Source organism: Mytilus galloprovincialis, chromosome 3, assembly GCF_965363235.1.
Source record: "Mytilus galloprovincialis chromosome 3, xbMytGall1.hap1.1, whole genome shotgun sequence".
Lineage (NCBI taxonomy): Eukaryota > Metazoa > Mollusca > Bivalvia > Mytilida > Mytilidae > Mytilus > Mytilus galloprovincialis.
In genome coordinates this window covers 37305146-37544551 of record NC_134840.1, presented here as the reverse complement: position 1 = coordinate 37544551, position 239406 = coordinate 37305146, and the positions used below count along the sequence as shown (strand labels likewise).

Sequence of the window (239406 nt, the reverse complement as noted above, 5' to 3'; positions counted from 1 at the left end):
CCCTACACTTGATTAAGATACAGTCTAGGTCAATCTGATGATTCACAATACAATTGCTATTAACAGTTTATCTGTATCTATAATAATATTCAAGAAAATAACCAAACACTGCAAAATTTCTTTAAAATCATCAATTCAGGGGCATTATACCTGAAAAACAAGTTACCCAATTCGGCTGAAAATTTCAGGACAGGTAGACCTTGACCTAATAAATACTTTAACTTCTTGTCTTATTTGCTCTAAATGCTGGAGTTTTTGAGATATAAGCCAAAAACTGCATTTTACCCTGTGTTCTATTTTTAGCCATGACGGCCATGTTTTTTGACGAAATAGAAAATAAAACACAAACTTTATTTTATACACCCTACTGATCATTCAGTTGAAGTTTGGTTGAATTTGGTTGAGTAGTTTTAGAGGAGAAGAATTTTTAAAGTTAGCAAATATGATGAATAAATTGTGAAAAATTGTCATTAAAGGACAATAACCCCTTAAGGGATCAATTGACAATTTCGGTCATATTAACTTATTTGTAGATCTTACTTTGCTGATCATTTTTGATGTTTACAGTTTATCTTTATCTATAATAATATTGAAGGTAATGACCAAAAACTGCAAAATTTCCTTAAAATTACCAATTAAGTGGCAGCAACCCAACAATGGGTTGTTTTATTCATCTGATTCATCTTGACCTAATGAACCATTTTACCTCATGTCAGATTTGCTCTAGATGCTTTCGTTTTTGAGATATAAGCCAAAAACTGCATTTGACCCCTATGTTCTATTTTTAGCAATGGCGACCATGTTTGTTGATAGATCAAAACTTCGGATACAATTTATAAACTAGATACCCTAAGGAACATTCAGTTTAAGTTTGGAAGTATTTGGCCTACTAGTTTCAGAGGAGAAGATTCTTGAAATAGTTTACGACGACAGACGACGACGGACGACGACAGACGACGACAGACGACGACGGACGACGACAGACGACGACGGACGACGGACGCCAAGTGATGGCATAAGCTCACTTTGGCCCTCCGGGCCACGTGAGCTAAAAAACGAGAAACACATCAACAAACAACAACTACTAAAGATCGGATTCCTGACTTAGAACAGGTGCATACAAATGCAGTTTTTAATAGGTACCAACCTTCACCCCTATCTGAAACAATAGTGTAACATCACATGCATTGATATTTACTGGATATTAAGCAAACCATGGATAAATTCCAAAATATTTCAGAAGTTCCTTCAATAAGCTGTTATTTACGGATACCTTAATCAAATGATTCCTTATGGTTTTCTAAAAACAATAAAAGAGCGGACGAAAGATACCAGAGGGACAGCCAAACTCAGATCGAAAATAAACTGACAACGCCATGGCTAAAAATTAAAAAAAAAAACAGATAAATACTAGTAATAGTACAGAAGACCCAACATAGAAAACTAAAGACTAAGCAACACGAACCCCACCAAAATCTGGGGGTGATCTCAGGTGCTCCGGAAGGGTAAGATCCTGCTCCACATGCGACACCCGTCGTGTTGCTTATGTACAATTGGATCTGTCCTTGGGGCAACATTAAACTTAATTATAAATGCGTTGTTAATAGCTTGCTTTGAGTGTTGTGAAACATCTTATCGCTGATTTAGTATTATACAAGGTGGCAATGTTCTTATACTTAGTGTAAGCATCTTGCTCCAACAAACTTGATTTAAGTCTGTTTTGTAGCCTTTTTGGTACTTTGGATTTTAGATTATTTTATGTTTTGTGCTTTCTTAATCTATGGGTTTGAGGTACATTTTTGTTGTATACATAATAATATACCAATACTTATAAAACAAATGTTTTTGAGAGTGAAGAAAAAAACTATTTCATTTATGTCCATCATAATTAAATTCAAAAACAGATTACAAACCAGGTTTATAACACAACTTTCATATGTGGTAGCTACTTCATGAATTAAAGAGTCAAATTATACAACAAGTTTCACATGTGTTTTCATTGTTCTTTGTGGCTGAGATTCAAACTAAATGAAAAACCCAGATGTGTATATGTGTATACACCTCAGTTTGTAATGTATTTTCATAGATTCCTGCTAGAAAATGTACTTTTCTAGTAGGAATTTATGAAAAAAATCCTACCAGAAATATTCAAATTAGAAGGAAAATTGACAAATATCCAGGTAGGAATTTTACTTTCCTACAAAATTATTCCTGCTAATTTGAATATTCCTGGTAAAAATCACATTACTTCTACTAAAAAATTCTGCTAAATTTTTCGGCTGTTTTTCCTTGCAGATTCCTGCTACAATCAAGCAGGAATATGCGCACTTTCCTGGTAGGAATTCTTAACAAATTCTTACTAGATTCCTTGTTCATTCCTGTAGGACTGGTTCATACGAGATGCCCTGTGAATATCTTCAGGGTGATATTTTTAAAAAATTGGCAAAGCTTAAAATTCTATTATAATTTAAAAAAAACCATTGAAACAAATGTGACAGTAATTAAAAGAGGGGCGAAAGATACCAGAGGAACAGTCATACTCCTAGATCGAAAATAAACTGACAATGCCTTGGCTAATAGAGACAAATAATAGTACAAAAGACACAACATAGTGAATATTTGAGTTAGGCAAGCAGGAATTATCATTTATTTTTTTGCTGGAAGATAAAAGGGTACATAACATCTAAGGGAAAAGGTAAATTGCAAAAATACCGAACTCCAAGCAGTGCAAGGAAAATTCAAATAGGCAAATGCCTTTTCAAATGACAAATTTAAAAACTCAAACACATAAAAAAAAATGGATAACAACTGTCATATTTCTGTCTTGATACAGGCTTTGCCTTATGCAGAAAATGGTGGCTGAAACCTGATTTCATAGCTAGCAAACCATCTCACTTGTATGACAGTCACAAAAAATTCAATTATATTGACAATTCGTGGAAAAGAACCAGACATAATTGGTAAAAATGTCAAAAATAGGGGTACAGCAGTCAGCATTGTGCTACAATTTTAGTCAGTATAAAGACCAACAAATATGCTAACAAAGAAAAATTAAATGGCATACTGACAAAAAACATAAGCAAAAGTTAAAAACTAGTATACAAAAAAAACCAACAGCACATCAATACAGGGCTTCAGGATGCACAAGTGCCTAGCTACACCAAAAGAATATAACAAAAAATGGACTAAACAGCAAAGATTAATAATTTACAAGGGCAAAAAAACACATTATAACACATAATAAAGATGATGAACAAAGTAAGTACCTAGAATCTATATATCAAGACTATCATGTATTAGTCTTGAAGTTGATATCGAATGTCTTTGTATCTTCCTATGAACTTTTTTTTTTTAGAAAAAGGACTAGATTTTATTTGATATAACTCAGGTGTATCAACTTTCTACTGAGACACTGGTGACTTTTCATAAAACTGCAAGCTCTTAAATAACGAATGAGTTGGAAAATGTATATCCCTATGCAGTTGACGTTGGTATATTGCTACTAAGATGGGGGAAGTTTACAATTTAAAAAAAAACTCCTGCATACTGATCACTTGTTCTTCTGTGTAGCTCTATATTTTACCTTGTCAAACTGATATATGTTTCCGATGAATCAATTCTGGGAAATTGAATCGTTCCAATTTCTTGAATTTTGTCAATAGGTCAAAGATAATATTCTTTGTGGAAACGAAACGAGCCAAGTCTTTTTTTCGCCAAAGTTTTTAGTTCCCCCATAAAAAAGAATTAAAGGAGGGCATTCAGGAATTAATGAATGTAATTTGATAGCAATAAAATTGAGAAAGGAAATGGGGAATGTGTCTAAGCAAGTATACTTTTATACAAAATGCTTTCTATCAATGGCTGTACAAAATGAAAGATAGTTATATTTCTTTCATCGGATATGTGTGTATTGGTTTGGAAGTGAAGGAATATATATATACCAAACTATGATGGGAAAGATGAGATAGACTATGAATTGGTATTCAAACAACCACATACACATCAATTAAAACATTAAAACAATATCATGAAAACAACAATTTAGTTACTTCTACCATTTAAATGTGGTCGTTATAACTGGGACTAATACATTATTTATTGGTCCGTACAAATACGAAATTTCAATCCTGGTATCTATGATGAGTTTATTAGTCCCCTACCGACAAAGTAGAAGGGGACTTGATGTTTGCACTCTGTCCGTCTGTCTGTCTATCTGTCCATCCGTCAGTCCAAAAATCAGTTTTCCAGACTTTTTTTCTTCATGTTTGAAGATCTTGATTTGGTATTTGATGTATTGTTTTATCATGACAAGTTACAGGTCAAGTTCGATTTTCCCGGTTTTAGCTTTTCGAATTTCGTTCCATTACAATGATTTTTTAACCGGTAGGGGACTATGAATTGCAATGCAATACTCACAGAATGCTTGTTTATTGTACTGTTGCATATAATTTGTATTAACAAAGTACTCGTCTCTACATACACTTGTCTTGTTGCATTCGATTTGTCTTTATAGCGTACTTATTTTTCCTTCCGCGTGTCTTTTATTGTTACCTTATCTTTTATTTTTGGTTTAGTCAGTTTCATTGTTAATAGTCATTGTTAATGCCCGCGTCACACTGTCCCGATTTTTACGCCGATGGCAACACGATAATGGAAATTTTCAAAATCGGGACTGACCGTATCCAGATCTGCCTATTCGTAGTGCCATCTTTAACCATCTTTAACCATCGGCCACTTTTTCTAGCCTTCGGGGACAACTTCGGGAAGTGTTCTAAATTTTTTAACATGTTAAAAAATCCCCGAAGGTGCGTCCGATGTTGAGGGTTCGTATTGAGTTCGGTTCACCATCCTCACCATCGTAATTTCACCGGGAATACATCTTTGCACATCGTATTGCATTCGTGTTTCCATCGTTTCCATCGGGCAGTTTTGACGTTACGATGTCTACACGAATGAATCACGAAGATACCCGAAGGTCTTATGATGGCAACACGACTTCGTGAAGACCTCGTAATCCAGTCGTGTTGCCATCGAATAAAAGTACGAAGGCGACAAGATGGAACTACGACGGCAATAAATCCAGCTAAATGTAAGTTGATTTTCGCGCTAAAATACATTTAAAGTGCCATGCGCGATATGCACTGGTCAGTCTAATACGACAGTTAAGAAAGACGTTCACAAAACATGGAGCTCATATCATATGATTCTATGAGAACAAGAAAGGCGACAGCGTTGTTTCTATTAATTCAAATGGAACAAGAAGAGCAGCTATTACAGGCTCAGGATTTACTTTTACAAGAAAAATATTATTTTTTGGCAATTTTTCATATCAAGTAACATAATGAAAATCATAAACGCGCCTCGTACACCAACACTGCAGGTACACGTATATAGGGAAACCAACTTTTTCTTCATTATTCTAATTTTTTAGGTATCGTCTGAGTTGTTGTCACACGAATGTTTACTCCATAACCATTTTGTTTTCTATATGTCATATTTTGCCGCATTTGTTGCTTTCCCCACATCCTTCCGTTTGTCTATATTATTATGATATTCTCCTGGAAAGAGCTCTTTTTTAATAAAAGGGATCAACGAACCCATTACCTTACCTCTAAGATAGATCAGTAAACGTGGGCATAATTATGGGTGATTATTCAGACTAGTGCACACATTTTACAGTTCAAACAAGGCAATGCCGAGCGTGGCATCCCCTCGTATGTAACATATTGGGGACAAATATGGACACTATATTTGTATATGACACATGCAGAAAATGGTAAATTGAATATGCATATATACATAAACTATTTTTTTAAAAATCAACCAAAACATTCAGTAACTGGAAATACCTTTAATATTGTCTTTAGAACCAGCAGGTAAAAAATGAGCAACCAATTTCCTGTGTATTATGCTATTTCAAGGAGAAAAAACAAGTCCATCTGCATGACCTTGACATTTGGCCTTGAACGTAAAAAATGTCAGATCATTACAAGGAGGAACAATATACCAAATGTGGTTAAAATCTTTTGAAGCATATTGGTTTTAGAGTGTCCACAAGGGTGATATTGCCTTGTATTACAACTGCCATTGTGACCTTGACCTTTGAACTTTAAAGTCAATAGCGCTTAAGATATTCTTAACGAGTAACACCATACAAAGTTTTGATCATTTTGGTTCTAGAGTGTCCATAACAATTTCATCTACACGCAACTTACACGTAGAAGCCGAGGGGATAATAAACTAAGTTTTATAAGAATTAGACAAAAAGATTGATTTCCCGCCATGCATGGCAGACTTGTACAGAAACGATATGTTGTCGAAATTTTGTTCGTATCTTTTAGATATCGTATGGCCATCGCACCATCATCGTAATCCATCGTTTAGCCTTCGTAATCCATCGTTTAGCCTTCGTGATCCATCATGTAGGCTTCGGCTGAGATATGAATCTTAAATACCCGTCTTCGGTGAACCTTCGTATGTCCATCTTTTGCTATCGTATATAATTTCGGCACCATCGTATAGACTTCGTTATTCATCGTACTTGCTTCGGTCACTTTTTGGTATTTTAACGAGATCGGGACCAACTTCGTACGAACTTACTATTTTCGCATTCGGATGTCCATCGTTTATAAAAATCGGGACAGTGTGACGCGGGCATAAGGGTAATTTTGCTTAGTCTTATTTGCAAGTACTACAAGCAATACGTCAACTTTATTAGGAAGTTATTAAATCAAGAGTTCCAAATGGTGAAGTTGAAATCATCTATTCGTACATTTTACGGACGCCATCACGAGTTGGTTAACCGTTATGGAATAACCGTTTCCTAAATGATATCGGATATGTTCCTTACGTCGTAACTACAATCCCCTTCCCTTTCATGAATGTGATCTACCGAATTAGACTATTTACCGGATTTGTTATCTTATAAACATCACGACGGGTGCCACATGTGGAGCAGGATCTGCTTACCCTTCCGGAGCACCTGAGATTATCCCTAGATTTTGGTAGGGTTCGTGTTGTTTATTCTTTAGTTTTCTATGTTGTGTCATGTGTACTATTGTTTATCTGTTTGTCCTTTTCATTTTTAGCCATGGCGTTGTCAGTTTATTTTCGAGTTTGACTGTCCCTCTGGTATCTTTCGTCCCTCTTTTATTAATGAATCGAAAGATTGCAAAGTTTACAGTGTCTGTATGTCAGTCATTTTTCTCATTCAAAATTATTTGCAAGGATTATTGTTCAATTTTAAGATAAAATGATGGGATTAAAGGAATAATTCAGCAATATAATCAATTTGGAAGAAAGGCTGATTAAAGAAAAATACCAAGACTTTTTTATTTAGTGTAAAAGATTCAGCAATGTACATTTGTTTTGATTTGTACTGATGGTTTACATAAAGCAACAAATGAAACAGCTTTATTGCAAATTTATGATGATAAAATATGAAATAGGTATCATATTAGAGTTGTTTTGCAACTTATATCAACGAGGTTGGTATTTGGCTATTTCCTGCCCTTTTAATTCTTTTGATTTTATAAATCTTGTACGTTTGGTTTTAAGTGCACCAGTCAAAGCTTATAGATACGTACAATATAAATAAACATCAGTATCATATATTTCAATAACTAGCACTAGATCGGGTACCTCTGCCGTTATACTTAAAACCTGATGGAACCATGGCCCCGTTACCATTTAAATTGTCTAGAAAATTAATCATAGAGTGGTTTTTAATGGTTTATTTTTTTTTTCCACAGAAATAAAGTATAATAAGTGCAATTTGTGCGCGCGTCCGGCGTACTAAATTATAATCCTGGTACCTTTGATAACTATTGTACAGGAAAAGAATAACTCTACTTGAACCATAATGATTCTCACATAACATCACTCGGATGAAAATATTGTAATAAAGTAAAGACAACAATTAAATATAGTTACACATTAATATGCCTTCAGCAAGTTATTCTATGAATTTTTAATGGCGTATAACTTGCTTTCTTCTAAAAATGAATGTATGAAATACAATGGAACAATACTTGTAACTTGCTTCAAAAAGTAAAATCACAAAAATACCGAACGCCGATGAAAATTTAAAGTTCCTTATTAAAGGACAAAATCAAAAGCTCAAACACGCCAAAGAATGGATAACAACTATAATATTTCTGACTTGGTACATGCAATTATGTGTGAACAAAACAAACTGACGTCAAAGGTTAAAATGTAAAAAAAAAGGATACAGCAGTCAATATTGTGTTATAATCTTAATTATTATTAAAACAAATGAATATGTAACAGAGAAACAAAAAAGGATATTTGAACAAAGTACATTAGTAAAAATGACAGACAAGAAAACCAGAATTTACCATCGCACATTACCACAAAGACGTAGTGTATAAGTACAAAGCCACGACAAATATATATAATAGAAAAACAGACTAAAAAGTAAAAGTAATATCCATAAAGACAAATAAAAGAATACTATAACACGTTATTAAGATGATAAACAACATCAGTACCCAGAATCTAGTATACTTCAAGACCATTGTGTATTATTTGTGAAGTTGATACGGAATACTTACCAACAAGGTGAAGTTGATATATTGCTACTACGGTTTGGGAAAATGATAATTTCAAAATTTAAATCGTCTCGTTTGTCATAGACTTTGATACTGAGATGAACGCATATATGTCAAATTCGTGGTATAAGTCTAAAAATGAGGCGGAGGAAGCGATATTTGTTGTTTGTTTAATTTCTAGTTCTGAGGATATTTTAATTGAACCCAATCTGAAAAATTTGGATTGTTAATGGAAAAAACATATTCAATATATCTGAATGTGAAATTAAATGGTCTTCTTGTTTTTGACAAGTGTCTGAAGGAACTCCGACTAATATGAAAAACTGAGGAATGCCAACAATTTATTGAAAAAGTCCAAATTCAACAATAACGTTTTCATTTTTATGTTGAATAGCATTGTGGATTATTTCTTTTAGACAATTTTTCATTAAACTGATTTAAAAAAGATCGAGATTTAAAATATTAGAAGTTTTTTAGAGTTTTTTCGAATCAATATGTGTTAATAGAGAATTCTCGATATCTGACTTCACTAACATCATACATAAAGTATACTTAAGAAATCACAATTAAGACTATATTTGAGATTGAATTGTCTCCCTTTTTAAAAAAACAAAAACCAAACCATATCAAAATGCATTCAGCTATAATTTCGCCATTATCTTCATATTTTTCTTAATCTAATTAGGATATTTGAATTAAGACAACATTGTTGTACATAGGGAAAACGTTTATTTTCAGTTAGGGAATCATGAATACATTGAACTTTTACCACAATTAAAACAATCTTAATTGATACTGTACGTGAAAGTCTTTTTGTTTATAAGAAACAAACCGATCAAAAACCAGATACAGCCCAATGCCATTAATGGATAGTTTTATGCTTTATGGTCTGGTGTGGTCTTTTTGGAATGTTTTCGTCTTTCATTTTTTTTCATACTTCTTCATCCCGGGCTTTAATATCTCAGATCGTTAATCTATGTCCTAGCTTAGACTATTTCTTACGAGTTATTTAGTGTGAATTGTTGCAACTGTCTTTTTAAATTGATTTTTACCGACTGCTGTTGCATCACTTTCTAAACTTAGGAGAGCATTTTGAGTCGGTAAACATGTTTGTCCACCACCATAATTTATGCTCGGTCATATGCTACTCAGTGCTTGACTTTGTTGCTGTTTATAATATTTGTGTTTGGTTCGCACATGTTTGCTTTCTCGTTTTAATTCCCTTGCCTTTCTCTTTCCAAAATAGAGATTTTGTCAGTACATAATTAATCGACCTTTAAGCGTGCATGCACGTCTTCAAATTGAAAAGCAGTTTCGATATTTTAGTATTTATAGTGATTCTGGTAACTTAAAATTATTGACCATTAAACCTTAAGAAAAATAATCGTAATTAATGGAAGCAAAGGAAGGTGTAAAGAGCTGATATCCAGTTTAGGATTCAATAACTGGAGACACTGCTATACATCTGTTGTACTTTGTTTAAAATGCCAAGGGTTAATTATTAAGTCAAAGCACATTATCATTAAACTATTATAATTGAAATAAAAAATCTCAAAATACAAATATCATCTCACTTTGTTGACCGTCAATCAACAATTTTCAAACCAAAATAGGTTGTATCTCTAATTTAAAGTTGTGTTTAACGTACAGTTATCATAACTAGTATTTTGAAGGGGTTTTTCAGATATACTTTATAGTCAAGTCAGAATCAACATATGTGTGAAATTATAAAAAATCAAAAGATAAATGTTTATGGTTGATACAAAACTTCACGCCAACATATAAATGTGTCGTATATCTTGTATCAAGATAGTTCTTGTTTGTTTATTGTCGTCAGTACATAATTAAGGCAATCTGAAATTGAGCCCTGGCTCTGGACTAAAGCTAAAAAACGAAGGCCATACGGTAACCAATAGTTGCTTAAAATCAACATTATTTCCCCTGATAGTTAGCCATCTGATTGTTAATACTGTTAGATATCGACGATTCATCTTTCGTGTCGAACAAAGGATTTTTTTAAAAGTTTATTTTTGTTGGCTTCATATATATACTTCATCAAATTGTCTGTACGAATTAAAATGCCACTCCGCACCAATTATTTAAACACATAAAAAGATAGTTCGTTCCTTCTATGATGTTAACATTAGAAAGAAAAATAACGGAACATCTGAGTTGCTATCTCCTTGCCATATTCTACCAAACAACTCTTTAAACGAGTATCCACAGTAAGGTTGAACATATAAATAACGAAGGTATTTTTTGGGAAGAATTTCTTGCAAATACGTTTATGAAATATCGAACGAAACAAGTGTGGACACAGACTAGCGTGGACAGTATCCAGCATATAAGAGAATTACTCGGTCAAACCAGACATAAGACCCAAACAAATTCGAACTTGATCTGGATTTTATCATGGACATTTGCCAGCCAGACGATACCACCAGATAGACCACCAGAAAGACAGATAAACAGACAGATCAGACCACCAGAAAGACAGATATACAGACAAATAGGACCACCACACCGACAAGACCATCAGACAGACAGGCTGACAGGCAAGATCCCCAAACAGTCACACAAACAAGACCACAAGACAGACACACAAAAAAGACCACCAGACAGACACACAAACAAGACTACCAAACAGGCACAGACAGACAAGACAATCAGACAGACAGCAAGCCAGACAAGACAAGACAACCAGACAGACAGACAGCCAGACCAGACCAGACCACCAGATAGACAGAAAAGACCATCATACAGACAGACAGACAGACATACAAGATAAACAGACAGACAGACAAGAACACCAGATAAACAGACAGACAGACAAGAACACCAGACAGACAGACATACAAGACAACTAGACTAGACTACCAAACAGACAGACAGACAAGACCACCACACAGATATACAGAGAAGACCACCAGACAGACAAGACAAACAAGACCACCAGACAGACAGACAAAAAAGACTACAAGACAGACAAACAAATATAATAAAGTCTCCTACAGTACAGCTCCACTTCACAGTTCAGGGACTTATATATCTAGTTAACACTACATGATTAACGATCTATATCAATCAACAAAATGTTTTATAGCTAATTAGGCACAAGTCCCATACAAATCAATTTATGTTTAATTACGAATTAAACTTAACCAAACTTAAACTAAATTAGCATATCTTTGCGTCTTGGCTTTAAAAGCCATATATGAATATGTAACATAACGTTGCTATGAAATAAAGAGAAGAGCAAATATATTTGCGGGTTTCTACAATGTACATGAAATACTGTTGAGACCGAATATCTACAGATAAGCCTTTTTCAAATGATTTTTACAGTTCGTTCTTATGTTGTACCATAAAACCACTGTTCCAGGTTAGGGGAGGGTTGGGATTCCGCCACATTACGTACATATGTGCCTGCCCCAAGTCTAGATCCTGTAATTCAGTGGTTGTCGTTTGGTGCCGTGTTACATATTTGTTGGCAATCACACCTCATCTTTTTTTTTTTAAATTATTTTAAACGAGAAAAATTTATCAAACATACCAACAAACGACAAGCACTGTTCCTGACTTAAATTTGACTTAGGACAGGTGCATATAATGTATGCTGCGGGTTTGGACGTTTTAACAGGCGCCAACCTTCATCCTAAAACTGATACAGCAGTATAACATTACAATTGAAAAGACGCACTATAAAATATTAATTGAAAATGGCTTTACTCTTAGACTATAAAAAAATGAATGTAATATGAAATCTTGTACCAGTGTTTGACTGAAATTTCTGCAAATTTACTTTTCATATAGTTGTAATGGCTCTTGCTCGTTCTGCATGAAAGAGAATAAACTTTCAGAAAGCAAAAAAAACTAATAATTTTGAAACCATCAGCTACATTATCTTTTATTTGTTTTGACTCCTTATAACTATGAAATCTTGATTTATTTCCTTGCAAAAACTTCTAAGCTTGTTCGATTTCATGTAGTATGTGCTGCAACGCATTTAAAAAGATTGGAATTGATGACAGGGACTCTACAAAGATCCTTTAGTAATCTAAATAAATGTTCATCGGTTGACAAATGACATTGCACATTAACGGAACAACTGTAAAAATACAAATTTCGTCTTCACCGAAAACTTAAATAATCAATTTGGAAAAAAATGTATAACAGATGTCAACTTAAATTAAAAGATACTGATAAGGGCCGTTTCTGGCTCCCCTTTTTCCAGAATTTTTAAACTTTGAAGTTGAAACCCATCACGCCTGTGTAATGAATTGCAGTATCTGACCGTCCATGTAGAACCTTATTTTTAGGTGTTATGTACTCAAATATGTTCAAACTGAGACCTTGAAAAGCCCTAAACGACGGAAAGTGTAAAAAATCTACAATTTCGTCATGTTCGGAGACAAAATTTGACATCAGCGCCAACGTAGACCATCTTGAAATTTTCAACCATCAACTGTACTCTTATATATCTTTCACATAATAAAATATCATAGTGGTCTACGTTGGCGCTCATGTCTAAAAATTTGAAAAATAATCCGATTGTATAGGGAAAACGGTAGTATTTAATTTTCCCAGCATTAGGTTGGCCTTTTGTGTACCCAAGGCAGGTGAAGGAAGTCAAATTAGGAGCGTTGTGATTGGATGTAAGGGTACAATATATTTTTTATTTATCTATGAATAACTGCAGTGTGTATATTTACAATATAAATTTTGAAACCTATTGAAATATTTTCTAGAGAATTATTTGAAAAGACTTGCAAAATTTCATAAATTTGGTGCAAAATGACGGTGGGCATGGATAACGTTACATATATTTATTAACAAGCTCCGTTGGAAGTTGGTCATGATACTATTTGGCTTCAATTTTTAAAACACAATAATAAAGTACAAACACAACATATAACTGTTTTATCCAGGTTTTTATCTTAAAAAGTGGTAAATTTAGAAAATGTTAATATTGTCGCCTATGGCAGAATAAATAGTACCGTTTTCCCTTTACATATTTTGACAAGTCATTATAATACGTCAAAGTGAACGGGTACGAAATTATTCCGGGATCAATAATTGATCAAAATATCACGTATGGGTTGTTTTATGTCGTATCCAGTCATCAAGACATGTCACTCTCTTAAAGAAATATGTTGTACGTGAAATTGGACCCATAATGATCAAAATAGTCTAACACTGTGCAGCCAAATACAGAGTTGTGTCCCTTGAAATATGGTTAATTAATTTTTATTCATTATAATTTTCAAATATTCAACGAAATCTTACAAATTAATTTTATAATACATTCCCAATATATTAAAACTCTTTTTGTAGTTCTGAAGAAAATCATGTCATCAAAACGTATATATTTTGCACTTTGAAGTTTTCTATTTAACCATCTAAAGAAAAATAGATTTATGTATCATATTCATTTCGTGCACAGTGTGGTATGCTTCACATGGGCATTGTCCATAACGGAAAAGAATGTTAAAAAATCGTTAGTAGATAGACAAAAATCTGCATACAGTACTTAACTAATACTTTATGCTTGTGCAGTCAGTATTAAATCCAAAGTATGAAATGTAATTATAAACATAATTCCAGGTAAAGAGCAGTTGATACTGAAATTAAGTTAACTACACTTATACTATACTGTAAATTATGTATTTCCAGCCTATTCATATATCGGTACACTATAAATGATTTTTCTAATGTGTCAGAGCACTCTTTTCACAAGATGTAAATCATAAAATAAAAGTACAAATGTAGCATTCAATTGACTCAGATCCTCCAATATGGATTATCAAATAAAACATGCTATAGCAAAATTACTTTGAACAGATTTTACTTGCATAAATACAAATTGGATAAGACCCATGGCAAACAAACTTATGAAGTATGCGCGAAAAAAAACAACATGTTATTGTTTGCCATTTCTAATGTGTATTTTATTTTGTCTGGAGTTCTATGTAAGTGACAAAATTTCATGCCAAACCTTTATAACCGGGCGTTTTCCGTGTTATAGTAATTCAAAGACGGTATACCAATACTTTAAACTTCATTAGCAAGGTCCGGACAGTACCAGACCTAAGACCTAAACTGACTACAAAATAACATACAAAAGTATGTATAAAATTAAAACAGTTACTATAGAAAAGGATTACTATCCAACGGATTAACCTGTCATGGTCAGAGTGATTTCCATCACGACAAACATATGTTTAACAATAGAATTAATTTAACACAAAGGAAACTTTACCACTTAAAATGTATTATCTGAACTTGATTTATTTCTAAGTCCCAATTGTCCAAATCCTCCTGGTTATACCTATACCGGTTCCTGGAATGCACTGGTGCTTCTTACCAAGCTGTTTAATGTACATGTAAACTATGTCCTCTTAATTCTAGTTCATATCCCCCTCCCCTCACGGGACAAAATGTCGAGCACGTTCGTTAATTTAGATCTGTCCATCCATCCATCCATCCATCCATCCGTCCGTCCGTTCGTCTGTTTCTGTCCGGACATATGCGTCTAGCTATCTCCTTCAGTTTTTGACCTATAAAAAAGCTTTTTATTTATTATAGAGGTGTGTATGTCTACAGTGTTTTGGTTTTTTTTTTAAAGATTTTCTTTAAATGCCCGGTATTTTTGGTACAAGCTATATATATAAAGAGTAGGTTATCCTCCTACAGTTTTTGAGATACAACTTTAATACCTAATAGGTTTATTGTACACATAATTGAAGCATGTATTGCCATCAGATTTTTATTATTCTTCAAATATTCTAAAAATGTCAGATTTTTGGACTTAGTCAATATTTTTTGCTACTTAAAAAACAATTAGGATAGTTGTTGAATATTCACCAAAAACGGAAGTTGAACTTTTTTCCCCTCTCACTTGCTATTGAAGGCACAACTTGTTCTACTAGTACTACAGTTTCATGTCACTAATGCAATAAATAAGATTTTTTTAGTAACTTCAAATATTTATTCATTACCGGAAAGGTTGAACTTGGTGAATACTACAGCCGATTTCATCGAGTGTGAAGTCAAAGGTAATAGTTTTAGTTAGCTTGCTTGTTAGATGAACCATAAAGTCATTGTAAGGTCAGGTTAACTACCCTCCTTTAAGGATATACTAGTCCATCAGATTACCAATCTATCTGTCTGATGGACTATGTTACTTCGAAAGGAGGGTAGTAAACCTGACATAATTATGACTTCACGGTTCAGCTAACAAGCAAGCTTACCAAAGATTTTACCTTTGGCTTCACACTCAATGAAATCGGCTGTAAATCTTGAAAGTTGAAACCTTTAGGCTGGACATTCAGTTCTACAAGTGAAGACATTCAGAATGAAATAATAAATAGATCAACATTGAAAGGAGACAATAAGGTTGAAAACGAGTGCACCTGCACGAGAGGGGATCGAACTCACAACCTCAGTGTTGACTGGCTAGTGATTACAGAAGAGTAACTTCTTAGACGACTCGGCCACCGAGACCCTTTAATGAAGTATGTCTACGTTCTAATCAAATTCGAATGTTTTTGGGTTTCACGACAACTTACCAACAACTTTTTCATTTAAAAAAAAGCATATTAACATTTTGGATAAGATAGAGAGATGTGGTATGACTGCACATGATACTATACACCGGCGATCAATGTGCTAATTTCAGGATATATATAGTAGAAATAATGATTTTTTAGAGAAGTTTTTTTATGCCCCAGTTATGGGCATTATGTTTTCTGGTCTGTGCGTCCGCCTGTTCGTTCGTCCGTTAATCCGTCCTTCCGTCCGTCCGTTCGTCCATCTGTCCATCTTCGTGCTAAAGTTTTTGGTCGAGGTAGTTTTTGATGAAGTTGAAGTTCAATCAACTTGAAATTTAGTACACATGTTCCCTATGATATGATATTTCTAATTTTAATGCCAAATTAGAGATGTTGCCCCATTTTCACGGTATACTTTACCGGGGACACATCTTGTTTATTTTACCTATTGACTTGTTAATGTTTATACTTACTAATTATTATGTGACAATATGATTTGTATTTATCTTTTTTTGTTATAAACCGACCATTTCCTTGATAGCTATCTTTTATTTAATACTAAAATTGAGAATGAAATGGGGAATGTGACAACCCGACCATAGAGCAGACAACAACCGAACACCACCAATGGGTCTTCAATGCTGCGAGAAACTTCCGCACCCTGAGGCATCTTTCAGCTGGCCCCCAAACAAATATATATACTAGTTCAGTAATAATTGACGTCATACTAAACTCTGAATTATACACAAGAAACTAAAATCAAAAATCATACAACACTTACAAAGGTCAGAGGCTATTGTCTTGGGACATGCGCAAAAATGCGGCGGAGTTAAACAATTTTTTTTAAATCTCAACCCTGTTTTTGGTAACAGCAGATGATTTGATATTTACATCATGAAGAAATAATAAGAATGCCAAAAACCTACTTCGGTTTACAAAAAAAAAACAAAAAAACAACATTATTTTACAGTTGCTAAGCACTATTTTGGTTGCTAATATTTTTTATCAGCATGATATACAATTCTTTCTGCTAGTTATTCTTTCATGTAATAACCAATCTAACCTGATTTGTTTTTTTTTAAATCAAAAGTTTTTTTTTTTGTAGTTCAATTTAATTTCAATCTTTTTCGTCTGTTGTTAAGCAACATTTAGGTTGTTATGGTCAATTTCATTTTCTTGAAAAAAAATAATGATGACTCAGACATCATATATATGAAAGAAAAATCATTTAGCATAGCTAAATCTTTAAATATTGCTATATTTATACCTCATATGGCCGAAATTACAAATTTTTGAACCGTTGCTAGGCAAAATTTTTGTTGCTAGGTTGTTGCTAAGCATTTTTTCAACTGAAATTGAAGTGACTTTTCATTTGCAAACTCAAGTTAGTGTTAAACAAACAATATTATTTTGAATTATGCTAATGTGTAATGAGAAAGCAATGCATATGTGATAATTAGGTTATTTATTTAAACCGTTGGTAGGCAACCTTCCTTTCACCTGAACATAAAAAAAATCATAGTTTTGAATAGTGTCTATACAAAGGCTATCAATGATGTATACATAAACTTATTTGGGAAGGGGGCCAAAAACGCCTCTTATCATACCTTGTCCTTTCATTTTATCAATAAAAATCGTATTTTTTTTAGCTTACTGTCAAAAAATATCTTTATCTGTAAAAACAATCACCGACTTAACATCTTACGTATGCAGTCAGTGATTAAGTTCGTAATATATATGTTTTCACCTTTTTAACGGTCTAAAAATGATTTTGGGAAAAGAAAGACAATCCAAATTTATAATTTTCACTTTCATACGTACAATGTATGTTACAATGACACTTGAAAGGTAAAAATAACATGAAGTTGACGCTTCATACGTACAAATACCATTGTTAAGTTACATTTAATGTATAAAGTAGATACTTATGTCGCTTGTGTTGTTTTCTCTAATACCACTACGCGAGTAAACAGTTTAACAGTATTTCTGAAGACCCTCTTTCACTGCGGACAGATTTTTTGTTAATCTAATGGACAATTATTTAGCTGAATATGCAGATGAGCCGGCAATGTAATGTTGTTGCACGGAATTCTGTAAAGCTTAGGTATCAAAAACAAAAACAAATCAGCCCTCGGATTTGTTGTTTAATGTAATACATATTCATTGAAGCTATGAAGGACTTATGGTTCGCTAAAATGTCATCCTTGTCAAATGATATGTTTTTGTATGTGGGATTACCTGAGTGCTCATTTATTCCGATTTTTCTACTAGTCACTCGTAGTAGTACGATTTACATACAAAGACAATATATTTGAAGCTTTGTCCGTAGGAACAACAACATACTTATCGTGAGGAGATGATAGATGACATTTCACAGCATCTTTGTCTCTGAAAAAGGACTTTGGTCGATCATTCTTTTGCCCTTTTAACTTTTTCGACCGTCACCGATGAAGACAAAACGGGCGTCTAGTGCAAATGCCAAATTTCAATTCTGGTATCGATGTAAAGTTTATTCACACGAGCCCATGCTTTGACGTAGTCCTCAATGGAATCCATAATTATTTAAAGTTGTGGTTTCAAATGAAGTGTTGGATATTCTCTAAACTTAGGACCATGCGATATCACATTTCGGAGATGTTCATTCTGAATTATGATTATATTCCTAGTGATAACATGGCAAGAGGGGCTGTTGATATAAGGTTAGTGGGAACAGTCACATATCAGAGGGTTGTTTGTAGGTTGTCAGAGGTTTTTTTAAGTATCATTTTAAATCAAAGTCTTGCAATGCTTGTTACTTACGTTAGGTGCAATAGTTGTTAATGTAACTGTAGGATACAATAGGAACATATTGATTTTGAAAATAAAGTGATAGTAGGATGTTACCTCCTTGTGATGTAGAACGTGGATGTTGATTGCATCAATTCCTCTATTGGTAAAACTGAACAGGAAGCAAATTTACTTTGATTTCCTTACATTTCGTGTGTGCTTCATTATAATACGTTATTCTGATTGGCTAACAGCTATCTGGCGTCATTCTGGCATTAACCTACATTTCAAAATGAAATGTAACATATATTATCACATGAGTTTCCACAATAAAGTGAACATGTAGATAAAAGAAGAAAACTTAACAGAAAGACACATGATCCTAGCAAAAAATGTAATTATAAGTATTGAATTCTTCTTTTAGTAATTTTCTAAGGTTGCAAAAGCGCTAAACGTGCGCACATTTTTATAACGAAGCACTTCCGCGATTCATACAAAAAGTACTTCGGTCAACGTTTGTACAACCCAATAATTTTACAAGAAGAAGCATTCAATTTTAAAATAGATGATTATTTTTTCCATGACTTTACAGAAATGAAATATGGTTATCTATCTTTCAACGAGTATTCGCGTATTTTTTTAATTATTTTTGGTAAATTTAGGGAAAACACTTCAAACTAAGACTGGATATGGAGACATTTTTAAAAAGAAGGATCGTGGCATGCTTACGATCACGAACAGATAAAATAAACAAATAAACCGATATCATGAACAACAAATTTAGATACTTCTGCAGGGAATAATGTTATGTGTTTAACTAGGACTGATACATTTAATATTGGTCGTGTTTCGTTTATTTTGACTTTACAAAGTACTTGGCTATACGTACACATGTCTTGTTGCATGTGGCAAATATATTGCTTGGCAAATTTTTATAGCACAATATCCGTGTCTTTATACCAAAAACCAAAGCTTCTCTCAATCGATGTACGGCCTTTCAACACCGCTAAACTACTGTTGCCTTTATTCATAACAAAACATCCCAAATTGCCCTTTAATAAATTTTGAAATTATACAGAAACTCCCTAATGCAAAGTTGGCCTTATGTAGATTTGGCTATGATTTTATATGTCCTTTTTGGTTTAAAGCTTTTCAACGTTTTCGATCCTTATAAATTATTGGCTTTCAAATATCAAATATTCGGTTTTGAGCGTTCCTGATGAAATTATAACGTGTTGTTTTCATTTTTTTTTTTAACATAAACCTAAATTATCATCAGTAAAACATGTGGTACGTATTAGTGTGTGCATTCGTATTTATTGTGTGTTTTAGTTATATAACAAATAAAATTGAGAATGAAAACGGGGAATGTGTCAAAGAGACAACAACCCGATCATAGAGCATACAACAGCCGATGGCCACCAATAGGTCTTCAATGCAGGGAGAAATTTCCGCACCCGGAGGCGTCCTTTAGCTGGCCTCTAAACAAATAGATATAATAGTTAAGTGATAATGAACGTCATACCATGGAAGTAATATTGAAATTTAAATATTACTTCCTCATACTAAACCCTGAATTATACACAAGAAACTAAAATTAAAAATGACTAGATTGGCAAAGTTGGATGTTAGTGCTCATATAATACTGGAGTAACAAACCACCAAGGTTTGCTTATTCACAGTTAGTTTAACTAACCAATAAAAGATCTGATGACAGGTTCGAGAGAAAAATATGGGATTCTAACATACTGATGTCAGTATCATTCTACAGATAACATCACATAGTTATTATATAGGATTTAAGAGTTTGCTGAACAGGGTGATACGTGTTAAGGGAACCGATCGAAAATATCAAGACTTTCATGAAGTGTGACTCCAGCACTGTGCAGTTTAATTTTATACTGATGGTGTCTAACCAAAAAGAAAAATAAGATTAATCGGCATGTAACAACTGTATCGGTCCTTATTGACATTTTTTATCTGAATACCAGTTGTCGGTAAGCACTTGATTGGTGTCTGTCAAACATTTTCATTCCTGCTAGCCTTTGAGCTTATAAAGTGCTCTAATGTTGAAGTGTTTGGGGAACTTGCTCAAACAACGTTAATGTAATGCTGTTCCCAGACCCCTTGTGGTATTTTTGATTATAGATATTTGATATTTTTGTTTTCATTTTATCACAGCCAATGTAAGTCAGTGCCATATATTTATATAACTACCGCTTGGTCGCTTGGTCGGTACCTGTGTTGATAGAATTAGTACATTTGAAACATTGGTCATGTAGCCATTAATATCGTCCTCAAACTTCGTAAAATTAATTGTCTACCCTATGAATACATTACCTGGGCTGTATTTGGCAACACATGTTCAATCCTCTTCAACTTTGAACTTTATGTGGCCTTTTTAACTTGTTTTATTCGAATGTCAATGATGAGTCTTGTGAATAAACTCATTATAGATACCAGGATTGAAATGTTGAAATGTTCGTCTACAAAAGACTCATGAGTGACGCTCGAATAAAAAAGAGTTTAAAAAGCCAAAAAAATACGTAGTTGAAGAGCAATGAAGACCAAAAATTCCTAAAAGTTTTGTTAAGGTAGATGGGGTGTTTAAATTATAATCCATAGAATTTTTTAATAATTTGCCAAAATGTAGTTTATATCATGCTTTTTATAAAAAAAAAAAAAAAAAAAAAAGAAAGGGTCACTGGGCTTATTTCCACGCTACACAGTGTTCAAAATTGGCAGATTTTGTATAGATTATGCATGGAAAACCCAATTTTCTGCAATAAAGCATAAACTACACCATAGAATTTTGAGATAACATATGAGAAGATAGCTTTAATAGTATGCTTTCAGTTAAGAAAAAGAAAAAAATAGGGTCACCGGACCCGTTTTCTTGCTACATTATAAAATAGGCAAATTCCTAACACATTCTATTGTAAAAGTACCTTTATCTGAATTATCTGAACTTGCATTTGAGTTGCCTCCCCTTATGTGGTAAAGTTGGAAAAAATTTAATTTAACAAAAGTTTTCTGTTTTTTTGTAAAATACTACCATAAATATGATAAAACATGTCATTTTCTTTATTGAAACAAAAGTACTTACACATGAATTTCCTACTACTCTCAAAATTTGCACATTCTATTAAAGGTCTAGACCTTGTTTTCTAGTCTTTAAAAATCCAAGATGGAGGAAGACACCTTATCTACCTTAAACCGAAACGTGCGTCTGGCGTAAAAAAGAAATTGGTTCTGGTGTCTATGAAGAGTTTATTTTATTTTTTGTTCTTATGAAGCTGGTGTTTTTTATTGTTTTATTGTTTTTCATTTTTGCTGGGTTGTTTTATGAATGTAGGTATAAACGCATTATTAAAAAGAAGAGAAAGGTCTTCGTCGGGAATCATAGTGATTCAAACATAAACCTTCAGGAGAAAATATTTTAGAAAACCCGTGAATATAATAATGCTAAATATGCCTTGTGAGCTTTTCATTTATTTAATAAATTTGTAATAACCTAAAAACGTGACCTTATTATTTGCAAAGTATGGATTTTTCTATGTAGCAAATGAAGGATCATCATTTTACCTTTTTCGAGTTGCAGTTTGAATCAGCAATTACCGGGAAATGCCATCGAACAATTTATATAACACATTAAAACAGAAAAACTTTACCTCAATTGATTAATGAAATTTGGTTATCTTTCTTTTAACGGATATTTGTGTTTGTTTTGATATTTAAGGAAAAAAACTATTCCAAACTCTTTCTAAAAAGAAGTTCATCGGATGATACCAAGACCTTGTTGATAAATAATCCGTATCAACTTCAAAAATAATACTCGATTGTCTTTAAGTATAGATTATAGGTACTGACGTTGCTTATAATCTTAATTACGTGTTATGGTGTTCTATTATGTGTCTTTATGAATAGTACTTTTATTGTTTAGGCTATTTTTGGTGAGATCCATTTGACATGGCTCTGCACTTATACATCCCGTTATTGTGTTATTGTACTATGGTAAATTATCATCTTATAAACGTGTTATAATATTCTTTAATGTGTCTTTATGAATATTACTTTTACTGTTTGGTCTATTTTTAGTGATATCCATTTGACGTGGCTCTGTACTTATACATCCCGTCATTGTGTTGTGCTATGGTAAATTTTTGTATTCTTGTCTTTTATTTTTGCAAAAGTGCATTGTGTATACCTTTTGAGTTTCTCTGTAACATTTTTGCTTGTTATAGAGTGATTAAGATTATAACACAATGTTGACTGCTCTTCCCCTATTTTTGACAAAAGAAAATGCCTGTACCAAGTCAGGAATATGGCAGTTGCTATCTATTCGTTTGATGTGTTCGCCATTTTATTTCGGACTTTCCGTTTTGGATTTTCCTGGGAGTTCGGTATTTTTTGTTATTTTACTTTTTATTTGTGTTTGTTAATTATAACTTTTACTGTTTATTCTATTTTTGTTGATATCCATTGAACGTGGCTCGGTAATTTACATCCCGTCATTATGTTTTTGTGATATGGTAAATTTTGATGTTTTGTCTTTCGATTTTGCTAATGTGCTTTGTGTACATGCCTTGTTTTTTCTTTTTTTACATATTTGTTAGTTTTTATAGTGAATAAGATTAAAACAAAACGTTGACTGCTGTACCCTTTTTTGACATGTTTACCTATTACCTATGTTTGTTTTGTTCACACATTGTTGTCAGTATAGTTGAAGTTTATGCGACTGTCATACAAGTGAGAGGTTTAGCTAGCTATAAAATTAGATTTAATCCACAATTTTCTACACAAGAAAATGCCAGTTAAAAGTCAGAAATATGACAGTTGTTATCCATTCGTTTGATGTGTTTGAGCCTTTGATTTTGCCGTTTAATTATGGATTTTGCGTTTCGAATTTTCTTCGGAGTTCAGTATTTTTGTTATTTTACTTTTAGATTGGAAATTTGGAAATTTGACGAAGATTGATTTTGAACTTAGATAGAAAATGGAGACATTCAACGAAGATTAATCCTGGCATGCAAACAACACAGGCACATCGAGTAAAACCATTACTTTAGCTACTTCTGTGAACAAGAATATGATTGTTGTAATTGGGAGTAACACATTATCAATCAGTTCTAGGTTATAACGAGTAACATCCAATAAGTCAGTCATGAACCCATGCAAGCAACCGAGAAATTTGATTTCTTCATCGGAACAATAAGAACGATTGGAATTCATAGTAATTAAGACTCCAAGTATTACCATACACCTTCTTTACCTTATGGAGGATAAAGGTAACCAGTTATAATGCTGCATCCGGTAACCATCAGTTCGCCTTTATAAAAAATATTAAGAACTAACATAATAAGGCAAGCATATATGCTTTCAACACGGCGGCTGAGCCTTGGCACACACAGAAGAGTGTATTAATGCCCTTTAACGTCAGGCGTCAAACAGTCATTTTCGACTACCGTTAGCATCAACTAAGCTAATATTTTACCGTGATTCGTCAAAATATCCTTATTGTGATTCGTCAGAGTTCTCAAATAATTATCGTTATCGTCATTTTTGGAAAAAATTTACGCGATTAGTCAAAATCAGTATATGTTTTTATCGAGAAAGTGTTCATTTTATCGTCATACACCAAAAATTACCGTTAACGTTATTTGACAAGAATTTTACCGTTATTCGTCATGATGGTACCGTCATACACCAAAAATTACCGTTAACGTTATTTGGCAAGAATTTTACCGTTATTCGTCATGATGGTACCCCCATAACGACCTTCACAGAACTATTAAGTAGCAAAAGAAGAATCATCATTTTACTTTTTTTTCGTGATGCAGTTTGGATTAGCAAACAACGAGAATTGCCACTGAACAACTTGCAGCATGACTACTGTAATGCAGAAAAACGTTACCTCAATTGCTGAATGAAATTTGGTTTTCTATCTTTTAACGGATATTTGTGTTTGCTTTTAAATTTTAGGAGAAAATCTATTCCAAACTCTTTCTAAAAAAAGTTAATCGAATGATCTTGTTGATAAATATTCCGACGTATCAACTTCACAAATAATACACGATGGTCTTGAAATATAGATTGTAGGTACTGTCGTTGTTTATCATATTAATGACGTGTTATAGTGTTCTTTTGTTTGTCTTTATGAATATTACTTTTACTGTTTAGTCTATATTGCCATTATTGGTGATATCCATTTGGCGTGGCTCTGTATGCATCCCGTCATTGTGTATTGTGCTGTGGTAAACTATCATCTTAATAACGTGTTATAATATATTTTTTATGTGTCTTTATGATTATTACTTTAACTGTTTGGTCTTTTTCTTTTGGTAATATCGATTGGATATGGCACTGTTCTTATATATTCGGCCATTGTATTGAGATATGGTAATTATTTGTATTCTTGTCTTCCATGCATTATTGCTTATGTGCTCTGTATATATGCCTTTTTCTGTTTCTTTGTTACATAATTTTTTGTTTTATAGTGATTACGATAATAACACACTGTTGACTGCTGTACCCCTATTATGGACATTTTTACCTATTATGTCTTTTTGTTTAGTCAACACATCGATGTCAAGATAATGGAATTTTATGCAACTGTTATATAATTGAGAGGTTTAGCTAGACTTTAAACCAGATTTAACCTACCATTTTCTACATAAGAAAATGCCTGCACCAAGTCAGGAATATGGCAGCTGTTATCCATTCGTTTGATGTGTATGCCATTTCAAACTGACTTTCCGTTTGTGATTTCTCTAGGAATAAGGCATTTTTGTTATATTACTTTTTATTTGTCTATGTAAATTAGTTCTTTTAATGTTCAGTCTATTTTTTATTGATATCCATTTGATGTGGCTCGGTACTTATGCATCCCGTCATTCTGTATTGTGCTGTGGTAAACTATCATCTTAATAACGCGTTATAATATATTTTTTTATGTGTCTTTATGATTATTACTTTGACTGTTTGGTCTTTTTTGGTGATATCCATTGGACGTGGCACTGTACTATACATCAGGTCATTGAGTTGTGATATGGTAATTTTTTGTATTCTTGTCTTTCACCTTTCCTAATGTGCTCTGTATATATGCCTTTTTGTGTTTCTTTGTTACATATTTTTTTTTTGTTTTATAGTGATAATGATAATAACGAACTTGACTGCTGTACCCCTATTATGGACATTCTTACCTTTTATGTCTTTTTGTTTCGTCCACACATCGATGTCAATATAATGGAATTTTATGCAACTGTCATATTATTGAGAGGTTTAGCTAGATCTTAAACCTACCATTTTCTACTTAAGAAAATTTCTGTACCAAGTCATGAATATGGCAGCTGTTATCCATTCGTTTGATGTGTTTGCCATTTGATAACAGACTTTTCGTTTGGGATTATTCTTTTTATTTGTCTATGTAAATTATTTCTTTTAATGTTCAGTCTATTTTTATTGATATCCATTTTACGTGGCTCGATACTTTTACATCCCGTCATTGTGTTATTGTGCTATGGTAATTTCTGTGTTCTTATTTTTCGTTTTTGCTAATGTGGTTTGTGTTCATGCCTTTTTGTTGATCATTTTGACATATGTGTTTGTTTTTGTAGTGAATAAGATTAAAACACAATGTCGACTGTTGTACACCTATTTTTGACATTTTACCTTTTACGTCTGTTTGTTTTTTACACATTGTTGTCAATATAATTAGTTTGTATGCGACTGTTATAAGAGTTCAGCTAGCTATAAAACCAGGTTTGATCCTCTCTTTTTCTACAAATGAAAATGCCTGTACAAAGTCAGGAATATGACATTTGTTAACCATCCGTTTGATGCGTTTGAGCTTTTGATTTTGCCATTTGATTATTGACTTTTCGTTTTGAATTTTCCTCAGAGTTCGGTATTTTTGTGATTTTACTTTCAGACTGGAAAGGAAGGAAATTTGAGAAAGGTTGATCTTGGAATGCAAACAACACAGACACATCAAGAAAAACCATTTATTTCGCTACTTCTGTGAGCAAGAGTGTGATTGATATAACTGGGAGTAACACATTATCTATTGGTTCTAGGTTATATCGAGTAAAATCCAGTAAATCAGTCATGAACTCATAAATGCAACAGAGAAATTTGATTTCTTCAACAGAAAAATAATAACAATTGGGATACATAGTATTTTTAAAAGACTCCAAGTATTACCATACACCTTCTTTTATACCTTATGGGGGATAATGGAAGTCAGTCAAAATGCTGCATCTGGTAACCACCACTTCGACTAAATAATAATTAAAATACGAATATGATAAGGTGAGTCCTACATGTACATGAAAATCAAACATATTCTCTGCTGACCAAAATTTGTTGTCGCATGTGTCAAAACGTCAGACATATATGTTTATTCAAAGAGATCAAAACCATAAAAAAATAGTTCTGCGTGTTTAGTTTTAATATTGATTTCAGTTAGAACTGCAATAATGTAGTAAAGCTCCTGTATAGTACTACATGGTTGGGTGCAGCAAGATATTGAAATTCAAATAAAGATTCCATTTTTTTGTCTTTTAAACCTTACATCTAATAGAGATACCTAAACTAGGACGGTATCAAAAAATAAATCGAGGTGAAGAAATATTGTTTACATGACTATACCGCAACCTAAATTGGTCTTAATGAACTGTTTACATGACTATACCGCAACCTAAATTGGTCTTGATGAACTGTTTACATGACTATGCCGCAACCTAAATTGGTCTTGATAAACTGTTTACATGACTATGCCGCAACCTAAATTGGTCTTGATGAATTGTTCATTAAGGCTTCAATTGCCTAAAATGGGATCCACTGATCAACCATTTCAATCATCCCATCCTTAGTACTTCATATTTAGTAAGAAATTGCTTTTCATGTATATCTTATAGTGGTTGTGTTTCTTTGGTGTCAATTGGATATTCAAAATACTTTAACTAAGGAATAGTTCCTTCGTTCAAATGCGATAACAATACACGAAGGAACCATTCAATTGGACAAAAATTTTATTTTATTTGCAAAATATTCACACATTAGGTTCAATGATATATGCCCAACAAAATCGTAAAATATGAAATTATAATGTTCTAATTGTCCAGGAAAATATGAACTAGTAACTGTATGATCATCTATTGTAACTTTCGGTTTCTGTGTTTGATTGTGGTTGTCTTCTTTTATATGGAACTTATTTAATTTTTCTGTTAATACGGCTTGCCGTTTCTGCCGATTCACAGTCCTCACAGAAAGAGAGCATGATTATATAGTTGACGAATATACCTCAAGCAACAATCTATTTACTCAACCTTTTATAAAATATTTGTGTACATGATGCTCTTTACGTGTAGATAGTTACAAGAAAGTTTGATGGAGGCACTTTTACATGTTGTGTTGCATATTGGTTTTTTTCAGAACGGTTACTTTTTGTGCCGTGCCGTGTTTTTTTTGTTGGTTTTTTTTTTTTCTTATTATTCATGGTTATTGTATGTTAATATTTTACATTGTGTGAAAAATTATATACTTTTATACCATGGACGTAAAATAGATTCTTAAATATTGCTTTTTAGAACAAGTATGTCTTTGTCAAAATGCTTTGTAATTGTGTGAATTTTTGTACTGAATACAGTATATAATTGACAATATCTGATTGATTTTACCAATATATATAAAACATATTTCATTTAAATTAAGGGAGTTACAGACATGAAGAAACATTGAACTAACCCAAGGAACAATTAAAGTGTCGATATTGAGATCGATCGAAGGACGTGCAGAGTTCGGGGGATATTTCCAATTTTGTTTACTTTTTCTATCCTGTTTCAATCTCCCTACAGATTGCAGTACATATAAATTGAATTTATGTCAAAAACTCTTTTGTTGTCGAAATTCTATGGCGAGAAATGTAAACATGGTATCGATGATTCTGCGCTCCTTGAAATTGTATACATTCATAAATATATGAAAACGACAAAGGCATAGATAGGGGCTCTTGAAATTAAACAGATTTTCATAATATTCTCTTTACAGTTATTTAATAATTGCATTTTATGTTCACAATAGGACATTCGTTCATACGTTTTGTACAAATTCCATCTGTTTGTTACAGAAAAAAGTATTAATATAAAAAGTTTGCTTGTTAATTCGATACAATCAATGCTGCAATAATGTAGTATATATAGTAATAATGTTTAATCTTTTCTTCCTTTTAATTGTGTATACATAGGAAGTTTGTTGAAATTTATGAATGTATGAATTGTAATTTATATTTCATTTGTTGTTTTTTTTTATTCGGGGAAAGGGAATAAGTTCAATTTCAACCGGGGTCTTCGATATTTAACTCCCAGTATTTTTTTTATTTTAATTATTCCTTTCTTTGTTCTGTTCTCTTTAGATTTATCATTAAACATTCGATTTTCTTCATTTTAAGTTTGGATTGGTGTGTTATACATATAACAGGTCTTCCGTATACTGTAATATGTTTCGTTTCTGAAAAAAGGACCCGAAAATTATCAAACGACCTAATGATATATTTTTTTCTTTAACTGATGGTGTGTGTATATGTTTCTTTAAATCAAATTTTATCAAATTTTAAATTTCTATAGAAAATTCAAGAATTGTTTACTAATATACAAAAATTGATTTAACGATTTTGTTTCTCGTTCCTATTCTGTTCCTTTTGTTTGTTTGTGTATTTTTTTCTTCAATTTGGTAAGCCTTCAATGGAAACCTCAAACAATGCTTTGATTGGTAGAAGCATAAATTTATTTTATTAATCCGACCATGGTAGAAGGTCTATAAGTCTTACCATCTTTTATTAAGATAATTCACTGTTTCAGGTCTCATTCACACAGTGATCTAGAATGTCATACCAGGACAAAATAATTGAACATTTCAAACCAGTTTAAAAGTATATAAATGTATTAGATTTAGGTTGGAACTGCATCTGGTAAAATGTTGCCATAGTACAATTTTGACGGTTATTTATGTCCTTTTTTGTTTTATGCTCTTGCTATTTAAAAGTTTTATCATACTTTATTTGTCCCTTTAACTTTTTTTATTCGAGCGTCGCTGGTAAGTCTTTTGTAAACTAAACGTGCGTCTGGCGATAATACAAAATTTCAATCCTAGCTGGTATTTATGATGAGTTAACTTCATACACTTTTGGTCTCGAGTGTCCTTGTTGAAACTTATTCCTGTTGTTCTTACTGAAATCGGTGCCATTTATATTTGTAAGAAGATATGTGCTGTACCATTTTTCTTGATTGTTGAAAATGTACTAGAATGCACACGATTTGATTTTAGGATGACCCTCAGTTTTAACTTGAGTAATAAATATATCTCACGAAATATTGTGTATGAATATAGAGTACACAATGAAAATTCAAGTTATATAATGTTAGTCTTTTAAGGACGGTATATTCTATTGGACTATAGTTCATATGACAACAATTTAATAAATATCCTCTTAGCAAGAATTATTCAAACGAAATCACTTGTTTCAAGAGTTTGGATGACTGTATACACTTCTACTTGGAACTATTCCACGGCAACTTCAAACCCAAATTTAGCACAACTTAAAGCATTAAGTGGTATTGAACAGAGCTTTTATTTGCTAATTGAGAAAAGAAATAAGTGAGAGTATTAACAACAAGGGTAACAGTATGTACATTTCACACCTTGTTAAAGAAACCAGTATGACCATACAAAGATGATGGTTACCTGCTGCTATATATTGTTAGCAGGTGCGCGAATCTGAATAAAGATACCTTTGAGCACATTGTGCAATCTTTAAACAAAATTCTTTTCTATTTTTGGGTGTGTGTTTTGGCATATACTCATCTATTATTCCAACATGTGAAAATTGCTTTATTTATGATATTTTTTTTACAATTGATATAATAATAAGCATTTGAAGCACAAAACATTTTTTCCGATGACAAACATTATGTGGTTTTAGTATCGGGGAAAAAAACAGCTTCTCAATTCCAAATTATTATAGATTATTATTGTTCAAAAATTACAAAGAATTTTAATATGAGATGTGTAAAGGGATAGAAACTGAATGGAATCCGCCAGATTACAGTTTTGTGTGAAAGGGTAATGACCAGACAGAGAAACTTCCGAGTGTTGATATGTTGTTAACATAAGAAATCGTTTCTTAATTTACTGCAAAAAAAAATCAAATTTTATATATGCCACTGAATACGTGTTTTATATACTTTATTGTTTTGATACCAACGGTTTATTTTTACCTTTAAAATTCGGGTGGTTTAAAGTAAAAACTTCTGTTTGCAAAGAAATAAAAAAAAAAAACTTTCTTGATTCATAGTAAATTAATTTTTATTTTTTTACCGTTCAAAACAGAATATGTTTCTTAAATTGAATTATTTTTGTTGTAATCCACTGAAGCTGTTCAGTACAAACTTTGGCTGTATTTATTTGTATCAACTATAATTTTGAGTAAATATTGGCCTTATTCGAAAAAAGTATTCCATTAACTGTATTCGTGACTTTATTGAAATAGCTACTTCACGGGTCCATCCTTTCGTCAGATATATCAAAAAAGACTTAATAATGTGACGATATGGTAGGAGGAGTCGAATAATCCCCAGCAATTAAAATTCAATATTTACACGTCCAGATTGTCTTCGTGGTTTCATTATATCATTTACTTTTAACATAGCACCAAAGAGATTTTATATTAAAAAGAAACCCACTGAAAACCAGCAGTTATATTTTATACAGATTTAAATAGTCCTTGAATATAAAGAAATTAGAAACATTATACATACAAAAGTGGGTAAAGACTCAACTATTGGGTACAGGGTTTCATTGTAATTGCAGGTGTATTTACCTGGGTGTCATCAAATGATTATTTTATTTACAGGTGACAAACTTACTTATAATTAAAGATATTTCAGATTGTCACTGCTTAAACATCATTAGAAGTAAGAACACCTGTGATTAAACAACAGAGTCAGATCATTAGAGGTATCTACAGGGCAAGAAGGTCTATATTATTTATTCTCCCTAAAATACAAACACCAAACAATTACACCTTGCTGTTATATTTCACCACATTCCAACTTTGAGGTTTCTAAGAAATTTCTTTTAATTGTAGCAAAGCAAGAGCGCAGAAATAAAAGTATAATTATCTCTCACTGTACAGAAGTGTTTGCAAAATGTAGAAATTCGTAAGCTGCCTGTCTTTTGTTTTGATACTTCGTGCAATATATTATAAATTTGCGACAACTTTATGATAAACGTTTCCCATCGAATAAGCTATGGTTAAACAGTGATGACACTATAATTTATAAATGCTTTATCTCGAATTTAGCCTAACAAAGTTACATCTGTAAATTTGCGTTTGCCAATTGTTGTTCTTCCTTTAACACTTGACTATATGAATGTTATTTGTTAATATAGCCGAGTTGCTCGAGTTGTTTGAGGCGCTGAACACAGTGCATGCAAAGGTTCAACGGTGTCACAGAGGCAGGGTTTACCAACACAGAGGTTTTGAAATCCAAAATTGCAGCCACAGTGGAACACTATTAAAAAGAGGTTCATTTGGTTAAAAAAGTTTAGACTGCTTCTTATTGGAAACCATTCCCCTAATTGTATTCATATTACACGTGATCTCAACAGTTCAATGTTAATTTGAAATTAAATATATGAGACGCCAGTGCGAACATAGTTTTGTCTCTGGCAGTAAATCGTGAGATTTTTCCGGGAATACAGACTGGAGTATTATTATACTGTTTGTTCATTTTAAAATAAGCGACTGTGGCGACGATCTGGAGTTAAACGTGATCTTCTTTACAGAATAATGTTAACAAATGACCATGATGCATATGTGTTCAGTCCATTTCTTCCGATAAAAACTGTATCTGTGACAGACTGGTGTTGTCATACAAAGTAACATGAATGATACATACGATGGTCCCCTTAACAATATAGATTATGGTTCTGATGTGATACTCCTTATTTTTAAAGCTGGTCTTTTTGTATTTTACAATCGAAAAGGTATATGATAATGAATACTAACTATTTGACAATAAATATATGTCTTGTTAAATAATTTTAGATAACAAAAAAACAATGTCCGTTACGTGTGCCGCATTCGGATAATTTTCCAAATAAAAATACTTTTTTTTCTTTTCAATTTCATCTCTATATATTCAAACGCATCATTCAAGAATACTATAGTATTAAAAAATTCACGATAGCTTTACATGCTTTTCCATATTCAATTTAATATCGAGGCCTTTCATAACCGACTATACGGTATGGGTTTTTATCATTGTTGGAGACCGCAAGGTTGCCTTTAATTGCTTTCAGCAACCACATTTGATTTTTGGTGGATAGCTGTCTCATCGCCTTATATTTGCATATTTAGTATAATTTTCTGATATTTGGTTTTCTATGTTTTCTAATATTATTCGTTATTGTTTGTTTGTGTGTACTTATTTTCGGGCATTTGGTGTTGTTGATGAAGTGTTACACCATTGTCCCAGGTTATGTGGAGGGTTGGGATACCGCTAACTTCTAACCCAGCCACAGTCTGTATGTACGGGCCTGTCCAAAGTCAGGAGCCTGTAATTCAGTGGTTGTCGTTTGTTGTGTTACATATTTGTTTTTCGCTTATTGTTTGTACATTAATTAGGCCATTATTTTTATCGTTTGAATTGTTTTACATTTGTGATTTCGGTGCCTTTTATAGCTGATTATACGGTTTAGGCTTTGCATATTGTTGAAGGCCGTACGCTGACCTATAGCTTTTAATTTCTGTGCGAGTCATTTGGTCTCTTGTTGAGAGTTGTCTCATTGGCAATCAAACCACATCTTTTTTAAATTGCATGTAGTAAATTTTGCCCAAGGGGGTTATATAACCTCTGATTTCATCGTATTTCCGAAAATATCAAAATATAGATAACGGACCTAAAATATATAAATGTTCATAATGTATCTATATATATGATCTTGAAAAATACAAATGTGTCATAATTATATTTATGATATGAAAGCTTCTTTATTTACAGTCGTTGTTAAGGCACGCATTCATCTGAAAGTTATAGAAAAATTCTATTTGTTTTGCCACAGTCGAGTTCGGTATACGCGTGGTTTTCCATGCATGTTTTGTTTTTGTAAGTAATGTTCTTGAAACCTAAAACTGTTGACTTTTGAAAATATTAGAATTGAAATATGTTTTATTGACAATTTACATATATTATTTTCAATGGTCAAATGATGACTAAAATTTATATCATATACAATACCGCAATGGTAGTCTAAAATTTGCTATAATTAAAATTTCATTTTTTCCCCTATCAGAGTCATTTTGCAACTCAAGCCTGTACTTTTGGACCTAAAGGGATTTTCCTCCCTGCGCTGTATGTTTTCTTATTAATAATTCATTATTAGGTTTATTATTTAATAATCTGTAGCTGTGATGATGGAAGTGTTTAACGACCTTGACTGGCTTTTCAGTCCTCGCGCGGTCGGTTATAAGCTGTGTATTGCCATTTTAGACAAGTAAGTCAGGTGTCTGTGCCATTACCATCAAACCTACCTTTGGGGGTTCTGTTTACATAGAATACATCAACACTTTTTAAATGTGTGTTTGCACTCTGTCCGTTATTATATTAACATATTACACATTAAAAGTACAAACATGACACTTTTAGTGGTCCTGTTCTAGAATTTAGCTTTAGTAATTGAATTAAACAAATATATACATATTTGTACTTTATGGATTTTTTTTTTTGCAGTAATTCTTTGCGAGCTCATTCTGTTTTAAAATCCTTATCTTTTTTATATCTACAGGATCACTTTCTCCCTTATATCTACAGGATGACTTTCTCCCTTATATCTACAGGATGACTTTCTCACTTATATCTACATTATGACTTTCTCCCTTATATCTACATTATGACTTTCTCCCTTATATCTACATTATGACTTTCTCCCTTATATCTACAGGATGACTTTCTCCCTTATATCTACATTATGACTTTCTCCCAAATCACACTTTTCCTTCTCTTTTTTAATTAGGTAAACGGACAGAAAGTCACAGGACAAAAAGTCACAGGACATAAAGTCACAAATTTGGTAGGACAAAAAGTCACAAATAATTTGTTGACAATTGTTTGAATATATAAGAGAAATATCTTGAAATATTTACTTTTTAATACATATATTCATATTAAAGTTTAGGAAATGTGTCATTATACTTGAAAAATCAAGATTTATTTAATTTTAATCATGCAAAAGATATATTTCTTGGCACCATGAAGCCATTTAAGTGCCAAGCCATTTTGACATTTTGTTTTTTTTAACAATTATTTGATCATCTTTGATATTTTTTGGATAAATTTTGTTAACAAAGTTGGTTTATATACAATAGTGCAAGAAAAATACAAAAATATTTTTCTAGAAATAAGCAGTTTTTATTCAAAGAAAATAATCAGAAAAAATGAATTGTGACTTTTTGTCCTGTGACTTTTTGTCCGTGACTTTTTGTCTGTGACTTTTTGTCCTGTGACTTTCTGTCCTTCATTCCTTAATTACACTTGTTTTTGTCTAAGTGAGTTCTCCCATCCTGTGTTTGTGTATTTCTTTTTCGAGAAATCTATAAGTATTTTTTTATTTATCTGAGCAAATTAAGAACAGACCCTTCATAGGCAATTCATATACAACAATTCATTAAATAGGATGTCTCCATCCGAATAAAAGTAAATGCATATATGAACTTAAACACTTAAGTATGACAACGTTAATTTAGAATAAGAATGGTATATAAAACAATCCTCAAAATTTTGTCATTTAGAAATATGCCTGTAATAGAGAATTTAGCAACTGTTTTCAAAGTGCTTTCTGGTAGACTATCTTCCCTTAAATATGGTTCTTCATTTGTCTCAATATCTTATAAAATTACAAAGGTATTGCCACTATTATTTATACACCCCTTTTTTCGGTTATAGACTGTTGTGCTACCTTAATTAATGACAGGATTTTTGTGTATATTTTTATCCCGAGGATGATCATTTCTAGAAAACAGTTTCGGATTAAATAGTTCTCTCAAAAGTGAAATTCAGATTTAGTTTTTGTTCGTCTTTGGTTTTCTTTCTGCGTCTATTTTTGTTGTAATGGAGTTAATTGCTGATAACTTCTGCTTACCTTATAATAATTAGGTTTTCCTGTTGTCCTTTATGTGTAGTGTTATTTGTTATTATTTTCTGCCTACTTTGTTTGCTTTTGTTTTGTTTTGTTTAGGTAGTGCAAAATGTAATTGTCATTATTTAATTTCTAATGGTGTTAAGTTCAGTAATTTTTCTACATTTCTCTGAAACCATCAGTGAGCCCATTGATCGGTTAACGCACGAAGTTATTTACTATAGAAGGCTTTTTTTTCCTTCGACGTTTCTGGGTAATTTTCATCTTTAAATTTTTTAATTATTTTTACTTTATTTTGTCTTTATTTCATTTCTTGTTTTATTCGAGTCTTTTCTGTTCTTTTTTGCTCTTTTTTTTTCTTATTTTATTTTCGTTTCTTTTCTATTTTTTTAGTTTTGCTTATTCTGTTTGGTTAGAGCTTTTTTTTTTTTTTTTTGGTTAAGAGTCGCTAATCTCATTGTCTATTATCATAGAAGTAAAATGAAACAGAATACTTTCATGCTATAAGTCTATATTCAGACTTTTGACACGCTTCCTATTCTACCTCTTCCTTACTTCAACATTCGCATTTCATCAACAGAAAGAAAAAAATCCCGAAATATATACATAAATAATACCATATTCCCAAAAATTGGATACAATCTACAATATGCCGTTGCAGATGCTTCAGAACACGTAAATATATAAACGCTTTACTGCTCAGTTGATATCAGTGTGTTTTTATCTTGGAATGCTAAAAGTATTATTATTATTTTGTGTTACACGTATAGTTCTTGAAGAAGAATCCCGACAGACGACATGAGATGTAAACAAATATGCAAATATCAGTCGTTCGGAATGAAAAATTCAAACTTAAAGAATTGTTTTATATTTTGGAATACCATATACTATACTATAGTCGTTTGCACTCTCGAAATTTGGTCTTTGGTGGGTAAATATCTCCTTGTCAATTCACATCCTCTTTATTTTATCAAGAGACATTATTATATTTCTCTAATTTCATATTAGTATATGTGTCTCCTTCGCGTAAGCAACGCTAGCCAATCAAAACCAGTCACTAATTCATTTTTTCAACTAAATAAAATTTATCAAAATGTAAAATTTATATAATTTAAAAGTAAGTATCTAATTTTGTTATGATGATGAAAATTCAACAACATTAAAAGGAGATAGTAAAACAATACATTGCTTTTTAAGCATGGGTTATTTTTTGTTACCGGTAAGTCGTGTATGTAAATTTGACAAAGTAGGAGCTTTACACAAAATTTTCCACCATCGTCATTAAACACTAAAATGCTTGGGTTTTTTTTTAGTTGCCCTTCAAATATTCGACTTTCGGTCTATTTCTACATTACGAATTGCTATTTACATGTTAAAAACTCATTTGTACTGTGGTGTGAAATATATAAAGATTTTTTTTTAAATAAAGCATATATAAAAAAAAAAAATGTTAAATGAAATCGTAAACGGAGGAGAGAAAGAAGGAGGTAAAATTCTGATCTGAAAGAAAGAATTCTGTAGGGATAAAAACAATAAAGACCATGAATTAAGCATTCATAGTATTAAAGCGTCAGTCCTTTTTCATAAATGTATACTATTATATTGACTCGTGTACACACAACACAATGTTTATTTTAAAAATCGGAAATATTTTACTGTTTTTTATTTATAAAATGAAATTAAGTTTTAGGTAACACGTTACTCTGCTGATAATTATTACTATATATCTATATTTATGAAAATAATTATATAAGTAATAATTAAACCCATAATATTAAAAAATTATTATAATAAAATTGCTAGTGCTAATGTTATATTTTTTGTCATATTAGTTTAAATTTGAAGCCAAATTTTGCTCGTAATAATCTTTATTATTATTATTATTAAGTATTATTATTATTATTATTATTATTATTATTAAAAGGACATGCGTTGAAAGGTTAACTGAATAAGCAATTAAACAACACAGAAATACTAAAAGACACCGAGTTTAAGAGTTTAACGAGACTTTTCTTTAACTTTTTTAATTTCATTATTTTGCCATTTAAATATTACAACTTTTCGCAAATAGAATGAAAAAAAGAATCATATAAAAAGTTAAATCACAAAAATACTGAACTCGGAGAAAAATTCAAAACGGAAAGTCCCTTATCAAATAGCAAAATAAAAAGCTCAAAAACATCAATCGAATGGATAAAAACAAATTATTGTTAATAAAATACAAACGCTCAAATATTAAAGCTTATCCTATGTTCTTCAGATGTAAAATCTTAATTTACTTTAAAGTCTGCAAGTAAAGACTTTACAGACAAAATAAAATATCAACTTTTTTAACACTCAGAGTTTAGCCTAGTAATTGACGAGAGGTATCAACCACTTTTATTTTGTTGTAGTCGAGTTTTCTTTTAGAATTGAAAAAAACAATTTTCTGAAAAAATGGCAAAGTTTTAAAATGACAACATTTTTCATTCGAAAAAACTCCAGAAGTAATACAATTCCCTACTGACAAAATTTTATCGTTGAAAAATTGCCTGTCATTGAGGAAATACAACTACTAAACGGGTACTATACTTCTTGGCGGTTTACAGTTGAAACCACATTTTAAATGATTTTGACCAGTATATATATTACCCAAACGAAACAACGTTATATATGTTAGATAATACAACACAAATAATAGCACTGAAATTGAATATTTTAATACTCAGTTAAAACTGTCACAGTAAACATTTTGGGCGCGATGACGGCGCCAGCATGTAGTGGGTCACTTCACACTTCCGGTAAAAATTTGAAATGTTGAAATATGTCCCATTCTCACCGAACCATCGGTCAATATTTACAACTGTATTTACAATGTTTATAAAATCCTTTATAATTTATGGCGGTAAGATAAATTTGTTTTAAGAGAGACAGGTTCGTTATATTGTTTTATGACTGTAGTTTTATTGCAGATGACGGCACTCCAAAACTTCCAGATCTAGGTCCCATACTGTATGCACTATGTATGATTATGGATTTTATGTCTGAACTAACTCTGATCATGTCTTTTTCAGAACAATAAATGCAAATTAAATGTAATTTTGGTATTTTATTACCATGTTCTGCCATTTAACATATAAGGTGATGACGTCATGCTGTTCCCATTAATGGAAGATGGATAATGAATTCCCTGACTAAGTCCACTATGGCTACTAGAATAAGAGTTTGTAACACAGTGCGTAGGCATCGTCCCAGAGCCTAAAGAGTTCGGTTGAGACAATATTTTAGAATTTGGAACCTGTGGTGAAACGTGTGATCCCGAGGAACCGGCGTGACCAGCACTCATTCTTGATTGAGAATTGTGTTGCACGTGGGAAGTTTGCGTATCTCCAGAATTAGAACATGGTTTCCCATCTTTTACAAGCACAGGTACAGCAACTCGCCTCGGAGAGTGTTGGCTTTGTTGAGAACTTTGACTAGGTGATGAATGTTCCGAGGGCGCAGAATCTTCCTGAGAACTTTCTGGAGAACCGGGTTCACTTTTAATTTTGTCTTTTGATGCTCTTTTGTACTTGTAACGATGATTCTGGAACCATATCTTCACTTGAGTTGGCGTAAGATTTATCATACTAGCTAAATGTTCCCTTTCAGGTGCGGACAGGTATTTTTGTTGTTTAAAACGCCTTTCTAGTTCATAAACCTGCGCTTGAGAAAATAGAACTCTACGTTTCCTCCTCTGTGTAATGGGAAACTGCATTCCAGCTTTTGTGTGATCATATCCGCCTAAAGCTGACATATTCATATGATTCATTCCTGAAGACATTGGTGACATAGCACATGAACTTGGTCCTCCCATTAGTCTTGAAACTAAAAAATACAAACATAAAAAGTTTAAGTATAAAACAAGACTAACAATAAAGAATGGTTTATTTAGCTACAAATACATCATCATGCTGTCAAAATTAGGAAGGTTCGGTTACATTTTTGCCTTGAAAACTATTAAATATGATGCAGCGTCCGGCAGATTACGTTTATATCTTTTAGAGGACAACGCAGTATTCTTCAAGGGTATTTGTTTAGTAGTCAAACAAGATAACCTTATGTATTTGGGGCAATCTGAAATATGACACTAGATAAATCTATTTTAGAACTAGAATAAAAAGTTCCTCAATAAGTGTTTTCAAACTATAACACGCATATTTATTCCATAAGTGAATAAAAGGTAGTCATGCTATTTGAATCATTTTCCCCTTTCATGAATATTTGTTGAATAATTTTAATTACATTTAAACTTTGTTAATTGTCCTTTAAAAATGTGTCAAATATATCAATAAATTTCCTAGTATATTTTTTTATTTACAAGTTGTACAATGACATCTGTAATTTGATCTTAAACAGCATTCTGGCACGTTTTTTTATGAAGACAATATATTGTCAATTAGAGTCTGCGCTGATTCGACAAAACACTTTTGTCTGTAATCCGATTAATTAATCGAAATGAACCCATGAGAATTTAAATTGATGTTAAAACCGACAATAAATAGAGCAACTGATTCAGCCACTACTAATTAGGTATTGCATTCCACTAACGGTTTAAATACTGTTATATTCCCCTGTTATTATCGCCTTAATAGGTAGCAATTTTGTTCGTTAGTTCAACAATAGAACCATCAATTACATTATAAACTGTGTCAATAAATAACCCTGATAATTCTCTACCTCACAGCCACGAATATAATCTAATAAAACTCGTCATACAAATACTGTCAGGAAATTTGTCACACTTATTTAATCATACAATATTTATTGATTATAATGAAATATCATATTTTTACAAATAATTATTTTAAAAGGTTATGCTGGTGTGCATTATTTATCATGCTTCCAAATTTACAGAAAGTTATTTGTCATATCATTTGTTAAGCGTAAATTTAAATCTTGTAATGTGAAAATTTGGTTCGTTTCTAACGTTTTTAATGTCTGAAATATTGTAAATATAATTTATAGTTATCTTAGCTAGTATGTAAATTCTGCAAGTGTTTTCAAATATTATTTTTTTTCCTTTTTCTTCAATGATATTTACGTTTATTCAAGAATGTCAGCAAACTTTGATTATGTTGATTTTTTAAAAATAAAGTCGGGTAGATATTTCATAGGTGTGCGAAATTACAGTAACTTTTTATGATGCTTGACAATTATAATAATAAAAAATATATATATTTGTGTTACATCCCATACTTGACCGTGTTGATACGATGTTGACCATAGCGAACATTTTTCTGTTTTATCTGCCTTTTAAATAATCTCCATAGCATAAGTTCTTACTTCGGAAAACGTGTTTTATAATTTGCATTTTATTTTAATTCATTTGTACCGCTTTCTTCGGATAAAGAACATTGTCATAAATAATATTTCAGACACAGAAGTATAAAATATAATGATGTCTGTTTTCACGAAAGTTTGAACATATCATAATAATGCATATATGTATTGGTCCCATGAAATATAAGATGTTCATAATTTTAAACCACAATGCGAACATATGTGTTTTTAAAAATATATAGTAAATTGTTCATAATAAATTATGGAAAACATATAAAGAATAAAAGATAGAGGGAATATTAATAAAAAGATATTTGTTCCTTGCACATTTTACAACTTTAATCACTGCAATCATTGCTGAAAAATGCTGCAAATAATTGAGAACGAATATCGTCATAAACCATTCATAATCAAATAATAAAATGTTTCTAGAATTTTTAATGAATGTTTAGCATTTTTTATTTCTTTCTTTAATTACAAAAATCATTGCATGCAGCTACAGACAACTCAAGCAAAAAGCAGTAACTTAATTTTGACAATTTACCAAATGACTGTATTGCTAACTCATATATTTCCAGTACCGTTTTAAGTGTCTTGTTTTATGGATTAGTTTCAAAAGGGAAGGTTTATTTGATATATAATGCCATGGTTTCAAGTTCTACTCTTTTCAGGGTGAACATGCTAAAAGAATATTCTAATAGTCTCCAATATATTACTTTCCCCCAAAAAAAATTGTTTATCATATTACCGAAGTAAAATAAAGAGCATAGAATTATATAACTCTTTTTATAAATATCAGAAAACAAGATCATGCGCGTTTCTTACAATAACTGAATCCTACAGATCCGATTACGACTGTCAAAGTAGTTGTTGTTACTTCAAATTATAATCTTGTCAAAACAGTCCATTTATATCAATTTCATGTACAATTTTCTTTCATTTTAACTGTGAATGAACTGTGCTTTGTGACTGTTTAAGTCAATGTAGTTTATTTAGATTTCCTCTGAACGTAAATGAGGTGTATATACTCGAATAATATTATTGTTACTAAATTAACTAACTGGAAGAAATGAAAGACCGTGGTTTTCTTACTTAGAATAGTCCAAACTTATGATAACAGTTATAGTCTACATGTTTGTATATGTTGTGAAGCAATATTTCAAATTTTCAAATGAAGAATTATTTGTTTCAACTTTTATATCTAAAATAAATGATCACTAAAAAATAAAATAAAGTTAAAATGTTCAATCTCGTTTTTCATTTATACCGTTTTGAAACGTTCATGTTGCAATTAGCTGACCCCGGTTTAAGATGAATACACAAGTCAATCTTTTTCCATTTATCATTTCAACAAGAGTGTAAATAAAACTTGAAAACATTTCTTAAAACCGATTAAGTATCTAATGAATTATCAGTAAAAATAAAAACATTTGATAAGTTTTGTCGCAATCTTATCATAAGGAACAAACTTTGTCTGTACTTAATATGAAATCATATTTGATATATATTTATAAATAGTATTTTGCGGCCAAAAATTGTTATAGAATGATTAAAAGCACTAAAAAAAATCGAAAATCAATTTTGGGAAAGCCGATTGAGATTGAAGATTCTTCAGACCATAATGGTTTAAGTTGGTATTCTTTCTAACATTGGAAAGTTATCCAGCAGGATACAATATTTTGAACCATCATATTGAGAATCTTAGTTCCACTTCACTTGCCCAAGAGTGTTCTTAAATGTATTTTAAGTACTCAACAAGACTTTCACTGAAGAAAAAGAAAAGCTCTTGATATACAAACTTACTTGCAATGCGATCAGGATTACTGCTGTACCAGTTTGGAGTACTTCTAGGGTCTCCATAGTGTCCGAAGTCTGTCCCATTACAATATTGTGATGCAAAGGACGGAGTGTGATGAGATAGCGGCGGAACATATCCAGTATGGTAAGGATTCGACACAGGAACACTCATGCTTGCCATCTGTGATGAAGAATGTTGTGAATGGTGGTTCCTATACGGAGCCAGGGGTGGTATTGCAGCCTCAATGGTGGTTCTTCTGTAGGTATCTTCAATTGGAGACAATATATCGGTTACTGAAAACGGTGTGGTGTGTTTTGGACTGAGGGACATCACCGTTCGAATTCAGAGTGATTCCTTTGCGTCAGCTTGATGTTTTTAGGTCCTTCAGATATACTTTGTTACGTGAAGGGCCAATCTCGACGGTCAAAAGCATCATCTACAATGCGGACCCTTCAATCTTGACAAATTATGACTGAAAAAGTTAGAACGCATGCGTATACAATATACTGTTATTGACAAAAAGTGTTTAAAGCCCGCCTCTTTATTGAAGGGGTGGTCTACGATTATATGCTGTCACGTGATCCCTACCTGAGAAAGCAGAATCTGAATTCTCGATTAAATTTCAATTATTACATTTTTTCACTGTTTTTATCGTTAATCGCTAATTTTGGGTATCTTAACATAAAATATAAAACATTTTCAAACCTTAAATATCTTTGATGGATATCTAAATAAAAATGTGAAATAATTATTTATAACAGGAATAACTCTTAATCTTTTGGAATTAAGATAATCCGTTGTTCTTTGATTAACAAGATTTGGAGGCGTGGCAGATTTTTGTCAAGTAGCATTTTGACACAGGTAAATCTACACCTTAGATAGAATAAGAGAGAGAAAAGCATTTGTTAAGTGGTAAACAAGTACCAATCTTATTTTATTTCATTTAATAAAGTTAAAACATTCTTATTTAAATCAATGATGACAATGCTATTCTTGTCAAAGTATTTTTTATATCCAATTAAAAATTAAGGAAATCTTTTGAAAGTGGACCTTTTGTCATGTGTGGTAAGACCGCAATTCTATCAATACTGTTTAAACTGGAAAAAGGTATTTAGTTTGATATTTTTCTGTAATAATTTTCAGAGTAAAATAATAATGTCCATACTGAAACGATTATTTTTCAAAAATTGTAATTTTTATGCCAGCTGAAAGACCGTCTATAATCTAGTCACGACTCATTTAAAAAACTTATTTTCAAAGTAAGATTATTTCAAATAGGATTTATTTTTCTGTTAAAACACGTGTAAAAGTTTTCATTTCTAAATAAAGATTTAACACATATCTTAATACCTTTATCACATTAATGAAGTAGATTTCAATAGAAAACGGTATGATCCGAGAAAATAAACAAGCTAATCATTGGTCTATTCTTAAAAGTGAGAAACTAACACTGCGACAATTAAAAGCTTTTAATGGTGTCAGAACTGTCAATTGGTACGTAAGAAGTATAATATAATAGTAATATTGATCACGTACTAATCTCTTCCCTGAGCAGTTTTTTATCTTGTCATTATATTAGAATCTTAACAAAAAGTAGAATTGAATATATTTCTTTTTTTTATTCAAACACACACTAATACAACATTTCACAGTCCTCTTTTCTATTTTATACAACTTCTACTGCGTTTCTGAAATTGTCCGTTTTCCCCTTTCTTCCTTAAGTATATTTTAAAGTTCTTAGATGTTTTCATTCACAAATACATGCAATACTTTTGAACGGACTTTTTGGTTGGAATTTGCGTTAAAATACTTTGATTAAAATGAAAAATTTGATATTGTTTTATTTATAAATGTATCATATATATAGTCTATCTTTTTACTTAAACATAATATATTAAACAAACAGCAAAATGAAAATTATTATCTGGAGAACATTTGCATTTTCTTTAATAATAAATATGTAGAATTAAGAATGCAAAACAGATTTCGCAATATTTAAAAGAGGCTTTTTGCTTTAAGTTAAATCATATTCACTGATAAGAACCGCAATCGTCGAGAATTCGCTCAAGATGTAAATATTCAAGAAAAAAATGATGATTTTTGTCGAGCCTTCGACTTTAGTCGAAAAAGCGAGACATAGCGATCCCTACATTCCGTCGTCGTCGTCGGCGGCGGCGTCCACAAATATTCACTCTGTGGTTCAAGTTTTTGAAATTTTAATAACTTTCTTAAACTACACTGGATTTCTACCAAACTTGGACAGAATCTTGTTTATGATCATAAGATAGTATCCAGAAGTAAGTTTTGTAAAAATGAAATTCCATTTTTGCCGTATTTTACTTATAAATGGACTTAGTTTTTCTGCGGGAAATCATAACTTTCTTAAACTATCCTGGGTTTGTACCAAACTTGGACAGAAGCTTGTTTATGATCATAAGATAGTATCCAGAACTAAGTTTTGTAAAAAATTAAATCCATTTTTTCGGTATTTTACTTTTAAATGGACTTAGATTTTCTGCCAGGAAACAACACATTCACTCTGTGGTTAAAGTTTTTAAAACTTTAATAGCTTTCTTATACTAATTTTAATTTGTACCAAACCTGGACAGAAGCTTGTTTATGATCAAAAGCTAGTATCTAGAAGGAAATTTTGTTCAAATTTTGTACCTGTGTATTTTTCTTATAAATGGACTTAGGTTTTCTTCTAGTTAACATTACATACAGTCTGCAGTTAAAATTTGAATAACATTTATTAGATTCATAAACTATCCTGGATTTTTACCAAACTTTGGATAGAAGCTTCTTACAATCAAAAGGAAAATTTTTATTGATTTTATTCCTTTTTTTTGTTCAGCCTGCGATTTACAGCAAAAGTAGGCGAGACACTGGGTTCCGCGGAACCCTTACGAATTTTATAGATATTCAGCCAAAGTTCAATTTCAATTTTAAAGTTGCTTTGAAATTTCAGAATATTTACAACAGTATGCAGTAAAGTGTCTGTTCTATTTCATGTAATATATGCCGATCTTCTCTCTTTTTTGCCTTCCAGGGGCAACAAGACTGACATATTTGTTTTGTATGAATATATTTATTTGCTGATCCCTTGCATGCGAAGCTTTTGATGTGTCAAGTTTAAGATCTGCCCTACTCCCAATTGAAGATCTCAAAATTCAATTTTTATAAGTTTCCAAATTAAGACTATGTTCTTGTAATATGGGGTATTCTTCCAGAATCATGAGCTTAATTTTCGGTTAACTTTTTGAAATGTTTCGTTTTCACTGTAAAGTTCAAATCTGTTAATCTGGGGGAAACATAATATAAGATACGATAAAAATTATCTGATTGTTTTTATGGATGGCAAATGGTTTTTAATTTTATCCCTTATAAAATTGATTGATTGAATTTTTCATGCTTAACCGGCTAAACAGATTTAAACGAAATATATTCTAGTCACAACACAGACGATGCTTAACCAGACAAAATTACAGCTATATATATTGTATGTCGAAGCAGGCTCAATAGTTTAAATTTTTTTTTTTTTTAAATTATGAAGACTTAGTTTCTATATATTTTTAATTATTTGTTATTAAATAATATTTAGGTATCGACTTCTTAGTTGTCAGAAACCAATTAAAGACATGTTGTATCCCAAATGTATTCCCATTTTTTTTAAATTCCGTAAGAAAAATAAATAAGTAATTTAGCTTTTTCATCAGTGCCTTAAAACTCGGGGTGAAATAATAAGAGGGACTAAAGTAATCATTGCATTTCAGCATGGTCGGTGCTTTGTTAATTGTGCTGTAAATGACTTATTTTTTAAAATTTCATTTACATAGTTACAATCAAACCAAACAGAAAAAAAAGACGAACAAACAAAACCAAACAGAAAAAAAGGCAAACAAACAAGCAAGCAAGCAAAAACGTGTATGAAAAATAAATACAGAAATATGCGGAAAACAAAACTAATTAAGGTATCTTCAAAGATATTAATTTGCATTCCGAGGCAGCAAGGTTACCTATGTAAACTGTGTGGTAATTTGTGTATTGTCGTAGGAAATAGGACCTGATCTTTCTATTTACATAATTCTTTTACTTAGAGTAAATTGAAATATAAACCGGACATATTACCTAATTACGTTTACTACATTTTAAGTTGCTTCTATTGAATTGATACCCGAGTTGGATCTGCCGTCACGAAGACGTTTTGTTAACGGACTACTGTGTAAACTGGGAATTATTGGCACAGTACAGCATTAGTACAAATCTTGTTTGAGTAAGTTATTCAAGTAAATGGTGGGGTGGGCTAGTCATCAGTACAAATCAGAACCTCTACAAACAAGAAGAAATACTAAAACTTACGGCAAATATTGCCTTTGTTTCGTTTTGTTATTTTTGTCCGTTTCTAGTTAATCTGTTTGTTCACCTTCTGTGACACTTTGGTCAGTTTAGTAAACATTACGGACAGGTATTTAATTTCCAACCAAGGTATTCTTTAGCCACATACTGAATTAAGAGTTTTATTTATATAGATTTACAACTACCTTGAAAATACGAAGTTGTCAAAAGTAAATTATTCTTTTGAATTTCCAATATTTATCCGTGTTACAATATTCCGTTATAAAATAACCCGTTCATTTTCCCGCCTATATTTACTTACTATAATGACACTAATAAGGGATGAAATACCTACCTTTTAACAATTAAACCTGGTAAAACTTTATGATCATATAAATAGAGTATATAAACATTTACTTTGATTGTGTATTTCCTTAATAAGTTGGCCAATGTTCGATTATTTACCAGCACTTTAAAGATCAACAGCAGATAAACTTAAGTTCTGACGGCAATGCTAACCCAAAAGTTGTTATGAAAAAGCATAACGGTCAAGATAATGAAAAGCAATGTATTCCTAATTTTAATAACATCTTGCATCTCTGGATGAGAATATTTTACGTATTTTGAGTTGCTGTCTCATTTCTTGTAACTATTGTTCTACATAGAGCATGATGACCTTATATCAAACTTAGATTTGGCCAATTTTTTATGAAGGATATGAAGTATCTGTTGTATTTTTAATAAATTTAAATATCAAGCACTTAATTATTTCTAGGACAGATATTTCGGGACTAGGATATTTTCTTTAAACATGGCATCGCAGATATTAAGTGGTTATTTCATGCATATGCATATATATATTCTGCCCAATATTAACTGCAGTTCCTTTCTGATGCTTTCTTGAATGTCAATGATATATATAAATATATGTTTATTCATATTAGTATCATTTTTGCTAAATTATTTTAAATGTTCCTTTTTATGAAAATACCCAAATATTTCTACATTTCATTAAAATTTTATGTGATGCTTTTATGACATTATGACTGACACAAATTTGAGCGTTGATGGTTGATTTTATGATCGTCTGCGAGTTTGACATCCTGTTTAAACTTCCTAGTGTTTACAAACGTGTATTTATTGGTAGGGTATAACGGTAGCACACACCTGTTTGTTACTTTATTGTGGGGGTCCGGGAAACTCATATTTACTTTCCTAAAATATTTTATTTTTATGATACGTTCACACACTATGGTCTGTAATCTTCCTGTGTTTTTGCCTCCATCACAGGATATCAAATATATTACATCTTATTAGTAACTAAAACATATATCTAATATTGAAAAGGAAATTATATCAACTCGAAGGTTTAGAGTAAAAGATATAATTTGAAATAACTGAATGCCTCTTTTTATAAATATTGTGTAAAAAATGTTGACCGATGCACCTTTTGTATGAAGCGCCTCATACCAAAATGTGCTCAAGGTATACACAGTAAAAGCGTATCCAATCTTTGGATAACTTCTGTAATCTGTACTACTTCACTTGCTCTCCTCCAGTCTGTATGATAGTTGAAATTAATGTATGTACGCAATCCATAAATTATTTTCACTTTCCATTCGTGAATCCCTACAAAGTTAGCTTGAATAACAGTACTATACCGATCTTTGAAAGTCATTAATCTATTGAGAGAAAACAAATCCGGGTTACAAACTAAAACCGAGTGAAACACATCAACTATCAGAGCGAAACAACAAAACAACAGAAACACTGAAGTAAACAAAAAACAAACAACACTGCAACACACACAGAAACTATAAGATAACAACTGACATTTTCCTTACTTGATACATGACATTTTAAGAAAAAGTGTTGGGTTGAACCTGGTTGAACCTGGTTTCATGGCTAGCCAAACCTCGCGTTTTAATGGCAATGTTAAAAATAAATCTTACAAATATCCCGAATTGCCCCCTGTGATTCTATTAACATGTTCTATGGTTAACCGTTTCTCGGTATATTTTACAATGATAATGCGTGTATAGTCATTGTCCATTGTAGTATATAATTTGTTGATAATATTCTGCATTTTGGATATTGCCCTAACCCTTTTTCTTCAATTCTGGTCTAAATATAATAACTTTGCAAGTAAAGAAGAATCGCCACCAAATATTGTAAATGTTTGGCAGAAGTGCAAATCGGAAACTGAAATTTACAACACATACAAGTATAGTGACAAAATAACAGACCAATTTTACTTAATTAACACCCAATTAACATACAGGTACACATTTTAAGATAACTATTTTATTGTTTGTTATCTTCAGCTATTTCATAAACTGACATCCAGCCATAGAGCATGTCACATTTCGGAACCCTTCTCATGTTTCCATTGTAAATCACTCCGAAAGTTTGTACACCTGAGGTTAATGAAAACGTTTTTATGCACGATCAACAAACTATGGTACAAAAAAGAGAAAAGAAAATTTTGAATAAAAATTAATGTTTACGATGTTATTTATTACTTTATTACAATAAATGAAATATCATTACATTGTGGTATATGATTATAATATTTACATGTGGTATTAAGATCTATTTGAATTTACTGTATATTCGTGCTAGAGCGTTTGTTTTACATAATTATGTGTGGAAAGATGTAATAATATTGTTTCCATTTGTAGTCTTTGAAGTAAACCGCTTCTTGCAGGTGCGAATGAAATCAAGATATCTCTATAATGAAAATAGTTTAAATAATGTTAATATTTTCTTTAATTTTCGTTTGTTCCAAGTTCGCTTCCCCATAGGCTGACACAGGTGTAACACCTTTTAATGAATTACTAGTTTCTTGTGTAACTTTATTATAATCAGTAACAAACATATTAGGGGCAACAGGTATACTGCTTAGTTGGCCATTAACTTACTATTTTACTGAAATGTACTGTTATATTGTAAAGTTATCTTTTCTAGAGTTTACAAGGGGTTTTCTTCAACTAAATACTTTAGATTGTGTTCAGAACTAATTTATCTGACATGCTGTTAACATTCTTTATTAAAAATCTTGCAAATGAAATTATTATAACACTATACTCATATCCCAATTCTTAACTATACTAGTTTGTAAATTATATGATAAAAATGAAAATGGTATATTGGTAATTTCAAAGCAATACGAACGTAACGAAAAGTTCCGGTTAAAAGGAGTCATAAATGTTTTGCATTTTTTGGTTTAAATCTGTACTTTTAAAACTCGTGCCTTTACACTAACACAAACACGCATTCTTAAAAAAAAGATATGTATTCTCATTGAATTCTTTCGAGTATAACATATTTGACTGTTATGTTTTGCCCGAGATACCATACCAGACAGAACGGATTGTCGATATAGGTCAATGAAGAAGTCGCTCCTTGTATATATCTGTCAAAGATTAAACTGAAAAAGATTAGCTTAGATATTTACTTTGATTTCACTTAATCGAGTAAAGTGCGAAAAAAATATTTAATTTATTATCATATGTCACCAACGCTTACAAAATCTACACGAACGTGTCCAATATTTATACAGATTAGGTTTATACATAAAATATATATTTTGATAAAGGTGTATTTATGTATCGTAGGTTTATAAGGCCATTGTCCAGAGAAAGGTTATAACGCATGAAAACTAAACATGCTCGTCTAACTAAAGTGTCTCATGATGGTTAAATGATATATCTTAGTCGTGTTAACTAGGGTTCTCTGAAAATGTCCTTATTTTCGAATATAAAAAAAAAAAATCATTATTTTTGGAAAACCGAAAAGCATTTTTAGCTGTTTAATTCATTCAAACAAATAATGATACTTGTGAAATTACGGATAAGATTGTGAAAATGAAAAAAATAGAAATGAAAGAAAATTAATAATAACATTGATTCAATCAACATTAGACCAACTTCTAACTGTTCAAGTTGTCCTTCATAGACAATCAACATCAGACCAAATTCTAACTGTTCAAGTTGTCCTTCATAGACAAATTCTAACTGTTCAATTTGTCCTTCATAGACAAGCTATAACTGTTCAAGCTGTCCTTCATAGACAAATTCTAACTGTTCAAGTTGTCCTTCATAGACAATCAACATCAGACCAAATTCTAACTGTTCAAGTTGTCCTTCATAGACAAATTCTAACTGTTTAATTTGTCCTTCATAGACAAGCTATAACTGTTCAAGCTGTCCTTCATAGACAAATTCTAACTGTTCAAGTTGTCCTTCATAGACAATCAACATCAGACCAAATTCTAACTGTTCAAGTTGTCCTTCATAGACAAATTCTAACTGTTCAAGTTGTCCTTCATAGACAAATTCTAACTGTTCAAGTTGTCCTTCATAGCCAAGCTATAAAAACTGAGGCAAGGATATCTTAGCTACAGACCAAATTCTAACTGTTCAAGTTGTCCTTCATAGACAAGCTACAAAAACTGAGGCAAGGATATCTTAGCTACAGACCAAATTCTAACTGTTCAAGTTGTCCTTCATAGACAAATTCTAACTGTTTAATTTGTCCTTCATAGACAAGCTATAACTGTTCAAGCTGTCCTTCATAGACAAATTCTAACTGTTCAAGTTGTCCTTCATAGACAATCAACATCAGACCAAATTCTAACTGTTCAAGTTGTCCTTCATAGACAAATTCTAACTGTTCAAGTTGTCCTTCATAGACAAATTCTAACTGTTCAAGTTGTCCTTCATAGACAAGCTATAAAAACTATAAAAACTGAGGCAAGGATATCTTAGCTACAGACCAAATTCTAACTGTTCAAGTTGTCCTTCATAGACAAGCTACAAAAACTGAGGCAAGGATATCTTAGCTAGACAGTCCAATAGTTCCTATTGATGTTTTTTCTTTGTTTGAATGCTTTCGTTGTTTATGAGTATCTGTGAATGAGCATTAAGCTGTTTATGTTTTATTTGTAAGTAATGCTGTTACCAAATGGCATTTTTTCTTTGTCTTCTTGCCTGTCTCTTGAAGACACAGTTTGGCAGTTAGATGCAAACTGAAAATGCTCAAAATTTTAGAAGGAGGTTAAGAACATTTTACCTATGAAAGCTAGTATGATATTCTATAAACTGTTTGCTTTATATGCATGTCCATTATATTATACTATTATTGTTATTTGATATTGTATTATGGAGTAGACTTCATGTGTTTAATTATAGTCAATTGTGTAAAGATGTTAATATCAGTAAAAATACACCTACTTCATGTAATTGCAGTAATTCCGAATATATTTATGGACCCATTTCCCATGTTATAACAGGAGATCTTAACATCGTTCAAGACCGAGAGTTAAAATCATTCCTCAGTAAAGGACCAAATATCGTCCCCGTCAATTATTAATTGGAATGAGTGTCGTAATATCATCCACGACTCACTCCATACTTACTGTATGAAATGGATAAAACGGGAAAAAGCTGACAAAAAATCTTTGGACTCTTTTTTTAATTCAGTAATGAAGATAGTTGATATACGTATTCAACATTTTAAAGAACATTTTACTATTAACAATAACCACAATAAACCTATTTCTCGTATCAAACATAAACTAAAAGAACTAGCCAAGGAATTTGTTTTTGTCCCGGCCGATAAAGCTGCTAATAATATTATTATTGTTTGACGTAAATTTTACATTGAGGTTCTGAAAAAGGAAATCACCAATTCACCAACATTCCAACTGACTCCATTTTCAGAAAACGAAATCTGTAACAAACATAAACTTTTAGCCACCGCTTTACAAGCAGAGCCAAATACAATGAAAGTCCCAACTATGTATTGGCTTCCGAAGCTACACAAAACCCCTTACAAATGTAGATTTATTTCGTCTTCAAGTCATTGTTCAACTACTAAATTGTCTATTCTTCTTACCAGCACACTTGGCACAATTAAAAACCTGATAATAAATTGTTCAAATAAGGCCTTCGAAAATAGTGGAATAAATTACTTTTGGAGTGTCAAGAACTCGTTGGAAGTACTTGATAAATTGCATGCTTATATTGGTGATTTTGAATCTGTTCAAAGTTTTGATTTTTCTACCCTGTATACCACATTGCCCCACATTCTCATTAAGAAAAAAATCACACACCTAATTAAATGGGCATTCAAAAAATCAGAATGTGAATATATATGTTCAAACTCTTTTAGGTCATTTTTTAGTAGCAATAAACAAAAAAACTATGTTAATTGGACATGCTTTGATACTATATATGCCCTTGAATTTTTACTAGATAACATTTTTGTTCGCTTTGGGGATTCCGTATATCGTCAGATTATCGGAATTCCAATGGGGACTAACTGTGCACCACTTATTGCGGACCTGTTTTTTTGTATTGTTATGAGTTACAATTTATGACAAAAATAAGCAAAGACCCATCGAAACAACATCTGATAAACAAATTTAATAATACTTTTAGATATTTGGATGATATTTTGGCTCTCAATAATGACGACTTCAGTATGTATATTAATGAAATTTATCCTGTTGAACTTACTTTAAATAAAGCTAATACTAACAATGACCACTGCCCTTTTCTCGATCTTGATATCTATATCACTAATGGAAAGCTGAATACTAAAATTTATGATAAAAGGGATGATTTTTCATTTCCTATCGTTAAATATCCGTTTTTAGATGGTGACGTTCCCTTGTCACCATCTTACGGTGTTTATATATCTCAACTTGTACGATTCTCTCGTGTATGTAACAATGTTTTAGATTTTAACGAGAGAAATTTATGTATTACTGAAAAATTATTACACCAGGGTTTTCGATATCACAAACTAGTCAAAACATTTACTAAATTTTATCATCGATATAAAGACATCATTCGTAAATATAGCTCAACATGCAGACTTCTAATACGTTCAGGTATTTCACATCCATTTTTTTATGGAAATATTCTTTATAAAGCACAAAGGTGTCAGTATTTACCTCAGAAACTTACAAAACCTTTGAATAGACTTATTAAGAAGGGATATAATTACGATACTGTTGTCAAGTCATTAAAGATTGCATATTTTGGCGTTAATATTGAGTCACTGATAAGGTCTTTGCATCGGAACTAAACACATTTATTCTAAAAACAGTTGTTGGCATGACACGGGTTATGTTCTTCTCATATATGTTATGATGGTATGATACTAAACCCCTAACGGGAAGGATTGTGCCTGATGTTCATATGATGAAATCATAATCTTTCAGTCAGTTTAATTGAAGTCTGGAGCTGGCATGTCAGTTAACTGCTAGTAAGTAGTCTGTTGCTATTTATGTATTATTGTCATTTTGTTTATTTTCTTTGGTTACATCTTCTGACATCAGACTCGGACTTCTCTAGAACTGAATTTTAATGTGAATATTGTTATGCGTTTACTTTTCTTCATTGGTTAGAGGTATAGGGGGAGGGTTGAGATCACACAAACATGTTTAACCCCGCCGCATTTTTGCGCCTGTCCAAAGTCAGGAGCCTCAGGCCTTTGTTAGTCTTGTATTATTTTAATTTTAGTTTCTTGTGTACAATTTGGAAATTAGTATGGTGTTCATTATCACTGGACTAGTATATATTTGTTTAGGGGCCAGCTGAAGGACGCCTCCGGGTGCGGGAATTTCTCGCTACATTGAAGATCTGTTGGTGACCCTCTGCTGTTGTTTTTTATTTGGTCGGGTTGTTGTCTCTTTGACACATTCCCCATTTCCATTCTCAATTTTATTCATAAGTATGATTTACTTGTGTCTAATCCATTTTGCTTTAATTCAGCAAATAAAATATGTTTAAACTAAACATTTTAATGAATTTGGATCATTTCTCCCAAATTTAGTATATACTAGTATTTTACTTCCCATACCTTTGGCACCAAGCGACGAAGGTTATTGTCTTTTTTTCATTTGTCAAATTACGTTTTTACCAAAATGGACTTAAGGTGGTACCTAACACTACAGGGAGATAACTCTGTAAAGTCAGCTAAACGTTTTTTTAAATTACGTTGTGTTGTAAAAGGAATATTAAGCTTTTTAATCATCAAAATTGGTGTTTGTCAAATTGCTATATAACCAGTGTAATTTTTCTGAGAAAACGGTTGGTTCAAATTTTTAATGAATTTTTAAATTTTTGTTAAAGAAATATTTTTTGTTGACAAAATTTTATGAAAATTAAACGAGCCATATTTATTTTAGTGAAAGTGTTGGGTACCACCTTAACTAAAACTTGTTGTTGAAGGTAATTAATGTCGCAAATTCTACCTTTTCGCAATCCTTACATTAGTTTCTAAAAATTGCTTAAAATATTTTTTTTAAAGCTTGAATGAAAAGAGAAATTATAAAGATACTGCACATCAACGAAGAAGAGGCACGATGATAACAATAGAACAACCAAACAGTGTTTTTATGGAATCATTGTAATAAATCATTTACAAAACAAACTGAAATTTTGTTCATTTACAATTTACATTTACAACTCTTACAGGTTATGTTCTTTTATATTGATTCATGATATATCTATATGTCTTTCGTGGGACAAATAATATTTAGCAAGGGCGTTAATTTATCAATGAGGTGTCGAGGTCGGATGCTGATATAAATTTTGTGTTGCTTGACGTACAGCCTGTACAAACCCCTTCGAACAGACCTGTAAGAATTGTATGATATTCAAGATGTATTTGATTGTTTTTGTTTAGACCACCAGGTTACTGATGCTGCATGGTTACGACACTACACTAATAGGAGAACATTGACTGGAGATGTGTCCAACGATTTTGATAAAAGCTGATTTTTCTGCGAATAAAATGAAATAAGATATGTTTTGAAAAATATTTTCCCACAACAAGTGGCCTTCAATATAATACTTCCATGGTCAGTGTCAATCTTTTTTCCCAAAATTGTCATATGAATACAAATGTGTGTTTTATAACGACTTTGACTACCCCAGAGGATTTGCACGGTCGGTATTTTAACCCGAAAATTTTTAGTGTTTTAGTCAGTATAATCTTGATAGTTATACCAGGAAAATATATATGTTAGATATACTGTTCCCAGGTTATACAATAAACAAAACTCAATAGTGGATGCGTAGGTGCGTAGTTATCAAGCACACTCTACTATATATATCTCAACAAATAAATACTGAACGCATGAGTGCGTAAGCACATTATCTATGTTTATATAAAAGTGCGTAGAAAAAAAGCCTAGCAATGTTAGAGTAGATTTGATTCTTTACTTTCTCCCCAAGCGGGACTGGAACCTCTACTTTTCAATTGTAACTTCTGCCACATATGATATATATATATGGAATCCATGCCATTTTTTTTTTTTTATTAAAGGTACAGTTGGTAGGAATCTCATTCTGTACGTTGTTGTTTTTTTTAATTTTACTTGTGACGATATATTAAAAATCATGAAGTCGGAAAATCAATTATACTAGTTACCAGTATATTCTAGATATTTAAAAAAAACAACATATTTTTCTCACAAAATGTCCATAGTCAAACCATTCATCATCTTCAAACCCTGTTCAATAACAGATATAAGAGACTCTCCTTAAAAATTCTTATACTGTATTATATATATTATGTAAGTGGATGTTAAGTTAGCATTGCCAAGTGGTTTTATTTTACCAAGTCTCAGGTGAATGATGGAAACAAATCATATAGACCGTTCACTTTAAGTACTTAAATACCTATATTTAGTACTAGTGAATGTGTGTGGTTTCAATGAACTTCTCTAAATAAAAAACCGGATAAAACACACAATAAGGATCTTTACACAAATTGTTCTCTTCTTCTCACCTAAATATAATATGATCAAATCATTAATTATCAACCATTTATAGTGTCAATTACCATCAAGGAGTTAATAGATCTATTTAGTACACTTCTTAACAACAAGTATATGATACACCCTTCACTACAACTTTTCAAGCACACTTGCTGTTGCGACAATATTTAAACAAATTCCTTACTCAAGTTACCTCACATTTCTATTACTTCTCTCTCGGGATTGTTTTCCCGTTCTTATCAACTCTGGTGGTCGGAAAGGTACTATGGCTGTCGGATGGTGCAATTTTAAATTAAGTTTGACATCTCTGTACGTATCAAATAAAAACGAAATTATTTAAGTAATCAACAGTTTGCAAAGAACACCCCTAGGAAATAGAGTTTTCACAATAAGAAACTTTTCAAAAAGCCTTTTTTCATAAGTGTACAAAGGAAACACTGACAAGGGTCAAATAAACGTATACAAAACGCCCTAACACGACCTTTCCAATCTACGTTTTGAAATTTGATTTCTGAGATGAAAGAAATTGTACCTTAGTTTAGACATGAACAATAGGAGAAAAGCTCCGGGTTATGCTCAAGAAATAATATACGGAAAAAAATCAAGAGGGAAATCTTTGTTCATTAATATTTTTATAATTAAACTGAGACGTAATTAAAAGGAGGATAAAATATCAAACGATATTTAATCTGAAAGTTTAAGTTTTAAATTTAGAACAGTTCAAATGTATAGGAAAAAAGAAGTTACGAGCTCGTAAGAAGTTATAAAAAAAGGTTAAAACACAGTCTCTCTCTGACACAACACTACACAAATTTTGTAAAAGTTGAGGGAAATAATAGACAGCAACACACCACATGTGAAAGGCAGGTTTTTTTATTACTATATCACACATCAAATATGAATTTACAGAGGAAAACATAAAAAAATATCGTTCATCGCTATTCATCGCTACTAAATTACGATTCTATAACAGTCAATTACTATGGACAGGGAAGTAACAAAAACTATACTGGACATCTTTATTTTATAACTAACAGATGTTATATTTAACATACAAGTTTAATGTTTAACAAAAAAGTTTTTTTCCACCATTCTACGCAATTCACAAATCTATCCCAAAACACCCACATCTTACTACTTCAATTTTTAACAGAAAAGTTTTTTTCACCATTCTACGCAATTCACAAATCTGTCCCAAAACACCCAAATCTTACCACTTAAAGTCTGAAGCATTTCGTTGCAGGTCTTCTATGCATTTGGCTTTGAAGATTGCGAGCCATTTTGCACATCTGATTCAATCTACTCCACACAGGTAACATTTTAATTACAAAATTATATTTTAGAAATAATTACAGTTTACGGACAGATAGATATGTTTACATATCATTTACCTCAGAACACTTAACAATATCATTGATTATAGCATGAGAGTTCTTGTATTCTCAAGTAAGTGTACTAGAAGTATACTTCTGGTACAGTCTGTGACCCGTGACATGAAGAATACAAGCAGTACACGCCCACTTTAAGATCGCACACATCACCTCTCAATAAGCATTAAATACTTTATTATGATGTATAAAAGAAAGCTTCTTCTTGAAGTTTTGTTACGTTTAAATTGTTTAAATTGCCACAACCTACTTCAAAGAGAACTTGATGGTTGTCTGATAGAAGTTTTGGCAGTTTTTAAGGGTTTTCGAATAAAAGCGATATTTTCCTGATTTCTTTTTGTCCCCAGTGGTTATAATCAGTCAACTATTCCTATTTTTCGGTTTTTATATTTAAACAGTAATTTTAAAAAAGGTGTTCGAACAATTTATTTTCCAAATTTGCAGGAAGCATATATGCTTGTAGCTAACTATATTCCGAGAGAGAAAAATCGATATTTGTCGAGATCTGTCGTTATCGACTTACAGGAGATCATTATCGGGTACTTGTACAGCGAAGTTTGTGGCCATGATGTCAGTTTGTGTCATTAAAATGTTTTGTTATATGGATGAAGTTAGTATGAAGACTAATTGCTTCCTGTGGATATGTCAGTCAAATGCTTTTTGTACAGACTAATCAATGCTATCATAGTTGTCTCACCAAGACATTTATAAGATATTGATTGGTCAGTTCGATTAAAAAATCTAACATCAAATTATGGTCATTTCAAATTTTACATTTTCAATCATTTAACAGAACTGTAATTCAAAATTGGAAAAGGGAATACAAAGCATGCTTGGAAGGATTTTGACAGTTAAAATTTCAATAGAGCCGAGGTTGTGTCTTTTTTAAATAACCATGTCTGTCGTAAGCATAATTGTTTAATTATTTATTTTTTTAATTGCAGAAATAATTTTCACCTACAACTTTATAACCATAGAGACATAAACTGATGTTCAATGATTTCTCCCATCCGACTGTGAAAATGGAACCGGGATGTAAAAAAACAAACCCACCTCAGGTCGGAATTAAAACATTAAATCGATGCCTCGTGAAGGTAGAGTTTTGCGCTCTCCGCACTTCTGATCAAAGTACTCTTTGTGTGTTATATGCAATCTGTATCAAGGCTAAATTTCTACCGCTATTACTTCAGGTTTTTTCTTCAAAATCACGATTTAACACTTTACTTATAGTTGCTGATTATTAAGAAGAAAAATTTACAGAGGGTTTTGTGACTTGGTTTATCCTAATTTAATATATATGTCTGTCAAGTTTTTCGCGTTAATAATTGAACCGAATATACATGTACGTCTTATTACTTGTTTTTTCTATTGTCATGACCTACATGCTACAGCTGAGTTCGCCTCTTAACATTTTGTGACGTGCGTGTTGCCAAATCTTTATTGTCATGACCTACATGCTACAGCTGAGTTCATCTCTTTTAACATTTTGTGACGTTAGTATTGCTAAATCTTATATAGGTTTTTTGTGTAGTGTTTTGTACATTGTACTCAGTTTCTTCGTTGTTCTTTTCTTTTGATCATTGTGTTGTCTGCTTTTTAGTTTGACTTTTGGTTTTAATCCTAATTTTTGTATTATTTTTTGTTTACGTAGACTTTTATCTTACACGGGATATTTTCATAAGTTCAATATTCCTGTCATGTAATGTTTAATTTTTAGTGGTATATTTAACATTGCAATAAAAGCGCGAGGTTTGGCTAGCCACAACACTAGATTCAACCCACATTTTTTCTTAAATTGTCATGTACCAAGTCAGGAAAATGACAGTTGTTATCTTATGTAGTTCGTTTCTGTTTGTGTTTCATTGTCGTTTGTTTTTTCGTTGCACTTCAGTGCGTCTGTTTCGTTGTTTTCCTCTTATAGTTCATGTGTTTCCCTTGGTTTTAGTTTGTAACCCGGATTTGTTTTCTCTGAATCGATTTTTGACTTTTAAACAGTGGTATTCTGCTGTTGCCTTTATTTAGCTTGCGATTGAAAAAAAAAAGAATGTAAAAAACAATTATAAACATCTGGTTCCTATATCACGAATTCACGATTGGGATATTATAATGAGGCAGCTTTCTTATTTTATAGTTGCAAAGATTCAGTGCTCTATTTTTCTGTCGTTGGTTTTAATAACTATTCAATGGTCATAGCCAATTTTCCCTTAGTATTCAAATTTTTGGGACAACATGTACCTGATCAAAATAAAAACCATAAAAAGTGACCTATAAAGTAGCATTAAAACATATACAAAAAATGTACCGTTACTTGTATTTTAAAAGAGACCGGAAAATCATCTTGTTTACAGAAACTTGAGCTTCTTCAAGTATTGACATGAAAATTACCTGCTGGGATAATGAAAATTTTAAATGATTTTAAATTTATATTAGTTTGCATATTCAGGAACTCCGTAACGTGATATAACAATTGAAAAATTTAACAAACAAGAAACAGTAAAACGTAAACAAAACAATAACATTAAGCAGCCACCGACAGATGCCACTTCCTTATTAACTTCTGAACATCACAAACTGTCAACATTCTGACACACATATATGCAAAATTAAAAGACACGTGAAATGACTAAATAACACTTCTAAATCACAATTAATTTCTTCTTTGTTAACTCTCAATATTTTATTCTTCTCCTCTTGAGGAAAAATTGCCACTTATTATTTTGCTAAAACTTGAAAGTATGATAAACAAAAAATACACTGACAAGCACCTTATTTGAATAAACCTATTTCTTGTGTTAAAACACGTGTAAAATTATCAAAATTAAGATACAGCATTTTCTATTACACATATTTCTAAATACACTTCATGTCGACCTGGAGATTTGCTTTCAAACAGAAAATGAAGTTACAAAAATGAAATGTTTTGTTTGTTTGTTTACAACACCATTATATGCACCAGCAGAATGCAATGAATGTTACATCATTCTAAGCACCGTGCATTAATCTTAGACGAGTAACAAAATGTTTTTATCTATTTTCCCGACAATTTAAGCTAAATAGCATAAATATATTAAACTTGCTCAAGGACTTTCCCCAACTGCTTAAATGTCAGCATTTTATTTTCTGTCTTTTTACTAAGATTTCAAATTTTAAATATGAGATAACTGCTTAGATTTCTAAAATTAAAACGCGCGAATGTTCGTTAATTTTTTAATATTTGGTTTTTGTGGATGCAGGTGATACACGAAACACGTCCGGTGATACTTGTTGTTATAATAAGGCGCATGCCTTGAGTGTTTTCAACTTTTATAAATTAAGTTAGTATATTAGCTTAATTTCACTCTTTATAAACTCAAATATGGAAACTGATATTCTGTCATACGAATGAAATCGGTAGAGATAATGCCAACCGCAAAACAGTAGTTACAAATTGGCCAAATCAGGTGATTTTCATCCTTTACCCAGCATGAATAACGTATGGTTCTAGCATTGCTTAATCATGCGTGTTTATGATTTTGTAGTTATATGGGAAAATATGAAGCCTTGTTTAGTCTCGATAATTTAAGATAATTTTTAATAAGACAATAAAGATTCCTCGAGATGTGTTACTTTTTTCATTGATAATGTATACATTAAAAATTGTGAATGAATGTTTTGATTTTAATTGGCATTGAGATAGTGGATTAATCATTTTAATATTTCTGTTTTGAAATTAAAATTGAAGAAATAATTTAAAATCGGACACATTTTACGAAATATTGAAACACCTATACGAACAGTCCTAAACGGAGTTTTAATATGTCCTTTATATAGAATCAAGGCAAGAATAACGGCTTAATGTTTCTAGTTAATTGCGTCTACTACCGGCACTATTGGAGATCACTATTGCATTTTTTTTTATCATTCTTGTTCAGCTTGATGCACTGGCAAAAGTCGATCTCTAGCCATATTTAATTCAATTCAATACTTACAGCTAAAAAAAATTAGTAACAAGTATTTATTCATTTATTCCAATAAAAGGTTACTAGTAGTCATGTAGTTGTATACTTAACTTTAACTTAAACATTTTAACCAATACTTTCGTTTCATTCACATAATGCTATGTACACGCTGCAATACACTAGAAAAATGTTGTATCATCCATGTCTCTCCTTAAAAAAGATTAAATATCTGACACAAAAATTGTTACCATAGTTAATAATTTCGAAAGATCTTTGACATTTCCTATTTTCTCGTATTTTGTTAGTGAACACTCGCCTGCAAAGTAGCTTTCGGAGTAAATACTGTTTGCATTATCTCTCTCGTCATTGTTATATTTCGTTGTTTCATCCTCTATTTGAACAGCGTGGCAATTAAATTCGGGAAATTCACAGGAAATATTCCACTCAAAACTTTATGACAAATGTCAATAATTTGTGTAATATTTCGTTATCTAGGTAACATTAGATAAGCCGTTGTCAGAAGTAAATTTGCTTGCAAACGTCATTTTCTGCTGCAGACGAGAGTTTACAGCATTATGTCTGCCACGTGTTTTAGCAGATGTTCAAATGTGATTAACTGAATGCTCTGATAAGACAAATTCTTGACCAAATATGAACATAACTATGACCTTTTGAACACATTGCACAAACTGTAAGTTTTAAATGCATTGTATTTTAAAACTGCAAATTATGACCATTTTATTCTCAGTAATTAATCAGCAGTTTATGACCTTCATTTTCTTTGTACATGTATAATGACTCATTCAGTATCAAATAAAGTACAGAGCCGGGTAGGACAGTTTCCTCCTGTTTCCAACCCTTTCCCGAGTTTTGACGGTTTCAGCGTAATATTGCTAAGATTCGCTACATGGAAGTATTAAACTCGAATTCGTAACGCCGTTATATTTTATTTTTTACTCTTTCAAGTTATATTTTTTTTTTTATTGACAACCAAAGGCGCACATGAATATATTATTCGTCTTTCACATTCAATTGAAATCATTTTCAGTAAAAGTATATCCTTTTAGGCAAATGTTTGCAATATTGTAAAACATTGTCTGGTATTCATATATTTACATATAATATAGTAGCACTGAAAAGCATTCTTATTTTATATATATGTTGACCAAATTTTGTAAAAATCTTTACTGTTACTTAAATTTTTGTATACCCTTTAACACCAAGGCGTGACATGAATATAGGAAGATTCCAAATTGTCTATACATCTGACCGGCAGATGTGGTGTGTCCGTTCTGGTGTGCTGGATGTACAAATACGCGGCCACATACAACATGTGGACGTAAAATCATTTGCTCTCTGTACGTTAAGAACCCTAGTAAGAACGCTTTGAGAGGTCCATAGGTGGTCTATTGTCCCTATTCCAAAATACCATCAATGTTCAGTAGCAGTCAAAATTTCTCACCCTCCATCCCGGTTAAACATTTTACTTGACCCCTAACTACATTGAATTTGATATTTATTTATTTTTGTACTGTACATTCATGCACAATTTGCCACCGGACGTAAGCAATCTTATACGTACATGTATTTCACATCCAATCTTTTATGGTAATATTCTTTACAAAACACAAAAATGTCAGTATTCACCTCAAAAGCTTACAAAACCTTTAAACAGACTTATTAAGAAGGGATATAGGTACGATACTGTTGTTAGGTCATTAAAGATTGCATATTTTGGCTTTAATATTGATTCACTTATAGGGTCTTTGCATCGGAACTAAACACATTTATTTAAAAAAAAAACAGTTGTTGGCATGACACGGGTTATGTTCTTCTCATATATTTTATGATAGTATGATACTAAACCCCTAACGGGAGGGATTGTGCCTGATATTCAGATGATGAAGACATAATCTTTCAATCAGTTTAATTGAGGTCTAGTGCTGGCATGTCAGTCAACTGTTAGTAGTCTGTTGTTATTTATGTAGTATTATCATTTTGTTTATTTTCTTTATCTTCTGACATCGGACTCGGACTTCTCTTGAACTGAATTGTAATGTGCGTATTGTTATGCGTTTACTTTTCTACATTGGCTAGAGGTATAGGGGGAAGGTTGAGATATCATAAACATGTTTAACCCCGCCGCAATTTTGCGACTGTCCCAAGGCAGGAGCCCCTGGCCTTTGTTAGTCTTGTATGATTTTTTATTTTAGTTTCTTGTGTATAATTCGGAGTTTAGTATGACGTCCATTATCACTGTACTAGTATACATATTTTTTTAAGGGGCCAGCTGAAGGACGCCACCGGGTGCGGGAGTTTCTCGCTACATTGAAAACCCATTGGTGGCCTTCGGCTGTTGTCTGCTCTATGGTCGGGATGTTGTCGCTTTGACACATTCCCCATTTCCTTTCTCAATTTTATTTTATCAATCAATCAATATTTAGACTAACAAATATTCAGATTCATCTTTATTGCATTGATTGTTTATCCTGTGGGTGAAGATAATTCAAAGTAAATTGGGCCATTCTTGTATGGTTTGTTTTTAAAAGAAATTTAATAATTCGCAAATATTTATAGCTAATGAAATCTCTTTATACCTCCTAAAGATTGAAGGCATTATCATCGGTATCATCTTTTATAAACATTTAACGAATACTGCGACAAAAATATCTTCTTTATAATTTCTAAAAGCTTAAGTTGGTTTGTCTCATTAGTTCATGTCGTCCTAATTCAGCCATTTAAATGATATACCAAACAAAGACATGACCCTATCCAGGTCACCTTTACTACCCAAAACACAGTATACATCGGTATGCATCTCGGATCAGACTAGTAAATCCGATAATTTGATCTTTATCTTGAAGGACCATCAAAAAGATAAATCGTAAATATCTCTATTGTCTCCTACAGTCTAATTTTCTGCTGTTCTTCATGCTGTGAATCGTCTCTCGAGAATCTAAATTGAATGGATAGTATTGTAATATTTGTAAAAGATAATGTTCAAAACATCTTAATTCTAATTTTAATACTGTAATTTCGTTTGTTTCCAGTCTACTTGATGTTTTGAACAAAGATTTTAATTTTGGCTTACATAGTTGTAGACATGTAACATAGTCAGTATGTAAGTTGTTCATAATGGTGTGTCTACAAAATGTTATATAAACCAACCAGAAATTAAGATTGTTATCTGTTTTATACTGAATCATCCCATATTTAAGTCTGAACATTTTACATGCTTGCATAGAATAAACATTGAAAGGTCATTTATTTACTACCGTGAATATGTATTTCTATGATCAATAAACTTTTATGACACACACAATTCAAAAAAGTTGTCCACGACATTTGTTCTTTAATATTCTACATCATTTTAGATGTTAGCTTATGATATATTCGAAACAAGATTTCAACAAAGGAACAAAATGAGCGTCGGAACTCCAATTTTCATTGTTCGCTCTATCCCTTGACAAAGACTATTAGACTTTTAACTTTGATTATTTATGGTATAGTACAACATGGTAAGATGTAATAGTTTTACTTTCTTGTACAGTTGGTACTGACATGATAAAAAGTTCGTTTTATGATGTTTTTGGAACAGTTTCATTTTTGCTCTCTTTGATTTCCAGTACACCGAGTAACAGAGTAAAGGATTCCAGTGAAATATGTGCCGACAGAACATGTGGATTTAATAGGTGTAAGAACAAAGAGACGACACACAAATCCCTTTCTCGCAACAATTAAATGAACCCTAAAGAAATGGACACAATGTTTGGACTCAATTTGTCGTCTGTAAAGCAATGTTGCACCTATACCGGGGGAGGGTTAGAGCCAATTTCCCTTGAATATATTTCACACTAGATGGGGTCATTAAAAACTGTTTTCAGTACTTAAGCTATAACTGAATACTTTTTACATTACTAAGGCTAACTGATTTTTTTACAGTACTAAAGCTATATATAACTGCACAACAGCTTCATTTGTGTCATGTGCGTTTTCTTCTTCTTAAAAAAAAACCTCAACATTTCCGAATATTTAATCAAATGATAAACGTTTAAAGGTTTTCAAAACTCCGATTTTCAATGGAATGTGACAAACTTTGCTTTAACTTTGAATTTAAAAATCAAAATTAAATCGAAAATATAGTTATATATATTTGCATATTTGTTTTTCATATAGACAACTTAATTCATTTGGATTGAAACAATCGTTGATTTTTTTTTACAAAAATTGAGTAGCGCTTCATAACTTTTTTGTGCTTATGGCTATACAAAAATTGAGAAGCGCTTCATAACTTTTTTGTACTTATGGATATACATTAAATTGATGAAAAAAGAGTATCATTTAGACACAGTTATATTCAAATTTTAGTATGTTCCACATACAAATTTTCGATTTTCGACCATTTGAGTGAAACAAATACATTTTTAAAGTTATTTGACCATTACTTGTAGGATTCTTATTAAGATCTGTTCATACAACAAGAACATGCCGAAATTGAAATCAAGGGAAGTATATTGTAATTTACCTCGGAGTTCAGTATAATTGTGATTTAACTTTTTGCGTCATAACAACTGTTTGGAAAATGCAGATCATCCGTTTTTAAAATTTCATTGAAACCCAAGAGTTTAATTTTATTTAAACGATTTAATACCACATGTAAATATGTCAGAATTATTATTATTAGATTAAATTTCTTTCGAGGACCACTATTGTAAATACATGTCGACAAAATCACAATAAATTACATGTTTTCGGCAGATTTGCAACATTTATATATATAAATTGAAGTGTGATTTAAAGCTGCCGTTGTATATGAAATATTGATGTTGAGCAATAAAGAGGTTTATATTTCAAGTTTGTTTCGAAGGTGTCAATGGTTCTTTACTTACCTCTTGAAGACTGAAGATGATATAAATCTGGTTTGAATTATTATATTTGCTGAATGCCATGTAATTTATTTCTTGTTGATAGCATTAACATAGTCATTCATATTTCGGTGGAATGTGCACTATTATAAAAGCAGTTTTAAAAATGTGTTAACGGCCTATTTTTTGTAGACAAATTCTGGAGGTAAAGTTGAAAGAGCATTGTTATACATACAAATAAACAGTTCGCATTTTGAATTGTTATTCTTTAATACATATTGTGTTCACATATTTTTCTATCTGTGACAAGACAAAAATTATTTCGACAAAATTTGGAATAAATATTTCTCTTATATCCTTTCAATCCTTCTACAGACAGCGTCCCCATGAATGGTCTTATAAACCCAAATATAAGATGATAAAAATTAAAGAAAATGTATGCTCATTTTATATATGTGCTTAATAAATTTTTTTTATAAAACTGATAATTGTTGTTTTTAGTAATCGAATACTTTCATACTTGTAACGTTAATAATATTTTAAGAACAAAAGCATACCACATAAATGTGAAGTATCCACATAAGGTATATAGTTTATACTGGGCATAGTTATAACTGCAAAATCAGGGTTGGGAATACGTGAATGAGACAATAACCTAACAACGCAATATAACAAATGAAATGTCTGCAATTCGGTAAAGTTATACTTATAATTAATTATTAGGTCGATGTAAAACAAATTATAATAATCATTTTCACAAGTAACAAGAATCATTCTAAATAATTGTTCAATAAGGAAAACGATCAGAGCAAATAAAAACAATGCATTCAACAAAAACATAAAGCGTGTTGATATATTATTGTTGTTCCTTTTTTTTTTTTAATTCGGTGGCTTTGTTGGAACAGACAACGTGTTAATCAAATGCTGATAAAGAACAAAATGCAACATGAATTATAAACCCGTGTATCACATCCAATATGATACTTTTGTTATCATCGCCATATTGCAATAATCTGGTAAAATTTTTCTCTATCTATTTAATATAAATAATTTGCTTATTGTTTTCCTTTAAAATATTGTCTGTATTTGTTTAAAAAATGGATTTAGAACAGTAATTATGACAAGCATATTAAATATCGCAGTTGCACAACGAAGTATTGATAACTTTATAAGTACTTAAGGAATAATATAAGTTCCAGCTGTTACCAGTAGATAATGTATTAGTCCCAGGATCCAGATTTAGTAAATTCACCAACTAAAATATGTTTGGAGGTATGATGTTATCTTTTATCAATTATTTGCTTTTATTGTAATATGCACACGTAAATGTCATGCAATCAGACAGACTCTGTGTTAACAGTATCACCTTTAATGCATATGAAAAGTCTCTGAAAAGGTTATTGACATTTCTGACCTTTGCAGTGAGGTAAGACCAACAGCCGATTCAAACGATTTTCAACCACTATTGTTTGTTATCTAATTAAAAATTTAGTAATAATGCATGAATTTAATCTTAACACTGGCCAGTTTCACTAAAAGAATATTTTCCTAAATGTCTACTAAACAGCCTCGTGATTATATTCAAACGGGGCGCCAGACGTACTTTATTAAGTAAGGATGATGTATCTACAATAGAGCAACAAAGTATATACCGACAAAAATTTAATTATCCCTCTATAATCTGAAAAAATCACCCTCGATAGTAACTTTTGTCTTGTAAACACCTGCGCTTTACTATTGCGCTTTGTGGATGTTCTAGGACAAAAATTGAATAGTACGATATTTCCTCTGGCATATATACAGAGATTTGGACATTCTAGTGGATATTGAGAGTCTCTTGAGTTCTCCAGCTGCCATTCGACATTTTCAAGTGGGATTTAGATTTCTTTAGGGGCCTGTTAATGAAGATTTTTGGTCAGAAAATATTAATTGATTTTATTGTTCTGATTGGACTATGCCAGTTGGCAACAAACTATAATTGGTCTTCTCAGATTTTGCTTCATTCACATGTTAATTTTATTATTTTATCCTCGCAACCTTTCAACATATCTATATTAAAAGCATCGAACTGGTTTCATTTTGATATAAGGTTTTATTACGAAGTATTATTCTACATTTTTGTGTATATAATATATCATAAATAATAATGTACATAATTGAGATTACATGTGCATTTGCAGGTTATAACATCTAGGAAAAGATATAGTTTTGAAATCAGTAATCGAGTCTGACATGGAATTACAATAATACTGTTTGGTAAATTGGTATAATTTTGAACATTATTTTTTCGAATGTTGTAACAAATAATAATGATTGACGTGTGTCATTCAAACGTTAAGCTTCATGAATTACAGTTTAAATTGTCCAGCTAGTTTGTTAAACTAAATACTAAACGACAATTAAATACAAATTACTAAATGGATTTTGTTTCGTCACCACTGCTTTTTGTCGATCTGCTTAAAATGTATTATGTACAGGTGTGAGGGCTTTACAAACTTTCACACCTGCAAACAACCTTGTCCCACCACTACTATTGTCAGTAGAATTACTTCACAGTAGGTGTAAGTCTTGCAGGATTACTACAACAATATTTCGGAATTTCCTCGTGGCCATTCATGGAAAAAGCCAAGAAACAGGACATGCTGTTTATTGTTGTCATAACGGGTGTAATGTTGCTAATTATGATGCAGATGTCAAAAAGATGCAACAGATCTGATTGTAAACAACTGTGCAATTCTGACTTTTCAATTAACATCTCCTCCTATCAACAAATGTTGTTTTCGTCGGTACCTCCCTTTTCTACCCTCTCCTCTGACTAATCGCTTTCCCTTTGTAGTATCTAGAAGACACACATTTGTATAATAAGTACACAATGATAATCTCTAGATTATTTCAGAAGAAAACGATTTTTGACGTTTTTTCAAAATCAAAACATGTGGTCATAAACTACCATTTGAGAGAGAGAAAAAAGGGTCCAATATAGAACATAAAAATAGAAAGTGTATTTCAAATGGGTGGTGTATGATCTAGTTATCCTTCCGAAGCACATACGATCTGTGTTTAGAGTGGGATGAAAGTTGATGCATCATTAAGTAGTGTTTAGAGTACTTATTTGTCATTTAGTTGTCTTTTGGTTTTTACCATGTCGTTGTCAGTTTCCCTTTGACTTTTGAGTTTTAGTTTCCGTCTGTTTTTTATATAATCATATAAAGACATTGCATTAATATGTCTTCTAAAAACAGAACAGATATCTTTCAATGTAAAATTATAAGAATATAAAACAAGCGAGTGTCCTCCTGAATAATTTTATATGGCTGTTTTTGTACATTTTCATCTATATTTAATATGATGTTATACATCTCTTCTCAGTACCTATGTATTTGGTAATGGACATATAAAGTGTTTTTCTAATGGTTCTAATGTATACAAATAGGAGACTAGTATTAAAAAATTCCTCGTATTTCAAAAGACTGCATTTAACGATCGGTATACATGCATAAATAAAAATCTTATTCAGTACACGTTTATTTTTATAATCTCACGGATTTTAGTACCGAATGCATGGAGAAAACAGGCTTTAATTTCGGGAATATGTTGCGCTTAAATTTCGTAAATAAACGACATCTAACAAAATTAAAGAATTTGAATAAAGACAAGTTATAAGATTTATGTAAAAAAATTATCCGATTTGTTTGTCGTTCGGATTGATTGTTTTCCGTTCGGAATAAAAGCACATCCTCATCCCGAAGATTGTACTTTTGGGACAGAAAAATATCATAACGAAATACCGGTTTATGTTTCCTTTTGAGCTGCTGTTCTAAATGACTAGACCAAACTGGATCAACGTTGTCCATTTTTTATGTAGCCGAGCCATTATAGGTAGGCTAAATATAAAACTATTTAAAACATCAGAACTTCATCTTAATTAGCCTGAAAGGTAAAGAACACTATTAAATTATAATTATAAGAATGAAAGTGGTAAAGCCTTGTTTATTTAACACCGACTTTCACGTCTCTTTATTTAACAAACATACCCAATGAAGTAAAAAATCTTTTTTAAATAAGATTTTGTAAGATACTACACATTATTATACCTTTGTTTGTTGATTCCTTCATTAACCGACGTGTCAAAATTACCCTTAACATGGATTAAGGACCCAGCTTTTAAGTAGTTGGCTGGTACTCAAGTGTGTATAAGTACTAGTTGTATTGTTGAAGGATTTTCATTTGCTCTAGTCTTCTGTATATATGTAAAAGTTTTTTGTTGACTGTTTGGTAAAGCAAATCACTTATGTGTCATTAGTAATGTAAGTGCAGGTGCAAGACTAGAATAATGGAATGTATTAAAAGGAATAAGAAAACAAGGCTTGAGGGCGTATTAAATAACCCTCTATAGTTTAATCAGGCGTTTTAAATTCGTCAACTTTTCAAACATTGAAGGAACGAATTAATACGTTCAATTATTTCAAATACCTATTCTGATATTGAGCTCATTTAGATTTTGAAAGTCAACAGCATTTACTTAAAATATTTATTAAGTAATAACAATTTTATTGAAATAGATTTTACGATGAGGGTGGCCGGTGATCGTCTGGTTAAAGTTAGCGTTCCAGTTATGCATATTACATGAATTTAAAACATATATAGGTGTACTACAAGAAGATTTTGGTATACACTTTATTTAGCTTCTAGAATGTTGTTAAGAAATGTCTGATAAAGTTTGTTGGTCGAGTTTGTTATCATTTTACCCTAGCAAAGAATAGCATACAGATAAAACTTTATTTCATTCGCATTTCTTATATTGTGTATTAAAAAATGAAAGACATGCGCAATAACTGAAATAATTTTGTCTTATAAACGGTTATAAACGGGATAAACGCTTATGGTTACTCCACTAGATTTAAGAAATTCATAAAAAAAAAAAAAGAATGAGAACCACCTGAAATGCTTGAGTGCATGTTCAATAAGTCACACACTTTAAATTATAAGTATACATATACTTTTCTGGTTTACTGCACTAAAAAAAATCAAATACCTGTACAGTCGGTCATCATTTTATTTTTTAAGAACTATATTGGATGGAGAAAATATTGCATAAATTGTAATCACTGTTTACTCGTTAGTTCTAATACGAGAGCACTAAAAGGCATATAATACCTCAACATACGGTTTAAACTTAAGCATTTTGTTAATAGCATGTCTGCAGTTATTTGCACAATAATCTCAGACTATTCTTAAGTCATTTGTTAATTTGTCTACCGGATCAGTTAGAATTACCATCAAATACCAGGAAGATTAATTTTAATGAAAAATGCTTCAGTATATTTTTTCTCCCATCAGAACTTAATAGGATGAAATTGAGATCACAGTATTCTTCAATTAAAACGAAACAGTTATCAGATATCGCTAGAGGACTTATTGATAATATATTAATTCATCGATGTTTGCAATTTTAATTGATAGCAGTCGGATTCGTGAGCAAACCTTTACCAAAGTTGATACCTAAGCGTCTATAAGGAGCTTATTATAATACATCAACTGGCCAGGATAACTGTCCAAACAAACATCAAAACAACCGACCATAATTAGAATATTAACTTTATAAATTTATAAATGCTAATCCGATTAAAGAAAATTTCACCATATGATTTTGTTTGTCAGGTAAAGAAATACCTGTCAATTATACTCATCTGCTGCAGATAAAGAAATGAAAATGTTAGTATAACGGATCTACTTCCGGAATGGAGTACTTCGGAGTACCTCTTACAATAGCCGAAGAGTCACTAGATGGCCTTTCATTGCTTACAGAGTATGCAGAAATCTCATTTATTCTTAAAAGTCAACATAGCATGAAATATCACTATACTCAGCCATTTACTGCTTTCTGAACGAGATATTTTAAATATTAAGAGTGATGCTTGTATTGGCTATAAGAGTCTAGAGAAAGTTGTTTAACCAAAAGATTTGTAACATTAGGACAATATGGCCACTAGTAAGATTTGAGATGTACTGGAGTGTTTTTCAACATTGCCATTTCCACTTCTCTTACTGTTAAGGATATAAATATTTATCCCATTGAAGCAATGGAGTACATTGAATAGGTACGCCACCAAATTTATTCCAAATTAAACACCTATGAGGAATGAAGACCCTTTAGAATTAAAATCTGTTTTATCGGTAAAATAAAACATTTATTATAGTATAAACATAGAAGGGGTTACAACAATGATATTAATATACTAACTGAAGTAATATGGAAAGATTGATAAAAAGTTATGGTCACGGTACAGGAAGAAGACCAAGGGGGACTTGAGTATAGGTATATGGTTGTTCCCATGGATGTATAAATATAGACCCAGTCACGTTCGGTTGGAATTGGTCCGGTAAACCGATCGATACCTATAGTGTAGTGAGAGCGCAATGCAGGCTTTAGTAGTATGCATTTCAAACAAACTTTCAACAACCATTTTACAGGCCCGTAGGTGGCATGTTGTAATGCAAAATGTCTACTCTAAACAGAAGTGTCTCGTTTTAAAGTATCATTCAATGAAAATCCAGCTCCCTATCTCAATAAAAAAAATCTCGTCCTGAATTTACATGAAATATTTGTCACTGGGCATAAAGAAAATAAAAAGGTAATCATTCATATATCAGAAAAACTACCAATGAACTTCCGGATCTCTGAACAAACACAGAAAGGAGGGATGTACAAATTATATATTTTCCCAGATTCTTCAGGATGCCGGCAATGAAGAATGATCTTTTTTTTGTATTATTCTTTTTCAGTTTTAAACCAGACAGAGATTTAAAAAATAAAACGCTGTTTGATAACTATGCCATCCCTAGTTGGTATTTTGAAAACATTATTAATACATCGTGGCACTATCATTGTTATTGCGGAGAGTGAAATATTGAAATATTAAAGATAATAACAGATGCTTTGTTGTGGTAAATATGTAACTCTTCCTACGTTTGGTACTATAAAAAATCGGAAATCTTCCGAAACCTCGATTCTTGTTTGACATTTAGTGATATGTACTCTACATATTTTGTTTTGATAATTCATCATTTTGTCATTATTTATCACTTGGATACACTGGCCTCAATCTACAATCTCATTTACACTTCTAAACAAACAGTAGTAGCATCTGTGTGTATATGAGAAGTATGCATGGACCCTTCAAAATGTCAAAAACAATCAGTTTCCGGAAATATTTCGTTACTGCAAATGGACTTTGAAACAGATCAGGATATCACATCATAGTCTTTTATACTTGACAGATAACATAAATTCTTTTTTAATCGTCAAATTATTACCAAGATCTTTGTTACCTGAGTGTTGTTCACGTACTTATTTTTCAGGACCATAACTGGGTTATTAATCAGTTCTTTCCCGTGAAGAATCGGACGTTATCGATTTCCAAATATTGACTAACTCCCTGAGTGTAAGATATGGTCTGAATCTGTTCTGATAACGTAATGACCCAAGCTACATAAAAACCCTACCCTCAAGTTGAGAAAAACACTCTCAAGTGTAGTATAAAAGTATTCATATTATCAGTGATGACGGGTTATGAATTTTAACGACTATGAAAGCACCCTTATATGCTTGATTACTGAATGTCCAGATCTATGAACAATATTTGTATGCATTAAGTATATCGCATTTTAATGTATCGTATTTTAAAGTGACCGACGCGTGTGACCAGATACAGCATGTTCCGGAAGACCACTTACTCTTAAAATACTAAATATGATTTGTCGTCTCTTAAAGTTTTTAAAAGAAAATTGGAATTATGTTGGTGATTATATTAAATGCATATAATGTTTTGAATATCTCGATCAGTTTGATGAGCTATAAAGAAACAGTCGCATTTAAATTACACAGACATATATATATTACTCATATAACAAGTGTGGACACAGATGAGTGTGGATAGTATGTTTGGATGTTTGACAGTGTCTTATGACAAAAGGAGTTCTATGTTTTTCCTATATGGTGTTATTAACTGTGTTGCACGATGACAACCAATCTGAGTATTAGGAGTGTTATTTATTAAAACAAAATTATGTTCAAGGCATGTAGGAGACAGTAATTACATTAGTTACCAAATTATTATGATATAATATGTTCTACATCTTTGATTTGGGATACATTTTGTAGCTAGGAGAGCAACACATAATAGCTAGGTTCTTTTTTCACGTGTTTTTTTCTAAATGGGACATGATATCTAGTTTTGAGAACATGATATAAGGAGCCTGTAATTCAGTGGTTGTCGTTTGTTTATGTGTTACATATTTGTTTTTTGTATATTTTTTTGATAAAAAATAAGGCCATTAGTTTTCTCGCTTGAATTGTTTTACATTGTCATTTCAGGGCCTTTTATAGCTGATTATGCGGTATTGACTTTGCTGGTACTCATATAAATATATTAAACTTTGAAAATATTACAAGGGAAAGCAGAGAAAGTAACCAACAGGCATTTCCATGTAAAAAAATCAATCCATCGATAAAAACTAAAATAAAACGAATTAATAAATTGCAATGATAAATAAAACAACGAAAATAAAACAGACACCAAGGATACCATAGGGACATTCAAACGCTTACGACGAAAATAATCTGACAACAGCATGGCGAAAAAAGAAAAAGACCAACTGACATAAAACAGTATACAAAACAACATAGAAAACTAGAAACTGAGCAGCACGAACCCCACCAAAGCTAGGGGTGATATCAGCTTGGTGCTTCAGAAAGATATGCAGATCCAGATGGTACCCATCGTGTTGTTCATGTACATGTAAGTACTAACCCGGTGATACTAGTATGCCTAATTCTGTAGGTCACATTCAGGGAAAGGAGACGAGATTGTAGCATATCCATCGTCATCTGCGAAACAGGTATTTCATAACGGTCAAACAACTCGTGATGGCTTCCGTAATATTTACCAAGGGATGATTTCAGCTTCACCACTTGGTTTAACTCTAGGTTTAACAGAAGATCCTTGTGAGCAGTAATCTTCTATCGATGAAATCATGATCTGAAACACGCGCACTGGAATATCGTATCGACTGGGATATATATACTCCGTATACAGGTGCTGCTGGAATGTTGCTACACATGATGGAAAGTTCACAATTGGGTAGCTGAAATCATATCGTTTGTTTTGCATCCACTTAGATGTTTTGCATCTGAATAGAATTTGAAAAAAGGTAGTACGGAAACAGTTAAATAATAAAATACAGAACTCCAAGGAAAATTGAAAACGAAAAGTCCTAATAACAAATGGCAAATTCAAAAGCTCGAACTCATTAACCGAATGGAAAACATCTAAGTGGATGTTGTTCAGACAATAAGCCCATGCGTTACTTGAAAATAATCAATATATTTAAACGGAGCAAAGTCTTTTTACCCTTTTTATCATACTTAATTTTCAAAAGTGAAAATGAAATTATAACTGGTTGAAGACAAAATATATATATATATATATATGACGACTTAATCTGTTCTCTTTAGTATTCACCAACAACCATTGAGTATTATGTATTTGAAGGATGCCATATATATAGGAGTTGCATATAAATCCAGGCCTGTTTTCAGCATTCGTCTTCGTTGATCAACAAAGACTTTTAAATCTTCACGTTTACAAACTAACAGAAATTATAGGCATCATTTAGACATTTTTTTTAGGATAACATTAAAAAGAAAAGTGAAGTAAGCACGAGAGAGAACGTATCAATGGACAATACAAAAACTTTTATCAAAGAAAAGGACATTCCCGTAATTGGCGAAACGAACACGACGAAATGACAAACCACGGTCTACAAAGGACTGAGCAATGTAAACGATATTATTCAACAAATGGGTTTTAAATTATCAATACTCCAGATTATGTATGACTTATAGAAGTAATTGCTATGAAGAAAGTATTTTGTCATTTAATTGGCTAATGGTAAAAAGCATATACAGTTTGTAACTCAAACCATAAAACATGTTTGTTTTCTGCATCAACACAGCAATAGAGCTAACACAACCGTTGAAAGAAGAGACCATGATTTCCCCCATATAATTTATAACAATTACCGGATTTTTAAAAACAACACACAAATCATAATTTTAATGTAACACAAGTTAAACTAATAACTTTAATGAAAGCTTTAACACAAAGATTGATATTTAAAAGGTGTTACAAATACCGCATGGATAAAATTGTTGCAGCAGTATAGTATATCAAGTTTCCATTCAAAGATTCGTGAAAAAGTGGACCATTAAAACAAACAAAAAAGTTATTAGACCGAGGAAAAAGGGAAGATATATATACAAATAACCTTTGTAAATAATTTGGAAATTGGCATGGGTCATCAAATAGTTTTGTTTGTCTCAATGAGATACTTAAATTTTCCAACTCTTGTCTAGTTTAGTTTGTCTCAGTTGTCTCTTATTCTTATTCATTGTACTCAAAAGAATGTCTGCATTTTATGAATATAAATAAAAGTACGAGTAAAATTCAGAATTTGTTTAAAATGTTGTGACTTTTGAGTAACAGTCATATAGACCTAGTTAAGCTGTAAATATGTCACGATTGGTGTTACTTTTAGTATTTGACAATGTTATTATACGGTAAGTGTCAATTCTATTATTAATGTGTAAATATTAGATTTCTGTACTGTCTGTGAAAAAAGAAGAGTATTCCATCTAACTTCAGCAATGACACCATTGAGCGAAAATATGTGTTAACAGATTGGTGCTTTAGTAGCAATATATACCAAATTCACATGCATATTGGATATCATGGCCATTTTCCAGCTTTTTGATGTGGTTCATAAGTGTTTCCCGTTTTTTTTTTTTATAAATGAGACCGTTGGTTTTCCCATTTGAATGGGTTTACACTAGTCATTTTGGGGCCCTTTATAGCTTTCTGTTCGGTGTCACTGTGAGCTAAGGCTCCGTGTTGAAGACCATACTATACCTATAATGGTGTACTTTTGGACTTGGATGGAGAATTGTCTCATTTTCACTCATACAACATCTTTCTGATATCTATATATTCGGTATTCAAGAGCTTGCAGCCTCTACTCAGACTTTGTAAAACGTCATCAGTGTCTGAGTAGAAAGTTGATGAACTAGGGTATGTCAAGGAACGTCTCGTCCTTTTTCTACAAAAAATAATCGGAAGGTACCAAGACTCTTGTTGATATATATTTTGTACCAACTTCACAAAAATACATGATGGTCGTAATGTATAGACATGTCGTGATGGTGACATTATGCTATTGTAAAATTTTGGTAAACTTGTCCTATGTTTTATATTTATTTGATACTTATGACGTGGCTCTGTACTTATACATCCAGTCATTGTGCTATTGTACTATGGTATATACATTTTTGTATTCTTGTCTTTAATTTTTGCTTGCTAATGTGCTTTGTGTATATGCCTTTTTTGTGCTTTTTTGTTTAACATTTTTTTTGTTTTTAAAGTGAATAAGATTATAACACGGTGTTGACTGCCATTTTAGTGACTTTACCTTTTAGAAATTGGTATGAAATGAGATGAAACAGGAATCATTTTTTTTAAACGAGGGTTGTCTCTTCAAACATACAAAAGGCAGATTGCTCATCAAAATATCAGAAAAAATAAATTCCGAAAGACGTGCTTAGTCCTGTATCTCGAGTGCGATGGAATAGATATATTTCAGAAAATAAAAAGAAAAAAAAATAGACCAGTGTGTCTTGCCTCGTACTAGTAATAAAAAAAATGCTCTCAATCAACATGTTTTGTAAAAAAAGATTATCTGGGCCGATCATTGACTGTTATCTGCGAACTTAATAAGTGAAAGAAAAGAAAATGGCACAAAACAATATAATTATTTGTTTGGATGAGATTGCGGAAGCATAATTGACGTATAAGTCAAATGGTGAATTAGTTGCGAAATTAGAACGAAGTAATAGTTTTTGACCACACCAAAAAATCCGTAGAATATTTGAGAACGTCAGGTAACACGAGCCAAATCGCAGTAACCATCACCACGACGACAGATCATGCAGTCTACATTCAGTGCTGGATTTTGAGAGTTGACACTCAATTCATTTTTTTATACATGTAATAGCAATATATTTAATTGTTCGCAGTCATAGTCAAAATGAGCTAAAAAAAATGAATGGATGGCGTTTCGCTTACTATTTAGCAGATGAATTTGATAGGAAAATTACTATCGAACGACACCATAAATGCCGTTATCTAGTGATAAATAAAGAATTATACATGTCAAAATCTCAATCAGATACTGTATCAACCCTCAAAATCACCTTCAGCAACCGACGACTCCGAGTTTGATACTAATTAAGGATTTTATCCCTATTACCATGTATTATTATTTCTTTTTTTTAATATTTTCAATCTTCCATTTAATTCACGTATTGACATTCCAGTAATTACCTCGTTAAAATCACATTTCATGTTTGTAGGTTTTTTTGTATCGTTTTTCGGGTAGGCATCGAAATTTGTTTAAAAACGCCTATACATTTCATTTATTTTTAACATTAATTTTAAAAGTACTTTTTCACAAAGATAACCATTAAGGTGACATATATGTATATCTTAACATGTTGTATTTTTATTCATAAACCTCCCTCTCAAAAAGCGCCCGTATTGTCTTTAGGTATGGGTGACATAAGGTTAGTCAGCCTAAGTCGTATCAAAATGTTTGGCTAGTCAACCACTTAGCCCTGTCAATTAGTCAATCAAATTTATAAACATTGAAATTTCAGCATTTCTTCACTGGTCTTTGTTTTGACAGATAGAATGAATGTTTGTGGTATTGCGGTGTTGAATCCGGGTCTGATTGACACAAACTGTCATCGTAGATTTAATTTATCTGACATTGTTAATGAAAAGTTAAACACGTTCTTGTCTTTGCTACTATCTACACCCATGTCTCAATTTTAATCCACACGAACTACATAAAATTAATACGTTCTCGTAAAAACAAATCTTAGTTGCCCGCCGATGTCTAGATTTAATCAGACGGAGGGTCATTATTCATAAAATGGCAGAAAAAGGGTTATTGTAAAAACTATCTTGACATCTTCAAAGTTGTAGACCAGGGTTCATTATGGAAATAAAGGATATTAAGTACATATAGTTCTCCGAAGAATCAAACGTAACTTATATTGACATCACTATTGATAGCTTTAGAATTATTAATGTTATATAAGATTTTGGAGAGGAAAAAAAGCATGACATACGAAGACTATACTAATTTCCTGTTTTTCAAAAAAAAAAAAAAGAGTGGTTGCTGCTACGGCAACAAAATACAGTACATACCTATATTTTAATCAATTTCTAATTGAATACCTGACGCATAACTAGTCCCTGCGATTGTAACAATGTGAAAAACAGTAACTTGCAGTATTAGCAAACAGTCATAAAATATATTAAAATGTGGTTAAGACAGTCGATAGGAGAAATTTAATCCGCTTTAAAACAACCACAAACACACCAAATAAATAAAAATAAATAATACCGTCCAGAAAACAAAACTTTATGACAAAAGAGATGATTTCAGCTTCTAAATTATGAACTTTCCATTTCTAAGTAACAACATTCCAGCAGCGCCTGCATACGGAGTATATATCTTCCAATTGTTACGATATTCCCAGGATGATATTCCCTATCATGATTTCTTCGAAAGAAGGTTGCTGCTCACAAGGAAGCTTTTAAACCAAGAGTTCCAAATGGTGAAGTTGAAATCATCCCTTCGTAAATTTCGTCTCGAGTAGATTTACCGTTTTGGAATATCCGTTCCACAGATGATAGCGGATATGTTCCTTTTGTCGCAACTATACAATCCTGTTCTTTTAACACGACTGTGACCTTCCGAATTACACTTATTACCGAGTGTTTCCTAACATGAGCAACACGACGTGTGCCACATGTGGAGCAAAATCGACGTACCCTTTCGGAGCATATGAGTGTACCCCCAGTTTTTGGTGGAACCCGCGTTGCTTAGTCTTAATTTTTCTATTGTGTTTTGTATTCTATTGTTTGTCTGTTTGTCTTTTCTGTTTTAGCCCTGGCTTTGACAGGTTATTTTTGATTTATGAGTTTGAATGTTTCCTGCATAGTATCTTTTACTTCTCTTTTATACAAGATTGCGTTGAATGCATTTCATCATTTTCCTTGATGGGACATTGTAACCGGAAAGCAAAGGTTCTTTTAAACATGTCCATGCATTTCTTGTGGTTATTTTAACTTAATAAAAAAGACTTGATAATCGTAGGGGAATTACTAGTAGTTGCACAACAACGATGTGTTGATTTGTTTTATCTAAAATGCTTAACTAGAATACTGATCTTGGAATATCGACAGCAGCTTCAAATTTTTACAGTTTACACGAAATACATAGAATAGAACGATGCAAATTGTATCGTTTGAGTATACAAGAAGTTACTTGATTGTTATAGTATTTGCATCTGTAAAAGAGATAATGAAGATACCAAAAGGGTGTTAGTTTTCTCAATTAAATTGTTTCATATTTTTCATGTCGGGACCTTTTTTTTTTTATAGCCGTCTATACGGTATGGTTTTTTTTCTCATTTTGTTACTGGTGGTATCTGAAGCCCAGTAGTCACTGAGCACATCTGGGTTGGAATGAAATATCAATAATTTGGTGATTTATAGTTAATGTTATTTATAAAATTTGGAATTATTTGAATTACTTGAAAATATTATAATACCTTTACAGCGTCATATTACAGTGTTGCAGAAAGAATCGTGAGATTTTGACGACATTGTCTACGCCGTATTTGACTGATTTCTTCTTCTTTTGTATATATAAAAATAAGAAGAAAGACAACTCACTACCAGAGACTAAATGACACATTTGAACAATATGTCCCCGTACGGCCATTAACAATAAGCAGAACCCATACCGCATTATCAGCCCCCGAAACAATAAACAAAAAACAATTCAAAGAAGAAAACTATCGGACTGATTTATGCACAAAACATTGAACGACAAACAAATATGTACAGCAACATACGACAACCAATAAATTACAGACAATTGACTTGGGACAACCACATACAGAATGTGGTGACGTTTAATTAGTTCGTGAAAGCAGAAAAAAAAAAAAAAAAAATCACAGATCGCTCGTAGCGAGTATGTTTGGTTCTCAGTGCTCACTATGTCTACACTTTTCACTGAATGCAGAAACTGGAATAAAAAGTTTAATGGAAGTCCAAACACTAGACCAGTCGATATGTATAAAACTACTAAAGTAGACATTTTCCCCATTCATGTCCAGTGCACGATGATTAATCAATATTGTAGACATCGCAATATCTACAATGTTAACACGATATTGTGTCAACATTGTTTACATTGTTTGAACCCTTATATATTGTTTACATCGTTCACATTGTTAACATCGCTACAATCTAGAAAACATATTGTGTTTATATTGTTTACATCGCGATATATACAATGTTAACACGATGTTGTGTCAACATCGTATACATTGTTTCAACCCTTATATATTGTTTACATCGTTGACATCGTTAACATCGCGATGTATACAATGTTAACACGATGTTGTGTCAACATCGTATAAATTATTTGAACTCTTATATATTGTTTACATCGTCGACATCGTTAACATCGCAATGTATACAATGTTAACACGATGTTGTGATACAACATCGTATACATTGTTTGAACTCTTATATATTGTTTACATCGTTGACATCGTTATCATCGCGATGTATACAATGTTCACACGATATTGTTTGTACATCGTTTACATTGTCTTAACTCTTATATATTGTTTACATCGTTGACATCGTTAACATCGTTATGTATACAATGTTAAAACGATTTTGTGTTTACATCGCCATATAAACTATGTTGACACTATTTTGTGTCAAATTAGAGCTATAACATCACATTTAATTAAAATATTTGTTGTTAAAAAAAACATAAAAATTCAAACTGTATATATGTAGTCGACAAACTTCATTGAATAATTATTATATAAATAAATAAAAAAACTTTTTATTGATATTGTCAACATCACAATGTATACGATGTGAACGATGTAAATACAAAGGTATAGACTTGGTACACATTATGTATACGATGTTGACGATGTAAATGATGTATAAACAATATTCAAACATCACGATATAAACGATGTTAACGATGTAAACAGAAAGTTATAGAGTCGATATACAACATAAACACAATGTTGACCCGATATTGTCAACATTGCGATGTATACGATGTGAACGATGTAAACACAAAGGTAAAAACTTGGTTCACAACGTCAATACGATGTTGACGATGTAAAAACGATATTGTCAACATCACGATGTATACGATGTGAACGATGTAAACAGAAAGGTATGGACTCTATATTCAACATAAACATGATGTTGACACGATATTGTAAACATTGCGATGTATACGATATGAACTATGTAAACACAAAGGTAAAGACTTGGTTCACAACATCTATACGATGTTGACGATGTAAAAACTATATTGTCAACATCACGATGTATACGATGTGAACGATGTAAACAGAAAGGTATGGACTCTATATTCAACATAAACACGATGTTGACACGATATTGTTAACATCACGATGTATACGATGTGAACGATGTAAACAAAAAGATTAAGACTTGGTTCACAACATTTATACAACGTTGACAATGTCAAAACGATATTGTCAACATCACGATGTATACGATGTCAACGATGCACACAGAAAGTTATAGAGTCGATATACAACATAAACACGATGTTGACACGAATTGTTAACATCACGAATATACGATGTGACAAAGGTACAGAACATAAAGATAGGATACAATGTTAACACAATAACGACACTATAAAGTTGACATTACGATGTTGACAATATCGACAAAACATCGTGCACTGGACATACTTCATTTTCCCCCAAACGAACGAATGTCTCTACATGTCCAACGATAAATTCATACTAAAGACTGGATATTCTATCAATGTTTTGTGTTTAATGCATTCCAGTCCAGATCACTCATTAAGCTTTGAATAAAAAGTTAAACTAGGTAAATATGAACCGGGAAAAACCTGATTACGAAACAGTTCAAATTACAAGTATACAAAAGAAGTCAAATTTAGAATACACAGATAATTAAAGGTATTCTTAAAGATAAAAGTCGAAGATGTGTGTGTCTTATGCTGCTCTACAAACACAGATGGCTAAATGTAGTCTATGTATCATAAGGCTTGGTCTAGTATAAACTCAATCACATTTTGAATATTTATAGCAACACTAACCACAAACCACAAAATTATCTGGAAAAGAAGTATAAGGATTGTAGACTACTAGTTATGATAAGTTCCTTGTTATGCTATCGGTACATCAAACCATGGAAGAGAAATATCAATACAATAATTCCGTGATCCAACACAATAAGGACAGAAATAAGACAGAAAGGCAAGCACTCTTTTAAGCGTTTGTCGATTTCAGTTGTGTTGACTTATTTGTAGATCTTATTTCGCTGAAAATAATTGCTAACTCACTTTCTCTCGATCTATTTCAGGTTTCGTAAAAATACACAAAAAAAAAGGAAATAAATCTACCAAGAGCAATCACACCTATAAAGAATCTAATGACGATTTTTTTTCCTTGCAGACTTATTTGTAAATCTTATTATTACTTCTAGTATATATACGACAGTTTCCACCAAAAAGTATTATAATGGTAAACTCATGATTCACATGAATCAATTCCTATAAGGGGTCAACTAACGATTTCTGCCAAGTTAACGGATGAAATACTCTGATACCATTTTCAAACTAGATCCCCTAAGGAACATTCATATAAAGTTTAGTTACGTTTGGTCCAGTGTAATTCCTGAGAGGATTAAACAAAACTGTTACAACGACGTACGTACAAAGGATGACGGGGACAAAGTGATGACAAAAGCGCACGGTGCCTTTTAGGCCACGTGAGCTTAACCCACATGCAAGAAAATCACCAAATACCAGGTATGAACTCATCTAGTCCAGAATGGTGAGCAGTTCAATGGAAACCATCAGAACGACAGCGAATATTATGTTTATTGGTATACATATTGATTGTGTAATTAGTAAAATAAAATCAGTATACCCATATGCACTGGTATTCACGGTACTAATTTCTATCGATTCCTATATTGGGCATTGCACACTCATATGTTTTTCTATTCATGACGTCTAACGGTCTTACACTAAATCCTTTAGATTGCGGATGGGTACTGAGTGATATTTCAGGCTAACATACATGCGTTTTTAATAGTTGTTGTTGACGAGTACTCTCAGATCTGTGCATTGTGTTTTAGTTTTTAGGGATGTATAAACACCCTGCCACGATCAGTCTGTGTAATTTGTTAGATGGTTTTCTGCTTTATATCGATCTGATGAGTTAATCTCTTTTCAACAAACACTATATCCATACTCAGAATCACTTTTGGTTGATAAAATAATCGCTCTTGGATCGGAGGGTTACCTCTTTGACACATTCCCCGTTTCCAATCTCATACCTAAGTTTCTGGAAACAGACGACGGATAATGAATGTTTATAACAACCGTGCGTTTGTAATTATACCTTTTTGGTTTTATTTGATATTAACGTGTGTATAATTTGTTTAGTTATTTGGGTGGTAAAGTAAAGCCTACATTTGATTTTAAACATTTTCCGGTTTGTCTAAAGAGTAGGAGCTTTAATCGTTTGCAATAGGCAAAGTGTTCATATATACTATTAACTCAAGTATTATGCTTTAATAGATTAACTTAAAAATGTATAAATTGAAGGCCAATTGTTGGGAGTTTAAGCTTACTTCTGATTTTAAAAGTTTTTAATTTCTCATTAATACATTCAGAGTTAAGGGACTTTTACCAAACAAATACTATGCATTTGTTACAATTCCAGCTTCAGCTGGGGTATGCTTATATTAATTACCTTGAAACTTCATATTTTCTTATTTCGATTGGTAGAAGTAATCTTCTTTACATTTTTGAAAATTTCCCCCTTTATCCTTCCAGAGTTATGGGACTTTATCCATTAAATTTCAGGCAGTTTTTTTATTGGGACTTCTTTTTGAATACCTTCTTCAATATTCTATCTAATTCTTACAACGATCTTAATATACATATGATGGTTTATATTGTGGTTCTATGTAGCTAATTATAACCATGTTTTTCATTTAGCTATTGCAGTTGTTTTGGTTACTTAGTAGCAGTGATAAAACAAGCACTTCATTCGAGTGGATCGATAGAAATGAGTACAAAGTAAGACGAACCTTTCCAGATAGACATGTTCACCTTAAAATCATGCTGAATACAAAACACATTTTACCTACTGTTTTCAGTGACAACAAACACCTGAACATGGACCATCAGTGAACCGATGAAATTGAGGTCAAGGTCAAGATGAACGCTGCCAGATAGACATGTTATCCTTGCAATGATTTCTAACACAAAGAGAAGTTTCACATAAAACTTCACAGAAAACAGATCAAACAATGAAACTTTTAAAGTAACAAATGAACAATGAATGGGCCATTTGCAAATGTCAAACAGAATATACATGTAAATGCAAGACAGTTGACCTCTTGTTCCTTATATTGGAGGGAAAGACCAATACACACAAATCTAACTGTGAACTGTGAGAATGGATACAAGGTCACACAGAATCTGCCAGATGAACTAGTACACCTTTCAGTCATTCCATATACCAAATTTATTTAACCTTTTTCTCATAGTATCTCAAATACAGACTTGACCACAAAAATTTCTTCTTATCACTTTTCTTAGAAATGAGGCCAAGGTCAGGTAAACCCTGTCTGATGTCATAGATGTGCACTCTTATGATGAAATTTTTTTGACTTAGATCTAATTTGGCTATTTTTGCTACAGGTTGCATTTTGTAAATGTAGCTATTTCACAAACCTCAACTCTTTTGGGGAGATATACAAATTCATAATAGTTTTTTTTTGTTTACCTTCTACTACATGTGTTTTATATCACTCACAATAGTCTCATAGGCAATCATACCACATCATCTTTTTTATGCAACTTAGGAAAGTTACCAGTAAAAATACACATGGACAGTTGCCAAATTCTCAAGAAGACCTTAAACAAAAGCAGGTGCAGTACAGAATCTTAAAATAATTTAAACTCTTGGAAGTATAAGGAGTATAAATATTGAAAATAGACCACACAGTCCTGTTTTGACCTTTGGAAAAAATATGGATATGAACTTTGAATTTCTAGAACATCCCTTTTGATGAAACTTCATAGTAAAAGTGGCAGTTTTAGCTGTAAAATGAGAACCTATGGGTTATTGCATTGTCTTTATTTACATATTGCAGCCTACAGACAACATTCTGTTTGGCTGGAATGTATATCACACCCATATACATCTTTTTACAACAATGTTTTGTCAAAGGGCATTATCAATCTTTTACAGACGCCTTTAGAAACGAAGGTTACAAATAGTCTGGATTGAAGGAAATTGCAAAGTAAACATTGACCGGTGTAAATTGTAGTGACAACACTAATTAACCCAATATATTTTCTAGATCATATCAGTAGTCAAACCTACATGGGAATCTTTTCATGTCTTGATTTGAACAATGGTTGTTTTAGTTTTATTTCGTTGTTTATTTCATCCACGAAATCATCCATGAAAACCATGAAAATTGGAACCCCACGAATAAAGGTACTTTCACAGTAAAATGTCCTTCAATTTGCCCAAATTACAGTTTTGAAAAGGTATCAATAGCACCACTCTCTATTTTTTAGATGGTATTAATTACACCAATGAATAGAATCAAATTGCACCACATTAACCTGAATATTTTTTTGACTATATCAAACATGTAACCGTTAACCTATCCACTTTAAATTTAAACTAAACATCAAAATTAAGAAAACTCACCAATACATGTACATAAATTGTTCAGTAATAAAATAGTTTTTCACATGGAAAGATGTCTAATACATGTATATCGTTTAAGAAAATAGAATCTGATAAAGGGAACCTATCATCGTTGTAGAGGATTACAAATTTTGTAAGGCAACTTATTATAAAGAAAAAAGAAGTAATCCAATAGAGAATGATAAAAAAAGATAGAGAGAAGAAAAGTGGGCAGAAAGGAATATATTTCTATTTTAAGTTATAAATAACAGCCTTTAATTTAATGTTGAACAGACATGTAACAGTGTTAACTGTATATGAGTGTGCATTTCAATTCAGCATATTTTTTTGTACCCAAGTCGGTAAACTAAGCCTGTATACAAGAGGTGGGAAGTGAATCATTAAGTTGATATATGTAAGTACATTTTAAATGTTAATAAGTTCATAAAATTGGTGCAATTAGATAATTTTTTAAATTGGCGCAAATAAATTGTGCGCAAATAAGTTGTGGCGCAAATGAGATAATATTTGGCATAAAATGATATCGCCTATATTTTTTTGGCCATATGCCCCAACACGTTGTTAGCCACTCAATATTTAAAACAATCTGAAACAAGTCAAAATTTTGTTTCATACGAAAGAAAAAACACCAGACTATGAATAATGATAATAATTTTAATTGTTCATCATGATATTTACAAGGTTTTGATCATATAAATTAATTAAAATATCATCAAGGACCATGATATAAAATATATACAATTCAAATTTTAGTAATCACTGTTTCTAAAGATCAAAGAAATAATTACTTTGAGACATTGCTTTATAAGCATGATGAGTGGTATGTGTTCTGAACTTATGATTAAAATATCAAGATTTTAAAAAATATGTGTACTCCAAAAACCTTTATGTTTTATTTCTATCAATTTCAAAATTAATTTCTGACCATTTTAAAAGTATATTTTAATTGAATGAATTCTTCTTTGCATTATTATAAAGTTTTAACAGAAATGTTCTCTTAAACTAAAGTTGATAAATCAAACATTAATAATTGCAAAAATTAAAAATCTAAAGTGTTTACTTTCAATCAGTTTTTTAAATCAATAAATGACTTATGAACAATCATGAAAATATTGACATCACATTAAGTGATGCTTTTTGAATGCAATCCAGAAATATTACTATTCTGTGTGGTACTGTAACATCAGTCACTAATATGAAATTCACATACATTGCAATACATTCGTTTTGTATTATAACCAAACTCAAAACGAGATTTGACAAATCAAATTAAACCACTATATATATTGTTGTTGGTTTGACAAATCAAATTAAACCACTATATATCTTATTGTTGGTTTGACAAATCAAATTAAACCACTATATATCTTGTTTTTGGTTTGACAAATCAAATTAAACCACTATATATATTGTTGTTGGTTTGACAAATCAAATTAAACCACTATATATCTTGTTGTTGGTTTCAGATGTATTATGTCTGTTATCATGCTCTAAATGTCAAGGAAAAATATTCACATTCAAAACTACTTTTTCATATCATGACATAAAGGAAATTTATAAATTCCCTTGTATTCTCATGTATGTACTTTTTATGAGCAATATTCTTCACATCAGTATGGTCTGTATCTATCTTGTCCTCTGTTATTCTACAAGTATAAATAAAGCACTTATAAGAATGGGATATATTTAATGAGAAAATATATGAAAATGTGCAATGCATTGCCCTTGCTGAACTTCTAAACTTCAAACTATTTCTTAAAGCTTATTTTTATAATTCTAACTGTTATCATATTTAATTTTACATATTTAGTGTATATTTGTAATATCTTTCTAATAATTCAAATTCCTTCAAAATAAGGGAAATGTTATTGTTTGTAAAGTTTAACCATAATGTTAAACTAGTTGCAAAAGAATTATTTAAGATTTTTCTGAATACTGTTGATTCATTAACTTTTGTGGGTACCAATTTTCAAAGTTTGAGAAAAACTTGTATTTTCGTGGATATTTAATTTCGTTGTTTTTGCCAAAGTCTACATGCTTTCCTTTAGAAAATTTGTTTTTGGTGAACATTTAGATTTGTGGTTTGCCTGTACCCACGAAATCCATGAAAATTCACATCCATCGAAAATCAATGAATCCACAGTATTGATCAAACAAGAAGCAAGCTTACTCATATATCTATGCCTATAAGTAACATTAATTTCACTTAACTCATTTAAAAGTTCATAGGAAAATACACAGTTTCTTATATGCATCACATTATATACTTACACTATTATAATTCCCTCCTCCTCCTCCACCTCCTCTATACTGCTGTTGGTTTCTGTTACCGCCTCTTTGGTTGCCTCCCCAGTTACTGCCACCCTGTTGATTGCCACCCCAGTTGCCTCCTCCTTGATTGCCACCCCAGTTACCTCCTCCTTGATTTCCACCACGGTTACCTCCCCCTTGATTATATCCTCCTCCTCCTCCTTGATAGCCTCCGTATCCTCCTTGCTGCTGATTTCTGTTGTAAGCATTTCCTTGATTTTTCATGTTGCCTTGCCAACCTTGGTTACCTTGGTTACCATATCTGAAAAGTTCCATACGCATTTAATATTCCTTAGGTAAAAGTAAGACATTTCTAGATCCAACCAGCTTTCATGTTTTCAATCATGGTTTTTGACACATTACACAAATATATGGGAAATTCTTTAATAACACAGCAATCCAATGATACAACGTCATTAAGTGAAAACACCGGTGTCCAAAAAAGCTGTCTACCTCTATATTGGTTCCAGCCTAGTAATAATATGAATAAATCTATAAATGAGACAATCGTAGATCTAGTATCGAGAATACATGTCAGGAAAATCCATCCTGTTATATGTAGCATTGCAATAAACAATTTTTTTGCTCAAGAATACTTGAGTAAAATAAAACAATCTTCCATTTTTTCTTCATTTTCCACATTATTTAGAGTTATAACTTGAGAACCACAAATCCCATGTGTATCAATTCACCCATTCCTTCACTGATCAATTATTTAAATTTTTAAAGTATATTCCAGTTATTTCAAAAGATGACATCTTATTTGTCTATTTTTTTTTTTTTACATTTATTCAAGACATTTTTGAAAAAATTGAAAAAAAATCTGGAGTTTTATTTCAAATTACTGTGGATTCATCATTATTTGTTGGTTACCAATTTTCGTGGATTTCATGGGTACAAGTAAACCATGAATTTAAATATTCAGTGAATTACAATTTTTTTTAAAAGTCATAATAAACGAGTGACAGGTGAAAAATAATGTTATTCCAATTCTTGAACCAATGCATACAAACATCATGAACTAAGTCTTCTGTAGATGATTTTATCATTTTTTTCGCATAAATTTCGTATAATCGTCAATTTTTTTCCAATCGGTCAGTGTTGTTGTGAAAATATGGCAGGTAATTAAAGTTCGTGTTTTGAAGCCGAAGTTTAACGATTGTCACCTGTTTGTCAACAATCAACAAAAAGCATGGATATTGAGCACGTGTTTAACATGTACAATCAGAAAATAGTTTATTTTAAGGACATTCATGCTTATTGAGATCACCGGATTTTTACCAGATGGGTCACACTGAGGTCACTTTGCATACAGAAAATATGTCAGGGAATTGCAATGAAAATAAAGTAAACTTAAATATGAATAAATTAAAGAATTTTCTTAAGAAAAAAGTATATGTACATAAGCTGTATAATGAAAACTATCCATTGAGTTACAAAAAAACATATGCATTTTTTTTTTAATTTGAGGTTTCTTATGACTTTAAAGATTGTATGCAGAATTTTTAAAAACCATGAAATAAAGTATCCACTACGATGCAAGTTTTCTTCAATCAAGAAAAATTGATACCCACAAAAATAAATGAATTGACAGTTCCTAAAATAATTGGAACAAGAATGTGTCCAAAGTACACGGATGCCCCACTCGCACTATCATTTTCCATGTTCAATGGACCGTGAAAATGGGTTAAAAATATAATTAGGCATTAAAATTAAAAAGATCATATCATAGGGAACATTTGTACTAAGTTTCAAGTTGATTGGACTTCAACTTCATCAAAAACTACCTTGACCAAAAACTTTAACCTGAAACTCGCACTTTCATTTTCTATGTTCAGTGGACCGTGAAATAGGGGTCAAAAGTTTAATTTGTCTTTAAAATTAGAAAGATCATATCATAAGGAACATATGTACTAAGTTTCAAGATGATTGGACTTCAGCTTCATCAAAAACTACCTTGACCAAAAACTTTAACCTGAAGCGGGACAGGCGGACGAACGAACAAACGGATGGACAGACGAACGAACAGACAGACGGACGGACGAATGGACGAACGGACGCACAGCCCAGAAAACATAATGCCCCTCTACTATCGTAGGTGGGGCATAACAAAATATGTTTTTTTACCATATAAAGGGAGACAAAATTAAAAATTAATACTTCCAACATTTTTAGTCAAAGGAATAGAAAAGTAGTTGAAAGAGATACAAGAACATGCGTTGAACGCATAGCAGGGCTACCATGCCCTGATTACACAATCACAATTCCATGTTCAGTAAACTTTGACATCTAATTGAAAACCCTCATACAATGTATTGACATTTTTTTTAAAGTTCACAGCATTAAGAACATTTTTAAGTTTCAAACTGATGTGACTCAAATTTTCTGGTGAACTACTTTAAACAGAAACTGTTACCCAAGAGAGAATGTCCATTAGAGGTATGGTTGGTTAGATACAGAGATAAAAAAAAAAAGCCCCTTCTGTCTTAGGCCAATAATATATCTTTTCATTACCTTTGGATAATTTTAAGTTCAAAAGTCCTATAAAATTTTTCAATCATGATGAAGAAATCATGTATTGAATAAAACATTCTCTTTTCTCAAAATCTATTTTAAAATTTCATTTTTCACCTTCATCTTAATCAAATATCTAAAAAATTCTAATAATTATTAAGGACAAAGATAATAATAATAATACCATGCTAAACCTAACCTTCAATGGCAGCAAGAAACTAAATTGACCTATGACTTTTTCTAGCCATTTTACTACCACACAGATAGTGTCAGTTGAAATGACAAAAAGTAAAAATAAAATGATAAATTGGTGAGTACAGAAAGTCAAGTATTTAGATAAATTCCCGTACTATTAGAACAATGACAGGGGATAAGAGTAAGTCATAAGTTTACGTAACCTTTGACATCATGATTGACATATTTTTCTATCTTAATGAAAAAATCCTGCAAATAATCAAAATATTAAACCTTGCAGTCAGAGAATTAAGAACTCAAGTATACCTAACAAAACACTGTAGTCAATTTAAAAATCTTACCAGAGTACAATATTATTAAATCAGATCAATAATTGTAAGGAGATATTTACTGAGTAAAAACACTAGTGCAGAAGTAAGATATCAAACAGATTGAAATTTACGTTCAAATGTATATACAGCATGCGTCAAGTACTTTTGTATTGTTTCCAATAAAGGAAAAAATGACACCTCAATTAATAATCATCAATGATATCTATTCAAAGTTCAAGTTCTATTCAAACCCTCATTTTTTTGTTTGTTACATTTGAAAGTAGCGGGGAGCAATTCTTTGATAGCGGCACAGGTGTGCAGACTTCTATCTTTAACAATCCTATCAATCTCAACAACCCCACTCCAAAATTAATTGCTACAAGTTTTTGTGAGTCCATTGTGAGTCCTGTGTTCTAATTTCCTTTGGCTTACATCTAATGAGATCGTTTACTAGACCAATATCGTCTTCTATGTTTTCATTTGGTTGGCTATGATGAATCTGTGTCTAAATGTTCTGTCCTGTGATACTGGGAAAGATACTTCAAGGCACTTGAAGGGCCCTGATTTGATTCAACATCCCCACTGACATCAGACTTTTACCATGCACATCTGTCAGCTTTTTATCAGGGATGTTCAATCATTAAATTAGTAATAGTTTTTCTATAGAACTATTTTAAGAGGTAAAAGATATTAAATCTCAACAATTATATAATTTCATTACTATTTAATGGAAAAAACTAAATTATAAGTTGTTTCAAAACAGACAACGAATAAAAGGAAGATGTCAATAGTACATCTTAATTGAAATTGTATAAATAAAATAACTTAAATAATTATTTTGGACATGAAACACTCCCATATGCAACATAAAGTTATGCAAGTTTCAAATGAAAAAACAACCATATTTGAATAACGAAATTCAAAATTTTGGAAACTACTGCATTGATATTGTTACTTAATTTCTTTCATGAAAATTTTAAGTTTAAAAAGCAAATAATTGTCAAAATATCTCACTTAAAAATGATTAAAAATTATATCATCAAAGATTTGATACCTATTGTCAAATAATTTTCTGAAGGTCATACTTCTTTAAACTTCTACTTATATACTACTCAATGAAACAAGAAAATTAATTGTCTTTGAAAATTTAATTATTCGAATATTTACCTACTTACTACACTATGGAATATACAATCAAAGAATGGGCAAGATAAAAGAAATTTTTTTTAATAAAATATAGAGAGCTAGAGGTCTCTAAGTGAAAAACTTCTATAGTTTTTTTCTGTATATTTTTTATATGTGAAATAAGAAGTATATCTTTTACAATACTGTTCAAACCAATAGACACAATTTCAGATTAAAATTCAATATCTAGCAATTATGATTTGGCCAACTGGGAATTTAACTTGTTCGTCCTTATATGTTAATCTAATTCATTTACAATTATTTGGTAATGTTACATTGTGATAATAAATATATTTTTTTCTGTATAAAACTACCTTAAATCTAAATTTTCAGAATAATCTCTTTACCGTGAACATCTTTACTTCAACCTATTTTAACTCTACAACCTAATGCTATGAGTTCCCTGTTCCAATATGTTCAGGGTTATAAAATTCATTCCTCCCATTCTAACAGAGTTTGGCTAATTGGTTACACATATTACACCAAAAATGTTTTCATTTTAAGATTGGATTGAGTCAAAATAAGCATACTGCAAGCACTTGACAGTCTGACGGTCTCAATAAAAAAAATCCAGACATTTATTTTGTTCATGCTTGCCCTGATACACTGAAATACATTAAGTGCACCCGATTAAAACATGCAGGGACAAAGTGAAGAAAAAAACCTGCAGCTTATTAACCAAATTAAACAATAACTGTCAAACGACCAAAAGTCTAAGTCTGTATCTTTATATCCTACAATTATGATTAAAAGGTCAACCATAATTATAATAAAATTGTAATTCACAAAAAAACAACAGGAACAAAATTTAATCTGTTATTACATTATGAATTATATTCAAAATAATTTGTTCCATATTCCAATGAATAAGTTAAAAATAAAAAAAAATATTCATTTGCAGAAAATTTCTGTTGTTAATAATTAGTTTAAAGATTATTTCAAGAAACAAAAACAAACTTCTGCTTGATATTTTATTACAAATTGAACAATTGTAAACCAAATATCAGAACAATATAATTTTACTGAAAACCAGAACAATATAATATTATCCAACTAATTTATTGGCACTATTTATTTACTTGACAACTTTCTAGAATTACATGCTATATACATTTATCAGTTTAAATATATCGTCAAGTTAGGCTGACCATGGAAGTATTATATTGACAGGAACACCAACAAGCGGACTTCAAACGTTTATAGTGCGATGCCGCAAAATCGTTAAGTATCTGTTAATTAACTCGACATGTCTTATGGATGCATGGGTTCCGATCAAATTTTTGGAACCTCGTGAATGATCGTAATTACGGAACATACCGAAATAACCGGATGTGTACTTAATTGTCAAGGGAATGACATTTACCGACCATGTGAATGACAAATATGTCAGTTTTTACGGGTTTTGCTGCTTAAAAACAAATAAAAAGAAAAGAAACGAAATCCCCGCGACTGTTTTCATCAAATAATAAAAAAAAAAAAATAAATAAATAAAGAGTAAAATACTCACAAGCCATAAACATTTCAGTTTAAGTTGCAATCAATTTTAAAATAGTAAGATTTTTATTCATGAGAGAGCCGTTGGCTAAACACGCATAACTGTTATATACATAATTATATGTGTGTTAGGCTTGAAAATCATAAAATTCTCATGTAAAGTAAACGGAAAAGTTTTTATCAGTAATTATTATCACGTTTTACTGCTAACTTTGACAAATATTTTAATGAAGTGTTTAATGAAAGAATTTCCAAAAAAAATTTAATCCAAAAGTTGGCCGGGGGGACGGGGTTAAAGAGCTTTGATCTGAAAAAAATATCATATATTTTGATTTATTGTTTACTGAAAGTCCGATGGCAAATATTTCATGCAATTAAACAAGAAACAGAAACATAAATTGCTTAGCATACGGTGTAAGATGTTTCAGAACTGTTAAGCTTTTAAACACATAAAATAAATTCTAATTTGGTTTCCATGATAAAAAAAAAAAAAACTTCTTAGGGCCCATCATGGTGATCGTTCTTTAAATGCATCCAGAAATATTAAAAGCCATCCGTAAAAAATAAATCTGTCAGATGTCAGATTGAGTAATCTCGGACTAGGTTGAATGTTTAAGGTTGTTTACAACTTTGGAATTATCATAAAAGGTGTAACAATTCATCTGCATGTCTCGTAACCTGATATTGCTATGTAGAGGTCATCACATGCGTGTAATTATTAACCTCTTTTAGTCTTTAAAATATATTTGATAAATAAGTTAACAACATTTTACGATAGAGAAAACCATAAATATTTGTGTAACACTCGATAAAAGTTTACAATCTTTAACTTAAAATTTGAGTTATCTGGCACCATCTGGCACACTACAAGCGCATCACATTATTTTCTGCAAATTTCTACTTCAGAATCATGTAATTTTCATAATCGGATATTTCCCGATTTCCAAGTTCCAATGATTAAAACATACTTAACAAAACTAAAAATAAGCTTGCCCTCTTTCCGAATGTAGTTAATTTTCTTATGTCATTCTGTTAAATATGGACCGATTTTTTTCGATCTTTTCAGCGTTGTTCTTCATTTATTGAACGGAAACAGGTGTTGTTATTCATGTGGCGATTCACAAATAACCACGGGAGTTTCCGTGTTAATTTAAATTGGTAGGTAGATAAGACAATCGATATCAAATCACGTGATAAGACCAGCTTCAGTTAAAAGAACAGGCGAAGGCGGCATCGCAGATACCCCACAAAGGAGTTATCACGTACTTGACAAACTGAGTCGGAACCTTTTATTTTCTTAAAGAAATCAGTGGGATGGGAATGTGCTAATTTTTCGTTGGAGTTCCTGTCAATATAATACTTCCATGGGCTGACAATAAAGGAAACAAAACTGATTTCCATGGAATTTATTATTGCTTAAAAATAAATAGGAGTAAACGGTCAAATCAGTAGGAAAATAAGCAATAGTCTTATACAGATAATCTTTATACTTATAACTGATCTCAAGTTTTGGATTTGAGAAATTTAAGTCATAGAAAAAAAGTCCACGACTGTAATTTAGTCAAAAGATTGATAGGCTGGAGTTTGCTTTAAAAGTAATGAATGTTACAAGTAATCTGTTATTACGTCTTATACAATTATCAATTATACTACGTTAGTCATAAATTGGTAGTAAATGGAAAAACAAGTTTTGGATATAGATTTTTTTAGAGGGGTGGAGGCAAATATAGAGCACATGGTAGAGCCATTTTAATAATTTATCAAGGCTGCTTTGTCTATATTCACAAGACATCTGTCATTAATATTTACCTTATGTTTTCCTACATTAATAAATTTAGTGGAAATTAGGCAAAATTTGTCATTATTCTAAAGAAATGTAAGTTATGCAATTTTTTGTGCTTAAAAACTTTGTTAACATTTTTATTGCTATTCTATTCAATTTTCAGTATATTTGACAGATTCTTTAGATTGGAATACTGTTTACAATTTTCTGCCTATTGATGTGTGCGTTATAAGTTTTGGTAGTGTTACACCTCTATTTCAAAGACCTCTGTTACCTGTAAGTAAAATTCTTATGTTAAGTGCAATAACTGATGAACACTGGATAAGTTAGAGTAAATTACTAACCTTTGACCTCCTCCTCTGTTATTGCCACTGTTGTAGCCACCACCACCACCACCACCTCCGTAACCTTGAGCACCACCGTAACCACCACCATAGCCACCTCCTATAAAAACAAAAATTTACAAAAAATTATAAGTTAAAAAAACAAATCATTAAAGGTATTAATTCAATGGCAAAAAACAAACTCTAAGTAAAAATGTTTAATGATCATACTTTTTGCTGTAATAAAAAAAAAATGACTTGTGCAGATAATAAATGCACAGGACCTATTATTATTTTTTTCATTTTTTTAGAACTTACAAGTAGAACACCATTCTAAGTCCCTGAGTATAATTACATACTGTGTAAAAGAGAAAACAATTTATTTATTTCTTTACAAATATAGTGTTCAATAGCCTTTTCTATCTACTAGATCATATTCTAAGAACTTTGTTGATGATATATGGAAAGTAATAAGGAGGTCTTAAACGCTGTTAATCAAAGACAAAAACTTTTGATTAAATAAGAAATTTTACTCAATGGGTTTCAATGGTTGTGCGAAAAAATAATACTAAGGCCACACAGCAAATCAGGTGTAAGTTATTGAATTAACAAGCTCTGTCTGTCGTAAGCCTGGGGCATCACATCTTTAACACATATCAATGCCTCATTAAAGAATCAAGCGAGTCAAACGCACCATCATGGTACAATTTGTCAAATGATAACTCATGCACAATGATTTGTCTATTTTGTTGAAAAGTCCTGAAGTAAAATCATTAAATGTGATCAGAAAAAGATGTTTGGGAAAAGATGGGTGTTATTTTACCCTAGTAGCAGCTGCAGACTTCTGGGGTGGAAAATATGGCAAGGCCACAAGCTTAATTGATGCTATAATTACTGACATGATAAACATATAATTATCTGCTGGGAAAATGGAAGGTTTTTCTACTAAATAATTCATTTCTTAAGCTAAAATTATATGTAAACTTAAAGAATTAATCGTGTTAAACTGTGCATGGTATTTAAATACTCAAAGAATTGATATATTCAAAAGAAACATTGATAATAAAGAGACTGTAAATATTAATAATGTATCGATTATACTCATAATTATCAAAGAAAGAATTAATTCTATCTTTAATCTGATTGAAGTTCTCACTAAAATTTGATAAATAATGAAATTGTGTAAAATTTTGACATTTTGTAACCTTATTTTCTGTGATCATATAAAATCAAAGACTGCAATTAAAGATATTAAAAAATCAAAATCTATATTAACTATGTGTTCACATGTGAGCGCAGACTGTTATAACAAACAGGTTCAGATTTATTTACTAAAAATAATTTCTCTTACATTCTCAAACATTCAAATTGCGAGTACTTTATTCATAATTTGAACATTTCTCGAGACACCTATATGATTAATGAAGTTTTTACTACTAACCAAAGATTTGTAATTTTGTATATCATAATTTTAAAATTGTGATTGATAGGAAAAGACCTTATATAACCTCATACCGTGCTTGCACAATTAACATTTACATGTTCAGTGCAGAGCAAATTCTTGGTAAAAAAACCATAATTTGTCATACATCTTTCATGGTGAACTACCTCAAACAAAAACTTTAAACTGATTTGTGAAGCATGGAATCTTGGACCAAACCCTGATTTTGTATATATTCTTAAAAGATCACATCAATATATGTATAAACAAATATTTGCATTATTTTTCAATTTTATGTGAAAACAATTACTTGATAAAGCAACCTTAAAACTATACATCAATTTGATACAGGATGAAGATATGGAGACTGGAAAACATGACACAAGGACCAATAATTAAAAACAATCTAAGATATCCAAAAGCAACAAAATATGTAGAGATAATTTGATATATTATATTGTAGTTCAAGTTTTCTTTATAAAGAACCTAAGTTTAAATAATATCCTGATCAATGAAGTTTTTGAAAAAATTGAAAAGAAAAGAATAAAATGTTTAACTATTTGTCAATAAAATTGTATTGTTTTAAGCTAAATACTGTGGGTAAATGTAATTCCGATTCTCTCAATAAATAATATATTAGTGGAAGACATCAAACATAAATCCCACAATAGATTAGATATTGAAGTACTTTTCAAGTTATTTGGTCTTCTATTTTTTAAATGTTCATCTGTGGCATCAATATTTGCTATAAAAAAGCAATAACCTTAAAAACTGCATAAAATTTTCAATCACTGAAAGAAACCTTGTTATAAAAATGACATAAAGAGTAGAACTTGCGATAAAGCTTCATCGTGATTAAATATAACGGTAAGATTCCTGCGTAATTATTCTCAAGTGCTGGCCAATACACATCAAGTTCTTCGCCAACCAAATTTCTTCCTATTTACACAGTTGGAATATTAGAAAGAGATAGAGTCATTAGAAACCAAAGATTACTTCTTTGAAAAAATTGACAAGTTTTGACGAGAGTTATGAGGCAAGAAATCCAATTTATTTGTGAGAAGTAAATCTTTTTCGAAGTCAACAATTGACTTAGTATGCCTATGAGGTCGCAAAGACTGGCCAATAACAATTAATTAGACATGATTGAGAAAAGAATTACATTGTCATGAATAAATTTACATATTTAATTAATCATCTAGATTCATTGCCAATCTTATAACTAGATAATGTTTATAAAAATTGGCATTTATAATAATGCGTTGTGAATGTACCTTTTATTTTGATGCACATGGCATACTCTATGAGATTAGATGTTGATTGACTTACGTCAAAAACGTTTGTTGTAGTTGTGAACGTAATGACCAACTGGGACTGACAATATGACAATTAAAATGTTCCACTCCAACACTATCACCATAGAAAAGTATCACATTAACTAATTCACTTAATTATATAGTCACTTTTAAAATGTGATTAACGAAATAAAATTTATCAATCTTCATTAGACATCTTATTTCACTGTATAAGTACAGTCTTTTATCACATGCCCTATAAAATTGTTTCAGTGAACTAAACCTTGCCCCACCACCTCTTTTGATTGCAATGTGTGAAAAGAAATGACTTCAATTTTTTTTTTTTTTTTTTTTTTTTTTAAACATTTATGGTTAGAGGTCACAAGTCAAAGTTATATGTGAGTCATGAAGGGTGCACCATCCATATTTTAAGGGTACAAGACAAGTGAGACTGTATTCATAAAGACAGCTCTGAACATCTATTCAGGTTAATGAAAAAGTCCATGAAAAACAGTCAAATTCTCTTGATAATGATAAAATTCAACCTTCATTATGTCAATTAGATATTCTTTCAATTTATAATGTGTAAAATTGCACATACCAAAAATTATTTCTCAAAAATATCAATGCTTTACATCGATTGATAAATCTTTTTACAGGATATGCAAGAACAAGTTGTCTTTATGAAAGTGAAATCTATGACACAATTATAATAAGGGATTTTATTTCTAGAGGGATAAAATTGTGTAAGAGAGATAACCACAAATATGGGGAACCTTATTATACATGTACAACCAACAATCTACCCAGTGGTCTCATTCATTTGTATTCAGTTATTTGTTGTAGACAGAGGATATATTTTTTTGGGGGTGGATATTGTATATCTTGGTAATTGCAAAGTCTGCATACAAGCCTTCACAAAATTTGTACTATAATCATGAAATTCACAAAAATTGGTATTTCAAAAATAACAATGCATCAACAGTAAATGTTATCTTGTATCTTGAGATAATGACCTTTACCAAGAAATTAAATCATAATTGATCGACATCAATACTTCTACAAAAATAATAAGCACATAAAATGTTTCTCTTCAAACACTTTTCCCTGATGGGAATATTAGAATATTACTGTGCAACATTTTTAAACATACTAAGCAAACAAATTCTATTTTCACTTTGCCTATCATATTTAAAAGTCAATACATTGTATATCTAAAACAAGGTTATTGCTATCATATTCTATCAGAAATACAAATTTCCAATGATCAGATACAGAATAGAAATAATATAATAGTCTGAATAGACCATGTACTGGAACATGCATTGTTTTATTTTAAATTAATACTCTTAATTTTTAATTTTACATACAATAAAAGAATCAACTTAGATCAGAGGTTAAATGTCTCAGAACTCTTCCAAAACAAACCAATAATATTTCAAAATCAAAAGAGATTTTTCTTTTATTTATCCCCAAACAGTGTTAATTTCAAGTAAATTAATTCAAAAATACAAAACTTTAGGAATTAGTGTTTACCAGGGATATAATCTTTAAATAAGGAGCATTTGATATAGAATTCGTACACCTATGTGACTTATCCTCATCAGTTAATTTGAAGCTCTATTTTTAGAACGAAAGCAGTTTCCTAAATTACAAAATTAGATAAATTACCAACAACAATTTATCCATTAATAGGGTAAATAAAGCACTTTACAGCAACTAAAGGGATTAGAATGCACGGTTTTGACATATAATTGGGTTATTTTGTATTAATTTGGTTCTTGAACACTGAAATAAACAAATGGATCGACTTTTTTACTGTTTTTTTTTGCATAATCAAGCAAATTCATAGTTTATCTGTAGCTCTAAATGTTGTTTCAGTATACCTTGTATTGTATTACATTTTTGTGTGTAACCAACATACTGAATCTGATTCATAAATTACATTTAAATTTGGTGTCTGTTCACTTTTATTTAACATCTTTTCTGTATTCAGATAGCCTTTGAACTGATTGCTAATGTAAACAAACTGCAAAGCTTAACATTACAGTAATACTTTTGAAAAATGAACCAGTCCGTTTTTTTAGTTTTCAGATAGTTTTTGAACTAGTAACTACAGTAATTTGATTTTTGTAGCATAGGTCAAAATTACTGCAATACTTTTGAAAAATAGCCAGTTGTTACAGTCATGATGGCCCATTTCATTCAGAGAGGGGACTAAACCCAGTGTTAAACTAAAAAGTGTGCAAACAACAGATAATGACAAAGAAGTAAAAAAAAAAGTTAAACCAAAAGGTTATAAACATATTGATAGGCCAAAAAGAATGTTCCAAAACAAATGGAAAGCTATTCATAAAATGGCTTTTCTATGAGGAGAAAAATAAATGTTTTGCCAAATATGCAAGTCTAAGGCACACAAAGAAGCTATTGCTATTACTTATGATAAACAAAATCCTGATAAAAGTACAGGACATAAATCTCTCATGGCTTTAAATGAAAACCAGAGAAAGCAATTATAAAATATATTCTTAAACATACAGGTAGTGATTAAATACGACCTACTTCTATCAGACTTTAACTGGTTGAATATGCTAGAGAAGGCCAAGGGATTAGACACTGGGGAAATATACAACAATGCTGCTGCAGTAACCTGGTTCCTGGAAGCCAAAGCAGCTTTAGAAAGTGAAAAGTAGTACATATATGACAGTGTGTACAAATGTGTGGGCTTTTGGTCTGATGGTGCTTCAAATATGACAGGGGAAAAAAATGGGTTGATTGCCAAACTTAAAGATGATTATCCATCCATGATTGGAGTTCATTGCCTTGCCCATAGACTTGAGCTGTCCTTTGAAGACACAATCTAGAAGTGTTTCGTGTATGACAGATATGTATTTGTATTATTGGGCATATAGTAGATGAAACAAAAGATGCTGATGATGGAACATCAAGTGGAGAGAAGCAAGAAGAAGATGAACCAGAGGATTTTTTATTTGAACAGAGACTGAAACTCTTGAAATTTTTTCTGTATTATCATTTATTATTCAAAATCAGCCGGAAAACAAGTTCCTTTGAAAAAAAGATTCTGGCTTTTAAAGTCATCTTCAATGACTAAAATCATGTGAAAACATTTTCAGAAGAGATTATCATGTAAAAAAAAATAATAAAAAAAAATCCATCATACATTAGTTTTTATTTCATTTGTAGATAACCTAAATATTAATTATTAAAGATAAAAAAAAACCTAAAAAACATGGAAATTATAACCACAACTGTGACAAGGGAGAAAACTCCAAACAATTAAATAGAAGTGATGAACAACTTACTCAATTGTGACAAGGGAGATCACTCCAATTAATTAATACTCCAATTAATTAATAGCATTGATGTGCCACAACTGAAAAATTGTGACAAGGGAGATAATATTTTGAAAAAGCTCTACTGTTAGCAAACTTGTATCAGATAAAAGTGAGATCTTCATAGAATAATAACAAGAAATGAAGCAGATTATCAATGATAATACATTTTTTTCATTTCACTCCAAAAGTCGTAACTCAATCAAATTTTGCAAGTACATGTTGATTATTTCAGTGTAAATAGATAACTTTGGAAATAAACCTATATGATTTCTGTTCAACATTGTATCAGAACTGGTTGTGTTAAAATATGCAGTACACTATCTAAAATACTAAAAGATGCGATATTAATCAACAATTGAACTTTTATTAAGAAGTGTGGAATTGATGAACAAGTGAGAAAGTGATAAACAGTTTAGATAATAGTAAAAGTAATACAGTATCAATAAAACAAAAAAATCAAAAGAAAATCAGTGTAGAAGAATAAAATTTGCGGATTTGCTTTTACTATGTACATGTATTCATAAATATTTCTTTAAAACCTTGAGTAATTTTTTTGAACCGTTTTATATAAATGTACTAATGTCAGAATTGATTACAGAAATACATTTAAATATTTTATGTGAAATTTTAATTGTAACGATCCATCCAAAAATGTATGTGAAGGTGTAGATATTTGCCAAAAAAATATCAAATTGGGATAAGTGAAAATTGTAGCCTTGAATACCTCACCTACAGATCCTACAAAGAGTAGTTAATACTATTACAACCAGGTGCTCTGCAGGGCGCAGCTTTATACGACCGCAGAGGTCGAATCCTGAACAGTTGGGGCAAGTATGGACAAAACATTCAAGCGTGATACAGCTCTGAATTTGGATTGTGATCAAATTTTTGACATTACATGGGTTTTTTTTACACAAAACAAATGTCAAGATTTTACAAATCAATTAAAGATTTCTTCTTCAAACTTTTTAAATCTAAAATTAAAAAGTTGACACAGCATAGGTTTCTGACACAGAATGAATGTGGTCTAATGAACTTAAAAAGGTTTTTTTTTGCCTTTGAGCAATTCACTATGCTGTTGAATATTAATCCTCTCAAAAAAATGTTTGAAGAAATTTTCTTTTTATTTATGAAATCTGAAATGAGAAAAATTTAACCCCCCCCCTTTTTTTTTCACATCCCCGTTTCCCTTTTTCCAAAACCGATATCAATTCAAATTTCTAATGGAGTTTGCAACAATAACTACTCTTTTAAATACATCATAAAATATTAAAATGTAAAATAAAGTGCTTGTTATCACTGAATGGTAAAGATTGGTTGGTAGTAAAAGTGAATATACATTGTTTATTGTATAAAACAATAAAAAAAAACTTCATCAGCAACATTTTATATTGGCAAATTTCCAATGAAGTTATTTACATAAAGTTATTGGCAAATAAAAATAGAAAATGACATCACAGTCATGTCTGGCAAATGTCCAACATACATTATCTAAAAACATTTTAGATAAGATAAGGAAAAAAAGCTTCATCAGCAACATTTTATATTGGCAAATTTCCAATGAAGTTATTTACATAAAGTTATTGGCAAATAAAAATAGAAAATGACATCACAGTCATGTCTGGCAAATGTCCAACATACATTATCTAAAAACATTTTAGATAAGATAAGGAAAAAAAGCTTCATCAGCAACATTTTATATTGGCAAATTTCCAATGAAGTTATTTACATAAAGTTATTGGCAAATGAAAATAGAAAATGACATCATAGTCATGTCTGGCAAATTTCCAACATATATTATCAACTACTATTCTATACAAAGAAAGATAACTCCAATTGAAAATTAATTGCTATTGCACAATATTGTGCAATTAGATATTTCTTGCTATTGTGCAATACTGTGCAATTGAAAATTTCTTGCTATTGCACAATACTTGATATGGAATCCTGATTTGGACCAACTTGAAAACTGGGCCCATAATCAAAAATCAAAGTACATATTTAGATAAAGCATATCAAATAAGCCCAAGAATTTAATTTTTGTTAAAATCAAACTTAGTTTAATTTTGGACCCTTTGGACCTTAATGTAGACCAATTTGAAAACTGGACCAAAAATTAAGAATCTACATACACAGTTAGATTTGGCATATCAAAGAACCCATTTATTCAATTTTTGATGAAATCAAACAAAGTTTAATTTTGGACCCCCATTTGGACCAACTTGAAAACTAGGCCAATAATTAAAAATCTAAGTACATTTTTAAATTCAGCATATCAAAGAACCCCAAGGATTCAATTTTTGTTAAAATCAAACTAAGTTTAATTTTGGACCCTTTGGACCTTAATGTAGACCAATTTGAAAACGGGACCAAAAATTAAGAATCTACATACATAGTTAGATTCGGCATATCAAAGAACCCCAATTATTCAATTTTTGATGAAATCACACAAAGTTCAATTTTGGACCCTTTGGGCCCCTTATTCCTAAACTGTTAGGACCAAAACTCCCAAAATCAAACCCAACCTTCCTTTTATGGTCATAAACCTTGTGTTTAAATTTCATAGATTTCTATTTACTTATACTAAAGTTATGGTGCAAAAACCAAAAATAATGCTTATTTGGGCCCCTTTTTGGCCCCTAATTCATAAACTGTTGTGACCTCAACTCCAAAAATCAATCCCAACCTTCCTTTTGTGGTCATAAACCTTGTCTTAAAATTTCATTGATTTCTATTTACTTATACTAAAGTTATTGTGCGAAAACCAAGAATAATGCTTATTTGGGCCCTTTTTTGGCCCTTAATTCCTAAACTGTTGGAACCAAAACTCCCAAAATCAATCCCAACCTTCCTTTTGTGGTCATAAACCTTGTGTCAAAATTTCATAGATTTCTATTCACTTAAACTAAAGTTATAGTGCGAAAACCAAGAAAATGCTTATTTGGGCCCTTTTTGGCCCCTAATTACTAAAATGTTGGGACCAAAACTCCCAAAATCAATCCCAACCTTCCTTTTGTGGTCATTAACCTTGTGTTAAAATTTCATTGATTTCTATTCACTTTTACTAAAGTTAGAGTGCGAAAACTAAAAGTATTCGGACGACGACGACGACGACGACGACGCCAACGTGATAGCAATATACGACCAAAAAATTAAAATTTTTGCGGTCGTATAAAAAGGGGCATTGAAATAAACAAACCTATTTAAACACGACATAACACTCCGTTTTAAAAAATTTCTTTTATACACAAAAATAAGACACAAAGTTTGAAAAATTGTTTTTAATACTGTATTATCAAAAAGTATTGTGTACCATCAATTTGTAAATAAAATAACAATAAAACATGCTAAACAACGAACAGTTATCTGACAAAGTATTATGACAGAATTACTTCCCTTCTTATCATTTTTGCTGTTATAGAAGCAGTTTGACTGTGATTTGCAAAATATAAACAGTATAATTCTTCATATCTCTATGTATTAATATTTGATAACTTAGTGGAAAAACATAGAATGTATCTGAGGACATGAATGTCCCTCCTCAAGCTTTGCAATTTTCCAAGTTAAATTGGGGCAAGTCTCTAAATTCGTAAATGATATGAAGCCCAAATTCAAACTCTGTTTCATAAAATTTGCATGAAGCAAACCTAAGAAAGAGAGTGCAAAAGAACAAATTTGTTGTTTTCAAAGTTATAATGGGCATAACTCCAGAATGGTAAGTAACTCGCTGCCCAAATTCGAGGATAGGTAGTGTTCAAATGATAAATAATTGTAAACACACACATGGTGCAATGTTTACAGAAACCATAATTGATATTTTCAGATCATGATTTCTAAGATTTTGTTGTCAGAAAACTGTTTGTGATTGCCTTAACCCCATGCCTAAACTGAGAGGAAAGTATTACCAACCTCTTGGATACCTAAGTGAGGGAGCACTATGAGATTTGTACATACTTTGTCTATTCCAACCTCCGCCTCCTTGGTTGTTACCTCGTCCCATACTTCCTCTGTAAAAATACAAAATGAACTGTAAAAATTTCAATATTCTACAAAACAACATGTTTTTTTAAAGTCCCAAGACACAGCATATGTTTTATCTGACCATGGCTTATTATTGTTTTCCATTTGAAGTGCATAGATCATCTGGTATACAAGACATTCTCATATGAACCTATGATATAATTTTCACAAAAATGTGAAAGGAAAAGACTGCATAAGACCACTTACAACACAATATCCAATATAATTAACGTTTACAACAAGAACCTGTCCTGGCATCAATGTTGTGTCATGCAGGAGTTAAAACAGACACTTGTAAGTAGCTTATCACTGTGGATTCATTATTATTTGTTGGATATCAATGTTTGTGGGTTTTGTTTACAGATGAACCACAAATTCAAATGTTCCAACATGTTACAAATTTTCTATAGGCTTTGTATGCATAGAATGAATGGCCACATAATCAAATATCCACAAAAATGCAAATGTTCCTCCATCCATGAAAATTGATACCCTCGATAATAAATGAATACACAAAATTGGTATACATGATTTTTTGAAGTCTGGCTACATACAATAATAACTTTATTAAGAATATGAGCTGAAAGTGAAGGTTACCAAGTTTAAGAACAAACCTCAACATTCTATTGGCTGCTGAACTGTCTTTTCTGTCTCCTCTATAACCACTGTGTTTCTGGAAACCTAACTGTGGCATCCAACTCTTTCCTCTATTTCTCTGATCAAAATCTTCTGGTTTTAATACTCTTTCTGGCATTCTGAAATAAGCAGCAAAAATTAATGTCCAATATTGTTTCAAAATACTCATAACTTTAATTCCAAACCAACAGATATTATGTTTCTTTTTTCTAATCAATGTTTGCACTAAGACTTCCCCTAATAATTAACAGCAATTGTGTTATAACAGAAATACGTATCACCTCAAATCTGCAAATAAAATAAATTCTCTTTCAAATGATGATAAATAGTTTGAAATAATTATAGAAAAATTCCAAGCCCTTTTCGTAAAACAACCAGTATTATATAATAGTTTAAAATTTCAGATTAACATTAGTAATGTTTCCACTGTAGTCAGAACTTCCTGTGTGAAGGCATTTAAGTCTGACAACATTAATCTAGTCTGTGAGGACTCGATACAGTGGAGAAAGAGATCAGAAAGTGGCAATATTTAATGTAGTATGTAAACACCTCATCCTTGACTCAATACAGTGGAGGAAGAGATCAGAAAGTGGCAATATTTAATGTAGTATGTAAACACCTCATCCTTGACTCAATACATTTTTTAACATTGCAGACTAAGAAGTGCAAAGAAATTATCTGAAAACAACCAAATCAGACCAGTATGTTTTCCTGAATATCAATCCACATTCATGTTAGAACAAATGCAGGTTTGAGAATAATGTGACAAGCATTCCTGTAGACAAACATCTTTTGGGCTAATACAATTAAAATTGGACTCAACATGATAGCCTAGTACAAAGCAGATGTTAAAATATAATCCCCCTAAATAGACAAAAAATTCTTGAAACTGGAAGAATGCATAATTCCCAATATTATCATATTTTTTGGTCCTTTACATAGAGATGTTATATATCAGTTTTAAAGAAAACAGTAGGTCACAAGGGAATATATATGTTTTGCACTTTAATCTCCTTTTTTTTTTATCTGGAAAGATATTCAGTACAGTTAATTTAAAACTCAGGGTATAAAAAGCTATAATTGGAGTTCTTTTTCAATTGAAAACAATCATGGATGCCTCTTTCTTGTCCCTTTTTCCTGTTTTTCAATTTCGTCTTTCTAAAAACCTTTCACAGGAAAAAAAGAAGATTTTTTAGGATACCTTTACTAATCCAGCTGGATTCTTAATATCACTGTCAACTTTAAATAGAATTTTGAAGATGCAATGCGGTATCAATGAATGTTAACCATATCATACCAAAGTGCTATTTCACATTATATAAGGGGTTAATAATCTTATTCTTTGAATATGTTATATAATCATATTATCATCATTGAAATAATATTTATGGTCCTTAAACTTCAAAGGGTCCTACAGTGCATAACTATTTATTTTACTTATAAAGAGAAAGAAATACTACTGCTAAGATGACACATATTTTCCATTTATCTATCTTTTAAATGATTTAGCATTCTTTCCTATTGTTACTTACTCATTAGAGCAATTAAACATGTGAATACTTCTTTGTTAGGATACTAATTGAAAACAGCAAAACAAATGAAATCCACCATCTTTGCAGAAGCGATATGCAATAAAATTGTATGGATAAATAATTTTCATGCAAAGTAAAAAGCAAATGAACTGAAAGAAAAATTCAACAAATACAACTATAACTAAACAAATTGTCATTATAAAAGTTCACATGGTTGGCAAATATCCCTATTTTACCTCTCAGCAATTCTGTTCAAACATAATTAACTATTCCACATATATTACTTGAATAAAGCTTTTTTTCTAAAAAGATATAGAGTGCAACACAGCAGAGAAGCTTTACTTTATCTAATTTTGTAATCGATTTCAAGGAACTTTCACATCAATAGTGAATACCACATGTTTCCCTGATTACTGAAATGTAACAGATTTTTAATACAGGAAATGTCTTAACATTAGTTGTTAATCATTGAAAGCTCCTATAGAACAATTAACAAATTCAAGTTTGAAAAGTTGTAACCTATAAAACTTGAAATAAGAATATTTGCCAACCACTATTTCTACAAAACATGATCTACTACATTTAACTAGCTATGAAACATGCCTTCTTTAAAGCAATATGGGTTAATCAGCAGGACAAGTTAGTAAAGGGTTTATGGATCTGCAAGGTAACATGTCACCTTGAGGTCAGTCTAAAACCATAGGTTTCTAATATGTGTAATTCTCTAGGAAATCTACAAATGACAGCTCATGACTTATTAAATAAGAACAATGATATAGATTACATTTGAACGATGTGCCATAAAATGACTATACATGCATGATGATAACATTTTGTGATGGTTAGAGTGGGGCGCTTATATTCGCCGTGGACACAATTTCGCCGTTTTAAGATTTTGATGTGTAAAAACTTCATAGGATGGTTAAATGGAAGAAATATGACAGTAAATTATATTTTTATAACAAATGATTATTTTTGAAAATGAGACCAAATTTCGGCACTTACCGCAAAGGACCGATTAAAGGACAACGATTTTCCTGAATGAAAAAAAACAATTTCAAAGAAGTATTTCTTAATAATTTTTTGACTGATTGCCCTAAATTTCATTTTTTTACACCTTTCAAATGTCTGCTATTCATCTATAATGAAATTTATTTGATAAATATTGTTTAACTTTAAAGCTGCAGTTATTTGGTTTTAAATAGATATGTAAAAACGGCGAATATGTGTCCCCCTTTGACAAAACATCAGGAAATTTCAAACACCCTTTAATCCAACTTTTTAGATAATTTTTCTCAAAACAAACACGTTTTAAAGCTAAGAATATTTTGCATTTTAAGTAATCTTCATATTGAAATATCAGTATACTTCAAAAACATAAAGACCTACACATAAACTGAAGAAAACATGGAAAGATATGGTGAAAATGAGCACCCCACTCTAGAGTAAATTTTTTATTTTATAATGAAATTAATTCAATTCTTGTTTAGAAATTCATAAATATGCATGATATTGCCATAGTTTCAAACGTTTTAAAAATAAAATTGTATAATTTCAGTTAAATGTAAAATTTGAGACTAAAATCCACACAAAAAGAACGTAAGAATTACTACATCATGTGACCCTTATGACAGGCAAATAAATACTATCAGCGAAGTAATAGAAGTAATGTAGTTGACCTATGAACTTTGTTTAAGATTTCATCAAATTAATAAAATTCAATGAAGGTTTGACAAAGTTATTGATGACTGAAAAACTATGTAAAATAGTCTGTTTGTCAGTAAACTATATATAAAAAGCGAAAATAAATAATTTTGTTGTTGATACTATCTTTTGGCCACCAAAGATCATCTGTTCAAATTCCATGAAGGTTTGACAAAGTTATTGATTTCTAAAATAAAATTAACCACAGACCTAACTTAAATGTGGACATCACCGACAACAGAATCCAGCATTGATATAGCTCACTTATGTGACATAAGTGTTGCAAGTTCTACAAAAGCATCCTAAATCAAGTGACAATGCAAATCAATTTAAGGCTATGTGATACTATCACAAGGAAATAAATAAAAAATATGAAGTAATTTAAGATTTGACTGCATACTCGGATAGTGAACACTGTAACAAGAGGCAGATATACATAATATAAAGAATAGACCTATAATCACACACATGAAAATAATCTGAAGGTTATGTTTAATGCTCAGACTCTCAATGACCCTCATTTAAGCAGATCTATAGATTGACCATTTTCTTAGAAAATAACCTTGTTGTGGGAAGTTATCATCATTAAAATCTGCCAATAGGAAAATTCAAAGCAAAAGCCATCTTTGTACATTCTTTTAGGGGAGGAGGGAGGGAGGCTTTTGTCTACTATGAGAAAAAAAACATTCACAAATTTTTAAAATGTTCAAAAGGTATGTATCTATTAAAAAATAACTTAATGGTAAATATTTGTTTAAAAAGTTAAAGACTTAAATATTAATGAATTTAAAAGACAGTATTCACTGCACAAAATCCAAGTCATTAAGGCAAAAATTATTTATAACTGAAAGTATATCAAAAGCATGGTCAGGCAGGTAATATATTTTGGGCATATACAATATCATATGGGTATATATTGACATTATAAGCTGTACAATGCAGTGTGCACACTTACTTAGCATTAGGGAGTACTTTGGAGGGAAACAAATGGTCATCATCATATACTGGATCTTTGTACAGAATACTGAAAAATATTATACTTATTTAGTAAATAAATCTTGAAAGATGCAATTTATTAGAAATGCATAGTAACTGTATGGAAATAAACACATATTTTGCTGAGGTTTGAAAGTTGTTAAAAGGAGACAAGTTAAAAAATGTGAGTATATTACCAAACAGTTTTAAAATAAGTGTAATTGTGTTCTAGTAATGATTAATTCTAGTTCAATACTTCTACAAAAATCTTTTTTTGTGTCTGTCATTTACTGAATTATTAAAAACGTCATCTTTCAATTTCCTTATAGACAGGTCTCTCTACTTGTTACTTTGTTAACATGTATCTTCCATTAACTGGTTTCAGTGATCTTAAAGTAATGAGTTTGTTTTATATCTCGAATTTGTGGGTTTGTTCGCTATGTTAAATCAGATATATATATATTTAAAATTTTAGACACTAAGTCACCAAATTTGATAGGTTAAATATTTCCTATTTCAATATTTATTTAAATTTGGCCCTTTTAATAGTTGAGCAATTGATTTTCTATACTGAAGTGATACAAACCATAAACACTGATTATCAAGGATGTCTTTCATTTCTGGTTGTGGTAAGGGGGATTTAATTGTTCTGAAACATAGAAATTGTATAATTCATTAAAATACTTGATAAACATCTCATTAAAAACTCCAGTTCATATTTCAACGAAACATGAGTTCTTGGATGGTTAACAGCTTGACTTCGTCAGAAACTTTATTTCTAAAAATGTTCTTTAAATCTCTGACACCATAAAAGAAAAATAAACAGCTGCGCCACAAGCACATGACAGGCCCGTCATCTTGTGTGTGAAGTTTTAAGCAATAATCATAAATAGTTTCTGAGAAACGGGGCAACATGTGAAAAACCACCCATTTTTTTTACAAAAAAACTGAATAACTCTAATATAATATTTTGAATCATCACTAAAAAGTATACAGATCTCTATTTTAATATAAATAAGAAGTGTGTAAAGTTTTAAGCAATTGTCATAAATGCTTTTGAGATACTGTGCCACATGTGACACCCCCCCCTTTTTTTTTTAACAAGAACTCTATAACTCTAAATCAAATTATGAATCATCACAAAAAAGTATACAAATCTTTAGATATGTGTGTAAAGTTTTAAGCAATAATCATAAATTTTTTTGAGATACTGCCTGACAAGTGATACCCCCCTTCTGTTAAGTTACAAAGTCAAGCGTTTTGGAAAAAAATAAATAATTTCCCTACCTACCTACCCACACCTTGCTTGGCAGGGTCGGGATTTGGGAAACAAACAAAATATTAATTTAGACCCAAAAAGTATACATATTGTTTGACCATCATAAGAAACAAGTATTTTAATTTTCATGAAATTTGGATAAGTTGTTCTCAAGTTACGGTGTGACATGTTTACGCTAGTTAGACAGACACACAGATGGACACCAGACATTTGTATATCATAATACCTCCCGTCAAAATTTTGACGGCTGTATAAAAACCATACAATTTTTTTTTACAAAATATCAATAGCTAGCTGATTTTGTATATAGGTTGCTTTAAAAACTTACTCTCCTGACATTGTAGCTTTATCATCACACCAGACACGACCTGCCATACCATGTGTCAAAGAGGGATTTACTTCTACACCCTGTAAGGAAATAATTCAGATTTGTTATGATAATGTTCATGAGATTATTTTCTGTTGAAAGCTACTGCAACCTTCAAAACTGAGCACATAGTCTTGTTGAGGCTTGCTCACATCTAGTCTGCAATTGTATTTGAATCAATCAACAATAGAAATCCATTCCAGCACAGAAACAAAACATTCAGATCAAAATAAATAATTGTTGCTAAGAGGAAAGGAAAAGGGTACGAACACTTAATCTATAGCCAATATAAAATATACATTACTTTTCATTTCATATATTTGAAAAGAATTCTATATACATTACTTTTCATTTCATATATTTGAAAAGAATTCTATATACATTACTTTTCATTTCATATATTTGAAAAGAATTGTAAGCATATAAGAACTATTTGTTTCAAGCCACGCTATTGGAACAACAGATCATATAGGAGCCTTTGTACAATATAAGACATGAATGCTTCTTTTTGTAATTTCATTACGAGTGTAAAAGTATTGACCAAAGCACATTTTGTATGAAGCGTGGAAGTTAATACTTCATTTTCAAATTCTGTCTTATCGATCTTAAAAGCAGTTCCATAAATTAACAATATTGAATATGATTATCTCCTCACCTCTTCTGACCTGTCACCTTCATACAGACCCTCAAAGAAGGAGTAAGCTGGGTGTCTTTTACCTACAAACAGCCTGTCTTTACCTCTACCATTTCTAAAAACTAACAAATCAGAAAAGTTTGAATTTAGTGAGTATATGAAACAATAAAGTTAATTGTGTTTGTTTGCTTGCTTGACCATAAAATAAAGTACACAAATAATTTATCAATCATCACAATGAATTATTAATAAATTTTATGTAGCTAAAGAGAGATGGCAGATCAAAATCAAAATTGATGGATCTTTTTTAATAAATTACCAACTTATAGATTATATCATGTTTTTTTTCCCCAAAATTATATCGAAAAGTATGAGTCACAGAGCATTTTTTCAAACTAACAGTTGAGTAAATTATCAGATTTTGTAAGGATTATAGAAAGATGATTAAAGAAACCTTACAACAAAATTGTTTGATAAAAAATGACAGGAAGATTACATAATGAATAATAAGCAGTACCTTCCTCTGGAGTCAGATCTGAATAAACAGTCTCTAAACCCTTCAGTAACCTCTTCTCGTCTACAAAAGGTAGTAAAGCTACTCCCTGCCAGGCATACTTCTTCCCATTTAGATCTATCCTAAAGTCTGTAGGGTAAAAGTCTATGATAGGAGATTCCTGTTTACATCAAAAAAGTAAAAGCATAAATAAATAAAAAATACTAATCAGCATAGTTCTTACTTTTAATAAATAACAACGTATTTTGCCATTTTTATTTCAAGGTTCATTATTCACTGTGTTTCGTGAAATCGATAAAAAGATCAAACATGCAAGACATTTTTAATTGTTCGTTCATCGTGAAAATGGCAATTTTTATTTTGTGTTCTTCCGTGCAGATACCCCCCCCCCCCCCCCTTTACGCCCCTCTTTAATCATTTGCCATATTGTTTTATCCAATTTATATAACAATACCAATAAAGTATTCAGAAAGTATTTTTGGGTGAAAAGCCATGTTTAAACTTTTTATCTTGCATTTTAAAAGAACTAAAAGAATGTGTTGGATTGTGCAATAATACTGCATAGGGCATTTTGATTGGAATATTTACATTCTCATCTTTGGATTGCCATTTTGTCATTGTCTCCTTCACTTTTTCTTCAGTATTTATAAAGGTAGAGATAGTATAAAATGTCTTGATTGTTATTTGCTTTATGTCTACCATGGTGTATGTAATACTTACAGGGTCAAACATTAATGTCTGCCAGGTCAGAGGCAGATGTTTCTTACTGCCTGCAGGAAATACACCCATTAACTGTTCCAATGGCTTAAACTATAAATATAGAAAACAACTTACAAAAAAAAAATAACCAATAAAAATCTTTGGAAAACAATATATAGGAAAAAATAACAAAAATTAAAATCTTCTGAACATAATTTTTCAGTGTGTTACAGTTAACGATGAAATTAGCTTTTTCAAAGAACACACTACAACTAAGTTTTTATAATCATTATTCAACCCTAATAAATGTCGGACAATTATAAAATGATTATCACAAACTAAAAATCACTTGTCAGCTCTTTCAACCCTGAACAAATCATTCAGACACTAATTAAGGTTTCATTTTACTATTTTTTTCTTCAAAGCTAACCCAAACTTGGCCTAGATATATTAAACGCTACTGTAAAGCAGCAATAATTTGTAACAAGATCCACATAATGTATTCTTACTTACTGGATTTGTATGTTTTTCAAAATCATTGGGTAGATCACTGATATTTACAAAATCTGATGCAAATGGTGCATAATGATATGGAAAATACCACTTCCAAGAGGCGCAACCCTGTAAATACATGTATAATGATAAAGCATTAGAAAGAAAATACCACTTCCAAGAGGCACAACCCTGTAAATACATGTATAATGATAAAGCATTACAAAAAATACAGAAAACAGGCAAGATGGCTAAGAGACATAATCAATTCACATACAAGGATTAAATTTATTGGGAGACCATAAATGCAATATTTGCACCTTAATTCTCAAGTCTAATGAGACATGTTTTATCATGCCACATTCTTATTGTGCCAGTCCGAAGTCAGGAGCCTGTAGTTTAGTGGTTGTCCCTGGTCATGCCAGTCATATTTGTTTTTTTGTGTAAATAATATCATCATAAATCTTCCCTTTTTCTCAATTAAATTATTTTATATTTTACAAGTCAGGGCCTTTAAAATCTGATTATAGATTTTTTTGGTCATTGTTGAAAGGCTGCATGGTTGGCTATAATTGTTTCCATCCTTTCATTTGAACTTTGGTGGATAGTTGTCTCAATTGTAACCATACTAAATCTCTTCATTCTTATATAACTGTACTTGCTGCTTTGCAGGTGTCATTTTGTAGAATCACAAAGGCTCAGACTAACGATCTTGCAATGATTCAACACTTGAAGGTTACAGTTTTTATCGGGAGCAATGGATGGGCAAAATATAGTGTTCTTTTATCACACTTTTAAACTCAATTTGCAAATTAGTAATTGTATTTTTTGGAGTCTAAATTATTATTAAAAGTACATACCTGATAATAGTATCTTAAAACCCAAGATAAACCAGTAACATAATGTCTGGCCTACAATGAAAAATTAAATTTTAGTCATCAATATCTTGATTTTTCTTACATATATTTTTATCACATTAAATATATCAATTTTTCTTTTAAATATTTTTTTACCACATTAATATTTCAATTTTTCATCACAATCTATCATAACAGACAAAGGTTGTTGTTGTCTCATTAACAAATACCCCACATTCATATAACTTTTCTGTTCATTTGCTATCAGAAAAAAATCCTCAAACTATTTTTATAATTGACAAATTTGGCCTTTTTCAGTACATAAATCATATAAACAAAAGAAATATATTTGGCAAGATTAAAGAACAGTTTATATTCCATCCTACATCAAACTTTGACTGAAAAGAGATGAACTTACAACGTTATGTCTAAATTCTATGTCATCTTTATCTACATCAAACTTGGACTTATAATATCTGTCCTTCCATCCATCTTCCCATAACCTGTAATTAAAATCAAATTTCTGTCAAGTTTTTTGTGTAATCTGCAGAAAGAGCATTATTCCTGCCATCTTTTTTTATTTTTTTATTTTCATATTATCTAAAATACGCTTTTTTGCTTTTGCATAATTGAATTTTTACAGAAAAGCTTTCAAAACAGAAATAACCAATGATAAATTTGTTCCATATATTTCCTGTTTTGACTTTTTGTTACATTCTATCTATTGGTACTTAGCATTTTGTTGTATTGTTGATGGGTACATGGCTAGAATATGTAATTAAGTGTTTAACAGATACAGGAGTACACAAATATTGAATAATCTAAATAGTGGTCTATAAATAGATAACAAAATTGTACATAGGAACTATAAAAGAAATGGATATTGCCTAGATGACAATCAAAAGTAATGATATGATTTGGTCTAACAGTTACAATTTTATCTGTATACACTGAGTACAATAAAAAATCCTCACAAAGTTATTAGAAATTTTAGAATGTATATATAAGTCAAAACATTGAGCAAATCACATCTAGACCATCTAATTCCTATAGATTCAAACTTTTTCTAACAAATATTACATCACATGTAATTTATTTAAACAATAAAAATAAAATCCATTTTTTTTTTATAACATATTTCCTGTGTACTTACTTGACTTCATCTTCTGGTTCTTTCTCTTCTTCTTCTTCTTTTTCTTTCTCCTTCTCTGTCTTCTCTGTATCATCACTATCAGGAACACTCCTCTTTGTACCTTTACCTGGCTCGTCTTTTGTCTGTAAAATCCAAATTTATTTATGCCAATATCTGCATTGATAAGCTGCTATGAAAAAAATTATTTGCTATACATTCAAATTCAATAACTTTTCTTGGTTATAATTCATTCTATATGCAATTATCAAGTTTTTTTATAATAAGAAATCACAAAAAAAAAGGCTTTCAATAATATATAAAAATAACATAAAAAATGGTTTTCAAATATTTGAAATTTTAGTCTTTGCATGACTCTTCAATACTTTCTTCCGTTATATAATTTCTCCAAAGCCATGCACTAGTACATGACCTGAATATACCATCATTGACTGCATGGCATCCACACGACCCTTGTAGGCCTCTTGTCTTGGATTTGATACTGATGAGCTGTGGGACTGGCCTAATGCCTGTGGTGCAAACTGTCCACCTGGTGTCCAGCGAGGTCCTTGAGAAAACTGAAATAAAATTTCTTCTTTTAGCAAAACAGATTTTCAAAAATTTCAATTCAAATAAACAATATTATTTGCCTTTTTCTATATTTTACTGTGGATTCATTATTATTTCTTGGATACAAATTTTCATGTTTGGTGAATACAGGTGAACCACGAATTCAAATGTTCAACGAATAACATATTTTCAATAGGCTTTAAATACAAAGATTGGCAAAACCACGAAATCAAATATCCATGAATATGAAAGTTTTCAGCAATCCACGAAAATTGATACCCACGAAAATAAATGAATCCACAGTATATTGAAATAGTATGTTTTGCTGTTTCTACTGAAAATATTATTTTCCTTGTATCAAAAATGTTGTGTACAATGCCTTGATGAAAATAATTCTAGGGTAAAACTATTTTCCATATCTTATTATCAATTGGAAGATTGTTAGCATGATGGTTATGTGATGTTATATTTCTAGAGTGTGATGCTATAATTTCTTAAAACAAGATAGTACATATACACTAAAAATTCCCTGCATTCTTGGATACAATATACGTAATTTGTGGGGAAAAACTGTTTCTAATTGAATTTTTTTTACTACTTTTGTAGTGTTCCTTAAATGCAAGATGTTATAAAGCTTGAAGCAAATGTGTAAGTCAAAATTGACAGGAATTATAACTGATAAATTATGTCAGAAAAGAACAACTTAAGAATATTTGATATTTTTTTTTTAATTTGATTCAAGGTCATCAATGAGATATTTCATACTAGTTCTAGTCTTCTTTTAAGACCATTGTTTTTGTTTTCAAACTTTTTCAGTATAATTTCAAAAGTCAGAAATTATATTAAATTAACCTATAATGTTAGCATTTCTAGATTCATATACAACATACTCTTTTTTCTCTTGCTTTCCTTTCTTTATTTCTTCGCTGGAATTCTAACTGAAAATATAAAAAAGAAAAACAGTTTTAGATCACTGCTGTTCTGTCCAAATAGGTCATTAAAATGTTAACAACATATGAATAATACACTAACCAATTGACATATTATCTGTCAATTGAAACTATTAACCTTTTTATCAAAACAATTTGCTATTCCTATTCTTTATTTTGTTAATCTTTTAATAAAACCATTTTGCAACTGATGATGTCCAAATAAATCAAGTATATAAAATGTTAAGACTTACCTCATTATTTCTCCTCTTCTTGAAAATTTCATCTTCTACCTCACCAAGCTCTGAAAATGTATTTTAGTATTGAAAAGCAAAACAATACATAAATCTACAATATTAGTAATAAGGCTACACCATCAGGGAACTGATTTTTCTAAATAAAAAAAAACATCACTCTCAGCAACAACAAAAAATAAAATTGTGAAATATTCTTTTGAAGTTGAATGCACTAATGAATTATTTGCACTTGTGACATTTTTCAATTTTTATCTCTTCTCAATAGAATAAGTACTAGGTGCAAATATTGTATATCTTACCTTGCATTATTATCTGTACACGACTTAAGTTTACTACTCCACTATCTGTCAAATACCCCTAAAATAAAGTGGCTCAAAAAGTCAAATATAATACATTTTGTATTCACATTATATCATATATCTTGAACTTTTAATAATGATGAGGTATAGTGGTTTATCAATAATTCTAAACAGTCAATAGCTTATCACCATCTTGGCCCAATTCATTTACTAAAGTATCATTAAAGCTTAAACACCATTTGTAATAAAAATATAATTTTATCATGAAAATTAAATTTTATCATGAAAATTATAACAATAATAATAAATTCTTTATTTAAAGAGGGTAAACTCAGTTAGTTACAATAAACTAATCTTCCCTGAGGCCCTCACATACAAATTACAATACAATCAAAACAGATATTTACACATAGTTATAGCGGATTCCATTGAGTGTGTAACCAAAGGTAATATCTTTGGATTGTTAGAACCGTGAAGTCTTGTTAGGTTACGTAAATTCCCTACTTTAAGAATTGACTTCACAGTTCAGTTAAGAAGCAAGCTAACCAAAAATATTACCTTTGGCTGCACACTCAATGGAATCCGCTGTAATTTACAGTCATGTAATTCAATGTATTGTTATTAACATAAGATATAATGCTGTTTAAGATGTACATGTAGTCAAAAAATCAAATGAAAATAAAAAATATACGAATACATTGTAGTAAACATTTCTTATCAGGATTGTGTTAGGTACTTCTTGATACTTTGCTTAAAAGTAAAAGTGTTTTGAGCTTTACGCATTTTGTGTGGTAGTCCATTCCTTAATACTGATCTAGAATAAACAAAGGATTTCTTGAGTAGCTCAGCTTTTGACTTTGGAACTATCAGATTACCTTGAGTGACACCTCTTAAGGAGTAAAGATTATTATCTGATTTCAGTTTAAACTTTTGAACTAGGTACATTGATGCTTCCATTTGCATATATTTATATAGAAGTAAATATTTGTGGTATTTCATTCTATTGTCAACTGTCATCCACCCAAGTTTTTTAAATAAGGGGGCTGAGGGGGATAAAGGATCTGCATCTAGAATTAATCTTGCTGCCCTTTTTTGGAGTTATAAAATTCTTGTTTCCCTTCATTTTTACATTCACCCCAAATAATACAGCAGTAGTCAATTAAGGGAAGAATATACCCATTGTAATATGTTTTCCTTGCATTTATATCTAAAAAAATTCTTTATTTTAGAAAGAAGGTATATTCTGGATGATATATTAGCACAAACTTGGTCAATTTGATTTTTCCAGTTTAATTCTGCTGTCAATTTTAACACCTAATAATTTTTCACATGAAGAATTTTGTAATACTTTTGAATTTATTATCAAGTTTGGTTGATAAGTCTGAATTGATAGTTTCTGTTTTGTTCCAGTAACCAAGCATTTTGTTTTATTTGCATTAATGAACATGTTATTCATTTTACACCACTCTTCAACCCTGCATAAATCTTCTTGAACATCATCATGTATATTTTCTATGTTTTTCCCAGATTTATGAAGAGTGGTGTCATCAGCATATAGGTCTGTTTCGCAATTTTCAATGCATAAGGGAAGGTCGTTTATAAATAGTACAAACAATAGGGGACCAAGTATAGAACCTTGGGGGGACACCAAATTTTACATGTTGTTATTCAGAATAAACATTACAAATGTTTACCTGCTATTTTCTGTTATTGAGGTATGACTTGAAAAAACTAACAGTAGCCTCACTAAATTCATAAATTTCAAGCTTTAAACAAAGAATATCATGATCTACCAAATCAAAAGCTTTTTTAAAATCTAATAAAATTGCTAGATTTAAATTGTCTTTTTTGTTTTCATGAAATCCTATCATGAATAAATTAATGTGTTTGTAGCAATAGTTAGAATCAAAAACTGCAGCTACAGCAAAATTCTATTCATTTTCTGTTACTATGAGCAGTAAAAACAGGAGTTAGGATAAATTTGAGCACTTACCCCAGTCCTTCTTACACAATTTTTGTACAATTTTATAAGTCTGTCAATAGCATTTTCCCTGTAAAAAGAAAGTATAGAAAGATATAAAATCAACCTTTAATCTTTTTATTATTATAAAATATTTAAAACCTCCATCCAAATTGTAGCCACTCAGTGGAACACTGTAATAACAATTGATTACACAAAATAGGTATCATTGATCAAAATGGTTCAGAAAATTAGATTATATTTCAGCTTCTTTTAAAAAAGCTTACAAAAATTATCAAAATGGGTACAGGTATATCTATCTTGTCCCATTTAAGTTCCTGTAATCCAATTCTTGTCAATGGTTGATGTGTGTCATTTTAGTTTTATCAGAAATCTTTGATTTTCTCATATGTCACATTTTGTCATGCATAGGTACTTTCTATAGTTTAATGTACAGTATTGGTTTTACTCATTGTTGAAGGTTGTATGATGACCAGTAAGTGTTTATATCCTTATTCTTCAGTTTCTGGTTGATAGTTGATTGGCAAATCATGCAACTTTTTCATATTTCTATACAAGCAGATTGCATGTCTAATATGTATGAAAACTATGTATGAAAAAAGATTCATATTTCCAGTTTTGAAACAAAACTTCTGGTAGTTTTGAAGACAAAAAAAACTGATGGTTGCTAAAAAAAAACAAACCTTTGGTTTTCTAATAGAAACATCAATTACTTTCTAATGAAGACCTTAAGTAACAGTTACTCACCTGATTTCTAATGATGGTAAATGAGGAAGGAAATCATTACCCACAAAAAAACACATAAAAACCCAATCATCTAAAGATCGCTGAAAAAAACAACACACATATAAAAACTTTTCATCTGAACATCTCTAAAATATTAAAAAGCCAATACAATGCAATTAAAAATACTATTGAGCCAGAATTAATTTAATATTCATGGAATAGATTATTAACATGGTTAAGAGTTCGTACCAGCACTTATTTCAGACATCAATCAGGCCAAACACTACTGTCCTCACTACAAAAAGCCGTGGTGTAGTGGTTAGTGCATCGGACTACTAACACAAAGGTTCCTTGTTTGATTCCCAACTGGGATGAAAATTTCAGGGACCGAATTTTCAGCGCTCCTGTTACACCATTTGCGAGTATGGTCTTGAGGAAACGATGATAGTCCGTCGGAAGGGGACGATAAATGGCTCACCCGTGCTAAGAGAGAGCCATATCTCTTGCACGTTAAAGACACCTTTGTAGATTTAGAAAAAGAGCAGTCTAGTGCCACTACAAGGCAGCACTAGCATCCGCAAAGTGGAAAGGGATTAATATAAGTTGCAAAACGTGTTTCCCAATCCACTATAATTAAATATGTTTAAAACTCATATAAAAAAATCCATTTTTATAATCTTTAGTATATGAACACCTAATGTTTTTTTTAAAACCCCTCAACAAAATTCAGCATAGAAAATTTATTCATTTTCCGGAATTGGAATTTAATATATCAGTCTATCTGTGTCTTAAATACCAGCGTGACAGTTAGCCTTAAATTAGATGTAAAATAATGTCTGTGTTTCATACTTGTTTTGCATTTATTTTGTACATAAATTAGGCATTTAGTTTTCTCAAAAAAATGTTTTACATTTGTCCTTTTGAAACATTTTATAGCTGACTAGGCATTATGGGTTTGGCTGATAATTGAAGGTCATACAGCGAGATTTAGTTGTTAATCTATGGGTCATTTGGTCTCTTGTGGAGAGTTGACTTATTGGCAAACATACCACATCTTCTTATTTTCATATTGAAGCCAAAAACCAGACTTAATAATTTTTTTCTAATATGCTTGGTGTCCCACAGAATTGATACAAATTAAAAAGGCTTTACTTTTTTCTTTAGTTGCTTTCAGGTAGGCTGATTCAAATAATTTCAAACATGGTCATTATTATTTACCTCAAAATCATATTTAAATGGGAGGTTGGTCATCAGTAACTCTCTTTCTAGATACTCTCGTAATATATTTAATCTTAAAAATATAAACTGTTGTTCTGAGTCAAACATCACTGGTCCATCATCATGCTGAAAAAGAAATTATTTGTGAAATCAAAACTAAGTTCATACACCATAGGTGTACACAATATTTTGTTTTATATATAAATACAAGACTTGTAATTAATCCAAAAGTAGTCCATTAGCATCAAAATAGCAGTTCAATTATTAACAGCAAATCATATGACTAATAACATACCTCTCCTACTTTTTCCTTAGGTAAACCTGTACAATCTTTCATTTCATGGCCCATCTGACCACACATATCACAACTTCTTGGTTTATTTGGTTTGAACTCCTCTCTAATAATGGTGAAGTGAGGCTCATGTGTAGCTAAACCTGAGATTATAGGTCAAATGTCAAAACATTGTACATAAATATAGGAAGAGATTTTTTAATTTCATGTTTAAACAAATTTAAATAATGAAACATGAAAACTAAGACTGAAATTTATTTCAAAGAATCGGGAATAAAGAAGACGTGGGATATACATCAAATAGAAAGCAACCCAATAACATAAATATCTAAAAGACATTTAGAAGGCAACATACTGTCTTCAATCAATATAGGGTCTTTACCATGTAAAGCTTTAATTAGTCACCGGCTCATAAAAGTTCTAATTAAAATAAACTCAGAGACAATCTAAGATCAGTCATCAACACCACATTCACCAAATAACCAATGACAAACACAACTCCTGACAAGCTATGTTTTACTAAAGTGAGTATTGTGTATTACTTACCCAACATAATCAGATCAGCTGAAAAAAAGAGAATCAATGATGAATTTTGGTTTTAATCTTACAGCTTTTCATACTTAATAAAATAAACATCATTTGTACAAAAGAATGAAAGTAACCAAATATAAGAAGGCAATTTGTCCAAGTCAGTTTTAAATAAATGGGGAATAGATTGCATATCATATAAAGTTATCAGATTATTAAAATTATCTAGATTTAAAAACATCAGTAGTTCTGCAAATATTGTTAATCTCCAACATGGAAGAGGCTATCTTCTAGATTTCTAAAGTTGGTATACAGTTAGAATGTAAATACATGATGCATTGGTTTTTTGTCATCAGATTTTCTTTGATTTTAGATCTAATTGACTATTAATCATGATTCGACATCTATTATTCGATTTTACATCTATTTCAGTTAATTATATTGGCAGGACAGGATTGAATGTAGTTTTTTATGTTATCCTAATCTCTCTTCTAACTGAACATTAACTTACCATCAGCACCATTCAAACAATGTTTTGTGTTAGGATCATGGTCAGGTTGATCTGTAATATATAAAGTTTAGTTTATCATACATTATCATTGTTTGCCTCCATTAAAAAGATTTTAAATATGTTTAGATTATCTGTTTTTTTGTTCAGTGATCTTTGTTCAATATCAGCAGTGAGTCAAAATATGAATCTTTTTGTTGAATGAGTGCAGAAAATGAATGTACTAGATTGGACTCATCAAAAACTAGCTTGATAAAAAATTAAACCTAGAGCAGGACAGACAGACGGACAAACTGACGGACAAAGCAGACCAACAAACGATTGGATGCACAGACTGAAAAAAAAACTTAAGAGCCCCTAGGTGGGGCAAAAAAAAAAAAGGAGTCCATTGGGCAATATCACTTTGATATACTAGATATCTTCTAGTAATTCACATTCATTTACTTTCATACACATTCACTCCATATAATTTGGTCTATCTCCCAATTTATCATATTAGACATATTAGACAAGATTGAAGTGCACATACAGTACCATTCAAACGGATCGATTCGATATCGTTTTTATCCGATTTCTGTGTTTCTCGGAATCACACCGAGTACCGCGGATTTCACTCCCAAAGTCCTCCAAAAATTCTCTCCCAACACCGCGTGGCTGTTAATTGGTTTATTGCCCATCGGATGTACTAAAAATTAACGACGCGTGACAACGTAATCGGATTACCCAGATAATTTACCTATGTACATTTAATCGATCTTGATTGCACAGGTGTGCTTTAAAATCACGGTATTAAAAATTGAACAAATGTTTTCCTTTCTTTGACAGATAAAGATGTGACATTATCATTTAGAAGAAGATAATTATTATCTTATATGTTTTTGTCCTATGCCATTATCTTTGAAATAAAACGTACATACGAAAAAGTATGAAGAAAAAACTTGTTATTTTGTGTTTCTATTACAGTCCGGTAAGGACATACATTGCGTTCTTTCAACAAAGACGATTCTGACACAATTAGAATCTTTTATTACTTACTCAATCAGCAATATCGGTGCATTAATTGTTCATTATTTAAAAATCAACTGGCTAATAAAATCATGTTGTTTTTACGGTAACACGATTCATCGGATCAACAAGTAAACTTAATTTATTGACCAATGTAAAATATTATGTTTCACCACCTCGGTACATTTATACATACTTGAATAATTTAATTTACGAAAAGAAACTGTAAAGTGACAACTCTGTTGGACAAAGGAAATAACTTAAAGTGATATTGTTAGCGCTCGTCATTTTGCTATTTTACGAAACAGTTTTCAAATTGACGAAAGTATTTGTATCAATTTCGTCATTTAAATTTGGAAAGTGTAAAAATTAAAATATACTATAATTCTACCTGTCTTCATGTTTTTGACAAGTTTATGACGCTCAATCATTTTACGTTTACAAAAGATGTTAAAAGTTGTGATGATAAGTAATTCGCTTATCGCTATCCTATAGGTCACTAATCCTTTAATTTTTATCAAACCTCACTATTGCCCATCATAATATTCTATTCCAGTTAAATCAGTCATCATTTTATTTTCAAAATTTCCCAACCGCCTACAATTGGCAGTTCTTTATCGTATTGTTGTCATTGAACACAATTGATCACCCGGGACAATTTCCATCATAACTTCAATATTTCATCAACCATAAATTTATATTATTGACCATGGACGTATAACTAATGTTCAGGTCTACGTCCTTTTTTGAAAGATAAAAACATTAAAATTCAAATAGTCAAAGATGTGTTCTCGTTTATTCGGAAAAGAATTATATTTTAGATTCCGATTAATCAATTGTAAAAGGACCTTCGGGAGCCTCAATACGATCGCACAAAAATGATGTTCACCTTGAATGAATTTTTCCCACGGTCGTCTAGAAAGGTCACCTGAGTTTACTGGTACGCGATATTATTTCCCCCCCTTTAAAAAACTCGTGCTGTGGATAAAATTAATGTTAACTATTTTTAGCATTTAACATTGTTAAGTAAGTCAAGTTCAAGTTCAACCCAAACTACTGATAACTGAGATGTGTATCGTGGAATTTTCTTCGCACGGCAAATAATTGTTTTTAAAATCTTTTAAGATCACTGTTCAAAATACATAAATTTACATTCACTATGCGAAAATAAATATTATACAAAGACGAAATTAATGCAGCTGTGGAAGTATTCCTGTTGTAACCGAAATGTATTATTATCCTACAGTACTGCCAATAATTCGTAAAACGAAAATGCCGGAATTATTAAGCATAACGAATGGTGAATAATATTTTCCCTTTTACTTGCATATACAAAACTTTGAGACGTGTAATTTTTATGATTTTCTTTAAACTGCTCTCATTAATTTAGCGGAAGTTTCCGGTTCTTTTTACACAAGTATGTCCATTTCATAAATAAAATATTAATTTACTGATAAAGACATCGAGGTCAAAATTAAGTAGTTTATATTTTCTATAAAACTTAAAAACAATTGAAAGAATTAATAATAACATTTTGCTTTAAATATCTTATTCATTCCAGCAATTAGATAATCGTAAAAAGAAAATGCCGTAGACTTACACAATTATTACGGGGCCATTATTATGCCTAATGAATGGTGAATAAATTTTCCGTTTTACTTGCATATACAAAACTTTTAGACACATAATTTTCAAATAAAGACTTTAACTTTGAAGTAGAATATTGGATTTTTCACATATTCCACTATATTTTATAATCCTTTTTTTTTTTAAAGCAAGTACATTAAGGTAAAGATATTTTTAGATAAGCAAACGAAAAATACGAAAATATTTTGACTTATTATTACCACAAATTAAACTTAATTAATATTAAAAGACATTTAAAATTATATACCTGTTTGACACTTAAACTGATACAGTAGACCTGAAATATAATTCTTTATTACTTCAACCTTTACCTGTCAGGTAATCCAATTACCCTATCAGTCGTATGCCGGTAGAGATCAAAGGAGGATAAGGGCAATTAATTCCTCGGTGTAGAGAGTGAGCTCGCTATCACAATAAACATTTACCTGATTTTGGGAGAGATTACTCCCAAATTCCTCCCAACATTTTGGGAGGAATATCGGAGTTTTTCGGAGTGACTCCGACATTTTCCTTGGTGTAGGGTGTGGGAGAGTTGGTACTTTTGAACGGTACTGTACTGTAGATTCATTTATTTTTGTGGATTTAGGAAAACCTCCTTTTTCCTGGATATTAAATTTTATGGTTTTCTTTTAGTCAAAGTATATTTATATGGAACATTTGTATGTCCTTGAACACTTAGATTTGTGGATTCCCTGTACCCACAAAATCCACAAAAATTGATATCCAATGCATAATAATGAATTCACAGTAGTGCCATCACTGCTTTTAATGTCCAAGTCCATCAAATTCATGTTTTTTAATGTAATATATTATGTGGAATGATTTTTATGCAAAGCTTATTTCCATTGTTTCAAAATGTGTAACCATAAATTTTTGCTTACCTCTCTGTCTTCTGATGTAGTCCATAATTTTATGTTCCCCTTCTCCGGGTACATTAGCATCAGATAATATAACTTTAATATTTTGCCATCCTGGATCAGTATTTATTCTGTCATGAATGTAATATCTTAAACAGTCTGCTAATCTGAACATGAATGGTGTTCCCTATAATAGATATTTTATCTTTTACAACTCTATTTCACTATAATTTTTGAGGAAACAAATGTCATCTGACAGAACAAACATTCAATCTTTGCCTTCCATTGTGTTGCAATCTCTATTTTCATTGTTTGAGGTCTAAATCCAAATAGTCTGAAAACTACTTCAATACAATTGACTCTTTTATTATGTTTTTAAATTTGAAAATATTTGATTGTTTGATGTTTTTTGTATCATTATTGTCTAAGGTCTATTCCACTGAATGAATGTGGAAGGATGAGAGGAGACTTCCAAAATCCTTCAAAAGCCAAACTTTAATTAATTCTTGTAAATATCTGATGGACATACATCCTTCATAAACCATAACCCAATTTCAAAATCACAAATGCATAGTTTAACGTCTTTCAAACTATTATACCAATTGCACTTCATTTAGTAGGTTCATGAAATCAGTATTTTTTTAGATTATTACTTCCCTAGGTCTTTAGATAAAAAAGTTTATCAAAATGAAGACTAGTAGATGATGAATGTCACTTTAGACATCATGAAAACAAAATAAAATTCATACTTCAGAATATCTATTATTTCATTTTTTTTTTTAGGTATTTGAAATAAGTAACATCCCTTACAGGTGTTATACAGTTACTGTCAAAATGTTCTCCTTTTTCTTTCTCTGGTGGTAAATCACAACCTTTCTGAGTAAGTTCGCTCCTCAATCTGGCCATTTCTTCTATTTTTTCTGTGATTTCTTTGGAGGCTCTAAATCTTCTAGATCTCTGCTGATTCATCTTAGCTCTAGGTGCCTGAAGTTACATATCATAAACTCTTAACTGCATCAGTACATGAATTATAAAACCTTCAATTAATTATTGGGCAAACTAGTTAAGGGGAGGCAAACCAATGCAGTCTTTCAAATAAAAAGAAACAATTTAAATAATTAATATAAAACTAAAGTATTTATATTTTTAGAAGAAAAGGTAATAATTTATAAACTGAATTATTTCAACTTACAACTCCATCTATTGCCATGTATAACACCTTCCTAGGTCTTACAATGGAGAATATTCTATCAATGTATTCAAAAATCAGAACCATCATCTCATTTTCATTCTTTGGAGCTGGTCTGAAAAAGAGAGCCATATTGATATACTTTCATCAAAGTTTATACCAAATTAACATGGTACATTTATGTATTTGGTAGTGATAAGTGTTCATCTAATTATATTTATGATAATAAAAAGCTTACTGTGCTATAATATAAATCTACATACATGTGTATGCTATTCATATTTGTATGACAAATAAACAATGGTCAACAACTTAAAATTAGTTGATTATTCATATTTGGAACTGCTGTGAATCTGATGATTGTGAAATTGATCTCTCACGATTTTTGTTTTTTGTGTCTCATAAACATCTACATACCATGCCTACATCTCTTTTCATTCATATCAAAACCTGATATTTATATTGTATACAGTTCTAAATTCTAAATATGCATTCTCTTACACAGCTCACTGCTACTGTTTTTGAAACGTTACAATGTACTTACTTGTCTTCTGGGTGACAACATGGATGGATAATACCATTCATGTCCAGGTACAAATTGTCAAACTCATAATCATTGGGGTTAGGTTGACTTGTGTCCACAGGAATTGTTTCATCTCCAACTTCTTTTGGCTTAAATGATAATAATAAAGAATAACTTTCTAATTACATGTATTATAGTAGAATTCAAGCTATAAGATTGACTATCCAGTTGCAAGGTTTATATCAATAATAGAAGATCTGGTATGATAGTAAATGAAACAACCCTTTACCACAAATGATGTTGAAGGTCAGCAACTACATGTATGTCTCCATACAGAAAACACGAAATAAATTTGCACCAAATATCCTTCTAGATGCAAGCTTGTGATCTTAAACAAGATTTCTATCCAAGTTTGGTACAAATCAATGATAGTTTAAGAAAGTTATTAAAATTTCAAAAACTTTAAACACAGAAATAATAATATTTGTGGATTACGCCAACACTAAAGAAATGTAAGATAGCTATGTCTCGCTTTTGCAAAAGTCTTAACAGACATCTTTCGATTCTGAATGTAAACTGGAAAAACAGATGTATCAAATTTATTGTAAACTACAAAATAAATTCTGAATTACACCAAGAATTATCTTCAACTGCAGTTAATACTCCATGAATTTACTTTAAAACTTGTTAAGTAATTCAATATTATCGATAATTGATGTACTCATGTTGTTGGCATGATATTATGTTCTCTTTATGTCTTATTTTGAACTCGTTTAAAAAGGCTGATGCCAGTCAATAATAAAGCATGTGTTCGCCTTCTCAATTTTTTTCTTTGTAACTGGATTTAAATTATTTTTTTAATTCTAAATTTATATAAGCAATCCCTGAAACATATTTAGATAATGCAATCAATTTTCTATCTTGATCAAACGTTCTCCTGTCAGGTGAGTAGATCTAAATGTATCTGTGTAAATGATTATCGGTCTTATGCCGGGTATCCCTCAGGGCTTTAAAACTGTTATCAGGCGGACCCTCTTGATTATACTTCAAAAAGCCTTGTGCAAATTACATGCAATTGATTATAATTGCTAACAAAAATGACAGCGGCTAGAGAAATGAAATAAAATTTTGACAATGGCAGATTTCATTTGGAGAATGGTCATGATGGTAGATGATGATTTAACGATGGGGGAATCATTTGACAGTGACAGAAGATATTTCAACAATGCCCGTGCACCAGGGTATATATGGTATCAGGTCCGTTCGCACCCTACACGTTCGCACCTGGCACGTTCACGCCCAATTTTAATTCAAATTCCAGTTGAATAATTGGAAAATCATGATTGTTGTTTTAAATTGCTTTGGTGTAAATACTGAATGTATTTACATGTATAGGTTGGTATGAGTAAAACATTGAAGATTTTAAATGAAAAACACAAAAGATAATTGTTTTTAACAGCTTGGTCCCTTTGATCTGAAACAATGAAACAATAAAATTAATATAGCAATACACTATGATAACCATTATTATTCAACACAAAAAAAAATCAAAGAGCTGATAGCGCTTAGGTGGAAGAAGGTGAATAAAAGGTAACTTGAATTACCATAACAGCAGCCCCACTAACCCAGCCTGCTTTGTTCCATTATCGTTGTGACATATTTTTTTTCTTCAAACAAGAATGTGTCATAAGTACATGGATTTCCCATCCGTACAATCATTTTCTGTTCAGTGGACCATGAAAATTAGGTAAAATCTTTAATTTGGCAGAAAAATTAGAAAGATCATATCATATATATGTCAAATCAGCACCTAGTCAAATTGGCACCTGGTTAAACATGTTAAATCAGCACCTGATGTAGTAATTTTGGCACCCATGTTAAATATGTCTAATATATATATTATATATCAATTAACATATATTTGTTGGCAATATTCTAAGCAAAACGATTAAAATAAAGAAGGGGGTGTGCCAAAATATTGACGAATTTACATTTTAAGGCAGTTTTTGTATGCCATTTTTTCGGTCTAATTAATGTGAGTGTATTAAAAGTGTAAGATATTTTTTATGCATGTTTCATCCAGTTGAGCATCCTGCATGATTGTTGGTTTCATGCTGTTTAAACTTTCCTGCAAAACGACCTTAGAATTGCGTATAATTTTTCGATAATTAGTGATACTAATGAAAAGTGTTCATGGTTTTCCCTATCACTACTTCTAACTTTCTGATAAAACAACATCTTGTGTAATGGCTTCATTGTTTTTTGAAGAAAAAAACCATCAATAACTACTTGTATATATATAGAGTTACAGCTCTTTTAATAATGCTAGCAAGACATTGACTCTTTAATCAACAAAGATTTGTATAGGTACTCATGAAATTATTCTTAAAATTTATTAATTGAAAAGAAAACTTATCAAAACAACAGTCTGAGTCATAAATAGAATGTTGAGAAAACCCTAAGAATAATAAACGTATTTACACTTTTGGTATTTAGATGTATTTTGCCATCGAATGACCTTAAATCACCTCTGAATAACCCTTTGACATCAAGCAACAATCACTTTTTAGTTATGACGTCAAATGTGTTGAATTATGATGTCAAAGTTTACGGGAACCTGTGTGATTATATGTAATGGCGGACAAATTTGCATACAAGTGTAAATACATCTATTAGAATTAGAAAGATCATTTAGACATTTTTCGAATAGTTTATATATACAAATAAGTAGGGTGCCCAATCAACAAATTTTATCGATTTGCCTTAACGGAATAACACACGGCTATATGTTATATTACTGGAAAGAGGAGAACAAACTTCATCGAAATATCATTGTCGTCGTTGTCTGTCGTGGTCAGGTTTTTTTAAATCATGGTCAAAGGTCAAAGCAAAAATTTCAGAAAAATGCAGTCACTTTGAGATAGCTGGTTTCTCATACATATATGCGTTTAGAGCAAAATAAAAACAACTAATTTATAGAAATATATCTTTTGTATCTACATTCATTTGACATTTAAAACTTATTTTATATTTTTATCCCCAAAAATGACTTTAGATTGACTTTTTTGCATATAGGGTGCAAATTTGAAATTTTCAAAGAACTGTTAAATAACAGTAACCTTGACCTATTTCAAATTCTAAATTTGAAATTTTTGTATTTAATTCATTACAAGTAACATCTAAAGATGTTTTTTAGATCTTAACTTTAATAATTTGTCGAAAACAAAATGTGTTTTCCACGTCTTTTGATAGTCAGGTGTTCGTCAATATCTAGGTAAATACCAAACTTTTGTTATTGGTTGTGAAAGAGTATATATATATATAAATGATTTTTTTTTTAAATTTGTGTAACATTAACGTCAAACTTTGTTGAATATGAAGCTCTGTGTATAGCTTTGCTTTCCAGAAGTAAAAATTAATGCAAACGGAGAAAAAGGGGGGTTAAAGTTAGAAAAACAAAACGTCTATTATAAATAGGTAAAACATCCCATACAGATGACTAAATGAGCAACAATTGGCTATGCTGTTTACAAGTATTCCAAAAATAAAATAAGGGAGAGGGTTATGTACAGCACAGATGTATTTTACAAACAATTGTAAACAAACAAGGCGTGAGAAACCATAGAGACATTATAAAATAAAGACAAGCTGACAACACCATTGCAAACACACGAAAAAAAGAACAAATGCCAATAGAAAATTTTGATCGAAGCTGGTATTACCTACTACTTTGAATGGTTTCCTGTGGTTTAAGCCCACCAACCACGGCAAGGTCAGAGAAAATACGGCAGGTTTTTTTTTACATATCTTTCTCCACTAGATAGATTATTACTATATTTCCAACGATTTCAAAATTGAGTAGATGTTATATTTATTGTTTAGAAAAGATTATTGACTGCTTAATTTTCATTCAATAGCTAGCAATGATTCATAAGGTACAAACAGAAAAATGAAATCTTATACATCTACATCTTCGTAGTCATCAATGTTTCTAACTGCAACCAGACGAGTATTTGCATTTTGACAAATGTTATTTGCCTGACATGGGCATAAATCTGTACATGATAGATTTTGTTCGAAACAAATGCAAACTTAATCTTGCAGAAATTCATATGACATCTGACCTTCGAGATAGAAAGAAACAAGTCATTCTTCTTTTCCCATCCTAACTTAAGAGGAGAATGTAGTATAGTTTTGCTATATGGGAAGACATCAAATTTATGTCTGGATTGAAGCTCTTATTACATATTGTTTAAAAGTAAATTTGCAAGGATGAAGTTTGATAAGGGAGAAATTATAAATTGTAAAATTGACAATGGAAATGGGGAATGTACCAAAGAGACCACAACCCACCCATAGAACAGACAATTTTAGCCAATATTACGCTCAATTTGTTTAGGTCACAATTATCTATTTTGATTTTTGACTTGAGATCATTCAGTGTAACAACAAGAACTCGAGCTGCGTCCATAGATTCATAGATGTCACAATAAGAAAGGTTTGACAAATTGGAAAAATCATCTGGGTTTTCCTTTAGGACTAAAAAACAGCGCGCTTACCGATCCTAAACAGGGATGACGTTATATCGCATCATGTTAAAACATGTGCGCCTGGTAGAATGTTACAGATGGCAAACCCGTGACTTTTACATATTTCGTGGACAGGCATATTGCGGCGAAAATCTTGTGTGCAAGTTATGCCTGTTTGAAAACATAGCTCATGCGTATGCTGCATGGAGGGGAAGTAATGAACGCATAAGATGAGAACATCTGTATCTTGTGACTTTATTATTATCCTACCCTATATGCCTTTTACACCGAACTCTTAATCTACACGAATAGCATGTAAAATCATGCGGTTATCTACTAATCGGGCGTACAAAATGATTCTTAAAACCCGAATACTCCTTCTGAGCAGAATTGGGGTCCTTGGAAGTGCTAGCTAGATAAATGACGCTTGAAATATACTAAAATATACACGATCTTTCCGTGTTCCCAGACCCTCTATAAAGCTGTTGTTTGTGCTAATTTCTCGCATACTAATAAGCAATTCAGTTATTAAGAACCATGACATATAACACACGTATTTCATTCCTACTTTGTTTAGGGCTTGATGGGCATAGTTTTAATAGGACTGTGTGCCATATTCCGGGTCTGAAACGTGACTGAAGGATTTGATTTGTATATTACAATTATAACAAAAAATCAATTCAAAAAAACAATTAAAAATATAAAAACCAAAAAAAAAAAAATATTTCCTAAAACAAAACAACGATCTTCAAAATAACTCGACTATTCAAAACATACATATCGACCATACAACAAATAAAAAGAGAAATGAAGTAAGTGAAAATTGTCCTAGTTAACGACCTGATAGTGTAAGCTACAAAACGATTAACGGCACGAGAAAAGGTGTGTTTGAATCAAGGCAGAATTATCACTAAATTTGTGTTTAAAATTGCTATTTTCTTCTCATCGATTAACATTACACGAAATATATTTGGCACACATATGAACCATGTCTTATTGATGAAATCAGAGTAAAAATCTTGCGAAAGTTACACGCAATAAATTTTCTTTCGTTAAAATGTGACAAATTTCAGCTAAAAAAATAGTCTTACTAAAATCATGAAATACTTACACTTTATAAATTATATAAATCTTTTCAGCTTTTGTTATATGATAAATTTAATTTTTAAGCTAAATGATCAGTATCATTTGAACAAATAACACAGAAAGCAATAATTTTATTTTTCGTGTTGAAGATGGCCTGTATGAGTAGGTATTTTTGGGTACCCTTAGAAAGCACAAAATTTTGAAAAACGTGACCACGGTAGCTTACGACGACATTCATGATTGGAAAATATAATGATTTTCCAATAGTTTGCATATAAATTTAGCTGTGTGTTATCCGTTAACTTAAACTCGTTAACTAGACGTCTTTTTCGATACCGGGCACCCTACTACATGTAGTTTATATCAAATATAATTGGATGCCGAATTGACTTTAAATAGGTGTCAATTTGACTAGATGCTGATTTAACCAGATGCCGATTTGACTTTTTCTATGGGTGCCGAATTGACCGGGTGCCGATTTGACTTGCACCCCCTCCTCCCCCCCGGATTCCTGCACCATCATTAAAAATGGTAATTATGACTAATGGGGGTCCCTGAATATGTAATATGCAATGCTATTTTTGTGCAATGTAAATTGGTACCGAAATTAAGAGATACATATATGAATCCGACTCTGTATTGAAAGAAAATGAGATAATTTAGTTTTTTTCCAGTCAGACAAAAAATACCATGCCCATGGAGATTTTTTTAAAAAGAATGCACCCAAATTGAAAATCTGTGTTACCTTTTCTTCTACACAATGGAGTAGAATTGATGGATACTTTTTACTTAACCAGCGAAAAAATGCCGGTACTCCCATTTTTTCGGCTGAATTTAAATTTCCACGCTGGTTTGTTATTTATCGGCCTTGACCTTTCAATATTTCCGCAATTATTTTAAGAAAGACCTTTTCTGATTAGTCATTACACAAAATTATATCCAATAAAAACGTCTGTTTCAATATTTACGATTTTGTTTACAAAATGTCGAATGCAATCTTGAAAGAACTGTGTAGTTCTTTAAAATTAGAGCGGGACAGGGGATATCAAAATCTTGTCGCTCATCTTCAATCTCTCGACGAAGAAGGAATTTATAATCTTCAGTTCGATCTGTCAAAATTACTAAATGACAATGAATTATCTTGGGAATCTAAACATGGAGGTCTTATGGGTGCAAAAGCAGTTTTGGAAAACGGAAACGTTTCAGATGATTTTGAAATTGAAATTAAAAGAAAATGCATGGACCACCTAGATGACAATGAATTCCGAGTTAGAATTGCTGCAGGTATGATCATGATGATGACATAAAATCAGTGACAATGTATCATATGACTTTTGATAAATGTCTTGTGGTGTACAGGTGGTAAACGGAAAAAGTCGCAGGAAAAAAAGTCACAGAAAAAAAAGTCACAATATAATTTTGAGTAAAATTATCAGAAATTTATGTTGAAATGCACATGAAATAGTCACTATGTACATGTATGCGATAAATAATTAAACTGGAGTTTTTATATGCATAGTAAAAAGTCTTTAGTCTTTAGTAAGTGTCCCAAATGACACTGTAAACACTTGTGTAAGTTTCCTCTTTTGTAGTTTCTTCACATATGTAATGTTCACTCATGTACTTAATTGAAATTGTGGCTGCTGCTTAAAAAATTTTGACTTAATTTTGATATAGATTTATAGTGTTTTTTGCTGTATAGTGTTTTTGAATCTACCAGACTCCGTTAAATAATTTTCCAGATGGCACAATATCTCATTTCGATTGTCTCTATTAATGTCTTCTTCATCGATTCCTAATAAGGTGTCTAAATCCATGTGTATATTTCCTGTAATAAAGTAAATAGATGTTCTCATTCTCTCTCTAGCCTCCTCATAGTTAGAACAATGTAAAAGATATACTAATATACTACATTTTTGTACTTGTATGAGATCAATTATCTATATTTTTTAAACGGACTTTTTAACAAACACGAAAAGGTCATTTTTTCCCTTTATTTAATAATGGTCCCAAGTTGTATTTCATTGGTATGGCTTCCTAACTATACAGGAATTGAAAGGACTACAAAAAGGGAAAGGTGACACAAGAAGTCACTAATCAATATCAGCAGTCCCTATCAATAAATGTTGTAAATACTAAACTATTGGTAAACTGTATTAGTAATGACTATTCTTGTACAACACAGCTTGACCTCCAAAACCATGTCTCAGATTTCCAAAAACATCAATAGAACAAATTTTATACCCTATTGAATTAAGTGATCTCTTATAATGAATTGATATTGCAAACTTATGAGAGAATGAAATACAATAGGAAAAATCTGAGACACCGTTTTTGAGGTCAAACTGTGTTGTGCAAGAATCTATAAAATATTTTGGGATGCTATGAATAACAAATAAGTTAAATTCATTCAAGTATGGACATCACAATATAGCAACTAACTACATAACCAGGGATCTCCATGGATGAAAATTGAACGACGGAGGAACTTTCACCATCATAAACCGTATCTACGTTGTACAGTGTAGGGCGATCGAAAGTATTTCATCCCTCCACATAAGGATAGGTGAACATGCTAATTCATTGCTTATTTACATGTAAATTATATATCTATTTGAATTTTCTTTATAAATACTATATAGAAGTATATATATTTTCAATAATTGCGGAATTTGCCGTTTGTAACCCTTCAAAGGCCAAGCCCTCATGCCCCCTTCATTTCCCTTAGTCAAGAACGACCAATAGCTATCACGAAGGTCCCCATGTAGTTTTCTTGCTATTTTTGGTAATTGTTATGGGAGTTAAAAATCATGTGGAGCTTATTTTTGACCAGAGACATATTATATGTCTCTGTTTTGACGGACACTGTCAAATTCAGAAGTCATGAACCCATTATCGGTATGGCTGGTTTGCAGCAACGACAAAACGAGTCGATACGGGTTATGTAAAAGGTTAAAAAGATTTGTAAAGCAAACGTTGTCAAATGAAAAGGTTTTTAATGACTTTATCTAGCAAATCGATGCTATGCAACATGCATCTTTCGAGTCTGAAGAAACCGGAAACGTGGATGTATCAATTTGATTGTAAACTACGAAATGAATTCTGAATTACGATACGATATTTCTTTACAGGAAATATTAAAAGTTTTTACTTTTTAACTTTTAAAGTAATTCTATATTATCGTTACAATACAGCAGTACTCGAATTATTTGCGATGAAATAATAATTACTGTTTTACGTCTTATTTTATACTTCTTAAAAAGGGGGATGCTGATTGCGTACAAAATGTAAGTCAAAATAAAAGCACGTGTTCGACTTGTTAAACTTTGTAACTGGATTATTAATTTATTTATTTAATCTGAATTATCATAAGCATTTGCGGAAACTTAGTTAAATAATTCGACAAATGAATCGTCTATCTTCAGATAATATTCTCCTGTCTGGTTTGTTGATCTACCTGTACAAGCTCAGGTACAAGTGATTAGCGATCTTAATCCGGATATCCCTCAGGTGATAGAACTGTATTGGATTACACTATAGAAAAGACTGAGGGTTATGCAATTACATGCATTTAATTATAATTGCTAAAAAAATGGTGTCAGGCTATAAAAACAATCACAGTTTTGAACGATGGCAGAAGACAATTGAATGATGTCGCGAGTCATTTGACGATGGCGCAAGACATTTGAACGATGGCGGGGCGCCATCGTTAAACAGGCCATGGAGATCCCTGCATAACAATTAATTATGTAATAATTATGTCAGAATAAAATTATCACATTTTGAAAGATTAATCCTTCTTCTTTCTTTTGGTACAAATGTACCTCATTTATAAAATTTAAAGAAGGGAGAGTGGAATTACATCAGTTTAAAGATGTCGTATTGGGGATGAAAAATCTTTGTTTTGTGCTACATTAAAGGGCCCACAAAGAGCAAAGTAAAATATTGCAATGATTTGATAATTGACAAATATGTTTTTATAAATCATATATAAATGTAAATATAATCATCTCAATTTTAAGATGTTAAACCACAGCCAGATCAGATCAGAGCCACACACTTATAAGTAAAAAGCCATGACAATTATATTTAAAATTAACAGGCAGTTATTCTCATATACAGTATATATGTACATTGCCGGAAAAATATAAAATTTATTTGTATGAGCTTTAGAAACAGGACAAAAATTTTATATTTTCCGACAATGTACTTATATTGTTTCTATCCTCAAACTTACTCCCAACACTTGAAGCTTTAGTTATTAAAATATAAATCGTGGTCTCTAATTTTTCAAAGAAATCGACATAGTGTAAACGGGGACAGTGAAGAGGGCCCCAAAATGAACTGGTATGGAAAATGAAATATCCACATTACCACTTGCTCAACATGGAAGTTGGGTAACAGGAGACTTTATTTGTACAACCTGTTTGTCTACCTGTTATTTGTACAATACAAGGCTGATTGCAGGATAAAGCAGGTTACATAAAAACATAATTTGTACTACATGTACATGTATATTGAAAGAAGCAAAGATGCAAAAAGATATAAACCCTGACCAAAACATATCTGCTTGGTCTTGTCCCTACTTGCAAGATAAAGGCTTTTTTTTCTTGGTATTAATTTTCTCATGGGTATTGGGTATTGGCAGTGTCTGACACTGTATATATATCATTTTGTGAAATCTACCACGTCAAGACAGATCATACACATGAAGGTTAACTCCGTTCGCCAGAAGACTTTAGGAAACAAGATAAGGTGTCACATATGCTGGGCTAGGGTAGCTAATTGTACACTGGAAAAAAGGTTTCAAAATATGGTTGTGTTGAATGTAGAAAACACCTTTGTCTACATGTACCTCATTGCTTCACTGTCTTTCACTCAGACAAAAATTACACTTCTTTAAATTGACAGTTACTTGGTTAAATTTTTATACGACCGCAAAAATTGAAAATTTTTTGGTCGTATATTGGTATCACGTTGGCGTAGTCGTCTGCGTCGTCGTCGTCCAAATACTTTTAGTTTTCGCACTCTAACTATAGTAAAAGTAAATAGAAATCTGTGAAATTTTAACACAAGGTTTATGACCACAAAAGGAAGGTTGGGATTGATTTTGGGAGTTTTGGTCCCAACATTTTAGGAATAAGGGGCCGAAAAGGGCCCAAATAAGCATTTTCTTTTGACAATGTTTGACACAAGGTTTATGACCACAAAAGTAAGGTTAATGTTAAGTTTATGTGACAGTTGTATAAAGCTTTATATTTAGGATTATCAACATTATATCAATGATTAGTAAAGAAGGCAAGACATTTCAGTGTGTGCACTCTTGTTTGTAAAAAAGAGGGGAGTTTTCACATGTTGCATCATATCTTACAAACCATTAATGACTATCGCTTTAAACTTTACACACTTCTTTGTTATACTAATCTTTAAATCTGTATATTTTTTAGTGATGATTCGAAATATTTTTTTACAGTTATTGAGTTTTTTGTAAAAAAAGTTTTTTTTGTACATGTTGCACCATATTTCAGAAACTATTTATGATTATTGCATAACACTTCTCACACAAGATAAAGTATGTATCATGCGCTCATGGCGCAGCTGTTAATTACAAATTGTGACATTGATGAAGAGTTGTCCCATTGGCAGTCATACATGTACCTCCTTTTCTAAAATCTATTTGAATAGATCCCCTTGGTTAAATACATATTACCGGTAATACAATATAAATTCATTGTTTCTATTTATTGTTTTAAGTTCTTTATTGAAATAGTCTTGTCAACTGTGTTATGAAAATGATTCTATATATCTTACACATGTACATGTTGTTTTCATGATCGATATATTTGTTATTATTTATTTAAGGTGAAGTACTTGGTGCTTTATGTAAAAAGATCGGTCCAGAAATTTATGGAGATGTAAAAGATCAAATTTTGAATGGAATTCGCTCTAATTTAGAACGAGAAATGCCAACTGGCAATGAACATCAAAATGATGATGATGTGGAAAAACTTGTGGAAAAACTGAGTAGTTCACCTGGAGGGGAAAAGGTGAAATATTTACCTCAACTTTCAATCTAACATGTATATTTTGACCTTTGAGTATATTTTATACTTTATGACTGGTCTATGATCATAGGAGGGCATTATGTTTTAAAGTGTGTGCATCTTTTTATCTGTCAGTCCTGTATAAGGTTAAGTTTTTGTTTAACACGTTTAATGCAGTATACATAAAGTTCTGGTCCTATCATCTTGAAAGTTTGTACCGGTACCCATGTTTTATAGATGTGAACTTTTGGAAATATATATATGCCAAATTAGATTTTTTACTCTGATTCTGAGGTTCACTGAACATCTAAATTTGATGTGGATGCAAAACATAGTTTCTGATTGACACATACAGTTCTGTATCATTTGTTATTTGTTTATCTTAAGGATGTACTTACATTGTAGGTGAGGTTTTGGAATAAGTGTCAAATGTTCGAACTTCTTGGTGTTTTTCCATACAATAGAAGCTAAAATATTTTGCCCCATAACACCTATTTATCTTTTAAGATAAGACTTAGTAGCTCATAAAAAAGTCATTTGACAAAATTTAAGCAGATTCCTGATTTTCATTATTTTGATTTGAGACCCAAATAATACCGATGCAAATATAAAGTAAAACTCAGAGTCAGCCTTTTCCCGCCTTATTTTATAAATCAAATATCTCGAAAAGGAGCTCCATCACCTATCAATATTTTTAGCTTGTTTTGATTCTTAACTTATACTCTTCCAGCTTAAAGTATCAATTTTGATTTCTTAATTTATCTAATTTTACCTAAGATCAACTAAGTACATCCTTAAAAATCTTAACAATGTCTTCATCAGGTATCAATATGTTGTATACATAAAAAAAATACTATTTGATTTTCTACATGTCTCACAATCAGCATGATCAGTTTGCTTAAACCAAATTTCATTATAATTTTTAGATAATTGGGGTTGAATTTTTAATGATATTTATCATTTGAATGATGTGTGTTTTTTTTTTAAATTGTTAAAAAAAAATAATATTATTATCAAAGTTTATGACATCTCATTGAATATTGTAGGTGAAAAGGGCAATTTTGTGTTAGCTTTGTGTTGAGGTGCACCATGCAGTGTTTATTCAGTTGTTATAATAAGCATACAAATAAATTACAAAATTTATTTAAGGGTCATGCTATTTATTACAATAGTTCAATCTTTCTGGTTGTACACCAATCTATATCTATATGGTTTTCATATACATGGTTTCAGGACATACTTACATTTGTAAGTAAAATTCCCTGCTTTTATCTATGTTTATCGGTGGAGATCACATGAACTTGCCGTGGTCCTAAAATCTTTTATACCGTTGATAGAACATAAAGCCAAGCAATCAGTTCAGTTCAGTTTCTTGTATATTCCTCCATTAGTTGTGGAGCACTACCCAAAGGGTATATTTTTAGCAACTATATACACCTTAAAACATAAGGAAATATTTAATTATATACAGATGACTGAATTTGGTTATAATAATCACTAAATAATGAGTATCATAATTAATTCATAGGATTGACATCATAAATTGAAAAAATAAAATAATAATAAAAGTTCAAAATGTGCTGAGGTGTAAGAGATTGTTAAGTAACAACTGCATTTAAAAATAAGAGTTTAAGTGGTCTCAAATTAATCTTTCTTATAATTATTAGTTAAAAGTGCTAAAAATGAAGGCTGACTAAGCTGATTTAACATATTGCTAGAATTGAAGCAAGAAATATGTTTACAGACAATGTTTTGCATATGTTATACATTGTGTATGTATTTTTCAACTACAAATATAACATTTTGTTTAATATTAATTTGCATTACATTGAATATATTCTATATAGTACATACAAAAACATAATTAAATCATCAATCATTTATCATTAGAAATGTTTAAATGTTAAAATTGTGTGTTGAATATTCAATGGCATAAATTACGATCAATTTAAACCTTTTTTATAGAGAATAAATGTAGATGCAGCACAGATTTTTCACGACACTGCAGGATGGAAGTCTTTAGAGACATGGATGAAGTAAGTGTTTGTGTACAATTAAACCTGGTTAAACCAAACACCATAGGTATGAAGATTTCTTCCCAATTGAATCATATGTTAATATATATATACTTGTAATCTGTTTGTTGCAGACCACCCTTATGTATTCAATTAATATAAAAACCTTACAACCTGGTACTGCAAAAATCTTATCTGTTAAATATTTATATTTGGCTTTAGTGTTAAAAGATTAATCTGGTTTTTGTCGAGCCTGCAACTTTTGTTGCAGAAAGCTAGACATAGGGATAGTGATCCGGCGGCGGCGTTAGCTCACTTCTTAAAAGCTTTATATTTTAGAAGGTGGAAGACCTGGATGCTTCAAACTTTGTATATAGATGCTTCATGTTACGAAGTTTCCGTCAGTCACATGTCCAATGTCCTTGACCTCATTTTCATGGTTCAGTGACCACTTGAAAAAAAAGTTCAAATTTTTTGTAATGTTGAATTCTCTCTTATTATAAGTAATAGGATAACTATATTTGATATGTGCGTACCTTGCAAGGTCCTCATGTCTGTCAGACAGTTTTCACTTGACCTCGACCTTATTTCATGGATCAGTGAACAAGGTTAAGTTTTGGTGGTCAAGTCCATATCTCAGATACTATAAGCAATAGGGCTAGTATATTCGGTGTATGGAAGGACTGTAAGGTGTACATGTCCAACTGGCAGGTGTCATCTGACCTTGATCTCATTTTCATGGTTCAGTGGTTATAGTTAAATTTTTGTGTTTTGGTCTGTTTTTCTCATACTATATGCAATAGGTCTACTATATTTGTTGTATGGAATGATTGTAAGGTGTACATGTCTAGCAGGCAGATGTCATGTGACCTTGACCTCATTTTCATGGTTCAGTGGTCAAAGTTAAGTTTTTGAGTTTTGGTCTTTTTATCTAATACTATATGCCATAGGTCAACTATATTTGGTATATGGAAATATTTTATGATCTTTATGTCAGTTGTGCAGGTTTTATTTGACCGTGACCTCATTTTCACGGTTCATTACACAGTGTTAAGTTTTTGTGTTTTGGTCTATTTTTCTTAAACTATAAGTTATGGGTCAACTATATATGTTGTATAGAAGCAAGCAGTGTTAGCTGTACATGTCTGCCTGGCATGGTTCATCTGACCTTGACCTCATTTTCAAGGTTCATTGGTCTTTGTTTAGTTATCTTGGTTAATGTTAAGTTTATGTGACAGTTGTAATAAAACTTAGCTTTATACTTAGGACTATCAACATAATATCAATGATTAGTATAGAAGGCGAGACATTTCAGCGTGTGCACTGTTGTTAGTCTACCAATACTACCATTGGAACTACCAATATTATGTATTTGATTGTTGCATCTAAAACAAATGACACATTGGAATTTCCAATCTTTTTAGCACTGAAGGCTGTTCCTCAAAACATTGTGCAAAACAGGTTCAGACACAATATTGGTATAGTTATGATAGAAATGGAGAAAGTTACAGTATCTCTCCTTGTAATATACTTACATATAAAAATAAGGAGATGTGGTATGATTGCCAATGAGACAACTATCCACCAGAGTTCAAATGATGAATACTACATTTGATTGGGTCAGAAACCTTCTTGTGGAAGTTTTCTTACTGAAAAAAAAAGTTATGGATATCTTATTTTACCAGAGACATTTATCCTTTATAATTTACATGTAGAATCACAATAAGCTATCAGCATATGAACACTACAGAGATCTATTCATCCTAAACTTATAGTTTATCATTCTTTAAATAAGAAAGGGGTTTATTGGCTTCAAGAATTCTCTACATGGTCTTTCAACTTATGTTTTTTTTTTTTATCAAAAAACCTTATATCTTCTAACTGTCTTCTTATTGAGGGGAATGTTAAAATGTTTTTTTCAATCTATATGAGAAAATGGGTAACATTTGGAAACGATGCTTATTTACCTTCTTGATCTTTTGTAAACATGTTGATTTCAAATTTTACAATTTTCATTTGCTAAGCAGATATCCTACATACATTGCATATTTTAAGACCCATTGCATTTTTTTTCTCAGATGTTTAGAATGTGTTGTGCATTCTTGTGGTCATCTGTTCAATAAGTATGTAGACCAGGAATTACTGGACCTAATATTTATGGCATTGTTACACACAAACAGATTTGTACGAGAGACAGGATTTTATGTGTGTGCTGCAATAGTTTCTATTGGTGTTACTGGTGATGGTAAGAAAACTTATCTTTAAAAATATTTTGGGTTATTTTGTTATCATATTAATTCACCATTTGATGAACAAGTATCCTTCAAAATCAGAGCAAGTATACATAGTTAATGATGAAATAAATATAACTTTATTCATTTCAACCTTTTCCTGAATTCAAATCTATAGATATAAGAAGATGTGATATGCGTGCCAATGAGACAACTCTCCATCCAAGTCACAAGCGTGGATGAGAATTCATACGCATGTTTTCAATAATGTAATAGTATGCTGTTTTACTCAAGATCTAAAAGGTAATATTTACTACAATATATAAATAAAGGTATGATCATGAAAAATAGATAATAGGATCTCCTCCCTTGACAGATTTCTTACGTACTTAGTGAAGAGCACATGCATATTTTAAGTAAATAAATAAGTATGATTGCCAATACATTTATTTCTTATCTTCAGTCGGGTTATCTCTTTGACACATTCCCCATTAAAGGCATTTCCATTCTTAATTTTATTAAAAGATAATGTTCACAACTTAATTTAAATGACCAAAACAATTCAGTCATATCTTAACAATTTTATTTCATAGGAAAATCAACTTTAAAATTAAAAGAAGAAAATTCTGTGTATAGACATGGAACGCAATTGTCAGAATACCTTGGAAAAGGATTATCTGATAATTGGAGTCAGGTAAGTTAATGATATGTGAATGTTTTGACTTAATTAAGTGAATGACTACAGACATACTTCATCTTTGATTATGATTATTTTGCTTCAAGATGACGGAAACTAAATAAAAGGCTGGTGTTCTTTAATTCAGAAAAGGATTATATTTTAGATTCCGGTCAATCAATTGTAAAAGGACCTTCTAGAGCTCACAAATGTCAATCTTTCCAAAGCAAATTCAAACCCTGAATGAATTTTCCCACGGTCAACCAGAAAGGTCACCTGAGTTTACTGTTACTTGATAATACTTCCTGCCAAATAAAAATCTTGTAGACAAAATTGATGTCACTATTTTTAGCATTCAATATTTTGAGCAAAGTCAAGTTCAAAGTTCAACCACGCACTGTTGATCACTGAGATGTGTATCGTCTTTCCACGGCAATTAATTTCGTTTAAAAAATTTAAAAATCACTGTCCTTTATACAACACACAAGTTTATATTCATTGTGTGTAAATGAATATTATGCAATGACGAATTGATGCAGCTCTAGAAGTATTCCTGTTGTAGCCTAAATGTATTATTTATCCTAAAGTAATGCCAACAAATTGTAAAGAGAAAATGCTGTAGACTTATTACGCATAACAAATGGTGAATAGTATTTTCTTTTTTACTTACATATACAAATTTTGAGACACGTAATTTTCTTTAATCTGCTCACATTTTATATTCAGCGTTAGTTTCCGTTTATTTTTACGCAAGTATGTCTCTTTTCGTAAATAAAATAATTTACAGATGAACTTAATCAAGGTCGAAATCAAGTATAGTTTTTGTTATAAAACTTTAATGCAACTGAAAGAATTAACAACAACATTCTGCTTTTAAATCTTTTATTTGTTTCAAGCAATTATGTAATCGTAAAATGAAAATGGCGTGGACTTATTTATAGCATAACGAATAGTGAATAATATTTTCTTTTTTACTTGTATACAAAACTTTGAGACAAGAAATTTTCTTTAAACTGCCCACATTTATTCAGTGTACGTCTCTGTTTATTTTTACACAAGTATATCTCTTTTGTAAATTAGATATTTATTTACTGACAAGAAAAAAAAAAAGTTTTTTAATAAAACTATTTTTAAATGTACAGTGTAATTGAAAGAACTTACAATAACGTTTTGCTTTTAAATCTTTTATTTGTTTCAAGCAATCAGAAATATAACCTGATTATCAATAGACAGGAAATACGATTGTTTAATTATATAAGTAATCTCACATACCTTGACTGTCGCATGCCGGCATAGATCAGAAGGATTAGGGCAATTAATTACCTGGTGTGACACCGCGTCACACCGGACTGGGAGAGATGTCGCTAATGCAATAAACAAAAGGTAACAAATTTACGCAGAAGTCGGAGGGACTACTCCCAAATTTCTCTGAGAATTTAGGGAAGGATGTCTGAGTTTCCTGGTGTCACACCAAGAAAAAACTTGGTGTTTGGAGTTTGGGAAGCCTTTCGCGAAATTTGTACTGTACCCTCAAATACTATTACAGCAAAATGACTTGAGTGTTTAGGTGCACGTTATATATTTGGCTAGCTTGCTTGCTAGCTGAATTGTGAAATCATTATTACATTAGGTATTCTACCCTCCTTTAAGGGTAGTCTAGTTATGCAGACAGGTGATTAGTTATCAGTCGTACTAGTCTACTCTTTTAAAGTTCAAAGCTTACCTGTTTGTGTTTTCTATTCCAGATCCTGGATTTTGTTAAATATGAGTTTGAAGAGGGTATTTTGACTTGATCGTAAAAAAAGTGTAATTCATTAGGTTTACAGGTACAGATACTGTAAATTTCAATACAAACTCAAGTTTTTGGATACACCTAATTTAATAGCATTGCTTATAATAAAAACCGAGTGATTTTAAGATGATATTTTCACAAATGAAACATATTTATAATTTATAACCAAGTAAGTTATTGAACGTTATAACATGTCTGTATTTAGTAGACATTGGTTTACAATTACCATTATATCATCTATAGTATGAATATGTATTTGTTGTAGGTACGTCTAGCAGCATCTGTAGCCACAAGGAAGTTTCTACATAGTTTACCATCAGAGGAGGTTAAGGATCAATTCTATAGCATACTCATACCAAGAATGTGCCTCAACAGGTAATTAAAATTGCAAAAAAAAATATTATTATATTTGTGGTCTAACTGTTAGGACAATTGTATATTTACTTGGTATTGACCAATATATCTACAATGGTCTTTGTGATTGGGTGGGTTTTTGTCGAGCCTGCAACTTTTGTTGCAGAAAGCTCGACATAGGGATAGTGATCCGGCGGCGGCAGCAGCGGCGGCGGTGTTAGCTCACTTCTTAAAAGCTATATATTTTAGAAGGTGGAAGACCTGGATGCTTCATATTTTGTATATAGATGCCTCATGTTACGAAGTTTCCGTCAGTCACATGTCCATTGTCCTTGACCTCATTTTCATGGTTCAGTGACCACTTGAAAAAAAAGTTCAGATTTTTTGCAATGTTAAATTCTCTCTTACTGTAAGTAATAGGATAACTATATTTAGTATGTGCGTACTTTGCAAGGTCCTCATGCCCGTCAGACAGTTTTCACTTGACCTCAACCTCATTTCATGGATCAGTGAACAAGGTTAAGTTTTGGTGGTCAAGTCCATATCTCAGATACTATAAGCAATAGGTCTAGTATATTCGGTGTATGGAAGGACTGTAAGGTGTACATGTCCAACTGGCAGGTGTCATCTGACCTTGACCTCATTTTCATGGTTCAGTGGTTATAGTTAAGTTTTTGTGTTTTGGTCTGTTTTTCTTATACTTTATGCAATAGGTCTACTATATTTGTTGTATGGAATGATTGTAAGGTGTACATTTCTAGCGAGAAGGATTCATCTGACCTTGACCTCATTTTCATGGTTCAGTGGTTATAGTTAAGTTTTTGTGTTTTGGTCTGTTTTTCTCATACTTTATGCAATAGGTTTACTATATTTGTTGTATGGAATGATTGTAAGGTGTACATGTCTAGCGGGCAGATGTCATCTGACCTTGACCTCATTTTCATGGTTCAGTGGTCAAAGTTAAGTTTTTGAGTTTTTGTCTTTTTATCTAATACTATATGTCATAGGTCAACTATATTTTGTGTATGGAAATATTTTATGATCTATATGTCAGTCGTGCAGGTTTTATTTGACCTTGACCTGGTTTTCAAGGTTCATTGCTCAGTGTTAAGTTTTTGTGTTTTGGTCTATTTTCTTAAACTGTAAGCAATAGGTCAACTTTATTTGTTGTATGGAAGCATTGTTAGCTGTACATGTCTGCCTGGCATATGGTTCAACTGACCTTGACCTCATTTTCATGGTTCATGTTAAGTCTATGTGACAGTCGTAATAAAGCTTTAGATTTAGGAGTATCAACATAATATCAATGATTAGTAAAGAAGGCGAGACATTTCTGTGTGTGCACTCTTGTGATTTGTTATGCACTTCCTCTGTTCACTAAGATTATAAAGTGTTTGAACAAATGAGAAGTGGATGATATGTCAATGAGACAACAAGTTACAACCCAAAATAACTATAACCAAAATTCATCTTCAGAGCAACATAGTCTTCAACCATAGTTGGACAGGGTTTTGTATAATATGTCCAGCGTTAAATTATATAGAGTCTTTTCAATAAGTAGATGAATTAACAGGAAACAAACATTTACAATCTCAAACCTGTTTCTCCAAAAAAGAACAGTCAGATATGAAAAATAACTATAGATAAGGTTTCTGACTTGGGACAGGCTCTTGAAATGTAACAGGATTAAATTGGTGTTTTTTTTAGATCGTAACCCTCCTCTTGTTAAAATTGATCAGTAGAATAACAACACATACTTAAATGAATAATCAATTTAACCAGTACAAAAAAGCGCTTTTCTCTAGTGTCCCTTTATACTTTTCAGAAAAGTATGTCAGTCAGTCAGTCAGTCAGTCAGTTTAGAAGTCTTTTCTTCTTATCATTCTTTTATATAAAAACAAAATTGAAAATGAAAATGAGGAATGTGTCAAAGCAATCATGCCTGATGACGTAGCATAAAGATTTTTTTTTGCAGATCATTTAAAAAGAAAAAAATAAGTTTGCCTGCATATAAAATATAAGAATGCATATTTATTTAGTGGTGTATTTTAGATACTATGTAGCTGAAGGTGTTAGAATATATTCACAAGAAACATGGAGACAGACAACAGAAGGAGAAGGAAGACATCTTGTAGAGAAATATATTGACGATGTGGTAAATACAAATTAAACTTTTAAATAAATCTATATAGAAATTTATTTAAATATTGTAATCTGTTGCTAAAACATTGTATGAGTTTATTGTCAGAAATGCAGATATTAAACAAATTTGAACTGTAAATTTATATTTTCAGGTTAACTATTATATTGAATCAACAATAGCAGACAATCATGCGGTTAGAGAAGCTGCTTGTGCTTGTATTGCTGAACTAGGAGCTAAGGTAATATACACAAAGCAAATAAGTAGGGTATAACAAAGGGTATTAGTGAAAAATAGGATCACGTTATTGTTCTTTTGTCTTAGCAATTGTTTCATACTTTTCAAACAGAAGTTTTTATTATGCTAATTAAAAAGTAACAATAAAGAATCATATTTATTCAGTAGTGGTTTTCTAAGCTCCAATGTGTTCAAAATTTTTCTAAATCTTAAAGATTCTAAAAGAAAAATACAGGTGGAAAAAAACAAAATCAGACATCTTCGTTGGTTTGACTCTGATTGATACTTGTTTAGTTGGCAATCAAACTCTCTCTACTTATAAAATTGAGAATGGAAATGGGGAATGTGTCAAAACGACAACAACCCGACCATAGAGCAGACAACAGCCGAAGGCCACCAATAGGTCTTCAATGTAGCAAGAAACTCCCGCACCCGGAGCCGTCCTTCAACTGGCCCCTAAACAAATATGTATACTAGTTCAGTAGTAAACGACTCTGAATTATACACAAGAAACTAAAATTAAAAATGTTTATATCAGTAAAGATAAGTCACATGAATCTGTAGAATAATTCAGTTACAAGAGAAAAAAATAATACGAGTATAACAAAACTTGCATATAATTAGTAAGATTTCTCTTGCATTTCTTTTTATTTGAAACCTATATAATATTTTGCAGATTGAAAAAAATGCAGTAAGAACACATGTTCCCAGACTGCTGGCTGCTTTGTTGGTGTGTTTTAATGATGACAGCTGGCCTGTCAGAGATGGTAACTAATTTATTAGTTGGCTTGAACTTGTAATTTATGCTTTAAAAGGCAAATAGAAATTTCAAAGAGGGAAAAATATTGGAATCAAGTATAAAAAAGAAGATGTAGTAATGTTTTTCGTATATTTATCATCTTTGTGGTCAATTCATACAAATTCAAATCAATATATATGAAATGTACCACAGAGGGATCTAAAATAAATGGTCTTATAACACAGCTTTTTGCTTAGTATTTATAATGAAGAGGAAAGCTGAAAGCATTGTACTATTTGTTAAAAACCTGATTTTCTGATTCGATAAATGGAAATTGGGGTTTCACATTTACTGTCGCAATACAACATGCATTTTCATCACATGTAAGCTTTAAAAGAGTTCAACAGTGTAATTCATATATTTCTAATTTGCAAAAAATCATATGATGAAGTGACTATACATAATATATATGATGTGCTACTTGTTTGAGCTGAAGTGGAGGCATTTTTGATCTGTAGTGTACGAAGATGTTTTCTGTGTTTAGTCCTCTGTATAGACATTCTTTTCTTTCTTTCAGCTGCATGTGTAGCATGTGGAAATTTTGTTTTATGTTTTCCTGAAGAATCAAGGTAAGTTCATTATTGTGAGAAATGTAGGAATGACACATTAGAATGTAATATAGGGTAAAACTATTTCTTTTATTCAGTACTCATCATTTTTCTTTTTTTATCACAATATTTGGAATAAAGAAAGGTTGAAAGAAGAATATATATTAAGAATGAGTTAAGATATAAGCACTTGGCTCTATAATATCAGTTGTACAGATGACAAAAATACAGGTGCAGGAAATACAAAGCCATCTACCCTTCAAATTTGTTCACTTACCCTAAATTTCAGTGTAACAATGCTTTTGTTGTTCAGTCACAGTAAGAACAACTTATTCCGTGACTTCATTTACACTGATTAACCTCAGTCAACTGGCATAGTTCATTCATAAAAAAACCATCTTAAGATTGGTGTGTACCATATTATATCAATGTAATTACTGTCAATGGCTGTATAAAAGCTTGTCTATAAAATAAATTTCAAGCGGACGTATTGTATCAATGGTTTATTTCACCTGACAGAATTAAACCTGTCTTGTCTTTTCCCGTTATAACTTAGGTAAAACTGCTAATAAAGGCTATGATTTAAATATATGACAAACTTACTCAGTTATGATTATAATTTTTTTGCAGAAACAGCTTGCCAGATTTATACCCTCTGTTTTTCAACAATTTACAAGACAATATTGCCTCAGTCAGACAGGGGGCTGCTTTAGCTCTAGCCAATGTTGTACAAGCTTATGGTAAGTCAGGGTTCTTACAAAGGATTTTTCAAGACGAGTCCATTGACTCATAACTTTTGGCCATGATTAGTCCAACGGTGTGAGGATAAAATTTTACTGCTATATAATTTAGTAATTCAGTTTCCAGGTCAAAATACAGCATGGAAATGCCAAGAAATTTTATTATTTTAAAAACATTTGTAATCAAATGATGATATATAAATGTATGTGTTCATTTGATTTAACATTTTACAGTTTTAAGCATTTTTGGACTCATCAGCTTTCAAATATTGTCCTCAGAATTGACAGTGGACTACATGTACACCTCTCATAAGTCTATAAGTTTTAACCAGAGCTGATCATGTTCCAATTCCCTGTCTAACAAGTATGTGCAGCAATGGTAACTTTCTTAGTACACCATAGGGTGCTGTATTTGCTCTACCCAACTCTATACAAGCTTATTGTGATATCCTTAGTTGCAGAGGATGCAGAATGAACTGAAATCGTTGCTGTACATACCCGTTAGACAGAAAGTTTTAGCATGATCAGCTCTGGCTAAGACTTACAGACTAATGAGAGGTGTACAAGTATTCTACTGTCCATTCTAGTGACTATATTTGTAGACATTTGTTAGTCCACACATCACAAAGAATATAAGAAATATGGTTCTGCAGCTATGGTGAGCATATAAAAAAATAAAAAAATAAGGACCATAAAAGTGACAGTTCCACAGCTAGTTTAAACATTGTGATATTTATATATATCTGTATTTAGACCCTTCTACAACGAAATTTGTCACATGCATACGTATAAAAATTGCAGTTTTTATCCAACGCAATCATAGGTTTGAATGTTGTTTACAATTTAGACTTGTTTATATTTATTACGTTTGAGCTATATTTTCCCTCCCGTTTATATAATCCATTCATCCTATTTTGACTCTTTAAAATTCAAGAGTCTATCCTAAATTGAGGTAAATTAAATATCCTTTCAAATACTTTTCGATCCCTAACATCACTGAAGAGACATTAATTGTCGAAATCCTGATATGTTGTAAAAAATTTAGCACCTCATGTTGTGGTTTACCATCTTTGCCGCAAGTTTATTGTTTTCTACTTGGTATTAAATTAATATAGAGATCCATTTTGTAACACCTCATGATAAATTTATTTGGCAAACATCAATGACAGTCTGCAGGGTTTAAGAACATCAGTTGTTCGACCTGTTAGTCATATGCGTTTTGTTAAAATAATTTTTTTCACTCTTTTGGTCTTTTAGAAAATGTTGTTTATGCTGTATTTAGACCCTTCTACAATGTAATTTGTTACATGCATTGCAGTTTTTATCAACCCAATCATAGGTTTTCAATTTAGACTTGTTTTTATATATATATATATATATATACAATGTAGATGAACTAACAAAATTTGTTTGATTACAGTTGGTATGGTAAAGAAGATTTTATTTCAGTGAATCTGATTAAGTGATTCAGTATAGACAGACTGTTTTGTAGGTCAATCCAGTATGGAAACTATCACAAACAAGGTGAAAGAAGGATTAGAGGGTGTAGAAAAACAACCTGCATCATCAGAAAAGTACAGTGCTTTAGATAAAGGCCCTGGAGCTTATGGTGTTGTTAAAATGTTAAGAGATAATGATATGGACTTACATACAGATAAACAGGTCAGTATAGTTCTGGATATCTGTTCAATAATTTATCTTGCAATGTAAGAATTGCAATCTGAGGGGTATAATAATTTTTCAAGTCCCAGTAATGCACAGCATCAGCTGTCATTATGAGATAGAAACATAAAATACAATTTGTGTTAAAAACAAACAATGGTATTGTATAAAAAAGTGTTATTTTTTTTATTTATTTTTTTAATTATGACAAAGGCTAGTTGAACATAAGAAAAACAGTAATCAATTTTGAATCAGTTGCCATCCTTTGGGTTACCAGATATTTTTGAACTCAATTAACATTAAAGACCACAAAAGTGTTCTTCACCAGTCGAGTAGTTGGTAAATAGCATGAAAAATGGATAATATTTTATTAAAATTTTCTATTATTACATTTTGGAAATAATTTTGAATAAAGGAGTTTAACTGTCTAATGCAAAGCTCTGATTCTTATTTGGAGTTAACTATACTTTGATCAGCTCCTCAATGTTTGTATAAGGTTTGAATTTTCAAAAACTTCTAAGCATCACTGAAGAGACATTAATTAACCAAATGTCCTTCTTTACAGAAAATTAGTTACTGTTTTTATCATGCATGCATTGATAACATCATAGATACATGTATCAGGAAATGACCTTAGCCAATTAGAACAGTCAGTATCTAAAGTCAAATTATAATTCCAGATTGACAATATCTTGTAGATGTATTCCTGTGGGTCATTAGCACCTAAGATGGGAAGAGGTGGTGGATGTATGGATCATAAGTTCAAGAAACCCTCAGAGCCGTGGGAGTTAACAGATGGGTAAGGTCTTATGCAACATAATACTGATGTACAAAAATGAAATGATAGTCTTTTCTTCTTACATGAATCATTCAATCCGTATACTCAAGTGAAGTGATTGATATTCTTTTACAGCCGATTTCATTGAGTGTGAAGCCAAAGGTAATATCTTTGATTAGCTTGCTTGTTAGCTGAACCGTAGAGTCATTGTTAGGTCAGGTAAACTACCTTCCTTTAAGAGTAGACTAGTCCAGCAGATAACCGATCTATCTGTCTGTTGGACTAGGCTACTTCAAAAGGAGGCTAGTATACCTGACCTAATAATGACTTCACAGTTCAGCTAACAAGCAAGCTAACCAAAGATATTACCTTTGGCTACACACTCAATGAAATCGGCTGTAATTCTTAAATTCTTGGGTTTTCTTTAACCCATAAAATATTAAAAGTTGGTAGTCCCATGAATTAAAATAAATCTGCATTTTAAGCTGACTTTACAATTATAGAAGAAGAAAAAAATAAAAGTCTTTTTAAGTTAAAGTATTATTTAAAATATTTTTATTGCAAAATATGAGCATTGGATGAACATCAAATCATCTACATGTATTACAGTATATTTTTTTTTTTTTTTATATCAGGTGTATTCATTTAATAGCAGAATTATCAAACAACCCTAGCCTATCAGCATTAGTGGGACAGACGTTACCTGCAGTTGCTAAAGCAGTATCATTTCAGCATTATCCTCAACATGTGGTTTTATTAGAAACACTTTGTAAACAGGTAAATAAGTTGAAGATACCATTTGTTTTAAACTTGTTTTATAAATTGTAAAAGTACTTATTACAACATATTGTGAATGAAATAGGTCAACTAAATGCTTCACCCATGTTTCACTTCAATGTTTACATTCTTTTCCTTTTAATAGCTGAACACCCTTTGTTCATGCACAACTTATCTCCAGCTGTTGGATTGAATTGAAAGCTACATGAATAAGGATTCTTTGAGTGTAAACTATTCACTTGCAAGTGTATAATACATCGAAGATTATTTTGACAAATTTGGACCAAACTGACTTATTCAAACAAAATGTTATTTCACAGTTTTCTCTTTTATTATTACTTGAGACAAAACAAAAACATATTTAAAATATTGTCTACAATGTAGCTAATGGCCCTTTAAAAAAAATTATTATCAAGTTAAAACGAGTTTTAATAGTCTGAGTTTTTAATTTCAGTTGCCAAATATTGCCAAAGGTATAGGGAAGAGACATTTCAAGCCGCATTTGGAATTATTTTTTGATTCTATCTTTTACAGTATGGTAGGTACAGTGTAATATATAAAAACATATACATGTATATACCAAATCTTTGTACAAAACACTTTAGCTGAATTTGTTACCAATTATTCAAATATATAGCAATATCACAACCAATCCCTTATAAGATGAATTGATATTCAGATTTGTGAATGTGAAAAAGTAACCAACATTTCCAATTTTTTAATGAGATAATTATATATGATTTATTGATTCCAGTTTTTATCTGATAGTTATTTCTTACAAGATATGGTATTTATTGTAGACCTGTGATAGTGCATTAACATCAAGCGCAGCTAGTCAGTGCTTAAACCAATTGAGTAGTTTTCTTGGTCCGAACATCCTCAAAGGAAGAGTAGAACAATACAATCCAGCGTAAGTAAAAATCTGTATTGTCTTGGGTTGGGTAGGTAGGATTTTTATAATAAGGGCTAAAAAAGCAAGTATACATGTATCCCAAATGTTCATGTGCCTGTCTTAATTGACTGATCTAGATAACATAAGGGGGTTCAGCCATCAGCATTAAGATTGATCAGTTGTTACAAGTGAATTAAAGTAGATGTAAGGTAAATGCAATGATATAGTTACACAACTCCCAGGTTGACCAAGAAAAGACAACATGTTGATATATATGTGAAGAAACGGTCTAAACATTTATGAACTCTGAATGTCCACAAGGACAAAAAGACAGGTATAAACACGAAAATGACAACTTTAGTGGAGTTTCCTGCTGACTTTGGACATTTAAATGAACATTTGTATTGCGATTTTTTTAAGAATGGGAAAAAAAATGCAAGATTAGGTTGCAATTCAGTAAATTCTGCAAACAAATTATGCTTTCAGAATTTTAAATGCATGGTTTTATTTTTGCAAAACCTGTTCCATTACACTTTTCATAATAAAAAAAAACATCTAAAAAATTTCTGAATTTACAGTATAATCCTTGTAAATCAATCCGTTTGATAACAAAACAAACAGAAAAGACTGCAAGTGCAAATCAATCTATTTTAGACATTTTACTTTTGTCTGTGACAGCATCTATCTTGCTGTCACAGACAAAAGTCACAGCCACACAGTTTTGGACAAATTGAATAAGTGCAATGTAGTATTATACAAATAACATATACTATTTAAAAAAAGAAGTATAAGATAATAAAATGGAACGTTTTTACTTTTAGATACATGGATCAATTGATTGCCAATCAGTTTATAGCTCCATTATAGAACAAAGAAAAAGCAGGTAAGGATATGTGATTTTAAAATTAAAGAACATCAAACAAGGTGTTAAAAACCAATGTGAGACAACTCTTTTTGTTTAAAAGTATAAGATTTTCTTAAAAGGATTGCTTTACATCTGCTATTACATTGAGATTCCTTGTGGATAATACTTAATAGGACTGTCAAATATTCATTTATCAAGCCTCTTTGTATAGCTTTCTTGTCATTGTTAACGCTTCTGGTAAATTTGTAAGTACCTCCAGTAATATAATTGTCATTGAGAGTTGAAGAGTTAACCAGTCATTTTAGCAATGTTGACAATTTATAGAACTTGTCCTACTGATTTTTTTGGGCGTTAAAGTTTTTCTTTACCCATTATAGTTTTCAAGATAATAGGCAAAAATGCATGTCATCATTTAATGGCAATATCTCCAATAAGGAGTTGACTGACAATTTTGGCCATGCAGACTTGTTTGTAGATCTTGTCTTGCTGATAATTTTCATTTTAAGCTTGTAGCTGTCTCATTGATTGCATTCTAACTGTTTGTTTTGAGTTGGGCAAATGAGTCTTTGTATAAAACAAAACAAAATGTCTAGCATACCATATCATGCCTAGTATCTTTGATGCGTTTTTAGAGATTCTTCTATCAGACCTGATATTAAAGACTCATTAGAGGAAAATATATGCAAACAAAATGTGTATGAATCCAAAGAAAGTAATGTCTCACATGTGTTTTCATTATCATTTACATATATTCTCAGAAAGACAATATTTTATGACATAAATTTATTAATAAATATTCATTCTCTTCTTTAATTTTAGCAGGTTACTACTACTAGAACTGTGATAAATACAGGAACTAGAGCTGTGATAGACTTATATACATCAAAGGAGAAATTCTCTGCTAACATCATTTGATCAAAGGAGCTAATCTGATATTAGACCAAGCCAGTGTGTTTGATGGTCTAAACATCCATGTCTTTTCTGATATATGTCATGAATGCTTATTAATAACAAGATATTTGATTTGTCATCATAACATACATTTTAAGTTCTGTGCATTTGAATACATCAATGTTGAAATCAAGATGAAGTAATTGAAAGTATCCTACAGAATTTTGATTTTTGCATCCTTATAATATGAACACACATGTTGGAGATCCCCATGCTTCTTTTAATCCAAAAGCCTTTGACAGCTTTTTATAACTTATTTATAAGGGCTTGTCATGAAATCTTGCTTAGCACTGGAACATTTTCAGATTATTCTTCATAAAAGTAGCTTTTTTTCTCAACATTTTTCTAAAACAATTCCTAAAATTTTCATTGAATTTTTGGAGAGTTTTATGGTAAAGTAAAATAAACCATTGATACCAAGAGGATACTGAATTACTTCATCTTGACCACAAACTAAGCTTATTTAATTATAAATTTTCTATGTATGTGACATTCAGGTGTTATGAATGAAAATAAATTTGCCATTTAAAAAAATCAGTTGCACCATACATGCAAAGTAGACAGGGTATAATTTTATGATGATTATTCCTTTTTTATTTGCTAATGCTATATTGTCATAATCCTTTCAAACATAAATGTTCTCATCTTTCATCAAATGTATACAAAATATTCTGTTCATTAGTAATTCAAATCATCTTTGGAATGGCTGCTACATGTACTGAAAAAATTGCAACTTTGTTTTTATATTTTACAAAAAAAAAATAGAATACAGATATGTTAATATTAAATTTAATTGGTCTGGTCATTTTGGCATTCTAGGATGTTCTCAGTGAGTAGCATGCTGAGGTCATTAATTCATTGGGATATCCATTAAAGTACGGTAGTAATGTCATAAAGATTTAAAAATTGTTTGAATATTTGTGCCATAAAAATGATTTTTTGTTGAAAACAATCAAAGACTTGTCCATTACATTTGCAATTACATTGACTACAGAACCACAGGTGATTACTGTCTTTTTTGTTCACCTGACCAATAATTCAGCATCAGGCAACTGTCCAACTGTATGTCAAATTAACAATTTCAGGAAACATTTTGAAAACTCAGGGACTTATATAACCAATTTTCAACATTTCAAAAATTTATAGGGAGTTTGTTTTAAAACTAATATATACCAAATGTATACAATAGTTAGTCATTTTGTGACCAAATGATGGTTTCATGAACTGATGGTGGTGTGGTTCCTTTCTGATTCACTCAAAAATAACGTCCTCCAAATAAAACAATGGAACTATTACAAGAAAATATTTAAGAAAACTGGATAAAATAAATGGCCTTACCCATTAAAAACATTTTTTTCCACCAAAAAAATAAGATACAGAGGTAAAAGCTTTCCTTGCCATACTACTAGTAATTTGAGGAATTATGTCTGACAATAACTCAACATACAAATTTCAACTTATAATAGAATAAAGATGTTATATTTAAATCTTTATCAAGTAATATCACTTAGTGATGATTCTATATAGGTTTTATGCTGTTGTCCATTTTAGAGGATTAGTACTATTGTCCATTTCAGATTTCTCTATACAATTTATAATACATGCTGATTTTTCAATCAATCTGGCATTAAATTATATGTTGTGTGAGAAGTATGTTTGTAAGATTGTTTAGTGATTGCTTTACGTCCCATCAGCACAAAAGGCTATATGTCAGGAACGCTATGAAAGACAACTATTTCTCATATTATGTGGCATTAAATTCCATACATTTAGGTTCAAATTTTATATTACATCCTTTAATCACTATAGCAGGCAACAATCCTTCCCCTGTTTAAAAGATTTGTATTTAAATTTTCTGTATGTTCTTGAAAATGCTTTGATATTTTTTTTATCTTCTTATGTTCATACTTATATTTGTTGTAATGAATTCTGTGGACAAGAATAGTTTTGTTAAAATAATTGTTTTTGTTTTACATGCAATTAAAATTGTGTGATACAGATGGTGCAAGAAAGCCTCTCGTCTTTGATGTGAACAATTTGTTTCTGTAAAATTTTATTTTTTTATGAACTTTCAGGAATGTTTACAATGTCTAAAATTTCATATTTTTCAATCAAAATAAGTTTTAAGTGTTTAAATATATGAAACTATCAAGAATATCAATCTATTTACTGTACACCCTTCACGAAACAGGATATGGTCAGAAAGCCTCATGGTTAGATATACATGTATTTCTTAGTCCCATGCAAGCACATACTATTTCATTATTTACAAAATACTCTTCACCTTTTTCCCAAGTTGTATTCAGTTATTCTAATTTTGTTTTAAAAATTTTATGCATAAGGATGTAAACAGGCATTAATTCCGTTAATAGTAAAATGTTGTTTTTTCAACTGATTTGAATCAATTGAAGAAGGATTGTATGTATTACCCTTTTGCTTATATTTATTTTTATCAACAGATCAACTACCCCTTAAACTTCCTCCAGATTTTAAAGCTAACTGTGATATCTCCAATGATGTACATCTGTCTTCCTGTGATGCTATTATTTATAACTGCATTTAGAATTGTAACAAGAATTGAAATATAATTTACAGTTTACCAGATATACAGCCGGTGTTTACTTTATGAAATAGACAAAGGCTAACAAATACATCTAGGGATGGTTAAGTGTAAGACTACCAAGACAAGGTTGATGGTTAATTTTGTTATATGCAATGAAATGTTTTTTGGTCCAGGTAGTTTTATGATGAAGTTGAAGTCCAATCAATTTTAAACTTATCTTTCTAATTTTAATGCCAAACTAGAGTTTTCACCCCAATTTCAGGGTCCACTGAACATAGAAAATGATAGTGTGAGTTGGCATCCATGTACTACTGTGGATTCATTTATTTTCGTGGGTATCAATTTTCGTGAATAGAGAAAAAAAGACGTTTCGTGGTATACGTAAATTCGTGGATCGCTGATTACAACAACAAAAAATTAGATACGTAATTCATGGATTTCTTTTTGATTTAGTAGATCATATAACCTCCTTGGTTTTATTAATAATAAAACAAAACAAAAAAGAAGGAATTCATTGAAAAAGCTCGCTTGGTCATTCTAGGTTAAAGTGTTCATTGATAACTTCGATTACAATAATGGACAGAGACAACTAATTATTTGTTTGTTTTACAATTTATAAATTCTTGTCTGAATTCTATAAGGCATTCAAAACTTTTTGATTGAAAGCTCATTTCCCTAATCACGATATAATAAACAGTGATATAAGTATAAGGTGTGAAAATAAATGTTCCTGTCATAAACAATATTACCTACGGGCAATATCCCCGTACTTAATCCTATTGATTTTTAATCACTGGTAAACCAAACTATGACACGGTAATTAACAACTTGCAGTTATTTTCCATTAACAGTTTTAATCAATTTTAAAAAGTAATTTATCACTGATATTGGATATATTTATTATAGATTTAATCAAAATACTTGTATCTTCTTTCAATAAAAAACACGTGTTATGTTACAATGTTTATCGCTAGTCAACACTATACTAGAACTGCATAACATAACGTTAATAAACATCAGACTCAATACACATTTCTTGGGATTATTCTTCGTTGAATTCTTAAATTCGTGGTTCGCTGTGACCCACAAAACCCACGAAAATTGGTATACCACGAATAAAAATGAATCCACAGTATGGACACATTCTTGTTCATGATTGTATTTATGTTCTAATTTCTGTCACTGCTTATAGTTGAATATAATTTGATTAAATGATACTTTTTGATTGTTAGTTTAACTAAATGAATTAGGGAATGGAATTGAAAAGGACATATTTGTTTTTGATGTTTTTAATTTATTTAGGCTTCCAGAAACTTATGAAGAATACAAAACTTGTGCCATGCACAATAAATCATACATTTAATTTATACTATTCTATTTCTTAGAGAATATGACTTCTTTTCAGTTTTAAAACAGTTTTCATAGCATAGCCTAGCTGTATGTTTGTATAACCACCACAAATTACTCAACATACTTAAGTATTCCTTGCCATCTCTTGTAATTCTCTATTCTACAGATGTTAGTATCTAAAATGTTTGACCAACCATTTATAGTTTCAGAATAAAATAGCCCCTAATAATATATTAATTACAAAATTGATTGATAACTTATATTTACCTTGAATGATACATTGGTGCAACCTAATGTGCTACAATGCAAGTGCTAATTAACTTCTGTTTGTTGTTAGTAACAATGTTAATGTCTCCATTGAAAATAAAATATTTTACATGTGTATGGTGTTATTGTGAATACTAAGTGGTAGACTTTATAAAATCAAATCAACCATCAGCACATCACACAAATAGCTTCACTTATCAGATTCTTACCATCTTAACTGTTGGCTTAGAACCAGTTTATGGGTCACTTTTTTCACCATCGACTTTAATCCATCGTCTGATAAATTGGTGGATTGGATAACATACATGTGTACAAAATATATGAAGATACAAAAACCATAAGTAAAAACACAAGAGTGCACACGCTGAAATGTCTCACCTTCTTTACTACCAATTGATTTTATGTTGATAGTCCTAATTATAAAGCATTACTACAAGTATAACATAAACTGGACATGATCCATGAAAATGAGACCAAGGTCAGACAAGAGTGCACACACTTTTATGTCTCGCCTTCTTTACTAATCATTGATATTATGTTGATAGTCCTATGTATAAAGCTTTATTACAACTGTCACATAAACTTAACATTAACCAAGATTGCTAAACAAAGACCAACGAACCATGAAAATGAGGTCAAGGTCAGATGAACCATGCCAGGCAGACATTTACAGCTAACAAAGCTTCCATACAACAAATATAGTTGACCTATTACTTATAGTTTAAGAAAAATAGACCAAAACACAAAAACTTAACACTGTGCAATGAACCGTGAAAATGAGGTCATGGTCAAATAAACCTGCGTGACTGACATAAATATCATAAAATATTTCCATACACCAAATATAGTTGACCTATGGCATATAGTATTAGATAAAAAGACCAAAACTCAAAAACCTAACTTTGACCACTGAACCATGAAAATGAGGTCAAGGTCACATGACATCTGCCCCCTAGACATGTACACCTTACAATCATTCCATACAACAAATATAGTAGACCTATTGCATATAGAATGAGAAAAACAGACCAAAACACAAAAATTTAACTATAACCACTGAACCATGAAAATGAGGTCAAGGTCAGTTGACCCCTGCCAGTTGGACATGTACACCTTACAGTCCTTCCATACACTGAATATACTAGCCCAATTGCTTATAGTATCTGAGATATGGACTTGACCACCAAAACTTAACCTTGTTCACTGATCCATGAAATGAGGTCAAGGTCAAGTGAAAACTGTCTGACAGACATTAAGGCCTTGCAAGGTACGCACATATCAAATATAGTTATCCTATTACTTATAATAAGAGAGAATTCAACATTACAAAAAATCTGAACTTTTTTTTTAAGTGGTCACTGAACCATGAAACTGAGGTCAAGGACATTGGACATGTGACTGACGGAAACTTCGTAACATGAGGCATCTATATACAAAGTATGAAGCATCCAGGTCTTCCACCTTCTAAAATATAAAGCTTTTAAGAAGTTAACTAACGCCGCCGCCGCCGGATCACTATCCCTATGTCGAGCTTTCTGCAACAAAAGTTGCAGGCTTGAGAATAAACCAAACAAAAAATACATGCACACCTTTCAATCATTCAATACACCAAATATAGTTCACCTTTTGCTTATAGATTCTAAGAAACAGACTATACCAAAAAAAACTGAACATTGACCAATGAACCATGAAAATGAGGTCAAGTTCAGACGTAACCTGGCAGACAAACATATTCATTTTACAATCCTTCCATACTATACAACAAATACAGTTGACCTATTGCTTATTGTTTAAGAAAAACAGGTCAAAACACAAAAACTTAACACTGAGCAATGAACCACGAAAATGAGTCCAAGGTCAAATAAAACCTATGTGAAATACATGTACATCAAAAAAATGTCCATACTTCAATGTAGTTGACCTATATTGCATATAGTATAAGAAAATAATTGGGAATGTGTCCATGGGACACAGATGATGACCCTGCTTGCATATAATAACTCCAGAACTGTAAAAGTGATGGTACCCAAATTTGTACTAGCTGAGATTTGTGGTAATAAGCATTGTGTATAGGTTTCATAACATTAAGTTGTGGCAAACTTAAGAGAGAGAAAGGAAACAAAAAAAAATAGCAATTTTCCATTTGTAAAGGGGCATAAAAAAAGTGACGCTACCACAATTCAAACTTGATCTATTTTTTGTTGTAATTGGCATTGTCTATAAATTTCATAACATTTGGTTGAAGCAAACTGAAGTTAGATAACAGAAACATAAAAATCAGGAATTTTTCCATTTGTAGGGGGCATAACTCTAGAACAGTAAAAGTTACGCCAACAATTGAGCTTGATCTCTGTTTTGTGGAAATAAGCATTGTGTTTAAGTTTTATAACATTTGGTTAAGGCCAACTAAAGTTAGAAAAATGGAAACAAAACATTTACTAGTTCTTCCATTTGTAAAGGGGCATGTGAGAGTTTTGTCATTGGCAATCATACCATATCTTCTTTTTTATAACTCTTGAACTGCAAAAGTGATGCCAACAGAATTCAATCGTGATCTGTGTTTTGTGAAAATAAGTATTTTGTAAAAGTTTCATAACATTTGTTTGAGGAAAACTGAAGTTAGGGAACGGAAACCAATTATGGGATGTACAGATGCAAGTAGATATACAACAGTAAAAATTAATGCCCCCTCCGCTATGGCAGGGGATTAAAAAGACCTAATCTAAAAAAAAACTATCTTTGACCACTGAACCAGGAAAATGAGGTTAAAGTCAGATGACACCTGCAGTTAGAGATGAACACTTATAATCATTACACCAAATATAGTAGACCTATTAGTTACAGTATTTGATATATGGACTTGACCACTAAAACTTAACCTTGTTCACAGATCCATGAAATGAGGTCCTGTTCAAATGAAAACTATCTGACGGGCATTAGGACCTTGCAAGGTTTACACATACTAAATAATGTTATCCTATTACTCATAATAAGCAAGAAATAAACACAAAATCTTATTTTTTTTCAAGTAGTCACTGAACCATGAAAATGAGGTCAAGGACAATCGACAGAAAGAAACTTCCTAACATAATGCTTCTATATACAAAGTATAAAACATTCATTCTTCCAATTTCCAAAATATAAAGTTTAAAGAAGTAATCCAATGCCACTGCCACCGGATCACTCAATTTGAGACAGAAGTCGCAGGCTTGACAAAAACTTACAGTACTAGACAAAAAAAAAAACAGAATAAAGTTCATTGAATATTTTTATAGAAAACTAAAGACTGTGCCATATCAAGTATCAAACCTACCAAAACAACTTGTAGTGAACTGAAGATGATCCTGAAGTGTAAGTACTATTTGTATCTGTGGTGTTACATGTACTCTTGTTATAATTATTCATGTATGTACCGACTACTACTATGGCAAATTAGTAAATGTTTATTTGCATGGAATTGTCTTTGAAATCCTGTTCTCTTCTTAAACTTCAAATCCAAGGAGAACCGAAATCAGCAGAAACTAGTAAAAATGTCATGTCAGCAAGAACCTGTTGGTTTATTTGTGCGAGGCACAGAAACAGATATTCAAACTGTTGCAAACGAGTATGGATGCCCCACTCGCACTATCATTTTCTATGTTCAGTGAAATTTGGGTCAAAAATCTAATTTGGCATTAAAATTATAAATCATATCTTACGGTACATTTGTATTAAGTTTCAAGTTGATTGGACTTCAACCTCATCAAAAACTACCTTGACCAAAACTTTAACCTGAAGTGGGACAAACGGACCCACAGACCAGAAAACATAATGCCCCTCTACTATCGTAGGTGGGGCATAAAAAAGCAATGCATGTTTGTGGGTTGTCAATATTTCTTTGAATTTGTGGTATAGGCAGAAATGAATTTGAGCACCTTATGAAGTTAATTTTTCCTTTGATATCTAATGTATTAATAGTAATATCAAAATCCAAGAACCTTGAATTTATATACTTTGACTACGATATGAAAAAAAAAAGCCTGACAGATGAGAATTCCATTCTATTTGACCCAAAATAGTTTTTACTGCAAATTTTACACATGTAATCAATTTCTAATAGTTTATTTATATACCCATATTCAAATTTTTATTAAAATCTTGGCACAGAAAATGTTTTAAAAATTGTCTGTCGACTCCTTTTTGGGGGTTTGTCCTGCATTTTAACAGAGAGTAACATGATCAACAATACAAGATAAACAAAGAAATTTTAGTTAATTCTAGTCTACAATGTTGGAGAGTGGTCATTGTTGTCTAGTCATGGTTCTATCAACTCTTCTGAAATTTCAAGTCCAAATCTTTTCCAGTTTTTCCCTGAACAAAAATTAATTTGAAACAAGTTTAATGGATTCCACATTTCATAGATATGGGATGACAATATACTAGTATAACAGCCATGGTGAAAATTTTTAATCAGTCATCTTCATCTTTGAAACAACTTTGCCAAACTTAAAATGTCAATCTTTATAGCATCTTCCTTCTGACTAATATTAGTTGGATATTATTTTTAAGCTCCTTTTGAATAAATAGCTCCTGTTTCCTCTGATTTATACATCACTAGCTTTAGAATGTAGAGTGGGGTGCTCATTTTCGCCACAAGTTTCCATGTTTTCTGCACTTTATGTTTAGGTCTTTATGTTTTTGAAGTAAACTGATATTTCTATATGGACATAACATCAAAAGCAAAATATTCTTAGCTTGAAAACGTGTTTCTTTAAAAAAAAATCTTCTGAAAAGTTAGATTAAATACTATTTGAAATTTCCTGTTGTTTTGTCAAAGGGGGACACATATTTGCCGTTTTTACACATCTAATTAAAACCAACTTACTGCAGCTTTAAACAATATTTATCAAATCAATTTTATTATAGATGGATAGCAGACATTTCAAAGGTGTAAAGAACTGAAATTTATAAGGCAATCAGTCAAAGAATTACTTAGAAATATTTTTTTGAAACCATGTTTTTCATTCAGGAAATTGGACGCAAATCCTAGTCCATTTTTCAGTCCTTTGCAGTAAGTGCCGAAATTTTGTCTAAGTTTAAAAAATACTCAGACTTGTTATAAAAGTATAATTTACCGTCATATTTCTTCCATTGCAGCCATCCTTTGAAGTTTTTACACCTCAAAATCATAAAACAGGGAAATTGTGTCCCCGGAGAATATAAGCACCCCACTCTATTCTCAAAATATATGATTGATTTTTGTTTGTTAAGTACAACTTTAGAACTATTAACTAATTCTTAGCAGCCATTTGTTTTGGTAGTGGAAGCCATAGTGCCTTGAGTAAAAAAGTGAACTTTGGCAGAAAACTGGTAATCCTTGTCAATTATGATCAAAGTTAAACACTCCTGCCATGTGCAGGGCTCATTCTCACAACCTCAGTGTTGACATCCTAGTGATACAGTAGATAAAATTACTAAGACCCCTTGCCACTTAGGCCACTCAAAATATGTGTAAAAGAAGAAAACAGATCATAAGCTATACAGGCATCCTCTGTAACAACTTTCAAAATAGTACTGAGAGCTAAACCTACCTGAGTCTTAAGTCACTATCAACATACAAAGAAATGAGCAGAAAGTAATCATAAACAGTGGACATCATTTTAAGGCATTTATCTATTGAGATTTAATATATCTAATATTTTTTTACTTTATTCATAGAATAACATTTTTCATTTGCTAATAACATTGTTCTGTTCATGATATAACTAAATATAACAATGGTAAACTCCAATAGCTAGATCAAATGTCAACTTACTTGTTTCATGAATGAAACAAAAATATCTATCTCACATATAAATATTTGACCAATGAAAGTTCATATATTCCTAAGGTGACTGTAACACTGTGTACCGTTTATGTATATAATTCATTCAACAAAGTTTATTGCACAGCAAAGTCACATCTTCCTTCTTGATACTTATATAAATAAATGATGTGTCTTTTGTTTTTCCATCAAGTTGAGGCCTGTTTGATAATAATATTCTGAAAGAAATAAAATTACACATTGTATATAGGTATAAGAAGATGTGGTGTGAGTGCCAATGAGACAACTCACCATCCAAGGCACAATTTGTAAAAGTAACCATTATAGGTGTCTTCAACACGGAACCATGACTAACACTGAACAGTACTTGTATATAATATTTACAATTCTAAATAAAATTTTACTTTGTACTAATCTTAACTATTGAAGCACAGAAAAATAAGACTGACATGTCATAAGGAATTTACAAGATCAAATGAACTAGAATTGAGCACATACAAAGTTGTATTTAAATTAAAATAAAAGAAATTTAGGTAGGTTAGTCTAGGTTGGGATCATAACTCCAGTCACAAATGGCATCAGAGGTGAATTTCACAATAAGACATATTTTAAATATATTTATGCCTACATGTATTATATTCTGGTCTCCTTCTAATATTAGAGGAATGATAGGCTACATACAAATGTATGCAGTTGACAGAATGTCTATAAACCTAAGAGGCTAGATATCCTACTATTCTTTTATCCTTATCTATGAAAAAAAGTTTTTTGATCCCATATCAGGTCAAATTTTTAGTCAAGGTATTTTACAATGAAGTTGTAGTCACATCAACTTGATTGATTGATTGTTGGTGTTTCAACGCCACTTTAAAGCACCACTTTTGGACCAGTTTTTATTGTTGGAGGAAGCCAGAGTGCCGGAGAAAACAACAGACCTTCCATAGGAAAACTGACAATCATAGTCAATTAAGATTAGAGCCGAGTACACCTGCATCAACTTGAAAGTTTGTACACATGTTCATAATGATGTGAACTGTTTCAATTATATTTTTTTACCAAGATTTCAAGGTTCAGACAATGATAATGCATTCTGTGTATATTGTCCTATAGACAGATATTCTAGTGAATCTTTGATACTTACCTTCAGAAAATGTAATGAGTTGACTGTTTGTAATCCTAGACTCCTCAACATTACAATAGGTGTAAAATTGTTACTATAGAGTCTCTGTAAACCATCTATAACACCTACTACAGGTAACACTGATCTCTGTCGCTGGGTCTCATACTCTGCCAGGAGTGCTAGAGATCCTAAAAATGTGTAAATATAAGTATTAAAAGTATCAATAAAAGACATGAGTCTAAATTTCTAACACATCTTTTAATGCTGAAAACAGACAATCTGTTAACATGTTCTTGTCTCTGTTGGTATTGGTATATTGGTAAACAAGAATGTGTCCCTAGTACATGGATGCCCCATCCCCACTATCATTTTCTATGTTCAGTGGACAGTAAAAATGGGGTAAAAACTCTAATTTGGCATTAGAATAAGAAAGATCATATCATAGTGAACATGTGAACTAAGTTTCAAGTCGATTGAACTTCAACTTCATCAAAAACTACCTCGACCAAAAACTTAAACTGAAGTGGGACAGACAGATGAACGGAAGCACAGACCAGAAAACATAATGCCCATAAATGGGGCTTAAAAAAGCTGCGTAAAATATCTGAGTCCTATGCAGGCTACACAAATATACATTCAGTAATGTATAATTACAAATCTCTTACCACTGTCAATACATGTAAAGACGTGGATGTTTGTTTCATTATAAATCAAAGAGAACAACAAACAAACAAGAAAAGAGTACTAATGGTCAAACAGATGTCAATATATTTTTTTTAAAATACCCTTTCATCCATACAAAATGTTGGACAAGATCTTAGCCACCTTGAGTAAAGACAAGTTGTCAATAAGTTTTTAAGAAACTGCCATCAATAGTTATCTTAAAAATACAAAAAGTATTAAGATAGAAAATATACAAAGTGATGTCCTGCACTCTACTCTGAAGTACCTATATCATAACAAAGTCAATGTAGGACTTTCTTGGAGATATTGTGTTTAGGAGACACAAATGATGCCCTGGTAGATGCAAAGTCTAATTTACAGATAAATGAATGGAAGGGAGGGTGGAAGAAAAAAGGACAGAGGGACAAACAGACAAACAGGGGTAATTCAATCTCCCCCTGTATTTCAGTTGAGGGGGCATGAAAAATAAACAACTTAAAATGTTTAGGACTTGTGACTGGCTGGTTAATATAGGTTGGATTTACTTTTTTTTTTAAATTTAGCAGGATTTTTTAATTCTTTTAACAGATGCACTGTGTTTATGGGTGAGACATTTCATGAATCAATAAAAGAATGATGGAAAATGATAACCAGAATCCCTTTAAGATACACTCCTCTTTCCTATTCATTGAAAATTAATAATTTTATAATTCTGTATCCCATATTTTTTTTTTATTTCTTTTAATACAGAATCTTATTATTTTTTGTTAAGATGGTGTAAACAACTTAGAAAAATGATACTAGTATATGATGATTTGGATTAAGATAGTCCAAGCTGTAAATGTTGTTGTAGGCAAAATATATACTCTAAGTTATATTTAGAACTTCAATAAGTGGCAAACAATTGAAATGTTTATTTAAGGAAATGCAAAGTATACACTACATACTTCAAAGAACAAGAATACAACAGAAAGCTTATTGCTATATCTTCAAAGAATATGAAAAGAAAAGAGAGCTTGTTGTTATGTCTTCAATTAAAAACACTTTCATTGTTAGTGCAATTATTAAGGATATTTTCTTAACTGCTGTTCAATTTAACTTTCCTGATTATCTTCTATTATAATAATAATGCATTTGTAAATGAAATATATATCCAGTTGCTTATGAATTCAATATAATGCAGATAAAATAAAAAAATAAAAATTTTATTAGGAAAAAATAACATGAAATTCCTTTAAAAATTCAAGACATGCTAAATAGGGGGACTTTTGTCCTAGGGAAAGCTTTAATTTTGTTCCTCTAAAAAAAGCCTTTTCAAGCTGCATCTACATACTGAATATGGATGTATGTAAGATTCAGAAAACCAACTGTTGCGGCCTGCTAACTCTTTCATTTGATGGGTGGATATCTCACATGAGGTTTTTACCTGATATATACCTGATTATACTAAATTGTAAAAAATGAATACCTTAATAAAAGACATTCAGAAGAGTTTAAAGTTTATTTCAGCCAAACAGCAAGCTATTAAGGGTCCCAAAATGACTAGTGTAAAACAATTCAAACAGGGAAACCATCAGTTTAATCTATATAAGAAAGGAGAAACACTTATAAACCACATCGACAAACTGCATCCACTGAACAACAGATTCCTGACTTATGATAGGTGCAAACAAATGCAGCAGGTTAAACATTTTCACAGGCACTATTAACAGAGAATTATTTAAATTAGGAGTTTATTAAAAATTCTAGAAATGAAACGGTTTAGATCATGGGATCATGGGCTGTTACTGTAGCATTGTTATTAGTTTTCTTCTTAAAAAAAAGGCTTTCCATTGGCCACAAACTATTTTGTGATCATGTATGTATGGTCACAACACTGTGATCATGTATGTATGGTAACACTACATTGACCATTTTGGACTGGTAACACAACATCGACCATTCTGGAATGGTAACACTACATTGACCATTCTGGAATGGTAACACTACATCGACCATTCTGGAATGGTAACACTACATCGACCATTCTGGAATGGTAACACTACATCGACCATTCTGGAATGGTAACTCTACATCGACCATTCTGGAATGGTAACTCTACATGGACCATTCTGGAATAGTAACACTACATGGACCATTCTGGAATGGTAACACTACATCGACCATTCTGGAATGGTAACTCTACATGGACCATTCTGGAATGGTAACACTACATTGACCATTCTGGAATGGTAACACTACATGGACCATTCTGGAATGGTAACACTACATTGACCAGTCTGGAATTTACTTTTATGGAATGACAACTACATGCCGACCATTCTGGAATTGTAACACTACATAAACCATGGTAACAGCACATTGACTTTTCTGGAATGGTCAAAGACTGCTACCACATACATAATTCTTTGATGATATATTGACTGTATTTATAAACAGTATTTAGGGTAATTCAAACAAGCTGAATATCAAGCTTCCCTGTAGATGGTATGCAATTTCCAATAATTTCCAATAATTTCTTGTAACAAGAACTAGGAAAATATGTATAATTAACTGTACACATCAATATAATCATAATGTGTATTGGTTTGTTTTCGTACATGTCTGATGATTTATATAGTATATCTACCTACATGTCTATGTGAATATTGATACACCTTTGTAATTTGAAGGTATATTAAAATTGTCTGTGTATGAAGAAGTCTTTTACCATTTTACTTATCAAACCATTAAACGAGAAAAAAATGTCACATCATTCCTTGGAATTCCATAATGAAGGGCATTTTCAAACAAATCCCATATTACAGTGTAGCCTTTGCAAAAATCTTTCCAAGAATGCATTCAGTTCAAAAGCCAAGATTTAACTGGGTCCCAAATGAGATGAGATTACATTACAGATCTTCACTTTGAACAACACAGAAGAGCTTACATAACAAGATTCACATACCAATATGTTCTTACAGCTACTAAACAAGAGTTAAATATCCCAGTTATTATACAGCACACTACCTATTCCTTTGATTATTAATGTCTACATTATATACATTTTTAATTTTAGATGCTCTTTTATTCTGTTCAGCAGATACTCCTCTGGTATTATCAATAAAATGACATGTATTAATTTGATAATAATTTATTAATTTGATACATTCTATATGACTTTTACACATATTGTACTTCAAGTAACTTATAAGTCTTATTAATGATTCAATTGTTTGATTAATAATTTTGTTTAGGTTGTACTTAGGCAATCTGATGTAAAGTTACATAATTCAAGAATTCAATTTTGATACCTTTAGCTGGAAGAGTATCAGTTCAGGATCAAAATAAGCTAAAATTATCGGTCGTCCCACTGTCTATATCACTCTGTTCAGCTCTTAATATTATTCAATATCATGTCTTTGTGACGTCAAATACTTTGACCCGTACATATTAGCGACATCATAATGTTTGAACCGACGTTAATAACTTTGACCCAAACTTATCAAGTCATCTTTTGTGTGCTGGTGAAACAAAGAAAACACTTCTGAAACACGCAAATATAGCCCGATAAATCGATTATCACAATATCTGCATATTGATATTGTGAAATATCAGCTGCTTGACATTATATGAAAGCTCACTCGACAAAAAGCTTCATATTATGTCTCGCAGCTGATATTTTACAATATCAACATGCAGATAACCTGATAATCGGTACATATTGATAGGTCATGGAGCTCTTTTTTCAAAATATTTGATTTATAAAATTGGCTGGAAAAGGCTGATTTGGACTTTTACATCATGTTTGCATTGGTATTGTTTTGGTCTCCAATCAAAAGAGAGAAAATCAAGAATCTGCACAAATTTTGTCAAATAATCTTTTATGAGCTATAAAGTGTTATGTTAAAAGATAAATAGGTCATGTAGGTGTTATGGGGCAAAACATTTCACCTTATATCATATGGAAAAACATCAAGGAGTTTGAACACTTATTCCAATACCTCACCTAAGTACATCCTTAAATTAAGGTAAACAATGTCAATCGACAAATAAGTCCTGAGATACAATACTAGAGTTTTCAGGTTGCTGGGTTTCAGCATTACTATCTGTACATGTACTATTTAAATCAAACGTGCTATTAATCATTTCAGAGGTATCTGGAAATCCAGAATCATCTGCAGTATTATCATGATTATCACTATCACAAATATCATCAGTATAACTATCACAAATATCATTATTATCATTATCACATACATCATTTTTATCAACAATAGATTCCAAAATATATTTTTTTTTACTCAATAATTTTTTTAGTGTATGTTTCTTTACATGATTGATGATATTATTTACAATTGTATTGCTTGTTATATTGGTTCCATTCAGATTAATGTTAATGTTTATTTCTGGACTGAAATCTTCAGGAATGGTGTTGTCCAGATCCGCTGTGTCCACGGCTTCTTGGCAGTAACTAACAAAAGATGATGGAATGCAATTTTTTGTAATATCTAAATCTGCAAAAAAAAATAAAAAATTATTAAAACAGTTGGTCATGACTGTGTACAACATCAATTAACTTATTATAAAATACCTTATATTTCAGAGGCTCTTAACCTTCAATCAGTCTGCATCATGTTTAATCCCGCTGCAAATGTTTGCACCTGTCCTAAGTCAAGAATCTGATGTACAGTAGCTGTCGTTTGTTTATGTAATATATACGTGTTTCTCGTTTCTCGTTTTGTTTATATAGATTAGACTGTTGGTTTTCCCGTTTGAATGGTTTTACACTAGTAATTTTGGGGCCCTTTATAGCTTGTTGTTCGGTGTGAGCCAAGGCTCCGTGTTGAAGGCCGTACTTTAACCTATAATGGTTTACTTTTTAAATTGTTATTTGTATGGAGAGTTGTCTCATTGGCACTCACACCACATCTTCCTATATTTATGCATCATGATTCCTATGTATTATACTTCTATAATAAACCAGTTTGGAAAATCCTATCACCACTTTGATTTGTAGAAAACAAGAGTGTACACGCTGAAATGTCTTTTCTTATTTACTAATCATTGATATTATTTTAATAGTCCTAAATATAAAGCTTTACTCCAAGTATCACATAAACTTAAAAGGATCAATTAAAATTCAGTCAATATCAATTCTGATCTTGATTTGTAAATGAGCTACCATTTGATTTTTATAGGGGGGGCTAGGATGAAAAATTTTGTCCTGCCTTTTTTTTAGCTGTAATCTCTGTCCTGCCTTTTTATTTTTCACTCTATTCAGTCCTGCCTTTTTTTTTTTTAGTTTATCCTGACTTTTTTTACCTAAATTGTCGTCCTGCCTTTTTTTTTTTTTTGCAAGTGTCTCATCTTGCATTTTTTTTTTTACTCAAAACTCCTGTCCTGCCTATTTTTTTCAAATTTCATCCTAGACCCCATAAAAATCAATTGGTAGCTCCCTAAATCACATAATGTTTCAATATAAACATGTGAATACGAAAATTGAGAGTCTTTTGAAGAAAAAACTACATCTGGCTTAAATACAAAATTAAATCCTGGTATCTATGATGTGTTAATTTAAAGTAAGATGAGATTTAAGGAAGTTTGCTGCTCAGTTTCAAAATAAATAACTTTTCTTAAAACTAGTATATATTGATAGGGGATAAATTGAAGAAGCAAAAAAAAAATAGGGGTCAATGTGCTTGTTTTTGAGATAAGAGTCGTCTAAATTTTGGCGGGAAAATGTTTTCTCTTGATTTTTCTTAGCCTTATCATTGACCTGTTAAAGTTCTCAAAAACTATTAAAAAATAAATAAAATTTTATAAAACTTTTACAAATGGCATATAATTATACATGTAAAAGATTTATGAAAAGAAAAATGGGGGTTCATGGGCAATTTTTTTTAAGGATTTCAAAAAACTGACAAAAAATCCAAAATATTACAAGCAAACATCCTTAATGAGGCTGCTGATACTGATAAATCAGACAGCAAAACAACAAAACAAAACTCAACCAGAGATACAAAGTGAATGTATGGTATTCAACAAAAGACAAATATAAAAAAGAAGATGTGGTATGATTGCCAATGAGACAACTATCCACAAAAGACCAAAATAACACAGACATTAACAACTATAGGTCACTGTACGGCCTTCATTAGTGAGCAAAGCCCATACCGCATAGTCAGCTATAAAAGGCCCCCAATAAAGTTCATATTATATAACAAACTATATTTTCGCCTAAAGCAGCTTATCAGTTTCATATTTGTACAAACCAATACTCTACATTTACTCTTACAAAAATGTGTGCTGCTATTTTAATTATATCCATTCTAAACAGAAAACCATATAATCCAGTCACCAAATTATTTTTAGGATACAGTTTAAAAAGTATCCATCACACCTATTAACCATTTTTAATGAAGATTGGTATCTCTTGAATATAAATAAATAGCAAATTGTACCTAAAAATTTGTCTATCCCATCACAGTGATCTGGATATGTTTCTCTGCACTGGTCCATTGTTTTGCTTTTTGTTATGGTTAGCATGCACTCTTCCAATTTCTTCTTTTTTTTTGCAGTTTTGACTTTTGCGGTAGAATCTTTAAGTGAGGTTTCCAATGCCTCTTGTAAAAAGCTTGTTCTTTTCAAGTCTTTAATTCCTTGCAACTCCTTAAACAACTGAAATATGAGTATATGTCATGAAATGTATGAAACTTACATTCAAACAATAGTTCAGCAATAATAAAAGTAAAATTCATTTACACATACTCATCTAAATTAAATTAATAACATTAACTTAATTCTATAAAACTGCAGGTGACACACGTTTTCTTATTCTTAATGTTTTATCATTAGTCATTTTGGGATTTCTTAAACATTCTGTATGGATCTGTTTTTTCTCATTGTTGAAGAGCTCAAAGGTAACATGTGAGGCTTAATACCCATTTAATATTAATCCCAGGAAGGTTCAAATGTAGTCTTTTCTTAATAATGAAATGTTTACCGTTACTGTTCTAAAGAAAATAAGTCCTAGTAAAAGATGTAAATTCGGAAGAGCAGAGTGATGGAGATTTTAATAAGTCTTTTGGTTTGGTAGTACATTGTACTTAAGAATTTGTGAGAGAAGTTTTATTTTGTCCAAAAAATCAATATTATGCTATGAATCAGCAAACAGGAAGTCATTATCATACACATTTTAAAAGTGCTCATTCATTGATCTCAATTTGACTTTTCAGAATCTAATACATTCTTAACAATATTTCAAAAAGCGTACACCAAAACTTAATAGAAATTCAACCAATGACGTAAAATTATTTTCATTTCGGTGTACGAACAATGAGATTACCCATAGTCCTTCAGATTCTGAAAAGGCAATTTTTTACTCATCAATGCCATTTGGTTGATTTTAAACTGTTGGTGTATGAATTTAACCACAATTCAATTATTTGATTTCCTACAAAGGTTTTCATATTTTTATCTATACTTACAGCTTGAGGAATGCTTTTAAAAGTTCCATTCTTTTGTTGGAACTTTTTAACCAGTAGGTTGAATAGTTTGATGTTTTCTTGCCCATAACGTGCAACACTTACTACAGTTCCCACACTTTCTTTTGCAATTTCCTAAAATAAAACCAGTGTTGATTATAGTTTTGTTTGATTGGTTTACAATATGCTTTACCAAATTTTGATGATTCAAAATTGACATCAATACCTTTTATCACAGGCACTTGTCTTAGAAAAAAACAAGTGCCTGTGCCTTTTATGCATATACACTTTTAAAATGGTGGAAATTTATTTTAGCAATTATGTTCTTTATGCAAAAGTAAGCTAATAAATTTACCTTCTGCAAAATTATCCCAGTATATACTTGTAATAAATGTCAATCACAAGTGCAAGATTGTTTTGTTTTGTTTAATCATGTACCAATTTTATTTAGCCTCATAACATTTTTAAATCATAAGACATAGTAAAACCAGATATGAAAATGATCTTACCTTCATTTCTATTTCACCCAACATTTGAGCAACATCTGCTGACAAGTCTGTTGAATCTTTCATTTTTAATGCCTGGTAAACATTATCCTGAATATATAAATAAACACACTATTCAAAGCTTAACCAACTATTTATAACTTATTATTATTACTTTTCATTACAATGCATTTATTAAACCACATTCTCCCCATACCAAATATTGTAAAGTGTTAAGAGATGTAACAATACTATGACAACTGCATACCAAATATTTTTGACTTACCACTAGTGGTAAACTAGACCTAATCACAAACTTATACATTGTCAATGCCACCGACTCTGGAAACAGCATACCTATGTCTCGTTTTCTGACCGTCAAACGAGACACAATAATAAAATCCTTTATTTATCTATTTAAAGTATATATTTTTTTTTAGGAAACTGTATTTAGCAAATGCTATTACTGAGTAATTACAATTTAAATGTTTTGTGTACATTATCGATAAAACTGTCATTTAAGAAAATATTTTTTTTAACTGAAAAACAAAATGTTGCATATACAACAATTGAGGGAATGGTAACATTAATGCTGTTAATATAACCATTATGAGTGACAACATAACATTTTAATTTTATTAAGGAGGCTCGCGGGTAAAAATAATCTTCAAAAAATGAACCATATAGTATTTCATTACAAATTTTATTTATTACACTGTAAGTTATAACTTTATGATATGGTACAAAAATTAATTAAACAAATCTATTCAGTTTGACACCAGATGAATTTTTAAATGTTTATATCATTGAAAAAGCTCCAAATTACCTCCCGTTAATGAAAAACTGCCATTTCTTTGCATTCAAATGGAAATATCTTTTTTAACTCATCAGTGACCTCTTTTTTTTTATCATTGTTTTCAAATAAACTGTACATAAACAAAACAATTGTAATATTTAAGTGATTTCTGTTATTTAGTCTATTTTTTATTTCGATATTACCTCTATTTCTCCTATTAGTCCAACAGGAAGGAAGGACATAAACAAAAATATATGCTGCTTTCAGAGGTAGATTGTGAGCTTAATGTATGGTGATCCCATTTTTTTTCTTCATTTTTTCATAATCAGTATATGATAAAGTTCATTTATAGAACAGTATACAAAAATCCTATTAAAAAAAAAATTATACCTGTGAGCGAGCCCCCTTAAGGCTTAATGATTACTTTGATCTCACCTGAAATGTTGGTTTAAGGGAAGTCTGTGATCCATTGTGCAGGTTGGAAATTGTCATTGCTTCTCCTTCTGTAAGACCACAGTACAGGTGAATTTGAACATTTCTAAAAAGAAAAACATATTTAGACAAATTGTAAGATGAGACATAAAACACTTGAAATTTTACAACTTTAATTTATCCTTTTTGGCAAAAAGAACTGTGATAATGCTTGTACATAGTAATAGCTAATAGTGGATACTGATCTTATCATAAATTTATAAACATAAACAAAGCAAAAGCATGCCTTGACTTCTCCACATGAATCCTGTCATGCATAAAATTTATAGATAACAGTTATAATTACACAATTCAGTTATTACCGTATAACAAATATGAAAATATAGGAACATTAAAAACAAATTAATACCTTATTTCATTCAAGTAAACATCCTTTGCCATGTTCTGCATGGCTGCTCGTAAGTGATTGCCTCCTAATGTCCATAGTTGGTACGCTGACAACTTTTCTGCTAAAAAATCAGACCTTTCCTTCACCTGAAAACACATGAACTGGTCCTTCAGACACTTATAGAAAACATGAAGTGTGATATCTTAAAAATCTAATGATTTTGATTAAATTTAGTTTTAAGGTAGATGGGGTGTTTAAATTATAATCCATAGAATTTCTTAATAATTTGCCAAAATGTAGTTTATATCCTGCTTGTTTAAGAACATTAATAAAAAGAATGGGTCACCGGACTAATTTTCACACTACAGGTTGTGCAATATTGTCAAATTTTGGATATATTGTGCATGGAAAACCCAATTTTCGGTCATAAAACTAAAACTTCACCATAGAATTTTGAGATAAAATATGAGAAGATAGCTCCAATATTATTCTTTCAGACAAGAAGAAGAAAAAAGGTCACCGGACTTGTTTTCTTGCTACATAATAAAATGGGTAAATTCCTAACACATTCTATTGTAAAAGTAACACTATCTGAATTATCTGCCCTTTCATTTGAGTTGTCTCCCCTTATTTGGCAAAGTTGGTAAAAAATGAATCAAACAAAAGTTTGGTTTTTTGGGTAAAATACAATCATAAATATGATAAAACCTGGCATATTCTATATAATGAAAAATCTTACTCATGAATTACCTACTAATTTCAAAATTTGCATATTTCATCAAAAATCTAGACCTTGTTATCTGGTATTTCAAAATCCAAAATGGAGGAAGACACCCTATCTACCTTAAACAGTTATAATAAATTTTCTTTTTCTTGTTTGAATTGTTTCACATTATCATTTCAGGGCCTTTTAAAGCTGACTATGTGATATGGACTTGCTCATTGTTGAAGACTGTACATATCTGTACCCTTTTTGACTTGTTATATATGTAAACATGTATCTTACCTGAACTGGATTAATCATCACAGGGAATATTGTTGAAATAACATTTGGTTGCAGCATAATTTTTTGTCTCAATAAACTGACCCAATCATGATTCATCTTTCTAACTAGATACTTTTCTGGTGGAGGCATCAGTGTGAGAACATTAACCTCAAACATTCCTAAAATATAGAAGGCACCAAATTACAAAACCATTGTATTCTTTAGAATCTACATAATTCAGTTTAAAACTATACATTATGAGGCTAAGGGTAGCCTATAGGGAAAACCTTTAAAATGTTTTCAACTTGATGAAACAAACTGCATTTATTTTTAGATCTTATGTTCATATTTTAAACTGTTTAAAGTTTTAAGTCTATCAACTACAGGATTACCATTATCTGAGTATGAATTGTGTGTTTTATGAATTGAACAGTACACACATTTTGTTTTTGTATTATTTAATTATCAGTTGTCTTTCATATTTTACATTTTTACAAAGTTGCAACTTAATCAAACCTAGTAAAATACATTTTATTTATACTAACCTAAGTAGTTATCCTTCATTGGTTGAGGAGATAGAGTGCTCATATCAAACTCAATGGAATCAACTGGTGTGTCTATAACCACTCTGGCATTCTTTGTATTGGTTTCTTTCTCCTGTTTATCTGTTTGTTTCCGTTTCCTTTTCCGCACCTCTACCCATGGACATTTAATCATTATTTTGTCAATCAATTCTGTGACAGATGTTATTCTAGGAAGGAACTCAGATTTGGGAGATAAATTTTTGAGTAGAAGGTTTCTACCAAATTTTGCTCCATTAAACTTAACCTGAAATATAGATTATAATAACTGTGTACAATATGAAATTTAAAAGAAAGTTATCATGTCTAATGAGGTATTATATGTACAACTCCAAGCAATCATCTAAAAATTTTGGTCAAAATGGACAGAAGGTAAAGATATCGAAATAAAAGAAATTGAGGGTCAGATAGATTTTCTCTTTTTAAAGCCACAAACAAACAAAGTTTGATTTTGGACCCCGATTTGGTCCAACTTGAAAACTGGGCCAATAACAAGAAATCTAAGGACATTTTTAGATTCAGCATATTAAAGAACCACAAGGATTCAATTTTTGTTAAAATCAAACTAAGTTTAATTTTGGACCCTTTGGACCTTTATGTAGACTAATTTGAAAACTGGACCAAAAATTAAGAATCTTCATACACAGTTAGATTTGGCATATCAAAGAACCCCAATTATTCAATTTTTGATGAAATCACACAAAGTTTGATTTTGGACCCTGATTTGGGCCAACTTGAAAACTGGGCCAATAATAAAAAATCTAAGTACATTTTTAGATTCAGCATATCAAAGAACCACAAGGATTCAATTTTTGTTGAAATCAAACTAAGTTTAATTTTGGACCCTTTGGACCTTAATGTAGACTAATTTGAAAACGGGACCTAAAAATTAAGAATCTACATACACAGTTAGATTTGGCATATCAAAGAACCCCAATTATTCAACTTTTGATGAAATCAAACACAGTTTAATATTGGACCCCGATCTGGACCAACTTGAATTCAATTTTTGTTAAAATCAAACTAAGTTTAATTTTGGACCCTATTGACCTAAATGTAGACCAATTGGAAAATGGGACCAAAAATTAATAATCTACATACACAGTTAGATTCGGCATATCAAAGAACCCCAATCATTTAATTTTTGATGAAATCAAACAAAGTTTAACTTTGGGCCCTTTGGGCCCGTTATTCCTTAACTGTTGGGACCAAAACTCCCAAAATCAATCCCAATCTTCCTTTTATGGTCATAAACCTTGTGTTTAAATTTCATAGATTTCTATTAAGTTATACTTAAGTTATGGTGCGAAAACCAAGAAAAATGCTTATTTGGCCCCCTTTTTAGCCCCCAATTCCTCAACTGTTCGAATCTTAACTCCCAAAAGCAATCCCAACCTTTCTTTTTTTTTTTTATCTTTATTCTAACTCTTGTGTTTAAATTTAGTTATTTAAAGTTATTGTGCGGTTGTGTAATAGGTACAGATGTCTGAAATAAGTTTCAAAATAAATTTTTTATGATGTAGTTGAGGAGATTTCAAACTTTACTGGAACAATTGAATAATAGTAAGCAGTGAAATTTCTATAGATTTATATTTTTATCGATATAAATTATTATTTTAAAGTGTAATCTGCATTTCAAGAGAAATCAAGGGAAACAACTGTAGATATTTATGTCAAAGATCTATATAAATCTCCGTTAGTAAGCTGGTCTTTCCATCAACTTTATTTGAACTTTGGGTTGATAGCTGTCTCCTTTGCAATCATACCACATCTCCTTATATTGATATTTTTCGCATCGTGAAGATTTTCTACATCTCTATTGGTCTACTGTCTTTTTATACCTCGGACTTTTCGGGCATCACACACATCAACCGTGTTACATGCATGTGAATTATGTTAACCCTCTAAAAATAATGCCTTCTTATGGACTATCGTTTCTTCTAACATCATTACAGTCATAGGAGAAAAGTAAGTTCCCCCAAGGGTGACTGGGGAAGAGAAATATGGTCACTCGGTCTTCTCCCGACCGGCAGTAAAACGCTTGCTGAAGTGGAGTGTCCGTTTGGTTGTGCGGGATGTATTAGTTCGCAGCCACGTCCGGTCAGAATGGGGACGTTAAATCCATTGTCTCGTGTAAAGAGAGTGCCACGCTCTTTGCACGTTAAGAACCCTTGCAACAACTCAATGAGGGTCCGTAGGTTGCCTGTTGCAAGGCAAGATTTCTATCCCTATCCAACTTACCCTTATTTTCCAGTGGCAGTCCAAATTTCCCCGACCATCATCCCAAATTGCCTCTATTATCAGATTATGACAAGACCTACCTATCGTATTTATCGTGAACTTGTTCTCGTCCTTAATATGCATGAAATATTTGCCACTGAACGTTAAGCAACCGACAATCAAGCAATCAAAAGTAAGTTCTCACTAAAGAAATGTCCTTTCATTTCAACTAAAATCAGGCGATATTTTTCAAAAAAAATATTACCAAGTAAAGCCATGAGCGATTTTATAAAACATTTTAATTTATAGAAATACTGTGGTTCCGATTTTTGTGTAATGACTACACAAAAAAGTGTTCACGCAAAAACAATTCATAAAAACGATAACGTGTACACAGTCGTTGGACAAAGGTGAGTTCACACTCAAAAAATGTCCCAGTATCATTTCAACTAAAAATCGATGACCGATGACCGTAACTGCATTCACAGAATGACCGTCAATTCTAAGAAATATCCGTATTTATATTACAACTTCTTTTATCAAATGATTAATCGTGTTGGTATGAACGTATTTATATGAGAGTATTATCCTATAGGTAAAAGAAAATAAGACGTGCTTCAAATACATAGTTCACTATATGTATTTTATTTTACAGTCGAGGGCTTAATTTTTAAACTGAATTTGCAACAAGACAAGCACATGAACAAGTGAAGAAAACATGGAACAAAAAAAGCAAATTAAATGACACCTTACAAGTAAAATTAAAAAAATGCGATGTACAGCCTCCAACTACAAGTCAAAAGTTTTTTTTATTATTTCTGGGATTTCTTCATTATATTTTGATAATGATTAACGGTCATCTTAGCGATTTTTTCAAATCTAATTTCCCGGTCATTACACAAAAATCGGCACCACAGTATTTCTATAAATTAAAATCAGGTATGTCAGTCAATTCGGAATTTTTCCTATTTACCAATTTACATCTACGACATAGCTGAAAATCTCGAAAAAAAATCCTTTGAGCATTTTCTTTTCTTCGTATATTCCTCCGCAATGCAGCAGCCGTGTCACACGGTAGTGAAATACATTTTCAGTCATTAAACATTAATTTAAAAGGGAAGGTGGTAAAGGGAATTATTTACAGGCCATTATTTATCACTCGAGTATCAATTTTGTCCTATATATATATTTTTTTCATTATTGGCCTAAATATGTAATGTGCCGTTAGTCAGTCTGTACTTGAAAACAAAAGATCAAATCTTACCCATAACTCTACACCTGACTTTCCATGTCCAATTTCCTCCAATACTAGACACTCCCCGTCGTCGCCAACCATCTTTCTTCCATTCACACAGATATATAACTTCTTGTCTTCGACAGTACAATCCCACGTCGCCGTCTCCATTTCAAGCTATGTGACGTTGCTTTCCCGAACCCGTTTAAACGTCAACAATTAACTCGAACGTTGATTCGTCGATCCGAATTTTCCGCGAAAAAAATTGACGTTGTGACTGATATTCAATTGCGGAATAAGTTTGACAGTTGGTTTTAAGAAAACAACATACCATTATTTCAGCATTTAAAGATGGAAGAAGATTTAGAATACAAAGGTACATTAATTTTTATTGATTTACTGTGTTACTGCAATTCTTAATGTTGTTATTGAATATATTTTATCATTTCCGTATTTCTCTGGCGGTTGGGTTTCAAAGACAAGTGCTGTTTTCCTGGGCCCGTATGTGGTCTGAAATTTTAAGTTATTTAACTTCTTTCTACTGAACTTCAAATTAAAATTTTAATCATTACTATTCATATTGTGCTTTTTATATTCATACTTAAATTTTTCATCCCATGAACACAGTTATTTACATTCGATGTTTTTCTTTTGCGCCAATTGGCATTTCCGTTTCATTTGCGCCAAAATAGTTTTTCCTTTATGTAACATATAGATTGGTTTTGTCATTGCTAATGAAACAATTATCCTTAAACATCTAGCTAAAGAATTTGTCGAAATCCCGGGACGAAAGCCCCAACTGACTTCAATATCCCATTCCGTAAAGTCGGTTATATTTATACGAAAGCGTAACATATATAGTTAAAAGTAAGAAAAATATATGCCTGGAACTTCTTTCTTTCAAAGTCATTTGGTGTTTCAAATTTAAGTATCTCTGCGAGTAGTCAGTTGTAATCAGTAATTGCGATCATTTCCAGGTTTATTTCACATTGCGTTATGACATTTATTTATTTTAAACGGAAATAATTTCGAGTCTTTGTATACATTGGAAACAAAATATAAAAAGAAGATGTGGTATGATTGCCAATGAGACAACTATCCATAAAAGACCAAAATGACACAAACATTAGCAATTATAGGTCACCGTACGGCCTACCGCATATAGTCAGCTATAAAAGGCCCCGATAAGACAATGTAAAACAATTCAAACGAGAAAACTAACGGCCTTATTTATGTAAAAAAATGAACGAAAAACAAATATGAAACACATAAACAAGCAACAACCACTGAATTACAGGCTCCTGACTTGACACAGGCACATACATACATGTTGAAAAGATCGTATGAATAATTAATTACAATTTCGGCAATTTCTATTTAAAATAAATATTCATGAGGAAAAGTGATATCAGCTCAGTGACTGTATATGACATAGAAATTTACAGTCAACGCATTTAGACTACTCAAATAGATCGTGTGCATTATATTTAGGTAATATGATGCAGTTTCAATATTAAAATCTGTAATTACCTGATAAATTGCATTACAAACTTCAACATTATCTAGGTAGTTTTATAAACTAATGGTAGTATTTTTGGGGACTAGATGCATTTGGTTAAGATTAAACGATTTAAAACTATTTAAAATAGTTTTCAGCCCTTAAAGGTCGGTATATATATATGGAAGTGTTTAACGACCTGGACTGGCTTTTCAGCCCTTGCACGGTCGGTATATATATGGAAGTAAAATTGTTTAAACACTCTTTTTTTTTTTTTTTTTTTTTTTTTTTTTTGGTCTTGACTGGCTATATAGCCCTTGCACGGTCGCTATTTGGAATTGTATGTTTGAGTTTGAGTATATAGACATGTCGATATTAAATGGTTGGGTGCAATCTAAAAACAAGCTTTGCATATTTGTCTTCTAATTATTGCTTTTATTTTGATATAAAAAACTGATGTATGACAATGTTTGATAACATACACAATACGTTAATGGTTAAAATAAATTTAATAAATAAAAACAGTAAAATTTGATTTATTTGAAAACGTAAACTAAGGGGAAATAACTGATATTTCTTGATGAAATTCGGGCCGTCGGTATAATAGTCCAAGCTTGTAGCAAAATGATACTTAAAAAACTTTATAGATATTAATATAATATAAGCATTACTTTTTATCATAAAATAAAAGTTCACATAAAAAAGTGACAAAATAAACCAACAATCTTCATACAGTTAAGATCAGTTATGTGTTAAAAATAAAAGCTGTTTAAGAAATTTTGATCTGGACATCATGAAATTCGAAAAAATAAATTCTGTATGCATATGGGTATAACATCTATGGATAAGCCTAGCAAGTATATGAAGATACGTGATGGCTTATGACTTATGCCGTACCAATAAACATAGCCTTTTTTATTTAACATGGCCAAAAGTGAGATTTTCGTCATGTGTCGTCCGTAAACTGTTACATAAATCTTTTTTGAAACTACATGGACACACTCATCACTCGGGTCTCTTGTTCAAAAAATGTTTCCATGACGGCAGCCCGCCAACCAATTAAGATACTAGTAGTCGTTCTACGACATAGCAAAAAACATAACAATGGAGCAAAATGCATTTTTCGGCTAAAATCTTTTTAAAAGCATTTAAAGCAATTCTAACATGATATTAACATATAATTCTGTGATCTATCTGCCATGAAATTTTCATATGAATCAGACAACTCAGATCCTTCACTACATGTGGCATCCCTAGTTTGCTTATATTAAACAAAACTGACTATGTAGAAAAAAAAGTAGGGGTGTGATAAAGGGTATGCTATAAAGGGTGTGCATCAAAGTTGCGCAATATGGATTAAACAGCAGGCTATTTATCAAATATGTAAAACTACTGCATTTACTACTAAACATATGATAAATGATTATAAATGTTTACTAGATCCATACCAGTATGAAGACATTGATGAGGAGAGTGATACGGAAGAAGATTTCTCATACTTTGAAGAACATGGTATACTAATTTTAATATAAGATATTATGTTTTGTAATATATTACATGCAACATAGATAAGATTTAAAATCTCCCTACTTATCATCAGTGTTCCTGTGTAAGTAGTAAATTTGTCCTGGTTTAAATTTACAAGATGAACAAGTATTACAAGTATAAAAAGTAAAATCACAAAAATACTGAACTCCAAGGAAAATTCAAAAAGGAAAGTCCCCAATCAAATGGCAAAATCAAAAGTTCAAACACAGCAACCGAATGGATAACAACTGTCATATTCCGGACTTGGTACAGGCATTTTCTTATCTAGAAAATTGTGGATTAAACCTGGTTTTAAAGCTAGCTAAACCTCTCACTTGTATGTCAGTCGCATCAAATACAAAAATTTAAGTTCATAATTTTAAAACAATTACTGTAAATTTATTCTGATATCATAAGTTAAGGGTCCTAGACTAATTCTCATGGAAATTCACGTCTAAAATAATGTCACAAATATTCCTATGTAAAACTATTACCCATACAACAACTTGAGGCAGCTTATCAGTTATACACATTTTTTTTTCTCCATGAATTATAGGTTCTGTTGAAACATTACCCAAAAAAAGAACAATGGATGACAGGCATTCAGAGAGGAAAGGTAAATATGGAATAGTTCATAAGAATTTTCTGTCAATATGTCTGTCCATTTTCTAATAATTAAAAAAGGGGGGTATACTGTTTTACCTCTGTCTGTCCTTCCGTCAGTCTGTCAGTCCGTCCTTCCGTCAGTCCGTCAGTCAGTCCGTCCGTCCCATGAATATTTTTGTCGCATTTTTCTCAAGAACAACAATACAAGGATTTCTGAAATTTGGTTTCAGGGTTTATCTAAGTCAGCTATACCGTGTGATGCGTTTTCAGATTGATCACTCGACAACTTCCTGTTTACCGAACACTTGTATGATTTTACACATGATAGCCAAGTTAAAAATTTCGACACATTTTTCTTAGGAACTACAATACAAGGATTTCTGAAATTTGGTTTCAGGATTTATATAAGTCAGCTATACAGTGTGATGCGTTTTCAGATTTATCACTCGACAACTTCCTGTTTACCGAACACTTGCATATTTTTACACTATTAATATTGTATCCACTTGCGGCGGGGGTATCATCAGTGAGCAGTGAAAACAATGTTCAACCTATGATTTTGTCAGATGAAAACTTTATACGTGTGCATGTAACAAATTTCACTGTAGAATGGTCTAAATACAGCACATACAAAATAGTGAAAAAAATATATTTTAACAAAACGCATTTGACTAGCAGATTAAACAACTGATGTTCCTAAACCCTGCTGACTGCCATTGAAATATAGGCCATCAACATTGAGTAAAACCCATACAGCATCCAAGATTGTGTAAAATGTGTTTTAGGATTTTAAATATTTATGGCTAAAATACATTTTATTTTACAGGAAAAATGAAGATTCTTGCATTAGACACACTCCAAGTAGTATTTTGTTGTTCTGTATTTTGCCTGTCAGGTGTGAAAGTTGAAGATCTAGCAATGGCAAGAAACCTTTTCCAAGAAAAAACAAAATCTGAGAGAAGCCAATGTATAATTGACTGGATTATTTTATCTTCAAAGTAAGTTTCAAGACATAAAGTGGTACCTGACACCTTTACTAATATTAATTTGGCTTGTTAATTTTATATTTCCTTAACAATTCCACTTGATTTAAATGGTCAGCTGATTCTTACAGAATTATCTCCCTGTAGTGTAAGTTACCACCTTAAGGGAGTATATCTATTATTTCTTTTTACTAAAACATTTTGATAATTAAAATGGCCATATTATTTTAAATCTATAGATACAAAACATGCAATGATAGAAAAAGTTTAATAAAATTGTCTTTCATATGATTGAAACAATTACTTAAAAATGTTACTTTCTTTTATGGGAATGAAAGAATTTATCACAATATTGTGTTTTTATGGCTATGATCAAAAATCAAATATATGTCTCAATTTTTAGTTCAAGAGGAAGTGAAAGACAATGGATTGTAGGATCGAAAAATGTGTGTCTGAAGGCATGGAGGCTTACCTTAGGAATTCCAGAGTCAACGTTTTATACTATTCAAAAGCAGGTTTTAGGTAGGAATGTTATTTTACTCTTTTTTACCTTTTTCAGAAATGTGTATGAAAACATAATCATAAACACCTATTAAATATCATGAGATTAATTTCAACACACAAATTCTAAAAAGCATACTGTGTCTGTATGTCAACCCTATTTACTTGGTTCAAACATGTAAAAAAAAAAATATAAATTAAGCAATAAAATTTGAACTTTTTTTTTTATAGATGGAAAGGTAACAGCAGAGAAAAGTGGACGACCATTAGGAAGTGTAGAGCCAAAAACATTGACTGCCCTAGCGTGGCTTCAGGATTTTGCAAACTCTTATGCCGGTTTTATGCCAGACAGTAAGCAGCTTCATCTACCTTGTTGTTTAACAAAATCTTCAGTTTACAGTACAATGGTCAGTGAATTGGAGGGACCAACTTCACAATGTATATCACTGTCTCATTTCCTTCTTGTATGGAGAACAGAACTACGCCATATTGCAATACCAAGAGTAAGTCATGAAGTTATAATTGGAACTGTATTTTTAATATCCAAAGAAATGTACAAATTCATTATTGCCCAAGCAAACTATGTTTCCATAAAAAATTATTTCAAGATATATGCAAACACAAGCTTGTTATTTTAAAACAGAGTAGCGAACATAAGATGAAAATTAAAACTTTTTTGTTAAATTTAACTGACTTGGACCTTAATGTTCTTTTGAAAAAGGGGGATATGGATGATTATTTATGATGATGGTCATTGGGAATTTGTTATGAAACCCGTCATACATGTATTAGTTTTTTCTTATTATAGATAAATTTGTATCTCCAAATTCATGCAAATCATTTGATATTTTACTTATAATATTTTGCAGAGATCAAGATTTTCAGAATGTAATACTTGTGTTCTTCTGAAAAATGAAATAGAATCTACAAGGAATAAGGAGGTACGGAAGCAGTTGATGCAGCAACGTGATACACATCTTAAACAACAGAAGTAAGTTACTGTTCATTCTTTGAAATATCTTATCATAGGTACTCCTAATTAAATTTATTAGGTATACAGATTTAAAGTACCAAATATTAAATATCCCCCCCCCCCCCCCCCAAAAAAAAAAAGAAAGAAATAAATAATAATAAATAAATAGATAATTAAATAGATAAATAAACAGAAACAAAAATAAAAAAAGTGAATAGCTTCTTGATTCCTGCTAACCAATCTTTTCACATTAGTTCTCTAACTTCAGTTTGCATCAACCTAATCTTATGGAACTTATACACAAAGGTTTTTTAACACAAAACACTGATCAAGTTTGAAATTTGGTAAAAATTGGTTTCATCTGTTCTGAAGTTATGCCCATTTACACATGGAAAAAATATTAAAATTCTTGTTTCCAATCTCCAACTTTAGTTAGTCTCAACCAAATGCCATGAAGCTTACACACAATGCTTATTACCACAAAACAATATCATTGGTTTCTGGAAAACAACTTTAGTTGACATTAATGGATCTTATTTGAAATATTATAAGAAGGTTCATACCACAAAAGGAAGGTTGGGGTTGATTTTGGGGATGATGGTCCAAAAAGTTTAGGAATTGGGGGCCCAAAACAGAATAATAACTTGTGTATGACTATAAATATTTTGATTGCTCTGAAATTGTTCCACAATGTCTTATACCTCAAGTAGAAGGTTTGTATTCATTTAAGGGGTTATGGTGCTTTAGGAATTAAAGAGGGACCAAAAACTAACATTTTTGTAATTTCTGGGCAATAACTTGTATGTAAGTGTATGAATCTGTCTTATATTGTACCACAAGGTTCCATATCACAAAAGGAAATCCCAGGATTGAGTTTGGGGGTTATTGTCCCATTCATGAAGGAGCAAAGCATTTTATTTCTTTGTATAGTTATAGGAAGATGTGGTGTGAGTGCCAATGAGACAACTCTCCATCCAAATAACAGTTTAAAAAAATGAACCATTATAGGTCAATGTACAGCCTTCAACACTAAGCCTTGGCTAACACCAAACAACTAGCCTGGCATCCGGGCCCAATCTAGCTGTGCGTTGCAACAAGATTAGCCAGGACCCCAGGCTAACCGAACAACAAGTTATAAAGGGCCCCAAAATTACTAGTGTAAAATTTTATGTTTTTATTTCTATTAATTTTATATTTCAGATCTGAAAGAGAAAAGTACTACAAACATGCCATGAAGGCCAGGAGGAATCCTGATAAGTACCTATCTATTATCATGGACGCAATGGACCAAGCAAAGACTATGATTCCACATTTCACAGCAACACCAAAGTTTGCAGACGGAATGTGGAAGCTTAAAACCCATCTTCTTGGTGCCATTGTCCATGGGATAGGTGCTTATGGATTTTTTGACATATTTCAATGGCCTCATGGCAGTAACTTAACCGTTTCAACTTTAATGAATATTCTGTTCATGATGAAGGACTCGTTACCTGAAGTGCTATACCTTCAGATGGATAACTGTGGGAGGGAGAACAAAAACCGGTATGATTATTATAATAAGAATAGTGACAAATGCAATGCACAAATAGAAATCTCTAAAATTCACCATTGTCTTCTTTTGATGTACCTATTTCATAGAAATGAAACTGATTTTGTAATAATTAACTGCTTTAAATAATTCCAGGATTCATAGTTATGAAAATTTTTGAGCTGTTTGATTTTTAAACAATATTGCAACAAGCATATTGTAAATATTCAATCTTCTAAGTTCTTAAAACAATTGGGAATCCAGAATTTGTCATAAATGGGGGACAGTGACGATCATACTTTATTGACTACCTAAAAAAATGTTAACCTTTTGAAGTTTTTATGTCTATTATTTAGCATCAAACAATTTTTTCAGATATCTGATGTCTTTCCTGGCCTTCTTAGTGGAACTGAAGGTATTCAGGAAAATAAAATTAAGTTTCCTTATGGTTGGCCACACTCATGAAGACATAGATCAAATGTTTTCAAGGTAAAGTATAATATATATAAGAGTTGAAAAGTATATATTTTTTTTAAAACTTTTTAAAGTCATGACTGTAAAGGTCACATGATGTGTGAGTTAACAAGTAAGGCATCTACAAGACATATCAACTAACATAAATGTAGATGTTCATCTTTGTTAACATCTGTAACACCTAGCTACACTTCCTCATCTGTATCAAAGATATTAAGTTGAAAGAGATATGTGTTAAAAAACAGGATGAACAGTGATCCCTTTATATGGTTCTTTAATGTTGGTTGCTTGTTACAAAATTAAATAAAATACAAAAAGGTATTATACTCTTTACAACTTAGTTTTATTAACTTTATTAAAAACCATAACAGGGCTTAATACAAACAAACTGGGCATTAATACAGGGCCATTACAGAAAAACAGGGCCATTACACAAAAAACAGGGCCATTACAGAAAAACGGGGCCATTACAGAAAAAACAGGGCCATTACAGAAAAACAGGGCCATTACACAAAAAAACAGGGCCATTACAGAAAATATGTAGTTTTTAATGAAGTCACTTTTGGCAATAATGCACTTTTGGTTGGTTAATAAATATAATTATCTCCACTTGACTTTCAAATGACTTTTTTATACAATTTTAAATCTGTTCTAAGACACTTTAACTTTTTAAAATTCACATTTTTTAGGGTTTCTGTTTTATATTGAATGATAGGTGTGAAATTAATTCAAACTAGATGTTTTTCCAACACGTACAAGAAAAAGACTCCAGACCTACTTCGTATGTTATATATACATGGCTCATTTTGAATTCTTTATAATTTTTTTCAATTTTAGGTTTTCCATTTGGTTAAACCACAATAGTTGTAAAACCATGGATTCACTAATGAATGGATTTCAAAACTGCTATAACCCCAAACCAACCAGTATCAAAACGTGCCAAGTATATAATTATTCTGAATGGATTACTCCCTACCTTGCACCAATGAGTGGGCATTCTAGACACCATGTCTATAAGTTCAAACTAGAAAATGGCAAAACAAAAATGGTCTTCAAAGAATGGACAACTACAAAGGTAATACATTGTTAATATATTATACACTAGATCTTGGAATATATACTTCGATCTTTTTCCTTCAGGCTCACCAGATATTTAACAGTGATAAAGTCAGTATCAAGAATAAAAAGTCCTTTTCATATATACAAGGCTTTAAAAAAAAAATTTAATTGTTTTGTGTCACACATAAATTCAATTCATATTTGAGACAATTTGGTATTCTTTTTTGGCTCAATTACTATTTATTATAGTATAACTAATCGCCGTATTTGAATATAAAAAATAAGACAACCTGTGATCGAATAACACATGGATTAAACGAGTGCGCAATTGTGTGTCAATTGGTTATACATGAAATAAATTAAAAAAATTATATGTGGTCTATAAATAACCACTAAAAAAACATAAAGTTCACAATTTAAAATGTTTCTTTGTCATTTATTTAAGGTGGTACCCAACACTTTCACTAAAATTAATTTGGCTCGTTTAATTTTCATAAAATTTTTACAAAGTATTTACTTTGACCCTTTAACAAAAATATGAAAAATTGAAAAAATTTGAACCAAGCGTTTTATCAGAAAAAATACACTGGTTATATAGCAGTTTGACAAACACTAATTTTGATCATTGAGAAGCTTTATATTGCCTTCACAACGCAACGTAATTAAAACCTTTAGCTGATATTACAGAGTTATCTCCCTGTAGTGTTAGGTACCACCTTAAGGCTCGAAAGCCTTTTACTGTAAATTAATAGAACTATGAAATATCTTTCACTGGTATTATAGTTGTCAGCTTAAAATAATTGATGATTACTTTTCATGTTTTAATCTTAATTATAGGCTTGGAGAGAATGTGAGGGCTCTGATAGATATCCCCTATTAAGGCTGCCCACAACTCAACCTAAACTATTACAACCCAATTTCCAAGATCTGGACAAAGTGGAAAACTCGATCTTGGGAGCAAGGAAGTACATAGATAAAGAAGATATGATATGGTGGGAGAGATTTTTCCAGGAAAAACATAATGAAGGTAAGGCCTGGTAATTCAGAGTTATTATTATTTAAGCACAAACTATTTGTAGAACTGGAGTTTATGACTGTGGTCTTTTATTTAGAATTTTCTTTTCCTTATATTTCCCTTTATTTGAGTAAAACAGAGCTTAAAAGAAATTCTAACTTGCTCCCAAGGATGTTTTCTATTTGAATATATTAGTTCATGGTAAATTTTTATATCTTATAAAAAAATGATAAAAATGATAGGTCAACAGGCATTTTCTCATGCTACAGGTTGTGACAAAATGACACATTTTGTATTGCTTATACAGGAAAAAAACATCATTTTGTGAACATAAGCTAAACTAAATAATAAAATAAAATACGAAAATAAAATTCTTTGAGAATATTTAAAAAAAGGCAGGTTAACCATGTGTTTTTTCCAGCTGAAATAATAGCAAAATTCCAGGAAGATTCCTTTAGAAAAAGCACTACTTTAGAGTTACCTCCCCTTAAAATGTAAATTCAAAAACAATCAAAATAGAGCAAAAGATGAATATTTATGAATTATAATCCTATAAATTAGTTCTTTTAAATGCTTATTCACATTCATCAGCTGTATTCCTGCATCAACATTTTTGAAAATTGGGAACTTATATTCTTGTTTTTTTTTTTAAATCTAAGAATGAGAAAGACGCCCATACCTTAAGTAGTAATTGTATGCCTAATTTTGGTTCATCAAATTTAAACTAGTTATGTGAAATTAATTTCAAATATTTAATGTTTGCAGAACTGGAATATGAAGATGATGACTCAAGTTTTAAACTATTTGAATTGGCCCGATTTGTGGCTCAAAGACCACTTCCTGATATAACAACATTTTCAGTGCCAGAGATAGTAGTGAACAGAGATGTCATGCCACCTGTAAGTTGAACTCTTCATAAGTTCCTCAACATTGCTATAATTTGCAATAAATGAAGATTACATATGAAATATATGAATATCATGACACTTTATTTTACTTTGTTGGTACACGAACTTGTATTACATATATACAAAAGGAGTAGTTTTTATAAGGCCCTTAAATAGCTCTCTTTTTTACACTAAATTTCAAATTAGGATTTATTGACCACTATCACAATGAATCATAGCTAAAATAGTGACTAGGTACAAACAAAGCCTTTTTGTTGAAAATTGAAGTTCTTGTGTACTGCTGATGACGTCATGAACAGTACTCATTTTTATTGTACACGAAAAAATCAATGAAAATTGGTAAATTTTATCTGTTTTTTTGGACAAGAAACCTAGCACATATGCAGACAAAATTGATTTTTGAAAAAAGTGTTTGTCATAACATTTTACATGTTAAACCTTGAATATCTAGTTTCTTGACTCTATGTTTACTGGTCCTGAATTTGGTTAAAATCTGGACAATTTTGTCAAATTTCCTCAAAATCACTTACTTTTGACCTATTTTTGATGAAAAAATCATTGTTTTCGAATAAAACTTTGACACAAATAGTTCTATTTAACTTTCTCACATGTCTTTATGACAACTTAAACATTTTTTACCTCTTACCATTGAACTTAAAATCAGGGTCAAATCTGTACCCATCATGCATTATACCATTCTTTTTGATTGTTTGGTAAATACATGAACAGTAGATTTTGACAACTCGATAGATATTCATTAAAAAATCAAACATATCAAGTACCTTGAATCAAACAAATATTACAAATATTCATATGTTTTATTATCTTATAATAAATGTATCAACCATGCACTTCAACTGGTTGCTCATATTTTTCAGGTTATCCTTGGGAAGAAAACAAAGCCTGCCAAGTCTCAACCAATCATAATGGAGGAAGGTCTCAAGGCAGATGATTTTGTTTTAACAAATCTGGAAAAGTACAGCGATGAGTGGCCACAAATTGGAAAAGTAATGTCAATTTGTGGTCACAATATACATATACTATGGTACAAGGGCAGTAAGTCTACAAGCTGGTCTCCATGCACAGTGCCTATTTCAGGACAGAGAGGAAAGAGGGAGCCTTTTACTGAAACAGTAACCAGAGACCAAATTTGGAAAAGTGGCTTCAAATTAACCAACAATGGACACCTACCAAAATCTGTCAAGGATGCAATTGACAGATATTAAATAAAATATTTATTTTAACAGATAGAATGCACTTTATTATTTTAAAAACGTTTATGAATAGCAGCTTTTAAATATATAAAAGAGCCTAGAAGTAATTAAAGTTACCAACCATAACTTGCAATCATATATAAATGATGATTATATGAATAAAGGTGATGTGGGAAAGGAGTCAATAAGACAGCAACATCTATTATGAAAAAAACTCATCATTTACCACAAACACTTCAGCTGTACTATTAAAAGACACTTAGTATTTATAGAAAGCACATTGAAAATAAAGTAGCCAACCATAGAAGGTGATTTAAATTCCTGTATTTGTTTTACTTGTGTACAATATGAAAATTTCACCCATCCAAAGTGGTAAATTTAATTTTTCATTTATTGGGTCCCCAGTATACTTTTTATAAGACTGCCCTTTCACACTGTAAGTCAAATAGTTAATCTAATGCAGGTGAACTAAGTTAAGATGTGGTAAGATTGCTAATTAGACAACTCTCCCCAGACAACAGATGTCATAGAATTTAAAAACTATAGGTCATCCTTCAACAATGAGCAAAAACAAACTTGATCAATTCCAGGAAGAAGGTATATAGTTGCTTGCTGTTCTATCTGTAATTAAAAAAAAGTCAGGAGTGTAGTCAGGTCAAACTGTAACAAACAAAAAATGGTGCTAATGTATTAAGTATCTCGGTTTTGGAAAAGCGCTTAAAGTAACAGACTCAATATATGACTTATGGTTGGATCATATATCTGTCAGAATAATTTTATTTTCCACTGAAACTTTATCTTCAGAAATTTATTTAGACTGGTAGACTGATTTACCTCCATAACACTAACACATTTCTTTATCCTCATTTCGAATTTGTAGTTGAAAAAGCCAACTGCATATATGTTAACATTTATATGAAAAAGATGACAATCAAAATGAAGAGTAATATAATCAATTTTTATCTGTATTGGCTTCTATAGTAGGTGACATAATTTAATAAATTTACATCTGGCTCATTTGCTGACGTCGTCAATGGAATCTATGGTCTTCTAATTGGAGCAGTATGCTATAGTTTAAAGTTTTGATGGATAATTAATTTACATATCTTAAGGTTCTTTTATCACCTTCTTGTTTTGTACTACTAATTGGGATCTACAAAAAATGCATTGTTCAAAGTATTATTTTTTATAATGTTGAATGAAGTGTTACCATTCCAGAATGGTCAATGTAGTGTTACCATTCCAGAATGGTCGATCTAGTGTTACCATTCCAGAATGGTCGATGTAGAGTTACCATTCCAGAATGGTCGATGTAGTGTTACCATTCCAGAATGGTCAATGTAGAGTTACCATTCCAGAATGGTCGATGTAGTGTTACCATTCCAGAATGGTCAATGTAGTGTTACCATTCCAGAATGGTAGATGTAGAGTTACCATTCCAGAATGGTCAAAGTAGTGTTACCATTCCAGAATGGTCGATGTAGTGTTACCATTCCAGAATGGTCGATGTAGTGTTAATTATCATTTAATTGATCTTTCAAAAGTATTCTTAGATTGAAAATTCCAGAATGGTAACACAACATTGATGATTATAGAATGACAACAATAATTTAACTTTTCCAGAATGGTAACAGCACATTGACCATTACATAAACAAGTTTAAAAACCACAGTGCTTGAGTGTTGTGACCATACATACATGATCACAGGTTTAACCACACATACATAACATGATGACAGTAGTGTGACCATACATACATGTACATGATCACAGTGTTGTGACCATACATACATGATAACAAAATAGTTTGTGGCCAATGGAAAGCCTTTTTTTAAGAAGAAAACTAATAACAATGCTACAGTAACAGCCCATGATCCCATGATCTAAACCGTTTCATTTCTAGAATTTTTAATAAACTCCTAATCTAAATAATTCTCTGTTTATTGTTCTTATTCTAAATTAAGTTGGATGCTTGCTCAGTTTTTCATTTGAATAAAAAAATCACAAAGGATAAGCGTAAAAGAACTCTAAAAATACTAAAAACATCATAAGCACCAAGTACTGTAAAAACTTATTTATCAAAGTAATTATCAATTTCTTTACTTGTTTTATGATTGTATGTATTTTAAGTCTTTGTCACATTCAGAAATCTTTCTTTAAATAAAAAATTATAGAGTTATCCACTTGAAAATTTGGATTTCTGAAACTAGTGGACTTTTATTTTATTATTTATCAGTAGATACCTAAATCAGTTCCATTCTTAACTGCTTCCACTAACAAATCTCTAAGACACGCTACATCTCCAAAACCTAGGTTCACACCCTGGCCTGCTAGAGGATGAATCCTATGTGCAGCATCTCTGAAAATAGTATATAAATCAACATGAACAGTCAAAACTAACAGATCACTAAGACATGCTACATCTCCAAAACCTAGGTTCACACCCTGGCCTGCTAGAGGATGAATCCTATGTGCAGCATCTCTGAAAATAGTATATATATATCAACATCAATGGTCAAAACTAACAAATCTCTAAAACATGCTACATCTCCAAAACCTAGGCTCACACCCTGGCCTGCTAGAGGATGAATCCTATGTGCAGCATCTCTGAAAATAGTATATAAATCAACATGAACAGTCAAAACTAACAGATCACTAAGACATGCTACATCTCCAAAACCTAGGTTCACATCCTGGCCTGCTAGAGTATGAATCCTATGTGCAGCATCTCTGAAAATAGTATATAAATCAACATCAATGGTCAAAACTAACAAATCTCTAAGACATGCTACATCTCCAAACCCTAGGTTCACACCCTGACCTGCTAGAGGATGAATCCTATGTGCAGCATCTCTGAAAATAGTATATAAATCAACATCAATGGTCAAAACTACCAAATCTCTAAAACATGCTACATCTCCAAAACCTAGGTTCACACCCTGGCCTGCTAGAGGATGAATCCTATGTGCAGCATCTCTGAAAATAGTATATAAATCAACATCAATGGTCAAAACTAACAAATCTCTAAAACATGCTACATCTCCAAAACCTAGGTTCACACCCTGGCCTGCTAGAGGATGAATCCAATATGCAGTGTCTCTGAAAACTAATTATAAATCAAATTTTGTGAAATACCATAATCCCTGTGTTAAGGAATTTGTCAATTGTCCTAATTTAGCTTTAATCTTTTGTCCTTATATCAATCCATTTGAAATCATCATTAATAGTAGAATGATATCAATTTGATGCAGGTTCTGGTAGATGGAAACAAGTCATCATCTATTGTATATAAGCAGTGTTCTCCCCAGGCCATTTTAGCGTCGCGGTACCGCGACGCTATATTTTCTTCCCGCGACGCTATAATAATTACCGCGACGCTATAATAATTTCCGCGATGCTATAATTATTTTGAGGATGTTATTTTCCTCGTTTCTATAATGCAAAGCCATGTCCTAAATTTTGAACTTTCATCTAATTACCGCTTATAATCATAAAAAAATATATCTTGATCCCTTCAAGTCGGACAATAGACAATTAAGAGTGATCAAATAGGTGTTAATTGCCCTTTGGGGATAACTGTTTGGATAGGAATACCCCAAGCTGTCACTTGTGACATGATAAATACCACGTGGTTTGCAAAATATTACAGTAGTATTACTTTCTTTCTCTTCCTATCACTTTTTGTAAATCGAGAGTGAAAAGTTTGATTATGAGCTAAATAAGTTTTGGTCTTTCTTTGAAAATGATCATAATTGGCTTTAGTTTATGTTTCATCCATTTAATGCATTAAAAACGCCATTTTCATTCCAAATCTCTTGTCAAACATTGTTTATTTTCGTATTTTTCATTGCTTTCGGCGGCCATTTAATATTTTAGTGTAAACTACTGGTCGAAACCGGACCAGATATGACAAAAATCCGTATTTTCCGATAATAATTACATTTGCACAAATGGCACAGTAGACAGAAAACAATGATACCTAAAGAGAAAACTTAGCATTAACAGACTTTTTGTTGGATAACTTTGTTAAGAATATATATTATTTTTATAAAAAGAAACAACTGGGACTGATTAGAAAACATAAACTGAGAATACTGTTATCATGTTTATAGTTTAATTGTATTCTCAGTCATGAATTCAACAATATTGACACAAAGAATAGGGTTGAAAAGAATATTTTATTCACCAAATAAGGACCTATAGCATACAAAAAATATAATACATTTTGTAATAAACAATAACACATATATATCATAATGGAAATAGAGCATTGCCGCGACGCGACAAATTACATTGAAAAAAATACATTTTTTTTACGCCAAATGTGATGCTATCCAAAATTTCTGGGGAGAACACTGTATAAGTTTGCATATTTTCGGTATCATACAATCAACAATGATATTGTATGGATAAAAAGTCCTTCAAAACCATGCTGGATTCTCAAATCTATTTCATGTGCAAAATACCGATCTAACAAAATGGTTACCACAAAGTATCAAACTTTGATTGATAGACTAGTTTAAACAAATTTGGAACTCGGCTATCCAGAACACTCCTAAATGCATCACATATAGGATTTTCAAGGAAAATTTGATACCAAACGAACTAATAAGCAGACATAATGCTTTAAAATTCAAGATACTATTTTTAAAAATCCAAAAACCAAAGTCACTCAGACAGCTTTGCAATATCATAAGATGTATCAACAGTAAAATGATTTATTTCTTCTCAACCATAATTTTAACATACTTTAACACTAAAACTATTTCTTTAAACAGGTTTATTTATTTGTTTCAGATTTTTATATTTTTAGTATTTATGTATTTATTTATATTTTGTATGCATGTTTTAAACTTCTCTGTAATCTTTGTACATACATGGTTTTATAAGGAATAAACTGTCTAACAACATAACATATGCATGTAAAATTATATATATCTGAAGCAAAGCAAAATTTCTTTTATTTTTTTATGATAGATAAACTGTAATCAATGAAGTTATTAGTAATCAAAACATAATATATATGGATTATAGATTTTGGCTGTTAACTTAAAAGCTAGTAACTGCTATCAGAAATTTTGGAATAATCATTTTATTTTATTTTTCAAAAGAGATGATTTTGTTATTCATTTATTATATTGGTTCACCATTATATTTAGTATGTAAGTGAGAAAATATTTCTGCATTTTTTCCTATTTAATATTGCTATGAGGTCATGCAATGGTTATATATATGCTTTTTTGTCAATTTTGCTGTTTACCGTCTCTTCTCATCTACAGTTTACAAGATATAAGACAAAAACTTAGAGATTAGTTAAAAAATTGTCATTTTAGGCAATGACTCATATACAAATTAATCTGAAATGTTGTTTTTTTTCAAATGAGAGAGAGGTTAATCTTGACATTCTTAGAATTCTGAACAGATTTTTTCCATCAATTATGGTATTGAAGATATAAGACCATAAATGAATTTAACCCTTAAGTTCATTTTATCAATGGTTACCATATTTGTTTTTCTGCAAGTTAAAAAAAACCTACAAATTTCACTTCAGTAAAAGTTTTGTGGAAAATTGTCCAGAAGAGAAGATTTTTTAAAAAGTTTACAAGACAACAACAGTAAAACTGGGTTGTTTTTTTTTTTACAATTTCACTGTAAGCTTAAAATTTTTGTGTTGTAATAAAGAATAAAATAGAGATTTAAAAAAATGTATAAAAAATAAATATTTAATATAAGACTGTTGCACTGATGAATAATGACTTTAATCTAATATGATTTACAAAGTTGTTTTTTTTTATCTTAAACTTTGTAAAACTTAAATAAAAAATCTATAAAGCCATATCTTGTTAAACATGTCTTTTTTTTTATTTTTGCAAAAAAATCTTATTTTCAAACCTAATTAGTGTACAAGTATACACCAATCAATAATTTCTCAAAATATTTAAATATTTTAATGAACTTTGAAAATTTGAGAATGAACTAATCAGTGATAATTAACTTAACTAATTTAAAAAAACATAGATTATTGTAAGAAGATTATTTAATTGCTTTTGATTTACACAAGCTAACAAATAGATAAATAAATAGAGATAATTAATTGTAATTAAACAGGGAAAATTAACTTCAATAGTCATATTTTTGTAATACCCAAGCTGTCATCCGTTATAGAATCTTATTAAACAAAATCTATTGGATGAATGGGAGTGAACTGTGTTTCTTTCATTACCCAATGGCATTCATTGTTTTTACAACACTTTATGATAAAATCCTAGTGTTCCCCTGGAAAAGCATCAAACAGTTTCTATCAGCACTCCTTGTCAAGATGGCACACTACCAGTCAGTTCAAGCTTCTATCCAGGACTATCTGACCTCACTACCAGAGGGACTCCAACACACATACCATACAAGAACAGCACCTACTGGTCAATTCCTTATCTTACACTTTGGTAATGGGCCTGCTCAACAAGAAACCAAAGAGGAGCCAATGGACTATACTACCAACATCAAACAGGAACCAGTTAGCACCACTACTACTTCTAACCAAGAAACAGTTAAAGATGAACCAATAGATGTAAAGCCAAGACTTCAAAACATCAAACAGGAGTTAGACATCAAGGAGGAGACGGAAACAACCTCTCAGTCTCATGCCAGCATATTCTCTAGACTTGGTCACAGACAGAGAGATAACTACTCATGCAGCAGCAGGAGAAGACGTCACCGTAAACACAGAAGACACACCAAGAAGAGGTCATCTAAACACAGTTCCAGCTCTGTACAAGATTTACGTACTTTCCTGAATGAGAAGAAAAGGTCTGGACCAAAAGATCTTCGTGTAAAGTTGAATCAGAAGGTTCCAAAAGATCTACGACACCTGATACCAAGAAGACAGCCCCTTCCAATGACAGCTCATGAAGAATTTCTTAGTTTTTACTACAGATAGACTTAATACTATAAATATTTTTAAATCTAGTGCTTTATTTGAAAACTGACTTATTATTTTTGATTGATTATAAATGTAGTGCTTCAATTAATGTTGTGATTGTAGTTAATTTACAGACATGTAAATAAATAAATAAATTTATAAGTATATTTGATTTGTCTTCTAAATGAAAACTTGCACTCAAGACACATCATAACAGAGAGTTACTCACAATAAAAATAATTAAGACCTTTAAACAACTGTAATACAAGCAACCAACAGACAAAAAGAACAGAAAACTATTTTCAATCCACTGTGAACTAATCATTGTGAAATATTTTTATTACATTTTATACACATCTATGAAATAAGTGTTTTAATTAAATAATCAAACATATGTTATCAACAGGAAGCATACCTATGAATAAATGAAACTTAAAACCTACCCAATTAAGGCTACTCTGTGACCTGCATATGATGAGGAATGGAGTAGACCTAATGGAAATGCTGCTCTACTGTTGTCTGCTATCCCTACTACAGTAGGTGGTAACTGTCTTGAATAAGAGGCTCCTCCTATTAATTTTAAGAACCATGTTAAAAATCTATTTATCATATCATGCAGTAATGGTACACAACATAAAATCAGATTTCATATTGACACTACAGTTACCAGTTTCATAACTCCTGAACAATAAAATCAATGTTTATCAAGTGTACATGTAGCTATTTACATTGAAAAAAATATGAAATGAAAATCAAAAGTATTCCATATTAAAAACCTTCAGAAGTAAATCCTGAATTCAAGATGATGAGAACATCAGTAACATAATATTCAAACACAATTAATAATCATTATACAGCAATTACAACTAAAATTGGAATTTCTAATTTATATATCAGATAAAAATAATTGAGAATCCTTTTTAAAAAGATTTACATAGGAAATGATAAGTTTTACCAAATAGTAAAGCAGATAGTGAAGCCAGAAAGACAAAAATGCACTTATGTTATTTCTAACGTGATAAGACACTTTTCAGTACACCATATGATTATTGAGTACATCTTTCATTATTATATTTTATTACCTGGTAAGATATTATTCAGTACACCATTAAGAATTCCTCCTGCTGATATTGCTAATGAATTCATGTCTCTATCATGCCACTGTAAAGAAACAATTTTCAAAATCTGAACTTATGAACTATAGCTGAAAATGGTGATTATAGTTTAAGATAAAAGCTGGTTCTTTTTAAATTAAGGAATGCAACACAACAGCAATCATTGCAATATTAAAGACCAGTAAAAGTATTTGTAGATATTCATTTTTTCTCAAGATAACATCCAAAAGACCTCAAAAGGGTAAAAAATCCATAGTTTATCAGGAATAAATAACTGCAATATAAAGCTAATTGAAGGTTTTAACCCAGATAATTTTTTTTTATTTTGTCTTCCAAGATTATTTTTGTTATTTTCAGATCATTTTTGTTTCTTGTATCTTGATCCTGTATTACTGACTGTGTTTGTTAGAAACACTGTTTTATGACCCATGTATGGGCATTATGTTTTTTGGTCTGTGTGTCTGTTGGTCTGTCTGTCAGTTCGTTCATCTATTTGTGTGTCCTTAGTCCATCTGTCCCACTTCAGGTTAAAGTTTTTGGTTGAGGAAGCTTTTGATTAAGTTGAAGTTCAATCAACTTGAAACTTAGTACACATGTTTCTTATCATATGATCTTTCTAATTTTAATGCCAAATTAGAGTTTTCAACCCATTTTCACAGTCCACTGAACATGAAAGTGCAGATGGGGCATCCATGTACTAGGGACACATTCTTGTTTCTATTTATTTTAGCTTCCAAGATAAAGAGAGAGAGACGTATATATTTCTTTCATTTTAAGATGAAATGCAGTTAGGATTGCACTTGCATGCTGACTGCAGCACAATTCAAACAGTATTTGGGGAAAGTAATGGCACTATACAAATGAATCTGGTTCCATGCTGAATACTGCACTGCTCTTTAATAACTTTCTAATTAAAATCAAACACTATTATGCTGTACGGGGTAGTTCAATAAATATTATAAGCATACTAAAGAAGTATAATAGTTAACATCAATACCAAAACTTACAAAAGCATCATTGACAGCATCTATAAAGCTATCCTCTGATAACTGTTTCAGATGTTTGGCATTCTCTGTTGTTGTAGTCCATATTAAACAACTGTCTGTATTGGAAAGCTAAAAAATCAGATTTTTTTTTATAATACATCTGAATTCATATTGGGTATGTTTAAGTTCAAATAACAGCAAATGGCAGATTTGTTTAATTCTAAGTATCAATCTATATATAGCTAAGATAGGGATAATGTTAAGATAAAATAAAAAAATAAAAAGCCCTTTGTGTCATACCTTGCAATTTCTGAGAATAACTGAAGAGATCTGGAATACTTTTTGCCTTTTTTTTTATAACAATGTTTTATTAGAATCATCTTAGTATTTTAAGACTCATAGAAAATCAAAATACTATAAGTTTTATAAAAGACAAACCCTTTCACACCACTGGTACCAGGTTAAACCTATGAAAATATAGAAATATCTTTATCATATATAAACTTACAGGTAGCATTGCAACAGGTCCAGTAGGTAAAAATCTTTGCCATGCAACATTATTTTCTGTATCCTATAAAATAAAGATTGAAACATTCCACAGTATGGTAACAAATGTTAAAGACCATATCAAAGAAATGAATATGCTTTATTTTGAAGTTATAAATTGCAAATGTAAAAAAAATTACCCATTACAGAAAGAGCTCACTACAAACAATGTAACAATTTAATCCAAAACATTGCCCCACTGCACAAGTTTCAACAGCATTCTTTTTTATAAAAGTTTCATAGGTTTACTTACACAAACATATTTCTTTGTGTACTGGTGGATTATGGTTAGCATAATACAGGTCTTTTAACAATTGTTCATGCTTATTATCTGCCTGAACAGAACATCATACATTTGGTTTTATAATATGGATGCAAATGTTTTTTTCAGTTGCCACATATTGAGGCTTTTTTATTGAAATATTTTAATCATTCCCTATTTTATTTGGATTTCTTTTTTCTTCCTCAAAGTATTTTCTCTTTTTCACTTAGTTTTTATACATACCCCTCTAAGTTTAAGTGTTGCAACAAGTCCAGATTGACCATAATCTGATCTCAATGTGTGAAATTCACAAGCTTTCCTTACTGTTGAGTTCATTCCGTCTGCTCCTATCTGTAATACCACACAGACATGTATACAAATAAAAGAATAAACCAAAATTATACTAAAAGTTGATAAATGTTAAAATATATAATTTTTCAGTTAAGAAATGTACTTTTTTGGGTGAAAATCAACTAATATAACTTTGAAAAAGGTCACATGTTTCTGACTTCTATAATACTAAAATTACGAGGTCCAATTTGTCAGCCGTCATCACTTAAAAACGAAGAATCAAAGAATTTAACTTTATATATAACTAATTTAGTACAAAGGTGTAGATTAAAAATTACACCACTCCAGGCCCTTTTGTTTTCCACGTAATTAATATTGCCAATAATTAAGAATACCTTATCTGTGCATTCCGCATCTGACAGGCGCACCAACAAACAGTGTATTCAGGATTAATATGCTATATACACAGGTCATAATCACAGGTCAAATTGTTACCTATTGTAGTATTTTAATCAGTAAGACTTTCTAAGATAACAATACGAATACTAAAAATCTGGACTAAAAATAAGGCCTATAGGAACAGTTTTCAATTTGTTAGCGGGCATGATGTAAAACAGCGAATCAAAGAATTCAACTTTATTTATAACTAATATAGGACAATGCTGTTGATTAAAAAATACTCCATTCCAGGATCTTTTGTTTTCCAAATAATTAATATTACCAATAATTGATAAGTTCCAGTTCGACGGGTTCAAACAGAAAGATTTGAAAGCAGACGGAAAACTGTGCATCTTATAATCGGCGTGACTTTGTCAGATGACAATACTAATACTAAATAAGGCTTGCGCATAGTTATATACTTTAATTCAGTCACGGACCGCGATATCACGGGTGTGTTCTAGTATATACAAATAATGCAGCCAAAAACATCACTCACATGGACAAATGTATGAGCATAATTCTCTTTAAATGCGTAAATTTTCTGCAAATATAACACAAATCGACTGCATATACTAACCAGAAGTTTTGTCTTTATTTCACTACCATCATTCAGTTGAACTGTTACCCAAGAGTTCTGGTCGAGTCCGTCATGTCCTGGGGTAATACCAGGTATTATATATGACTTGGCTGATGTGTTGTATTTTATGTTGAGATTGTGTGATTTAGGGAAGGATCTTTTCACTGCTTCTAAAATCACATCATTTTCAACAATGTAAGCCAGATTATCATTTAAATCATCATTATTGAAGGTGATCATAGAGTCTGAACATGAATCCCAAACCTGTAAAATATTTAAATTTATTATTACACAATTACTGCTGTAATACAATAGAATGAAAAATATTCTACTACCATGGTAATCAATCTTTGATATAACTGTATTTTTCATTTGCAATACATTTTATATACACTGTACTTACAATTGAGAAAGTTAATAATAATTTATCTTTTTGAAAGTTTATGAAATAGTTTCTATATCTTCTAATGATTTTAAGTATGACATGCATTGCACATAGCATAAGTTGGAAATGATATTTTATCAGGTTATCTTATCTATTATATAATTCAAGTTTTTCCAGATTGAAGGGTATTACATGGATGAATACATTGATGTTTATGGTGTTATGGTATCTATTTGATAGTTCTGTTCAATAAGTCACATTTTTTCTAGATGTCATTTGGTTTAGTCATTGAGTAGCAGTCTCATTGATAATGATATATACTCTACATCCCTTCTATTCTACATGATGGATGACAGACAGCAAGTGAGTATTTACTCTTAGTGACAATTGAGACCAGACGAGTTGTACTGTCTTACATGGAACACAAAATAGTTTTATCACAAACCTGCATTCTTTTAACTGGTTGACATCTCATTTGCAGAATTTCATCCCAAACTCCAAGACCTATTTATCAAAAAGAAGAAGGTTTTAAACATACTATTTTACTGGTGATAAATGCTGAAATGTTGCATAATAACATTTTACTCAATGCAATTTTTATTAACAATACATGTATTAATTAATTTTGAAAACTTATTTAATTTTTTCCTGCAGTGTAATTTTTTTTATAAAGATACATGTATACATCTAGCCTATACAAAACATGTAAATAAGACATCATTACATATACATGTATCTACAATGCAATCTCGTTTATTTCATTTATGGTTCATTGTAGTACTACTGTACTACCGCCTGTCAACACTGTGGTTGTGAGTTTTAATCCCGCACATGGATGTGTGCTTTACTCCAATCTTAATTGATAAGATTGCAAGTTTTCCTGGTTCTGTCCAGTCCACCAATTCCAGCTTCCTCCACCAATAAAAACTGACCACCACAAAATAGCACAATAGTGCTGAAAGTGGTGTTTAGCACCAATCAATCATACATGTATATATGTCATATTTTTAATTCTGAACTAATTTTGTATGGAATTTTCTTGTAAATGTAAAAAATATATACCACTAAGTAGTTTAACAGTAGCAGGACTCAGGGCACATGTACGATTACTGTATTCTGATGGTAGATCAAACTTTTTCTCTGAGGCTGATTCTAGTAACACAATCTTTTTTCCATGGAGAAGTCCTTCTTTTCCTGAAATTAGGCAAAGAATCATTTGAAATGTAATTAAAATTACACATATTGCTGATTTATCATAAGTGATTCCCTTTAAACTGACCTAATCACAAACTTTAACATGTAAATTAAGTAAAAGTTTCAAAGTCAATAGACTATGACTGGTTTGGCAGGGCTGGGTAATCTACATGGAAATAAGATGTGCAAATGATTATATAACAGCAGACCAAATAATATTGACTTATCTTACCCCATATAACTGAACTAATCAGAAACATGTAAAAGCATACCTGGGCCAGACAAAAACTTTTAATCTGATAGAAGAATTTAGTAAATTGCAAGTTGATTGAAGTGTAGAGCCAAAAGTCTTAGGCGCCCTGATTCAGTGGGCTGACCTGTGCATGTACTGTAAACCATCTTTTTTCGCGACTTTCACGAGAAGAAAAATAACCATATAAATAAATCATACCTGCCAATTTTGGAAAGTGCCCATGGGGGTTTTAGTGCAAAACAACAATTTCAAAGGTTACAATTCTTTGCGACATATTTTGTGCTGTTTTGTGATCTAGAAAAGGTGTCATATTTGTATGATGAGCTTTCAAGCCTTTTTATTAAGGATTGGCTGTTAATTATAAACATTTAAAAGGCCACTTCAAATTGTTTAGGGAAAGTAGAAACTTTTTTTAAAAGGTAGACTGTTGCTGATATTTTTATTAATATTATTATATTTTTTTTATTTATCATGTTTATTTATTTTTATTTATTTATTTATCTATTATTTTTTTTTTTTTTTGGGGGGGGGGGGTCTTCCAACAGGGTGCATGAACAACAATGTTTCCACTGTATTAAATAATTGAAATATGAATCATTACATTCAATAGTCACTGGGAAGGTCGACTGTCAATGTATAATAGGACACTGATCCTAATAAGACACTGGTAGAAATATCTGTGTTTTTCGTTTTCGTAATTTCAAATTTTGGTTGGTAATTGGGAGGGCAGTTCGTGTCAGTGTTCCTCCTGCAGATCTCAATGAGTTGTAGATCAGATTATTTATTTATCTTGTATACTCTGGCTTTTAAATTATTAGGCATAATTTTTTGTATTTGTGTTCTTAATGCTTGAATTACTTTTAGTGCTTTATAATAGCTTTTGCATGAATGTTAGTTTATCTGCATTTTATGTTTGCTTATAATAAAAGTTATATGCTTTAATTGTGCTTATTATTAAATTGCTGTGCTTGATAACATTATTTATTTTGCATGATGTGCTTTATGTTTTATGTGTTTTATGTTTTGTGCTTGTCTTATATGTATGTCGGATAAAAGCTCTACAGAGCTTATGTTGTATTGTTATATGTATAACCGACTTTAAATAAATCTGTTATGCTTTATATAATTTACCAAGGGCACATGCCAATGTCGTTCCGACCATTCCACCACCTGATATAACGATATCAACTGTATCTTTGTTAGCATCTGTGTTAGTCTGTAACGTTCTGAATACATTATAACTTATATTGCAGTGTCTGGCTTGTTTTAAACAACAGAAACTTTTTCTCACAAGTTTACAAGACATTTTTGTTTTTAGAGTTATTTCCCTTAGCCGGCTGTCAGCTGTAGAAAGTTATCGCCAGATTGTTTCTCAGTGAGGTTATACGGAAATCCGTACTTACACCAGCTAGCACCAAATTATGTTGTAGTGATACTTACTTGAGCACGAGCATTTATTGTTGATTATCGATTCAGAAATATCATCTAAAGGCAAAATTAGTTTCAAATCTTAGAAATTCCTTAAGAAGATACAAATCAAGCCAATAAAACAAAAAAATCATGGGAACTTGGGGACACAGGACAATTTTTTTTTTTAGCTCTTCCCCTTTCTAAAAATCCGTTATTTTCTGATTTTCTATTAATTTCATCTTTTTTGCGTTTGCTGTTCATTTGAAAAATAGACATATATACACAGTGTATGTGTCTCTGTTTGGACGTTAAATTGTACATAATATACTTGATATAACTCGTATTTGCTATTCGCTATCAATACCAAGTTTACCATGTTTACTATCAACACGGCACTCACTGATAATTATATTAAATTTGCAATATGCTTTTTGATTTTGTGTTTGAAAAGGATTCTGTTATTTGTATGAGTTCTGCTTCGTATGAGGCGAAAGGAATTCGTCTAGTCAGGACAATTAAGGTTTTGCCCAAAGGAATTTACTTTAAGCAGAGACATATATAATACAATTGCCAATCTCTCGTATCATATGTCTCTGCTTTAAGTAAATCAAATGAAAACGCTATTAACTGTCCTTTCCTAGATTTAGATATTTCAGTTTTACACGGGAAACTCTACTCTCCACACTAAATACGACAAAAGGGACGTTTTTTTCGTTCAGGCTACTTTTAATTTTCCTTTTTTGGATGATTTTGTTCCTTTTGTACCATATCTTACGGTGTTTATATTTTACAACTCGTTCGCTATATGCCCGTGTCTGTTGTGACCAAGGATTTGTATAGTGACATATACAAATCCTTGTTGTGACATTTGAGATTTTAAACGGAACGTTTAATCAATGCACCACTGGTAAATTACTAAGTCAGGGATTTCGTTACATCTTTTTAGTTCTTCCATGGATATAAATATTTGGTTTTGAAGTTTTGATGATTGTGCCTTTCCCAAGGCAGGAGCCTGTTATTCAGTGGTTGTCGTTTGTTAATGTGTTTCATATTTGTTTTCCGTTCATTTTATTGTAATAAGGCCGTTAGTTTTCTCGTTTGAATTGTTTTACATTTGTGCTTTCGCGGTCTTTTATAGCTGACTATGCCGCGTATTGGCTCTGCTCATTGATGAAGGTACTACGATGACCTATATATCTGATAATTTCTGTGTAATTTGGTCTCTTTTGGAGAGTTGTCTTATTGGAAAATTCAAATTATACTACATCTTCTCTTTATAAAATCATCGTATAAAAGAAGATTTGGTATGATTGCCAATGCGACTACTTTCTGCAAGAGACCAAATTTTGTAATTATTTAGATGTTTGTATTACAAATAACATTGAAATCGACATGGTGTTTTATTACAAATTGGAATTCAATATAATCCAGATGATCCTTCTATTATGAATTGAAATTCCAATACCTATTATATGGTATTCTGATTATAAAATTGTGAATATAACTTTTGAGACATAATTGAAAATGACTGAAATGTTATATGTCATATTTTTGTTCCAATTTGCATCCAACGTAGGTAAAGATAATATTTTCTTGTTTTCTTCGTTGCAAGGAGGTTATATTAGAAGGAGCTCTCTCCTTCCAATATAACCTCCTTGCTTCGTTGTTAGTATGGTTTTGTATCACTATCTTTCCATTGTCTAATCCATATGCCAAACACTATACAATTATGTTGTCTTTTCTTGTTGGTGTCCACTGAGACTACTATAACAGTAGTCTCAGGTGTCCACGATGAGTTTGAGTGAGTTGATTGGATTCAGTTATATAATCACCAATGTTCATAAGTTTAGCTTGAATCTCCAAGACACTTACTTGCGTTGTTTAATACTGACATTATATTAGGAATACTTTGCTGGAATTAGCGGTTATGTCGTTATTACTGTCAATACTCTTTTTCTTGACACTTTGTTAAGTCAGGAATTTGTTCAAGTGACATTTTATATCAGACAGGTTCTGTGAAATTTGTTGCTCATTCTAATTTTAAAGTCTTGTTTTTACCATTCTATTTAATAACATGTCCATTTTCGTTTTAGTTGAATATATTCTTATTCCCTCTGTATCCTTCGATAACAAACATACCAAAAGCTCATAGTTAATCCAGTGTGTACTAGGTGTCAAACTGCTAATATAAAAACCCTAGCTATCTGTTCAACCAAATTTTGCAATTTTCACAGCTTTCTAAATAGTTTAAGTGGAACTTCATAGAAACCAGGTATATCCTGAATCATACATATATCACCGTTCTACATATCAATTTTTAACCTAACTTTAAAGTCTTATAAGAAAAAATTGATCTGGGGAACACTGGTACTTCCAAATTAACGGTAAACCCCTGGTTTTCTGGAACTCTGGAATTAGTATACTACGGATCGCATTAACCCTGGTTTTTAATGCAAACTCATATACAAGTAAATTTGGGCCAAAATGCTCTATCCCCCAAATGACGTCATTTGAAAGTTGTCCGATGGGGGATAGAAAATGGTCAGAACTACAATAAATATCATTCAGACAGAGATAGAAAAAATAGAAAGAAATTAAACCAAACCCCTGAAATTAGTTTGAAGGATTAACAAGCAAAATGAGTACCGTAACACACCAAAAGTTTCATTTTTATTGGTTATTTTAAGTAAACAATGACATCTAAAGCACTATTTTGTGTCAGAGTAGGGCTACTTTTACTAATTTGGAGGGAGTAATTGGGTCATTTTCAAAAAATGTCGAATTTTGAAAATGAAAAAATTATTAAAAGTTACTTATTCAAACAACCCTCTACAAAAGCAAATCAAAACAAACAGTACTTTAAGAAAAACATATTAAAAGATGCAATCTTAAGGATGTCATACAAGAATATCTTGAAACATTTTTTGATCGGTGGTACAATATTTTGTCTATCCTGTTACCATTTTCAAAAGAAATTTTGGGGTATTAAGAAAAGGGTTAGATAAAATGTTAAGCTTGTTTTTATACGTAGCCAATTAGATGGTTTTCAAGAGAATAAACTTCTATATATATTCATTCTGTAAAATAATAGATTGTTTTCCAATTTTCCAGGTTGTACTTATATTGTTCGGCATTTTTTCACCCTTTCAAATAAACCCAACATCAAGTAAATCCATCATAAGTTAGTTTACTTTTCTCTTTATTTCATTGGTAACAGGAACGTACGTTTCTGATATTTCTTCGTTTTTGATTGCTGTTGTGAAATAACTACTCCCTTTGGTGAAATGATTATGGTTTTCTATTGTGAATTTGGTTTCCAACACGTTATTGCAGTTTTTACAAGCATACTGTTGCTGTAATTAATCAAAATTGTTGGTAACAGCATAGACATGAAAAAAAGTACACTCTATTTTTTTCGCTAAATGTCTTGAAATTTCTTTTCTCTACACTGTCGTTCAAGAAACGAGGCGTTTTAAATGTAAAGATTACTTTGTACTTTTGAAATCAACACTGACTGATTCAATATTCAAAGGGAGAAAAATTTAACGGCTGATTTAAGTAGCGGTAACAGGATGGACATGAACGCTGATTGAATTTAGTTTGTAGATAATATGTTACATAGAATGATATAGAAGCTACGATTTTTCGTTAGAGTAATAATAAACGTTCTTAAAAAGTCTCTTTTGCAGATATCAAGGCGATCAGAAAATCGGAAAAAAAACCATTTGAATTGTGTTTTTCTGACACTGTACGCACACAAATACCCCCCAAATCGGCCTTAAATGCAGTTTAATCTTATCAAAATAGATGTTAGGTGTGTTTATTATTAATGTTCTGAATCACAAATCCGACAAGCTTTCATTTAAACCATTACAACTGAAATTTCCATTAGAAATAAAATCAAAGAGCTGAAAGCTCTGAGGAAAAATGACGCCACTGCCTCTAATATTGGGATATTTTTTATGCAAGTCTTGATTTTCACATATCGTAATAAGTTTAACATTGCAACATGTCACATAAGCATATAATTGATAATCGTATATGTGTATGTGTGTGCGTGAAGTGAACAACTGACTGTTTAGTACAAATTAATAGGTCAAGAGTCAAGACTACCTGAATGATCTACAGTATCCAATGACTACTGACTGGTTTGTTTGTGTGCAAATAAATAGGTTGTTGAGAATATTATGCAAACGTTAACGTTATGTTTCCCGTATTTACGTCTTATGTTTATGATGTTACTTTGTACCTTTGTATGGGCGCCTTCGATATAGAGTTTGAGCATAAAAAGTAACACAACGCAAAGTATTGAGTTTTAATCGTTTATTACAATACATTTTGGTGCCGTGACGCCATGGAAAGTAAACTGAAAGCGGTGAGAGCAGGCCATAAAAGTGCTGTAACAAGACTTTTGAGAAAAACGGAAGAAGAGCAGGATTTGGAGATAGAAGAAAGTACAAAATTATTAGAAACACTTTCGCAAAAACAGAAGATTATTAGTGCTTTGAATGAAGAAATTCTTAATTTAACAAAGGATGAGGATGTTGAGGATGAAATTCTACAGACAGATGAGTATAAATTCTTTCTGAATACAAAAATAAGACACATTCGTAAAAAATACTCAAATTCGCCAACTTCAAATATTACCACCTTACCTAATCTGAGTAATCAATCAACGGAAAATACAAATCAGCATAGTTCAGTAGAAAATACGTATAGCTCTGTTCAACAACAAATGTACCATGTTCCGCCCAACGTTACGCAAAATCACCAACTTCCGAAACTCACCTTACCTACATTTACAGGAGAAACACTCATGTGGCAAACTTTTTGGGACTCGTTCGAATCATCTGTACACTATAATCCCACACTTACCGACATACAGAAATTCACATATTTGAAATCGCAACTTAGTAATGAAGCCGCTCGATGTATTGATGGACTACCGCTCACAAATAATAATTATACGGAAGCTATAAAATTGTTAAGAGAACGTTTTGGTCAGCCACACAAAATCACGAATGCCTACATGCAAGCCCTGTTAGACCTTCCCGCACCACAATACAACCTTATCAGCCTCCGTAATTATTACGACAAACAAGAAGCATATATAAGAGGACTAGAATCGTTAGGCAGATCGGGAGATTCATATGGGGCACTGCTCATCCCAATCATCTTGAATAAGCTACCGTCAGCTGTAAGACAAAACTTAGCTAGAGAAAACGGAACCGATAATTGGGAATTAAAAGGATTAAGATATGGGATATTGAAAGAAATCACAATTTTAGAAGCCGGAGAGAAACGAACCGATGTATTTATTGACACCTTACCGTCTACAGCGTCATTTTTGACTATCGCCAATAATAGAGACTACACGCAAATACAAGATAGATTTGAAACCGATGAAGTAAATGAACATTTACCGTCTATAGCGTCATTATTGACAAGCGCCGATACGAGAGATCACCCGCGAACACAAGATAGATTAGATTACCGCCAAAGCACAAACATTCGCCAGAAACCTTGTATTTATTGCAACGATATGCACGACCCCGCAAAATGCTTAAAAGTTCCAGATTATGAACACCGGATAACAATTATTAAACACAAGCACTTATGCTTTAATTGCTTGGGATCGCACCGCGCATGTGAATGTAGATCTCAATTTCGTTGCAGATTCTGTAACAAGAATCACCATACTAGTATATGTACCCAAAATACCGGCAGATCGTACTTTGATAAAACCGCTAATGTAAGTAGATATGATACGTCAGTTAACGCCGTAGTCAACAATGAAAGTGTTGCCACTGCCACAAGTTTTCATTCGTCCACGATGCAATCCCGTTCTAGCATATTATTGAAAACCGCCGTAGCACCCGTTTAGAGTGAACATCAAGGAATGAACACGAATATATTGTTCGATGAAGGAGCACAGCGTTCTTTCGTGACCGAGGAATTAGCTTCAAAACTAGACATAAAGGCAGAAGGTACCGAATTGATCAATCTTTCTACATTTGGAAATACAAGCACTAGAGTCCAACACTTACCGAAAGCAATTATATATGTTGAGCCAATAGAAGGAGAGAAAATACCCATTGAAGTTTTAGTAGTTCCAACTATAGCAAATCCGATTACAAATTATAGTGCAAATAAAACCCGAGATTGCAAACATTTAAAAGGATTAAGATTAGCGCACCCGATCACAAACGACAACAATTTTAGAATATCTTTACTGATAGGAGCTGATTTTTACTGGGATTTTGTAGAGGATACCGTTATTAGAGGAATAGGTCCGACAGCTGTTAAGTCTAAACTTGGTTACCTGTTGTCTGGTCCGACATCACCAGATGTGAATCGTAAATCGGGACTAGTAGGAATGTTCAACATTTTGACAAATCCTAAACCGGAAGAGTTTAAAATAGAGTCACTAGGAGAAGTCGACACAAAACATGAAGATGAAAATATGTACCGAAAATCGTCAGTAGAATTTCATGAAAATAGCTACGTACCGAAGTTGCCATGGAAACATGACCATGAGACCTTACCAATAAATGTTATTACAAAACAGAGAACTGATCACGTTATAGAGTTTCATGAAAATAGAAGGGACAACAGAATCAACATCCGTGTCGGAGATATTGTACAAGTTTATGACGAAAAACCACGAACTCGGTGGAAAAAAGCAATTTTCCCAGATCGTCAAACTTTATCCGCTAGAGATCAACAAAGAGGACCTACCAAATACAGCAGATGAGACGAATGAAGTTGATACCAGAAGAACAGTGCCTATGCCAGTATGCGAAAAACATCTTAAAACTTATACAAATTCTTAAACATTAATTTTGTGTTCGATTTGAAAATCGTTATAGAGACTGTTAATTTTCAATTTTGTCATAGTGATTTCAAGAGACAGTAATTGCCCATCATATTTTTTCGTTTCATATATGGACATTTAAAGAAATATTTGAATTTCATACAAAGATATGCTTTTGCGGCCCCCCAGTATGTTGAGAATATTATGCAAACGTTAACGTTATGTTTCCCGTATTTACGTCTTATGTTTATGATGTTACTTTGTACCTTTGTATGGGCGCCTTCGATATAGAGTTTGAGCATAAAAAGTAACACAACGCAAAGTATTGAGTTTTAATCGTTTATTACAATACATAGGTCAAGACTACTGGAATGATCTTCAATATCCAATGACTACTAGCTGTTCTTTTGTACTAATAAATAGGTCAAGACTATTTAAATGATCTACAATATCCAATGACTACTGGCTGTTCTTTTGTACATACTAAATAAAGACTACCTGAATGATCTAAAGTATTCCAAGTAATGTGTAATTTTTTCTTGCAATTACATTTTTCTAAATCAAGAATACAGACTTCTACATGTAGCTAGTATCATTTTCAAACCAAATGATTATGAAGAGCCCGTTGTAACAAGCTCTTATACCCCACTAGTCCTATAACATATGACTTCGCATTCTTATTCAATTTTTAACTTTTTATACTGATATTTTCATTTCTTTATTTTTTTTTTTGAATGCGAAGTGTGGCACATGTTAGTAATTTATTTTTATCAGAACAGTAAATAGAAATAGTCAATAATGCTCCCGAGGTCATATGCTATAGGACTAATTATCCACATACTCATTAAATAAGTTACTAGTGACATAGTTATTTCTGTTACTTGATGCAAATTCTACTTCTGTAGATTTACACAATAGCATAATATTGTTATACTTGTTTTATTTCACCTTGAAGATTAGACAAATAGGGATACTCCTTTGATTTTTTATTTCATGTCAGTCGGGTCGCTTTATGTGAAACTTGAAACCACTTCCCTGCCATATTGATATTTTATAACAACTTTGCCCTTGACCCATATAATTGATATTCATTCTTTAACCATGTATCATAGTAAGCTACTTTTTTTTTATTTTGCACTAACCCACCATCTTCCATGTCAAATTTCGGTCTCCATTTTAGTTTATGCCAGCGGCGGATCTAGACATTTTCATTAGTGGGGGCCCGCAAGCTGCCTAAGAGGGGGCCCGCTCCCGTCACGCTTCAGTGATTCCCTATATAATCAACTAATTTTTTTTTCTAAATCTGCCTCTGTATGCCATTGAACCATCATGGTATTAAACACAATTCCAAGTAATTATGCTGTTATAGAGGGTCACCATATATTCAACTTGGGTGGCATTCCAGTTATTGAAATTTGTGTCAGATTAGAACAATGAACTAGAGCTTTAGGAATGGATCTTATAATTTAATATGGAGCCATAGAATGCGACCCCTGGCCGGTAACAAAAATAAACAAGCTTGAAAGGATACATGTCAAGCGGCAAAATTTATTACCAGAGATAACAAGCCAAGAGAGGATGGATACGTCTCCAAAATGCTTGCCAGATTGGAACTACAAGATCTCCAGACAAGGACGAACAAGGCGTTGAAGCCAAAGTAAGTATTAATGTAAAAAGTAGTTGAGGGGCTGATCAGGCTATTGAACGTCCCTTGAACCAGACGAATTCCTAAAAAAAAGCATGTCCGAAGAGAACCATAACTGCAAAGAAATTCAAAGGATACCACGCAACAATTATTGTGGATTTAAGCAAGTGAAGAATAACTCTAACTGTGAGTGTATTGACATTCCACCAAGTAAAACACCGTACAATATTTAAACTCATTCTTTGAAAGACAGTGGTCGCGTCGAATCAGCTAGACGACAGTCACATCGTTAACAGTTGTGCACGCATCACTGAAACGTAGAGAGCTTCAAAGCCAGCATCGATATCGACATTTTATTCACATGTCATACAGATACAGTCTGTTACAGACTCTGTTGCTGTAACTTTGTAAACAAACCTCGAGTCGGGCCGCAGTCTGCCCCGGGACTAGTATTAAATTTTCAGCTCGGACTAATAAATTTTAATTATCGCTAGTCCGACCGGACTATAGTCAGAAATATAACGTCCTTCCTATGATTTTGAACATATTTGAAGTTTAGATTGACAAGTAATGCAGAAAAGATCGTCAAATTAATGTGTACGAACGTAACCGAGATCGATAAATACATTTATCCTGAGAAAGTGAACCAGTCGCAATATTTCTGGTACTTCGATCTGTATTATAACCAGTAGAAAGTGGACCAACACGGACACATTATATTTTTGTAAAAAACGAAACGACTATCAAGTTTTCCCCCGATTAATATATCTTTAATGTTCTAACAATGTTTTTGTTTTACTTCACATAATCAATAAAGTTATAAAAATAGATTTGTGAGTATCTTAACAATATCGTGTTGGTACACTTCGATCTTTCTGGTAATAAGAAGGACCAGAGTCATCAGAAGATGAAGATTCATACGCACCGCGTTAGTATAACTAATTTCCGATAATTCAAAACTTCGTAAATCTAAATAAAGACCAGTATTTATCCAATGGGTGTCAAGATGATTCCGATTAATACTTTTTAAATGGTTGTTAAGTTAAAATGGTAAGAAATGCTGACATTATTTAGGAGAACTATTTTGTCTAGCGATAGCTGATCATTGGTGTGTGAAAGTCCAGAACCATGTCAAAACGGATCTGTTTGTTTATTACGTAGATAAAAGCGAAAGCTTTGATAAATATGAAAAATATAACAAAGGGTACGCTCAAAATACCATTTAATAACATATGAATATGTCAAAATGTTTTATTCTGTAAATAAAGTATGAAAACTGGTTCCCGGTTGATTATTACACAATAATGATAATACAAGCAGATTCCAGTTTGTATGTAAAATAGTAAAATACGAAACAAAGCGCGGTAGGCGGAGAAATGTAATGGAAGATAAATACGAACCAAGCGCGGAAGGCAGAGAAATGTAATGGAAGTTCAGGTCAATAGTATCGGAAACATGCCGCTGAAAGCGTCATTTTCCAAAAATTAGCATGGGTGTACTGAAAATTCGACATTTTTTGAAAATGACCCAATTGGTGGTCTAACACCACTGTAATCTGTAATATATATTCTGCCAATGTAGGCACACCTCTTCCGAGTATTGGAGTTCACAAATTAAAATGAATAAGAATATCTTCCACCAATATCACTATACACTATTTACATTGTACATCATATTCTTGACGATAAAATTGGGCTTAATGTCAATATAGGCAGCATCAACTCATTAAATACTTTAATGACTAAGAGGGAAGTAGGACAAATCGCCCCACTGGCAAATCGCCCAACACCAAATCGCCCCACTTTTAAAGAATTGCCCCAAACTGGTTTACCAACTCGCCCCACTTGTAAAAAGGGTTAAACCCCGTTAATTTTTCTCCTACCAACTCGCCCCACTTAATGAAATAATATAAACCCAGATGAATATATAATTTCAGGTCTGCCAACTCGCCCCACATACCTAAAAAAAAATTATACACAGAATACAAAAAAAAACGAAAATTTACAAAATCATTATTATTGATATTGAGTTGGCATGACTCAATTTAATTCATCAGGTATTTTCTATTTTTCATAAGTGGGTCGAGTTGGCATTGCTCAATTCATCAGGATTTTTCTATTTTTCACTGGTTGGGCTAGTTGGCATTCACGTCACAGAAAATACTGATACTCACTTCTTTATGCTTTATTTCAACAACAAAAAAAAAAGAACTACAAAATATATATAAGAAGATGTGGTATGAGTGCCAATGAGAAAACTCTCCATCCAAGTCACAATTTGTAAAAGAAAAACCATTATGTATAGGCCAAAGTACTGTCTTCAACATGGAGCCTAGCTTGGCTCACATCGAACAGTAAGCTATAAAGGGTCCCCACAAATGACTAGTGTAAAACCATTAAAACGAGAAAAAAATGTGTATTGATTTTATTTATAAGTGGGGCAGCAACATACATGACATAGATATACAACGGAATTGCATCTTTTTTCATAAGTGGGGCGAGTTGGCATTACTAAATTCATCGGGATTTATCTATTTTTTAGAAGTGGGGCAAGTTGGCAGACCATATATCAGAGGGATGTTTTCCCTTTTCATAAATGAAGCAATATATCCAACCTATTTTCAATGGGATTTTATCCTTTTCATAAGTGGGGCGAGTTGGTAAACAAAAGTGGGGCAATTTTAAAGCCAGTGGGGCGAGTTGGTGAAAAAGTGGGGCGAGTATGTGTGGGGCGATTTTCCAGTGGGGCGATTTGTCATGGACTCCGGTCTCTTACTAAGAGACCGTTGTGTTAGTTATGTTTTAAACATTTGTGTTGGGTTTTAGTTGTATTTTTAATGGTTTGACTGGGACCAATCTGAATAGATCCTTTGCTTCTCGACTTAAGGAATCAATAACAAACGAAAAACAAAAATAAAATAGTGATTGACTTTAATTTTTACACTTTTTGTTTATTCTGATTAAATAGACAAATTTTTATTTTATTTATATTTTTTTTTTTATCAAATATAACAAAACATTAAACATTCTGTGCGGACTATTCTGCATAGTTTCGGGTTCCAACATGGCAACAATGGCAACAAGTCACAATTTGTCAGTAATGACAAATTCTTGCATAAAACCTCCGGTAGATCCCCAAACTGGATTATCGTCAACAATGCATGAAAGACCTAAGCCGTCAATGAGCTACTTGTTCGATGAAATGAGTAACGGGTATGTTTATGAACACGACCGACAGCAGTTTTATGAAAACGGTTCGCCCGATCTTGTCACACCGGAACCCGCCTTGAAAACCATTGCACGCGACTTAAGCAATTGTACTGACGAAGAATTCTATGAAAAACTCACACAGATAAAAAACGAACACAAGAAAACATTGGTACTATGTGAAAAACTATATAAAGAGAAAGTCAACCACCAAAATCAGACAGAAATTTCTGGCATTGGCCCAAGACCGGTTACAATTACATCAACCTTAAATGGACTTGATTCATCAGCAGTTCATAATTTGGATGTGACTTCAAGAGATTATATTAAAGGTCAAGAAACTATATTAGACAGGTATGCAAGTTCCAAACCTCCACTTCCACTTTCTAAAACTCAACGAATTTCCCGTTCACCATCAGATATACCTGTCTGCAGACCTAGCTCTGCACCTGTTCACAGACGTGGATCACTTACTAAGAGTTTGGAAGATGAAGTGTGGAAGTCAATTTCAGAAAGGAGAGAAAAACAAACAATCGATAATTATGAGGATGAACAACATTTACAAAATAGAAGTTATGGGGAAAATGAAAATCCAGAATTGTCTGGTGCTTTATCACATATTGAAGATATGTGGGAAGAATTTTCAATTGATGAATATTATCCAAGATCCAGACAAAGACCTTCCTCAGCCACAGTAACAAGGGGAGAAAAAGAAGAAAAGGAATGGAGACATAGGATAACTATTCCAAAACCATTTAAAATGACAATAAGAGAAGAAAACAAAGAAAAAACAGTCTCAAAGGCTCAAATTGAATTAGAAGAACAAAGGAAACAACAAGAAGCCGAAGAACGAATTGAATGTTCAAAAAAATTTAAAGCTGCACCTGTACCAGCTCATGTGTATTTACCACTCTTTGATGAAATAATGGAACAGCAAGAGACAAAACGAAGATTCCTTCAGCAGAATTCTCAAGAGTTACTGAAATCTCAGGAAAAACCGTTTAAATTTCATTACAGAGAAAGAAGTAAAGAAAGACAAACAAGAATTCAATCAGCTCCTACTCGAAGAGAAACAAAGTCAAAACACATGTTCAAAGCTAATCCAGTTCCAGATTACTTATATGATAATTCTGTTTATGACAGAATCCTAGAAGAGGAAGAATATAGAAAAATAAGAATGAAAATGCGTTCAGAAGAATTACTTAAAAGTTCATCATTGCCTTCTAACATGGAAGCATTGCAAAAAGCTAAGGAACTTAAAGCAAAAGAAAAAGCTATAAAAAGAAAAAAGAAACATTACTCAAAAACTAAAGTAAATCATGAGGTGCCAGATTATGATGAACTTTACTTGCATTTTCAGAAAGAGTTATCGAGACGCAAAAATGAAAGGGATGGTACAGTTGTCAAACCATTCCATCTTCATACAGAAAATATGAGATCAAGTCGCGAAAAAATTATATCTGACATTGCAAACGATGAGAGAACATTGAAAGAGAACAGATGGCCATATAAAAATCCAAGAACTACTCCACGAAGAAGTTTAGGTAATATATTTTTGCTCTACAAATGTACAATTTATTGAATGTAAAGTTGTACAATGCATCTACAATGTAATGGTCCTTCTGCAAATGTTCTAGGATTACATGTATCATGATGTATAGATAAAATTTGTATCTAGATAAGGAATTAAGAAATGTTTGGGTCCAACCCCACTTCTTAAAAGAAATGAACTAACCAGACTTTTTTTCCATGCTCCTGTTTTTAAACTCTTTGCCTAGTGTTGAAAGACAAATGACTATTTTTTTTAATGTCTTGTCCTTAATGCTTAAACACACAGAAAAAAAAGTTTGTTTCTGAAAAGGTTAAAATATATATTACAGATGCATTCAAATTCAATTTTAATTGACTACTACTACTAGGATTGTCAGCTCCTTCACCAAATAAAAGTTTAACTCGGACCTCATTGATAAAGTGTTGAAACTGATGTTCAAAAAGATGAGCTGTACTTGACACATACGTAACATGTATGATCTCATTATCGGATGGAAGTTGTTCAGAAACATTTGTTTTATGATATATATATATCATATATATTCAATCAACTACCAGCACTGACCCTCCTGAAAACTCAAACATATTATAAAAACCAAGAAAAACAAAAATGAAAAATACATGGTCAAAATAGGCACTGACTAAATACAAGTGCAACATGTGCATGGAGTAAGATCATTTTCTTGTGCACACAAGCCTTCTTCTTTGTCTATTTTAAACAACGAAAAGAAAACCTCAGTCAGTGAATCTACCAACAGCATATACTCTCCAATTAAACTTCAACAGGGAAATTAATAACAGAACATACTTTGGCAAGCAGGGTCAGTATGTGCTAGCTAGTACAGGTAAAATGTAGTTAGGTAAAGTACCTACATGTATTTATCTGCTGGTTGGATATATGTACTGATCAAAAAACAAAAAATCAAGAAAATTGTATTATTTCAATCCACAAAGCTAGAGTCAAAACACTTCTTGTAATTTTAACATGAAAACTATTTTCAATGATTTGTAAACAATACTTTAATATAGAAACTCCAGCTGGTGCACGCAAACTCTTTGTGCAATGAATGTTTACATATATATATATTTTTATATTTCCAGGCCATCTATCCACTTCTTTGGATTCTATACCAGCAAAGATGACAAATGCTGCAGCACTCAGATCTAGTCAGTCCAAGTATGTGTGACATATGTATTCAGACAAGGAATAAAACATATTAATTATATATTATAAAGCAGAATAGGATACCATAAAATGTTTGTTTACAATCCTTTGAGTCTGAACAACTCATTTAAGAATATTGCATTGTCTCTTGGTAATTCACATTCATGTATGAATATTTTATTGCCAGATCATATGTGACAAAGAAAACTGAAATCTAATGAGTTACATGTATTATGAAGCATTAACCTCATATATTTTTAAATCACCTGTCTAAAAGTCGTGCTCATAGCCTTCTGGTAATTTTTCAAAAATTTCTTCTACCTTTTGCTTAAACTTTACTAGAATAGTGATTGGAGACCCCTTTATGAATATTATCCTTTTCCAATGATTACATGGTATTGAATCATCTTTGCTTCTTCATAACATTTGGGTAAGCATTAACTACATTTATGTTGTGGCACATTTGTGAGTAAAATGCAAAAGTTTTCTAGACTTCAATGCTATGAGTGAAACATTTACATATCATTCTAGTCCTAGTAACAGGTAAGGGATTTGATCCACTAAATTCAAAATTGATATAAGATAAATGATCAGGTGTCATTTGTAATGGATCCATTTCTTTTTTCAAATATGTGAAAAAAATGTAAAAATCTATTGATTTTTATATTATTTTTACAGAAAAAAACTGTCAACAATGACTGAGAAGGAAAGAAGAGAGATTGATGAAGAGAGACGAAAACGAAACAAAGAGATGAAATATCGAAGATTAATAAATGAAAGAGCATCGACTGAAAATTTATCTGAAACTAATGAACAGAGGTTACGAAGATACAGGTAATTAAAAAAGCCTTGGCACAAGTCCTTAACAGATATTTTGTTATTTCAAATTGTAATCAAATTTTGTATTTAACATATAAATACAGTGCTGTGAAAAATATTCAGTCTGTTTAACAAGTTAGTCATGCCCTTAGACAAATTAGAATTAGAGCAAACTAGTTGGTACTACAAATTATATACTTATAGATAAAAACATATAATTTCACTAATAATTTCTTAAATGTGTATATCGCAGTGTTCTCTTCAGAAATTTCTTATATCATCCTGGTAAACAGGAAATTATGAAATGCTGTCTTGCTTTTAGAAATTGTAGCATCACATCCATAACACAATTCGATCTACAAGAAAATCATTTCAGATAGCATCACATTACTATGATACTAAAAGGCCCTGGAGAGAACACTGATATCAAATGAATTTATTAACACTGAATCCTTTATAAAAATGTAAAACTAAACATTGTAAACATTTCTGTCATATGATCTAGCACCAAGATTCAATCTCCCATGATATGGTTGCAGAAAATTGTATGTTTTTCACTAAATATTCTTATGTTGTGTAATTTGTAGAGAGGCTGAGAGAGAAAGAATGGAACAATATGAGAAAGAATTACAAAATATGAAGGACAGAATTGACCAAAGACCATTATTGTTTGAACAAGAATCACAGGTAAACAACTTTAAATTAATTACTGTGACTTGACTGTTAGTGTTACTCTCCACCTATTGCAACTTATTCAAAATTCTGACCAAATTGCAATTTGTTTTTATAAATCCAAACTGATCAACTGGTCAGAAATTTTAACAAACTACTGTAGAATACCACAGCTAAGTAATGAAAGTGCAAGGTGATATATATAAAAATTACAGCTTAGATATATTGTATTGATTCATGGAAATTACAACAATGAAACATATATAAAAAAGTATCATTGCTATGTAAAATATTAATGAATTCTTTATGATCTCCAGCATCATGTAAACATCAATTTGCACTTTTTAGGTCAACGCCAAAAAAACAGCTGAGAAGAAGTTTACTGCCAAACTACACAGTCATGGACTTAATGAAGACGCCCTGCAGACTAGAAGTTCACGTACTGTTAGTGTCCACGATAGTTATGACAGTTATGATGATGATTTTGATGACACCTATATAAAAACAAAAGAAGTTGAAGTGGAGTCATAGGACAAAGATGCAACAGACTTGACAAAAATTCAAGGACATCATTCAGATGTAACATGCAGTTATATTCAGAGTGAAAAGAACAAGATAAGAGCTGCTGCAATAGATGTAACAGATGTTATTTATTTACATGTAGATTGAGAGTTAAGCAGTGACAAGACATCTTTTGTTAGTTAGATACTTTAGTAACTTAGATAAGGAACATGTTATCTTGAACTGAGTTCAAGTTATAACAGATCTGAAAAAGAGAAAAATAACGATTTTTTTTAAACTAATGTTTAGTATGGTCATGATGGTAAATAAATGTTGGAGAAATTAAGAATTCCATTCTAATCATGTGCCAACAGCAATATTTCACTTGTAAATGGCAAATGATCATTGTTTCAATTTATCAGATATTGTGAATATAATTTTAAGACTTGGTTTAAATTGTTTTTTTGATAAGGTTATTAGTGCAAATAAAATTATGTCTTAATCTCTTGTTTGTTTTTAGAATTGTTTCTAATGAATGGTATTGATTGTGATAGCTAACAGTTGAAATTTTTTTGTAAATGCATTTTCCAAATATAAAAAAAACAGTACTGTAAACGAAAACTGGAATTTATAGGTACATTGTAAATGTTAGTAGGTCATTTCAAATGTTTTATCAGAGATAATGTATAAAGGCTGTTAATCAAAGTCTAAGACAAAAGGAAAGAAGGCATTGTTTTGACATTATTTTTTTTCATAAGAAAGACTAGTGACAAAATTCAATAGAAATTAGTGATATATAGGACATTATTAATAAATAGATGATTATAGTAGTAGAAATTTGTACCAAAGCTTTTTATATATGTATTTCTACTATAACCAAGTTTCACATTCCATTAGAAAGTAGATCTTGCTACTGAACAGTTTTTGCATTTGGTAAATAACATAGATTCAGGTTTTTGACATATTATTCATTTAAAAAACAATAGAAAAGCACCTGATGTATTTTTTCATTGTAATTTGTTTGTTATGTACATGTCTTGTAAGACAGATGACTCAAATGTTTATTTTCCAGTAAGACAGTTGTAACTAAACTTGGCTTGATACATTGTATCAAAAGTTAATTTTGTATTTGTAAAGGTATGCTTGAACATATATTTTTTATTTAGTCAGAAGCTGATACTCTACTTTTGTCACTTCTTATTTATGATAACAGTAGTGTACTCAGTGGCGGATCCAGAGGGGGGCGTAGAGGGCGTACGCCCCCCTTTGCTCGGACTTTTTTTTTTGTAAAATGATTAATCAGACTAGATTTCGTCAACTTTGCCATTTCCCGTGTACTACGATTTAATTTTTATGCGACAATTCTTGACTTATAAAGATATTTACTGATTATCAAAGTCATGTGATTCGCTATGGTGGATTTGACCTGCAGTGCGTCGACGAAAACGTCTCTCAGTCATTTTGAAATTCAAACTAATTTACAGTAACACATTGCGTAGGCTGAGGATGACAATCATGACACCTTCGAAGCGACACGGGATTTAATAAGAACGTAGTTTTCTATTTCACTATTCCACCAAACAGAAAGTAATGCTCTAGACTATTACACTCTCATGAAAAAAACGTTCCACAGCACTATTATCTAACTACGGAAACATGTTTAACCCCAAACGCCCCAGCCTATTTTAAAATAATATAGCTGAATAATGATCCCCAGTCAGTATAAGCTCTATATAGATTTAAAGTCGTTAGTACGAACCATTTGAATTGAGGAGATAGTCTTAGATATTTGAGAGAAAAAAAAATTACTGCTTTTTGCCTTAAACAAAAATTCTGGACGCAAAACAAAAATCTTGTCCACTTTTTTGCTATTAGAAACGAAAATTGCCAACAGAATTATTTAGCATTAAATGAACATGAGCATATTTTTTTGTGGCAGGGGTTTTCATGTCTGACCGCATGTCTGTTTCGCCGAACTGATATATATGGAATACTTTTTTAAAGACCAGACTGCAACCTGCCTGCTGGTTGTGACCTTTATGTCTCCATTTGTCGGCCGTCATTCATAAATTCGTTGTCATTTCAGACTCATTCTTAGCCTTTGATTGATTTGGAACCCTTTACTTCCCAAAATGTTGTTGGTGAAACATATCAACCAAACATTTGGATAAAAATTGCTTGTTTGTTTTTTTAACTCGTGTCGGTCGTATTTCAAATTCAATCGAATAGCCCGGCGTATATCGTGTTTACAACAAGAAATCTGTGAGGTTATTCTAACTTAACGTACAGTCGTGCGAGAATTTTCCATGTCTATCTTTTACTGACAAATCCAACATTAAATGTATCAGTACATAGCTTTGGATCCATGATATCATTTTATGATCGACACTTAATAGGGAGAATACAGTATCGAAAATGTCCAACCCTTACACCTTTTAAACAGCAACTACAAAATATGCATGCCCCACGCCAGGACCCGTTTAAAAAGTGTAAATTTCACTTATTTTATGTTTTTAGTCCTAAAAAGGCCCAAAACAAATTTTAGCCTCGCTCCGCTCGGCAAAAATAAAACCTACGCCCCCTCTTTCAAAAATCCTGCATCCGCCCCTGGTACTATGATTTTCTGTTACCTGCATCCGTCCAACTTGTCTTCATTCCAATATTGAGTTCATTATTTAGTTGTGGTCCCTTCTACTTGAAACATAGTACAGTTATTAAAAATATGTTTGATTACAATTTTAATCCAAAATTTGTGGTTTAATACATATTGAAAAGGAATAATGTTTGAAGGGCATGATTTCTCTTGGCATATATTCTTGTTTAAAAGATGCATTTGTTTTGTCTCATACTCTAGGTATGAGAATGGCCAGGATAGATATTCAGGTTTTATGTACATGTGTAAGTACTGTAAAATATCCTTACTATGTCTCAATATGACGAAGAAGATCAGGAACCAAACCACAAATGTTCATATTGTGCTTAACAATTGATAATGGCACATCTATACGCTAAAACAGATTTTTTTTTACACCTCCCACATATTAAACCAGGCAGTATTTAGAGATGATTGGGGAGTCAGTTGTTCTTCTGTGCAACAAGATTTTTCAATGACTGACTAAAACTTTTTTTCTACATATATGTCAGATAGAAGTTATTCATTATCCTATAGCAAATACAGTCATTTTCCTTTTGTATCTTCTAGTTTCATTTATTTGCATGTACATTACAATACTTTGTTATTGATAGTAAATCAGTCCTAAGCTAAGGTTATACTGCAATGAATTTGGTTGAAAAGGAAATTTGAGGACTCTGTGAAGAAACGTTCAGAAAAAAAAGAAATCATATTTTTTTCCAGCTTTTCAATGATTAAATGATTAAAACTTTGTAGAAACAAAAACAAGTAACAAAATTTGAATTGGACGAATAATGCTTACTTAAAAAACTATTTTATGTGCATGTTATTGTTAATTCCCCCTTTCCCTTTTTTAAAAATTTGAATTTTGTCGATCTTGAATATTTTATTTTTAATGTTTTAGAATTGATATTAAAACTGTTAAATATATTTATTAACTATTATGTTTATAAATAAGAGTACAGATCAAATGTTGTAACGTTACTACAGTTTTTAAGGAAAAAAATAGAATTTATATATTATGTACTTTATCAGATTTTGCATATGAAAGATATCATGATTTGAAAGATGTAAGTAGTATGTGTTATTTCTCTTTTTTTAATGTTTTAATTTTCAAACACAAATTCTAACTGTTACTGTCAGTTGTGTTATATGGTATAAGGAACTTTTGTCATTAATGTTATTGTTTTATGTGATACTGTGATATTTCTTGTTAAATCTTGACATTTTAATGTATTCACTCACATTTTATACATTTCAGTAGGCTATCAGTAATATATTTATTAAATAAAATGTAATATTAAAAGAATGTATTGTTAACTTTGTAATAAGTACTCAAATATTTCCACAGCAACCGGATACAAGATTAAACTAAATTTTGTATAGTAACAAATTTTGTGGTGTATGAGACATATAAATTGCTATTTTCTGATTTTCCAAGCAGATCAGGCAATTTTTCCTTCTTTTGTATTGATCCCTCATCATAAACATGATATTATTGTCAAGTCTGTCACTATTGTTGCAGAAAGCTTGACATAATGTTAGTGATCTGAAAGCGTTAAATAACTTCTTAAAAGCTTTATGTTTTAGAAGGTAGAAGATCTGGATGCTTCATACTTTGTATATAGATGCTTTAGGTTACTAAGTTTTAGTCTGTCCCATTTCCATGGTTCAGTGACTACTTGAAAGAAAGTTGAGATTTTTTGTAATTTTAATTTCTGTATTATTATGAGTAATAGGATATCTATATTTGGTATGTGCGTACCTTGCTAGGTCCAAATGCCCATTAGAAACTATAAGCAATAGGTCTACTATATTTGGTGTATGTAATGATTGTAAGGTGTACATGTCCAACTGGCAGGTTTCATCTGACCTTGACCTCATTTTCATGTTTTAGTGGTCTTGAGTTAAGTTTTTTAGATTTGGTCTATTTTTCTAATACTATATGCAATAGGTCAACTTTATTTTGTGTATGGAAATATTTATAATGTACATGTCAGAATCCCAGGTTTTATTTGACTGTGACCTCATTTTCAAGGTTCATTGCTCAGTGTTCAGTTTTTGTGTTTTGGTCTGTTTTTCTTAAAGTATAAGCAATAGGTCAACTATATTTGTTGTATGGAAGAATTGTTAGCTGTACATGCCTGCCTGGCATGGTTCATCTGACCATGACATCATTTTTATGGTTCATTAGTCAATGTTCAGTTTTCTTGGGTAATGTTAAGTTTATGTGACAGATGTAATAAAGCTTTATATTTAGGACTATCAACATAACATGAATGAATTAGTAAAGAAGGCGAGACATTTCAGTGTGTGCACTCTTGTCTAATACTGTATGCTATAGGTCTATATTTGGTGTATGAAATGATTGTAAGGTTTACATGTCCAACTGGCAGGTGTTATCTGACCTAGACCTCATTTTAATGGTTCAGTGGTAAAAATTAAGTTTTTGTGTTTTAGTCTGTTTTTATAATACTGTATCAACATAATATCAATGGTACCTAAAGATGGTGAGAAATCTCAGTGTGTGCACTCTCATTTGTTCTTGTGGTTCATTCTATTTTAGTTTACATACAATCTTGTCCTTTGCAGGAAGCTGTGTTGCCAAAAGATCATGTCTTACATGTAGCTGTCATGTATCCTTGACTTTTGATGTCAAGATCAAAATAATAATTCTTTTGGGACTTTTTCTTGTCCCTGTCATTAGTTTTTGATAGAGGCCACATGGATGCATCACCCTAATTCCATATGTCAGATACCATTGCAGTTGTCTTCTTCAGAAATTAAAAGGTTAATAGGCTGTTACAAAGGCAATGAAGGCATTAAGTGGTATCATTTACCATCTTTCTGTCCCTCCAATTTTCATTTCTGCATTTTAACTTAAATTTTCCTCATCCAAATTATATTTTCACACAATGCTTAGAACCAATTATTATATAATAATTATCTTGACTAAGTGGCTATTCAACACAACTAAAATTTGAATTCCATATCTAGCAAGATTATGAAATTCTTACAGCAAAGTAGATGCAGAGAAAAATATTAAAAGATATAAAAGAGTGCACACGCAGAAAAGTCTCGCCTTCTTTGCTAACCCTTGATATTATGTTGATAGTCCTTAATATAAAGCTTTACTAAAACAATCACAAAAACTTAATAGGATCCAAGAAAATAAAGTTAGATAAACCAAAGGAGAGATACATGTACTCTTTGCAAATTATTCAATATAAAAAATATAGTTGACCTATTGCTTATAGTTTCTAAGAAACACTCTTAACCAAGAAAACTAAACATTGACCAATGAACCATGACAATTAGGTCAAGGTCAAATGAACCATGCCATGATGGATATTAAATGCTTACAATCCTTCCATACAACAAATAAAGTTGACCTATTGCTTATAGAGAATATGGAAGTCTGCATGTTGGCTGAAGGGGTGTTCTAGTTACAAATTTACGTTGTGGACTACATTTATTTTAATTTAAATGATGCACATGATTTAAAATTATGCAACAACAATAACCCTCAATAGCAGACAGACATAGGAAGGATCTCGTGAGTTTCAAATTAATCAACAGAGTGGGGAATCCAGAGCAACCATTCAATCTGATACCCCTTCAAGCCAAGAAAACTATACGCATGCGCATAATTACCTAAACACACCCTAGACTTGTGATTTGTAGCAAGGACGTATATTAAATGTTAATTAAATTACCTCCATTTCTTTATGGAAGTACAATATCAAATATCAGTTTCATAACGGTGACATATAAGAAAACTCCACTTCAGTTCTTATATGACAGAAATAGATTTATCGATCGGAATTCAGAGAGCTCTCGCATGTTATCAAAACTAGGGAATTCCCTCTGACGTGTTTCTCAATTTATAAAAACACTAAATATAAATACTGCTTAATTCTGATTTTCCGTGTTGTTAAAAACACACATACAAGTCAAGGGAAATATCATAACATGAAGATTATGAGAAGAACATTATAGGACAGTTGTTTAAATTCAATCCTTTTGTTTTTTTTATACCATTTAAAGCAAGACAATCTCAAGAATCTGAGATGTTCCTTGATGTTTAGAATAAAACGGTTGACGTGAGGGCATGGCCCTGAGTCAATGGTACAAGTCTACAGATTGCTTAAAAGCAATCGTATCCCAAAAACTGACCAAAACACAAAAAGTTAACTATAACCACTGAACCATGAAAATGAGGTCAAGGTCAGATGACACCTGCCAGTTGGACATGTACACCTTAGTCCTTCCATACTAGACCTATTGCTTATAGAATCTGAGATATGGACTTGACCACCAAAACTTAACCTTGTGTAACTGATCCATGAAATGAGGTTGAGGTCAAGTGAAAACTGTCTGACAGGCATGAGGACCTTGCAAGGTACGGACATACCAAATATTGTTATCCTATTATTTATAACAAGTAGGGATGTCAAATCGGTGAAGATTTACTAATCTAGTACTCGCTCGGTAAAACATTTACGAAATGGAAACACAAAATTATATCCATTTAATTTATTGATGGTCATTGTACACATTTTTACCTAGGACTAGATAATAGTTAAAGGAATTTTATTAAAAGATTTACCACTTGTACTAATTGTGTAAACTGGCAATAATCTAATCAAGTAATTAATAAATATCTATAGAAAAATGATTACTCAAACAACAGTATTATGGAACCTTTAAAAATCACATTAAATGATTAACAAAGGGGTGATGATTAGAATTTACTGATGACCATAATCATTTTCTAAGGGTCGATAAAGGATGCAACGACTTTGTTCTTATTTAAAAATATTATCTTGTCACTTTTTTCTGGGACGAGGCGATTTCTCAACTTTATTAGGTAATTAATAGTCCTAGGTGCTTATGAAAATACATGCTCTGATGATATAGAGGTGGTGGACTGACTAAGAAATTATTAGCTTAAAGTGCAAGACTTGGAAAGATGCTCTTGTTCATAACCTACCTATGTGTGGAGGAATTTTCAATGAAAATTTAACACAAACATTCGAATCGTATTTTGAATTTTATTCATTTTGATTTATATCTAATTTCACGGGAGGCGCTCTCAATATAAATATTTTTTTTGTTAATTTTAAGAAAGCAACATTCTAACAGGAAACCGATTAGTCGAGTATCATTTGGTAATCGATACTCAGTACCACCGAGCAATACTCGAGTACTCGTTGACATCCCTGATAATAAGGGAGAATTTAACATTACAAAAAATCGTAACTTTTTTTTCAAGTAGTCACTGAACCATGAAAATGAGGTCAAGGACACTGGACATGTGACTGACGAAAACTTTGTAACATGAGGTATCCATATACCAAGTAAAATTTAAAGCTTTTAAGAACTATGCTAACGCCGCCGCTCGATCACTATCCCTATGTCGAGCTATCTGTGACAAAAGTCGCAGGCTGGACAAACAAATAGACCAAAACACAAAAACTTAACTATAACCACCGAACCATGAAAATGTTCACTGATCCTAAAAAGAGGTCAAGGTCAAGTGAAAACTCTCTGAAGGGTATGGGGACCTTGCAAGGTACGCACAAACTATATATAGTTAATATCCTATTACTAATAATAAGAGAGAAATTAAGAATACTAAAAATCTTAACTTTTTTCAAGTAGTCACTGAACCATGAAAATGGGGTCAAGGATAATGGACATATGACAGATGGAAACTTCATATCATAAGGCATCTATATGCAAAGTATGAAGGATCCAGGTATTCTACCTTCTGAATTATTAAGCTTTCTTTTTAAAGAAGCTAGGTAACGCGGCCGCCACCAGATCACAATACCTATGTTGAACTTTCTGTAACAATAGTCGCAGGCTTGACACTAAAAAAATAAGACCTAAAAGTGTTTGCCCATGTAACATGGTAAGTAATTGACCACTTTTGAGTTATGTCCTACACTGGAAAAGTTTGTCAATTTTTTTCTTTGTGACATCATTTACCAGAAAGAGTGGATTGCTTCCCTGTCAAAGGTCATCAAGTGCAATGTGATCGTCATGGCAGATAAATTAGAAATAAAATTTGTTCCTTAAGTACTTAATCACACTTCCCTAATGGTATCATTGCTGAATATCAATTATAAGAATTTAATTTGCCAAATATTTCTTGCATTGAATATAGCATTATAATTTTTTCACCAACTTGCTCAACAAGGATACAAAAGT

General features: G+C 31.4%; 7 protein-coding genes across 11 annotated transcripts; 3 read left to right on the top strand and 4 right to left on the bottom strand.

Annotated features, from left to right (window-relative positions):
• Window positions 1-38765: 38765 nt before the first annotated feature.
• On the bottom strand, window positions 38766-43655 carry LOC143067866 (homeobox protein Nkx-2.1-like). Its single transcript, XM_076241453.1, has 2 exons — window positions 43187-43655; window positions 38766-39928 (listed from the first exon to the last, which is right to left on the bottom strand). Exons 1-2 carry the CDS (start codon window positions 43509-43511, stop codon window positions 39174-39176), a joined length of 1080 nt encoding a protein of 359 aa, XP_076097568.1. The 5' UTR covers window positions 43512-43655; the 3' UTR covers window positions 38766-39173.
• Window positions 43656-89117: 45462 nt separating this feature from the next.
• LOC143067864 (5'-3' exoribonuclease 2-like) lies at window positions 89118-138570 on the bottom strand. 2 transcript variants are annotated; one of them, XM_076241448.1, is made up of 30 exons: window positions 138412-138570; window positions 132073-132200; window positions 131532-131643; window positions 131150-131323; window positions 130364-130526; window positions 126834-126884; window positions 126341-126358; window positions 125798-125937; window positions 125503-125628; window positions 124306-124385; window positions 123571-123628; window positions 121578-121635; window positions 121276-121325; window positions 120983-121030; window positions 119966-120100; window positions 119547-119668; window positions 118812-118896; window positions 118397-118447; window positions 117558-117665; window positions 117066-117155; window positions 116349-116505; window positions 115853-115953; window positions 115159-115238; window positions 114138-114200; window positions 113532-113600; window positions 109319-109459; window positions 108594-108691; window positions 98614-98713; window positions 90749-91049; window positions 89118-90123 (listed from the first exon to the last, which is right to left on the bottom strand). In XM_076241448.1, exons 1-30 carry the CDS (start codon window positions 138484-138486, stop codon window positions 90088-90090), a joined length of 3018 nt encoding a protein of 1005 aa, XP_076097563.1. In that variant the 5' UTR covers window positions 138487-138570; the 3' UTR covers window positions 89118-90087. The 2 variants fall into 2 exon arrangements, with proteins under 2 accessions (XP_076097563.1, XP_076097564.1); XM_076241449.1 differs by having other exon boundaries at window positions 108639-108691.
• A 44-nt stretch (window positions 138571-138614) lies between these two features.
• On the top strand, window positions 138615-165462 carry LOC143067865 (uncharacterized). Of its 2 annotated transcripts, none has more exons than XM_076241452.1 (18): window positions 138615-138950; window positions 143529-143713; window positions 145676-145746; window positions 147804-147970; window positions 148550-148650; window positions 150690-150799; window positions 152831-152933; window positions 153073-153159; window positions 153832-153922; window positions 154472-154523; window positions 155133-155242; window positions 156735-156904; window positions 157603-157703; window positions 158318-158459; window positions 158914-158997; window positions 159260-159369; window positions 160173-160234; window positions 161039-165462. In XM_076241452.1, exons 1-17 carry the CDS (start codon window positions 138650-138652, stop codon window positions 160216-160218), a joined length of 2031 nt encoding a protein of 676 aa, XP_076097567.1. In that variant the 5' UTR covers window positions 138615-138649; the 3' UTR covers window positions 160219-160234; window positions 161039-165462. The 2 variants fall into 2 exon arrangements, with proteins under 2 accessions (XP_076097567.1, XP_076097565.1); XM_076241450.1 differs by having other exon boundaries at window positions 161036-165462.
• Window positions 165463-171017: 5555 nt separating this feature from the next.
• On the bottom strand, window positions 171018-214098 carry LOC143067862 (ubiquinone biosynthesis monooxygenase COQ6, mitochondrial-like). 2 transcript variants are annotated; one of them, XM_076241447.1, is made up of 12 exons: window positions 213907-214098; window positions 212391-212522; window positions 211774-211832; window positions 210944-211207; window positions 209878-209985; window positions 209335-209397; window positions 208848-208955; window positions 207808-207886; window positions 207169-207295; window positions 202050-202165; window positions 172292-172458; window positions 171018-171368 (listed from the first exon to the last, which is right to left on the bottom strand). In XM_076241447.1, the coding sequence occupies exons 1-12, from the start codon at window positions 214079-214081 to the stop codon at window positions 171339-171341; spliced, it is 1428 nt and encodes a 475-aa protein (XP_076097562.1). In that variant the 5' UTR covers window positions 214082-214098; the 3' UTR covers window positions 171018-171338. The 2 variants fall into 2 exon arrangements, with proteins under 2 accessions (XP_076097562.1, XP_076097561.1); XM_076241446.1 differs by lacking the exons at window positions 171018-171368; window positions 172292-172458; window positions 202050-202165 and adding an exon at window positions 202245-202782.
• Window positions 176051-187691, bottom strand: LOC143067861 (uncharacterized). The gene is made up of 9 exons (XM_076241445.1): window positions 187551-187691; window positions 184031-184313; window positions 183507-183664; window positions 182522-182646; window positions 182116-182218; window positions 180909-180995; window positions 180403-180534; window positions 179377-179593; window positions 176051-177429 (listed from the first exon to the last, which is right to left on the bottom strand). Exons 1-9 carry the CDS (start codon window positions 187689-187691, stop codon window positions 176954-176956), a joined length of 1722 nt encoding a protein of 573 aa, XP_076097560.1. The 3' UTR covers window positions 176051-176953.
• LOC143067859 (uncharacterized) lies at window positions 187857-201689 on the top strand. Of its 2 annotated transcripts, XM_076241444.1 has the most exons (13): window positions 187857-187896; window positions 190459-190530; window positions 191102-191161; window positions 191978-192149; window positions 192538-192656; window positions 192867-193138; window positions 193505-193626; window positions 194809-195150; window positions 195512-195625; window positions 196448-196685; window positions 197507-197696; window positions 198450-198583; window positions 199471-199833. In XM_076241444.1, the coding sequence occupies exons 1-13, from the start codon at window positions 187872-187874 to the stop codon at window positions 199816-199818; spliced, it is 2208 nt and encodes a 735-aa protein (XP_076097559.1). In that variant the 5' UTR covers window positions 187857-187871; the 3' UTR covers window positions 199819-199833. The 2 variants fall into 2 exon arrangements, with proteins under 2 accessions (XP_076097559.1, XP_076097558.1); XM_076241443.1 differs by lacking the exon at window positions 187857-187896 and having other exon boundaries at window positions 189321-190530; window positions 199471-201689.
• An 11584-nt stretch (window positions 214099-225682) lies between the features above and the next one.
• LOC143067858 (protein FAM161A-like) lies at window positions 225683-230957 on the top strand. Its single transcript, XM_076241442.1, has 5 exons — window positions 225683-227394; window positions 228503-228578; window positions 229245-229400; window positions 229973-230072; window positions 230406-230957. The coding sequence occupies exons 1-5, from the start codon at window positions 225708-225710 to the stop codon at window positions 230586-230588; spliced, it is 2202 nt and encodes a 733-aa protein (XP_076097557.1). The 5' UTR covers window positions 225683-225707; the 3' UTR covers window positions 230589-230957.
• The last annotated feature ends 8449 nt before the right edge of the window (window positions 230958-239406 follow it).

What these genes read in the sequence shown, in the direction of transcription:
- LOC143067866 (XM_076241453.1), bottom strand. Translation starts at nt 43,511, where the DNA reads ATGTCCCTCAGTCCAAAACACACCACACCGTTTTCAGTAACCGATATA. An exon ending in TAATCCTGATCGCATTGCAA is followed by an intron (nt 39,929 to 43,186) that starts GTAAGTTTGTAT and finishes TGTATTTTTTAG; the next exon opens with TTTCAAGACTAATGGGAGGA.
- LOC143067864 (XM_076241448.1), bottom strand. Translation starts at nt 138,486, where the DNA reads ATGGGAGTACCGGCATTTTTTCGCTGGTTAAGTAAAAAGTATCCATCA. An exon ending in TTACCATCATTAGAAATCAG is followed by an intron (nt 123,629 to 124,305) that starts GTGAGTAACTGT and finishes TTCTTTTTACAG; the next exon opens with GGAAAATGCTATTGACAGAC. An exon ending in TTGAAAAACATACAAATCCA is followed by an intron (nt 117,156 to 117,557) that starts GTAAGTAAGAAT and finishes CTATATTTATAG; the next exon opens with TTTAAGCCATTGGAACAGTT.
- LOC143067865 (XM_076241452.1), top strand. Translation starts at nt 138,650, where the DNA reads ATGTCGAATGCAATCTTGAAAGAACTGTGTAGTTCTTTAAAATTAGAG. An exon ending in CCGAGTTAGAATTGCTGCAG is followed by an intron (nt 138,951 to 143,528) that starts GTATGATCATGA and finishes TATTTATTTAAG; the next exon opens with GTGAAGTACTTGGTGCTTTA. An exon ending in ATTCTATCTTTTACAGTATG is followed by an intron (nt 158,998 to 159,259) that starts GTAGGTACAGTG and finishes TATTTATTGTAG; the next exon opens with ACCTGTGATAGTGCATTAAC.
- LOC143067861 (XM_076241445.1), bottom strand. Translation starts at nt 187,691, where the DNA reads ATGGAGACGGCGACGTGGGATTGTACTGTCGAAGACAAGAAGTTATAT. An exon ending in TGGGTGAAATAGAAATGAAG is followed by an intron (nt 180,535 to 180,908) that starts GTAAGATCATTT and finishes GTTTTATTTTAG; the next exon opens with GAAATTGCAAAAGAAAGTGT. An exon ending in TTAAAAGCATTCCTCAAGCT is followed by an intron (nt 179,594 to 180,402) that starts GTAAGTATAGAT and finishes CTCATATTTCAG; the next exon opens with TTGTTTAAGGAGTTGCAAGG.
- LOC143067859 (XM_076241443.1), top strand. Translation starts at nt 190,431, where the DNA reads ATGATAAATGATTATAAATGTTTACTAGATCCATACCAGTATGAAGAC. An exon ending in GGGAGGGAGAACAAAAACCG is followed by an intron (nt 195,151 to 195,511) that starts GTATGATTATTA and finishes CAATTTTTTCAG; the next exon opens with ATATCTGATGTCTTTCCTGG. An exon ending in ACAGAGATGTCATGCCACCT is followed by an intron (nt 198,584 to 199,470) that starts GTAAGTTGAACT and finishes CATATTTTTCAG; the next exon opens with GTTATCCTTGGGAAGAAAAC.
- LOC143067862 (XM_076241446.1), bottom strand. Translation starts at nt 214,081, where the DNA reads ATGTCTTGTAAACTTGTGAGAAAAAGTTTCTGTTGTTTAAAACAAGCC. An exon ending in AACCAGTTAAAAGAATGCAG is followed by an intron (nt 211,208 to 211,773) that starts GTTTGTGATAAA and finishes AATATTTTACAG; the next exon opens with GTTTGGGATTCATGTTCAGA. An exon ending in ATGCTGTCAATGATGCTTTT is followed by an intron (nt 207,887 to 208,847) that starts GTAAGTTTTGGT and finishes GTTTCTTTACAG; the next exon opens with TGGCATGATAGAGACATGAA.
- LOC143067858 (XM_076241442.1), top strand. Translation starts at nt 225,708, where the DNA reads ATGGCAACAATGGCAACAAGTCACAATTTGTCAGTAATGACAAATTCT. An exon ending in CTCAGATCTAGTCAGTCCAA is followed by an intron (nt 228,579 to 229,244) that starts GTATGTGTGACA and finishes TTATTTTTACAG; the next exon opens with AAAAAAACTGTCAACAATGA. An exon ending in CAGAGGTTACGAAGATACAG is followed by an intron (nt 229,401 to 229,972) that starts GTAATTAAAAAA and finishes TGTAATTTGTAG; the next exon opens with AGAGGCTGAGAGAGAAAGAA.